The 243,698-nt window shown below is 57.6% G+C and overlaps 6 protein-coding genes across 25 annotated transcripts; 4 read left to right on the top strand and 2 right to left on the bottom strand.

Annotated features, from left to right (window-relative positions):
• The first annotated feature begins 15,063 nt into the window (after positions 1-15,063).
• Positions 15,064-29,602, top strand: CLPTM1L (CLPTM1 like). 8 transcript variants are annotated; one of them, XM_057496751.1, is made up of 18 exons: positions 15,069-15,413; positions 15,936-16,036; positions 16,934-17,123; positions 18,411-18,556; positions 19,690-19,768; positions 20,017-20,112; positions 21,575-21,692; positions 21,966-22,060; positions 22,818-22,902; positions 23,848-23,951; positions 24,796-24,861; positions 25,832-25,881; positions 26,630-26,716; positions 27,199-27,233; positions 27,606-27,661; positions 27,743-27,787; positions 28,438-28,553; positions 29,003-29,602. In XM_057496751.1, exons 1-18 carry the CDS (start codon positions 15,252-15,254, stop codon positions 29,085-29,087), a joined length of 1,716 nt encoding a protein of 571 aa, XP_057352734.1. In that variant the 5' UTR covers positions 15,069-15,251; the 3' UTR covers positions 29,088-29,602. The 8 variants fall into 8 exon arrangements, with proteins under 8 accessions (XP_057352731.1, XP_057352727.1, XP_036775902.2 ...); XM_036920049.2 differs by having other exon boundaries at positions 15,071-15,413; positions 25,832-25,882; positions 26,634-26,716; XM_057496748.1 differs by having other exon boundaries at positions 15,064-15,413; positions 18,414-18,556; positions 27,606-27,787.
• Positions 29,603-51,181: 21,579 nt separating this feature from the next.
• On the top strand, positions 51,182-82,229 carry TERT (telomerase reverse transcriptase). 3 transcript variants are annotated; one of them, XM_036920081.2, is made up of 16 exons: positions 51,182-51,475; positions 51,598-52,915; positions 64,780-64,975; positions 66,247-66,427; positions 67,267-67,446; positions 68,093-68,251; positions 70,964-71,059; positions 71,717-71,802; positions 72,519-72,632; positions 72,992-73,063; positions 74,534-74,722; positions 77,311-77,437; positions 78,043-78,104; positions 80,132-80,256; positions 80,873-81,010; positions 81,355-82,229. In XM_036920081.2, the coding sequence occupies exons 1-16, from the start codon at positions 51,257-51,259 to the stop codon at positions 81,456-81,458; spliced, it is 3,366 nt and encodes a 1,121-aa protein (XP_036775976.2). In that variant the 5' UTR covers positions 51,182-51,256; the 3' UTR covers positions 81,459-82,229. The 3 variants fall into 3 exon arrangements, 2 of the variants coding, with proteins under 2 accessions (XP_036775976.2, XP_036775985.2); XR_005031716.2 differs by lacking the exon at positions 80,132-80,256 and having other exon boundaries at positions 81,355-81,492; XM_036920090.2 differs by lacking the exon at positions 72,519-72,632.
• Positions 82,230-84,370: 2,141 nt separating this feature from the next.
• On the bottom strand, positions 84,371-100,909 carry SLC6A18 (solute carrier family 6 member 18). Of its 3 annotated transcripts, XM_057496795.1 has the most exons (13): positions 100,667-100,909; positions 95,867-96,007; positions 95,043-95,180; positions 94,298-94,479; positions 92,816-92,926; positions 92,277-92,389; positions 91,357-91,485; positions 89,964-90,120; positions 89,261-89,465; positions 88,757-88,916; positions 87,271-87,433; positions 87,008-87,160; positions 86,226-86,331 (listed from the first exon to the last, which is right to left on the bottom strand). In XM_057496795.1, the coding sequence occupies exons 1-12, from the start codon at positions 100,851-100,853 to the stop codon at positions 87,032-87,034; spliced, it is 1,815 nt and encodes a 604-aa protein (XP_057352778.1). In that variant the 5' UTR covers positions 100,854-100,909; the 3' UTR covers positions 86,226-86,331; positions 87,008-87,031. The 3 variants fall into 3 exon arrangements, with proteins under 3 accessions (XP_036776001.2, XP_057352779.1, XP_057352778.1); XM_036920106.2 differs by lacking the exon at positions 87,008-87,160 and having other exon boundaries at positions 84,371-86,331; positions 100,667-100,908; XM_057496796.1 differs by lacking the exons at positions 87,008-87,160; positions 87,271-87,433 and having other exon boundaries at positions 84,371-86,331.
• A 2,286-nt stretch (positions 100,910-103,195) lies between these two features.
• SLC6A19 (solute carrier family 6 member 19) lies at positions 103,196-117,779 on the bottom strand. Its single transcript, XM_036920117.2, has 12 exons — positions 117,438-117,779; positions 111,921-112,061; positions 111,379-111,516; positions 109,922-110,103; positions 109,439-109,549; positions 109,084-109,196; positions 107,735-107,863; positions 107,501-107,657; positions 106,624-106,828; positions 106,379-106,538; positions 104,499-104,661; positions 103,196-104,313 (listed from the first exon to the last, which is right to left on the bottom strand). Exons 1-12 carry the CDS (start codon positions 117,637-117,639, stop codon positions 104,110-104,112), a joined length of 1,905 nt encoding a protein of 634 aa, XP_036776012.1. The 5' UTR covers positions 117,640-117,779; the 3' UTR covers positions 103,196-104,109.
• A 14,907-nt stretch (positions 117,780-132,686) lies between these two features.
• LOC130682714 (uncharacterized) lies at positions 132,687-137,779 on the top strand. Of its 2 annotated transcripts, XM_057497563.1 has the most exons (4): positions 132,687-132,823; positions 133,367-133,529; positions 133,627-133,756; positions 137,436-137,779. In XM_057497563.1, the coding sequence occupies exons 1-4, from the start codon at positions 132,758-132,760 to the stop codon at positions 137,728-137,730; spliced, it is 654 nt and encodes a 217-aa protein (XP_057353546.1). In that variant the 5' UTR covers positions 132,687-132,757; the 3' UTR covers positions 137,731-137,779. The 2 variants fall into 2 exon arrangements, 1 of the variants encoding a protein (XP_057353546.1); XR_008996006.1 differs by lacking the exon at positions 133,367-133,529 and having other exon boundaries at positions 133,589-133,756.
• Positions 137,780-147,393: 9,614 nt separating this feature from the next.
• Positions 147,394-223,257, top strand: SLC12A7 (solute carrier family 12 member 7). Of its 8 annotated transcripts, none has more exons than XM_057496813.1 (25): positions 147,394-147,630; positions 196,431-196,525; positions 196,904-197,026; positions 199,403-199,549; positions 200,671-200,725; positions 202,479-202,609; positions 203,762-204,003; positions 204,806-205,017; positions 205,811-205,978; positions 206,651-206,749; positions 207,284-207,341; positions 207,890-208,064; positions 209,021-209,139; positions 209,352-209,450; positions 210,001-210,120; positions 210,801-210,905; positions 211,288-211,456; positions 213,671-213,866; positions 214,148-214,317; positions 214,431-214,544; positions 216,282-216,389; positions 217,157-217,335; positions 217,852-217,866; positions 220,369-220,502; positions 221,608-223,257. In XM_057496813.1, the coding sequence occupies exons 1-25, from the start codon at positions 147,441-147,443 to the stop codon at positions 221,697-221,699; spliced, it is 3,315 nt and encodes a 1,104-aa protein (XP_057352796.1). In that variant the 5' UTR covers positions 147,394-147,440; the 3' UTR covers positions 221,700-223,257. The 8 variants fall into 8 exon arrangements, with proteins under 8 accessions (XP_057352796.1, XP_057352786.1, XP_057352791.1 ...); XM_057496803.1 differs by having other exon boundaries at positions 147,396-147,630; positions 214,431-214,562; XM_057496826.1 differs by lacking the exon at positions 147,394-147,630 and adding an exon at positions 176,305-176,560 and having other exon boundaries at positions 214,431-214,562.
• Positions 223,258-243,698: the final 20,441 nt, after the last annotated feature.

Below are 243,698 nucleotides of genomic sequence, written 5' to 3' on the forward strand. Positions count from 1 at the left end.
GGAGGTGACAAAGGGCTTATACCCTGGTTATATAAGGAACTCATACAAATCAATGGGAAAAAAAGAGGGACACTGTGATTCTGAATCCATATCTGGTGGGCGTTTTTCCTACACCACCTTGGCCCCCAGCATGGTGTCCCACAGTTCAGCTGAGTTCTGACACCATCTACCTGGCATCGGCATCAGACCCCACAAGCTAAGGGCTCAGTCCCACAGACCGTGCCCCACACTCCCGATGCCAGTCACGAGTCCAGGTTAGCACCCATGCTTCTGACCACAGCCCTGTCCTTGGCTTTAATCTCTAAGCAGCTCACAGGACTCAGGACCCTGCTTACTCACTAGATCACTGTTTGTCATGAAGGATGTTAAGGGTACAAATCAACAGCCAGGTGAGGAGATCCAGATGAGGTCCCTCAAAGGGGTTCCCGACCCCATGGAGTTTGGGACCCAACACCGGGGCAGGCTGGAGGATTGTGGCTCCCCAGCCTGGAAGCCCCACAGACCTCTCTCAAGCCCTTCAGGTTCTCATGGAGGTCTCACTACTGGGCACGGCCGATTAAATCACTGGCCCCTCTTCTCTCCCTGGAAATCGGAGTGGGACTGAGAGCCCTAATCCTCTATTCACAACCAGTTCCCCGGACCACCAGCCCCATCCTCAGGTCACCTCCTGGGCACAGACCCAGTGGCAGTGGCAAGGGGCCTGTTACGAATACTGAGACACCTTTTCACCTTCACGGCTCTGAAGCGATTTCAGGAACTGAAGACAAGCAACCAAATATTATAACAAAAAATGCTTCTATGGCTCTCGTTGCTCAGGAAATCCCCAGGGTCTGGGGCACTGTGGACAGAGCCAGCTGCGTATGTGTTATGAATCATAGAATCACAACAAGCCGGTAGGAAATGCGCAGGTGCGTAGCATCTGGAGCAGGTGCATAGCAACAGCGGGTGGTGGACGGTCCTGCATTACATCCAGAAGTGCATCCTCTAATCCAGGGTGAGCAACACGGGTGGTGCTTGTTCTCCCAGGGAGGTTGGGCCCTAAGACAAGTGAACATGTCCATTTCATCAAAGCACATCTGAAGCATTTTCTTCTTTCTGGTGCGGAGGCCAAGGTCTGAGGGGGCAGCGGCCGCCGGCGCTCCTGCTCTGTGGAAGGGGGCTCCGTCCCCACCCGCACTGCACTTTACCTTGGGATTTGTGCTCCTCACCGACCGACCTTTAGACACGACGTCTGAGTGTGCAGCCGGGAAAAGCCGTGAGCGTTTTCCTCTGAGGGAAGCATTTTAATAAAGGCTCGGCTGCAGAGAAGTAGATGATGGAAAGGGTACGTGGACTCTCCGTGTTTGACTTGTTTTCACTCCACAAGCCCCTTTAATCTCTGGCTGCATCTGATCAGCCAGAGTTCACGGCCTTCACCCGCCTCCTGGTCACTGACTGCAGGAGACCCTCGCCTTCCCTGAGACATAGGCAGCAATCCTGTGTCTCCTTGTCCCCAGGAAGGCACCTCAAGGCATGATTGCCATCCTAGGACCCCGGCACAGCCGCTGTAGGTCCTGGGGCCCCTGACACCCAGCTGGGCTCAGCCCAGAGCTCGAGTGCCACCCGCTCCTGGGGCGCGGGGTGGGAAGTGCCGGACGCCTGCTTGGTGAGTCGGCATCAGCTTTCTTCTAACAAAGTAGAAAGTATCAGCACACCTAAGAAGAGCAGGCTCCACTCTGTGAAACAGGGGCTGCAGGTGTGCGTGAGGGCAGGGCACAGGAGGCAGAGAGGGAGGGATGAAGGGAGGTGGGATGGAGCGGGGTAGAAAAAGAGCTTGGAGGAGAGAGGCCTTTGCAGGCTGGGCTCAGCTTTGGGGCCCTGCCCTAGAAAGGCCCTTGCCGGGTCACCCCAGGCAGCAGTCCCCTAGGGAGGAGGAGGGAGGCCCAGGGCAGGTAAGTCTGAGGAGGGGCCATGGGGGACGTCCTGAGGGGGAAGCTGGCCGATAGGGAGCAGGCTGCTCTGTCCTGTGCACACAGCAGAAGGTGGCAGCACACACATGTGCCCAGGTAGCCCCACTTCCCCAGGCAGGTTGCCTCCCAGCCTTTTGGATGCTGAGAGCTCGCTGTCTGCAGTGCGAAGGCGAGGCCCTGCAGTGCCCAGGTTGCAGCTCACAGACAGGAGTGCAGAGCAGCCAGGGGTGGGCAGGTGAGAGGTGCCCGTGTGGAGTGGCCAGGGGTGGACAGAGCAGACAGGGGTGGGCAGGTGAGAGGCGCCAGCGCAGAGTGCAGCATGTGTGCTGATTTTAGAGAACGTAAATCACATGGAAACACCAGCCCAGCCGGGGCAGTGCATCTGATTGCAGGCAGGCCAAGGTTACACTTTTATCTAAGTACAAGCTGCTGTCCATCAGGCTTCTTGGTGGTGACAGCAGTCACCTCTCCCCTGGCCAAGAAGACACAGGGTTGATCATGAAGGCCCCAGGAATGGCTGGGAGGCTGTGCAGGGTCTTCGGGGTGCCAGCCTGGGAGCTCTGTGAGTCGCTGTCCCCTGTGCTGACCACAGCAGGAGAGCGGCTGTGTCCCCTGCTGGCACCCACCCCGCACCCCCCATGTCGTCCCCAAGCCCACCTGTGGATGGGCCCCAGCTGCAGGGGAGGCTGGCCCACGATGGTGCCATGCCCAGGCCACCCCATGTCAAGCCTGCAGGGGCAGGATGCCCCACCACAACCCACCCACAGCGTGGCAGCCCCAGAGCATGGCGGCCCGCACAGGCCCCACAGGTGGGCTCCCTGTCCCTGCAGGGTCTGCTGCAGGGTCCCGCGGGAGGGAGGGCCCGGCCCATCCTGCTGCCCCTGGCAGGGATGGCCTGGAAACACCAGCAGTTTGTTACAGGGATCTGAGTCTGAAATCCCTAGCAATGGGAAACTGGGTCAGAAACGTGACATGGTCCCGGCTCTCCAGCCCTGCCCAGGCCACAAACACCCACTGTCTGGCTGCTGCAGGGCCTCCTCTTCGCGCGGCCTGGCCTCCCTGTCCTGTCTCGGGGCTGAGATGAGCAGGGACGCAGTCCCCCCCAAGCAGCAGGCTTCTCCCCTGATCGGGGTGGCGTTCTCTGGGGAAGCTGCCCCTCTGAGGACCCTGGCCTTGGGGGTCCTCCAGGCATATGGGATGAAGAGATGCCATGGAAGAAAATACCACAGGTGCTATTTGCTTGGAAAACTTGTTCTCCCAGATTAAATGCAAAAGCTTCCAATTATGTAACTGAACTTTAAAAATCAAGTCAGTATTTACTCTTGCTCTGAACATATTTATTGAAAATGTAAATAATTTCACTTGTTCCGCTTTCCTTGAAGTTAGTTATATAGATGAGCGGTTCCAGCCATCGAGCATTTTAGGGATTAATCCTGCATGGTGCACATGGCCCCCGGGGTCCCCTTTCAAACTGTGCTCAGCCTCAGCCGCCCTCCCGCCGGGTCCTCATGGGAAGCTCATTCCCCGTCTGGATCAAAGGTTAATGTTTGCCTGGCTCTTCAATAAACTCAACCAAAGGTGGTATCGGGACCCCTTGGCTATTAAACGTTCTGATATCCTTTAAGCCTTTTTTACACAGAGAAATGAAATCTAAAGTTCTACAAAGTTCTGTTGCACCACAAAAATGAACATTTTAGAAGCTTGGAAGGAAAAGTGGCCTGGAGATCCATTCCCCAGGGCAGCAAAGAACCTGCTGGTGCCTCAGACACATTCCTGTGTCTCCGGAGCTCCGGGCTCAGCCGCACGTGGCGATGCTGGGAGCCCAGCCGCCCTTTCCTGTCCCTGAGGAGACATGGCTGTTGGGGGAGGAAGTGGGAGGCAGCAGAGGCCCGAGGCTGGCACTGCCCCTTCCCTGGGTGCCTCCTGGCCGCCTGGGTGCCATTTGCTCCTCTGTGCATGGGGTGCTCCGGTCATCCAGGTGGGAAGCTCCTGAAAGGGTAGTAGCACATGCACAGGGTAAAGGGACACCTGCATTCAGTGCCCGGGTGAACACCGCTTCCTGACTCTTGACAGCACTTCCAGAAAGAGGTCACATTTCTTTCTGCCACGTCAGGGGTATCGTCCACAGTAGGATGCGAGAGTCTGTAAGCAGCTGCTGTGGGGCTGGCACCTGCACAGGCCATGTTACAGTCCCTTTAGCCCCCCAGTGGGGCTGCTGAGGCCCATCCTGGGAGGGAAGGGGCTTCTCTGCTGTTCAGTGTCAGGCAGCCTGTGTTCTCTGTCCCTGGGCCTCACCTGGCCTCTTAGGAGTGACACTAGCCTCGGCCTGCCATGGTAGGTGGTTAGCTAAAACAGGATGATCAGATGGCCAGCGGCCGACAGAGTACAGTACCCATGGCAGGCCCAGCCATTTGCCCAGGGGCCAGCTCTTCCTGTCCAGCCAGCGCCCCATGAGGCCAGCACCCATCTCCCTGGCACCTGGGCTCCCAACCCCCAGCCCAAGACTGTCCCTGCCTTAACTGGACACCATGTTGGGCTGGCTGACCATCCAGTGGCCAGAGGGTATGTCACCCGGCCCACATGAGCTGGGGGGATGCCCGATCCCAGCCCAGCCCGGGCCTTCAGAAAGACAGTGTTTTGACTGTAAGACAAACAGAGCTGTAGACAGACACTGTGCCCTAGTTAGAAAATTTGTTTTGCTCAGAAATTCGAGTTAGCAATCCTGAAATTACTCTGTGTGCATTCTAGAATTGAGCGAGCAGGCGCACATGTTGTGCATAATCAGAACCAGCTGCATAATTTTCGGGCCTAGCACAAAATGAGAGCATGGGGCCCTTGTTTGAAACTCATTAGGAATTTCAGGATGGTGACAGCAGAGCGCCGAACCAAGGCTCTCTGCGTGTGAGGCCCTGTGCACAACTGGAGTCTCGCCACTGGAGGAAGGAGGGCGTTGGGCACAGAGGAGGCAGGGTGCATGGCCGCGCAGGACCGCGTGGGGGGGCAGTGGACACGTGCATGGCCATGCAGGTAGCTGGGCAGGTGGTGAGGAACCGGACACAGACATGTGTGTGGACAGCAGGTATTCCTAGCTCTGCCCACTGACAGTCTCAGCACGGGTCGTCCAGTGGCACTGAGCCTGCCCAGAGCAGGGGGCTCCTATTATCTTGCTCCAGTGGGTGGAGGCCCAGAACACAACAGGCAAACCTGGAGCAGCTTGTGGGACACACTCCCCAGGGCGGGGTGTGTGCAAGAGACACAGAGGCCAGCCTGACGCACTCTCCGAGGCCAAAGCTGGGGTGTCTGAGCAGGAAAACAATGATGACAGTAAGGACTGTAGCCCACTGGCTTCGCTGAGGCTCCCAACAGCACACCAGGGGTGGCGGCCTGCAGATACAGACCCTCATTCCTCGCAGCTCCGGGGATCAGGGTGCTGGCAGGCAGTTCCTGCTGACCACTCCTTCCAGGCCTTGGGACGGCCGCCTCCCCACCGTGTCCTCTGTGGACAGGCATGCATGCTCTGGTACCACAGTAGTTAGGACACTAATCCCACCCCAGGGGCCACCCTCATGTCCTCCCCTGCACCACATCCCCTCCCAGAGGCCACCTCCAAATGCCCACCCCGGAGTCAGGGCTTCGACACGTGAACTTGGGGGGATGCAGACATTCCATCCATGGCACCCTCATGTAAAACAAATGCTCATGAGCCTGTAACATGTGAGCAGAGTGGAGAAGGCAAAGGCCCATCTTTCAGCAGCTTCTGGGGAATAAATGCAGAACGGCGAAGGAACCGGACACCGTGGCAACCGCCCTTCCCTGCAGGAATCGCTGGGGCATGTTGAGTCATAGGCAAAACACAACTGGAAGTGGGGTTATTGGCCTGGTCTCCCTACAACATAATTAAAAAGAATAGTGACTCGACTGTGGAGAAGGCTGGCAGTGCCCCATCACCCAGCAGGACCCGTGGTGGGCACACTGGCAGAACCCTCCCCTGGCAGGCCCCAGGGAGCCTGCACCAGTCCCCTGGCCTCCTGCTCCAGGGAAGCCCTGACTGTGGCCATGAGGAAACTTCAGAAAAGCCCCAGCAGAGAGGCTGGCGCTCCCACACATGTCAAGAACGAGGGCCTGACCCCTCAGCAGAGGCCCAAAGACTCGGGTGTGTGTGACGTGGGCCCCAACCCAGAAGGGCATGCTAGGTTTGGCTGTGGAGGTGGAGGTGGGGGTTGGCGGTGCAGACTGGCACTCCGGTCCCACCCCGGTCAAGTTAGGTGCTGACGTCTAGGGGCAGCAGGCTGCAGGACACGCTGGGTTCCCTGTACGGTGTTTGTGACTGATTCGGTTGAGTGTGGTGATGGCGTGAGTAGTGCCCCACACTCACTTCCCCTAGAACCTTCACTTTCAGCCTTATTTGGAAACAAGTCTGTTTCCATCCGATGCAACCGTTCAGATGGGGTCACACTGGAACGGGTGGGCCCTAACCTGGGATGGCGCCCTTGAGGGCACACACAGGGGGTCCCCGTGAAGACAGAGGCAGAGTGGAGAGTTGCGGCCACCCGCCGGGGATGTGAGGGTTGGGGGAGCCACCGGAGAGGAGAGAGGCCAGGCTCGCCGGTGCTCTGCAGGGGGACATGCGCCGGGCTTCCCCCGGGGCCCTGCTGCTGGCCAGCGGCCTGGCTCCTCCATCGCCCTCTGCATGACCACTTTTTAGACATACTTCCCCCAGACGGTTTCATTCCCCCATAACTGGACATACAAGGAGGTGCTTTAAGGGCATTTTCTTCTTTCATTTGACACTAGGGACGGGAGACGCCTGTGCGAAGATGACTCTTCTCACAGCCACATCTGTTTGTTCAATGACTCCCGCGCTTGGGTCCTGGGGCTGTTCCTTGGGTCCTGGGGCTGTTCCCAGCCTTTTGCCACTGCGCATCGTGCCACAGCGAATCAACCGACGAGGAGGCCTTGTGTGGTTCTTGGTCTCCAGGATGGACTTGGGCACTGCAGCCGCTAGGCCAGCGCGGACACAGCTCCCGGGTGGCACGTCCAGGGACGGGCCTGTTTCCTCCCCAGATGCCTCCCAGTGGAGTGGCATCACAGCCCTGGGCATCTGCCGCCAGAGAGGCACCCCCTTTATCCACGCAGCAGGGGTCCCTGCACGTGGTGAGAGCCCTCATCCTTCCCTGTCCCGCTAGCTGCCACTACCGGGGTGCAATTTGCCCAGAGAGCGGGGCTGTCGCGCTGTGACTGTCAGGCTCCCACTTGATCCACAGAGCAGCCCTTTTCCCAGCGTGCTGTTTTTCCCGGGTTTTGATCACGGTGCTTTGGTCATACTTCGTGTCTATCTGCTGTGGGCTGTCAGCTGTCTGTGAGGATCCCTTTGACCACCTCAGGCCCAGTGACTCTGGAAGGACTTGGAGCTGGTGAAGCTGGTCTGTTCTCAGTTGACGACTTCTTACGGCCAAAGGGCTCAGAGCGCGATCAGCAGAGGGCAGAGGCCCAGGACGCACCAGGTGTGTGCGTCCAGCTGGACTCCCGGGGACTCAGGGCAACGTGTACTCCTCCCTGCACCTGAAACAGCACGCTTGGGCGATGGCAGGCAGGGAAGCCCACCTGAGCCTTGGTGTCTGGGCCTTTACTGGGGCTCAGTCACTGGGAACGGCTGGCCTTAGTCTCTGGCCTGTCCAGGGTGCAGCTGATTGCACCGGGCAAGGACACTCACAGACTAGACATTCCAGAGCCTTATACCTGGGGGCAAACAAGCAGACTTTTCTTGGGCAAGGTTGCCCTCTGCTGACAGGCCAGCAGGGCTCTGACACCTGGGCCTGCCCCACAGTGACCTCTGGGTCAAGGGGGTTGGCTGATAGCCCCTGGGTCTGCATTATGCTGGTTGTGAGGCCGTGCCCTGTGGCAGCTGTGTTGCACCCCCCGACCTCCATGGAGACGCTGGTGCGGACAGTCCTGGTCTGGCTTCTAATTCAAGTGGGGACCCAGAACCGGCCACTGGTCTCAGATGCCACATCTGGGGGGAGCACTGGGGGGCCTCCCACCAGAGGTGGTTCCAGGGTTCCAGGAATCAGCCCTGCTCACCTGCAACTCCATGGACATGGCTGCCCACAGCTGCCCACAGCTCCATACGCAGGAGGGTCCCTCGGCCCTTTGTGACATGGGTCCACCCAGCTCCCGTGGCTGGCAGGATCTGAGACATGGCCTGTTGGGGCCTCCTGCCTACAGCGACCCTGGACCTGCTGCCCCAGCACCCCCAAACCCTCTCTCTCCTCTGCTACCATGTGCACTTCCACCCCGCAGATGGCTTGGGCTGGACTGAGGCCCCTCCTGGCAGGCCCTGACTCCCAGCGGGTTGGCAGGGTGACCCACCTTCCCAAGGAAGCCGTTCCTGCGTCCTTCCTCACTGAACTCCCTGCCCCACCAGCCAGTGTCATGCACTGGCTGAGGAGCATGACGGTGCTGGGCCACCATGGGCCACGTGAGCATCTGGGGGAGGAGGTGGGAGCTGGACCAGGCGCTTTTGCCTCTGATTTCCCTGCAAATCGCTCCAGTCTGAGGTAGTCTATGGGTACTGACTTGAACTGATACACATCTGGGACTCGGCACAGCGCCTCATCTGGCATTGGGCTCTGGGCTCTCCCTGGTGTTACAGCAGTATCCAAAAGCCCCACTGCCTGTGCGCACCTCAGGGGCATGGCCCACACCTGCAGAGGGGCTTCGGAGCCCAGGGTGCCCTGGCCCACAATGGCGTTCGTCTGCTCCTGGGAGGGGGTCCCCATGAGGCCCAGATTGTCACTATTGCCCTAGGTCAGTGGGGCAGTGATGCAAATCACCAGAGCCCAGGGCTGAACCTCGGGGGGCCTTGCTGCGCGTCAGACATGGCCACCTCGGGCTGCTGTCTTTGCCATGGAAGGAGCCCATTCATCTCCATCAGGTGCTTGGCTTTCCAACGTGGTTGGCTTCCCATGTGTTCCAGAGAACAGCATCTATTATTTGTTCAAAAATAGGTTTCCTGAGGCAACTGTAAACCCCAGTATTGACCCTTAGTCATATCAAAGGCTCTGTGGGAAGGCTAGTGCAGCCTCTTGTAAGACAGTAACAGGGCTGCGTATTCCAAGGCTGAAGCCTGTAATCCCACTGATGTCCCCGCTGGGAGCCTGGTGGGCCATCAGCACTCACTGAGGGCTGGGGGGTCCTAGGCCCCACTCCCCACACCTGGAGAAGCCACACGCCTGCCCTCCTGACACCCCTCCCACCGCCTGCCACCCCCATCCCCTCCCTCTTCCTGATGCCAGCCCCTGGTTCAGACAAGGACTCTGTGTGCCCCCCGACCCCAGTGGGGCCATCCCTGGGGCTAGCATGGAGCCCACTGTTGGAGGTGCCAAGAGGCACAGTCCTCAAGCCAGGGAGCACACCCAGGGAGCACACCCAGTGTGGCGGGCGTCCTCGTCCCTCCCTTCCCACCACCTCGAAAAGCCTCCAAATTGCTGGGACTGTGGAGACACTTTGGGGAAAGTGAGCAAAGGAGTGGGGGGCCTGCTATGGAATAGTTGTTTTCCCCCAAATCCATACATTGAAGTCCTAACCCCAGAATGTGACTGCACACATGGTCTTTGAAGAGGTGGTCGTGCTACATGAGGTCATTTTGGTGGGTGGATCTCATATGAATGGTGTCTTTTGAGGAGGCTACAGAGCTGGTACCCAGGGAGGGGGCGCAGGGCTGGTACCTGGGGAGGGGCGCAGAGCCTGGCCCGCCTGAGCCTGCGGGAACCGAGCATGTCATTCCTCACATGTACTCTAGGTGGCACCTAAACAGCGCCATTCAGCAACCCAAACCCACAGGTTTTCTTCTGGCAAATGACCCCGCGGAGCTCGTCCCCCAGGCCCTGAGCCGAGTGGCGGCGGGGAGCCCCAGCGCGGGAGCCACCCCGCGTGCAGAGTGGCCCACAGGGTGACCACGGCTTCGCTGCAAGGGAGCAGGTCCTTCTCGCGACCAGAGAGACGGAATGATGGCGACTGTGACCAGGACGCCTCGCCTGTCAGGCTTCAGAGCTTCAGGAGTGGGTCGCAGCCCCGCGGGCAAGGCTCCCTGAACGCCGCAAAGGCACTCAGCACCCGAGTGAACAAAGCCGCTGAGAGCCCATGTCGGGGATACAGTCAGAAGCTGAGAAAACAGATGTCCGAGGTCACTCACTGCGACCCAGGTTTCAGTAGCCAAATGGTGCACGTGACCCAAATATCTATCGATATGGAGATGATTGAATAAACTCAAACACCCACGAAATGGAGACACGTGCAGCTGTAGAAAGACATAAGGAATATATTCCACAGTGTTTCCTCCAGGATATAAGGGGAAAAAGAAGAAAAAATTCAATGGAACTTCTATGGATGAAAAATGTAACATCTAGAATGAAAAATTCACAGGATGAGCTTTAACAGTGATTTGAAAACTGGAGAAAATACTTAGTGAACTTGAATACATAGCATGAGAAATGCTTCAACCCTCCGCAAGGGCAGGGAAAGAGAGTTCAAGAACTAAGCAGAGCCTCAGTGACGCTGGAGGTTCAAGCTGCTGACACACACGTGACTGGATGCCCAAAAAGGGGACTCAGATGAGAAATGTTTGGAGAAGTCTTGGCTGCAGCAACTTCTTAACCGCCAAAGTTCAATAAGCCTCAAGCAGGACAAACAAGGGACACCACTACAGCTTATCAACAAAGTGCTGAAAACTAATGACTTCTTTAAAAAATTCTAAAAGCGGCCAGAGGAAATAGAGGCGTGACACCCAGAGAAACAGAGCCAGGAGTGACTTCCAGCTCCCATCAGAAGTGATGTGAGATGGGAGACGAGGAAACACTATGTCTCGACACGCTGGAGGAAAAATGCCCGTCAACCCAGAATAGTGAAACAGATATAACTAGTGGAAATATCTTCTTAAAAACATGGAGGCAAATCACAAACATTTTCGTGCCGGCCATGGTTGATGGAGCCCACCTCCTGCCAATCTCATACGAAGAACTAAAGGGGGTCACTGAGTCTGAAGGAACAAGAACCAGCCAGGAGTCAGGATGCACACAGAGGGGCCAGAGGGCAGGTCAATGTAACAACAAGAATAAAATATTTAGATCTACATATTTATAAATTACACATTTGCTTATTTTTAATTTACTTAAAAGATAATTGTTTAAAGCAAAAACAAGAATGGAGTTGATACTCAGAAGTGGAAAGTGTGACAGTAACGGAAGAGGGGAGCAGAAAGAGAACTTAATGTGACACTGTCACCACCCCATGAAGAGATGTAACAGGACTTGAAGAAAGACTGACGGTCTGCATATTGACAACGGTAGGAAACCACCAAACAAAACAAAAAAGGCCCACCTGAGGGGCCAGTAAAGAAGACAATTTAAATCCCTAAAAATACAAAAATAATACTAACAAAAAGAGGGCAGAAAAAATAGGAAAAAGAGGAGAGAAAAGATGGGACAAAGAGAAAGCCAGGCTGATAGTCACCATAGCTGTAAATGTGCAGCACCTGCACCAAACAGCAGAGGCGGCCCCCAGAATAACAGGAAGAAGTGATTCCAAACTGACTACAAGGAGCACATCTTAGGCAGAGAGACACAGAGCAGTTACAAGGAAAAGAACAGAAAAGGATTTGCCAGGGAAACACTGTGAAAAGCTGGAGTAGTTACATTCCTAGGGGGCACAGTAGACTTCACAACAAAGATGACCACCAAGGATAAAGGACAGCTCCTAAGCACCAAGGGACAACTCAGCAAGAGGACCTGATAGTCCTGAGTGGGTGCAGACCTGATCATGGACCTGAAGGGAAGAATACAAAAAGCACTCATCATAACAAGGTGATCAGATTGGATATCATGATTTCACATTTTTGCTCTTTGAAAGCATCATTAAGATGTGAAAAGACAGCAATACATTGGGAGAAACAGTCACAACACACGCATATAACAAAGTATTCGTAACTAGAATACACAGTGGACTCTTTGAACCTAATGAGAGTGTGCAACCCAGTTTTTAAAATGGGCAAAAGACTTGAGAGAAACTTCATGAGAGATTTGTGAATGACTAAAAAGCACATGGAAATGCTCATAATCTTCAGGAATCAGAAAAATGCAAATTGAAATTCAGTGGGTCATCGCAATATACCTGCTTCAAGGAGAACATTTTAAAAGACAGAAAGTACCAAGTGTTGATTTAAAGCCACTGGAACTGGTAAAAGTTGCTAGCAGCAATGTAAAGTGATACAACCACATTGGAGAATTGTTTGGCAGTTTCTTAAGATGTAAACACATACTGACTGTATGACCCAGATATTTCACCACTAGGTATTTAGGCAAGAGAAATAAAAAGACATGCCCACAAAGACCTGTAATCCAGTGCCCATAGTGGACTTTTCATAGTACCAGAAGTGGAAACATGCTCAGGGTCCAACAGTGGAGTGGTTAACCAAACTGTGGCACCTCCATACCATGGAATTCTACTCAGCCACAAAAAGGGACTCGTGTGTTGTGTGCAGCAGCTGAGGTGCATCCCGCAAACACCATGCTGAGTGAGAGTGCCAGACACAAAAGACCGAATGACCCCATTTGTGTAAAATTCTGGTGCAGCCTCAGCTAATCCACAGGGACAGAAAATAGGCCAGTGTCACCTGGGGCTGAGCAGGGGTGGGCATGAACTGCACAGGGCAGGAAGGAGTTTTTGAGGTTGTCACAGATTGAAGACAAATGTCAAACTCACAGACATGCACACTTAGAGGGGGGCTTTATGTGAATTACGCTCTGCATCTGTAGACTTCATTTAAAGGGAAAAGGCCCCAGGCTGAGAGCCAGGAGGTCCTTCTAGGAAGAATACAAAATGATAACAGGAGGGTCATCGTTCCCCTCATCCTCTGCAAGCATCACATTCAGGGAGAACCGGGGCTCCTTCCTTCCCTGATGGCAGCCCCTGCTCCTGGGAGCCCAGACCCACACATGCGTCCAGAGCCACCAGTGGTCATTCATCCTCACAGCTGGTGGTGTGTAGTTCTTGGAGTCAAAAAATAAGATAAAAACCTTGGAATCACCCTGAGAGTGCCTTGGGCTTGGTACCCCACATGAAGTAAGGGAAAGGCCTTGGGGAGAGGGCGAGTGGGGTGGGCCACATGAGGGTACGCAGGCTCCCTGCGGACCTGGATGGTGGCAGCCCCCTCCTTCTCTAGGTCCCTGGCCCCACTAGGGACCGGTGCTGAATGCTGGGCAGTGACAGTCTGTGTCCTGGGTGCATGCACATGTGAGTTCTGATGGCACCCAGCACCAAGGAACTATACTGCAGCCCCCCCCTGGAAGACAATGGTTAGCATTCAGGGCACCTTCACAGATGCCCACATTCAATATAGTAAGCTCTCCGAACAGCACCTCACAAACCAGGACATGAGGCAGCTCATAAATATGAGCTATGAGTAACTTTCCAACTGTGGAAAAATTTTCTTGGGTGGGAAAGAAAATCCTGTGGGAACCACGTCCTCACAAGGAAGGCCAAGCATTGGATGAGTCCAGCAGTCAGACACTTAGCTGTGACCTGGAGTCTAGAAGCTGGGTTGGACCCAAGTTTTTGCCTGTCATGGGGTTTTGTATTTGACCCTCTAGCAAACCCGGCAAGATTAGTTTCTAGGTCCATAAATAGCAGGACACCCACTTTGTGTGACAGCTCTTGTCCCTGGTTGCCAATAAATATCTGCACCTGGGACAGAATTCAAACTACATCAACACTCAGTCTGAGAGGAGAGGGGTGTGAAGCCATACCCGAGTTCCTGGGGCTTTGCAACCCCTTCCTGAGGTCTCTGGATGCCATGAGACCCCCACCCAGGGTCCTGCCAAGCCACTCTCATGCTTATGCAGCTGGAGTTGGTCTCTGGTGACTAAGGCCTACAGCCTTCCTTCCTTGGTGGCAGAGTGGAGCAGCAGGGCATGGAGGAGCCGGGCCCACAGGGCCTCCAAGTGGGGAAAGAGTGCAGGGCATGGTGGCTCCCAGGCAAAAGATCGCCCTGGAACATAAACAGGCCCACGGAGGGCTGGTGTACCTGCCGAGTAGTGTGGATTTTCAGTTAGGTAACAGTCAGCAAAGGGTTTCCAACAGGAGGAAGGGATGCTAAGCGGTGGGGACAGCCTGGAGGGGCAGGGTCGAGATAGAGGACACACCATTCCATCAGGGCCACGAGGAGACAGCTTCTGACCCAGATCCCACGGATGGGTGCCTTGCTCCTGGGAGGCCCCATCCCTCCCTGGTCTCTGCAGCCACAATGGCCCCCCATGTACCCAACCACAAGATCCTCTGGGAATTCCCCGAGCCCCTGCCCTAAAGCACCTGGCCCTCCCTGCAAACCCCCAACAAGTAGATGGGCTTTTGGCGGCACCCACCACGTCCCTAAATGCCCTGAGGTGGTTTCGTTGTGCGTCGGGGACACGCAGGCTGGGAAGCTGTCGCCGACAAGCGGCTGCAGAGTCGAGGGCCAGCCTGGACGCCCAGGAAGCGGGGCGCACCCACCGGGCGGCCTCCGGGCCCCCGACGCCAGGAGCGGGCAGCAGCGGCCTCCTGGGTCTCCCCCCCGAGAAAAACACCCAGACCACGTGGAATCCGGTTTTTACTTTCTGTGACTCTGCCGTGTCTTCTCTCCCTAACCTTTTATTGAGACACAACTTCACACCGAGAAAGGGCTTCAAGAACAGTCGGCACTGGGGGCGCCTCCAACGCTGCTCCTCGAAGGTCACCGCCCCGTTCGCCGATCCGGCCGGGGCTGGGGGGCTGCGCTCCCGGTGCCGAGGGCCGTGGCGGCTGAAGGCGTCTCCCGGGGTCCCAGCGGCGGCCAGGGGACGCCCCCAGCTCCCGCGACCCCAGCCTAGAGCCTCTGCCAGACCCACAACCACGTCGCCCAAACCCTGCGGGACGGGTCGGGAGGACGGCGCGGGAAGATGACGTAACCGACGCGCCCCTGACAGGGACTTAAGCCTTGGCTGCGCGGAAAACTACGCTTCCCAGGGGGCCGCGCGGCGCGCCCACTTCCGGCGAGCGCCGCAGGACCCGGAAGCGGCCCTGGGCGGCGAATCCTGCGGCGACAGGTCGAGGGCGGCGGGAGCATGGGGGGCGGCCGGCTGCCCGTGGCGCGCAGCGCGTTTGCTACCCCGCGGCCGTGGCGGCGGGGCGGGGCGGCCCTCGCGTGAGCGGCTGCGGCCGGAGCGGCGGGCAGGGCGCCGGGCAGACGGCGGGGCCTCCGGCTGCGAGGCGGGCCACGACGGGGCGGGCGCCATGTGGAACGGCCGCAGTTCCTTCACCAGCCTGGTGGTCGGCGTGTTCGTCGTGTACGTGGTGCACACCTGCTGGGTGATGTACGGCATCGTCTACACCCGCCCGTGCGCCGGCGACGGCAACTGCATCCAGCCCTACCTGGCGCGGAGGCCCAAGCTGCAGGTGAGCGCCGGGGGCCTCCGTGACCCCGAGGGAGGCCGGGGCGTGGCGTGGCCGGTAGCCCTTCTCACCGGCGCCGGGGGTGGGGGCTGGTCTCACTTGAGCGAGGGCCGGGCTTGAGATGGGCTGGGCCGCGGGGGACTCTAACCACCTCGGACGGGGATGGGGCCTTCTTACCTGAGAGGACGCCCAGGGCTGGGCTGTTGGCTCTCCTCCCCACCCCGCTATCCTAGAAACCATACCTGCATCGTGACCCCAGGCAGGCTCCAGGTGCTGTCCCCGTGCCCCAGAGTCGCTGTGCCTTTGCACTGTTGAACCAGTCAGCTCTACACTTGAGCAAATTGCCCTTTGTAGCAGACACATCTGACAACGCCATAATATCTCAAGCCAGCGCTCTGCTGTTGTGGATTTAAAATGAAGTGTTTCGCCATTCGGTAGCTGTCAGATTGCCCCTGTCCATGCCACTGTCGGCCGTTTGTGTTCTCTGCCAGGGCCTCGCCCAGCTCACTTCTTGTTGCTTTGCAGCTCAGTGTGTACACGACCACACGGTCCAATCTTGGTGCTGAAAACAACGTGGATCTGGTCTTGAATGTGGAAGACTTTGATGTGGAGTCCAAATTTGAAAGGTATGGTTGTGGCGCATTGCAGTGGTAAATGTTATTAACATTTGGATGTTTAAGAGTTGGCGTTGTGTGTATAATACAGTTGCCTGCCGTTTTGTGAATGGTAGAATGCTTGAACTGCGTCTGTGTGTTACTTATAACAAACTGGTTTCCCCTGGTGAGGAGTTCTTCCTTAGTAAGTAGCTCACACCACGATCTGATGGCCACAGGGTTGCGGCTCTGGGGTGGCATGGAGGACAGAGAAGCTTATGCAGTTTCTGTTAGCAGCAAACACCTTGTCTTCCCAGCAGAAGTAGCTCAGCCAGGTCCCGCATAGGGGAAGGAGTGGGGATGGAGGAAAGAACATTGCAAAAAAATAATGAAGCGAAATGTGTCATTAGAATAGACCAAATGATGTGAATATTCACGTATGTATGGTGATTTTTTATTAAGTTTAGCATGGTCTAGTTTTTAAGATCTCAGTAAGTATAATTTAAGGAAGGATTTGCTTGTCAAGAATCTACCTTTTTTTACTTCGTTATCTTGGGGTTCTGTGATGAGAGTGACTGCTCTAGGCAGCCCACCCACTGGAGGGCTTTGGGGGCAGTGCGTGGGGCCTGAGCTTGGCCGCTGTCTGCCTGGCCTCTGGCCTGTGACCTCAGGGAGCTGCTGCTCTCAGAGCACTTAGAAATGGGGGCAGGAAATGCAGGTGCTTTCGGGCCCATGCTTTTTGAAGATGTTCTGTAAATAGCTGCATTTAGGATTTTAGTGAAGTCTGGGCAGGTGGGTTTCGTTTTTAGTACTTCTGAGCTAAAATTAGTGGTTTGAAAGAGTAATTTGTAAAGTTATTTTGAGTAGCCTCCCATGCACATGTATACATAGAACATGACATGTACATGGAAGTCATTGTCTGCGTTTTAGGACAGTTAATGTTTCTGTACCAAAGAAAACCAGAAATAATGGGACGCTGTATGCCTACATCTTCCTCCATCACGCTGGTGTCCTGCCATGGCATGATGGGAAGCAGGTGCACCTGGTGAGCCCTCTCACCACCTACATGGTCCCCAAACCAGAAGAGGTCAATCTGCTCACTGGGGAATCTGCTACACAGGTAAGCTTCTCTGTCAGGTCACAGCCAAATGAAGCCTGCACTGCTCCCTTGGAATCACACGCACATGTCTCTGTGCACCTTATGTCTGGGACAGAATGGCTGTTGAAAAGGAAAGCAACTTACTATCATTGGGTATATATCTTGTTTGTCAACCAAATACCTCCCAATGGGTGTTCAGGTGAATTCTTTGTCAAATTAGTGATGTGCGATTTAATCCAGCGACATTCTTTACCCAGATTCCTTCTCAGGCCACGGGCATGTTCCACCCCCAGAGAGTGTGTATGCATCCCGGGAGTCGGGGCCGGCCCCTTCTGCAGAGCTCGGCGCAGTCGCTACTTAGCACTGTGCAGGGCGGACAGCTCCTGCATGTTTATTCTAAGCATAGCATTCACAGTTACGAGGAAAGTATGTGTACAAATTAAATTTTGTACATATGCAGAAAACTACAGAAAAACACTAGAAATCACATAGTGGTCATTCATGAAGCCACATATAAGGCAAAGGAATTCTGGTATTTGAGTCTGTCGGGTAGAAGTTGAGACCCTTGACAAACCAGAGAGACAGCAACTCCCTGGGATGCGTCTGTGAGGCTGCTGGGGGCTGCATGTCCTCGGGCAGAGCCCTCAGTTCCCTTCCCCTCCGGCAGGGTGGGCCCGCCTCTCAGGCCTTCCTGGGGAGTCCACCAGGCAGTGGGCAGGAGGCGTGGGTACCTCGTCGATGTTAGCTGTTAGTATTTCTTTGCAAAACCGTGTAATTATCTTAACTAAAGTATATCTCTAGGTAGGAAATGAATGACGCTTTTCATAAAGTTTATCAATTAGATATGAAATCAGGATTTTCCTGCCAATCAGAGTTTCTTTTCTGAACATAGGCATGTCTGGGGTTGACACACAGTCATTGACAGTCTCTCTCCCAACAACTTGATGTCCCTGGCAGGCTACAGGGCTCTCAGCTCAGACTGCCTGCACTTCCTGCGCGTGCCCCAGGAACTCACCCATCTCAGGATCCCTGAGAAGTGGGCCTGCAGAGGCTGAGGACCCAAATCAGGAGTCAGTGAGATGCAGGATCCATATTGCAGAGCAGCATCCCTTTGGCTTAAGAGGGGAGTTTGAGGGGAAGAGTCTGGGGGCCTGGCAGCCATGTGTCCCCCAAGCTTTGTTGGGCTCCGTCTCCTGAATGTACTGCTCTTGGGTACAGGTGCCAGCTGCCCTGCGGCCTCGGGCCATCCCAGGCACGGTGTTCCCCCTGATATCAGGCTTTTCCTGCAAAGTCTTTCCTTTCATTTAGCAGCAGATCGAAGCAGAGAAGCCCACAAGTGCCCTGGATGAGCCCATTTCTCACTGGAGACCAAGACTGACACTGAACGTGATGGTGGACGACTTTGTGTTCGATGGGTCCTCCCTGCCCGCCGATGTGCATCGGTACATGAAGATGTAAGTGCTGCTGGCTGGACCAGGGAGCTGCGGACCAGCACAGCGGGGGCGACTCTTTGTTCCCATCGCCCATTCGCTTCTTGAGCTGACGACAAAGGGGGTGACCCAGTGCTGGGGGTGGAGGAAGCCCACTGGGATCGTGGCTCTCCAAGATCCCAAGGCAGACTGGCACACCTGCATCCCTGTGACAAGTGGCCCAGAGGGCCCAAGGGCTGCGGGCAGCACCCCAGGTCTGCCCTTCCTCTCGGAGGTCTTGCTGGTCTGTCTAGACGGCCCCCAGTGCTCGGGTGGGGAAGGGAGACGTGGACGAGGCCTGCTGAGGCTCCCACTGGGTAGAAAGTGGGCAGTGCTGATGAGGTGGGTCACCTGCCCCCTTGCGATCTAGTCCTGTCTGCGCACGGCTCCCTCTACCACCCTTGTCATGTCGGGATTGGACTCACATCCACGTAGGAATCGTTTGGTTACTGTCACTTGCCATCATTAGCTGAGCTTAACTACCAGCACCGTGTGGCCAGCTGAGGTCGCCCTGCACACAGTGCTTTGGGGGCCTACTGTGACTCTGGATGCGCTGCAGGCCATCACGCATCCCCCGGAAGGGCCTCGCCTGGGCTGCTCTCCTCCTTCGCTCTCCAGGGCTTCCTTCAGGAGGGTTCTGAGGGTTTGTGCTTTCTAAAGTTTAGGTCTTGTGTTTGACTATGTAGTAAGTTCACATAGTTCAAGAGGAAAATGCAATAGAAGAGGACACTGGTGAGAGCTGGCCCGTTCTGCCCCACCCCCCAGGTGTGAAAGGGATGGGCTTTTATTTCCATTACCCCTCCACCACCAGCCCACCGTGTGTCAGTGCACAGGTGGGCCGCCCGCTCGTCTCCACTGGCTGGGTGGGGTTCCCCTGTGTGGCCCTGTCCCATTTACCCACCTACTCCCTGTGCCCACAGAGGGGTTCCCACCCAGGGCTACAGCTGTCCAGGAAGAGTGTAGCCTGTTAGACCCTCTGCTTCCGTTGGAAGGGGTGTCCTGGGTCTCCTGGGTCCAGAAGCAGCGGAAGCTGTGGGGTGGGGTCACCGGCCTCTCAGGGCTGCCTCAGCTCCTCTGAAGGCCAGATTCCCATGATGTTGACATGTTCTGACCCCCAGGATCCAGCTGGGGAAGACTGTGCACTACCTCCCCATCCTGTTCATTGACCAGCTCAGCAATCGGGTGAAGGACCTCATGGTAAGGGCACTTCCTCTGGGCGCCCATGGCCTTCACTCTGCCTGGGTAGCCCGTCTGGGGGGTGCTGGTTCACGGGCCTGCTCTGGGTTTGCAGCTGGCGGCAGCAGGGTCCTGATGAGCTACTCCCTCTCCTAGCCCCACGCCTTCCCTGGCTCTAGAAAGTCCCTTCATTGAGTGCATGGTGGACTCCCAGAGCTTGTAGCAAGGTCTCTTGTCATCCCAAACTGCTCCTGTCTACTGTTCCATAGAAGCCTGCTTTTCTGATGCAAAGGCATAGACTGAATCAGTGTGCCCGGAGCCTGTGGCTTCCCTGGGCTGCCGAGTGGAAAACGGCTCTGACGCCTGTGAGTCCCCGGGCAGCAAGCTCACCTGCTGTCCTGGTGGCAGGGAGGGCAGATGACACGTGCCAACCTCCGCCCACAATGATAGCAATGGTTAGCACCTAGCACCACTGACAGTATGCAGGGTCCTAGTCCCAGTCCTGTGGGGCCTGTCGTCACTGCCCATGTTCCACAGGGGCTTGCTTAGGCTCGGGGTGCCCTCTGCAGTGGCGCGTGCTGCCACTCCTGGGAGCCATCAAGGTCACCTGAGTGTTGCCAGGAGGCAGGCAGCCTTCTCACCTCCGTGATCACCAGCTCCAACGTGGACACTCCCTTGTCTGACAAGAAGACGAAACCGTAGTGGGGGGCTTGCGGAGTGCTCAGTGAACCAGGTGCCTGATCCGGCCTGCCTCTGGGGCTGCTGTCCCCACCTTGCTACCTACTGCTGGCTGAGGCACTCAGAAATGACCATCCTCCCACTCCTGCACTTACTCGGGTCCCATAGGGTCCATAACGCACAGGGGCACTTCCCTGGGTAGCCTATAGGCCAGGCTGGGGGGTAGCCACAGGGCCAGCAGTTCCTTGGTGTTCTCTGGTGTGCAAACCTCAGGCTGCTCTCGGGTCTGGGGTCTGGTTGCCAGACCCGTGGCAGCAGCAGTGTGCCCTGAGAAGGGTCACAGTGGGTTAGGGCCTGTGGAGCAGACGGGGGGCCCCCACACGCTGTAGTGGAATGTGGCACTCGTGTACACTTCCGGGACCCTCGGGGAATGAGGGGTCTCTGCCCCATGTGCTGGGGGGTGCCTCACCCACGGTGTCCTGGGACCTAGCTGCTCCGGGTGCCCCAGGCCAATGTGCTGGCAGAGCTTGGGACTGCATTTCCACTCCCGAGGCAGTTCCCAGTCCCACACTCCCCACCCTGCACGTCCTCGTAGGCCGAGCCCGGGTGCTCCGTCTCCTGAAGCTTTCCGCTGTCCCAAAACAAGGGCCTGCCCTGCCCTGAGCTCCTGCCTCAGCCTCTGGGGCTTTTGGCCCACGTGCACAGTGGGGACCAGGCATGTCTCCCCCAGGAATCCAGGCCTTAGAGGACAGGTCCTGAGGCCCCCTCAGGCCTGTGCTGAGGGTACCACCGGCTCTCGCACTGAGCAGGCGGGAATGCCAGCCTCGGGTGCAGGGCTGGGGCACAGGAGGCCTAGGGCTCATCCCGGCAAAGACTGAGCACTCTGTGAGGAGCACCTGCTTCCGGGATGGCCTGGAGGCTGCCGGAGCCCCAAGAGGAGGGAGGGAAGTGGGAGGTGATGGTCCTGGCCTGGGATGCAGGTAGAATGCACCTGGAATAGACTGGCCGCATGCGGCCTTGTCTAGAGCCTCCGCCTCCACTGCACACGGACTGTGGAAAGAGGTGCACTGTCCACAACCTGTGGCGTGAGCAGGGTTGGGTACCACACGGGCCAGGAGGAACAGCTGCTCACTGCTGGCCCCCTGCCAGGTCATAAACCGCTCCAGCACCGAGCTGCCCCTCACCGTGTCCTACGACAGGATCTCACTGGGCAGGCTGCGCTTCTGGATCCACATGCAGGATGCTGTGTACTCCCTGCAGCAGTTTGGTGAGGCCCTGCGTGCCCAGTCCAGGAAGCCCGATGCGGGGGGTGGGCTCCCAGGGCCCTGGCGCCTCCTGCCAGGTCTGCGTAATTCCAACCAGGATACCAGTATCTGGTTTCCAGTGTCTATCGAAAGGGCCTTGTTGTTCACTTGCTCACTTCAGAACAAAACGGCAATGCCAGTTTTAGGCAGATGCCCCCTTCTGCGCAGAGTGAAGTCCCGCCCTCAGGACCATCTCTGATTGGGGAGGTCGGCGCTTACGGTTTCTCTCTCCTCAGGATTCTCAGAGAGGGATGCCGATGAGGTGAAGGGCATTTTTGTTGACACCAACCTCTACTTCTTAGCATTGACCTTCTTTGTTGCCGCGTTTCATGTGAGTGGCTCACTGAGCCTTGGCCACTGGTGGTGATGGCGTGGGGGCCCCATGGCATCAGTGGTCCTCAGCTGGGGGGATGTGTGGGACTCTGGCCTCGGGCCTGAGACTTTGTGGGCCATGATCCCTGGGCCTTTCCCCCAGCTCAGGGGAGGGTGTGTGACCTCGGGGCACTGGCCAAAGTGGGGACCTGGGGCTTTGTCTGCTGGCATTGGAGGCTATTTTGAAAAGGAATAAAAAATGAGATTAATGAATGAATTTGCGAAGTAAGCATTTCATTGTTTAAGTGCTAGCCTGGCAGCTGTACTGTTAAGAGGCTAGTCCTATGTGTAGGATCCCTTTTGGAAGGTGGAGTCTTAAGGCTGGAGGAGGAAAGTTCTCACCCCCCAACGTGTGGTGGCTGTGCTAGATTTGAGCTCAGGTGAGGAGGGCCCTGTGGCACCGAGCGGGGAGCTGCTGAGCTTGCTCCGAGGGCCGGGGAGCTGGCCGCCAGCCAGGCTCGCCCTCCCCAACGCTGTTAGGAAGGTCGGTGCCAGAAACTGCCCCCTGTGCGCCCAAAGAGAAGGAAGCCTCTGCCACTGTGGAGTCGGGCTGGCTCAGATGGGCCCCTATGAATCCCGTGGTGCTGGCCTGGCAGCTGGGGCCCGTGGCCCTGGGGTCCATCTGGATGTGTCCTTGCCCACCTGCAGCCCCGCCTGGTGGATACAGGTGACAGGAACAGCTTGAGATGCCAATTGCTGTCCTCTCTTCTTTGCAGCTTCTGTTTGATTTCCTAGCATTTAAAAACGACATCAGTTTCTGGAAGAAGAAAAAGAGCATGACTGGAATGTCCGCCAAAGCAGGTAGGCGCTCAAAATCTCTGACCTGCTCCCAAAGCATGTTGCGCCATTGGCAGACAGGCTTCCGTTCACGTGAGACTTGAGGTCGGGTCGTCTGACAAACGGGCCAGGCCCCCATCCTGCTCTTGCCCAGGAGAGGCTTTGTCATGCCTCCCAGCACCCGAGGAGGGCTGTCTGTGGGTCGTGATGAGTGTTCCGCACGTCTGGGGCCGCGAGGCCGGGCTGGCCTTGGCAGTGCCATGGGTGCCAGTCTCACTGCCCATTGGCGTCACTTAGGGCTAGTGTTTGCTGCCAGACTATCTCAAACAGAAGGTGGTGCTTTCTCTGCCGTGGAACCTGGGCTGCACGGGCTGCTCATGCCCCAGTGTCCTCTGTGTCCCAGATGCTCCTCTCTGTCCTCCCTGTTTCCTCGGAAAGGATGAAGCCACCGCTGAGACCCCACGTTGCTCGGGGAATGCGGGAAGGCCACAGATGGCCGTGGCCATGGCCAGTGTGTGTGGGGCCAAGGCTGTCCCCGTGGAGGCAGCCACATGTCCCCGCCCAGCAAGGAGAGGAGTGAAAGGAAGGCATGCGCTCAGCCAGAGCCAGGGTCTCCCAGAGCGCGGCTGTTGGGAGGTGGACGCTCTGTCGTGGAGCCAGTATAAACGCAGGAGAGTGATGTGAGGCTGTGGGAAAGGCAGTCGTGGTCCCAGTTAAGAATCTGCCTTCCCAGTGTTTTTCAGTGCATTTTTGCATTTGCAGATACAATAATTGTTTACATAAGGCGACCTATTCGCTTCTGTGACCCTTCTTAGTCACTTAGAGATGTTTTTTGTAGCCATATAGGGCCCACTGTTCTTTTTTATTGGATGAAGTGGGAGGAGTCCCTTGAAGCCGCGTGGGGCCCGGGGGATGTGCTCGGGTAGGGCTGTGCATGATGCGGCCCCCTCAGCACGGTGCCCTCCCCAGTGCTCTGGCGCTGCTTCAGCACGGTGGTCATCTTCCTGTTCCTGCTGGACGAGCAGACGAGCCTGCTGGTGCTGGTCCCGGCGGGCGTCGGAGCTGCTATCGAGGTGAGCTGGGGCTGGGCCGTCTGCCTTTGGCCTGAGCACGAGGCCCCATCAAAACTGCTCTGTCCAGAGAGTGATGTGAGGCCACCTGGCGGGGTGGCAGGGGGCGTGGCAGGTGCTGTGGGCTCTGGAACAAGGCGTGGGCCGGCTGGCTGCTGACGCGTGGGCACAGTTCCCAGAGCACACTGCCTTGTGCTGGGCTGGATGCCAGGGAGCTCGGGGCCCTGGGACACACCTGGTCGTCTGGGGCTCAGGAACAGGAGTTCTGCGCAGTGGCTTGGGGCAGCCTTGAGGACACAGTTGCGGAGGGGTGGCAGGCTGGAGCTCCCCACTCTGCGAGTCCCACGCCTCAGCCGGGACCACGTTCCCGCATGCCCACCTGTGGCACCAGTGCGTGGCTGTCAGGCCAGACTGCACATGGTCTGCTGTTGAGGACATGCTGGCACGGGCTGTCCCATAGCCACAGGTCCCAGTGGGAAGCAATCTCAGAGGCAGTTGGGCTAGTCCCTCCATGGGGCGGCAAGCGGGCATGGGTCCCAGAGAAGCCAGAATGGCTGGACTTGGGGTGAGTTGAGAGGTGGGTGGGGTGATTTGAGAGGCGCACAGGGGGAGCTGGGAAGCGGCCGGCCAGGCCGGGCGCCAGTCACCCTGTGCCAGGAGGAGGCTGTGTGCTCACACAGGCAGACACATGTGATGGATGTGGCCCAGTGCAGCCCAGGTGGTCCAACTGGGGCTGGGCAGACAGGCCTTGGACTGGCAAGCACCATGTCCATTACCTCCCGGTAGCAAGTTCCGGCATCTCCTTGTCCCTGTGGCCTTAAACACCACATTTCTTGTTGCCCCTCAGCTGTGGAAGGTGAAAAAGGCACTGAAGATGACCATCGTGTGGGGAGGCCTGAGGCCCCAGATCCAGGTACGGGCCTGCCCGCCGCCCTGTGTGCAGGCCACCCTGCCTCCCAGCAAGCCCACCCACACTTGTCTGGTGCGTGATGGCACCCTGCACCCCGGCTGCCCTGTGGTCGCTGACAGGTGCATGACGGCCCCAAGGTGTCTCGGCGGGCAGGGCTGGTGGCGACCAAGGCAGGCCTGCAGTTGCCCTGGCCACAGCCAGTTTGCTCACGTGGGGACCCCCGTCGCAGATGAGCACTGACAGCACAGTGTGCCCGCCCACCACGGGTTGGCGCAGTCCCAGGGCTTGGGGTCACGTCCTGCCTCCGCGTTCTCCATCCCCAAGGCAGTGGCATGATGTTGAGGGTGAGGCTTAAGCCAGATACCGAGTAGGAGCCACCCCTGGGGGTGGCAGTCGTCCCCCGTTTGCAGATGGGCTGTTCCCTGTGCAGGGAGCTGGAGTCTGGGCTTTACTGTCATGCGCGTCCCTCATAGTGGGCCAGATCCGGGGGCACCTCGGGATTCACGATGCTCCAGCCCTAGGTGGGCAAAAAGTCAGCAGGGAACCCGGCAGACATACGGTCTGCAGCTTCCTGGATCAGCCCAGAAGCCCCCTCCACTGAACTAAGAGCAGGGCCAGAGGTGTGTCTGTGCCCAGGGGGCGTCCTCCCTGAGACCCAGCAGGACCAGACTCAGAAGCAGCCCCACTGAGTGAAACATGCTGACAGGGATGGGCCTCTCCTACACATGGCACACCAGGTGGCTCCTGGGGCCCAGACCGCAGTAGAGGCAGAGCCACTGCCGGTTGGACCCCACGGACTAAGCCCCACCGGGGCCCTGATGGGGGTGAGCGAGCCACTGTGTCGGCCACGGGCTTTGCTGGTGGGGTCTGGAGGGGCAGCCCCACCCCAGAGTGCCCTTCAGCTGTAGGGTGGTCAGGCTCAGGTGCCTGCCTTGAGTCAGTTCGTTAACACAACTGTTCTGGATTTTATCAGTTTGGCACATACAGTGACTCTGAGAGGAGAACAGAGGAGTACGATGCTCAGGTGAGCCGCAGGGGCAGGCTGGAATGTGCTGGTCCCGTGCGAGAGCTTGGGGCCCTGCCGTGACAGTCCACCTGGAGAACACGGGCAGCAAGGCCTGCAGCCAAGGCTCTGGGGGCACATGGCCTTGGGTTTCCGCTCAGGAGAGGTGGGCTGGGAGGGCTCCTGGGTCTGGTCCTCTCCAGTGTCCCGTGCCCACACCGCCCCTGACGGCTGGGAGACGTCTTCCGTTTTCATAGCGAGGCTCATTCCCCCGTGGTTCACCCGGGGTGCTGCAAGCGAGCTCCTCCAAGACCGTGGGGCCTGTGGGAGGGGCAGCGGCTTTCCCCACCCATGGGCAGCTGCAGGCTTCAGTTGAGTTTAGTGCTGTGTCTCCCATACAGGGTGATTTTATTTCTTGGTTTGATGGACATCATTTTGCATTCTGTTTTGTGGGGTAGCAATAAAGTTTAAATCAGGGTAAACACGGCGACCAGACAGCCTTAGACTAAGACAGGCTTCTCCTGGTGCCAGGAGTTCATTCACATATCCCTCCCTGGTGCTTATTCATTGGCCGTTTCTCATGAGCTGGTGTCTTGCCTCAGGGTTCAGGGCTGGGATTAATGTTTAGAGTTGGGGTTGGGGTTGCAGCTAGGGTAGGACTGAGAGTTCATGCCCACTAAGGGGCGTGTGCCGGAATGGCTGTGGCTCTTTGCCCTTTGGTCACACTTGGGGTGTGATGCTGGGCCCTCACTGTAATCACTGTGCTCGGCAGGCCATGAAGTATCTGTCCTACCTCCTCTACCCGCTGTGCGTCGGGGGCGCCATGTACTCACTGCTCAACATCAAGTACAAGAGGTAGGGTGCCGTCCTAGCCTCCTACTGCCCGCTTTCCCCTGGGGTGGCCCTTGGTTGCTCCTGGGCCTGCCCAGCTCCGTGGGAACATAGGGCAGGGCTGTGGGGCCTCACCTGGTCCTTCTGTGCTGTGGGTGCTGGTGGGAGCCGACCTCCGAATTGTAGATAGGCTGGGCTGGGCTGACGGTTTCCTGTGCCACCTTCTGGAGGCAACACCCACGGCCCCAGGTGGGTCCAGGGAATACCTGGCCAGGCAGCGTGGCTGCTACAGTCCGGGTGCAGGGGTCCAGATGGGGATGTGGTTCTGAGCACTGGGCTCAGGCAAAAAAACATGTCAGCACAGAGCCTGCACCCAGCCCCGTGGAAGCAGCCTCCATGAGGGCAGGCTCCCACGACGCCGGGGCTTCCTGCACAGTCACATGGCCCAGTGCACAGCACTCATGGTTGGGAGCGTGCCTCCCACAGGTCACACTCTTCCCTTTCAGCTGGTATTCCTGGCTGATCAACAGTCTTGTCAACGGTGAGTGTGTCTCTCTGTTTCCTCCATGGCACTTAGGTCTGTGCCTTTCATCACTCCTGCAAGTAGCCTAATTGGTGTGCAGTGACCCGCCGGGACTGTCACCTTGCCCTGAGCTCCGCTCGCAGGGTCCAGAGGGCCTGGTTTTCCTGGCAGAGGCCCACGCAGGCTGCTGCTACCTGGAGCCACAAGCAGTGAACCTCAGGGCCTCCGTATGATGCAGTTCCTTAGGTCAGACCAAAGCCCTGACCCCCAGTGCCCTGCACACGGCCCACCAGCCCCTGGGTGGTCTGGGTGGCGCCTCGCCCTGCCCAAGGTACGCAGGTCAGAAAGGGCATGTGCAGTGGCTGCATGCCAGGCGTCTGTCTCCCCCAGGAGTGTACGCCTTCGGCTTCCTCTTTATGCTGCCCCAGCTCTTCGTCAACTACAAGGTATGGTGCTGCCCTGTCCGGGTGGTCTGGGGTCTTCTGGGCTGCCTGGCCTACCAGCAGCATGTCTGTGCTTGTCCCCAGATGAAGTCCGTAGCACACCTGCCCTGGAAGGCCTTCACCTACAAGGTCAGTGCTTCGCGGCGGGGCCCCAGGTGGGCTCATCCCCAGGACTGCAGAGCGGGGGCCCTGTCTCTAGCGCAGAGTAGCCCTGGCGCCGGCGTCAAGATGCCGCGGCCCTGCAGCTGTAGCCACGGGCGGCTCCTTGGGTTAAAGGCTGAGTTACTTCTCGGCCGTCCCCCTGGACATGGTGCCCTGAGGGTCAGCTTGGCATGTCGGGCCAGCCCCACCCGCAGAGGCTGGGACGGCGTGGCTTGCCGGTCGGGTTCCCTCGGCCCAGCTGAGTAAGTGCTGCGCAGTGTGCAGGGGAGAAACCGAGTTACAGTGTCTCCGTTTTCTGAAGTTAAATGACCAGTTCTGGGGAGGAACCCCCAGTTTCCCAGGCAGGTTTTCAGGGCAGGTCTTGGGAGTGGAGGGGGGTGCAGTGCCCTGCTGTGGGTCCATGCAAGGGTCAGAGCTGGCCTGCTTCCTCAGCCACAGTCCCCAGGCTTTGGGGATCTCTTGCTCATTTTCTGCCCTTTTGTCCCTGTGGGAGCCACTGTTAGAAGTGCTCGTCTGCTGGGTGGGCAGTTGCTCCCCGGCCCAGGAAGGGGGCAGTTCTGGTGGCCCAGATGGGCCCCAGGACCGTTTTCTCCCTCCCGCCCCATACCGCGAGGCAGGCCTTCAACACCTTCATCGATGACGTCTTCGCCTTCATCATCACCATGCCCACCTCGCACCGGCTGGCGTGCTTCAGGGACGACGTGGTGTTCCTCGTGTACCTTTACCAGCGCTGGTGAGTCCCAGGTGGTCCTCGGGGGAGTCGATTGGCAGGTGGCGGTTGCGGGTTTCCTAAACCAGGGCTCCAGCTGCCAGAGACAGTTTGGAAGGAACTGTTCTGTTTGTCCCCTTGTGTAGAAGTGTGCATTTCTGTCTGAGGGGTTTAATTAGCCACTGCATGCACACATCTCTCCTTCAAGTCTGTGAGCACCCTTCGTGGTTGCTGTCTGGCAGGGAGGTGGTCCCCGGCCCCACCTCTGCCTGGTGCAGGTGTCCCCATCCTTGGCCTGGGTGCAGAGCTCTGGTCTAACCGTTGAAAAGCACATCCGCAGGAGGGCACGGGCATCCCAGAAGCCCAACCCCCACCTGCAGTGAATGATGTCCGGTTCCTGGCAGCTGAGAACCAAAGACAGGCTTCCTCCCTCCCAAGCACAGAGCCCCAGGAGCTGCACGGTGTCATTTCAGGCTGTATCCTGTGGACAGGAGCAGAGTGAATGAGTTTGGGGAGGCTTATGAGGAGCAGTCCCAGCGGAAGCCCCATGCAGACTGAGCCGTGGCCCGCGTGTGCCAGCCACTGCCTGGTAGCTTGGGTCATCAGCCAAGTGTTTCTGGACACTTCTGGGGGGATGTCCTGGACGTCGCATCTTCTGCATTGCCAAACTCTCAATGTTCTCGTCCGTCCCTGGGGGCCCTTCTGTCGCATCTGCAAGGAGCTGGCCGCACTTCCGACGTCCCCTGCTCCCGTGCAGACATCCGCCTGGGCTGCTGAGCTGTGGGCGCCCAAGCTCGCCCTCGGCACTGCCAGCTGTAGGTGCAGGAGTCCCGGTGGGTGGGGGCCACTCGGCTCTGGGGTATCTCCCACCCGGCCAGTGCCAGAGGCAGGGAGGCGTGGATTCCTACCTCCCTTGTCTGCAAGTGCCCCTTATGGAATCTCAGATGCCTCTTCCCACCCATTCCATGTAGACTCTGGGATTGAATTGCTTTCTCCTTATGGTTTAAAATTTGACTGTTTTAAAATTTAATGTATGTACATTTCTATTTTAAAATAAATTTCTCTGGCTGTGACATTTTGGCCTGGCATGATATGGAGACGTTTGAGGCACTTCAGCTTTACCCAGCTCCAGAACTGAGCACAGTGTGGGTGTGTGTCTGTTAGGAGCCCCAAGACCTTCAGATTGTGAAGACTGAATTATCCCACGGTTGTGCCCAGCCGGACTCACAGTGTTCTTGTTAGCGAGATGCCCAGGTTAACACAGACGTGGACAGAAGGGCAGAGATGGCAAGACCTGGTGTGTGGCAAGGTTTAGTCACGTGTTCAGGGAGACCACTCCCAAGGGTCTGCTTCCCAGATGCACGTGCTGGCTATGTGTGCGTGGGGCCTGGCTCTGAACCCCATCTTCTCTCCATGGATGTCGTGTCTGGGCGCTTTGCCCACAAGTGTGTCTGTAGGAGGCCTGCACCCGGGCATGTGTCCTTCCAGCTTGCCCCCTGCATGTGCGCAGGTGCAGGGTGCCAGCTCCAATGAGACCAGCCCTGGGTGCTTGTCTGGAATTGGCAGCTTTCAGGTGTGACCTCACCTGGAAAGAAAAGCACTTGGGTTGCAAGGTACCCCGTGCCACATTTACCAGTCAGAGGGCTCACACAGACTCTCCACTACGCAGTTGGCTCCTGATGGGCATCGCATGCGTGCCAGGGCCTGGCTGGGCGGCATGAAACATGCCTTAGAAAGGTCAGATTCCCCACTGGCCTCACCCTCTAGGTGCCCACTGGTGTGGATAATTCATCTTGGGGTGAGCAGAGGCTGGCTTGATGAAATGTGCACCTGCTTCTGTGTAGGAACTCACCCAGCAAGTGCAGATGACACACCAAAGACCAGTGGGCAGGGGACCTATGAGGCAACCCCAGCTGTGCTGGAGGGCTTGTGGACCTGACAGCTACCCCCATGGTTTTATGCTCTGTGTCCATCTCCTGCAACCCCCAGGCCCCTGCGCCTGCAGCCCTGCTCCCATAACAGTGATGTCACATGGAACTTGATTTGCATTCCACGCCTAAAAACTGGCACTTAGAAAATGCAGATGTACGGTGGTTTTCCAGGCTCAGTCTGTGCGACTACAGCCCAGGTGTGTGGGCCGTGGGGTCTTACTGAGGCCTCGACCTGCATCTCCCTGGTGACCCATGTGCTGAACACCTCGTGTGGTCACTCACTGCATATCCCCATTTTGGTGAAGTGCCTGCTTTCTTCCATTTTCTGTTTTCCCCCATAGTCCCTCCCTAATACTGGTCTGGTTGGCCTTCTTAATCAAGCTGCCTTGCTGTGTAAAGTGAGTCGGAGAGCATGTCCTCTCTTTCAGCCATTGGAACTTACTGCCTACGTAATCTGTGATGCAGCTGGTGAAGTTCTGGGCCTGAGGTTCTCCTGTGGGCTTTCACTACTGACAGCTCTGTGATTGTTACAGCCATCATGCCATGCAAGTACTCTATTTTCTCTTCAAGTTTTATTGTGCTTAAGGAATTTGTCCAGTTGATCTAAATTTTCGCGTTTATCAGCGTGCAGTTTTCAGGGGTCCTCTTGTCTTTCTGTAGCAGTGTCTGCTGTCTGGCTGCAGCATTTCTGTGGTCACCGTAACAGGTGACAGATGTGCGGCCCAGAGTCGACTGATCAAACAGTGGTGCCAGGTAGAGGTGAGGGCAACATACAGGTGGGACTGATTTCATGGATGGAAGTGCAAATAGTAGGGATCCTAGAAAACTGTTAGCACAAACAAGACGTTCCGCTCTGGAGGCTGGGTTGGGGGAGGACATGTCCCAGCTTCCTCCGCGGCGTGAGGTGGCTGTCCTCATCGTCACCTTGTGTCCTGTCCACACATCCATCTCCAGGTTCCCCATGCTTAGGGACATAGTCATGGTGCATCGGGCCCACCTTAATGCCTGTCTGAATGTGGTATTTGCAAAGATCGTATTTCCAAATGGTCAGCCCCACAGCTCCCAGCTTGGTTCTTTGGATCCCTTTTGTTTTGTGGTTGACCTGATCTGCCGATTTTATATTACGGAATCTTTCCCAAAGGGGTAGATTGAGTTTGCCGGTTATTCATACTTTTTCTCTTGCATTAACTTCTCAGAGCTTTATTACTTATTTCTGTTCACATGGATGATTTTCATGCCATCCTTCCTGTTTTTGGAGATGGTTCATTACCTCATTACTTTTCAGCCTTCACTTTTTTCCAAGAAGGCTTTACAGTTCTGTTTTAGGACAAAGAGAAACAGCAGGAGCTGGGCTTACCCTCCTGTCTGAATGAAGAGTCCCAGACCCTGGACAGCAGGCAGGGACGGCTGTGATCTCCAAGGGGCCGGGCAGGGAGACATGTCCACACCACCTGCCTGGAGAGACCACCCAGGCTCCAGCGTGTGTCCTCCTGGGCCAAGGAGATGATGCTGGGAGTCAGGGAGGCCAGGGTGGTAGCGTTCCCGGGTCCAGCCTGTGAGAGGACACAGCTGTACCAGGAGCAGTTTGGAGGCCACCAGAGGGTCCCCCATCGGTGTGTGTATGTCAGGAAACTAGTCCATGGAGGAACCAGCCAGGCGGACCTGACAGAAAGGCCCATGGGGCCCACATTCAAACAGCAGTGGTGCCTGTGCTGTTGGCCAGGGTGGAAGCCTTGTAATTCAAGAGACACTGACTGCAGGATACAGGACTTGGGAGAAAAAACTTGATCACACACTCACCAGTGCTCCAGTCCCACAAAGCAAGCTTAGACACCAGATCCCAAAGGGTCAAGCTGTGCCCAGGGACGTGTGTTTCCCTAAAAAATTATAGGAATAGAGTAACACCTTTCACCCAACAACCCAAAATTCACAATGTCTGAGTCCAAATTACCAGATATGTGAAGAAGCAAGAAAATATCTCCCATGATGAGAAAAATCAGTCAACTGGGACTGAACCAGAAATACGATGGAACTAGTAGGGGAGGCTCCTAGAGGAAAGATTGAAGGTGTTAAGTGGAAACGTGGAAGATACAGAAATCCACATGAAACTCCTACAGATGAAACTATAATGTCTGAAATGAGAAACCAATGGAAGATGAGGCATCACACAAGGAAAGATGAACATTTTATGTGTGGCAAGAGCAACTGTGTGAACTGAAACAGACTGACAAATGCCAAAGGGCAGCACCAGTGAGTGGCGGGGAGTGTGGTGGCCTGATGTGGAAGTGGGTCCCCAACAGAGAGCTGGCAGGGGAAATCTTGGAAGAAATGTCTCACAATTGATCAAATTTGATCAAATATAAAACCACAGATTCAAGAAGTTTACGAAAAACCAAGCATAAGAAGCAGAAAGAAAGCCAAAAGGTACAATAATCAAACTGCTGAACATCAGGAACAAAGAGAAAATCTCTGAAGCAGCCAGAGAAAATGCACACATGGCACATGAGGGACAAAGGGTCAGGAGTGCAGGAGACAATGCAGCTTAGAAGATGTTTTTAAAATACTGAAAGGAGACAGGGAGATTCAGGATGGCGGCATGAGAGGTGAGACAGAGAACTCCTCCCAAAACCACAAATAGTACAAAAATATAGTCAGTACAACTAACCCTAAAACAGCAACAGGAAAGAAGGCTGCACCAGACTGCACAGAGACCTCACGAACAGAGCAGACCACACAAACAGGGTAACGTAGGAAAGCCTTGATCCAGCAGGACCCAAGCCCTTCCCCCACCCCAGCTCACCGGCGGGAGGAAGAGAAATGGAGCAGGGAGGGGGTGGAAGCCTGAGACTGCTGAACACCCAGCCCTGGAGGTCTGCTTTGCGAGGAGAAACCTACATTGTGTGGTGCTCTGGAGGTTGCCGGGGTTGGGGAGCTGGGACAGGCAGGGTGCTTGAGAGACTGAGATTCCGGCCATTTGTGGAGAACAGGGATCCACATCCGGCTGCTCTGGGACAAGGGAAAGGCAGTGGGTCAGAGAGGCTTCCTAGCAGCAAGAGAGCTGCTGAAGGGGCGGGGTTTGCACGGAGCTCGTTGTGCGGGGGAGGGGAGAGCTGGACAAGGTTGTCTGGGCACGCTCTGCCCAGCAGGTTGGGAACTTTGAGGAGCTTCAGGCGCCCCATCCCCCTGGCTGCCTACTCAGCCCCGAGGTCCCCCACTGTGACATGCAGCATGCCAAGCCTTCCTCCTGGCCTGCTGGCACCAGCTTGCACATCGGCAGTCACTGCACTGGTGTCAGGCCAGCCAGAGGGAGGCCCCGCCTACAACAGCTAGAGACGCACAACACAGATGCTTACACCTGTGTGCTCGGCCCACTGGCTCTGATACAGAGACAGGCACCATAGATGGGAGTCAGGAAATAGCTCTTTCCTCCCCCCAGGCACCAGCTCCACTCCCCTGTGACCCCCAGCCTCACTCTAGGGACTGAGCAGCTCCAGAGACTGGAGCTTCTGGGCACTAGTGGGCACCTCACATAAATATGACATGTCAAAAGAACATGGTTCAGACCAAAATCTCACAAACCCCAGAAAAAGGGCCAAATGAAACTGAACTCACCAATCTTCCTGAAAGAGAGTTCAAAATAAAAATCATAAAGATGCTTATGGAGGTACAGAAAAATTCAAGAACTCAGGAACGAATTTAAGACAAGAGATTCAATCATTAAGACATTCCATATCTAAAATGAAACATACAATGGAGAGATTTAAAAGCAGATTAGATGTAGTAGAAGAGACAGTAAATGGAATAGAAATTAGAGAAGAGGAATACAAAGAAGCTGAGGCACAGAGGGAAAAAATAATCTCTAAGAATGAAAGAATATTGAGAGAATAGTGTGACCAATGCAAATGGAACAATATTTGCATTATAGGGGTACCAGAAGAAGAGAGAGAAAAAGGGATAGAAATTGTTATTGAGGATGTAATTGCTGAAAACTTCCCCAATCTGGGGAAGGAGATGGTCTCTCAAGCCATGGAGTTGCACAGATCTCCCAACACAAGGGACCCAAGGAAGATAACATCAAGACATATAATAACTAAAATGGCAAAGATCAAGGATAAAGAGACTTTTAAAAGCAACAAGAGAGAGAAAAAAGATCACATATAAAGGAAAACCCATCAGGCTATCATCAGACTTCTCAACAGAAACCTTACAGGCCAGAAGGGAGTGGCATGATATATTTAATGCAATGAAACAGAAGGGCCCTGAACCAAAAATACTATACCTGGCAAGGTTATCATTTAAATGTGAAGGAGGGATTAAACAATTTTCAGATAAGCAAAAGCTGAGAGAATTTACCTCCCACAAACCACCTCTACAGTGCATTTTGTAGGGACTCCTATAGATGGAAGTATTCCTAAGGCTAAATAGATGTCACCCAAGGGATAGACAAAGAGCACAATATGATTCATAACATATAAAGAATGAACGAGGAAGAAAAAGGAGAAAAAAAAAGAATCTTTAGGTTGTGTTTGTAATAGCACATGAAGTGAGTTAAATTAGACTGTTAGGCAGTAAGGGAATTACCCTTGAACCTTTGGTAACCACGAATCTAAAGCCTGCAATGGTGATAAGTACATACCTATCGATAATCACCCTAAGTGTAAATGTACTGAATGCACCAATCAAAAGACATAGAGTCACTGAATGGATAAAAAAATAAGACCCGTCTATATGCTGCCTACAAGAGACTCACTTTAAACCCAAAGACATACACAGACTAAAAGTGAAGGGATGGAAAAAGATATTTCATGCAAGTAATAGGGAGAAAAAAGCAGGAGTTGCAGTACTTGTATCAGACAAAATAGACTTCAAAACAAAGAAAGTAACAAGAGACAAAAAAGGACATTACATAATGATAAACGGGTCTAACCAACAAGAGGATATAACTATTATAAATACCTATGCACCCAACACAGGATCACCTACATATGTGAAACAAATACTAACAGAATTAAAGGGGGAAATAAAATGCAATGAATTCATTTTGGGAGACATCAGCACACCACTCACTCCAAAAGACAGATCAACCAGACAGAAAATAAGTAAGGACACAAAAGCACTGAACAACACACTTGAACATATGGACCTAACAGACATCTACAGAACTCTACACCCAAAAGCAGCAGGATACACGTTCTTTTCAACTGCACATGAAACATTTTCAAGAAAAGATCATACACTAGGCCATAAAAAGAACCTCAGTAAATTTTAAAAGACTGAAATTTTACCAAGCAGGTTCTCAGATCACAAAGGTATGAAATTAGAAATAAATTGCACAAAGAAAATGAAAAAGCCCACAAACACATGGAGGCTTAATAACATGCTCCTAAATAATCAATGGACCAATGACCAAATAAACACAGATCAAGCAATATATGGAGACAAATGACAACAATAATTCAACACCGCAAAATCTGTGGGATGTAGTGAAGACCATGCTAAGAGGGAAATATATCGCAATAAAGGTCTACCTCAGGAAAGAAGAACAATCCGAAATGAACAGTCTAAACTCACAATTAATGAAAATAGAAAAAGAAGAACAAATGAGGCCCAAAGTCAGTAGAAGGAGGGACATAATAAAGATTGAAGCAGAAATAAATAAAATTGAAAAGAATGAAACAATAGAAAGAATCAATGAAAGCAGGAGCTGGTTCTTCGAGAAAATAAACAAAATAGATGAACCCCTAGCCAGATTTATCAAGAGAAAAAGAGAGTCTACACACATAAACAGAATCAGAAATGAGAAAGGAAAAATCACTATGGACACCACAGAAATACAAAGAATTATGAGAGAATACTATGAAAAATTATGTGCCAACAAGCTGGATAACCTAGAAGAAATGGACAACTTTCTAGAAAAATACAACCTTCCAAGGCTGACCCAGGAAGAAACAGAAAATCTGAATAGACCAATTACCAGCAAAGAAATTGCATTGCTAATCAAAAAACTACCTAAAAACAAAACACCTGGACCAGATGGTTTCACTGCTGAATTTTATGAAACATTTAGTGAAAACCTAATACCCATCTTCCTTAAAGTTTCCAAAAAGTAGAAAAGGAGGGAATATTCCCAAACTCAGTCAACGAGGCCAACATCACTCTAATACCAAAACCAGGTAAAGACACCACAAAAAGAGGAAATTACAGACCAATATCCCTTATGAACATAGATGCAAAAATACTCAACAAAATATTAGCAAACTGAATTCAAAAATACATCAAAAAGATCATCCATCATGATCAAGTGGGATTCATCCTGGGTATGCAAGGATGGTACAACATTCTAAAATCCATCAACATCATCCACTACATCAACAAAAAGAAGGATAAAAATCACACTTTCATCTCCATAGATGCTGAAAAAGCATTCAACAAAATTCAACATCCATTCATGATAAAAACTCTCAACAAAATGGGTATAGAGGGCAAGTACCTCAACGTAATTAAGGCCATATCTGACAAACCCACAGCCAACATTATACTTAACAGAGAGAAGCTGAAAGCTTTTCCTTTCAGATCGGGAACAAGACAAGGTTGCCCACTCTCCCCACTTTTATTCAACATAGCACTGGAGGTCCTAGCCACGGCAATCAGACAACACAAAGAAATAAAAGGCATCCAGATTGGCAAGGAAGAAATCAAACTGTCCCTATTTGCAAATGACATGATATTGTACATAAAAAACCCTAAAGAATCCACTTCAAAACTACTAGATCTAATATCTGAATTCAGCTAAGTTGCGAGATACAAAATTAATACACAGATCTGTTGCATTTCTATATACTAATGATGAACTAGCAGAAAGAGAAATCAGGAAAACAATTACATTCACAATTGCATCAAAAAGAATAAAATACCTAGTAACCAACCCAACCAAGGAAGTGAAAGACCTATACTCTGAAAACTATAAGACACTCATGAGAGAAACTAAAGAAGATCCCACTAAATGGAAACACATCCTGTGCTCATGGATACAAAGAATTAATATTGTCAAAATGGCCATCCTGCCTAAAGCAATCTACAGATTCAATGCAATCCCTACCAAAATACCAACAGCACTCTTCAATGAACTAGAGCAAATAGTTCTAAAATTCATATGGAACCACAAAAGACGCCGAATAGCCAAAGCAATCCTGAGAAAGAAGAATACAGTAGGGAGAATTACACTCCCTGACTTCAAGCTCTACTACAAAGCCACAGTAATCAAAACAATTTGGTACTGACACAAGAACAGAACCATAGAGCAGTAGAACAGAGAGCCCAGGTATAAACCCAAGCACATATGGTCAATTAATATACTATAAAGGAGCCATGGACATACAATGGGAAAATGACAGCCTCTTCAACAGTTGGTGTTGGCAAAACTGGACAGCTACATGCAAGAGAATGAAACTGGATCACTGTCTAACCCTATACACAAAAGTAAATTTGAAATGGATCAAAGACCTGAATGTAAGTCAGGAAACCATAAAATTCTTAGAAAAAAACATAGGCAAAAATCTCTTGGACATAAACATGAGCGAGTTCTTCATGAACACATCTCCCCGGGCAATGGAAACAAAAGCAAAAATGAACAAGTGGGACTATATCAAGCTGAAAAGCTTCTGTACAGCAAAGGACACCATCAATAGAACAAAAAGGTACCCTACAGTATGGGAGAATATATTCATAAATGACAGATCCGATAAAGGGTTGACATCCAAAATATATAAAGAGCTCATGCACCTCAACAAGCAAAAAGCAAATAAGCCAATTAAAAAATGGGCAGAGGCGCTGAACAGACACTTCTCCAGAGAAATTCAGATGGCCAACAGTCACATGAAAAGATGATCCACATTGCTAATCATCAGAGAAATGCAAATTAAAACCACAATGAGATATAACCTCACACCAGTTAGGATGGCCAACATCCAGAAGACAAACAACAACAAATGTTGACAAGGATGTGGAGAAAGGGGAACCCTCCTATACTGCTGGAGGGAATGTAAATTAGTTTGACCATTGTGGAAAGCAGTATGAAGGTTCCTCAAAAAACTAAAAATAGAAATACTATTTGACCCAGGAATTCCACTCCTAGGAATTTAAGAATGTAGCAGCCCTGTTTGAAAAAGACAGATGCACCCCTATGTTTATCATAGCACTATATACAATAACCAAGAAATGGAAGCAACCTAAGTGTCCATCAGGAGATGAATGGATAAAGAAGATGTGGTACATATACACAATGGAATATTATTCAGCCATAAGAAGAAAACAAATCCTACCATTTGCAACAACATGAATGGAGCTAGAGGGTATTATTCTCAGTGAAATAAGCCAGGCAGAGAAAGACATGTACCAAATGATTTCACTCATATGTGGAGTATAAAAACAAAGGAAAACTGAAGGAACAAAACAGCAGCAGAATCACAGAACCCAAGAATGGACTAACAGTTACCAAAGGGAAAGGGACTGGGGAGGATGGGTGGGAAGGGAGGGAGAAGGGGGTAAAGGGGCTTTATGATTAGCACACATAATGTAGCGGGTGGGGGGGGATGAGGGAAAGGCAGTACAACACAGAGAAGACAAGTAATGATTCTATAGCATCTTAGTACACTGATGGACAGTGACTGTAATGGAGTATGTGGTGGGGATTTGATAATAGGGAGAGTCTAGTAACCATAATGTTCAAGTAATTGTACATTAATGATATGAAAATAAAATTAATTAATTAATTAATTAAGAAAAAATACTGAAAGGAAAAAATCCTGACTTAGAATTCTTTACCTAGTGAAAATTATTTTAAAATACATTTTGAAAGTAAGTGTGTTACAGACGTACAGAAGCTGGAAGAACTCATTGCCCACATCCACTCTACCAGAAATGATAAAGGAGCCTCCAGCAGCAGGGGACAGGGCCAGGTAGGATTCTGATCTACACGAAGGGATGCAGACACCAGAAACAGCAACTGTGGGGAAATAGGGACACTTGTTTTCTCAGTACTAAAATTACTTTAAAAGATAATGGGAGGGAGGAGTCAAGATGGCGGCATGAGTAGGGCAGCGGAAATCTCCTCCCAAAACCATATATACTTTTGAAAATACAATACAACTATTCCGAAAAGAGAGACCAGAAGATCCAGTACAACAGCCAGGCTACATCTACACCTGCAAGAACCCAGCACCTCATGAAGGGGGTAAGATACAAGCCACAGCCCGGCGGGACCTGAGCGTGTCCCCCACCCTAGCTCCCTGGTGGGAGGAGAGGAGTCGGAGTGGGGAGGGAGAGGGAGCCCAGGACTGCTAATACTCAGCCCTAGCCATCCGCACCAGAGCGCAGACACACAGTGCGTGGGGTGCTGGATACTAGGGAAATGGGACAGTAAAACCTGCGAGTGGGTACCCGCAGCCAGCACCCCGGGGACAAAGAAAAGCAAGTGCTTTTTGAAAGCTTTAAAGGGACAGGGACCCTACAGCTGGACAGAAGCATCCCGGGACACTTAACCCAGCAGCCGGGAATCCCGGGGAACTCTGGGCACTCTAACTCCCTGGGCAGCAGGACAGCTTGGAGGCCCCTCATGGCGATAAACAGCCTCCCGTCCATTCCCCCTCCGGCACAGCCCCACCATAGCAGGGGAGCAGCCTAAGAACAGCCACGCCCACAGCAACTGCCCAGGGCCTCCTCCACAGCCACCCGGGCCAGACTCAGAGGCCCTGTTGGCACGCAGCTGCCCAGCACAAGCCGCTAGGGGTTGCCATTCTCCCAGGAGAGGAAGGTGACCAGCAAGCAGGAAGGGACTTTGTTCTCCCAGCTGACACACACGCCAACTGCCCACGACTACCTCTATCACCATGAAAAGGCAGAAGAATTTGATCCAGACCAGAATCACACAGACAACCCCCGAGAAGGAGCCTGGGGAGATAAATTTAACCAATATTCCTGAAGAAGAATTCAAAATAAAGGTCATAACCATGCTGACGGAGCTGCACAGAAAAATGCAAGAGCTAACGGATAAGGTTGGGAGGGAGAATACAGAAATAAAACAATCTCTGGAAGGACTTAAGAGCAGAATGGACAAGATGCAAGAGGCCATTAATGGAATACAAACCAGAGAAAAGGAACGCAGAGAAGTTGATGCAGAGAGAGATGAAAGGATCTCCAGGAATGAAAGTATATTAAGAGAACAGTGTGACCAATCCAAATGGAACAATATCCACATTATAGGGGTACCAGAAGAAGAAGAGAGAGAAAAAGGGATAGAAAGTGTATTTGAAGAAATAATTGCTGAAAACTTCCCCAAACTGGGGAGGAAATAGTCTCTCAGACCACGGAAGCCCACAGAACTCCCAACACAAGAGATCCAAGGAGGACAATACCAAGACACATAATAATTAAAATGGCAAAGATCAAGGACAAGGACAGAGTATTAAAGGCAGCCAGAGAGAGAAAAAAGGTCACCTACAAAGGAAAACCCATCAGGCTATCATCAGACTTCTCAACAGAAACCTTACAGGCCAGAAGAGAATGGCATGATATATTCAATGCAATGAAACAGAAGGGCCTTGAGCCAAGAATACTGTATCCAGCACAATTATCATTTAAATATGAAGGAGGGATTAAACAATTCCTAGACAAGCAAAAGTTGAGGGAATTTGCCTCCCACAAACCACCTCTACAGGGTATTTTAGAGGGACTGCTCTAGATGGGAACACTCCTAGGCTAAAAGATGTCACCAGAGAAAATAAAATCACAGCAAAGAAAGCAGAACAACCAAATACTAACTAAAGGCAAAAAATAAAATCAACTACTCACAAAAGCAGTCAAGGGAAACACAAAAAAGCACAGAATAAAACACCTAACATATAAAGAATGGAGGAGGAGGAATAAGAAGGGAGAGAAATAAAATCATCAGACGGTGTTTATAATAGCTCAATAAGCAAGTTAAGTTAGACAGATAGTAAAGAAGCTAACCTTGAACCTTTGGTAACCACGAATCTAAAGCCTGCAATGGCAATAAGTACATATCTTTCAATAATCACCCTAAATGTAATGGACTGAATGCACCAATCAAAAGATACAGAGTAACAGAATGGATAAAAAAGCAAGACCCATCTGTATGCTGCTTACAAGAGACTCACCTCAAACCCAAAGACATGCACAGACTAAAAGTCAAGGGATGGAAAAAGATATTTCATGCAAACAACAGGGAGAAAAAAGCAGGTGTGGCAATACTAGTATCAGACAAAATAGACTTCAGAACAAAGAAAGTAACAAGAGATAATGAAGGACATTACATAATGATAAAGGGCTCAATCCAACAAGAGGATATAACCATTATAAATGTATATGCACCCAATACAGGAGCACCAACATATGTGAAACAAATACTAACAGAGTCAAAGAAGGAAATAGAACGCAATGCATTCATTTTAGGAGACTTCAACACACCACTCACCCCAAAGGACAGATCCACCAGACAGAAAATAAGTAAGGACACAGAGGCACTGAACAACACACTAGAACAGATGGACCTAATAGACATCTACAGAACTCTACATCCAAAAGCAAAAGGATACACATTCTTCTCAAGTGCACATGGAACATTTTCCAGAATAGACCACATACTAGGCCACAAAAAGAGCCTCAGTAAATTAAAAAAGATTGAAATTCTACCAACAAACTTCTCAGACCACAAAAGGATAAAACTACAAATAAATTGTACAAAGAAAGCAAAAAGACTCACAAACACATGGAGGCTTAACAACATGCTCCTAAATAATCAATGCATCAATGACCAAATTAAAATAGAGATCAAGCAATATATGGCGACAAATGACAGCAACAACACAAAGCCCCAACTTCTGTGGGACACAGGAAAAGCAGTTCTAAGAGGGAAGTATATAGCAATCCAGGCATATTTAAAGAAGGAAGAACAATCCCAAATGAATAGTCTAAAGTCACAATTATTGAAATTGGCAAAAGAAGAACAAATGAGGCCTAAAATCATCAGAAGAAGGGACATATTAAAGATCAGAAAAGAAATAAATAAAATTGAGAAGAATTAAACAATAGAAAAAATCAATGAAACCAAGAGCTGGTTCTTTGAGAAAACAAACAAAATAGATAAGCCTCTAGCCAGACTTATTAAGAGAAAAAGAGAATCAACACACATCAACAGAATCAGAAATGAGAAAGGAAAAATCACTACAGACACCACAGAAATACAAAGAATTATTAGAGAATACTATGAAAACCTATATCCTAACAAGCTGGAAAACCTAGCAGAAATGGACAACTTTGTAGAAAAATACAACCTTCCAAGACTGACCAAGGAAGAAACAGAAAATCTAAACAAACCAATTACCAGCAACGAAATTGAAGCGGTAATCAAAAAACTACCCAAGAGCAAAACCCCTGGACCAGATGGATTTACCGTGGAATTTTATCAGACACACAGAGAAGACATAATACCCATTCTCCTTAAAGTTTTCTGAAAAATAGAAGAGGAGGTAATACTCCCAAACTCATTCTATGAAGCCAGCATCACCCTAATACCAAAACCAGGCAAAGACCCTACCAAAAAAGAAAATTACAGACCAATATCCCTGATGAACATAGTTGCAAAAATACTCAATAAAATATTAGCAAACCGAATTCAAAAATACATCAAGAGGATCATACACCATGACCAAGTGGGATTCATCCCAGGGATGCAAGGATGGTACAACATTCGAAAGTCCATCAACATCATCCACCACATCAACAAAAAGAAAGACAAAACCCACATGATCATCTCCATAGATGCTGAAAAAGCATTCGACAAAATTCAACATCCATTCATGATAAAAACTCTTAGCAAAATGGGTATACAGGGCAAGTATCTCAACATAATGAAGGCCATATATGACAAACCCACAGCCAACATCATACTTAACAGTGAGAATCTGAAAGCTTTTCCTCTAAGATCAGGAACTAGACAGGGATGCCCACTCTCCCCACTGTTATTCAGCATAGTACTGGAGGTCCTAGTCACGGCAATTAGACAAAACAAATAAATACAAGGCATCCAGATTGGTAAAGAAGAAGTCAAATTGTCACTATTTGAAGATGACATGATGTTGTACATAAAAAAAACCCTAAAGATTCCACTCCAAAACTACTAGAACTAATTTCGGAATTCAGCAAAGTTGCAGAATACAAAATTAATACACAGAAATCTGTGGCTTTCCTATACACTAACAATGAACTAACAGAAAGATAAATCAGGAAAACTGTGAATTCCATTCACAACTGCATCAAAAAGAATAAAATAGCTAGGAATAAACCTAACCAAGAAAGTGAAAGACCTATACCCTGAAAACTATAAGACACTCTTAAGAGAAATTAAAGAGGTCACTAACAAATGGAAACTCATCCCATGCTCCTGGCTAGGTAGAATTACTATCATCAAAATGGCCATCCTGCCCAAAGCAATATACAGATTTGATGCAATCCCTATCAAATTACCAACAGCATTCTTCAACGAACTGGAACAAATAGCTCAAAAATTCATATGGAACCACCAAAGACCCCGAATAGCCAAAGCAATCCTGAGAAGGAGAATAAAGTGGGGGAGATCTTGCTCCCCAACTTCAAGCTCTACTACAAAGCCACAGTAATCAAGACAATTTGGTACTGGCACAAGAACAGAGCCACAGACCAGTGGAACAGAATAGAGACTCCAGACATTAACCCAAACATATATGGTCAACTAATATATGATAAAGGAGCCATGGACATACAATGGGGAAATGACAGTCTCTTCAACAGTTGGTGTTGGCAAAACTGGACAGCTACATGTAAGAGAATGAAACTGGATTATTGTCTAAACCCATACATAAAAGTAAATTCGAAATGGATCAAAGACCTGAATGTAAGTCATGAAACCATAAAACTCTTAGAAAAAAACATAGGCAAAAATCTCTTGGACATAAACATGAGTGACCTCTTCATGAATATATCTCCCCGGGCAAGGAAAACAAAAGCAAAAATGAACAAGTGGCACTATATCAAGCTGAAAAGCTTCTGTACAGCAAAGGACACCATCAATAGAACAAAAAGGTACCCTACAGTATGGGAGAATATTTTTGTAAATAACAGATCCGATAAAGGCTTGACATCCAAAATATATAAAGAGCTCATGCACCTCAACAAACAAAAAGCAAATAATCCAATTAAAAAATGGGCAGAGCAGCTGAACAGACAGTTCTCCAAAGAAGAAATTCAGATGACCAACAAACACATGAAAAGATGCTCCACATCGCTAGTTATCAGAGAAATGCAGATTAAAACCACAATGAGATATCACCTCACACCAGTAAGGATGGCTACCATCCAAAAGACAAACAACAACAAATGTTGGTGAGGTTGTGGAGAAAGGGGAACCCTCCTACACTGCTGGTGAGAATGTAAATTAGTTCAACCATTGTGGAAAACAGTATGGAGATTCCTCAAAATGCTCAAAATAGACTTACCATTTGACCCAGGAATTCCACTTCTAGGAATTTACCCTAAGGATGCAGCACTCCAGTTTGAAAAAGACAGATGCACCCCTATGTTTATTGCAGCACTATTTACAATAGCCAAGAAATGGAAGCAACCTAAGTGTCCGTCAGTAGATGGACAAAAAAGATGTGGTACATATACACAATGGAATATCATTCAGGCATAAGAAAACAAATCCTACCATTTGCAACAACATGGATAGAGCTAGAGGGTGTTATGCTCAGTGAAATAAGCCAGGCAGAGAAAGACAAGTACCAAATGATTTCACTCATACGTGGAGTAGAAGAACAAAGAAAAAACTGAAGGAACAAAACAGCAGCAGATTCTCAGAACCCAAGAATGGACTAACAGTTACCAAAGGGAAAGGGACTGGGAAGGATGGGTGGGAAGGGAAGGATAAGGGGCTGGGGGCAAGTAAGGAACCATTACGATTAGCATATATAAAGTGTGGGGTGGAGGGCATGGGGAGGGCTGTGCAACACAGGGAAGACAAGTAGTAATTCTACAGCATCTTACTAAACTGATGGACAGTGACTGTAATGGGGTTTGTGGGGGTGACTTGGTGAAGGGGGGAGTCTAGTAAACATAATGTTCTTCAAAAAAAAAAAGATAATGGACTGCATAAAGCTAAAATAACAGCAGTGTTTATGTGCAGAATAAAAATGTGTGACACCAGCACCTGTGCAGGGGGAGGCACGTGGAGGTGCCCTGGGCAAGGCTCCCACCAGATGCGAGCTTGGGCTCTATTCAGAGGGAATCTGAGATTAAAGGCACAGACCATAAGCCTGACAGCAGCCTCTACAATACAACTGTGATGCCAATAAAGGAGATAAAATAGAATCGTACAAAATCCTAAATGAAAGAGAAGGCAGAAAAATGTGAGATGAGGAATGGAGAATAGATGAGGCGAAGAGCCAATAGCAATACAGCACATTCGAACCCAGCCATGCCAGTAATTACACTAAAAAATGTAAGCGGCTAAACAGTCCATTAGAAGGCAGAGATGGCCAGACTTCATCAAAAAAGAAGATCCAATCATATGCCACCTATAAGAAGCCCACCTGAAATACAAGGACACAAACAGGTTAAAAATAAAACATGGAGAGACAATTCACCATGTTCACATTCTTAAAAGGGAAGCTGGACTGACTTATATCAGGAAAAGTTGATTTTAGAGAATATTACCAGGAAATAGTCTTTTCATTAAACCAAATCTTTCAGTTCATCAACAGGACACAATCCTAAATGTTTATGTACCCTATAAGAGAGCTTCAAATCACATTAAGCAGAAGTTGTTAGAAATGCAAGGAGAAATCGTGGGATCCACAGTTATAGGAGATTTCAACATCTCTCTCAATAACTAGTAGAACAAGGAGACAGAAAACCCATGAGAATGTGGAAGAGGGGGGTCACTGTCAGCCTATAGCTGTGTTCCAGATGGCCCCCCCAACCCCAGAGGGACACGTGGTTTTCAAGAGCTCATAGGATGTCCACCAAGAAAGACAATATTCTGGGCTGTAAAACAACCATACACTTAAAAGTATTCAGATCCTACACATTGTATAAAAGCCTCAAATTAGCAAGCAGTTAACAGATCCCTGGGAAAATCTCCAAACATTTGGGAATTAAATATCACACTTTGAAAGAACCCATGGATCAAACAAGAAATCAAAAGGGAAATCAAAGTATTTTGAACTGAATGAAAATGAAAACAAAATTCCCCAACTCTGTGGTATCCTGGTCACTGAAAACTGGAGGGCAGGTAGAGGGGGACCCATCCTGCTGGAACCTGCAGTGCAGACAAGGGTTCCGAGGTCCTTGGCTTCCACCTGAGGAGACCCAGACAGACTGAACCCGGGGTAAGAACAAGGGTGTAGTATCCGAGCAAAAGTCAGCGTCATACAAGTCATAAGCTCAGAAGCAGGTCCCATGGGGGGTGCCCTTGCTGATGGGAGCAGAGCAGCCGGGTGTGGGCCCAGCCCCGAGCGCCTGGGACTCTGGGGGCCCCCCTGGCTTGCTCTCTAGGGAGCCGGGATGCTCCTGGGCAGGAACCTGGCCATCGCCAATGCAGCGAGCAGGACTTAATTCTGTGAATAAGTTCCACCTCTTGGGCTTCATGTGGATAATTCTGTCTTGCCGCTTTTCTTAAATTTCATCAAACAACCTTCAGGAGCGCAGCAGCCAAAGGTGTGCAGGGGGCCGAGCTGCGTTTGCCGAGGGCCAGGGCTGAGTCCCTGCAGCCTGCGGGGTTTCTGCACTGAGCACTTATTACTGGTGTTCATCAGGCGGCTTGGGGTGCAAGAGAAAGTGCACAGGGACAGAGGGGGCCAGAATGGACTGACGGGGCGCACCAGAGCGCGGGGAGGGTAGGGGCCGTGCACTGAGCGGGCCGCGGGGATTGTTTTCCCGGGGGCTGCCAGAGCAGCTTTCGTCTCCCCAGCCGGCCTTGCCCCCCCTCCGCGGGCTCCTTGAGAGATCCAGCCACTCTGGCCTCTGCTTCTCCAGAAAACCCTCCCTAAACCCCAGGCCCCTCAGCTCGTCCTGCTCTGGGCACTCTGCACCGTGGGGGGACGATGGTGCTGCCTGTGGTGTTGGCCTGCGTCCGCCTTCCCTGAGCCTGAACCTGCTGCGACCCACATGCAGGCCCTGGTGTCCCGGCCGCGGCTCTGGGCCCAGCCAGCTCCCCGAGCCGCCCGCGGGTGTCGAGGCCTCTTGGGACATGGTGAGAGTCCCTGTCCCGTCCATGCCCGACCAGAGTGGCTACGGCAGAGAGCCTGCAGCCAGAGGCTGCGGGGCCGTGGAGACAGGTGGCAGCTGGGGACGCAGGACGCCTCGGCCCCTCTGGGACAGGGTCTAAAGCTGAGCACCCACAGTGCGACTGGCAATCACATCCTGCAGTGCTTACAATGCCGACAAAACCCTGTCCACACACGCTCAAAGCGACCCCAGCTGTGACGGCTCCGGCGCAGGAAAGCCCACACCCTCCAGCAGGTGTGCGGGTAGATGAGCTGCACATCCACACCACCGCACGCCCGCTGCTCCGAGAGGAGGCGGACTGTGACACAGACATGCACAAGAGCTATGTGGGTGTGAGGGCCAGAGTCAAGGGGCCGCACGTGGTGACTCCCTGCGCCACTCCTCAGGCCACACGGCTTGGCCACGGCGAGTGCGAGGCCATCCTGCAGGTGGTGGGACAGTTCCCTGCCTTGAGGGCAGCGCTGGCCACACAAGCCCATGCAGGTGGCAAGTGACAGCGACAGCACACTTGCATGGAGGCAGTGTGCAGCCTCGGCCTGGGGTCGGCCGCGGTGCACAAAGTGCAGGGCCCTTCCGCTTAGCTGTGTTCCGCCTCACTGTGCCAGTAGAATAATGCCCCAGACATGCCCGTCCCAATCCTAGAACTGGGAGTGCGACCTCACCAGACCCCAGGTCTTAGCAGATGGGGCTCTGTGAAGGACTCTGTCGGGGGAGACGTCCAGGAGTATCTGGCCAGCAGAGGGTCCCCCTCAGAGGGCCCTGGAGGGTGAGTGGGGGAGTCATGGCCTCGGCGCGTGGGGGCACTGTGCTGGGGGGAGCGTGGGGCAGGACCAAGCACTGCCACCCTCCCAGCGCTGTCCCCCAGCATCGGCTCACGGACGTCAGGCACCGCTGTCAGCAGAGGCGCTGGCCACCAAGGCTCTTCCTGCTGCCTTTGTGGCCGCATCACAGACATCCGCGCCCTGTGTGCGGCGCTGCCTTCGCGCTGGCGGCCGACTGAGCAGCTGACCTGTGTGGGTCCCGGTTCTGGGGACGCCCTCGCTCCCTCTGGCCGCCTGTCTGAGGTGTGAGCCGTATGTTCTTCCAGGACGCCAGCAGTGGGGTGTGCTGTCCAGTGGGCGTGGGCAACGCCAGGGCACTTCCCACGCCTGTCCCACTCGTGGGCCCCCCCAACACTATCCCCAGAGCTGTTCCGGCAGGAGGGCAGCCTGCCACTCCAGCCCTACCCCGTGACAGTGGACACAGGAAGCCACCCATGCCTGCCAAGCCCGGGGTCCTGCTCGGGAACCAGCCATGCAGTTGTTTGTTCATAATCTCCCCGGGGCTCAAGTCACTGAGATGTGCAGTTTGTGGGGTGCTCTGTTGCCTCGGATCCACCCACGAGGGGGGACCGGCAGTCGAGCCGTCTCTGCGGTTCTGTGGCAGCGCGGGTGGGGGGCCAGAGCTGCACAGGCCTCCAGATTGGGTCACCGCACAGACTGCGGGCCACCCTGCTGGGCAGAGCGCTCACACCGTGGGGCTCGTTCTTCCAGAACCAGTGACCCCAGTGTTTGTCGTTTGGCTCCTGGTGCAGAAACCACTCAGTCTAGAAACCGGGTGGAGGAGAGAAGCCCTGCCATTGCCTTCTGACAGTCCTGGAAGGGAATCCTGTTTTATTTTATCCTAAGTCAAAAATGTAATTTTTGCTCTTGGAACATTTCTCATGTTTCATCATACAGCGATTTAAGCCTATCACTGGCTTCTTGGAGATGAGCCACGAGTGAATGCGGGGAGGCATCCTGCGTGCACTCTAGGGGAGCTTCCTCACCATCCCTGCGGCAGTACGCACCCTAGTGCAGCCTTCTGCCTCGGTTTCTCCTGCTCTTTCTTTTCTTTAACATTCTCCGTGCTATTTTTTTTCTGAGTGAATGAGAGTAACTTTGCTGTTGGACAAAAAGAAATTTCCGGAGGCAGTCCCAGGCCCTCCGGTGGCAGAAACAAGCGTCTCAGCGAAAGACTTCACGGTCTCCACTCAGGGCGACTGTGCGGCAGCATAACGCTGAGTCTCTGCGGGCGGGGCAGTGCCCTGAGCAAGCTGGCACACGTGAGACACCGTCAGTGGATGGGGGAGAGGGAGGCCTGTTTAATGTGCAGCAATAAATAAAGCAATTTCCTGACAGTCTCATAGGTGTGTAAGGCTAGCATTTGCTCAGACATCCAGTGTGCGCCAGACACAGGAACGTCATGCCCCTGAGCCTCCCTGGACCCAGAGGCCCCCATTCCTCGGTGATCCAAACGAGAGCACCCTGCAGCACCTGGGACTGGGGCGGATCTCACTAGGGCGACTCCTCTGGACTGTGCTGGTCATGGGACAGCACTGTCACACACTCTGTCCCCCTCGGGCTGAGTGTTGTGGAAGGTCTCTGCCCTGGGCTGGGAGGGGGGCTCCTCCTCGCTCTTCCAGGGCACTCTGACGCTTTGGCAGGTGCCTTGACTCGCCCGGCCTCCACCTTCCCTCCACAGCTGGGCGCCTGTGGCCTGGCAGCTCTGGGTATTCAGGGAGCCACAGAAGGTGTGAGGAGCCTGCAGATGGTGCCACACAAGGAGCTTGTGGCTCCATTTCCTCCACCATTCCTTTCCTGGTGGCTAATGAACAGGGAGTTGGTTTGGTGTCTTTTTTTATGTTCTAAACAAAAAAACCACCAAAAGCACAGCTAGCTGCTGCTGACCACAGCCTGCTGACCCCCGACCTCTCACCTTACCCACTGCTGCTGAATGACCACCGACCTCTCACCCTACCCACTGCTAGCTGGCCACTGCCTGCTGACCCCCGACCTCTCACCTTACCCGCTGCTGCTGAATGACCACTGACCCCCGACCTCTCACCCTACCCACTGCTGCTGACCCCCGTCCCCACCGGGCACCCAGGGAAGAGCTCCGGGAGCAACCACGTGCCCCCGGCGATGTGCCTGCGCCCTCGGTTTCCCGCAGGCCTGCCGGGCCAGAGCCTCAGCACATCTCTTTGCACATCCTTAAGCATTTTCTCCGCCCTGCCCTGCTGGACCCCAGAGCAGCCTCAGGCCTGCGTCACGGCCCACGTGAGAAGGTGACCAACCAGAAGGATCCACTCCCGGGGACACAGAGCGCACCGCGTCCCTCAGGAGCCTCCCTCGGTACTACAAGGGCCCAGGCTGACCACCGCCCTCCGCAGGGACCCTCGCTGCGACCCCCACACATCACGCCGCCGGATGTGCCCTGATTTACGCAGTCGGGGCACGCCGGGTCCTCACCGACCCCGCGCGGGGACGACGGGGCGGTGCACCTGCACCTGCGCCGGGGCGCGGCCCGCCCCTTCCTCCCTCCCGCCGCGCCCGGCCCGCCCCTTCCTCCGCGCCGACCCCGCCCCCCGCCCGGACCCTTCCTCCGCGGCGCCAGCGCAGGCGCGTCCCCGCAAGCGGAGCCCCAGGCCGGCGCTCGGGGATGGCGCGCGCACCCCGGTGCCGTGCGGTGCGCGCCCTGCTGCGGAGCCGGTACCGTGAGGTGCTGCCCTTGGCCACCTTCTCTCGGCACCTGGGGCCCGAGGGCCGGCGGCTCGTGCGAGGCGGGGACCCGGCGGCCTTCCGCGCGCTCGTGGCGCAGTGCCTGGTGTGCGTGCCCTGGGACGCGCCGCCACACCCTGTCGCCTCGTGCTTCCGCCAGGTGGGCCGCCCGGGACCCCTGTCGGGCCTGTTGGGTTGGGAAAGGGAGGGCCGCGGGGCACGAAGCCGGATGCGGGCTCCCGGGCGCCCCTGATCGCAGCAACTCTGGACCCTTCCCCGCAGGTGTCCTGCCTGAAGGAACTGGTGGCCAGGGTGGTGCAGAGGCTCTGCGAGCGCGGCGCCAGGAACGTGCTGGCCTTCGGCTTCGCCCTGCTGGATGGGCCTCGCGGCGGGCCGCCACTGGCCTTCACAACCAACGTGCGCAGCTACCTGCCCAACACGGTGACCGAGACGTTGCGCGGTAGCAGCGCGTGGGGGCTGCTGCTGCGCCGCCTCGGCGACGACGTGCTCACCCACCTGCTGGCGCGCTGTGCGCTCTACCTGCTGGTGGCCCCCAGCTGCGCCTACCAAGTGTGCGGGGCGCCGCTCTACGACCTCTGCGCCCCCGCGGCGGTTCGGCCCACCCGACATGAGGACAGGATCTTGGCGGGCCTCGGACCCACGCGCCAGGCCAGGGGCGGCGGCGACGCAGAGGCTGGGAGACCCCCAAGCCTGCCAGTCCGGGGCGCGTGGCAGCGTCGGGGCCGCGCTAGGGCAACTCCGCCGCCAGCCAAGAAGCCCAGGCGCGGCCTGGCTCCGGAGCCTGAGCAGGCGCTGAGCCACAGCGACCCTCGAGCGGTGACACCTGCCGGCGCCACCGCGGAGGCCGCGTCTTTGGGGCGCGGGCCCCCCAGGACCCGCCGGTCCTTCCAGTTATTGGGCTGCGGGCGCCAAGCTGGCTACCCACCCACCCAGCGGCCCCAGGGCACGCCCGGGCCCCGAACATATGCGGAGACCAAGCGCTTCCTCTACAGCTCAGGGTGCAAAGAGAGGCTGCGCCCCTCCTTCCTGCTCAGCGCCCTGCAGCCCAGCCTGACTGGAGCCCGGACCCTCGTGGAGACCATCTTTCTGGGCCCGCACCCCCAGCGGCCAGGAGCTCCCCGCAGGATGCGCCGCCTGCCTGCTCGCTACTGGCGGATGCGGCCGCTGTTCAGGGAGCTGCTCGGCAACCATGCGAAGTGCCGCTATGGCGCGCTCCTCAGGGCACACTGCCCGCTTCGGGCCACCAACACCCTGGCGGGTGCCAATGTCCAAGAGCGCAGTGGAGTGGGCGTGTGTGCCGCGGAGGGGCGGATGGCGGCGTCCACGGAGGGTGCGGGCCCACGGCGCCTGGTGCAGCTGCTCCGCCAGCACAACAGCCCCTGGCAGGTGTACGCACTCCTGCGAGCCTGCCTCCGCCGGCTGGTGCCTGCTGGCCTCTGGGGCTCCAGGCACAATGAGCGACGCTTCTTGCGGAACGTAAAGAAGTTCATATCTCTGGGAAAGCATGCCAGACTCTCGCTGCAGGAGCTGACCTGGAAGATGAAGGTGCAAGACTGCACCTGGCTACGCCGGAGCCCAGGTGAGCAGCCCAGGTGAGGGGGAGCCTGGCGCCCCTGCAGACCACACCCCACAGCCCTGGTGGCAGTTGGGCCAGCCTGACCCAGAACTCCTTCCTCGCTCTGGGGTAGGCGGCTCCATCGGATTTCTCTGCCTCTGATCTGCTCTCACACGTAGTTCACATGAACCTGCAAGATTTTCCTGGATTCAGGCAGATTCTGGGCACTGGGCAGTTGGACACAGGACAGTAGGACGTCTTCAGAAACTCCCCTGAGTGTACCTACAGGTTATTCAGAATCCCTTGTCGGACTTAATGGTTTATCACCTTGAACTGGTGCCCCACTGATAGAAATGGGGGCCGGGATGAGAACCCGCTTTTCTGGGGGTGGACTTCCCAGAGGCATCCGGTGAGCCAATATTTAAGATGTGATCATGCATCTGCTCCGGAGGGGGCTGAGCAGAGTGGATGGGCGAGTACAAGACTGGGTCCTTGGGCAGGGACCCCAGCCCATCAGGATAGAAGGGCCACCAGGGGGCAGGCAGGCAGCTGGCAGGATGCCCTCATCCATCTCTGGACATGGACATGGGGTCATTCTGACTTTTCTGGAAAGCTGGGCCTGGGGTGTGTCTTTGCTTGGCTTTGGGGTTCAGTTCCCCCTTGGCCAGAACCCTCCTCAGCAGCACCCCAGAAGGGACCAGCCACCCTCCCTATTCTTCCTGATGGGAGACTGGCAGCAAGAGCTCTCCCTGGGATTTTGCCATTTGACCTCCAAACTCCCAAGACATTTAAAAGTTCTAGAAGAAAGATGGTTGCAGAGGCCCCCTTTACAGCCATATTTGCCGTCCAGGATGCACATTACAATCTCCTGGGGTGGGGACTTTAAAAATACCTGTCCCTGTCCCCAGAGATCTCCATTGCAATGGCCTCCAGTGGGAGGTATGTTTTCCAGCTTCCCAAGAGCAGCAGGGAGGTGGTGTGGATAGCCAAGGTAACCTTCCAGAGACTTCTTTAAAGGTTTTTATAAATTGTGACAAAAAAACACATAACACCAAATCTACCCTCAGAACAAAGGACTGAGTGTACAGGACAGTATTGCTAAGCATAAACATAATGTTGGACAGATTTCTAGAACTTTCTTTTCTGGCATTACTTATGTGCCCATTGGCCAGCTATGCCCTGCTGCAAGCAACAAGGTGGGTAAGCCTCAAAGATGGTGGCTGTCATGTGACTCACTTTGCTCTTGGGGTCCCAGCTCACTTTATGAAGGGAGACTGAGCTCTGTGACTCCGCCCAGATGATAGACAGGGTTCCGCTGTATCCCCATGTCCCACAGGTAGGGGTGGTGGCGGGGCCCAGACCCTGGGTCCCCCTGGTGTCCTTGCTTGCTTGAGCTGTGCCCCTGGCCACTTAATCCTTTCTGTGGCCGTGGCTACACTGCTTGCCCACTGGCTGAATGAATGGTGTGGGGGCAGTCTTGGCCTCTGAGCCACCTTTTCTGATCATAGCTCTAGGTGATCACCTCTCCCACCCCTCCTGCTGAAACATCCCTGCCTCTGTTCAGGCCATCTGCCCTACCAGGTGCTGTGTCCACAGCACCAGGGCCCCTGTGCCTCTGTCAAGCCAGCCTTGACCACTGACCTGCTCTCCAGCCTCCCCACTGAGTCCCGGTGGCTCCCAGGTCTCCAGCCAGAAGCCAGCCTGCCAGGCTGCCCACTTATGCTGCCAAGTTTGCAAAAAGGATTCCTGATGGAGACCTGGGAGGTGCCTCATCCCCTTACTCACTGTCTTCCCCCACCAGGGCCACCTTGGGCTGGTGGCAATCCTTGTTCCCTTAAGCTGAGCACACATTGCTTCTCACTGAGGCTGAACTCTGCAGCAAGACACCTATGCCATTGACTTATGTCTGACCATATGATTGCGTTTCCTGAACTGCAGTTGGGGTGCAGTCCCTTCTGCCAAGTCCCCATTTACTTTCAGAGTCAAGGGGCCTGGCTAACCTCGATGGGTTCTTTGTTTTGGATTTCATTAGTTCCTCTCTGGTAGAAATCCCTGCTTCCATATTCTCCAGATTCTGTCGTCTTCTTACCTCAGTCTATTTGGCTACGTGTTTTCCTCTTAGTGCTGCTTTGGCTTCACCCCATGCTTGATGTGTTACTGCATGTTTTGATATCAAGCACCTGCAAGTATTTACTAGTTTCTTATATGATTTCTTCTCTCATCAGTACATTACTTAGATGTACGTTTTTTATTTTCCAAATACATGGATATTTTAAGGTACCTTTCTGTTACTAATATCTCATTCAGCTGTGTAGTGAGCTGTTTCCATAAGTGTTCCTTGTGTATCTGAAAGCCTGTGGCTAGTTGCTGTGTTTACATCAGGCTATTTATGGTGCCACGTGGAACTTGCATATCCTTCTGGATGCCCAAATGCTGAGGGTGCATGGTCTCACAGTCTTGTCAGTTTTTTCTTGTTCTTGCAGTGTTTACATTGGGTTTTATTAGGTACATGCACATTTTAGAATTTTTATCTTCCTGATGAATGTCTAGTGACTCTCTTTACTGTAAGTCTCTCATAATGGCTCATAGATCTGCCACCGTGGCTTTCTCTGGGTCGTATTTACCTCTATATCATCTTCCCCCTTTAATTTTTATCTTCAACATTCTCATATCCTTGTTCAGGTGTGTCTTTTTAACAGCCTGCAGCTGATACTTTAGATTTATTTTCAGTCCAGTCTGACATGTTTGTCAGTCACCCAGAGAATCTATTCTTCCTCCTGTGATGATAGGTGCACCTGGATGCATGTCTTTTATCTTTTTTTTTTTTTTTAGATAATTATATTTTATTGAAGGGTAGTTGACGCACAGTATTACATTACATTAGTTTCAAGTGTACAACACAGTGATAAAACATTTATATAAAACATTTATATACATAATTCTAGGTTCCAGCTATCACCCTACCAAGCTGTTACAATATCTTGACTATATTCCTTATGCTATACATTACATCCCGGTTACTTATTTATTTTACCATTGGAAGTCTGTCCTTTTTTTTTTTTTTGTGAGGGCATCTCTCATATTTATTGATCAAATGGTTGTTAATGACAATAAAATTCTGTATAGGGGAGTCAATGCTCAATGCACAATCATTAATCCACCCCAAGCCTAATTTTCATCAGTCTCCAATCTTCTGAGGCGTAACAAACAAGTTCTTACATGGAGAACAAATTCTTACATAATGAATAAGTTACATAGTGAACAGTACAAGGGCAGTCATCACAGAAACTTTTGGTTTTGCTCATGCATTATGAACTATAAACAGTCAGTTCCAATATGAATACTCATTTGGTTTTTATACTTGATTTATATGTGGATACCACATTTCTCTCTTTATTATTATGATTTTTAATAAAATGCTGAAGTGGTAGGTAGATACAAGATAAAGGTAGAAAACATAGTTTAGTGTTGTAAGAGAGCAAATGTAGATGATCAGGTGTGTGCCTGTAGACTATGTGTTAATCCAAGCTAGACAAGGGCAATAAAACATCCATGTATGCAGAAGATTTCTCTCAGAACATGGGGGGTGAGGTTCTAAGCCTCACCTCTGTTGATCCCCAATTTCTCACCTGATGACCCCCCTGCGACTGTGCCTGTCTTAGGTTGTTCCTCCCATGAGGAATCTTACCCATCTCTGGCTAACCAGTCATCTTCCGGGGCCATACAGGGAAATGTAAAGTTGGTAAGTGAGAGAGAAGCCTTATTGTTTGAAATAGTTAGCTTTTTATTTCTTTGCATATTTATGCCCTGTAGCTTCTATGCCCAGCATTTGTCTTGAGGTATCTTTACCACTTGAAAGAATTATGATACTCGGTAAATTTGATATGAGGCACGAATTCTATTTAAGGGTTGTAATTAGGAAGGAAGAAGAAAAGCTATAGAAGTAGCAGGCGGAAGAAAACATGGGAAGATTGATTATTTCTTTGACATATCTTCTTGTAGAGTAACTTCAGCATGTATAGGTTTTAAGCTACTACTTAAATTGCGCACACACATTAACATAATAGGAGTATAGTTACATAACCAAAGCATATCTGTAATTACCAGCCATCTCCAGTGAAACCAAGAAAACCAGTTAGGCACCTTAGGCATTTGTGAAAACTTATCTATGATATGGTGGATATTGTCCAACTGAACTTGAACAGTCTGAGAGAAATCAGACAAATTAAAACAACCCATTCCTGGGGAATGTTCACATTCCTTATGTTATTTTAACAGTAAATAGTCTGTAGTTGTAAGATTTTGGAGCGCTACAATTTGCACTTCTCCTAATTCTTGGTTGAGTTCCAACAGTATAGATCCAGTCAAATTTGTTGTTTTACTGTATGCACAGGCCAGCTTAGATATCTCCTTCCTCATTCCCAAGGCAAGTCCAGGAACTGGTGGGATGAGTGCATCTACAGCTGTAGCAGTGCGTGGATCTTTGTTGGGGTTTTTTGATGATCATCTTCTGGCATGAGTCTTCCAGAGAGTGCTGATGTTGGAAGTTCTCTTTCATATCGTATCTTAGTTCATTTTCGGGGTAGCCCAATTAGGCTTTGATCTTCTGTATAAACGCAAACAGACCCTTTGCCTACACTTTTATATGCCCTTTATACCCTTGTGTAGAACTCATTGGAGGTTACCACACAGGCACAGCCCTTTTTTTTTGTTTTGTTTTGTTTTGTTTTGTTTTTGGTATCACTAATCTACACTTACATGACAAATATTATGTTTACTAGGCTCTCCCCTATACCAGGTCTCCCCCATAAACCCCTTTACAGTCACTGTCCATCAGCATAGCAAAATGTTGTAGAATCACTACTTGCCTTCTCTGTGTTGTACAGCCCTCCCTTTTCTCCTACCCCCCCATGCATGTTAATCTTAATACCCCCCTACTTCTCCCCCCCCCCCTTATCCCTCCCCACCCACCCATCCTCCCCAGTCCCTTTCCCTTTGGTACCTGTTAGTCCATTCTTGAGATCTGTGATTCTGCTGCTGTTTTGTTCCTTCAGTTTTTCCTTTGTTCTTATACTCCACAGATAAGTGAAATCATATGGTATTTCTCTTTCTCCGCTTGGCTTGTTTCACTGAGCATAATACCCTCCAGCTCCATCCATGTTGCTGCAAATGATTGGATTTGCCCTTTTCTTATGGCTGAATAGTATTCCATTGTGTATATGTACCACATCTTCTTTATCCATTCATCTATCGATGGACATTTAGGTTGCTTCCAATTCTTGGCTGTTGTAAATAGTGCTGCGATAAAGATAGGGGTGCACTGATCTTTCTCATACTTGATTGCTGCATTCTTAGGGTAAATTCCTAGGAGTGCAATTCCTGGGTCAAATGGTAGGTCTATTTTGAGCATTTTGATGTACCTCCATACTGCTTTCCACAATGGTTGAACTAACTTACATTCCCACCAGCAGTGTAGGAGGGTTCCCCTTTCTCCACAGCCTCGCCAACATTTGTTGTTGTTTGTCTTTTGGATGGCAGCCATCCTTACTGGTGTGAGGTGATACCTCATTGTAGTTTTAATTTGCATTTCTCTGATAATTAGCGATGTGGAGCATCTTTTCATGTGTCTGTTGGCCATCTGTATTTCTTTTTTGGAGAACTGTCTGTTCAGTTCCTCTGCCCATTTTTTAATTGGGTTATTTGTTTTTTGTTTGTTGAGGTGTGTGAGCTCTTTATATATTCTGGACATCAAGCCTTTATTGGATGTGTCATTTTCAAATATATTCTCCCATACTGTAGGGTTCCTTTTTGTTCTATTGATGGTGTCTTTTGCTGTACAGAAGCTTTTCAGCTTAATATAGTCCCACTTACTCATTTTTGCTGTTGTTTTCCTTGCCCGGGGAGATATGTTCAAGAAGAGGTCACTCATGTTTATGTCTAAGAGGTTTTTGCCTATGTTTTCTTCCAAGAGTTTAATGGTTTCATGACTTACATTCAGGTCTTTGATCCATTTTGAGTTGACTTTTGTATATGGGGTTAGACAATGGTCCAGTTGCATTCTCCTACATGTAGCCAGTTTTGCCAGCACCACCTGCTGAAGAGACTGTCATTTCGCCATTGTATGTCCATGGCTCCTTTATCAAATATTATTTGACCATATATGTCTGGGTTAATGTCTGGATTCTCTAGTCTGTTCCATTGGTCTGTGGCTCTGCTCTTGTGCCAGTACCAAATTGTCTTGATTACTATGGCTTTATAGTAGAGCTTGAAGTTGGGGAGTGAGATCCCCCCTACTTTATTCTTCTTTCTCAGGATTGCTTTGGCTATTCGGGGTCTTTGGTGGTTCCATATGAATTTTTCAATTATTTGTTCCAGTTCATTGAAGAATGTTGCTGGTAGTTTCATAGGGATTGCATCAAATCTGTATATTGCTTTGGGCAGGATGGCCATTTTGACGATATTAATTCTTCCTAGCCATGAGCATGGGATGAGTTTCCATCTGTTAGTGTCCCCTTTAATTTCTCTTAAGAGTGACTTGTAGTTTTCAGAGTATAAGTCTTTCACTTCTTTGGTTAGGTTTATACCTAGCTATTTTTTTTTTTTTGATGCAATTGTGAATGGAGTTGTTTTCCTGATTTCTCTTTCTGTTGGTTCATTGTTAGTATATAGGAAAGCCACAGATTTCTGTGTGTTGATTTTGTATCCTGCAACTTTGCTGTATTCCGATATCAGTTCTAGTAGTTTTGGGGTGGAGTCTTTAGGGTTTTTTATGTACAGTATCATGTCATCTGCAAATAGTGACAGTTTAACTTCTTCTTTACCAATCTGGATTCCTTGTATTTCTTTGTTTTGTCTGATTGCCGTGGCTAGGACCTCCAGTACTATGTTAAATAACAGTGGAGAGAGTGGGCATCCCTGTCTAGTTCCCGATCTCAGAGGAAATGCTTTCAGCTTCTCGCTGTTCAATATAATGTTGGCTGTGGGTTTATCATAGATGGCCTTTATTATGTTGAGGTACTTGCCCTCTATTCCCATTTTGCTGAGAGTTTTTATCATGAATGGATGTTGAACTTTGTCAAATGCTTTTTCAGCATCTATGGAGATGATCATGTGGTTTTTGTCTTTCTTTTTGTTGATGTGGTGGATGATGTTGATGGACTTTCGAATGTTGTACCATCCTTGCATCCCTGGGATGAATCCCACTTGGTCATGGTGTATGATCCTTTTGATGTATTTTTGAATTCAGTTTGCTAATATTTTGTTGAGTATTTTTGCATCTACGTTCATCAGGGATATTGGTCTGTAGTTTTCTTTTTTGGTGGGGTCTTTGCCTGGTTTTGGTATTAGGGTGATGTTAGCTTCATAGAATGAGTTTGGGAGTATCCCCTCCTCCTCTATTTTTTGGAAAACTTTAAGGAGAATGGGTATTATGTCTTCCCTGTATGTCTGATAGAATTCCAAAGTAAATCCATCTGGCCCGGGGGTTTTGTTCTTTGGTAGTTTTTTGATTACCGCTTCAATGTCGGTGCTGGTAATTGGTCTGTTTAGATTTTCTGTTTCTTTCTGGGTCAATCTTGGAAGGTTGTATTTTTCTAGGAAGTTGTCCGTTTCTCCTAGGTTTCCCAGCTTGTTAGCATATAGGTTTTCATAGTATTCTCTAATAATTCTTTGTATTTCTGTGGGGTCCGTCGTGATTTTTCCTTTCTCGTTTCTGATACTGTTGATGTATGTTGACTCTCTTTTCTTCTTAATAAGTCTGGCTAGAGGTTTATCTATTTTGTTTATTTTCTCGAAGAACCAGCTCTTGGTTTCTTTGATTTTTGCTATTGTTTTATTCTTCTCAATTTTATTTATTTCTTCTCTGATCTTTATTATGTCCCTCCTGCTGACCTTAGGCCTCATCTGTTCTTCTTTTTCCAACTTTGATAATTGTGACATTAGACCATTCATTTGGGATTGCTCTTCCTTTTTTAAATATGCTTGGATTGCTATATACTTTCCTCTTAAGACTGTTTTTGCTGTGTCCCACAGAAGTTGGGGCTTAGTGTTGTTGTTGTCATTTGTTTCATATATTGCTGGATCTCCATTTTGATTTGGTCATTGATCCATTGATTATTTAGGAGCGTGTTGTTAAGCCTCCATGTGTTTGTGAGCCTCTTTGCTTTCTTTGTACAGTTTATTTCTAGTTTTATGCCTTTCTGATCTGAAAAGTTGGTTGGTAGGATTTCAATCTTTTGGAATTTTCTGAGGCTCATTTTGTGGCCTAGTATGTGGTCTATTCTGGAGAATGTTCCATGTGCACTTGAGAAGAATGTATATCCTGTTGCTTTTGGATGTAGAGTTCTATGGATGTCTATTAGGTCCATCTGCTCTACTGTGTTGTTCAGTGCTTCCGTGTCCTTACTTATTTTCTGCCCAGTGGATCTATCCTTTGGGGTGAGTGGTGTGTTGAAGTCTCCTAGAATGAATGCATTGCAGTCTATATCCCCCTTTAGTTCTGTTAGTATTTGTTTCACATATGCTGGTGCTCCTGTGTTGGGTGCATATATATTTAGAATGGTTATATCCTCTTGTTTGACTGAGCCCTTTATCATTATGTAGTGTCCTTCTTTATCTCTTGTTACTTTCTTTGTTTTGAAGTCTATTTTGTCTGATATTAGTACTGCAACCCCTGCTTTCTTCTCACTGTTGTTTGCTTGAAATATGTTTTTCCATCCCTTGACTTTTAGTCTGTACATGTCTTTGGGTTTGAGGTGAGTTTCTTGTAAGCAGCATATGGATGGGTGTTGCTTTTTTATCCATTCTGTTACTCTGTGTCTTTTGATTGGTGCATTCAACCCATTAACATTTAGGGTGACTATTGAAAGATATGTACTTATTGCCATTGCAGGCTTTAAATTCGTGGTTACCAAAGGTTCAAGGTTAGCCTCTTTAGTATCTTACTGCCTAACTTAGCTCACTTATTGAGCTGTTATATACACTGTCTGGATATTCTTTTCTTCTCTCCCTTCTTGTTCCTCCTCCTCGATTCTTCATACGTTGGGTGTTTTGTGCTGTGCTCTTTCTAGGAGTGCTCCCATCTAGAGCAGTCCCTGTAAGATGTTCTGTAGAGGTGGTTTGTGGAAAGCAAATTCCCTCAGCTTTTGTTTGTCTGGGAATTGTTTAATCCCACCATCATATTTGAATGATAGTCGTGCTGGATACAGTATCCTTGGTTCAAGGCCCTTCTGTTTCATTGTATTAAATATATCATGCCATTCTCTTCTGGCCTGTAGGGTTTCTGTTGAGAAATCTGATGTTAGCCTGATGGATTTCTCTTTATAGGTGACCTTTTTCTCTCTAGCTGCCTTTAACACTCTTTCCTTGTCCTTGATCTTTGCCATTTTAATTATTATGTGTCTTGGTGTTGTCCTTCTTGGATCCTTTCTGTTGGGGGTTCTGTGTATTTCCGTGGTCTGTTCGATTATTTCCTCCCCCAGTTTGGGGAAGTTTTCAGCAATTATTTCTTCTAAGATACTTTCCATCTGTTTTCCTCTCTCTTCTTCTTCTGGGACCCCTATAATACGGATATTGTTCCTTTTGGATTGGTCACACAGTTCTCTTAATATTGTTTCATTCCTGGAGATCCTTTTGTCTCTCTCTATGTCAGCTTCTATGCGTTCCTGTTCTCTGATTTCAATTCCATCAATGGCCTCTTGCATTCTATCCATTCTGCTTATAAACCCTGCCAGAGTTTGTTTCATTTCTGCGATCTCCTTTCTGGCATCTGTGATCTCCCTCCGGACTTCATCCCATTTCTCTTGCGTATTTCTCTGCATCTCTGTCAGCATGTTTATGATTCTTATTTTGAATTGTTTTTCAGGAAGACTGGTTAGGTCTGTCTCCTTCTCTGGTGTTGTCTCTGTGATCTTTGTCTGCCTGTAGCTTTGCCTTTTCATGGTGATAGGAATAGTTTGCAGAGCTGGGACGAGTGACGGCTGGAAGAACTTCCCTTCTTGTTGGTTTGTGGCCCTCCTCTCCTGGGAGAACAGCGGCCTCTAGTGGCTTGTGCTGGGCAGCTGCGCGCAGGCAGCGTTTCTGCTTCCTGCCCGGCTGCTATGGAGTTAATCTCCGCTGTTGCTGTGGGCGTGGCCTGGCTCGGGCAGCTACTCCAAAGTGGTGGAGTCGTGTTGGAGCAGGAGCTGCTGGGAGGCTATTTATCTCCGTAAGGGGCCTCCCTGCTCCCTGCAGCCCAGGGGTTAGGGTGCCCAGAGATCCCCGGTCCCTATCCCTTTAAGACTACCAAAAAGCGCTTGCCAAAAAAAAAAAAAAATGGGCGCTCGCTTTTCTGGTGTCCTCCTGCGCCAGGCCACCGGTGCCCGCTCACTGTTCTTGCTGCCCTGTTTCCCTAGTATTGGGGTCCCTATCCCTTTAAGACTTCCAAAAAGCGCTCGCCAAAACAAAACAGCAAAAAAGCAAAAAAAAATGGTCGCGCGCTTTTCTTATGCCCTCTGTGGCCCAGCCTCCAGTGCCTGCTCACTGTTCTTGCTGCCCTGTTTTCCTAGTATCGAGCGCCCTGCACTCTGGCCCGGATGGCTGGGGCTGGGTGTTCGGCAGTCCTGGGCTCCGTCTCCCTCCCGCTCTGCCTATTGTTCTCCCGCCGGGAGCTGGGGGGAGGGGCGCTCGGGTCCCGCAGGGCCGGGGCTTGTATCTTACCCCCTTCGCGAGGCGCTGGGTTCTCTCAGGTGCGGATGTGGTCTGGATATTGTCCTGTGTCCTCTGGTCTTTATTCTAGGAAGGGTTGTCTTTGTTATATTTTCATAGATATATGTTGTTTTGGGAGGAGATTTCTGCTGCTCTACTCACGCCGCCATCTTCCGCCCCTCCTCTGCATGTCTTTTATCTTTTGGCCCGATTTCCTGCCTTTTCCATGTCCCTATTTCTCACTGATTGCACATATTCTTGCTGGGTTCTTATGCTCATACTGCCTCCTGGAGATTAAATTACACTCTTCCTCTCTTGTTCTGAACAACAGAAGGGCCTCGGCACATATTAACCTGCCAATTTATGCTGGTTCCCCAACTAAGTTATGTCCCAGTGGGTGTCATTGCTGTTTTCTCTGGTCAGTGTTTACATAGCCCTTCTCCACCATTTTCTCTTTCTGTTTGCCATTCCGACTTCTGTCCCAGGCCTTCCTCGCAATCACATTTTTTTCGTGTCAGTTATTGATGGTAAAGCCCCCTGGGACTCTCTGTGCCATGGCTGCTGATGACCCCTGTGGACCTCTTCTTGTGCTGTTCGCAAGTGCATGGAATAAAATGCTGAGCGCCACAAAGCCGCTGTGACCCGTGGTGCCTGTCTGGGGCCCCAGGGTGTCTGGCATCCCTTAGTTGGCACGCACCCTGCTCTCCCTGTGTTCGGCCTGGGAATCCCCAGGCATTTCTGAGTCTTGCTGCTCAGTGGCAACCCCTGATGTTACACAAACCAGCAATGGACTGTGGGTCCCCAAGTGGAGGCTGTGTCCCCGCTTTCTCCATCCTGCTGTAAACCAGGACAAGATGGATCTCCTGGTCATCTCTATCCACTAAAAATATAACGTGAGCTATGCATATAATTAAAATGTTTTTTGGTAGCCACGTTTAAAAAGCAAAGAAAGGTGAAACAGTTACATATTTTATTAAAACCTAATATAGCCAAGGTATTATTGCTTTGACCTGATCAGTGGAAGCACTATTAACAAGCTACTGTACATCCCTCCTGTTCCCGGAGTCTTTCAGACCCAGCCATGGGTTACGCATCCCGCACACCTTGGTCCAGGCCTGCCCGCAGCTGCCGTGGCAGATGGGCTGAGTCGGGGAGTTCGAGGGGCTCAGGGCTGAGGCGCGGGTTCCAGGTCTGTCTTGTTTCAGGGGCTCGCTCTGTCCCGGCTGCTGAGCACCGTCTGCGAGAGGCGGTCCTGGCCAAGTTCCTGTGCTGGCTGATGAACACATATGTGGTTGAGCTGCTCAGATCTTTTTTTTATGTCACGGAGACCACGTTTCAGAAGAACCGGCTCTTCTTCTACCGGAAGAGTGTCTGGAGCCAGTTGCAGAGCATTGGAATCAAGTATGTGGTCGGAGAGCCACTCGGTCGTCTCTTCCTCTGCCCATGCGAGCCTGGCGTCCAGCCTCCAGCCCGCTCCAGCGACCGTGTGGCACTCGAGGCCAGGAGCCAAGGGCCCTGACCTGGCCTACTCACTGTCCCATGCTAGGTGCTGACCTGAAGCCCCCCTTTCCTTTACTGTAATGTTAGGAGTTAGGGCTCAGTGACCTCTACGGTCTTGACAGCAGAAGTTTACATGGAACGGAAACAATGGGGTGGGCAGACTGGCCACTTATCCCTGCCATACAGCTGGACCCTATTTTAACTCACACAGAATAGGTAAGATTGTGTCATGAGACCATAAAGCCCCATCTGTTTGGTTTACTGCTGGACGTGTGTGGGGAAGAGGTGTTTGCTCTGAAGCAGAAATTTCCCAAAGGCTGAACTGCCTCTGAGTGACCAGAGATTCATCTCAGCTGCTCAGCAGCTGTTTTATGTCCTTTCTGAAGGACTGTGGTAGAACACTGATAAGCCCTGATTCTCTATGGCCAGTCCTGGCCAATGCCATGTCCACGAGGGCTCAGCAAGGACCCGGGGGTGGGGAGACCAGGGCCCCCAGGCGCATTTGGGTCACATTCATGCCCTGATCAGGACATCTGCAGAGGGAGCAGGGCTGGAGCACCCTGAGCCATGGGGTGCTGGGGCCCCCGTCCTACATCTATGGGAGGGTCTAGAGGCCTCTCGTGGTTTGGAGTTGATACCCGTGGCACCCTACTTAATAATTTTTAAGTGTCATGGCAGTTGCTCTGAAGTGGCCATTTATCCTCCTTGGGGGGACCGTGGACACCGTGCCCTAACAGATGGGTGTTCGAGTCCCATCTGGGCTGGGCTTGGGTACTGCCCTTCGCTCCTGGGGCCACCAGCCCAGGGGGCATCCTCAGCTCCAGGCTCCCTGTGGGTGGTTTCTGGGGACAGCAAAGGCCACAGGTGACAGGGAGCTGATAGGTCTGAGGGGAAATGGTTCTATTCCTTGGTGGGGGCTGCACTGAGCAGCCCCACCCCCGGCTCGTTCCATGGGGAGGCATACAGGGCTTTGTGCCCCAGGGTCCCACCTGGGCCCAGCCTGCACTCCCCAGGGTGTCCTGGGCACCTGCTGTCCAGTGGGCATCTGGCCAGAGCTGTGGCATCCTTGGCACTGTGCCCGAGGCCTGCCGACATCGCAGGCATTGGTGACTGCCAGCCCTACCCACCTGGCATGGCTGCCGAGCCGGGTTCCCTGAGGTTCTCTGTTTCAGACAGCACTTCGATAGCGTGCAGCTTCGGGAACTGTCGGAAGAGGAGATGAGGCAGCGTCAGGAAGCCAGGCCCGCCCTGCTGATGTCCAAGCTCCGCTTTCTCCCCAAGCCCAGTGGACTGCGGCCAATCGTGAACATGGACTATGTCGTGGGCGCCAGGACATTCCACAGGGACAAGAAGGTCATCTCTTTTGTCTCATTTTTAAGAAATGCTTTTAGACCCCAGCCTTGGTGTTATGGACAAGAGGCTGGGAGGGGGCCTGTGGAGCCCCATGCACAGGGCTCTGCTCCCAGTCCAGAGAAGCTTGTGGGGAGGCCGGTCCTCGTGGAGGCTGGGCGGCCCCGAGAACCCACAGGGCCCCTGGCACGGGGGTCCCCCTCTTTGCCCCGGCTCCTGGGATCCTGCTGCCGTGGGGGCACTGTGAGCCAGGGACAGACAGAACCAGGCTGCTCACTTTCTGAGGACCCACGTAGGACCTTGTCCTGCAGGGTCTCACCCTGTGGGACCTCGCCCCATGGTTGGTCCCCAGGGCTTGCCCTCCCTGCTCTGGGTAGCCCCCTGTGGTTTGGCCCCACCGTGGGTAACCAGCCCTCTGTGGGTAGCCCCTCCTTGGTCAGATCCCCCCGTGTTTGGCATCCCCAGGGCAGCCCCCATGCCCCTGACGGCATCTCTGCCAGCAGGTCTGGTCTCTTCCAAGCACCCCCAGCAGTGCTAAGGTGACTGATTTAGGGGGCCTCCAAATGAGGAAGCGAGGCCGTTGCTATTGGAGCCCCTGGTTTGGTCTGAGTGAAGGTGAACTTGCCTGTGGCGGGAGTAGGAGGTCGCCCCAGAGGCAGCATCCCTCCTCGTCTGTTGCGGGGTAGAGTCGTGTGTGTAGCTCCCTGCATTTTGCATACACAGTCTCCAGGGACCCGTCACCTGGGGGGAAGGGTGGGGAGCTGCCTGGGCCCCACAGGTGGCAGTGGGTGGGCTGGCCTGGGGCGTCCTCTGACGCTGTCCGCTCTGAGCTGGCCCTGCAGGTCCAGCATCTCACCTCCCAAGCCAAGACACTGTTCGGTGTGCTGAACTACGAGCGGGCACAGCGCCCAGGCCTCCTAGGGGCCTCTGTGCTGGGCATGGACGACATCTACAGGGCCTGGCGCTCCTTCGCGCTCCGCATGCGGGCCAGGGACCCGGCATCCCAGCTGTACTTCGTCAAGGTGGGCTCCAGCCCCAGTCCCTGCCCCCCTCCCAAATGAACCAGTGGGTACGTCGGGCCATGGGAGTAGCCCCACCAGTGACCCCACATCTTGGGCCCTGGCTGGGGTGTGGGGAGTGCCAGCCTTCAGGCCCCTGTGTTCACCCAAATGAAGCGCCCCTTTGTGGAACCACATCCATGTGCCACAGATTCTCCTGGGAGCAGGGAGGGCAGGGGACCTCATCTCCTTTTGCAGGTGCTTGGCTCCCGGGGACAGAATCTGTGCCACCTCTGCTGGCGTGGGCTCCATGAGTCTGCACCCTGACTCCATAAGGTCTCCTCTTGGGCCCTTCAGAGGGAGAAATGCACCTGGCTCTTCCAGTGCCCAGGGCCCTAGTACCCAGGGCAGCCTCCAGGGCCTGGTCGACAGCCTGCAGCTCATGGAGAGGACGCAAGTCCCCGGGGGTGCTCGGGGTCTGGAAGACACAGATGTTTTGGCAAGAGCCCCGTGGTGGGTTTTTTTGATCTCCCCAATCCTCCCGTGTCCAATTCTCCCAAGTTTACCAACTGTGAATCAGGGCCCAGCAGCTCGCAGCAGTGGGACTCGGGAACTCGGTGGCCACAGGTGCGTGTGAGCAGCCTGGAAACAGGCATCTATCCCCGTGTAGGTGGACGTGATGGGCGCGTATGACGCCCTCCCCCAGGACAGGCTGGTGGAGGTGATCGCCAGCGTGATCAGGCCCCAGGAGAACACGTACTGTGTGCGCCAGTATGCTGTGGTCCGGAGGACTGCCCGTGGACATGTCCACAAAGCCTTCAAAAGACACGTAAGACCCACAAAGATGTGTGTGCCGTGAGAAGGAGTGGCATGTCCGTGGAGTGGGCGCCTCTGCCCTGGGCCCCCTCCTCCTTCAGGCGTGCTGAGGGTGCTTCCACTGACCCTGCTGCCAGGGCACCTCACAAGTGCTTGTTCATGTTACCTCAGGCCTCTCCACCTGAGTTCCTATTTCCTGCTATCCCTACTCAGTACCTACGCACTGAGTTTGTGCAGATGGGATGCCGGCAGGCATGGAGCTGTGCATGGCTTTCATTGTACCCTTAGTCCTCTAGAGCCCATGGCTGGCCACGTCATGCCAAAGAGCCATGTGTGCTCCATGGGCTGGTGCTGTGCCAGCTCTGTGGGTGAGGAGGGGGGCCGGTGGGCTCCTCACCCAGGACACCTGAGCCTTGCTTGCTGTCTCTGCCCACCTGCAGTGCTGAGGGCACCCCTCCCAGTAGCGCTGAGATCTCGGGCCTCAGCAGACTGGGGAAAGGACAAATGGGGTCCAGCTGTGCCTGAGGTCTGGTCAGCAAACAGGGTTCCTACTGGTCCCCATTGGCACGTTGGAGTGTGCCAGGGCATGGGGAGGCAGAAGGGTGTAGAGGGGATGGGGTTCCCCAGAAATTCAGGAAAGGCACATGTGGGAAACCCTGTGTAGGGCTCAGGTGAGTATGGTTTGCAAGTCCTGAGTGTGAAGCGAATACGAGCTTTTGCTTCTGTGGACACAGATGATGGCCCCTGCTGCATTGAGGTCAGGAAGTGTCCAGGGCCCTCAACTCCCTCCCTCGGGCTCCCACGTCCGACCTCTGATGTGCGGACTCGCTTACCTGCCCTGGATCCCATGAACGTGAGCTCAGGCGGGACACCCCTGTCCCGTGTCTCCTCCGCTGCCCAGTGAGCCTGGGACCTGTGGGTACCCAGAGGGGCAGCTCTGTGTGCCGCTCACCAAGGATGGGGTTCCGCGTTGCAGACGCAGTGGCGCAGTGCACTCTGCTGGCCGGCGTTCGGTTCCGGGGCTGGACAGACTGCACAGTGCTGCCACAGGCATTCCCAGGACGTCCCACTTCATGGACAGAGGCTCTCATTTCTGTTGGGTGGATCTTCTGGGTCTCAGGCAGCTTTTAGCTTTAGGAGATGTTGTTGAAGCGCTGGCCCGAGTGGCCGTGCCAGATTGCACTGCCGCGAGCTGCGGGAGATGCTCTGCATTCGAGGCGCACGTCCTGAGGGGCATGGGGCTCCGTCTTGCACAAATGTGATCTGCTTTTTTCTGGGGATCGGAGGTGCTGAGTGCCCTTCCTGCGCTGACCAATGGAGCGTCTCTTGGGGAACACCTGTCACGCCGTCTCCCCCACATGTTGATTTGCTGGGAATTCACGCGTGTTGCGGGCGCAAGGCCTTTCCCAAGCACACGGGCCTCAAACATCATCTCCCGTCTGCCTTCTCAGTTTCAGGCAGAGTGCTGGTGAGCAGAGGCTTCCCGTTCTGACAGATCTGCCCGCCGTCGGTGGCTGAGCCTGTGCCCACTTGCACAGTGGGCCTGCTCCCAGTCACTTCTTGCACATCTTTTCTTAGCAGTTCGCTTCTGGCTTTCACAGTCAGGTCTAGGACCCGTTTGGGACTGGTTTTTGTGTGTGGTAATTTTAACCTGTTCCTCTGCTTAAATCTGGACATTTTCTACAGGTGTGTCTTCCAGTTCATAAACATCTTTTCTCTGTCTCTAATCATGTTAGCCCCTTTTTGAAATTTTAAGTTCAGCTATCCTGTTTTTCAGTTCTGGAAACTGAAATCCCACTTACAGATTTCAGGTCTCTGGTCAAATTCTCCACTTTCCTTTTTCTTAATAAATTAAACTACCTTTTCTTAATTGATTTCTAAGTCCCAGTCACACGGTAACTGCCTGGCTATGGGTGGGTGTCTGCTGCGTCCCTGCTGTTTGACTTGTGGCTGGTCACGCATCTGTTCTTTCACGCACCTCGTGGTTGGTTTTCTGAGATGCCAGGCTTTTAAACAGAACTTCCCGAAGTGTAGGCTCTGCATGGTACTGTTTCCCTCCAGATGCCCCGCTTGACAGCTGGAGTGGTGGACCTCTGTGTGAGGTCAGCCAAGGCTGTGTGGGGCTGCCTCCTCCACCTCGCCCTTCCTCTGTGGCTCTGTGGCTCTGCCCTCCCCATGGGACTGCCCCCCCAGGAGGCTGCATTGACCGCACTCAGCCCAGCTCCAGCCTTGCTCTGCCTGGGACCCCAGCAGTGTCCCTGAGCACCTTACATGGAGGGTCAGCAGACTAGGGGACTGCATACCACTGTGCCTCACTTCTCAGCAGCCCCCCTCCTGGGACCTGCCCCTCAATCCTAGCTGCTTGGGTGACCCTGACCTCGCAGCCCCCACCCACCATGGGGAATGGACAGGCGCAGGGGGAAGTCCAGAAACAGGTGGGACCCCAAGGTTGTGGACCCCAGGTGGCTTCATCTGCATTTCATTGAGGGTCACTGGGGGCACACTATCCCTGGGGAGGTGGCCAGTGGGCCCCAGTGGTTTCACTGCCCTTCCCTGCTCCTGGGCACCACCTTCCTCCTTTCCCAAGCAAGCTGCCCAGCAGGCCTCCCCAGGGCTTGTTCCCGATCCTGACTTGGCATCCATGCTGTGACCTCTGCTCCGGTGCCAGGTCAGGGGTGGGGCAGGGAGGCACCCACCTCCTCAGCCCTGTCTTCTTCGCCAGCAGGTGTCCACCTTCATGGACCTGCAGCCCTACATGAGACAGTTTGTGGAGCATCTGCAGCAGACAAGCTCTCTGAGGGATGCCGTGGTCATCGAGCAGGTGGGTGGGCTCGGCTTGTGGCTCAGCTGGAGGGAGGGGTGTGGGTGTGCTGAGGCCGCCCTGCTGGGCTGGCAGGGTCCCCGTGCGCCCCTTTCCCCTCCCACACAACTAGTGCCTTGCTGCAGCCTTTGGCCACACCTTCCCTTTTACTTCCTGGCCGAGTTCTGTGGCTGTCCAGCTGTTTTATCAGTTTGCTAGAAGTGTCTTCTTCCTCAGGTTTGATCTGAGGCCTGAAGAACAGGCGCCCCCTTCCTACACAAGGGCAGGCTGGCCTTGACTTGTTGCCTCCTCGAGGGGCCCGCTGAGTGGGAACCTGCTTTTCCTGCTGGGGATTGGGGCCTGTCCCCCTGGGCCTGGGGTCGTCAGTGGAGGCTCGGCCACACAGCTCTGCACATTTTGCAAAACCAGTTTTAGGGACAAGCCAGTCTACCAAGTGAGACCAAGACCTCTGGCACCTTTCCTTTGCGGGCCGGGTTCCCCACCCATGCGCTGGGGTGGTCCTGAAGGCACATGTCATCTGGGCCAGGGGCTGTGGGTCTGAGCCCAGCCGGAGCTCCAGGCGACTGAGGGGCAGCAGGCAGCACTGGCACAGGCCCATGTGTGCTGGCACCCTCGCTGCCCCTGCTCACACATGGTGCCTCCCACTCACTTCTCCAGAGTTCCTCCCTGAACGAGGCCGGCCACAGCCTTTTTGATTTCTTCCTGCGGCTGGTGCACCACCACGTCATCAGGATCGGGGGCAAGTGAGTCAGGGCCCTCACCCCCGCCCATTTGACCTCGAGACCATCTGTGTCGGGCAGCAGCGCCCTCCAGACAGGCGCTGCTGCCACATGGCTCACGCAGAGAGGCAAGGCCCCCGGCTGCAAGAAGTCCTTTTCCGTTCGCTTGCTGGCAGATGATTATTTTAAATTGTGCGAGCAGAGGTGACTGTCCTGGGCAGCCGCCTGCACCAGGAGCCCAGCGTGCGTCTGGTGGGAGTGGTGGTCCTGGGGGAGACTCGGGTCCTCATGAAGGTCATTAGAGGTCAGCATGCAGTGTGGGAGGTTTCTCTCTAGGATCTTTGTGCGCTAGTGTAAGGACATTATTGTCACACCATAAATAATTATGGTACTTATTAAAATACAATTTCATTAGAAATAGGAGCTAACATCTCCATCCTGGGAAAGCACACATCACAGATGAACAGAAGGGTGAATTTGGACAAAAAGAACACACCCGCACGTGTGTGGAAAGGGCACCTGAGAGGCCCACCCACTTTACTGCTGTGACCTGTGGAAAAGGGGTGTGCCACGTGTGCATCACGTGGCAGGAGGGGAGTGTGCAGTGTGACACATGATTCTCATTCCCCTGGTGTGTGCGGTCCTTATATGTGTCCCTAAGTGTAAGTGTGTGTCAATGACAGGAACAGGAGGCCTGCCGTGGCTGCCCACCTGCTGTCCTAATGGCATCTCGCCCCCAGGTGCTACGTCCAGTGTCAGGGGGTCCCCCAGGGCTCCATCCTGTCCACTCTGCTCTGCAGCCTGTGCTATGGGGACATGGAGAACAAGCTGTTTTCTGACGTTCAGCAGGACGGGTAGGGGCCTTTCTATTCTTTGCACGTATGGATTCGCTTTCGACTGGTTGAGCCCCTGGCCCCCAGAGTGGGCAGGGCGGTGCATTTCTTCATGTAGAGGCCACGGAGATGGTGTGCAGGCTGTGAATGTAGGTCAGTGGCTTCTCATGTAGCCAGGACATGGGGGCATCCTTGACTCAGGGTCCCTGCTCGTGTGCCCCCAGCCAGGGTCAAACCCCACCAGAAATTTAAGTCTTCCACTGGGTTTTTTGGAGGCCACTTGATTCTTGTCCATATGAACTCAAGATACTTTAATCTTTCTGATGTTCACTCTACTGAAGGACCTTGTGTTGAAAGCTTATGCAAGACCTTCTCGTTAGGCTGCTCCTGCGTTTGGTGGATGACTTCCTGCTGGTCACACCTCACCTGACACAAGCAGAAGCCTTTCTCAGGTGAGGGTCTCCCCTACATGTCCTCCTCTGGCCAGTGTACACCTGACACTACATGTGTGACAGCAGGTGCTTCTTGAGGCTGCCGGCCTCCTGGTGAATGGCACGTGGTCCTGCCATTCTGAAAACTGGGTGTGTGGCCGCCTCCTTGCGTGGCAGCGGGGCTGCGTCAGTGGGATCAGGAGGGGGCACAGGGCGGGCAGACCTTGGATAGCAGCTGCAGCCTGGATGGGGTCGCTTTTCTCTGTGGAAGAGGATGGGGAATTGAGACCACCAAGTGCTGGTGTCACAAGGCAGGGGGATCATGTGGCAGAGCTGGTCTCTAAGTTCGTTTTGCTCAAATTCAGTCAGGCATATGAAGCCTTAGAGCAGCTGTCCTCTGCCTGTCCCTCTCGGGGAGACCCCAGGAATCAGGGGGCTTGTTTTGAAATCAAGGGAGGAAGAAGTTATAAAACCAAAACCTCACAAAGGGTTGCCACCAAGGGGCAATTTGCTTGGGTCACCAGGTTGTCTTTGGGGAACCCATCCCTATAGCCAGGTCGGCCCATGGGGGTCCCCAGGGCTCAGAGGGTGTGAGGGTCCCACTGGGAAGCTCTGGTGCTCACATCACGTGCCACAGACATTGTGCAGATGCCGTGCAAATGCAGACTCACCAAAGTTAAATCAAGTGACAGTCCACAGGGCCCTGGCTGTATTCAAAGAGCTCAGTAGCCACACATGGCCAGTGGCTGCCAGAGGGCATCACAGAGAACTCACCTCTGCTGGGTAAAGTTCTGGGGGATGGCACTGATCTGAGGGCACTGGGCAGGGAGGGGTTCGGAGCCTTTGTCAGGGGTCCACCTGGGAGGTGGCTCAACGGGGATAGACACACGCATATCTGAGAGATTACTGCCAGGAATTGCCCGCACTATAGCTGTGGGGCAGGTGCTGGGCTGCAGCCTATGGAAAGACTTCTCTGCTTGGGACACCCCCTTTCTCCCGGGGCCCTTGTACTGGTAGGTGAGCGAGCCCACCCCACTGTGGAGTCACCTGCACTAAAGCCAGGTGACCTCAGACTTGGGTTTGCACACTGGGACCGTAGCCTTGCTGAGCGGACCTGCAGACAGGCCGCCACACCGAGGGCTTCATTGCTCGGCTCTGCCTGCCTCTGAGCCCCGCCTCTCCCTGTTCTCTGCTGGGCTCCTGAGCTCGCTGCTCACCTGTCTTACCTGCGAATAGTCGCTGGCATCCTTCAGGATTCAGCTTCAGGCCTGGGGGTCTCTGTGCCCCTCCCTGTTGCCCACGACTGCCCTTCCCCGGCCCGGCCACACAAGTGTCTCGTCATTGGCACCTGGTCACCCAGAGCCTTTGGGGACAGCTGGCGGCAGAGCGGGGCTCTCTGGCCCCCCACTGCGGCTGCGCCCCAGGCCGAAGGGCTGCCCCGGGGCCTCTGGGCAGAATCCTCCTGTGGCTGACATGGCCCCTCTGCCCCAGGACTCTGGTCCGAGGCGTCCCCGAGTACGGCTGTGTGGCCAACTTGGGAAAGACGGTGGTGAACTTCCCCGTGGAGGTCAGCACCCTGGGCGGCACGGCACCCCTCCAGCTGCCAGCCCGCTGCCTGTTTCCCTGGTGTGGCTTGTTGCTGGACACCCAGACGCTGGAAGTGCTCTGTGACTACTCCAGGTAAGCGCCCACTGGGCGGGCACGGGGCAGAGCAGGCCCCTCCTGCTTCCAGGCACAGCAGTGGCCACAAAACCGAAGAGCCAGAGGCTGGGGCTGTGCGTCCTCTCCAGAGGTGGGCAGACACGCATCCTTCTGTGGACCTACCGGGTGAGTGGTTTCCTGGGCTTTTTGGTAAAAGGAAGTTGTGGGCAGACCCAGGGGCGCATTCTGCATGGAAGCCATGTACACTGAGCCCAGAGGTCCCAGGACCTGCCCAGCACCAGTCTCCTCAGGGCAAGGGACATGCTGTAACCCTGTGTGTTACCTCACTGGACACTCACGGTCACTGTGATCCTTCAAAGGCACGGCTGTGGCACATGGGGCCTGCGCTGTACACATAGGGTCCTTGTCCTTATTGGCTTGGTTGCTGTGAAAGCCACAGGCAGGCGGCTTAGGCAGCAGACATTCACATCCTTCCGTCCTGGACGCCAAGGTCAGGGGCCGGGGTGGTCCCCAGGCTGGTTTTGCCAGGGCCTCCCTCTTGGTGTACGGGCGCCACCTTCTCTCGTGTCCTCCCAAGGCCACACCCCACCTGTTCGTGCATCCCTGGTACCTCATTCTCAGAGGACACGGTGTCCAAGCAGGCCCCCCTTATGACCTCAAGGCGGCCTTGATTGCTGTCTTAAGGTTCTTGGCTTCCACAGTTGCATGGGGCTTCGCCGGGTGCATCTGGGGACATAGCTCAGCCCCTAACAGCGTTTCCACCGGGCCTGAGGGACCCCCAGCCCAACCCCAGTCTTGGCACAGGTGCCCGCGGATGTGAGATGGATGCAGATGCAGCCATCTCTGCAATCCATGGGTACGAGGCCACTCGGGGCACGGCTGGAGCGAGCTTTGCTTGCCCTCTGCCGCAGCTGCAGCTCCCGCACACCAGGGGCCCTGGGCATCCGCCTGCCTGCCAGCCTGCTCTGCTGCTCCCGCCTCCTGGAGATGAAGCCCAGGTGCCCTCGCTGCCATGGCACCTGCACCGGCACCTGACGGAGTTCCCCGCCTTGGGACTCAGCCCAGACCCCCGAGGCCTCCGGCCCTCCTTCGCCATCCTGGCCCATCCCGTTGCCCCCTGCAGGCCATGCATGGCAACCACACCCATCGGGGCTGAACCGCCCTCCACTTGCTTTGCTGTCCACGAAGCTGCCTTTGTTTTTTCTGAGAAAACTAGAAACACAGATAAATTACATCTTTATCCTACAGCAAATACAGGAACGAATTCTAGGTGGAGAAGGAATTAAATGCAGGGAAACAAAAACCAACAACAGAAATAGAACACAAGAGGCCCAGAGACAATAGAGGCGAATGAGGAATGAGCAAGAACATGGGGGCGGCCGAGCTGGGGGCCCCCCCCGCGCCTGTGCAATAAGGGCCTTTGGAGCCCTCGCCCCACTGGCTTGAGCCAGGCCACTGAGCACTGCACGCACACATCTCACCTGATCTCAGAAAATGCCCGCGGGGAAACCAGGGCTCCAAGGGCTGAGCGGTTTGCTGTGCGGGGGCCGCATGATTCAGGCCCGGGCGCGACCCCAGAGCCCACACCCCTGTGCAGGAACCCCACTCTGCAGACAGGCGCTCAGAGGGCAGCATCCACTGTGTCAGAGAAGTTTGTGCAGCCGGCTCCAAGGTCCCTTTGCTCATGCCGGCGCCAAGTGTTATGCATTTCCGAGGAGGCCAAGCTGGGCTGACTTTTCTGGAAGCAGCAAATTTGTGCGAAGTCCATCAGGTGGTCATGTTTCCCTGGTTATCCCACTTCTAGTCGTTTACCCTGAAGGAAAGAGATTTCACTGGACCGTTTCCAAATGCTCAGGGTCACATGGCTGATCCCAGCAAATAATGAAGTGACCTCAGTCAGTGGCTGGGCAGACTGCACGTTGCTAAGAAGATACACTCTGCCATTAAGATTGTTTCCAAGAACAGGCTGGAAAATTTATTCCACCGTAAAAGCATTTAAAGCTGATACTACAGAAAGTGTCCCAGGATACAGAGTGTATCTCATATGTTCACCTGAAGTACGTGCAGAGGACACGCGGGCATCTGCCCAGGGGCACATTCCTCATGCTTTCCATGTGTCACTCCCACTGTGAGAGCAGCAGCCATCTGGGGCACCCTGTAAGGCTGGCAGTGGGCTTTTCCCTCCTGGTACAGCCCCCAGGTGGAAAGGTGCCTGGCGGGGGCTCCCAACACCTCGCTGGGCCACAGTGGTGACCCCGTGGTCTGCCCAGATGGTATCCCAGGAAGGCATGGGTCAGGCGCGTGTCACTGCAGATTTTATTGGTGTGCTCAGTTGCCCGTCACTAAAGAACAAACACATAAAACCAAGGTTCATCCAGGTCATCCAGGGGTTCAGGGCATGTCATGGGCCAGGCCACAGGCTGTGGAGTGCCCACCCCTGCTTTTTTGGCCAGGATCTGGGAGGCAGGGGGCGGGAGGTGGCCTGGAGCCCAGTTTCCCACAAGGACGGGGGTGCTTGAGTGGGACATGCGTGCCAGGTGTGATCAGAGCATGCACTTGACCCCATGGGGTGGATATGTGTTTACAAGACTCACCTTGTGTTGCAGTTACGCCCAGACCTCAATCAAAGCAAGTCTCACCTTTAACCAGGGCTTCAAGCCCGGTAGGAACATGCGTCGCAAGCTCTTCGCGGTCCTACGACTGAAGTGTCACGGTCTGTTTATGGACCTGCAGGTGAGCACACTCAGTGGGCGCCTGGCTGACTTCCAAGCTCAGCCCACTGGCTCATGGTCTGTGTGAGGTTTGCATGGTTATGGATCTTGTTAGTGTGTGCTTCGTGTGTATGTGGATGGGTGTGCATGAGTGTGGAAGCATGTATGTGTGCGTGGATGCACGAGCAGTGCGTACCAGTGCATTCTAAGTGTGCTGAACCTTGCACATACGTGTGTGTGCACAAGCAGTGTGTGTGTCAAGTGTGTTTTCCTGTGTGAGTGTGTGTGTGTGGGCATGCACATGTGAGTGTGTGTGCATATGCTGAGGGCCTGTTGCCCTCACCCCTCCACTGCCCCGTCTTCTTTGGCACTGGGTCCCCTCCCAGCTGGGTTGGGTGCCGCCTCCCCACCCCTTCCTGCCCAACCTCCCATCAGGTGGCCCAGCACAGTCCTGATGAGCGCAGCAGGGAGAGGTCGCCCTTGAGGCCCCGGCAGCACTGCACCAGAGAGACTGATAGTTTCTTACCGAACAGCCCCCTTTCCTACCCCATGTGACCAGGGGGTAAAGCAAGGTAGGAACTGAAATTGCAGGCGCATCTCAGCACCTCTTTTCCTTTGCGGCTCCAGGTGAACAGTCTCCAGACGGTTTGCACAAACATGTACAAGATATTCCTGCTTCAGGCCTATAGGTGGGTTCATCAGGCCCCACGCCTCGGTGCTGCCTCCGCCCCGGCTCCCACACAGCCTGGAGAGCCCCCCGCTAGCCGGGCCCCAGGTCTCCTCTGTGGAATGTCAGTCGATGAGGAAGTGGCACTTGCATGTTTTCAGCGATGGATGCTGCCTCTTCATCCATGTCCACTTTGCTTTGTTAGGGTCACCAGGCAGTGGCGGGAGGCCAGCATGGCCAGTGCATCCCCGTGTCCCTACACAGAACTATGCAGGGGCTGTTCTGCAGTGAGAGGGGGCTCATAGGAGAAGGGCTGTGGGGAGGAGACAGGCAGCCCCCACATGAAGTGGGAGGCAGACATCCTGGGGGTTGGATCCTGAGAGCACAGAGGGTCCTGGCAGGGACAGGTTGGGGTCCACATCCCCAAGTCCCCAGACAGGCAGTGGGACGTGGCTCCCAAACAGCTGAGCCACCACTCCCACCCCACTAACCAGCCCATCTGTGGCCCAGCTTCTGGAACAAACCATGTCCCTGTGGCTGCATGGCCACCCTGCTGAGGGCTGGGCATGGGTGCTAGTTGTGTGGCTCATTTAGTGGTTGTGCTTGTCTGCGTCTTTAGTGGGGAAAGGTTTGCACTTTCAGGCTGTGCTGTTCCCTCAAGAAGACAGACGCCCCTCTGTGCCCCTTGTGGCCTCAGGGACGCAAAGCCGCAGGGACCTGCCCCAGGGAGCTCAGAAAGGCAGCTCAGCTCTGAAGACTTTACTGCAGGGAAAGCACAGCCTGAGTCGGCAGGTGGTGCGCGGGCAGACAGCACAGTGGCTGTCTCCTGGGTAGCGGAGCCAAGCATCCATCTGGAGGCACTGAGAGTTGTTGCACGGGGTGTGTGTGTGTGCAGCAAGGCTGTGTCTCATGGGCACTGGTGGTCCTCACAGAGGAAATTCCTATGGAAAAGTCCAGCCAGGAGAAAACTTCCAGCCCCAGAGCCTGTGGCCTGTGTCTGGGCCGCGGGCGGGGCAGGCGCCTCATCCCCTCTGTGTCCGGGAGGCGTAGAGCTCATGTGCTCAGCCCGCTGTCCTCTTTGTGGCTCTAATCCTCCTCCATCCACCTCTTCCTAACCACACACCTGCCCCTCACTGGAAAGCTGCCCTGGCGCCTCTGGAAGTGTGCTTAGGGCGTGCGTGTGAACGGGCCCCTGCGCCATGCACAGTGGGGCCTGCAGGTGGCCAGGGCTGGTCAGGGCAAGAGGAGCAGTCAGGCAGCCTGGTCCCTGCTGGCAGGCTCACCTGCACCCTGGTGCAGCCAGCCCGGCCTCACCCTGTGTCCCCCACCAGGGAGCCCCCTGCTGGGGTGCCTGGCCCTGGACACCTGCCCCCAGGACTGTTGTGGAGACCTGGGTTCAGGGAGGCGCCCTCTGGCAGGGCCATGCTCTTCAGGGTGCAGTGGGCCACTGGCTTCCCTGCCCACGGGCACAAAGATCAGCTGCTTCTGAATTTGAAGTGTAGGCGCTTGTGAGGCTCCAAGAATGGGACGGGGTGGGGGGGAAGTGTTGCTGAACCGGGATGGTCACAGGTAAGGCCGGTGTGCCCCTGTGGCACATGGAGCAGGGCCCAGCCCCTTTCATGGCAGAGTGCGGGCTTTGGGCTGGTGTCGGGGACCTCATGTCCACCAGCGGAGGCCTCTCCCCACTCTGCACTGAGCCCTGTCCCTCACTTGGTAGAGAGTCCCCACCCACAGAGCATGATCCCTTCCCCGGCCTGCGGGGTGGCCCTGACCCTGGGACCTGGGCATGTTATCACGTTACCACCCCGTGAGTGGGGAAGGTCCTTCCCACCTGGACGGGATCGTGTGTGTGAAGTCAGTTGCCAGCCAGACCAGTACACAAGCATGCTCTGGGTTGGTCACGGCAGTCAGTGAGACCAGTGAGGGGCTTACCACATGTGCACACGTGTGGATACAAATTAAATGCATGCTTGCAGTTGCAGACGCATACACGCCTGCGCACACATGTGGGCACATCCCAAGGCCCCTCTCGGCCTGCCGCTCCCTCAGGTTCCACGCGTGTGTGCTCCAGCTTCCGTTCGGCCAGCACGTTAGGAAGAGCCCCTCGTTTTTCCTCCGGGTCATCTCTGACACTGCGTCACGCTGCTACGCCCTTCTGAAAGCCAAGAACCCAGGTGTGTGCAGCTGCAGGGCATGCCTGGTGGGGGTCGGGGTCACCTGGGTGATTCATGCCCTCAGCGGGAGCAGTGCCCACCCTGGAGGCAGGGGCAGGGCAGGGAGTTGACTTGCCACGCCATGTCGTCCACCTTGCTGGCTCCCTGCTGGCCTCTTGCCACCCTCTGCTGTGCGGGCCAGCAGCCTGCGTGGCAGGAACATGGCCGGATGTTTGATCCCCACTTGCTCTGCCCTCCTGGGTGGGCGCTCTCGTTGGTGCTCCGGAAGTGCACAAGCCTGGGCCTGTGGTCAGGAGGAGGCTGTGGCCGCTCCTGTCTGCCTCTGGCCTGTCCTCCCGTTGCCCCACATCCTAGAACAGCCTTTGGAGCCACATCTCAGCTCCCCTGGGCCTCCCTGCAGACATTTCTGAGCAGTCAGAAGTTCAGGCCACACTGTGTCTCCGTGGTCCTGAGTTTGACAGACTTTGTTTTGTGGACGTTTCTTTGGACGAGTTCAAGAGCGGGTTTCAGCTGAAGGAGTTCCATGGTGGTTGTGTGGGCGGGGCCAGAAATGAGACCCCCGTGGTTCCCCCCGCTGCCCCACCCCTGGCAGCAGCCTACCCGCATGTCCCCCCAGGGATGTCGCTGGGCGCCAGGGGCGCCTCCGGCCCTTTTCCTTCTGAAGCCGCGCAGTGGCTCTGTCTCCACGCCTTCCTGCTCAAGCTGGCACGCCACAGCGTCACCTACAGGTGTCTTCTGGGGGCGCTCCGGGCAGGTAAGTGCGCTGAGTCAGCTCTGGCCCCAAAGGCCTCTGACCAGGCACAGGCCCCGTCCTTGTGTGCACCTGCCCCCACAGAACCGCGACCTCCAGCCCTCCGGCCTGCACGACTTTCCGCGCATCCCACTGCCCCCGTGCCTCTGCCTGGCTGCCCACTGCCCCGACAGTGGCTCTGGGGTCCCTGTCCGTGCCCAGCGTGGTGGGCTGAGGTTCCGCCACCAGGAGCCTGGCCTGCACACTGGGCGCTCAGCACACACACGTGTCTGCCCGGCCTCAGCAGAGTCCTGGGTGGGGTGGGGTTGCTGTTTCTGGGAGGAGGTTTGACTTCATTCTCCTTATAGCCAAGGCCCGGCTGAGCCAGCAGCTCCCCAAGGTGACCCTGGCTGTTCTGGAGGCAGTGGCTGACCCGGCCCTGACCACAGATTTCAAGACCATCTTGGACTGACCGCCAGCCCTTCCCACATCCCGCGTTGGGCTGCAGCCTGGCACACTGTGGGAGGGGCCGCTGCTCCCTGAGCCTGGTCCTCTCCCCGAGCCCCAGGAATGGGGGCTGCCAGCCAGGCTGCTCCAGGGAAGGGGCTGGCCCGCATGTCTTCAGGGAAGCGGGGCCTGCCCACTGCCACCTTCTGGGGACCCGGGTGCCAACCTTTAGCTGCTGGCCACCAGGAGAAGGCAGGTGGGAGAACTGGGTGGACACAGGGAATGTCGGGGACCTTTGTCGCCCTCTTCACTGCGGGGCTGTCCCAGGCAGGAGCTATGGCACGCGTGTCCCCAAGGGCACAGGGAGGTATGTGGACGCCGCCTCATGTCCTGCACGTCCTGCACAGCCCTGCCCTGCCTTCCCGACCGCCCCACCCGCCTTCCCTGGAGACGCATCCAAAGTTCCAGCCTCAGGCTTCCGGAAAGCAAAAGGCCCAGTCAGCTGTTTGTGGCCCGGCCGACCCCGCCCAGCCGTGCCCCCAGCCTCATCCTGTTTCTCATGCCCACACTGGCACCTGGACCACCGGTGTCCAGATGCGTCCCTGCACACGGCCCAGGCCATACTGACCGCCCTCCATGCGGCCTCCACAGCCCCCCGCCACCCCCCCACCGCCTCTACCTCCACCCGCCACCCCGGGGGCAGGGGGGCAGGGCAAGGAAAGAAAATATTGTGCCTTTGTTTATTTTCCATAGTTTTAAGTTTTTCTTACATATTAAAACGTGCACTGCACAGGTACCATAGCCTGTAATTTTAGAAACTCAAGCATTGTAGGTTGTGTGATGTGCAAGGATCCTTGGCCTGGCAGGGGGCAGAGGGGTTTCTGGGGCAGGAGGTGAGGGAGGGAAGGGGAGGCGGTGGTGGGGAGAGCACCCCTGTGGGGCAGGTGCAGAGGGCAGTAGGGGGAAGGGGTGTGTGGGTGGCAAGCCCGGCATGCTGAGCCCAGCCCCTTCCCTCTCTCTGCTGCTGCCCACCCTCTGGCCCTGCATCGTGTAGCCAGTCCCTTCCCATCTGACCCCCATCAGTCCCCTCTGTCCCCCAAGCCCCTGGGGTGACCCTGCTCCGCCCACTCCTGCCTCCTGACCACCGCGGGCCTCCTTTGTCCAAGTGCCATCATGCCCGTTTAGTGGCCTCAGAGCCCAGGAGGAGCACACAGGGCAGATGCCCCGGCCACCTGGCACCTGGGAGAGGGACGGGGTTCTGTTGAAGTGGGGAGCTGTGCAGAGGGAGAGCCAGATGGGCCTCCGAGGAGTCCTGCTCACATGGGGTGGGCCCTGCGCTGCAGAGGCTTCCCATGCTGCAGGCAGCAGGGCAACCTGGGGAAGAGGGGTCCTGAAAGGCCGGGCTGGGGTGCGTGCCTGCTCAGGGCCGTGGCCGAGGCTCTGGAGGGGGCTGGGCTTAGGGACCCCAAGACACAGACAGAGGTGGGCAGCCGCTGACCAGGCAGAGGCCAGGTGCCCAGAGAGGGCTGGGGAGGTGGAGGGGAGCTGGGAGGTGCTCCCCATCCCCGAGTTCCTGGTTCAGCAAGACTTGGGGGGGGGTGCCTGGAGTTCACATTTTTCTCCAGGTCCAGAGATACTGGTGCTGCAGGCAGGGGCCCACACCAAGCCCCCTGCTCGGGGTGGGGGAAGCTTGGAGGCTCCTGGGGCATCCTCTGCAGTGGCCCTGGGTGCTGCAGCCAGCTGCTGGCTTATCCATGCCAGGGTCAAGAGTTTGGAGGTGGGGGGGGCAAGATTTGGGGGCGGAGCAGAGGCCACAGTGGGGGAGGTGGCTGGAGACTGTGGAGGGGCTCTTGCGGAAGTGAGGAGCCTGGGGCCTTGGTGATGGCGAGGAGGGGCTGCCCTCTTCACTGTAGCTGAGCCAGAACCCCCAGCGTCGTGATTGGACCCCCTTCCAGGTCTGCCCCAGCCTTAGCAGCTGTGGGGGTCCCTGTGGAAGTGTTCCCCTGGAAGGGTGCTTGTCCACAGAGCCGCCGGTCCTGCCAGGACACTGAGCAGGATTTTGCCATCTTCCTCTGTTGAAGATGAGGCCCCAAGCAGGAGACAGCAGTGTGTCCTCCCAGACCAGCACATGGGGCCATCCTGCGTGCAGGTGCTGGACAAACGTCCTTGAACCCAGAACAGCACAAAGAGTAGGAAGGGAGCAGCTCAAATGGGCACCTGTGAAGGAGGGTGCCCAGGGGCACTGGCTCTGCCCAGCCCAGAGGCAGCACCAGGCCAGTGAGTGCCATATTGATACTAGTGAGCAATTCCCAAGGCTTCCTTCCGGCATGTCCCTGATGGGCCTCTCTCCTGGCTGGGCGCTGTCCAGTGTACCTTGGCCAGGGTTGGTGCTGACTACCACGGCCCAGATTGCCAGAGCGTGAGTGGATGTCGCATGTCAGCGTTTATGGTGATTACCTGGTTTACTGTTGCTGGGGACTGTGACCAAGGGACTGAGCTGATGCATTTATGGCAGACCCAAGTCCACGTGCAGTGCCGGCCCAGTGGTGCCCTCGCAGTTGTAAAGAGAGAAGGACTGACGCACCACCCAGGGCAGGTCACAGACCCAATGGGGACATAACGGGGACACTGCAGGTACCTGAGCTGACCTGCCACCGGCCACACCGGGCTCATGGCACACTGAGCCTGTGTCTGGCATTTCTGCATGGAACCAGACCCACAGGGTCAGTCGTACAGTCACCCATCTCCCACAGGCCCTGAAAAATGTACTTTGCTGTGACTTCACTTGGGAGTGCTTTTATGTTGATGGAAGTGGCCCACCCTTGAAAAAGGCATGTGCTTTGGTCAGGCTTTTAAAACCACTACATAAATTGTCAGATCTCGGCAAAATGTGAAAATAGTAAACGTTTAAAAGCAAAAAAACAGATCTAGTTTTGACCCTCCCTAGATCTACCATGCGTGTCAGGCAGCTGATCTGCTCAGACACCCCACAGACACTGGTAGGCAAGTGACAATGCCCTGAGACCCCAGAGTGCTGAGTGGTCACCCCAGCCCTGCGACCCTGGTGTGTGCTGCATGCCCGGCCGTGTGGGGTCCCACCTGTGAAGGACACCGTGGAGCCAAGGGCTTTCCAAACCTGGGCAGGCTTGGGCAGAATAATGATCCCCAAAAATGTCCATGCCCGTGTCCAACCTGTGAGGGAGTTACCTGGCACAGCAAAGGAGGTTACGGGCGCAGGTGGCATTAGGTGACCAATCAGCTGACCTTGAGCTGAAGGGAGCCTCCTGAACTTCCAGGTGGACCTCATATGATCTGTCCCTCACTATGGAAGGAGCTGAAGAGACGCGTGTCAGAGGAATGGCTGTGAGAAAGGCTCACTGGCCGTCGCTGCTGCTTGGTGGAGGAGGGGGCCGCCAGCCAAGGACCGCAGGGGAGGGCAATGTGTGGGGCTCGCCCTACCTGGGGTCATAGGACACACTTTCGGGGGCACTTTTGCATTCAGCCCACTTTAGTGGCTGTGCCTGCACCTTTGTTCATGCGGGTCTGGGCTGACAGGGCAAGGCCAGCCCCTGTTTGGCTGGCACAGGCTGCCTGTAACCTGCCTACTTTGTGTGGGGGTTTCAGCCCCGGACAGTGCCTGCCCCACCTGGGACTCCTGACAAGGCTTAGAAAGGGGTGTCGAGGTCTTCACTGGGCTGCTCCCAGCAGGGGGAAGCCAAGGATGCACGTGGTCCCTGTGGCAAGTGAGAAGCAAGCTTGTGTGTCCAGGGCCCTGCGCCTTAGAACGGGGCTGGGGCTGGGGTGCTGTGGGGTGAGGGGGAAGAGAGAGAAGAGGGATGGGGGTTGCCTAGCAGGGGAGTGGGCTGAGTGATGGGGAGGCGGGGGAGTCTGGGAACCCTGGAGGACTCAGAGATGGGCACCAGGGGCTGCTCAGAGGGCATGACGCGGGCAGGGGTGGGCAGTGGAGGGGCGGCCAGGAGTGAGTGGGCGAGGTTCCTCAGCCTCTTTGTTTCTGGGGACACAGGTGACCCTGAGGCTGCTGCAGGAGGGGGGCTTGCAGCAGTGGCCCTGCAGATCCCCAGCCCCTGGCAGCTCCTACTCATGGGCTCACGGGAGGAGGGCCTGCCCTGGGCAAGGGTGGGCAGCTGGGGGGTTCTCTGTGATTGCTGCACCTCTGCTGCCTGGCCGCACCCCAGAGGTCCCTCCACTTGGAACATGGTCACAGCAGACCATGCCCATGACCCCAGTCCTCTAAGTGAATAAACGGCCTTCCTCTGAGTTCACCGTGGGGGCATCAACTTTTTGGAGGTCAGCCACGCAGATCCTCCCAGCTCGAGTGGCCTGAGGCCCCCAGCTGCCCCCAGCTGCAGAGGATGTGGCCATGGGCCTTCTCAGAGGCTCCTCTGCCAGCCTGCTTGGTAGTTGGGACCCCCGCCCACACACGCCATGGTGTTTACACATTTGCAGGCACAGCATATGACCACCCAGATGGCACCTGCAGGACCCCAGATGGCAAGGCCCTGGCAGCCAGACTAGGCCGCCTCCAGTTTGTCAAACAGCATGGACAATGTTGAGCTGGGGTGTGCCATGAGCTGGGTCTGGAGGGCATGGGGACATCAGGTGACAACTACCACGGGTCTCAGGGTCAGAGCAAGTGTGTAATACGGTTGGGTGCTCTGCTAGCAAGCAGCACAGGGGCCCAGCCCTCCCCACGCCCGTCCCTGGCCCTCAGCAGCTTCACCACGGTCCTGCCCAGCGTCCTGCCTCCGTCTGCACCTGAAGAGCAGCTGGGCCAGCGCGACAGCGGGGACCCACAGGGAGGGTACAAAGGACAGGAGCACACAGGTGGCCCGTACCCAGCCCGGGTAGGACTTCTCCTGCCTCCAGGGGAACTGCGCCTGTGGGCACACACGGCCTCGGGTGGGCATCGACGAGGGGAGGGCACCGCCCTACTGGCCCACCACGGACGGATGGGGACTGACCTCCAGCCACAGTGGCAAAGAGAGTGGGGCAGCTTCACCCGCCACCCCCAGGTGGGTGGGAGGGAGAGGCCCAGGCCCAGGCCAGCGGGGATGCGGGAGCCGAGGTTCCAGGGGGTGGGCCGAGCCTCTTGGGGGCCTGGGCTCCGCATTCTGGGGAGAGCTGCCTGCCCGCCCAAGGGGCACCGTGGTTTGGGGGACCGCCCAGGAGGGCCGCTGGGCACCCTGGGAGCTGTGAGGTGGGGACACTGCCCACCTGACCTCAGGCCCCTTTCCTGAGTCTCAGTGAGGCACTGGGGTGCCAATCTAGGCGGACGGTATTCACGAAGGCTCTGAGGCTAGAGGGCCCTTCCCCTGGGTGCACTGGACAATCTGGGGAGCTGCCCCTCTGAGGAAACTGGAGCAATTCCTTCCAGCTCCCGAGAAGGGGTGGCACAGAGGTCCTGAGTTCACCTGGGCCCCGTGGCTCTGAGCAGGGCAATGGCCGGTGCCAGATGCAACCGCACACCTCTCCCTCTGACCTCCCCTACCACCAGTTCAGTGACAAGTGTGCAAGCCTGTATCTGGTCTCAGAACAGGTGGGTGTTTAGGGTACCTGTCCACACACAGGATGTGTGGCTCAGGCACGACCCCATGGGAGGAACTGTGGGGACCTGGGAGCCGCTCCCGGCCCACTGGCCCAGGTTGCCAGGGCTGTGGGAGTCGGCTCTGGTGCCCCCACAGGTGCTAGGGGTCTGTCCCGGGTCTCCTGGCAAATGCAGCCCACATGGTTGCTTAGGGACCAGTGTCCACCGAGAGGTTCTCTGGGCCCTGGAGGGCAGCAGGGAAGGTATCCCAGCACCCCACCAAGGGACCTACATATTGGGGGTCCCAGGCCTTGTAGCTCAGCGGCGTCCAGGCCAGGAGGACAGCATAGGCCGCAAGGATGGTCAGCAGCAGCAGGGGGCTGACAGCCTTCCAGGTCACCTGCCAGTAAAGGCCAGGCCGCCTCCCTGTCATCCACGCTATGTCATCACAGAACCTGGCACAGAGACGCCAGGCTTAGGCCGTTCCACCCTGTGCCTGCAATCCTACCCTCTCAGCCGGCAGCCTCCGTCCAGGGGCACCGAGATGCAGCCTGCGGGTGCTGTCCTGAGAGTCACTGTGGCCTTTGCCCCTGTGCTTCCCAAGTGCCCCTCCTGGGTCCCGAGGAGCACCCCACCCAGGAGGGACATGCATGCTGACCAGCCCCTCCTGGCCCAGCCCTACCCGTGCTGCTGTGCCTCTGAGGGAAGGAACTGTCCCCTTGATGACCTGCAGCCGACAGGCAACCGAGGGCCCACCCCAGCCCACTGCCCTGGCCCCCGGGTGTCAACTGACCTTGTGAGCGGCTGCTCAGCTCTGCCATAGCCCCACTCTGCGACCCGTGTCCTGGCCCCCAACCCTGGGTCAATACGCAGGCAAGGGCAGATGAGCAGGCCTGTCTGGCTGGGCAGACGGTGCTCCTGGGTGCTCCTGGCCTCTGACCACTCCAGGGAGGAGGCCAGCCCGCCCCTGGGAGTTGCCCCAGGCAGGACTGGGGGTTTGTCCTCCAGGGGAGGGACGGAGGTGACCTGGGCCACATGTCAGCTACACCCAGGAGGACAGCACCTTTTTCACCGCCCTGCCTGCCTGCTCCCCACCTTCAGCTGCCCTCCTGAGCCTCCTTTTGAGACCCCACGACCAGTCACGTCCAGGGGCTCACCATTCCCCATGTCACCTGCCAGCCCTCCAGATAGCTGCCCCTCTCCAGCTGGGCAGAGTCCCAGCTTGGGACAAGCCTTCTGGGTCCTGTGCCTACAGAGCTACAGTGAAGGCCCTGGTGTTCAGGAACTCCCAGGACCCTTGGAATACAAGGACAGAGGTCACAACGTCTAGGGCCCTCTGGGCGGGCGGGAGTGCTGGTGTGGGGCAGGTGAGTCCAGGTGTGCTGTGGGCCGAGCCAGGCAGGGATGGGCAGGACTGGGGCCAGGCTTCTTGGTGGCCTCCAAAATGGGGTCTGGTGTCCTCTGACTTTGGAGCCCGCCCTGCATGGCTGGAGACTGGCGTTGTGTCGTTTGCCTCCCCACAGGCTGGAGGCCTGTGCAGCCAGGCGGGTGGGCAGGGATGCCCAGGGGCTTCTCTGGCCCCGAGGAGCCCCTGCTCTGACCCCTGATTCGTTCTGGGAGGACCTCTGATGGTCCCATCTGGTCCTGGAGCTGCCTTGATGCCTGTACAGTGTATACGGGCTTGGGAAGCACAGGGCCGTTCCCCCGAGTGCCCGTGGCGATCTGGGGCAGTTCCTAACCCGGCCCTCAGGTGGACCCTGAGGGGAGGTGGGACTCACCGCTCCATCCCGTAAACATAAGCAACGCCCACCACCTCAAAGAAGGCAAAGACCAGCAGGTTCATGGAAGCGGTGAAATTGTCAAAAATCTCCAGCCAGTAGTTTCCAGACTGCAGCGTGAAGCAGATCGCCACGAGGAAGCAGACCAGGCAGGTCACCCCTGAGGGGACAGGGACCCTGCTTCTCTGGCGCCCAAGGGACAGTGACCCGCCTGTCAGCGCCTCCCAGCCCCCTGCACCTCAATCCCTGCCTGCTTCCAGCGCCGTGCTGGAGGGTAGAGGGGTCAGCGCAGGCTTGGGGCAGAGCTGCTCCCCGCCCCACCCAGCTGGGCTCTCCCGTGATGGGCCCTCAGGGAACATCATGTCAGAGCAGGGCTGTGGGGACCAGCCCCAAGAGGTGGCAAGACCAGCCCCAAGAGGTGGCAAGACCAGCCCCAGCCTTCCGGACAGAACACCAGGAGCAGCAGGACAGGGCAGCCCTCCCAGACGCCAGGTTCCCGCTCACCAGTCAGGACCTCCTTGGAGACCGATCTGGGCATGAGCCCCATGTCCAGGAGCGGTGTGATGATGCCCTCCATGTTCCCGAACATGGACGACAGGCCCAAGGCAAACAGCATCCCAAAGAAGAGCACAGCCCAGCTGGGGGCACCGGGCATGTGGAGGACGGCCTCCGTGAAGACGATGAAGGCCAGGCCCGTGCCGGAGGCACTCTGCAGCACATGTGCAGGGCGCCGTGCTGGGACATGCATGCTGACCGGCCCCTCTGGGCCCAGCCCTACCCGTGCTGCTGTGCCTCTGAGGGAAGGAACTGTCCCCTTGATGACCTGCAGCCAACAGGCGACCAAGGGCCCACCCCAGCCCACTGCCCTGGCCCCCGGGTGTCAGCTGACCTTGTGAGTGGCTGCCCAGCTCTGCCATAGCCCCACTCTGTGACCCGTGTCCTGGCCCCCAACCCTGGGCCTGGCACCATCAGCGCCTGCTCTCAGGGTCAGCCTGGACCCTGGCCTGCTGGGCAGGGCCGTCAGACATGCTACACTGGAGGCCACAGCGTCTTCTGGAAGCTTGGTGAAGCGGAGGCAAGGGTCAGCCCGGAGGCCTTTGCTCATGACCCAGGCTGGCCTGGGACCAGTCTATGGAGAAAGCTGGCAGCCATCTGCCACCAGGCCCCACCCCTGGTCCCCTGGTGCCCTGGGGCCAGGCCGCAGTACCTTATCCAGGAAGTCTTCCAGGCGGCAGGACTCCAGGTGGAGCTGGGCGACCTGCTTGGGCTGGGAGGCATTCAGATGCCCCAGAGCTGCAGGGTAGGCTTCCCTGGAGATCCCCTGGTCCGGGAGGTCGAATGCATTGATCAGGCGGAGAATATTTCTGCAGGGACAGAGGCCAGGTGAGCTAAGCAGGCGCCTACTCGCTCAAGTTTATTTGTAACCTCGAAATCAGTACTCGTGGCACTGCCAGGGGCTGTGGCCTTGTCCAGAGCGACAACACTATGAGTCACCCAGGCCCATTCCTGGAGGGTCGGTGGGCCTCACCCAGCCTTCTAGCTGCAGCTCACACTGCACAGGAGTGTCCCCGCAGTCCACCAGGGCCACGGCCGCCGCATCTTTGTGCGTTTGTGGTGGGTGGTCTGCTCTTCAGATTCCTGCACGGTGCCACAGTGCTGTGTACTGCCCCAAATGCATAGACCTGAGCTGCCTATAGGCCCAGGTGACCGCATGGCTGCCAGCGTGCAGTTAAGGGCCTTGCCACAGTGGAATCTGCCCTGCTGCTCTCTGGCCGAGTTCCCGCTGTTCACCAGGGCACGGGCACCACAACCTCTCCGGAACCTTCCACCAGGGGCTCACACCCCGCAGCTCCCACATTGCCAGGACTCAGGCTGCACAGTGCAGCTCCTCCTCCTCCCTTGCGAAGGCTGTGGTCCTTGGTGTGGCCTGCATGGTTAGGGCAGGGGCCTCTCCAAGTTGTGTCGACACGGACCAGGTCACTCTGGGGCATCCTGAGCGCTATGGACAGCGAGTAGCATCACAGACGGGCTTGGCGCCTCTGGGGTCTAAGTCGTAAGCCACGTCTGGAGCAGGAATCCATAGCCCTAAGTCCACGCAGCAGCCCCCTACTGTGCCAGTGTCCTGGGGCTGCTGGCACAGAGACCGCAGACCGGGAGACCTGCGGCAGCCAGCACCCCCCTCACCATCCTGGGGCTAGAGGCTGACATCAGGGCAGGTGGGCCCACGTTCCCGCTGAGGCTCCAAGTGGAGTCCTCCTGCCCCTTACAGCCGCTGGTGCCCCTGGCATCCCTGGGCTGGTGGCCACGTTCCTCCAGCCTTTGTCCCTGTCATCACTTGGCCTCTCCTGGTGTCCTTGTGCCCCTTTCTGTCTCTGATAAGTCCTTGGATTTGGGGCCCACCCTCTCTAGCACCAGTAATGCCCATGCACACACCCCTCCACCAGCTCACCTAGGCTCTGGGCATGAACTTTTGGGGGCAGTCACCCCATCCCCTAAGGAAGTAAGGGTGGTTGTGTGGGGCTCCCAGTGTGGCAGGTGCTGGCTGGTGGCCATTGCTCCATGGACACCTGGCCCCAGAGAGCTGAGGCCGCCATGCTCACCTGTCCAGGCAGCGCCCATGGTCATTGGCTGCCTTGAACCCCAAGACTGAGAAGACAGCAATGGATGCATAGAGAGAGGTCATGCTGTTGACCAGGGCAATGGCCACTGCATCCTTCTGACAGTCGTTCCTGGGCAAAAACATATGCATCATGGGCTCTGTGGTTAGAGCGCCTCAGGGGGCTTGCAGCCTCAACACCCCATCCGGGTGCCCCCACTCTGCGCATGGGCTATGCATGTGCCACCTGGAAATGCTGGGGCTTGTCCTGGTGGTCTCAGGCCCCCTCCCTGTCACCCACTCCCTGCCCACCCTGGCCAAGGCAGAGGGCTCTGTGGGGCTGGCTCAGACTTTGCAGGCCAGCATCATGGAGGGGCCCGGGCAGGAGCGGGTCAGATGCAATCCCTGCGGCCCAGGTGCTCCTGCCAGGACCTGGCCCTCTGCCACTGAGGGGGCCACCCTGACAACCACACGGAGTGAGTCTGCTTGACTGTGTCACGGAGCCCTGGGCTGTGCGGCTTATGAGGCCCTGGATCTTGCTTTAGTGCCATGGCCTGTTGGCCCCATAAAGTGGGGTGTGGTTCCTGGCCCCGAGGTGGCAGCCCTGTGCCGGAGGTGACGTGCACACTCCTGCTGCTTCTGAGACCTGGTGCATCACAGGTGGTGCGTGGGGGTCAGTGTCAGCTCCAGTTAAGCCTTGTTCCTGGGTTTGATTATCTGGCTTAGGAACATGCTGGAGGCTGCCAGAGAAGGCCCTGACCTGTGGGCCCTCTGGGGATGACACAGTGATTGCCAGCATCCTGTGAGCCTGCTCCTGTCAGCTCACACTGGGCAAACTCCACCCAGGCTGGATGGTCTATACAGAGCTTTGGGATGCTGCCTGGTGCCCCAGTGAATGGAGTCCACCTCCAGCCTGGCCCCTACCTGGGTGGGTTGTAACTCGCAAAAGCGATGTGTCCTCCAAAGGCCAGAGACAGAGAGAAAAATATCTGGGTGGCTGCATCCAGCCACACCCGGGGGTCCAGGAGAATCTGCATCTGGAATGGGGGGGTGCGGGGTGGGCTTGAAGCTCAGCACTCAGGCCACCCGGTCCCAGCACCCGCTTCCCCTTCCTCCGGGACAGCTCTCTTGAGCTGGCACAGGCTGCCCAGGCCCCAAGAACAGATCAGGGCCACTCATGAGGGACCATACTCAGCGATGGTAGCTGACATGGTGAGGGGGCCAGGGTAGGAGGGGTGGACACAGCACTCCCAGAGGCCTCTCCCCTGAACCCGGCCCCCAACGTCCAGCAGGCACAAGGTCCCCATGTCCCAGACCGAGTCATCCTCCTGCCCTCCTGCCTACCTACCGCACTGCCCTCACCCTCACCCACACACAGCCCTGGGTGGCCTCGCCTCCGGCTCATGGCTGTGCCCACTGCCAGGGGTGGGATGAGCCTGGATGTGAACTCAAGACCCACTTACATTGGGAGTGAACAGGTGGACCAGCCCAGCAGTCGCCCCAGGCAGCGTGAGCCCTCTGATCAGGAAGATGGTCAGGACCAGGTAGGGGAATGAGGCCGTGAAGTAAATTGCCTTAAAGAGAGACCCCCCCCTTCAGGCTCACCAGGCATCTGGACCATGTTGCTCATCTGCAGTACCCACGGGGCTGGGCAGAGGGTGCCCTGGAGCCAGCAGGACTCCCTTTACCCATTGCATCTGGCTCTCTCTGCCCTTCCTGTCCTCTTGCTTCCCTTCTGAGGCCCCCACTGGCTGCCCCACAGGGACCTTGGGCTAGCACCCCCATCTGCACCCCTCCCCTCTGAGGGAGACATCCCCTGTCTCAGGCAGGTCTGGACAGGGGTCAGCACACATGGTGTCTGCACACAATACATGCAGATGGTGTCCTTCCCTCACTGACTCCCAGGACCCCAAAGACTGGCTTTGGGGAATTCCCTGATGTATCTCTGGGGACCTTCATAATGGATTATTTGGAACTGCTGTCTGGCATTCTGGGCCTAAAAGTTGCTTTGGTCTAATTCAGTAAATCTTCCCCAGTGTGAGGAGCCTCACCTGAGCATAACTGTAACTCTCACATGCCAACTGAGAAAACCCATGGGCCCATGTGCACACTCAGAGCTTCCCAACAGCTCCTCCACCCTGGATGGCGAGCCAGGGTCTGGGAGGTGCAGAAGCATGTCACAGTCGTTTCCCAGGACAGACACTTAACAGTGGCCTCCTCCATGCCCAGAGAGAAGACAGGGTGGGGGTCCCCCATGCCAGGGCACGTGTGTGAGATGGAGCTCAGGCTTCCTTGATCCTCTGTTTATGGAAACCCGATGAGTAACTATCAATATCTTTGTCTCATTACTTAAGTCTCTGAAAGATAATCAACTGTTTAAAGCAAAAATGTTACCAGTGTGTTCGCTGCCTGTGATCCATTACAAGTCAAACATGTGACACCAGAGCTGCAGGAGGGGGTACAAGTGAGCAGAGGACATAGAGTGGGATCATCAAAAATATTCAGAGAAACAGAGAGAGGAAAGAGCAAATGGAACAAGTGGAAAACAACACAAGCTGACAGACTTAAACAGATGAACATCACATTAAATGTAAATGGTCTAAATACCCAAACAAAAGGCAGGGATGGTTAATGGATAAAAAAGCAAGACCTTATGCTATGCCATCTAACAGAAACATACTTTAAACACAGAGACCCAAATACATTAAGTGGAAAAGATCTACAATGTTTGTTTAACACAGTCAAAGAAGGCCGGAAAGGTGGTTTTACTTCGGTCATAGTAGAATATCACCAGGATAATGGTCATTCGTGATTTTAGGAGACTCACCCAACCTCATCTTTATGCTCCCCCAGCAGAACCTCTGACCAAGACTAACACTGATGATGGGGAGGGGTCCCCCAGAGCTGGTGGGAGCTGGGGAGCGGGCATGCCTGCAGGCTCTCACCTTCCCAGTGGACTCGATGCCTCTGATGACACACAGATACACGATCGCCCAGCAGGCAGCCAAGCAGCCCAGCAGCCGCCACTGGATAGAGCCACTGTCACTGATGTCGGCCGTGATATTCAGCGTCTGCCGGTACCAGAAGTAGCTCACGGTACTGCTGCCCTGGCACTCCTCCACGAGCCCTGGGACCAGGAGGGGCCTGTCAGGGGCTGGCTATGCCACTCATGCTGGGATTGAGGCCCCGCAAACCTCCAGATGGAAGTGCAGGCTGCAGATAACCTGCCTTGGGGCTGCTACTGGAGCACTGGGCACACCTGGGGGTCCAGTACCCCTGCTGCCCAGGGTGTCCAGCCATGGTCCATGGGGCCTCACTATCCAAGCACCCAGGGCTTCCTCGTTCAGAAAGTGCCAACACGAGCTTGGACCAGCCCAAGGCAGGAGGAAAACTTGGCTGACACCGCTTCACCAGCCAACTGCTGAACTGATGACTCCTCCACATCACAAAGATGTCCCCAGATCAAGCCCTTGGCTGGGGTCTGGGCCCAAAGACCCGGTGCAGTGAGGTGCCAATCCCATCTGCTCCCCTCATGGGGTAAGGGCCCAGGTGCTGTGCTGTGAGCAGTGGGGTCCCTGTGGGCCCCTAGTCCAGCAGTGGGCAGACACCCGGGGTATAGACTGGGTTTCAGGTGTGCTCTTTGGGGAGCCCTTGGGGGCTCTGGTGAGGCAGGCGATGCCCTCATCTTACCTGTGCGGTTGAGGTCCAGTGGGCAGGAGCTCCAGGGCAGCGGGTGCTGGAAGGAGTTGAGGAAGTACCACAGCACCCAGCTCAGGACGGTGTTGTAGTACAGGCTGATCAGGAAGGACATGGTGAAGCAGCCCAGCCCTGCAGCACAGCCACAGCTCCTGCTCAGCACCTGCCCACCTGCAGGCCGTCCCATGCACATGGGACAGCTCCTGCTCCCCAGGGCACCCCGGGGGCTCCCACCGCACACCCCTCTGGCCTGCATCCCCCGGGCTCTTCCTGGCTGGGCACAGCCCTTCCCACCCCTAGACTTCCAGGTTGTTTCAGGTAGGGCTTTTGGACCACAGTGGAGCCGCCTGGAGGAGGCATCATGTCACAGGACCAGTGGTGGCACACAGACCCCTGTACTTCAGCCCCTGCCTCAAGGGCACGGGGGGCAGTGGGGCGGCTCTGCTCTCATCCAGGCCTCCCCCAGTGCCCCACATGTGCACAGGCCCAGGGCAGTTTGGGACATCTGGCTGCTCTGTTGGGCTGGGCCCCTTGCCACCCCTCCTATGCCAAGTGTACCCCACACAGTACCCTGCTCCCATGTCCTTGCCCTCCTGGGAGAGGCCACCTCAGAGTGTGGCCAGGTCAGCTCCCACTGGGATGCTTCTGTGTGGGTCTCCCTGCACATCTGCGTCAGGCACCCCCTATGTCTACAGGCTCAAAACTGCCAAATGTGTGTTGGCGGGACAAGCAGGCAGACACCACCTCCGAGCCCACAACCCCAGCAACTCCCCGCCAGGCCTGAGCAGCTGCGCACAGGGCTCCAGGGAACTGCATACCGACTCCACCCAGGTAGGGTGAGATGGCTGTCCACACCCCGACGCTGCCCTTCCGCAGGCGCTGGCCAATGGCAAGCTCAATGTGGAAGAGGGGAATCCCCTCGAGGGCCAAGGCAACAAGATAGGGGACGAGGAAGGCTCCTGCAATGACACAGAGGCCAGGCATGGGCCCTGGAGAGGGGGACAGGTGGTGTCGGGGTATCTCATCTGCCACTGTAGGGTCACTTGGCTGTGTCCCAGCTCATGGTTCCATGCACCATCCCTTTGAGCCCCATGGGCCCATGAGCCTGCAGGGCAGGGGGCTGATCTTCGCTCAGAGTGGAATGTTGGGGTCGCTGAGCCTGGCTGGGACCTTCCCTTCCATACCTCCTGCATCCTGTGTGGGTGTGGGGGGCCAACACCCACGGCACCTGAGGGACCAGGTCTCCCCATCCCCCAGGGGGAGCCGCTCTGATAGGCTCCATGGAGCGGATGGTAGAGCAGGTGAGGTCAGTGGGGAAGGTCCCCACCCAGCAAGCTGGGGGGCATAAGAAGCCCAAGAGAATGCTGGGACCCCGGGGGCCACAGGGTGAGTGGGTACCAGGCTATCTGAGCCCACAGGCCCGCAGGCCCAGTGTGATGGGACCACAGCCTCTCAGCCAGGCCTGCAGGAAGAAGCCATTGTCTGCACCCTGTGGGGCCCACATGCCATCTCCTGCTGCCACAAGAACTGAGCCCCTGGCAGCCAGGGGCCGCGTCCCCTGGGCCGCACCCCAACCAGAGCTGCTTGCCTTCCCTCCGGTTTCTGCCTCCACAAACTCCAGGCACCTGCGTGTTGGCACCTGGACACTCCAGGGCTGGTGGCTGCCCTTCCCCACCTGCACACCCAGTCTGGGACAACACCAGGGTGTGGTCCCCTGAGCTACCATGCTGCCGTCAGTGCCAAGCCGCCCTTCCCAGCTCCTGGCTGAGATGGCATGGGGCCGGCCAGGCTTTCCTACCAGCCACAGGTGCCCAGAACTGTTTGCCAGCCTCTCTCTGTTTTTTCATGTCACCATCAGATGTCTTGACACTGAGCTGGGACCCTGGAGAAGGCAGGTGGCCACCTAGCCCTTGGCCCACTTTGACTTGTGCAGGAGACTCCAGGCCAGCATTTGGGTCAAAACTGTGCCTATTGGTCATTTCTCTATCAGCCAAAGGCCAGGGGTCATTAAAGGGTAAGGTCACATTCTGGGAGCCTCTTCCCCGGAGGTGTGGGAGCCCTAAGGACGGCCAGGGCACCTGTGGGCTGGGGCTTGGAGCTGGGGGCGTGAATAAAGCCCAGGTCACTCCAGAGAACTCTTGGTAGGGAGGAGCCATCCCCAAGGCTAGGCGCCTGGACCCAGAAGGAAGCACCCTCCCTCCGCCTTCCCCACCACCACTGTGGGGTCTCACGGAGGTGTGTGGACCTCCAGCCAACTTGGGCTTTGGGCACATGCCTGCCGTGTGGTGAGGGCAGTCACAGGGGACTGCACAGGCCTTGGAAATGGGCACCCAGCCATCGGGCAGGGATTTGGGTCCCAGCTGTTTGATCCACTGTCTAGAATGGACTGTGAGCTCCAGGCCGGCTAGGCCCCTTGGCCCCACAGACCCCATGTTCGGTGGGGAGGGCAGGCCTGGAACCCATGGGTCAGGGACTCCCCAAAGGGAAAGGTCCAAGAGAAGGGAGTCTGCCTCTGTAGCTGAACCTGCCGTGTTTGGGGGAGAAGAGAACGAAGCATTTCTGTGACCCCAAGATTAAAGCCACAAGGTCGGGCGCCTCAGTCTGCATGTCAGGCACACGCCTTACCCAATGCTGTGTGCACAGCAACACCACAGACCAAACGGGTTGTGGGCTGGCACCAGAGGAGCAGCCATGTGCTAATTAGAGGTTGGAACTTTCTCCCCAGGAGGGGACAGGGTCTGAATCTGAGCTAATCACCAATGGCCAGGACTTAACCCATTGTGCCTGCAGGATGGAACTTCCATAAAAACCCTCAACTCAGAGGCCTGGGAGCTGCGGGGCAGTCGGCGCATGGAGGTTCCTGGAGGGTGGTGCTGGAGAGGGCACAGGAAACCCCGCCCCTGACCACACACTGCCCACCTCATTCATCCGGCTGCTTCTGGGTCGCATCCTCTCTGAAACCCGGTGATCGTAACTGAAGAGCCTTCCTGAGTCTGCAAGCCATTCTAGCAAATGATTGAACCAGGAGTGGGGATCACAGGACCCCAAGTTTGCAGACAAGTTGGGCAGTTGTAGGTGACCTGGGAACCCAGGAGCTGAAACTGCATGTCAGGGGCAGTGGTGTGGGGCTATGCCCTTCATCTTTTCACTGAGTTCATGTAGACAGCGCCAGAACCTGGTTGGACCATAGGACGTGCCCTTTGCGCCCTGAGATCAGGAGGCTGGGTGGGTGCGCCAACCACCTCCTTTGTTTGGTGTCAGAGCCCCGAGGGCTGGTCCTTCCTTTAACACCATGCAGGTGTGACCAAATCTGCCTGTTTTGCATGTAGCTTGTCAACTGGAGACTGACAGGTCACTGGCACTGTTCACAGTTGCCGCTAGGTGGGTTCCAGTGACCCCTGCCCGTCACCAGCACGTTGGGTGCTAAGTACAGTGCGCATCAAGGTCTGCCCAGGATAGAGCCTGGGGCTGCTCAGGGTAAGCAGAGTAAATACACTGAGATCTCATGGAAGGCATCCACAGAGGGCAGCAGTGAACACCCGGGCAGGAGAGCCGGACGTGCTCCCCGAGGACTGGGCAGCTCAGTGTCCTCAAGGCGGAACTCCTTCCCAAATCGGCCTAGAAACCCAAGGCCCTCCCAGTGAGACCCTTGGGGTCTTTTGTGGGAATTAACAACCTGGCTCTGGTGGACATATGGAAGTGTAACTGCCAATAACAAGAGGAGCTAAAGGACCGGCTGGGCACCAAGGTTTACCCTAAAGCTACAGGAATTAATACCATTCAGCCTTCAGAGCAAGAATCCATAGATCCCCACCGATGCAAGGTGGGATGGAGCTGGTGGGCCACGTACTGAGTGACCCCTGCATTGCCATGGCCCCGGGGCGAGTGCTTCCTGGGCTGAACCACAGCCAGTGTTTGAAGATCCTCCCACCTCCTGCTTGTGGGCTTTGCATCCCTTTGACTCAAAGTCACTAAATGCATCACAAACAGCTCCCAGGGAAGTGGCATTTATGTGACAGAAGCTAAATTCTGTTATAACGTTGCCCTCAAAGTCTTTATTTAGAGAGAAAATGTACAAAGCTGATAATCACAAATGGGAGATAAGATAATATTGAAAATGTGATGTTATCTCCTTGGCACTTACATCTTATTTTCAGATTAATCAGTGAGGGTCAAAGTAAAACAAAAAAGTGAGCTCTCACCCATGGGTTTTTTTTTTAGGGAAAAATTTAAATCAAAGATACTTAAATATTTCAAAGCATTTGACAGAGTGTCTTCACACCTGCAAATAGGGCCCAAAGAAACTTTTCAGAAGCAGGGACCCCCCCACAGCCCATGGGTGGGGGTGGCACACAGCCTCCACAAGGGCCCTGGGAAGATGGCTGCAGCAGGGACCTGCCTGGGCCTCCTGGCACATGGCGCACTGACCCACAGGTAAGGGTGAGTGGGCCTTTACGGGTACACAGCGACCACGCGGGCAACGGCCGCTCCAGGCTGCTCCCCGGCACGTGCCCTGCTCTAGAGGGGTTTGTGCCCCCTGAGGGGCCTTCAGGGAGACTTCTGTTATCAGAGGCCTGAGGCCCAAGGTGCCCAGCACCCCAAGCCCCTGGAGAGGCCCACGAGGCAGCAGTACAGGCGAGCCTCCCCTGCCCTTGTCTGCATTTTCACATCTCTAATGCTGTGCATTTCCTGACAATCAGAAGGAAGCAAATGCTGAAGAAGCCGCATGCCTGTAACCAGGGAAGGTGGACGCCAAGGCTCTCGCCCAGGCTGCTGCACATTGGCTGGGCCTCACCGACCCCACAGACTGCACACACCCTGACGCCGACCACTGCCAGATCACTGACAGGGTGGCCCTCTGTGAGCGGGAGGGCGAGCCCCCAACCAGAAAACGCGACTAAGAATCTGCGCACTTGCAGGCCTTCTGCCCGGCCCACGCCCTGTGCTGGGGGAGGAGCCACAGCACTCCACCCAAAGGAGGCACCCCCCTCCTGCCCCTGTTTCCCACCAGACACCTGATGGAGCTGGGAAGTCACTCTGTGGGGTCTCACGGAGCCCTCCCTCCTCAGGACTGGATGGAGCCTTGAAGGCAAACTGACCAGCACCAAGACCGGCCCCAAGAGGTTGGACCCAGGAAAGGGCAAGCCTGCCTGGGACATCCTGGGCCCATCGCATCAGGGGACAAAATCAGGTGGCTTTCATGTCATCTCATGGGGGCAGCTGTCTGGCCTGTCTGTGCTCTGGGTCCCCACACTGAGCCAAGCAGGATGGCCACCCGCTGGCCACTGCAAGAGGAGAGACAAGCACTTTAACTAATGGCTTTCATGGCAGGGAGCCTGGCGGTCAGTGCAGTGCCTCTAACAGGCTGGCCATGCCGACAGCGCCTGTAGACTCCTGTGCAGAACCACCGCCACGGGGGTGTGGGTCTCTGTGAAGGCACAGGGAGACCTGGAGAGAGGGTGGCTGGCCGGGGCAGGCTGAGGACAGGTGTGTGGGAGGCTCCCGAGCCCCGGAGGCTGGGCTGCGGTGGGACCAGACCTCCTGGGGCCGTGGCGAGCCATCCCCGGGTGGAGCAGCACCGCCGAGGACCGCGGCGCAGGCAGGGTGGCCCAGCTCACCTCCACCATGGCTCTGGCACAGGTACGGGAACCTCCAGATGTTGCCCAGGCCCACAGCAAAGCCCACGCAGCTCAGCAGATACTGGAGCTTGTTGTCCCACCGGGGCCTCGCATCCCCGCCGCCGTCCCCAGGTGCATCTGGCCCTGGGGGGTGTGCCATGCCACGGCTCAGCCCTGCCACCTGCATCCGGAGCCCCGGGCCTCAGCCAGGGTCTGGGAGCCACCCACACTCAGCCCCGGGAGGACTTTTGCGTTAGTTAAAGGAAACCCAGTGGAGCCAGTTAATCGGTGACCTGGCCAGGCTGGGCTCTGACCTGGGCAGGCCCTCCCCAGCCCCACACCCTCCGACCCTGCACCTCACTCCCTGCCCTGGGCAGACAGCCGGCAGGGCAGGTACCACCCTTGCTGGAGAACCGTTTCCAGCTGAGACTTCCCAGCTCCTGTAGGAGACACCCCAGCAGTCCTGAGAGTGGGCACATCTGGTTGTTTTCATAAAAGTCACTGACTGAGTAACCTTTGACTCTGGGATAATCATAGACCCACAGCTGGTGCTCAGTTTCCCCTGACGCGAACACAGAGACCTTCCAGCATCTCAGCTGGGATGTGACGTCCATACGTCAGGACGGCCTCAGGGGTCCCTCCTGCCCTTCCGCTCCCATCTGTCTCACTGTCCCCACACCATGGTTCCCTCCCCGCCAGAATGTGGAATCAGGGTGGGACCCCGGGCCTGCTCACTTCCTCAGCCGTTTGTCTAGGGACCTGCTGGGTGTGGCGGGAACAGCAGTCCCACTTGTTCCTCCAAGAGGGGCTCCCACACAGGGTGCCCACTGCTCACCGGGCAGCTCCAGAGTCGAGTCCTGTGGGGCTGTGAAGTGACGCGGTGAACCTCCGTGCTCTGGCCTCCATGTGGACATGGTGCAGGTGCTGGTGGGACTGCAGGTGACTTGTGTGTTTATTTTTAAGGCACATTCATTCCTCAAAGAGATTTCCAAGTTTGAATGTGAACTGGTCCCAAATGACCGTCCTCTGAGGGTGAGCAGGTGAGCTCCTGGGGGCCCAGACCTCTCTCTGGGTCTGTCCAGCACCACCACAGAGGCTGCCCCTAGCCAGGCCCCACCGCAGCGCCTGGTGCCCACCTTAGCCCTGGGTGGGCGCTGGAGGGAGTGAGGGGCTGCGTCTCAGAGGGCCGCCCAGGTGGTGGCGGGAGCAGGGGTCAATGGCTGCAGTGGGAGGGGCTTCATCCTCTTGACCTGGGCAGCTCTCTGGGGGTGGGTCTTCCCTTGCCCCAGCACCCACTGCCACCCTCGGCAGCAAGGCAGGACAGTGTGGCACCGTGGCACCTGGGGGCGTGGACCCCCCTGCATGTGTGGAGCCCCCACAGGTGCTTCCACAAGGCCAGGCCAGGGCTCTGTGTCCATGAATTTTCACCTGGACCCCATGGCTCCCAACCATGTGGCCACAAGTCCACATACATGGTTCTGGGAAGTGTGAGCCCTGGTGGACACAAGATTCCTTCTTGGGTGAGAAAGAGAGAAATCAAAGAAAAAAAGGAGGGAGTAAGGGAAGGCGTGGGCCCGAGTCCCCTGCAAGGAGCTCCTTGCAAGGCCTCTCTGGCCCCACAGACACCCTGGGCGGTGGGTGGGCTGCCTGCCTCGCCCTGGGCTCCGTGGGCACAGTTCCCAGCCTCTGAGAAAATATCCCGAAGCTAGAGCACCGTTCCAGGCGACCCTTTGCGAAGGGCCCTGTGGTTTGTCTGTCCTCTGCTTTTAGACAAAAATTAATCAAAGAATACAAAATCAAGTGATATCGAATGACAGGTCAGTCCCCGGGGCATGACCCCATCTCCTCTGGGCACCAATGAGCGTCTCCCCACCGAGGGTCTGAAAGCTTTGGGAAGAGGAGCAGGTGAGGTCTGCTGCAGCCGTCAGCCCCTGGAGGGTGGAGGCAGGGGCGTGGGAGCCCACGGGCTTCCTGGGTGTGTACACGCCATGGCAGCCAGGCTGGAGGGCTGGGCCAGCTGCCCATGGGGCCTCCAGAACTTCCTGAAGATCATGACACCCAGGTGGCCAGCAGTGTAAGAGGCCTCTGGACACACCAAGTATCTGGAGGTTCTGATGGGGCTGCGGGGCTGGGCTCCGTGGGAAGGGCAGCGGCGCTCGGGCCAGGACAAACTCAGTGTGGAAGGACTGCGGCTCTGTGACCCACCCTCCGCCCGAGGCCCCCGTCCCCGCCAGGAGGATCTCAGAAGGCCTAGTTTAACTTCAGCTTCCAGGTTCTCCATGGGGCGCAGAGGTGAGCAGTTTGTTGGAATGAACACCACAAATGCCAAGTAACTTTGGCCAGGATGGGTGCCTCAGAAAGCAGCCCCTGGGGAGGTGGGAGAGGAGCCAGCACCTTCCCTGAGAGGCTCCAGGACTGTCCTCACCACAGTGCCGAGGCTGAGTTACCCTATAACCCGTCTTTTCCAACTTCTGGCTAAAGATTCACGCAGTTAGTGTCATCTCAGGAAAACGCACAGGAGCCTCTGCCTTATATTAGGCCAGGTTGAGTTTTATTTAACTGATCATCTATTTGTGGCAGCTGCAGCAGTGCTTACACGGGCTAGCATTCATTAAGCCTGATATTGCCAAGACTCGGGAACTCCCGGCAGGTGTGCGACAGGCAGAGCCGGGCAGGAACGAAGGTTCTTCAAACTCACAGGCTCAGGGGCCTGAGGCCTCATCCAGACGGGGCACGAAAAGGGTGCTCCTCATCATGGGGTAGAAGTGCCCAGGCAGGAGACTGTGGGAGCTCCTAGCCCAAGGGCTCAGCAGCGAGGGGAAGGGGGGAAACCGTGCCGGCTGCCTAGGAGTCACGAGAGTGGTGTCTCCCGTCCCCAGGTGAGCGTGGCGGAGGGGCCGCCCCACGCGGCAGCTCTGGCCCTCCTGCGGAGTGTGTGCCAGCATGGCAGGCATGTGTGCAGCGGGGCAGCAGGCATGTACACATGCATACACAGCTGCACATGCACATACACATGTGTACACAAACACATGTACACAGCATGCATAGTTATACACACACATGCATACAGCTCACATACACACACTCACACATGTTCTTGTATAAATACCAATACCCCCACATGTATACACATATACATGTACAAACAGCCTCAAACACCCACACACATATATATACGCTCATGTGCATATACACTCACATGTGCGCACACATAAAAACACACACTCGTGTGTACATACACACATGCAAACACATGCACACATAGGCACACAGCCACAAATATAACATACATGTGGGCTCACACATGTGCAGTATATGTGTGTGTACACCCACACTGTATATACACATGCATGTGCACACATGTTCATACTCACATGGATACACATGAGTGCAGCCCTGCCCCTCCCTCAACACCCGCTGCCACGTGCCACGGGCTGGGCCACTCAGTACTTCAGGTCCCCATTGACGGAGGCTGTGGACAGAGAGCTGACCAGCCCCTGGCGGCCCCCTGGCTTCTGGCAGCAGCTCCTGATGAGCTTGTAGATGGCGAAGCCAGGGATGACGAGGCAGGGCACCCCAGCCACGATGACCACCACTCCATACACCCAGCCTGGGTATGGGACCTTCTGGGATTTGGGAAATTCCTCCTGGGGAGAGAACGAGTGTGGTGAGCAGGCATGTCAGCAGGCAGTGGGGTCTCCTTCGGGGCAAAATGTCCCTGGGCCCATGATTCCCACCCCTGGCCCTCATGGTGGGGAGGGAGGGAGACCCCCACGGCTCTTCCCGGGGACATGGCCCTGGCCGCCCCCATCAGCAGGCCCAGGGTGCTCACGTAGGTGGGGTCCCAGACGCTGTATATCAGCTCCTCATTGACCTTGATCACGAAGAAGAACAAGAAGATGACCAGCATGAGCAGGGGGCTCACCACCCTCCAGGTCACCTGCCAGAAGATGTTGGGCTTGTGGCCGATCATAAACTCGATGTCCCTGTTGAACCTGGGAGTGGAGGCCAGAGGGGGTGGTCACCCGGCGGCCAAGCTGTCCACGCCATCCTGCAGTGCTACATCCAGCCTTCCTCTCAGCACGACTGCCATCCTCCAGCCGAAGGCTCACCTCCCGGAGGAAGAAGCCCCATTGGCACAGCACAGGCTGTCACTGCACCTCTGGGACTGGCCCCTGCCCTGTGGTGCCACCAGTCCTAGCAGGACTCGCTCTAAGCCTGCCCTGGGAAGGCCCTTATGCAAAGCAGGGGTCTTCTGGGGTGTGATCCACATTTCAGGGGGGTCAGCACATTTGAGGGTCAGTATTTATCCGTGAGGGGATGGAAGCCCTCTGAGTGCCCCCCGTCACCGCCTCCTTTGTAGGCAGTGGCCATGAGCTCAGACAGCCCCACCATCTCTGGCCCTGCCCAGGCTGGACTCTTCTGTGCAAATACGTGTTTAGAATCAGAAGGGAGCTTGCAAAATGTCACATGGGCTCTGCAGGACCACCAGTGAACCCAGGGGACCCTGGAGAAGGGCTAATGCCTAGGCCTCATCCACAGGTGGCCCCAGCAGAGCTAAGAGCCCCTTAACTCCTGGGGGCAGCACCCCACGGCACCCCAGGAAGCGAGCGCCACACTGTCCTTGTTGTTCAGACAGATGTATGCCCGTGAGGATGATGACACATCTGCTTCCGACCAGCTGTGTGATGGGCACCAGCACCACACATCTCCATCTCACACTCTTCCCGTATCTGTTGGGTGATGACATGGGGAGTCTGCCCGTGTGCTCCACGGTGTCCCCATGGCAGCTGCCCATGCGTCATGTTGCCCAAATAAGCGTCCAGCACGTGTGTCCTTGGAGCACAGACTGGCATGCTGCTGAATGTTAGTGGCGCTGGCAGATCACTTCTCATGCAGCCTGTCCTGCGCCGACCAAGACCATGTTTGTGGTCCCTTGGGCCCCACACTCTGTGACACTGGGGTGATGCCCTGAACGTTTGGCCAGGGGTGAGCTGAAAGGTCATGTTTGCCCACCTTTCTTTGCCTGAGGCTGTCTGGTTACTGAGTCCTCTCTCCCCAGGCCCCCAGAGGACCCACCACAGATGCCAGCCTGACCACGAACCCCCAAGTTTGGATAAAACACCCAGCTCTCTGCCCTTGGGCACAGTGAGGTCCCATGGGAAGACAGGTCCATTACACATGCCTGGCTTCTGCCTGCAGCCCAGCCCCCAGGGGCTGCTTTGGGAACCCTGACAGAGACCCCCTGGAGCTCCTGTGCTGCCTGGCCTCCCTCCGCTGAGGAGGGCTTCTTGGGGTACATGGCACAGCAGGGCTTCACCCCCCTGTGGTGCAGTGCCTCTAGCCTATCACATGTCCCTGGGCCTTGGTTACAACTCTTCCGAGCACACGCTCAGGAGGGAGGCGTCTGCTGCTCTGCACCCTGTCCTTCCTCCAGCCCGCGTCCCCTGACTCTGCTGCCAGGGCTTGGGCTGTGCACTAGGTCTGGAAGCATCTGGAAGCCAGAGGGCTGCGGCTTGGATTGCTCTGGATGGTACCCACCCAGGGTCCCTCTCTTCTCCACCTCACTTGCCCCGGCGCCAGGGGGACAGAGGGAAGAGCACAGCGGGGCGGCCCTGCGGCACCAGCCTCCCGCCTGCCCCAAGCAAAGCCCTGCTTCCCCCACAGTGGGGATTCTGACCCCACGGCCATCGCCTCCTCCTTCCCTCCTACCTGTCCATGCCATACACGTAGACCACAGCGAACATCTCGCAGAAGGCGATGATGAGGAGGGGGATGGAGCCGGCATAGCTGTCTAGCAGGGACAGCCAGTACTGGCCAGAGTTCAGCGTGAAGATGAAGGCGATGAGGTACATCCCCAGGCAGATGAGGCCTGCGGGGTGGAGGGCAGGGCTGCTGCCACAGAACCCCCATGCCTGCCCCGTGCCGGCTGCACCGCAGGAGGCCCAGGCCCCTACCTGTGAGCAGCTCCTTCGGCCACTTTGCAGGCATGAGCTTGAGGTCCTGCAGGGGCACGACCACACCCTCCATGTTCCCGAACATGGACGACAGGCCCAGGCAGAAGAGCATGATGAAGAAGAGCACGGACCACAGCGGGGACACTGGCATCTTGGTAATGGCCTCCGTGAACACGATGAAGGCCAGCCCTGTGCCCTCCACGCCCTGCGGGGGGGAGGATGCATCACCCAGGGCACCTGCGCCCCGAGGCCCCCCACCACCCACCTGGCCCAGGGGCTGAGAGCCCTCGGGTGGCTTCTGCTCTGCCACGGGGCCCCCTGCATGCATGCCTCGCTCCCATGTGGTCAGTCACCACCGGCCCTGAAGAAGCCGCACCAGGCCAAGAACAGTCAGCCAGCCCCCAGGTATCGGGGTGGCTCCAAGTAAGAAAACTACGAGACTAAAATCAGTGAAAGTTAGTCTAGAAAGCACCACGGTATGTAAACATCACTAATCGCTGGACTTGGTGCTTGGAGCAGCTGCTGGAGGCGATCCTAGGTTACCCACAGCAGCCGAGAAACACCCTTCAGTCCAATAACAGGTGCTATGGCTGCCAAGGGATGTCAAGAGCGCAGTGACAGTGACTGACATCTGTATATGTGTTAGATTAAAAACAGACCATTGACAAGAGGCACTGGAGGAGGCCAAGCCCGTGGCAGCCCCCGGGCCCCTGCCTCAGCACCACAGGGCCACAGACACGGGGTCGTGGGGCCCATCAGATGCTGGTGGCCCAGACAAGTCCCAGGGCCCATGCTGGGCCCTGGGGGAAGCCCAGCGTCTGCCCCGGAGGTGTCCTTGGCTCCCTGCCCCGAGGTGGGTGCCACCCCAGGGACGCACCTCAGACAGGAAGGAGTTCATGTCACAGGTCTGGAACCTCAGCTTTGCGTAGGCCACGGGGTCCGTGGTGTTGCACCACTGCTGCATTTCTGCAAAGTTGTCCTGCGTCACGTTGCCTTCGGGAAGGTCAAACCCGTTGATGAGCGTCAGGATGTTCCTGGAAAGAGAGCAGGGCTGACGGCCCGGGCAGCCACCTGCCTGACAGGCTCCTCGGAGGCCAGGCACGGCACTTACGTGCTGAAGCAGCTGTCATAGCGCTCAGTGGCACGGAAGCCGATGATAGAGTAGACCACGGTGGCCGCGTACACAGACGTGAAGCCGTTGATGATGGACACGATGACCGAGTCCATCTCACAGTTGTTGCTGTGGGTGACAGCAGCCTCTGGTCACGCAGGCCCTGTGCACTCAGTGGGGAGGAGGGCGCAGCGGCTGGACGTCTGCCAGCACCAGCATGTGTCCCCAAGCCCCGGCTACGGCGCCCTGCCATTCATCCCGTTCGCAGCGTCACCTGCCCACAGCCCTGCAAGCCCTGGAGGTCCTCCTTGGGCATCTTCGGCCCCCAAAGCCAGGGCTGGGGCCCCGCGTCCAGAGCCTGCCCGGCTTGCTCCCCAGGCCTTGCACCACCAGCCTGTACCCGCCTCCGCCTCCCGGGGCCCACCCCAGGGGGCCCATCTCCTCCTGGCTGAGAGTCCACATCACCGCCTGCATGCCAAAGCCTTCCACAGCTCCACAGGTCCAGAACACAGCCCCTGGCCTCCTGAGCCCCCCCCACCGCGCCCCTCCCGCCTGCTGATGCTATAACACCACCCTGATGGCCACCTCCGTCAGAAGCCTCGTCCGCGGTCCTTAGAAATGCGGAACAACCTGCAGCAGATGTATGGTGGACACACGCCGCACCCACCAGAGTGGCCAGAGTCTATTGCAGATGGTAACAGGCGTTAGTGCAGGTGTGGGGAAGTCAGGGCCCGAGAGGCGGGGCAGCCGAAGTCCGCCTGATGTGGGCGAGCATATGGTGGCCAGGCCGCCACCACACTCACCCTTGGCTCCTCCCGTCCAGCTCCTGGGCTGCAGCCCCCCGTGGGCGGCCAGTCACCACTGCTCCTGTGGGCCCCAGGCCCCTCACCCTACCCTGAGCATCTGCTGCCCCATCTCCAGTGTCTGTACCCCACATGTGTTTGAGCCACCTGGCGGGGCACACAGCAGGTGCTCCACTGATGCCTGTGGAGGTGACCTGTGCTCTGGGGGTCTGGGCCTTGAGGGAGGGCCCTCTCCCTGTGGGTGTTGGTGTGGGGTGGACTGCAGGGGCCTGTGCATCTGGGGACCTGGATGCCAAGGGGAGACAGGCCAGTGGACGTAGGGAGAGTGCCAGGGTCGCTGCGGCCACATTGAGGCAGCAAGTAGGGGCTGACCCGCAGATGGGCCTCGCTCCTGAATCGCAGCCTGTGCCCATGGTGAGGGCACCCCATCCAGGGAACGTCCCCACATCTTTCCCTGCTTTTCATCCCTGCAGCAGAATCCCACCAGGGAACGTCTGGGGGGCCAGCGGCTGGCCCGGCCCATGGCCCTCCCACCTCCACACTTACTGCACAGAGTTGTAGCTGGAGAAGGAAATGAGGCCCCCGAAGGCCAGCGAGAACGAGTAGAAGACCTGGGCGCCCGCGTCCAGCCAGGTTACCGGGTTGGCCAGCTCTGTGACCTGTGGCCAGACAGAGGCCCTCAGCCTGGCAGGGCACTGGGGGCTGGCAGGTGACACAGTGCCATGGCCACCTGTCCACATGGAGCCATAGCGAGCCTCAGGCAGCCACCCTCAAAGGCCCAGCACTACGCATGCGACTGGGGCCAAGGACCGGCTGAGGGCAGCCTGGGGCCCAGGGAGCGTCTGGCCCAGCGAGGCCTCTCCCCACAGGTGTGGGCCCCAGACTGACAGTCGAGACTCACGTTGGGCGTGAAGAGGAAGACGATGCCATTGGTGGCACCCTTCAGCGTCAGGCCACGGATGAGGAAGATGGTCAGGACGACGTAGGGCAGCGTGGAGGTGATGTACACAGCCTGGGGGAGGGGCAGGTGTGGGAAGGGGCGGGGGCAGGGAGCCAGGCCAGAGAGGGAAGGGCTGCTTGCCACACTCCTGGCCCCTCCTCCCACAGGAAGCTGGGGCCTCCCTCCTGGGCTCCCACCACTCTGTCTGCAATTGTGATTACAGTTTAGCCCCTCCAGTTGTATAGATATTGTGGGCGACTTACTATCATCACCAGCACTGCTTTTTAGCAAGCGTGTTTGAGAGCCACCAGGCCAGCCCGAGCCCCCAGGCAATCAGCAAAGCCTGGGGCAGCAGAGGACCCCTGAGCAGAGGGCATGCAGGGCCGTGCCCCTCAGAGCTGAGTGAAGTGCGGCAGCTCAGGCGAGCACCCACAAGCCACGCACCTTCCCGGTGGTCTCGATGCCGCGTATGGTACACACGTAGAGCACGCTCCAGGCGCAGGTCAGGCTGAGCAGGACCCACCACTGCACGGAGCCTGAGTCGCTGATGGACGTGGAGATGTTGAGGGTCTCCCGGTACCAGAAGTAGTCCACGGAGGAGCTGAGGGCACACTCTTCCACATAGCCTGGGGAGGGCGCACGCACACAGTGTGGCCACAGTGCGAGCTGAGGCCCGGAGGTAGGGGAAACCCAGGGCCCACGCTGCAGGTACCACCGCAGGGACACGTGCACACTCACACACCTGTGTGCACATGTGCACAACAGGCACACAGACACATGCGCATGCAGTGTACCTTGCGTGCCTACATGCATTGCACGTAGATACATGTGTGTCCACACAGAGGCGCACGAGCACACTGGTGTGCAGACACGTGCATACATGTGTGCACACTTGCATGTAGGTCCATGTACACGCAGGTGCATGCACATATGCATACATTCGAGCATACACATGCACATATGTGGTGTGCCCCAGGCCTGGACTGCCTGCCTTCTCCCTCTTGCCCCCATGCTAGGCTTAGCCGGGAGTCAGCGCCCTGGGCTAGACACTCAGCCATGCAGGTGGCCAGTTTCTGGGGCTCCCCAGCTGCAGACTGTGCCAGCCACTCTGACCTCACATGCTGTCCCCGCCCCACCAGGGTCCTCGTTGCCCCTCAGGCTCATGGAACCACAGTGAGCTTGCTAAGGGGGAAGCAGTCCAATCCTGGAAGACCTTCACCCCATCCCCTGAATAGGTCCAAAGGGAGGCCATGGGGTAGGCCTGTCCTCTGACCTGAGGGGCACCTTGCAGGCCCCCACAGGCATCTGGAGAGATCTGTGCCCTAAGCCTCACTGGCCACTGCCTGCCTTGCGGACCCTCTGCTGGCAAAACACACAGGTCTTGCCTGGGCTCAGGTGTGCACACAGCTGCAGGGCTGAGCGCGACCCCAGCCCCCACAGGCAGGCGGTCTGTACTTCTTGCTCTCCCCCCTTTGGGGGTCCCTGAAGGACCACGTGGGGAGGGCTGGGGACCCTGCCAACCAGGGGACTCTGGAGAAGAAGGGGGAAAGGTGTGGAGCACCAGGACACCACCTGTGAGCAGCCTTCTCCGGAAAGTGCCGCACACTCCTGGCTGGTGGCCAGGACCCCACACGGGATTCCTCACCACAAGGCTGGAGACTGGGTCTCTGGGCTGGGCAGGGCGCTGTGCGGGAGGGCCCCTGCCCCTGCCCCTCTCCTCCCTAAGGGCCTGCCTGGGGCTCTTAGAGCTCTTCCACACCGTGATTTTCTAAAGGCCGTTTCCTCAAACTGGCTCTGGGATTGGCCAGACCTCAGCTGCAGCCCTCCGGATTTTTAGGAAATATGGGGTGATTGTTCGGGGACCATCAATCTGCATGTGCAGAGGCGCGCCGTGGGCTCACCTGTCCGGTTGGCATTGAGCGGGCAGTCGCTCCAGGGCAGCGGGTCCTGGAAGGAGTTGAAGAAGTACCACATAACCCAGGCGATGATGGTGTTGTAGTAGAGGCCCACCATGAAGGACACAAACATGGACGCGATGCCTGGGGGACAGGGCTGTCACCGTGGGGGCCAGCGCTGTGGGGGCTCAGTGCCCGGGGAGGTCAGCGCTGGGGGTCAGTCACTCTGCGGGGGCCTTCTCACAGATTCTGAGTGGACAAAGGAATCCCAAAGAGCAGGCAGGCAGCACTGGGCGGGGCGTGGGGGTTGGTGGGCTGCCCCATGTCCATGCCCCATTCCCGAGGCACCCTGGGACTCCGGTGGGTGTCAGGGGTGGCCAGCAGTGGTCCTGACCTGGACTCTGCAGCCTTCCTGCCTGTGAGATTCTAAGGAAGGGTTTGCAAAGGCCTCGGGGGTTGAATCCTGGGACTTGCCTTTACCCAGAAGCAGCTGGTGACAAGAGAGTGGGGAGGCCCCAGAAGGACTCCCAGGCCAGGCAGACACGCACCTACGCCCTTCAGGGCAGGGTGGATGGCGCTCCAGACGCCCACGCTGCCCTTGCGCAGCCTCTGCCCAATTGCAAACTCCAGGTACAGCAGCGGGATGCCCTCCAGCACCAGCAGGATGAGGAACGGGATCATGAAGGCCCCTGGTGGGGAGGGGGCGGTGACGCAGCCATCTCCTGACCAAGGGCGGCATCACAGAGACAAGCAGGTGCTGTTCCGGGCAGCACCACTGCCCTGTGGCACAGTGCTGGGCAGGGACACCTCCTGCACCCCCGCCATGTGGGGGTCAGCCATGCACCTGCTGCATCTGGGGCTGCCTCGCCCTGAGCTCGCACGGACCTGCACCCAGCAATGCCCGTGTGCACCCCCACCGCCTTGCCGCCCCGGCTGAACCAGCACCCTCCCTATCCTCTGCCTTTGCCCGACACTCCTGTTGGTTCCCCTGCCACTGCTCACTCCTGCCTCACCTCACCCAGTGCCTCCCCAGACTGGTCTTCTGGTCAGGGCAGGTGTCAGACCCTGAGCCAGAGTCCTCGGTGGGGTGGCAGTGTGTGTACAGGCATGTCCGTGTATGCAAGTGCATGGGTGTGCATGTGCACATATGGATGCGTTGGAATGTGTGTGCATGTGAGTGTGACAGACAGAGACCTGGGGCCGCAGGGCAGAGCCAGTAGGGGTCAGGTACACAGCCCCTCTGGGCTGGCCAATTCCACCAGCCCCTGTCCCCTCCGCTCCTGGGCTGACTCCTAGGCCTTCTCTCTCTGTCCTCCGCCTTGTCCTGCTGGGTGGACAGGCTCCTGGGGCCCAGCAGTGCCTCCTGCCACCCATGGACTGTCCTCAGTCCCCCCACTGGGACGACCCCCATGCAGGCCTCCCTCCCAACCTGGGGCGCCAGGACCCACTCAGCCTGAAGGTGAGGAATTCTCAGAAAGCAGGGACTGTGGACCACACCTGGGGGACATTAACAGTAAGGGACCAGGAGGACAAAGCAGAGAGTAGTGACCCAATGCCAGCAGAGGAAACCCTGGGGGGCCCTGGGGGGGGAGTAGGAGCTGCCTGGGCCCCAGGCTCATGGTCAGGAAGCGCGGCGGCCCAGGGGCACCTGCTCATGGGGTGGGCATCAGAGAGGGTGAAGCTGTGGTAGGGACAGAGTGGCCTCTTCCATGTGGGACAGAGGCATATGGGTCCCCCGGCACCAGGCTCAGCTACCAGCAGGCACAGTCAGTGAACCGGGAGAAGGGTAGGCAGGCCGGCACACACCCATCCCACCCCCAAAGGCAGGCCTGGGCCAGCCCCAGGCCTACGGGGAGGCAGGGAGCCCCCCACGTCCTCATGTTGGGGGGTGGGGTGGGACCTGTCTCCTGGCACCCACAGGCCAGGCGGCATCCGGCGTGGAGCAGGCACTCAGCCCCGCTCCTTCCAGGGAACGGCATGTTCTGAGCTCTCTCAAGGGAGTCAAGCAATGCTCTTTCCAAGGGGAACCAGACAGCCGCTGCTCCTTCCTCCTGAAGGGGGAGGCAAGGAGGAGGGGGGCAGGTCCCTGGAAGGAAGGAGAGCACCTAATTGCCAGGCAGGCGCCCGCATGGTTCCAAAGGTCCTCAGAGACGGCCTCCCTGGGCTGCCTGGGAGCCACGAGCACGCGCCCTTCCCTCCCCTGACGCACAGAGGCAGAGGGGGCGGGCGGAGCGAGGGGAGCACCCATCCGCAGAAGCACGGGTGCCCTTGTTTCAGGAATTCACCTGCTTCCCCCCAGGGGCCAGGAGAGGAGGCTCGAGGGAGCGGCAGGTCTCCTGCCAGGTCAGGGCCTCAAGAGCGGCGCTCCGGGTAGGCTCCGGGCAGAGGCCGTGGAAACGACGCCCAGCAGCCCCCATGGGTGTGTGCCACCGATGCGCACGGACCAGCAAACCGGGTGTCTCTGTGGGCGCGAGGGGCCGAGGGCCTCCCCCAGGCGCCCACGCAGGGGCTGGGGTCCCCGCCTCCCAGTCCCCTTCTGTCCCCTGTGGCCAGAGGAGCATCTCTGCTCTCCCCTTGCCCAGGGCCTCCCCTGCCGGCTCTGCTGGCCTCCAGTCCAGATGTACCACCCAAAGCAGATCTGTCATGCGACACACTCCCTTGGGCAGCACTGGGCTGCTGCAGAGCCGCCTCTTGAGGGGACGGGGCAGTGCTGGGAGCAGCTGCCCTCCCTGGGTCTGGCCTGCCGGCCACCCAGGTTCAGTGCTGTCAGCCCTGTTGTCCAGTCTGGGGGATCCCAGTCAGCACACAACAGGAAAGGCACCTGGTCTACCCACTCCAGGGACAGGAAAGCACACAGCCTCTGGCAGAGGAGGCCTGGGGCAGGAGGCAGCTCGCCAGGGTCCAGGTGGGGACCCCAGAAATAGGACCAGCCTGGGCCCCATGCCAGGGGCCCTGCTCTGCCCTCCTGGCCTAGGACTGCCCCCTGGGGCCATCCCCAGGCCCTGAACGGTCCCCCCAAATAGGCTGAACCCTCATTGTGGCTGCACTCTGGGGTGGGTGTGCACAGAGGCTGGGTAAGGAGGTGGGGTCCCCACATGTGGGGCACCTCCCTGGAGATGTGGGTGAGCTGGGAGGGCAGGATGGGCAGGGCCCAAGATCTAAATGCAAGCACCCCTCTCGGCCTGGGGAGGACAGAGTGCGCTCGTGGCCCCATCCGTGGGCCGGCTGGTTGGCCTGATTAATACTGTGATGAGCAGGCTGGTGGGGGGCAGTGTGTGAGGGGCTTACCAGCCTGGTGGGGCTCCCAGAAGTAACCCCTGGTGGCCAGATCTGTGTCACCGCTGCCGAGGGATGGCTGAGGAGCCCCAGATTGGAGCCCACCCTAGACGTGGGTAGGGTGAGGGCAGCCTGCAAGCCCAGGGAGCTGGTCACGGGGCTGTGACGGGGTAGCGGGAGGGAAGGCAGAGGGAGAGCCCAGCCCCCGCCCTGCCCACCAGGCTGCCTCCTCCCAGCGCAGCCTGCCCCGGGCCTCCCCTGCCCCTAGACAGCCAAGGCGTTCTGCTCACATGGGGCTGGGGAAATCCCGAGGCACTGCCCATTCCAGGCCATCCCCACCCCACCCCGTTTTCTCCTACCCCATGCCCAGTGCTGCTACTGCTGTGTGGCCGAGAGGCCCCTTGGGGCCAGGGCGCTGGGTGATTTGTGCCCACCCCACGGGTTGTGCAGTGTGAGCACATCTGCCCCCTGGGGCTCGGACCTCCTTGTTAGACTGCAGGTAAGCACAGACCCCAACGCCAGCATGGCTGCCATGGGAGAGGCCCAGGGACACAGCAGATGGCAAAGCCCGCCTGGGAAGTGCTTGCTCCTGGACACCAGGATGCCCAGGGACCAACCAGGGTGACCCAGGATGCGGGACCCCTGGCATGGTCAGTCAAAGCCGCATGGCAGACATGGCCTCTGGGTGTGCGTGCACACTGCACCCCTCCCCACCGCGGACAGGACAGCAAGGTGGTGCTGATGGCTGAATCTACGGCGCCTGCATAAGTCTTCAGTTTCCTCTGCTTTTCTGTATTTAATCTTTTTCCATGATAGAAAGTTAAACATAAAGTGAACGATCATTTGTTTTACTTTCCAATTTATCCAAAACTCCTAGAAATAATTGGAAGCAAATTCCATTTTCACCAAACCACAACTGATTGTCAGCTTGAAAGGCCGCGAGGACCCTCAAATCTGTCACTTTCCTTCAAGGCACAGAACTGTGCCCCTCCCCCTGAGCTGCGGCTGTGGGTGGGACACGTCACCGTGAGGGCTCACCAGCCAGCCGCAGGCCGCCATGTCAGCATCCTCAGTGACGGTCTCTGGGGCTCTGAGGGTGAGGGCAGTGGAAGCCCTCTGGGGGGAGCACAGCCAAGAGAGGGGGCACACAGAGGGTACCCCAATGCTAGTGGGGCCCTGCAGAGGAGACTGGGGGGCCCAGAGTGGACAAAGATGGGGGCAGCAGCCTCACCCAGGATGGGAGGGCCAGCCACCCGCTGGCCTGCAGCAGAGGGAACAGGGACCCTGAGCTCTGCGGACAGGGCGGGGCAGCCACACGGCACCCCCGGGGTCTAGGCCTCTGTGGGGAGAGTCCTGCCTGTGGTGTCTGGAGGTGGTGCTCCCAGGTGGCCCCCTCAGGCCCACAGTGAGAGCGCCCAGGCATTCCTCTGGGGCTCTGCGGACAAGCCTCTGGCCCCACCCATACAGTGGATCCATCCCGAGGGGCCCCAGACCCCACGCCCTCCCAGAGCCCCAGCCAGGGGATGTGGTCGTTCCTCCCCGGCTGTTGGGAGGAAGCCTTCCTGTGTGCTGGGCGCCCACGGGAACTAAGCAGGTGCCCCAGGTGTAGGGCATGGCTGGGACCCTCCCCGAGGGTGGCCCTGGAGGGACACCACCAGGAAGTGTCAGAGGGAAGGGGCCACCCAGCCTGGCTGGGGGCAGCTGGCAAGTGGGACCTGGGGACTGTTGGCTGTTGGCGACTGTGCTGCTGGGGACCCTCCACCTCACAGGGGGCTCCTGGGGTCCCGTCCTGCTCCCCACACGATCCAGAGCTCAGGCAGGGCTGAAGCGTGTAAGACACACCCTCCCAGACCTTCTGCAGTGCAGGTCCAGGGCAATGCGGGGTTGCTGAGACTGACTCAGGAGCCCCACTTTGCTTTCCCCAAGGACACCAGGTGACAGTCTGCAGGTACTTCAGTTAGAAAGGAAAGAACCCCACCAGCTCATGTCACCAGAACATCATCTTTAAGGAGACACCCCGAGCCTGGAGCGTCCCAGAGCATCCTGTCTGTTCAGGAGCCCTCCACCTGCCCACACCTCCTCCTGCGCTAAATGCAGCCCCCTACTCAGGGTTGGGGGCTCCTGGAGACAGTGGCCTGGACGCGTGGGGGTGAGGGGGACCTGGAGTGTGACCTCCACCCATGCAGCCTGTGCATGCCGGGAAGGTGTGTGGAGGACGGGGCCACGGGGACTCAGAGCCGGCACCCCAGTGCTCTGCAGCTGCGGAGCAGCAGCCCGGTCCAGGGAGGAGACCCCTGGGCATGGCAAGACCCTCGGAGGCCTCAGGGGTGGAAGGGGGGTCCCAGCAGGAGTGCCCTGCTCATGGGTCAAGACCCTGCCTGAGTGCCCCCCGTGGGTCACCTGCTGCTATCCGAGCCCCTCCTCTGTCCATCAGGGGACCACTGCCTGCCTGTGGAGTCAGGACCACGTGAGTGCCCACAGGCCAGATGCACCGCAGGCCCGCTTACTGCCCCTCATACCAGAACCTTCCACACTCCGGAGGGGCTCCCCCAGAGGTCCCCCACGCCCAGGTCACAGCTGTTCTCTGGAAGCTCCCCAAAACATGGGTGTACACTCACCAGCCTCTTGGGGCACAAGCTGCGACATGTGGGTGCCTGAGCTGCCCTCCAGCCCAGCTGGCCCTGCCCTCTGCCCCTGGCCTCGGGCACTGCCCGCCCCTGGGGCTGGGCTGCTGCGGACGCCCGCCGGCCTCGCCCGGCCCACACAGCCCCCATGGCCACCCAGCTCACCTCCGCCATGGCTCTGGCACAGGTAGGGGAAGCGCCACACGTTGCCCAGGCCCACACAGAAGCCCACACAGGTGAGCATGTACTGAGCCTTGTTGTCCCACTTGGGCCGCGAGCTGGCCTCCTCCTTCTCGATGCCCCCCAGCTGGTCCAGAGACGGGATCCGGTCCTCCAGGCCCGGGTTGGGCAGCGTGAGCCTTGGCATGGTGGTCGCTGGGCGGGGCCCCGTGTGGCTGGTGGTGAGTCCCGGAGGGCAAGTGGCCACAGCAGGAGCCCTAGCACTTTATAGGGAACCTTTGGCACCTCACCCCAAGGGCCTGGCCGAAAGGAAGTGTCAGCAGATCCGGAGGGCGAGCCCGAGACTGTTAATGCCTTATCTGCAGAGGCACCCGCCGACCCTCCAGGCCGTGGCAGGGACGGCCCGCCCCTCCCTGCGCAGACGCCCGCTGCACAGGTGAGCTGCCCCCGCCCCCTCGCAGCACTGCTGGCAGATCCCGCGCAGGGGCCCAGAGGATGTAGCGAGCGCTGCCTGGCTGTGCTGGACACTGGCTCCCCGAGACAACCCACAGCCACACCTGCACATGCAGGAGGGGCGGGCAGCAGCCCTCCCCCCAGCTCTCTGCCAACACACTGGGTGTTGGGGCATCCCCCCAACTGGGTGCAGAGACAGGGCTGGAGCCTGGCCCCAGGGGCAGCCACTGCCCAGCTTACACTGAGCTGGGAGCTGCCCAGACCCCTCCTGCTGAGCTCTGGGTTCTAAATCTGTCCTCAGGAAGCCTGGATCCTACCTGCATCAGGGTACTCAGGGCCACGTTGGATGTGGGGGGCCTCTGGGCTGGGCCCATAGGCCCTCCCTGCCTGCCTCCCAGCCTCCCTGGGGGCTCCAGGATTCTGTACTCCACTGAGCACCACGTATGGTGCAGCCCCGAGCAGGGCACCTGGACAGGGTTGGGACGCATGTCCCAACCTCAGAGCAGAGAGGTCAGGCACAGGACACAGGGAAACCAGCCACACATCCAGAGAGCGATGTGACCTCCACCTGGTGACCTCAGGATGGAGGAGCGCCAGAGGCACAGCACTGAGGCTGGGGGGGCAGGCAGGACCTGCTCAGGGTCTGAGCTGAGACCAAAGTGGAGCGGGGCTCCTGAGTTCGCTGAGTGGACGGGATCCCCTCCCTGCTTTGGCCGTGCGCCTGGTCGTGGCCCCACCCACGATCCTGAGCTCAGCCACCCTGCCTGCCTTCTGGTCACCTTCTCAGGTTAGTGACCGGCCACACCCATCCCTCAGCAGGGCCTCTCCCTGGAACGCCCTTCCTGCAGCCTCTGTCCAGCTTCAGGGTTAGCAGCCTGCAGAGCCTCCCTGATGGCTGGGGCTCCCCAACCTGGTGCACCGGCCTTCCCAGGAGGATGCCAGTCACCCCACCTCTGCTTGCACATCTTGTCAGTGGTCTGGGCTGCTGGATGGCTGTGCCCCAGCCTCCACGACCACCCTGCACAGCTCGTCCACACTGACATTCAAGGACAATCCAGTGAAGGTGGGTGAGGGTCACAGGGAGGGGAGGGTGTGTTTAGGAACCCAACCTTTGCCCTCAGGACGGGGGAAACTGCAGACGGGTGGGGGCTGGAAGCAAAGGGTCAGTTTAGCATTTAGGGACATCTGCTTCCTGAGACAGGCAGGTAGCCTGGGTGGAGGCCACTGCACAGAGACAGAGAGACAGTGACAGAGAGACGGAGAGACACGGAGACGAGAGACACAGATGGAGAGACAGAGACAGAGATGGCGAGAGACAGAGGGAAAGAGATAGAGATAGACAGAGATAGAAGGACAGAGACAGAGACAGAAAGAGAGAGACAGAGAGCTGCAGGCAGGGCAGGAGGGAGGTTGCCACAGCATCCTGACCACGGTTGAGCTCCCAGCCCTCCCACTCAGACCCCACCATCGCCTCCTGTATCCCTAAGGGCAAAGGCCTTGGTGGCCTGGCCTGGCTGACCTCTGTGACCTCTAACCTGTTCCCCCAACTCCTGCCTGCGGCCCTCAGGGGTGGTCCTGCCCCCCAGGCCTCTGCCTCCCACCCACAGGCAGGTGCTCCCCCACTTCTCACCGTGGCCTGGACACATGCAGGCCACCCCCATGCCTCACACGCTGCTCCCCAGTCCCAGGGCCGTCGTCTCCCCATCGGCTGCCCTCTTCCTTCTAATGTACCTCGAGGCTTACTTAGCCCCTTGGCTAACCCGTATGTTCTGGCCCCACTGGAATGTGAGGCCCACAGCAGGGGCTGTGTCCTGGTCACCGCCGAGGCCCGAGGCCTGTGGAGGGCACTTGCCACTCACATGCTCTCCATGTGAGGGTGCCGGTGCCGGCGTCCCAGGGAACAGGGAGCCCAGAGTGGCGCTCCGTGGCCTTCGTGACAAGGGTCAGTTCCTGTCCAGAACTGTGGGGTAGCACAGGGGGCTAGACGATCTGAGTCTACGAACCTTTTGCTTTCCCTGAAACCATATTTGAAGACAACCAGAAGGACTGCAGCCAATAAAGCCACAGACAAAGCCCCTAGCCCCCCACCCCACCCCAGAGTCTAGGGAACTCACTCAGCTGCTCAGGCACCTCCACGCCTCCCTCAGAGCCAGGCACCACGAGAAGCTACCCTTGTCCACCTTGGGGATGCTAAGCGGGGCTAGCGGTGAGGTCTTCTCAGGACCGGTCTCCGTCCTGCCAGCCTCTGGGCCCCCCAGCAGGTGCGGCCTCTCCCTCAGCCTGCGCCTCACCACGGTGCTGTGACAACTGTTATTACAGAAGAAACACATGCTCAGGAAACACATGAGAGTCAGCTACAGCTGGGGACAAGCACACAGATTTCTCCATGTTCCCCACACACCCAGCTAGCAAAGAGGCCACCACCCGGCTTGCAAGAGGGGCCCAGCCAGTCCCCTGGCCATCCCAGGGGCGCCCCCATCCCACCTTGGCACCTCTGTCTTTCGGAGTTACGGCCACTGAAGTCCCACTGTGGCTTTCATTTGCTTTTCCTTGGTGGCCATCCTGTGCATTCACTGGCTGTCGGCTCTCTACCATGAACCCCATCTAAGTGTCCTTTCCTATTGGGATGCCAGCTCCTTCCTGTTCATCCTCAGGATGCCTTACTATGTTCTGGGGTGCAGCACCCTTCCCACTCACTGGGGTCCTGGGTGAAAGGACCTTGTCATCCAAGCACCTGCTTCCAGCCTCTCTTTGCTGCTTGAGGTCATGAAGGCATCTCTTGCGCTGTGTTCTGGAAGCTGCTGTGCTTCACCCTGAACATGAAGGTGACCTTCCTCTTCGCATTGTGCACTGGGAGGTGGCAGTCGGGACCCTTTCCTGTTTGGGTACCGAATGACCAGGCACCACTTCCTCAAAATGCACACACCCACCCTTTCTGCAGACCTGCTCACCGGAAACCCTGGGTTCATGCCTGCTGCTCTGTCTCCTCGCTTTCCATGTGGGCAAGCGGCCTTTTTGTGAAGGCATGTGGCTATAATCCCCGTGGCTTTATAATGGTTTTGTATCAGACGTTATCACTTAATTTAGGCCTTCTTTCTCTCAGTGTTTTATGGGTTTTTGTGAGGAGGACTTGAAGAGCTTTCATTAGATTTATTCTTGGGAATATGATTGTTTTTGACACTTGTGAATGGTGCTTTCAAAAAAAAAGTTTATCTTCCTATTGTATATTACTGATATACATGGCGATACAATTGCTTTTTGTATATTGACCTTATATCGACATCTTTTCCTAATACTTTTAACCATTGATTTTTAAAGATACTTTCAACACAAAATTATGCCAACTGAAAAATGACAGTTTTATCTAATCCTTTCCCGCCCTTTCATCTTTTATTCTCTTGTTTCTCTTGCCTCCTTACACGTGTCCAGCACAAACCTGGTAACAGGGCCTCCCTTCCCTCATTTCTTGTCTTGCCAGAGAAGCCATCAGTATTTCACTGGTGGGGCCGGTGGGTATGGAGGCTTTTGTGCTAACTCTTGTCAGATTAAGGGACCCCCTTCTCTTCTACTAAGAGGCTTTCTTACTTTTGTGTAGCAGTTTTATTGAGATACGAGTACCACAATTTACAATTCAATTGTACAGTTCACTGTTGAGTAAATTCACGGTGTTGTGCAATCATCACCTTGGCCAGTTTTAGGACATTTCATTCCCCCCGAGGGAACCCCTGCCCTTCAGCCGTGGCCCACCTCTGAGGCCCTGCCTCATTGCGAGTGGTGAGCTTTATGAAACGCGTTTCTATGCTTCTGAGATGGTTATGGACTTGTTCCCCTTTATTCTCTCAATGTGATCATTACAGTTTCATTTTTAGATTGGACCCACCGGACAGTCCTCAGGTAATCCCACAGATTAATGTAGAGCTTTTACATCCGTGTTCCCTGATCATATGAGTCAATCCGTGATGTGGATTATTTATGTGGGTGGATTGCTGGGAGGGCATCGCGGGGCCACAGGCTGCCCCTGTGTCTGGGTACGGATAGCAAAGTGCCCCCTAGGAAAGCTGAGTCACACCCCACCAATAAGACATAGAATAGTCCACGTGCCACAGGGCACTAAGAGCAGCTGTTATTAATATTATTGTTCAATAATCTTTGCTGATTTCATACAATTTTTAAAATATAGTTGAAATGGACCAGATAGCTTATTGGAGCCTTTAATTAAGGTTTGGTGGACCCAAACCTTAATCAATTTTATGTCTCTATCAGATTGTAACACAATAGGGCCCGTGCTCTGCTTCAAACATTTACACATTAGCAGTAAAAGAGGGCACCCGGCTTTCAGGTCAGTGGGAAGGTCGAAGCCAAGTTGTGACCTCTTCCTGTGCTGGGCAGACAGCCAAGGCGTGAGGGCCTTGCTCCTGGGACGTCCATAAACACAGAGGAGCAGGACGGCGCCCCGAAGCCCCAGGACAGCAGGCACGAGGGGCATGAGTTGATCATTAGCGACTCTGTCAGCCGGCCACACGCACCGCCCAGGAAGACAGAGCTCCCCACGGGTGAGGGCGGCTGGGACGGTCTCGTGATCCCCAGGCATTAACCTTTGTCTTGAGGCTGGTCGTTTGTTTTCATGCAGGAGCCGTGTTTATAAGGCTTGAGTTACTGAGTAGTCAGAAGTCAGGGCGTTTGTGCTTCCTGCCCCCACCAAGCCTGGATGCGTTGACTTCGGGCCGGAGTTAAGTCTGCGGGATTAGCTTCGACCCCATCAAGCCCACCCTGACTTTCATCTTTATCCCTTCTGCCTTTGTCCTCCCTCAGGGACAAGAGAGTGGGCAGGATGCCAGATGATAGGGGCTCATCTGGGGGAGGTGGGGGAGACAGGCAGAGAGGGGCAGGGGTGGGGAGGGGGAGAGCAGCAGAGCCTCGAGCTGGTGCCCAGCTGTCCTGCCCCTGGGCACCTGTGGCACCAGGCTGCCGGGTGACAGCACTGCTCTCCCGGAAGGCCCTGCGCCCGTGGCCACGCTCCCCAGGGCAGCCCGGGGCACCTGCCCAGGACACGAGCTATACTCTCACTGCCCTGGCCTTAGTCGCCTGGGGCCCTCCCTGGCCGCCTGTTTACTGCTGGGTTATCAGGAGAGCTGGTGGTTACCAATCTGGGTGTTTGAGGAAATAACCAGAGATAAGCTGGTGCGGGATATTGATCCTGCCTTTGTTCTGGTACCAGAGGCCCTGGGAGCCCGATGGGGTGGGCTGAGCACAGGAGGCAGAGTGCGGCCCCTGTGCTACCCGGGCCCTCCCCTCACCCTGTGCAGCCGGAAGCAGACAAGGGTGAGGCGGTTTTGTAGGGCAAACGTAATGTGTGCACATTTGTATTTTGATAACTTTTGTGACTATAAAAGTAACACCTTTGTATAACATAGCTGGGAAGTGCAGGACAAATACAAGAGATGAGTGAAAAGCATGATTCCACCACCTGTAGGTGGGTATAAACCATTAATCTGGCATTTTCTTCTGATGTGTGTCTGAATATATATGCATGAGTATGTGTTACACATATATTCTGAAGTATATATCCATAACTGCTATCATTTTGCATTTTTCATGGAATGTATAGTGTTTCCCATGCCATAAAAATCACAGCACACCAGCCCTCATTAAGGGGCATATTACATTTGTCACCCATTTTTCTATTGGAGTGTCACGTTGTTCCAGTTTTTAGTTCCTGTAAATGCTGCTGCAACAGACATCCTTGTTCAGAAAGCTTTTTCCCTATCTTTGAACTCTTGGGGCAGATTTTTCTAGAAGTGGCTTATTAGGCTGAACAATATGAAAATTGCTTTCCAGAAACACCTCAAGTGGATTTCACGGGCCCTTTGGGAGTACTGGCTATCATTTTAATCTTTCCCAATTTAATAGCAATTGGTACCTACAGTACTAGTTTCTGGGTCTGATACCTGGCTGAATTACGGTTTTTCATCTGTCTCTTAGCTCTGCAGACCTTCATTGTAAATCGCTATGCCCCCTTCTCAAGGGAGTAGGAGCACCTGGGTGGTTTACTGGCCCTCATGCGTCTGGCAGTCGCTTCTAGGCTGAAAGTGGAGGAGGCACCGCACCCCCGCATCTCACCTTCCTGCTGCTGCACAGGGCCCCTCTGACTGCTCCCCACCTGGGCCAGGACTCCCACTGGCCTCTGCTAAGGGCCTCACCGTTTCCACCTGGGGGCTCCAGGGCTGGAGAAGGAGGGGGCTGTTTGGATGGCAGAACAGGAGCTGCAGGTCCTCCCCTCGGCAGCCCAGAGAAAGGTTAGTGACAGTGAGCACAGGGGTCCCAGGGCCCCAATGTATGTGGGGGTCGGGGTCCTGGCCACCGTGCACCTGACCCCAGAACCCCTGCCCCCTCACTCCCCCTCTCCCACAGCCTGCCCACTATCACTAGCTCCTCCCCTCTCACGGGATTCCCAGAAATGGGTCCAATTGTTTTCAAGCCTGCACACTCAATTAACCATCAACCCCAGGAAATGACTTCTCAGCGGCCTCACCAGGGTACTTTTCCAAGAGGCCCTGCATGGACCGACACCCAGTATCCCTAGGGAGAATCCCATGTCGGGGCGGAGCAGGAGTCCGGGTGGGCCGCGGGATCTGGGGATCCTGCCTTTGCACCTACAGCCTCTTCAGGGGTCCCCACATGGCACCTCCGCTCCTCCCAGCCCAGGCCACTTCTCCCCAAACCCCCTGCCCCTTCTCTAGGCTCACTCCAGACCTGCCTCAGCACCTTCACACCCCTGTGTCTTCTGGCCCCCAAAAGTCAGCCCCTTCCCTCATTGCTCCTCCTCCATGATGCTCAAAATCCTTGCCCAGGCCTCGTATAAGTTCAGTGGAACTGGGCTGCCCTCCCCCACTCTCCCCTCTCCTGGGGTCCCGGGCCCCCACGGTGAGGGTGGATGGGCCTCCCCACCCAACAATCATGTGGGTTGGGCTTCCGAGGAGTCTTGGGTGCACACAGTTACCTGGAGCAGGTCCTGACATCTGCCCGAGGGTGGGGTGCTGAGGCCTGGGAGCCCAAGTGTGTTCTAGAGCCGAGTGGCTGTGCATGAGTAGGCACTGCCGTCCGAGGGACTCGGGGCCTGAGGCTCAGTGCTGACCTTTGGCGGCCATCGTGCAGCTGAGCTTTAAGACTGGTGCCTCAAGGAGTGGTGTGGGAGCAGCATTTCTATCACAAGAAAAACAAGCAGTTCACCCCTAACAATTGTTTGGGAAGCACTTTCTGGCCCCACGGGCTCCTGCGGCGTGCCAGGGGCCAGGATGAGGCTAGCACCCCCAGCTGGTTGTGGGCACAGCAGCTGCTCACGCACCTATCCCAGCACGGCCTCGGTGCCTGCCGGCCCGCTGGGCTCCCGGGCAAACTTCCCTCTGCCTGTCCTCGGTTCTTGACTCGCCACAACAGAGAACTGAAGGGCAGAGACACAGTGGTGAAGCAGAGTAAAAGTTTTATTTAAAGTTATTTAAAAGAGAGAAAAAGTGCAGCAGGTAACCTCAGGCGGAAAGGCGCCTTGAATGGTTCAAGTTTTATTGAAAGAGAGAAAGTCTGTGCACTTAGAAAGTGCAGTGACCTCAGAGAGGGGAGCGCCCTGAAGGGTTGAAAAGAGAAAGTTTAAAGTTAAAAGGTTACACGTTTAGAAAGTGTGGGTGACCTCAGGAGTGCCCTGAAAGGTTGGGGGTTCCCCCTTTTAAGGACTTTTCAGGAATGTGACCATGGGCTGGGGTTGCAGACTTGTTAAGTGGTCCCTGAATATTTAAAATTAATTTAACACAAGGAATTTACTGCTCTGATTTCTCCCTGAGATACAGGGGGTTTTGGCCTGGGGGCAGATCAAACAAGACTGGTAGGCTGAGTCATTGTCTGTTTGCTAAAGAGTAAGTTAAGAATCTTACTTCTTAACTTCCTGGGTTTTAAAATGCAATCTTATTTTTAAGATGGAATCCTTCCTGCCTTTTACTATGTGGTTTATGGCTGGGCCTGCTTGCTAAATTAGTTGCCCAGGTTGCAAATTACTTGATTAAGGCCAGAGGAGAAAAAAAAAAACACATATAGGTAAAGTTAAAAAATAAGCCGGGCCTGCATGATTAACACAATAAAGACTTGGGGTATGCTGATATACCCTCCCTTATCTGGGGAATATTTGAACATTCCAGGCCAAATTACTCCTGGCTTTTTGAGGTTTAACTGATTAACTCATTACCTCTGGGTCCTTTTTAGTGGGCTTTCCCAGCCTTATTCAGTTTCCATGCCACTCATATCCATTTTCCTGCCTAACATCCTCAGTAAGCAGGCAGAGGGCACATAGGCCTGTGCCTGCTGGGCACACTGGTGGCCTGGTCTCACCACCCTGACAGAGCAGCCACCATGGCCCCCAACACCTCACCAGGTGCTGGCCCAGCACTTCCTGAGCACAGGCCTTTCCATTCCTGCCCACAAGGGACAAACATGACTGGAGATCCTGCCAGAGCCTGGGGGTCAGGAGCAGAGAGGGGCCGGGTGGGGAGCCACAGCGCGTTCCCAGAGGCCAAGGGAGTCGGCAGAATGGCCTGCTGGGCTGCAGAGGCAGGTAGGGCCCAGGGTGTTAGCTCCCAGAGGGTGGGGGCTGCAAAAGGAGACTGGGCAGGAATGGAGAGGGCAGGGCGCCCAGCCAAGGAGGGCGCCAGGAGGTGGGCGCACACAGGACCTGACACAGAAGCCATGAAGGACAAAGGAGAGTGGCTACCAGGAGCCCCCGCCCCTGCACCCGTGGTGGGAGGTGGAGGTGGCCCCCAGCTGCCGGAGGACACAGAGCTGGAGGCGCCTGGCCATCAGGAGCAGAGGGCCTCACAGAGCCGTGAACTGCGGACGGGGTGGGGAGGGGTCAGAGCAGAGCACGGTTTCCACCCACTGAACTGCATCTCCCCAAGAACTCACGCAAACGATGGCAATTCCTTTAGAAGAAAGGCCTGGAGCTGTAAGGAGCCAGAACACAGGGGTCGGGGGTCAGGTCAGCCCTTCCCAGACCAGTCTGCTGAGGACAGGGTGGGGGGAGGGGGAGGGGATGGGGGTACCACGGAGGGTAGGGGGTCTCGTGGAGGGGAGGGATGGGAGAGTGTGTGGAGGGAGGGGAGGGGCCCCGAGGGCAGTGGGAGGGGAGGCAGGGGAAGGGCGCACAGCCAGTGGGCTTGTGGATCTGGAGCGCCCCCCACCCCCAGGCTGGTTGAGGGTGTGGCCTCCACTGACCAAGGATGTGGCCCAGGCAGAGCCCCAGACTCCTGGGGTCCCTGGTGAAGGGCAGAGGGGCAGGAGCTCCCTCGGGGAAACACAGCCGTGCAGTGGCCCTGGGAGACTTGGAGGAAGGGGACATGAGGAGCCCTGCCCTGCGCACTGGGTCCGGGGTGGTGTGTGGTGGGGGTCCTGGGGCATGAGGACCGGTGGGGCTCCTGGGCGGGCCAGTCAGGGATTTTCAGGGAAGCTGACCTGCACCTGGCGTCCGGCCAGGCTCAGGCTGGGGTGAAGGCCTGGGGCACAGGGACACGGATGCAGCTGGGGGCTCCAGGCTGGACCCAGGGCTGCGGTCAGACGGACACCAGGCGTGAAGGGTGGGCTTGGGGTGGGACCAGCCAGGGTGTGGTCTTGAATGGCAGCCCAGGTTCAGAGGACAAGGTCACCCGGGGATGGGGCAGCTGCACTGAGTCAGCTCTGCAGGGTAAGGGCCTGGTACCATCCTGTAGGGTGCAGATCCTGACCTCAGACTTCAGAGCAGGGACCTGAGGTTGGAGGTCAGAAGTCAGAGGAAATAGATAGTCTGGGAAAGGCAGTGTCAGTGACAGCTGGGGAGCAGCGCAGACAGTCCACCCTAAAGCCCATGGGGCTGGGAGGGAAATAGCGTGGGGCGCAGCCCGGCCTGGGTCCAGAGCCCCTTCCCCCGGATGGGAATGAGACTCCTTGCGGGCCCTTCCAGGGCCCCTCCCCTCTCACCCTGGCCCAGGATGAGGCCTGACCCGACCGTGGACCACAGCTCAGTGCCCGAGTGCCCGGCTCAGGAGGATGGTGCACCTGGGCAAGGCCACCTGCTCCGGGGAAGGCACGTGGGAGGCCGGCACTGGTGTGTGACACTGAGAGCCTGCAGGCGCGACCTGCACACGCTGACCACATGGGCCCCACGGGCAGCAGGTGCTCCTCGGCACCCAGGCTCCCACTCTGCTAAGAACCCGGGTCATTTTGATTACAGGCATGGTTTCAATGCACCCACCAAAGGAAGTCACAGTCCAGGGTCATGACTGACAGACGCCCGCTGGGTGGGTGGGTAGAGGGGCCACAGGTAGGCAGGGCAGTCTCCGAAAACAGCCGCACAGGACAGAGCAGGGCAGCAAGCACCCCGTGCTCACAAGGGGGTCGGCCTGCGGTCCTCACTTCCAAGGGCTCCATGCTGAGGGTCCCTTTACAAGGCGCCCTGAGAAGAGCAGAGAGGTACTTGGGATGGGTGCCCAGGCTGGGCTGATGTACAGGCCCGACTCCTGCAAGCTTGGCTCACATACAGAGCACCTAGGCAGCTGCTCAGAAACACTGACATTGTTTTTCTCACCACAGAGGGGTCTTTCAGGGCCACCTGCCCCTCCTGCCCACATGGCCAGCCTGACCTGGGGTAACAGGGGGAGTGAGCAGGGTTGAGGGCCCAGGACACCTGGGCTTGTTTCAGCAGAGGGACCAGCTAGGGCCCAGGGTGAGGCATGGGACCCCCGCCCACGAAGAAGGGCTCTCCAGGGAGTAGGCTCCGAGCCATGCACGTGCCCAGGAGTCTGCAGGGAGGCTGGCTGTCCTGCTGGAGGCCTGGCATCCCCCATGCGGGGGTGTGCTCAGCTGAGGCCCCCTGCGCTCCCAGGGCTGCCCCTTTCTCAATCTCCCTCCCACCCCCCACACTCAGGGTGCTGCATGGGGATCGCCTCTGTTGAACTGCAGGACAGGATGCCCTTTGGGGAGCCCCGCCTCTCCCTAGCCCCTCCTCACAGGACAGGAGGTCATGGGAGGGTCCAGCTCAGTGGGGTCCCCGCTGACCACCCAGCTGTGCCCCCGCCCTGTGCCTTTGGGTCACTGTGTCCCTTTCTCGCCATCCCCATGATGACAAGGCCTGGGGTGGGGTGTTCCCGCAAGGCGTGGGCTTCAAGAGCGAGGCCCTGACCTCCCTCGGTAGGGGTGGACCTGCCTTTTGGAGGCCTCTGGGTGAGGTGGCCCCATGAGGCTGGGCAGGACCGAGCCTGGTGAGTTGCTGGATCTCCTTCGATTCGCTGAAGGATCCCCAGGACCATCCCCACTTCAGGGCTCCCCCCAGGTGCCCAGGCCCCCCGGGTCCTCCATTCCCTCAGGGGTGCAGGTCCAGGCACCCTCCTCCCATCCTTCTCTTCCAGGGCCCATCTCTGCTCTGCTCAGGGGCCCAGCAGATGGCCCGGCTTCCCAGCTTGGCCAGCATTCTTCAGGACTGAGGAGGCTGTGCAGCAGGAGGGGTGAGTATGTGGTGGGGACCTTGCTGCCAGGGGGCCACCAGGGGGCCCCTGAGCACCCTCCCGGGGCAACCAGGATGCACTGGTAGCAAACCCCAGGCTGGCCTTTGGCCTCATGAGCAGGGCAAGGTGCAATAAAACCCCAGAAAAAATAAGGCCAATGTGGGGAGGGAGAGGCCACCACCCACTCCCCGAACCTCTGCTTGTCTGGAGCCCCGCTTGCTTACTGGAACCCTTGGTGGTCCCCAAAGAGAGTCAGGGAAGGCTTGTTTAGTACATGCTGCACCCTGTGGGGAAGGGGGCACAAGCCCAGGCCACCCCCAGGGTCTGTGCCCTGGGGCCCCGTGTGGCTCCGTGGTCCAGAGCCGTGTCTGCAGAAGGATCTCCAGGGCCCTGGTGGGGCCCCCCTGCCTGATGCCCAGAGGCCTCCGTGTCCCTTCCTGGTGTCCTCCTCTGATTCCAGGATTCCCAGGGACAGCAATGAGGAGGAGGGGCCGGTGAGGAGGGAGAAGGGGTCCCGTAGAGGAATGCGGTGGCAGGCACGTGCGAGGCCTCCTTGGGCCTTCCATCCCACCCAGGGGATGACCCACAGGGCCACAGGAAGCAGACCCGCCTTCTGGGGTCTGCCTGGACTCCTGACCAGACCACCAGCGCAGGAGAGTGACACTCACTGCTGTTCCGACTCTGGGCTTTGGGTGGTTATGAGAAGAAGGGATGGAAGGAGCTCGATGGCAATGAAACACTTGGTGGAGCCGGTGGGTGGTGGCCTCTGCCCCCAGGACCTCCCGGCTCAGGTCAGCCCAGAACCCACAGTCTGTGGGTGCAGGGCCAAAACACGCAGAGTAGACCCAGGCCCTGACCCCAAGTTTCCACCCAAGACTGGCGCCAACCTCCATCCGAGCTGATGTTGCTGGCTTTCCAAGTCTGAAGCCATCAGAGCTTTGGGTGGGAAAGGGGACCTTCTGGGCAGAAAACTGTCCCTGCAGAGGCTTGTCCCAGACCCAGGGTGACAAGGTCACCCAACGTGCCCACCCCGTGGGGGGCCTCCTTGGTGGGGGGACCTCCGGCCTTCACCTGCCGCGGTGGTCCTGAGGGAGGAGCTGATTCTCCGGAGCCAAGCCCAGGGCCCTGGGGTGAGGAGGCAGGCCTCCGCGTGGCTTCCCTCACACCTCTGACTGGCGGGAAGTGGGGTCCTTGCCTGGGAGACCAGTCCGCACCCTGGACACAGCAGGCACCACCTCCCAGTGCGGGGTCTACCCACCTCCTGAGGTGGCCGGCATGGCGGCCCACCCAGCGGGGTGATGGGGCTGGGCCAGAAGGGAATGCCTGCAGGAGGCAGGATCTCAGCCTCGTGCCATCACCCATGCTGGCCACTCAGCTCCCAGGTGGCCAGCGGTCCAGCTGGTCATCGACCACTTGGGAGGAGCTGGGAGTCGGCGGGGGAGCGGCCTGAGGGCATCCTCCGAGTGCCATGGATGAAAGGATATCTGCACCCACCCACATGGACTCCCCGGAGGCAGTCACAGTGGTGGGGACAGAGAGGGGATGCCACCGCCAGGCACAGGTCCCCAGAGGACAGGGTGGGAGGAGATGACACAGAAGACCCTTCCTGGGGGGGCGAAACCTCCCCCATAGCCCAGCCAGCCCAGAACAGGGAGCTGTGGCCAGACCTCAGAATGACAGGTCCTTGGCAGGTGGAAGTCCCATGAGAGATGGGGAGGTGCCAGCTGCCGCCTGTGCTGAGCCACTGGCCCAGTCCCCTGTCAGTCACCCGAGCCCAGAGGAAGGGCAAAAAGAACATGGGTGGCCAGAGGGGAGGCCCCCGGAGGAGGGGATGTTCTCAGAGTCGCAAGCCACCATCACCAGGTGGTGAAGCCCCCGCTGTGCTGAAGGCACTGGGCAGTGTTTGCTTTCCAGCCTCCTCACTGCCATCGTCGGCAGATCCTGAGGCAGACAAGCTGCCTCTCTGCCGCAGCTGTGAGGCTGACAGCCTCCGCACACTGAAGGCCGGGGGTCTATGGGTCCTGCTAACCTGAGCACTCCTGACATCTCGCTGTATGCACGACGGCCCACGTCCTCACTGCACCCACCGTCCTCCAGCCCCGCGGCCGCCTGCAAGGATGGGGCTGCAGGGCGGAGGCTCCAGCCCAGGCCAGGGCACCTCCCACCTCCCTGCGTGATGGCGGGTTTGAGTGAGGCCCTCCCTCCATGCCCACCTCCTTCCTCTGGTCTTTCTGAAAGTGACCATTAAAAACCACTGTTTTCTGGAAAGCACCTTCTAAGCTATTGTCTATAGGTTTATTTACCACGACACTTAAGCAATAAAAGCCAACATGTCTAAGAGATGATGGCTGGGGCACCGCCTGATGGCTCAGAAACTCACCCACACACACCTAAGGGAGTCGGAATGCAGCCAGCCTGGTGCAGCTGAGTGGGGAGCCCAGTGCCAGCCTCCCAGACCTGAACGTGGGGTCGAATGAGAGGGCAGCCGGGGGCAGAGCATCAGCCAGAAGCCAGACCCCTCCCACTTCCCCCCTTCCAGCCTCCCATCCCATTCCCCCCATCCCAGCCTCCCCAGCCCAGCCTCCCCCAGCCCTGCAGCCCCCCTCCCTGGGGAGGCCGGTCTGCCCTCTGCACCCCCTGCTGCCAAGCTGCTTAGCTCAGGTTCTCATAGACTCAGCGCTCGGCTCCTCCCTGGTGCTCCCGCTCTGCTCTGTGCACTGTACCCACACTGATGGCGCCTGAGCTAGGAACTGCCAGGGACCTATTTGCAAATGAAGACACGGAGGCACGGGGGTTCATGGTCTTGTCCCTTCACAGGGCTCATCTTCCACCCGCCGTCCTGCAGCCTCCCGGGGGGTGGGAACCATCCTGTTCCCACCTACGTTCCTGGCGATGACTGAGCAGAGTCAGGAATGCCTGAGTCAGCCGCTGGGAACAAGAGAGCCACAGGGCCTGGTGGGTGGCTTGGGTCACAGTAACCTGGCACTGCTGCAGGTAAACACCAGGAGTCCCACAGAGGGGCTACAGGACAGACTGGGGGTGCCATCTCAAGCCCTGCCCCAAGATGGGGCTGCAGGGTGGGGTGTGGACTCCTCCACCTCCCATCCCAGTCTCCTCCTGCACATGGGGACACAGTTCCAGAAGCACAGTATCCCTCTGAGCAGAACCTCACATCCTGAAACAAGAACTGATTTCCCAGCTTCCCTGGGGTTTAGGTGGAGCCACAAAAAGGAGAGTAAGCAAAGCGGATGTGCAACCTCCCGGGAGCATGCTTAGAGGGAGGGGAGGCCCTTCTAGTCTCCTAACCTCCTTCCTGCCAGCTGGAAAGCACATGCAATGGCTGGACCCTCGGCAGACATTTTGAGCCATAAGGACAAAGCCCCTGCTGCTGACAATGGAGCAGTGAGTCAGGGAGACACAAGGAGCCTGCATTCTCGACACTGGGAATCCCTGCGCCAGCCCCGGACCGCTCCTGCAGGCTTGTCTGATGTGATAAAATGGGCTCTGGGCTAATTTAAGGCACTGGGCGGGGGCGGGGGCGGGGGTAAGGGGGATTGCATGTACTGTCACTCCCGGTGAAACTGGATCTCAGGGAATAGGGTCACTTCCATTTAGGAAGCTTTGCTGATGGCAGTGCCTGGATAAACCAGTAGAGGGCACAAACACTCAAAACAAGATTATCACGCTGCACACAAGCAGATGTACGCGAACATGCATGCACGCATATCAGGGCCCCAGGGCTCCCCAGAGTAAAGTTTGCACACCAGCCTATGAAGGTCATGCAGACCCACCACCTCTGAGCGGTCAAGGCATTATTAGCGCAGGGAGTCAATCTGAGGACCCAGGCCTCAGCGGGGCCCGTGGGGGGACAGGCAGAGCACCATCTGGGAGTGTGGCGGAAATAAAACTGGTTCTGCATTTATACATCTGCCTTGAACTCCACAGCTCAAGGGCGAGCCCTGTCGTGGGAGGCGAGCAGCTCTTGAGGGCCGCTCTGTTGTGCATGCAGCCTGTGCCCTGGTAGGCCCCACCTACAGGCAGGACGTGCCAGCCTGGCCGCGTTCCGTCGGACACTCTCAGCGCTGTTTCCACCATGGAAAGATGAAAGGTTTGGACAAAAGAAGCCCCCAAGTCTCATTCAAGTTTTAAATTTGTTCATTTTTTTAGCAACCAGTAGACTTAGTTCTTTTCCTGTATCACTGAAGACCATTTTGAAATGACATGCATCCACACGCAGCCTGTGTCCCCGGGAAGGCACAGTGGCCAGGCAGAAGGAAGGCTCAGCGGCGGGCCTGTGGCTGTCACAGCTCCAAGGCTGGCACACCGTGAGTACAGGTGAGCTGGAGCAGCTGCTGTGGGGACAGCGGGCAGGCTGCACGAGGTGGGGTGGCCCCCCTGGACGGCGCCCACCACCCCCACCTGTTGCCCAGCCCTGCCCCCATCCGGGCTGGGAGCGGGGACCACACCCTGCACCCACCACCGCTGGGCCCAGGCCTGAGCGGGGAATGGACTCTGTGCTCTTGGATGAATGCAGAGCCATGTGGATGGCTGGCTGGGTATGCGCATCCGAGACTGGACATGCACCCAGACCTCAGGGACCACCTGTGATGGCAGAGCGCCAACACCCACTGCAGGACGCCCGTCCGCAGGGCAGCCTGCTGCCCATAGCCCCTGGGAATGCTGGAATGCCAGCACACAGCCCAGACTTGAACAACTGCCGGGGGCATCCCTAGGGTTTTTCCTTTTCCAACTCAGGACCAGCCACAGAAAGCCAGCTGCTCCCTCAACGAGCCACAGGGTCCACTTCGAGGTCCAAGGCCCAAGGCCCCCTCAGGGCGCCTGCACCCCCTCTCCCACTCCTCTGCTAAGAGCTGCGACGGAGTCCAGCTCCTTGCACAGCAGTTCCACTTTGTTCATGTCCATGGCCGGCCTTGTGCCACTTGCTGGAAGGGGCCGTGGCTCACACAGGACTTCAGGGTCCCATGAAGGTCTGGTTCGCTCTGTGCCAGGGACACAGATCCCCAGGAAAGGCTAAGCACCAGGAAGCAAAGGAGGAGGGGGTTCCAGGGACTCTGCCCTCTGTGGACACAGTCCTGCCAGGGGGAAGCTGAGCCGGAGGGGCCCCACTGCTGCCCCAGCCTCCCTCCAGCCCCCGCAGGACCGTCTGCACACCACCACCCTCACACTGACGCTACTGCTGTGGGAAGGCACGTTCAGGGTCAGGCTGATGGGGGGCCAGGAGGAAGACATCAAGGGGATGGTCGGAACTCATTGTACTGGGCTGATCCGGGCCCAGAAAGCTTTACCCAGGGCTGCCTGCTCTTGAGCAGGGCTGGTAGGTCCCACCAAGGGACAGAAACCCTCTCAGGCCCTGGTGGCACAGGGCCCTGGAGGGGCAGAGAGCCCAAGGGCAGCATGGAGGGGTGGTGGAGGGGTGCACAGGGGCCCCCCTGGAATGCACATCCTCCCAGATCCTGGGCGAGCTTGTGGGGTGGGGGGTCCTGTGCAGGTCTTACCAGCTCAGATGAGGTCCTGCTGGAGAGGGCGGGTCCCAAGGAGAGGCCATAGCGCCGACCGTGGGGGTGGAGGCTGGAAGGACACAGCCACAAGCCCAGGGCCGCCTGGGGCACCAGCAGCTGGCAGAGGCAAGCAGGACCCTCCCCAGAGCCTCTGATGCCAGATTCTGGCCCCACACAGAGAAAGAGTAAGTGTCCGTGTTACACCCCCAGCATGGCCCTTTGTGAGGGGCCCAGGGCTGACGCAGAGGCAGGAGGTGGCAGGGTGTCCATCTCAGGCTAGAGGGAGTCTGGCAGGGCAGTGAGGGCCGCTGCGGGACCAGGCCCTTTGAGCTCCAGGAGCAGAGCTGCTGGCCACTGGGGGGACCCTGGGGGCAGAGCTGGGCGTGCAGCCAGCAGGGGTGAGACTGCAGGGGTCCCTCCTGCTCCCTGCCTGCACTCGGCTTGGTGAAGCTGGGCAGCCAGGTCCCAGCAGGGTGACAGGAATGGACTTGGGGCCAGTTATGCCCCCACCCCATCCCTTCCTGCTCCAAACACCCGACAGCACCTGCTGGGGCTGAAGCATGGCAGCAGCTGGATGCCCCCCTTGGTCAGGCACCAGGTCACACTGACACTCTGGCCTTCCAAGTCTGCCCCTACTCCTGTGCCCCTCGGCTTGATTGTGGGACCAGCCAAGCTCTCTGAGCATCCCTTGGGGTTGGAGGACAAGGGGCCACCCTGGCCTCCCCAGACCCCCAGTTCCTGGGACCTGATGCAGTGTCCACAGCCTGTCCTGCACAAAGGAGCTGACCTTCTTGTGCATTTCAGACCCCAACTCTCCCTTCCAGTTGTCACGGCCCACATTCCAGAATGTTCTACCTTAAGGAATGTGCCCCATCTCCCAAGAGCATCTCAGGCCTCCCTTGATGTCTGGGAGCTCTCCTGGCATTGAAGGGTGCCAGTGCCTGCAGGATGGTGAAGCTGGGCAGCCAGGGAGGACGCTGGCAAGCTCGTGGATGGGGGCCTGGTGGTCAGGAGCACACAGAGACAGTATGGCCAGAAGCAGGGCCCAGCTGACCCACAGGGCTGCCAGGGGGATGCTAGGGCCAGCTGGTACCCCCAGCCTGGGAGCCAGGGGGCCAGGGCTGAGGCCTGGGAGGGGAACACTGGGCAAAGCCTGGAGGAAGGCGGATGGGAGCGGGCAAAGGGCTGGTGTGAGTAAGGAGGGGGCTCAAGGAGGGCAAGGAGCCCAGGAGTGGGGTGCTCTGAGTGCAGAGCATGGGTGCCCAGCACAAGCACCCAGTGGGCAGCCCTGCAGACTGGACTGGGGTCAGGAGCATGGGGGCCCCAGCAATGAGGACTCCCCGAAGCCCCCAGGGGGCAGGGACCCCTCCAGGGCAAGGACTCTGGGAGGGCCCCAGCGGCAGGCAACCGGGTGCCTGACACCCACCACCTCGGGAATCAGACCCCCTGGCCACGCAGAGCAGCTGGGGCCCAGCGGGTGCCTGCCTTCACACTGCCACCCCCAACCCAGCGACTTCTCTGCCTGCCGCAGCCTTGTCGCCCCTTCAGTATGGGAGGAGGCCCCCAAAGAGCTCATTTTGCCCCAGCCCCACCTCCAAGCAGTCCTGTTCTGAGGTTCTGGGGGTGAGGATGTCGGCACGCAGACTAGAGAGCACAACCTGCCTATAACAACACCTCCAGGTGACTGGCAGCTCGATGACGCCCTTCACAGACCTGTACACCCACTGCGGGGGCGCCCAGCTGGTGGCGCCCACCACTCCTGCCTGTCCCCCAGCCTTGCCCCCACCCCTGGGCTGGGAGCAGCGACCACACCCTACACCCTTGACCCCTGGGCCCAGCCCTGAGCAGGGACAGACACTGCCCCAGGGCCCGCTTGCGTTCAGGAGGACGCAAACATCAGGATGTGGAGTCCCTATCCTGCCTGTTCCTGCCATGCGTGGGGACCCGGCAGAGCCCTGCACACGGCCGTTCCCGCAGCTCCAGGCAGGCCTGGCTGCCGTGCAGGCCGCAAGAGCGCGGTGCTTGGTGACCTCGGGCTGGGGTGCAGCTCCGGGTCCTGGATGCCCTCAGAGGGCTGGGGGGTAGGCCCAGCATGCTTCAGGGCTGCTCTCAGGAGCAGCAAGGAGCCTCCCAGCCGCACCCTGCCCTGTCCTGGGATGGTGGCCCCAGTCCCACCTATGGAGCCGAGGAAACGCACAGGTTGCCGGGAGTGTGTGCCGCTGGCTGGCCAGGACCCAGCCGGTCTACAGCACTGGGTCCTGCCTTCTGGGTCCCTGTCTGCTCTGCCGGCTGGTGAAGCCCCTGCTGAGGCTGGTGGGGGTCCTCAGCACCCCACAGCCTGGCAGGCTGCCGCCCTGCCCTGGGGGTCCTGGACAGAGAACCCCTGTCACATAATGAACAGCTCAGCTCACATTCAATCCCCATCCGCACGGTATAAAATCGTGTAAAGCTTGTAAAGCTCCCTGCTGCCGGTTCCTCTCTCTCTCACTATCCAGAACCTGCTCACATCTAAGCAAGCACCTGCTTGCCAAGCTCCCAGGGCCGTCAGGACCCCACACCGCTCAGCCAAGATTTCCAAGAACACCTGCTCAAGAGGCTTCCAGAGTTACCCGCCTGCTGCCTCCCCACGCTCATGGAAGTGCACAGATGGCCGGGCAGGGTCTCTGCCCAGGGCCCTGTCTGAGCTCCCGCCTGCTGCCACACCACATCCCCCAGGCAGCAGGGGCTACTGGGGCATGTGGAAGTTATGGTTTTTATATCCCTCTCTGTTCCCAAATGCATTGGGGGTGACAGATACACATGAGATAACAGTTTAAAACTTAGGGGTAGACCATGAGATAAAAACAACTATTCTAGGCACAAGTATAGTCTTGTTTCTATATTTCCATTTCAAAATGTGAGCTGGTTCCTTTAAGTTTAAAATATTGGTGAAAATAGTCATATGAGGGGAAGTATCATTTATCTACATCCACCCCTAGTAAAGACAGAAGTGGCCTGCCCCGCAGTGTCATCTGCCAAGATGCCTCGCCCATCTCTGCCCCTCTAGCCACCCTGCATGGCCCAGGCCCTGGAAGGCCTCTGGGGTTCCGGGGTGCGTGGTGCTCTCAGAGCTGGGGCTTCCCAGGGATCACATGCCACCCCATGCGGCATGTCCACGGAAGTTAGAGGTCCAGCTGGCCCAAACTCAGGCTGTGTGTTCTCATCCCCTTGGTGCCCTTCCGCCCCCAGCTCTGGCCTGACTCGGGTCACAAAGCCCAGGGTCCTGAGATTGGCAGCCCTTCAAAGAACAACGAGCTTTGTAGCATTTGCCAGTTTCCGGGGTGTAAATATAACCACCATGGCTGAAGCCAAGCTTCTGGTGTTTATCCGCCAGCTCACAAATCCCTAAATATTTACCAATTGCTTTTGTAAGTCGGGACACAGATGGCAGCACCCCTGAATGTCCCAAGGCCACATGCTGATGCTCTCTGGGGGTGACACAGGAAACCACAGCTCTGCAAGGAAGCACGGGGGGCAACTCCGAGGCACCACCTCCCCAGAGGGGGCAGGGACCCTCCCTCCAGGCTGGGAGCACTGATATTTGTGAGACGCCTTGCACTTCCAGGCTGGATGCCAGCCCCTGGCCCCGGTGGAGGCCAAAGCTGCCCCTGGTCCTTTGTGGGCGCCGCAGGCCAGGGGGCTCCTGCCGGTCAGGGCAGCCCAAGGGGCTCTGGGGTCTTGGCTGGGTACGGTGGACATGGGCTTGTGGGCCAGCTGAGGTCAGGTGGGGGGTCCCGCGGCCGGTCTGTGGGGGAGGGTGTGAGGTGGTCTTGGGAGGATTTCTGGGGCTAGGGCCAGTTGGGTGGGGGAACACACCCAGGGTCTGCCCTTGTGCCCGGCCGGGGTTGGGACTGACTGAATGAGGCGGGGGAGGCTCTGTGGGTTTGGGGCTGCCCACCTCTCCCTGAAGGCCTAGGAGCTCTCCAGGTGTGTGGAGCCCTGGGCAGACCTGCAGCGCCTCCCAGCCCGGCAGGCAGGGCCTGGGCACGGCAGACCCCATTCTGTTTCCAGTCGGCCCTGATGGGCATGGCTCAAGGGGTCACCGCCCTTACTGCCAAGGCTCCGGCGTGCCCACAGCCCACGACTCAGCTCATGCACTCAGGGCTGCTGTGAGCCCCGCCTGGAGCAGGCTAAGGGGCCCCACCTGGAAATCTGAATCCCCCGGGGGAGCGAGGGCCCGAGCAGCCTCAGGTCTCTGTGCTGAGCCAGGCAGCGGGTCAGGTGGCCCAGGTTTCCGTTCTTACACATCCAAAGTGGAGCAGGTTCCACCACAGGGAGGCCACGGCTGAGAGCGACATGGCCTGGGCTGGGGCTGGGCGTCCAGGCGGGGGGACATCTGATCCGGGATCCCCCAAGAGCAACTTCAGAGCCGGCACAGGTCCACCTGAGGGGGACCAGCCCCCAGCCCCAGGGCCCCTCCCCCACTGAGTGACCCAGACTAGGACTGCCCCCCGCCCCCCCACCAAGCTGGCCGCAGGGTACAAGTCGAATGAACACCATACCAGGCACAGGGCCCCACGCCCCTGCCAGTAGCCCCAGGAGGAGACTGCCACTCCAACAGGACCCCCACCAGCCCGGGTAGAGTCATTCACAGAAACACCCCTTTCCCCCACCCGCTGCCCGACTCACTGGCCAGGCCCACCTGCTCACACCCAGACCCAGCAAAAGCAGGGGGCCGGGATAGAGCTGGGCACCTGCTGAGGTCCTTCCAGAGAGGTGGGCACCTGGACAAACCTGGCTTCCCCAGGAGGACAGAACAACAGGAGCAGATGGCCAAGGGGATGGGGGCAGTGAGGCCACGGCCTCACCACAATCTGTCCCTCCTGTGCAGTGTCCCCCCAGCCCCATCCCTCCCCACTGAGTGATATTCCAGCCAGCGTCCAGCCGGCCCACCACTCCGAGGCCAGTCCCAGCATCTCCCCCAAGCGCCCCTCACCCCTCCCTCTATGTGTCTACCCACTTCCTTCCTTTCTCTCCCTCTCCTCATCTGCACTAAACTTCCTGAGGGTTGTTACACCAGGCTATCTAGCACACAGCTCAGGGCTGAGGTGCAGACACGCAGGACTTAAGACAATCAGGCATGAGGGCCCAGGATGATCAACAGCTCTTCTGATACTTCCCAGAAGAATAGAAGAAAGATAATTAACATTTACTGAGCACTAATTACACATAAAGAGAGTTCCAGCCACAAATCCGCCCATCTGCCATCCATCCACCATCCACCATCCATCCATCCATCCACCCATCCATCCACCCACCATCCATCATCCACCATCCATCCACCCACCACCCATCCACCATCCTTCCACCATCCACCATCCATCCATCCATCCACCCATCCATCCATCCACCATCCACCACCCATCCACCCACCACCCATCCACTCACCACCCATCCATCCACCATCCACCACCCATCCATCCACCATCCACCACCCATCCATCCACCATCCATCCACCCACCACCCATCCACCCACCACCCATCCACCACCCATCCACCATCCACCATCCATCATCCACCATCCATCCATCCACCATCCATCACCCACCACCCATCTATCCACAATCCACCATCCACCATCCACCATCCACCATTCATCATCCATCCATCCACCCATCCTCCCATCCATCCATCTATCCACCCATCCATCCACCATCCACCATCCATCCATCCACAATCCACCATCCATCCGTCCCTCCCTCCCTCCATCCATCCATCCATCCACCCATCCATCCACCATCCATCATCCACCATCCATCCACCATCCACCATCCATCATCCACCATCCATCCACCATTCACCAGCCAGCCAGCCAGCCAGCCAGCCATCCATACATACATACATACACCATCCATCCACCATCCATCCATCATTCCACACTGATTTCTGAATGTCAAAGGCACTGCCACTGTCCTGGGTGCTGGAGCAGCCCAGGTAATAATACTGAAGTGTCCCCTGAAGAACAAGGGCCAGGGGCAGCTACCTCTGTCCAAGAGAGCTGTGGAGGCCTGGTGGTCACCAGCCAGCAGGCACACAGGGATCCCTTAGTGGACACTGGTCCAGAGCTGAAGAAGGACATTCTAAAAGCCAGGGAGTGGCACCAAAAGCAACCTACATGCCCTGGGTGGTCCTGCAGACCCCAAGAGTCACCTGATGGGGCCCTGCAGGTATAGGGCGCAGCTCTGCTCCTGCAGAAAAGCTGCAGTAAGGACCCTCCAGTGTGAATCACTTCCTGGCCGATATCCAGTAGCCCAGCACTTACCCAGCACCTCCCATCATACCCCAAGGCCCCAGCCTTGCCCCAGCCCCTCTCACTGCATCCCTCCCTGGGCTCCTGATGGCCAGAAACAGAGGGCCTGGCTAACCAGCTTAGCCAGAAAGTGACCCCTGTGCCCCAGGGCCCAGGAAGCATACAGAACTCCCGAGCTGGGTGGCCACTGCGGGTCTGTTGTCTGTGCCCATCCCAGGACAGGCGAGGGATGCTGAGGCCGGAGTGGACCCCAAATGCCCCTGCCCTGGGGGTTTGTGTAAAGCAAATGCCTCCTGCACTGCAGGGAGTAACCCAGGTGCACCTGCCATGGGAGGCTGGTCCACTGCATAGGCAGCTGGCCTTTCTCACCGCAGCATGCACATGCGGGCATGGGCTCTGAAACTTCAACCTGAGCCTGGGCACCACACCGCACTCCACAGAGTGGGGATGCACCAGTGGCCGACTTGGCATCTGGCTTGTAAAGGTGGTGACAAAAGCAGCATTCGCTGGCGTCATGCAGTCCCCACACTGGCCCCCCAGGCCAGGAACCACCGAATTCCCATGCAGCACAGAGGCCACAGGCTTTCAGAGGATCTGCTCAGCACAGAATGAGTGTGTCACTTGGCTGTCACTACAGTAAAGCCACCTAGCAATCACCCCAAGCAGTAAAGGTCCCCCTGGCTCAAGCACTGTGCAGTCCCTGGGGTCAGTGGGGCAGGCTTGACTCAACTGGCCTTGGCCCCGGGCTGCGGTGGGGATGGACGCTCTCCGGCTCTCCCTCTGAGAGGGGAGGGCCAGCGGGCAGCAGGCACAGATCCTGCTACTGAAAAGCCACTCACACTCCATTGGCCAAAGCCTGCCTGGCCTGCCCACCACCGTCAGGCCAAGAAGTGCCTGGGAGCAAAAGGGGGGCAAATATTTCCCGCACGATTGTCCAGACGCTCTTAGGGAGTCGTGACGGAAACCAGGGAGGGACAGGGCAGTGCCAGTCTGAGACGGCCCCAACAGCCAGCTGCAGATGTGCCTCGGCACCCTCAGGGCCCTTGGCACGCAGGCCCCCACATCCCGGGAGAAGCCTGAGCCCAGAGTCCTGCCTGGAGCTGAGGGGGGTCCCGCCTCCTGAGGGGGGGGCGCCGGGACGCGCAGCAGGAGCCTTGCTGTGGGGCTGTGTCTTTACCGGCCTCAGGCCGGGCCCCCTGCCAGCCCATGAGGGCCACACCCTCCCAGCAGGCCCCACAGGGTGAGAGCCTGGAGGCAGAGGCCCCTCCTACAGGGTCATGGGATCTGGTGCACACCTGCCTGCCCACCCATGTGTGGTCTCCAGGGATGGGCTGGCACAGGCCTCGACTGTTGGCGAGGAGACCCTCCCTCTGGCCAGCCGAGGGCCTGGCAGCCAAGAACGTCACAGCCTGCTCCCTGGTCTCCCCGTAGTGTCACTGCCTCCCCCCAATGTATCAATGGGTCACATGTTTGCTGTGGAACTCAAGAATAGGACTGAGAAAATATAATCTTCCAGGACGTCATAACCCAGCTGGCTCAGTTCAGCATCTTACTGAATATATGGTTTTCTGTTCATTTGACTTTTTAAACCTTATAGACTGTATTCTTTAGAGCAGCTTTAGAATGACAGAAAATTTAGTGTGAAGTACAGACAGTCCCCATGTTCCCCTGTCCTGAGTATGGTCCTGGGAGAGGCTGTCATCACAAGGTGTCTGCGCTGTGGCTCAAGCTAGCCATCTGGTGCCAGGCCCTCCTTGGGCCTGAGCTGGTGGGAGAGGCGGTGGCTGTGGCTGCAGGGCGGAGGTGCAGCCCTGGGGAGAGAGAGGGAAGGGTGTTGCCTCCACCCCCACCAGGATCGCACTCAGCACCCCCAGTGAGCCCCACCTGAGTGCACATGGCACCCAGCGTAGCAGTTCATTGCCTGGCGGGCCTGCCCACTCACACAGGAGGATGCTGCATTTTGCACAGAGGTGACACATGGCTTTGGGAGCCTGAGACCCAAGGCTCAGGGATCCGGTTGCTGCCCTGGGAAGGGAAGGTTGACCTCCAGTGGGGTGTTTGAGGGCAGCCGGGAGTGCTGTTCACGGGGAAGGTCGGGACTGGATCCAGAAATGAAAGATAATCTGAATAGGTACAGGTGAAACCATCTGATGGCTAGAGTTTGGTTCAAAATAATACTGGCAGGTGGGGGGCCATGGAGAGGAGTGCTGGCTCAGGACTGAGCCATGGGGGGAAGGGCAACGTAGCAGGCAACAGACACCTTCAGTAAAGATGCAAAAGAAGCCTGTAGTGGCTCTGGGCTCTCTGCAGGGGTGCCGACCATGGGGTCCATGGAGCAGACCCCAGCCACGTGGGCCCCCCTGCTGCCCCCACTAATGGACCTCAGGCCCGTGGCATGTGACCAGAGCTCAGCCCACTCAGGGAACACAGCCACAGGGCCTGGGCCCTGTCAGCCTCTGTGGCTCAGCCCCTGGACCACATGGGTGACTCAGTCTGTCCTCATGGCTGACCGTGGCCCTGTCTGTCCCCATGGCTGACCATGGCCCCATCTGTCCCCATGGCTGACCATGGCCCCGTCAGTCCCCGTGGCTGGCTGTGCCCACCTTTTTCCCCTGTGGCTGAGTGTGGCCCCATCTGTCCCTGTGGCTCATCGTGGGCAGGGCTCAGGTTCGGGGAACCAGCAGGCAAGGCTTCACAGCGCCCCAGATGTGCACTGCCAGGAGCAGCTCAGGGGCTCCTGGGGGCCGTGGAGCAGGGGGCTGCTCCTCCTCTTACCTCAGGTTGCTCTGCATCCGCAGGACTTTACCTGCAGAGGGGCCAGCGGATGAGGACTCCCCCGTGGAGTTCAGCAGACATAGTCAGCATGCCTGGTGCAGGAGGAGAGAAAATCCTAGCATGAGAGGCAGCTTGAAGGCATGTGGAGAGGGCCAGTGGGGCTGCCTGCTCCCTGTGTGTCCGTCTGTCTCTGTCTCTCCCACCTGTCTCTGTCTCCCTCTCCCCATCTCTCTCTGTCTCTGTCTCCCCTCCCTGTCTCTCTGTATGTCTCTGTCTCCATCCCTTCCTTGCTACCCACACCCTTCACTCACTCCCAGAGACTCCCTGGGCACCCACTCCAGGCAGGAGGGGTACATCCCTGGAGACACCCCCTTCCCGAGCCCCTTTACAGAGGCTGCTGGAAGGGGAGGCCCCAGGTCCTGATGAGCCCATGAAGGTCTCCCAGGGCACAACTGGCTGAGTGATTAGGGCTGAGCCCCGGGGATGGATCAAGACGGAAGGAAGGAGAGGAAAAGAAGAAAAGGTAACGAGACAGCCTCCAGTGCCTTTGGGCATGAGGCCCCTGGCCCGCCTGGTGTGACTGCCCCACTGTGTGCTTCCAGGCACCCTCCGCCCCACCGCCGGGGTCATCCGCATGCATGGCTCTCCACCCCTACCCCCAGCTCCTTCATCCTTCACTGGGCTTAGCAAACTGGAGCATTTTAAAGACCTAACTAGATACTTTGCATCTCTTCTTTCTGCAGGTAACGGCGTATCAGGAGCCACTTGGCTTCTCAACGCACAGTCCCTCCACCCCCATCTGGACACTCAGGGGGTTCTGAGGTACCAAGAGGCATTCACCAAAGACCTCCCAGGTTCAGGGATGTGACCACTGCCCACGTGGGCCAAGCAGGCTGGCGGGTGCAGCGGGCCCATGCACCCAGGCTGAGGTTGACCCTTGCTTTCTGCACAGCTCCAGAGTCTTCCAGATTTCTAGGACAGCCATGTGCCGAGGGGCTGGGGGAGCAGAGGGCCAGCCTGCTCCTTGGAGGTGTGCTGGACAGGGCAGATGGGGGCATTTGAAGGAAAAGCTCCAGACGCAGGGTGTCCTGGGGCAGAGGTGGGGCTCTCACCTGATAGGCTCTGCACAGAGGGAGGAGCTTCCAGAGGGAGAGAGCCGAGGGGTGGAGCCACCCTCCCAGCTTCCTCTGGGACCTCCACAGTCAACAGAGGGCTCTGGGTCCAAGGGTGGCATGCGGGGACAGGGCCAAGCTGGGTGGTCCTCCATCAGGTCTGCAAACTCAGGGGGCTCCTCGATGATGAGGACCACCAGGCTGTCTGGTTCCAGGCCTGCCCTAGTGGAGCAGAGGGAACCCCACCCCAAGTGCCTGGCCAGGACAGTTCCAGCTCAGACAAGGAGTGCTAGCAATCGTGACATTTCATATTGCCCTGGAATTTGTAGAAAATTCCAAAGCGAGAACAAAAGCAAACAGAAGAGGTAAAAACAACAAAGACGTAGCTATCATTATCTAGAGATTAAAAGTTCCCTTTCAACACTTACGAGGTTGCATTGGATTATTGCAATTGAATAATAGAATTTAGAATTCTGCGAGGTGGCACGTTACAAAAGAAATACGTAAACGCTAACAGTGCTTAGCTTTGCTTTTGTTTTTGCTCATCAGCAAAGGTCTGTTACAGTAGGAACTCCAAGTGTGCATACATCTGCATAAACACTAGAAAAAAGACATGCAGGACCTGGATGGGAAGATCCTACACCACAGAGAGGTCAGTTCTCAGCAAACTTACCTATGGATCCAATGCCTTTGCAACCAAAGTATAAATGCACTAGGGGGAAAGTCACCAAAATTATTCAAACATCCATCTTGGGCGACAATGAGTGAGAATGGCCTAGAAAATATTGAAGAAGAGGGGGCAGGGGGCAGTCCCTGTATCCCATGAGGACTGGGAGTCTGTGGAGAGCCCTCCTGCCAGGAGGGCCTCCTGAGCACCTTTGAGAGCCCCAGAAGGCTGTGCAGGAATGAGGTCAGTGTGGCCAGGTGTGCCTGCAGGGGTAATAACCTAGGTGCTGGCTGTCTGCTCTCCAGCCACAGGGATGGAGATGGGGAAATGTAAGTGAGGGCGGGCGCCGAAGGAGTCCTCCTTATCCCAAATGCAGGCTCTTTCCCCCCGTGTCTGTGGTGCCTCTACTACCTAGCCTCTTGTTCTCCTCATTAACAGGGCTCCCAACCATTAGTAGGCACATTTCCCAGCCTTCCTCACAGGCAGCTGTAGTCATACGGCTGAGTTCAGGCTAAAGGGTCAGAATGTAAGGCGCCGTGTGCCACTTCTGGGTCGAGCTCTTGGGAGGGGGCTGATTGTCCTGCTTTGCTTCCTAGTCCACTGCTGGAATAGAAATGATGGCTGGGCCAGAGCCGACATCGTGGACCATGTGGTGAGTGAATGGCAACACGCACCGCTGACCGCTGACCACCTTTAAGCCATGGCTCAGATGTCCTCTTGTCTTGGGCTGTTCCCAACACCCCATTTACAGTCTCATCCTCCCAGACCCCCTCTTTGTTTGCTTCTCCATCAGAGCTCCTACCTCTGCCTCCCCTCTAGAATGTACAGTTCTGCCCCTACGCCATCTGCAGGGCCGGGCACAGCTGGCACCGTAAAGTGCCGAATGAACAGCCGTGTCAAACACACTTGGTATTGTGAGGTGCAGCATAAACAAACGTAAAGTGGGAGCCATGTGAACAGCTATTAGCCCGTGGCCGGTGCTGCGTTGAGGGAGCCTGCGGGAGAGTGGGCAGCTCCCACCTGGGCCTCCGCCTGCCTCACCTCCCCCTTCCCACCCTCTGCGCTCCCAGGCCCCGTGAAGTCAGCTTGACCTCCTCTCCCGAAGGGCTGGAAGCCCTGGTGGATCAGAGGCCGGAGCTGGGGGACAGGCGCATGCCCGGCCAGGGCACCCCATCACCGCGGTCCCCAGGCTGGCCACCGACCAGAGAGGGACCTCCAGCCTCCCACTGCCTGTGCCTCCCCTGCCAGGCCCTGGCGGCTGACCCACGCCCCTGGGGGTCTCCAAGCTCTTTCAGGGAGGCCCCCAAGGCTGTGCTGCTCTGAAGGGGCAGAACTAGTTTCAAGATCAAGGCGTCTGTGTCCCAGGGTAGGCAGGGGACTCCAATGAAAGCTAGCCTCGAGCTCCGGCCCGGTGTCCAAAGGCCTTTCCAGACGCCTGCCCGCCCCGCCTCGCTGCGGGCCGCCCCCGGGGCCCCTCCCCGGCCCCCGCTCCCGTCTCGGATCCCGAGCGCGCCAGGTCCGGGCGCCTGGCCCCTCCCCTGCGCCGGCCCCTCGCCCCGCCCCCCCGGCGGCCCCGGGGCCCCGCCCTGCAACCCCTCGAGACCTGCGGCTTCGCGGCGCCCGGGACCCTGGGACGGCGTCGGCGCCCGGGCCACCATGTCCCGGCGCTTCGTGGTGACCCCCGCGGCGGGCGGGGCGGGGGACGCGGGGCTCGGGCCCGAGGGCGGCGGCGGCCAACGCCCCAGCCCCGGCCGGGTCCCGGACCCAGACCCCGCGGCCGCCCCGGAGCCGCCGCGGGCAGACGCGCTGCCCATCCTGCGCTACTGCCGGGAGCCGAGCCGCTACGGTAGGTGCCGCGGGTCCCGGTCCGCTCAGGGCGGGCGTCGCGTCTGTGCGCCCTGGGGACGGCCGCGCGTGGCCGCGGGGTCAGCCTGGGATGGAGCTGGCGGCGCCTGCACGGCGCACCCCTGGGGGACCCTGGCTGCCGCCCCGTCGTGGGCCCTGGAGGCGCTGCAGGCCGCTGGTCCGCTGTCTGCGGGGTTGGCCGGTACCCGCCGGAGGCCCTGTGACCCCGCTGCTCCTTGAGCCAGAGCGTCCAGGCCAAGGCGCGCTCCGGGGGTGTGGGAGTGGGAGGAGGCTCGGAGACCCCCAGGCAGTTCGCCCGGATTCCGACGGGAGCTGGGGCCGTGTCCGCTGCCCAGCCTCTGCCTGTCCGCTGGGTGTTCCCCAGCCTCGGACCCTAAGCCTGGCCAGCCTGCCTTGTCCAGGGCCTCGGCCTGACCCCCAGCCGCTCGTGGGCACAGAGCCCTTGGGCACCGCTCGCCTGCCGGCCGCAGCCTCCCGGACAGCCCACAGCCCTTTCTGTGCCCCCACCCGGGAGGGTTGGCGCTCCCGCATGAGGGATGGCTCCTTTCCACCTTGGCCTTTTGTTGATTCGCTGGGAAAGTTCTTTAAGACGATGATGAAGTGGAGCCCGGCCTCCAGGGTGAGCAACAGGCTTGCGTGGTGTGGGGGCCGTGCCCACGTGTGCGCGTGTGTGCAGATGCCCTCTCTAGGACTGTGCCTCTCTCCGTCCGATTCTGCTGTGAGCTCCAGCTCAGGTGTGGGAGGGCCACTTGTTACTCTGGGTGGGGCAGAGCTCAGCTCCTGCTTCCTCCCCGTCGCCCCTTAGCCCTGGGAGCCATTTCTGGGGCTCCAGAACCTGAGTTTGGACCTGTGGTCTCACCTCCAGGCCGGAGGTCCACTGCACCCCGCAGCCACTATTTCCGGGCTGAGGGGCACTCTCCAGACAGCTGAGACGTCAGCTTCTGCCGACCCAGGAACACACTCCTCTTGTTGTCTGCAAGCTGGTGAATCGGCAAGTCACAGATTTGTTAGGAATCAGAGCAACTAATTATTTCTCAGCAGTTGTGCCAGGCTTCCTGTCTGTTCTGAGGGAAATGCTTGACAAAGGGAGTCAGCGGAGACTTCAGAGAGAGGGCGCAGGTGGGCAGGCTTCCTGAGGTGTGTGGGCAGCAGCGGGTGATGGAACTGGGGATGCCAGCCTGGGCTTGCTGGTCCCCATGGGGCCTGGGGCCTCAGGGGCCTCTTGCCTGGCAGATGGACTCCCCAGGGGCACTCTCCTGGCACGCAGTCTGGCCCCAGCACCCCACAGGCATATGGCTGGGTCAGGCTGGCCCTCCAGGGCCCCCTTGGACCCCATTCCCCTCTCTGGGCCTCTCTGCCTCGCCCCTCTCGTAGCCCAGCTTGACAGCCTGTGCCCTGGGGGCGGGTCTGCTGCCAGGAGACATGCTCAGGTCTCCACGTGTCTTTATGTTTCTGTTCTCCTTGGGCTGCGATGTCTCCATCCTCAGGCTGACATGGGAGGAGGGCACTGCCCCGGAGTCCTCCATGTGGCAAGTGGGAGACGGGCTGATGGGGCCAGGGCATCCTGTCGACCGGGCAACTCTCCTGTGTGTGGTTGTCCAGGGGCCAGACCTCCGTCCCCATCCCCCCAGGGCTGGGGATCCAGGTCACCATCCATGCCCCACTCCAGCCCTCAAGCGTGTAAAGTGCTGAGCCCAAGGCCTCGGCTGTGCCCACACACAGGGCTGACCGTGTTTGCATTTTACTGTAGACAACTGACCTCCAGGGTGTGGAGCAGTTCCAATTGATCAAATGATTTTGTGTCGTGCCCACTACTGGTGAACAGAAGACCTATGTTTGACATTTGATGCTGCCTCTATGACAATGTAACTAAGTGTAAAAAAGTAAGGTTTCATTGCAGCAGAGAGGCGCCCCGCCGATGAGTCTGTGCAGAACATGCCCTTGTGCTGAGATCTCCCTCCTCTCTGCTGAGGGACAGGACATAGAAGATGTCCTTGTGTCCGCATCCCTGTCCCTGGTTGCAGCTAAGTGGGCAGCACCTGCGAGGAGAGGGCGGCGAAGTCTGTACGGGAACAGGGCAGCCTGCTGCTTGGTCCCCATGCTCGCCCTCTCCTCCCAGAAAGGGAGCTCCTGGGGTGGCTGCAAAGGGGTGCCAGGGCCAGAAGTAAGGCGTGAGGAGGGCATGCCCCTCCTGACCCACCTAGAGGGGCGGAGAAAAGGGGAGAGACTGCCAGGGGCTGCCCTGAGGACAGTGAGGTTCAGGGAGGGCCCCCACCAGCCGCAGTCCGCCTGCCCCCCACCTGCGAACCCCCGCCTATGGGCCACACTGCTCGGTCTCCATGCCCTGGTGTGGGCTGTGCCTGAAGCAGACTGAGTGGGAGATTCTGAAAGCCTGTGGGTCAGGGCCCGTGGACAGCAGCCTGACACCTCCATGGGGCTGCCTGGGAAGGGGGCAACCTCCTGGGTGAGGGGGCTGACAGAACCAGCCAGAGGATGGGTGCATCTGCCAAGGGAACACAAGGGCCCAGCAACCTGTGCATCTGGACAGCAGGGTCTGAGGACCCCGGTCTAGTCGGGCACTGCCCTGGCCAGGGGAAGGTGGGTGGCTTGACCATCAGTCCCACAGCTGCCCAGGTGGGAAGGAGGGGGTGGAGCAGATGCACGGGTGGCAGGACGGGCCGTGCAGTCCCTCTGCCATGCTCTCAGCTGCGCGGGGGCACCAGCCTGAGCAGCACCGGCCTGGCTCTGTCCCTAAAGTCTCAACCCAGATGGCAGCCCAGGCAGGTCTGCTGTGGGAGTGGGGCGGCCACAGGGCCTGACGCCGAGGGACCCTGGGGAGACCCGCCTGCCACACATCTGCCTCTATTGCCTAGGCTCCTGGGGAGGCCGGCAGGCAGTGAGGGCTTCCCTGGGTCAGGCCGACCCTTACCTCAGCCCCTGCCTGTGTGTGCTCACGGCCACGCCCTGCCCTGGGACAGAGGCCAGGCCCTGATCAGAGGGCCGGCACTTGCTTTCCTCTGAATCTGGTGTTACGGCTGGGGGGCTGGGGAAGTCCCACAGCCCCTCGTAGTTAGGCCTTGAGGGCCAGTATTGCAGGCCTGTTGCTCAGAACACTCGAGGGAGTGTTTTATACATGTGTCGTGTGTGTGTGTGTGTGTGTGTGTCTGTATGTCCATGTGTGTTGTATGTATCTGTCTGTGTGTCTATGTCCGTGTGCCTATGTCCATGTGTGTCTGTGTGTCTGTATGTCCTGTCCGTGTGTCCATGCATTTGGTTTTTCATTGCTCAGGGAGGAGGTGGAGGCTGACCACCCAGCTGTGACACTGCTGTAGTTTGAAGGCTCAGGCTCAGGGGCGCAGAGTGGCAGGGACAAAGGGGACGTGGTGATGCCGACGGGATGAGCCCCAGCCATCCTCAGGCACTGCCTGCTAGCCCGACTGTGCCAGGCTCCAGAGTGAAGCCCTGGCCTCCAGCGCCTCTGTGCTCTGGGAAGCCAGCCTGCTCTCAGCAAGGTGCCCTCCGCCGGTCCAAGGACCCTAGAGAGCCTGCCTCCCCGCCCAGGCAGGGTGTCTGTGCTTCACACGATGTCATTCGTGGGCCTGGCCTTCACACAGGGAGTCTGGCCATAGGTTTCTCCTTGGGAGTGTCTCAGGCAGAAGCCATCTTTCCCTAGCCAAGTTTGGTCTCCCGTTGGAGTGCAGGTCCACAGCCTGCCACCTGTCCCCCTCATTGCTGAGGTGAGGCCAGCCAGCTCTGGTGTCAGAGAGCCCGCCACCCCACTGGGCAGGCTGTTTCCCTTTGGCTTAAATATTTTATGGCAGGGCCCACGAGTTGATCTGACCTCCTCACAGAGCCGCACCACCCAGGCACTCACAGCTTTGTCACTCTGCCCCGGCAGAGTTCTCACCAAATGTGGCTTAACACCCTGATTTCTCTGATGCTTTCTGCTCAGTTGGGCCTCTTTTCCATGGGGGGGTGTCACGGGTTTTGAGGTACCAACTCCCTTTTACATAAAAATTACATGAGAGCCTGGGTGTTCAGGCAGCCACACCAAAGTCCTTAGCCCACTGGGAGGCCATGGGGGCAGGCGCAGGACCTCAGACAGGCTGCCCTTCTGCCCAGCACTGCCCTCCTGCTGCCCTGGGGGTGACCTCCACTGGGGTGCCAGCTGCCCATCCCTCGCATCTCCCACCCAGGCCTCTGTCCCCAGGAGCGAGGCTGGGGATTTCAGTGTGCATCCACAGATGCTGGCTACCTACAAACATGTTGGGGGCAGTTAAAATGTGACTGCAGACACAGGGCTAAAAATGCAAGCGTGCCTCAGAGGACGCTAAGAGGACAGTCTGCCACCGGAGACCATGTCTACAGATCTGCTCAGGTTCACTGTCCAGAACATGTGAAGAGCTCCCACAACTCAACAACAAAGAATCAAGCCAGTTAAATTGGGCAAAGGACTGGAGTAGACTTTTCTCCAGAGGAGACTTACAGGTGCCCAGGAAGCCATGGAAAGACTCAGGGAATGCAGACCAACCCCCAAGGAGACCCCACCTCACACCCATGAGGGCAGCTCCTATGGAACGCAGAAAATTACAAGTGTTGGTGAGGATGTGGAGCAATCAGAACCCTCAGGCGTGGCTGGTGAGAGTATAACATGGTGCAGCCACTGCGGAACACAGCCTGGCAGGTCCTCGCAAAGGTGAACGTGGACTCGCCGTGTGGCTCGGCACTTGCACTCTGACACATGATGCAAAGGGACTGAAAGGCACTTGGGCGTAGATCTGCACACGGGTGTGTGCAGCAGCCAGAGGGTGTGAGCAGCCCAAGTGCCCATGGACAGCAAATGGGTAAAGGAGGTGTGGAATCGCCATACAGTGGAATATCAGCCTTAAAGAGGAGGAAGTCCCGGCCCCGCCACGGCACACTGGACCCCGAGGACACTGTGCCTGTGGACCAGCCAGTCACAAAAGACAAATCCTGGGTCCCTCATCCGAGGTCCCTGGAGGAGGCAGATCCACAGAGACAGAAAGTGGATGGTGGAGCTGGGAGGGGAGGGGAAGGAGGGGATGAGTGTTCACTGGAGACAGAGCTTCAGTTTGGGGAGATGGAAAGTCCTGTGGTGGGGGGGACACTGCACAGCATGTGAAGGTGCTTGAATTGAACTGTGGCTGGAAATATTAAGTTTTATGTTATATATACTTGAATACAATAAGAAAAATACCAGGAAAAAAAAATCAAGAAGGAAAGAAGGTCCATAAGGAAACTAAATCCCTCCCCCTCCCTGCCCCTCCCAGGGCCTGAGGGTCTCCTGTTTCTGGGAGGAGGGCAGTTTGATTGAGTCAGTCCCCACTCCCTGCAGTCTCCCCAAGGGGTGGGCCCCTCCTAATCTGAATCTCCCTCTGCAAGGTGTGAGTTCAGATTCTGGACAGAGATATTTTCCCCAGGGATCTCCCTGTTTTAAATAACACCCTGTATGACCCTTCCAGGATGGTCCTAAAGGGGAAAAATGGCAGCTGGCTGGCGCCTGCCTTCAGATTCCAGAAGGGGGCTGCCGCCTGGGATGGCTCCTCCTCATGCCGAGCCCAACCTGCTCTCCAGCCCGAGCCCTCAGAGGGGCCTGTGCACCTCGACTGAGGCAAGATCAGCCACTGAGAGACAGGTGGGACAGGGAGTGTGCATGTGTGTGCATGCATGTGTGAGTATGTGCTCGAGTGAGGTTTCTGCCGCCCTAGGAGGGCTGCCATCACACCAGCGTCCTCGCATCAGACAGTTTGAAAGCAATACCATGCATCACCTTCTTGCTCCTGCACCCACCCAGGGAGTGAGGGGACAAGGCATGCTCCACATTGTCATCAGGGGCCAGGGAGACACACTTCCCCAACCCCACCCACCCTCACTGGGTGTGGGGGACCCAAACCCCTTCCTTCTGCAGCAGTCCAGTCTGAACGCCACCCCCACTGGGGCTGACTGGGCCCCTGTGGGCACTCAGTGCCCTGGGAAGTTCCCCAAAAGCCTTGCTGGGCATTGGCGCCAACTGGTGGCACCGAGAGAATGTGGAAGTGCCTCCTTGGTGCCCAGAGAGCAGAACCAAGAGGGTGTGTGCAGGGAGACAGACTTTAGGGACCTGGCTCATGCGGTTGTGGCTTGGTGAGCCCAAGGCTGCAGGGGGCGGGCAGGCCACAGGCCCAGGGACGCACCTCACTGAAGCCCACAGGCCGTCTGCTGGCAGGACCCCTACCTGCTCGGGGAGGTTAGCCTCTGTTCCATTCGGGCCTCTGACCAACTGACATGGCCCTGGTTCGGGAGGGTGACCTGCCTGGCTCCGCCCACCACCTTGAACGTTGGTCTCATGTGAGCATGTTCCCAGGAGCTTCCGGAGCAACGTCTGACCCGCCCTCCAGGACCACAGCCCACAAAGCCTGCACATCAGACCTACCATCGCAACAGTGAGAGGAGGTGCCCAGGAGTGGCTGCTGTGTGTGCTCAGGGACACGCATCGTGCACACACCTGTTGCCATGGTGTGCATGATGTTTCACACCTTCATCTCAGCATATTGCACATACTTTTCTAAAGAGAAATGCCTTTATCTTTTTTATTCTTAGACTCTAATTTCTTTACAGCTGTGTTATAAAACCAATAGACGGCTTAGCTTCTGGCGATGGGACTCCCAGCTGTCAGTGAGCGCATTTCTGACCATTGTTCTTCATGCCCACGGCAGGCCTGGGTATCTGTTCACCAGCCCTTCAAGGTGTTTTGCATTTTCTCTGTAACTTGCAGTCAGCTGCTGCATTTTGGTGGTGTTTCTGTGGAGAGATGTGGTCAGGTTTCACCAGCACCACGACTGAGCATGCTCCTCTGCCATGGGGCCAGGAGTCCCTGACCTGCTGTGCTCACTGCCACTGTGGGCATCGTGAAGTCAATTTTAAGTGGCTGAACACGTGGTTTACTTTACAAATAATCTTGAGCTGCAGAAATGCCGTTATGATTCCAAGATGAGACACAGCCAGCTTTGTGTCATCATAATGTTGCTAAAAATGGAGAAAGACAGTGGATGGGATACGTGGGGTTAGGGTCTTCTCCCGACTTACTCAGGCAGGCAGGCCCTGTGCATCGTCCTCTGCAGCCCATCTTTAATTTTGGCACCCCACCCCCACCTCAGCCTGGTGACCTGTGAACCTGCCAGCAAATGCCAACTGTGGCTGATAAGTATGCACACAGACAGGATGATAAAGGGTGCATGTGCCATCAGTCATCATCCCCGTGGTGGGGGAGGAAGGCCCCTCTTGCCCTGGTTAAATTTATGCCTCCAGACTGTAAGGACGATGCTCAGGCCAAGGACTGGCCCCCTGCACACCCAGGAGAGCGCCTGGGGAGGGGCCAGCCCTGGGATGCCTAGATCTGGGCCTCCAGCTTTGGGGACAGGAGACCTGAGTGTGTGCCGGCTGAGCTGCCTGCTACCTGTGGGGCCTGTTTCACCTGAGTGGAGGTGAATGTCACCAGCCGGACTGCCTGTCTCAGCCAGGCCTCCTCAGGGACCATGCTACCCCTATCCCTGCTCTTCCCTGATCCCCCAGGGGGCTCCCCCTGAACTGCCTCCTGCCATGGTCCCCCGAGGTCACTCTGAGCCCCTTTTGGGCAGCACAGGGCTCTGCCCTCCCAGCCAGGTGCTCCCTCCCCTGCCCCACCTCCACCGGCTCCAGTGGCCACCTGAGCCCTCCCCTGGGGCTAGGCCTCCCGTTGCCTGGAGACCCATGCGCTCTGGTCCCCCTGGACCAGCTGAGAAGAGCTGGCTGCACCAGGATCCTGGCCACAGGGAGGCCCAGCCATGCTGCTCCCCATCCGTTTAGGAGCAGGGAGCTGGAGTTTAGCTGGAGGAGTGGGGAGCGCAGCCCTGGGACCCCTGGACCCCAGGCTTAGGCTCTCCCGGAGGGAGCTTGTGTTGCGTGTGCTCGGCACCAGCCTGTGCACCTGCTGCCAGCAGGGGCGGGTGGGCCTGCCTGAGCACTGTGTCCGGAGCACCAAAGCCCCTTCCAGTGCAGGCTCCACATGGCTCCCTGGGGTTCCCCCTACTGAGCCAGTGCTGGGGGCCTCACTGCTCCTCCTGCGCCCCCAAGATGTGCCACAGAGCACAGGCCACCCAGAGTCCCCGCCACCCAGAGAAGCTGAATGAGCTTGTAAATCAGTGGCTGCCTTTACAAAAGCAGATGGTCCCCTGGAATTGAGAGGGAGGCACCCTACCCTGTCCCTGGGCCGCCCTGTGCACTTTATCTCCACCAGGCATTTGAACTTTGCTCACATCTGGTCACACGCCTTCCTTGGGAGCCCAGCATGGTGCATGTCTCCCGCCCATGGATGGGTGGTAGCTTCAGAAGCAGCTGGGAGGATCCTGACTGGTGTCAGGGGCACAGAGCCCATGCATGTCAAGGGACATGGAAGGCCGGGAGGCACACCATGCCGGCCACACCGCTCCAGCCCAGCTCCTCTCATCTTAATGCACTGAGCCACTCTAGCCAGCAAGCGCCATGTGCAAATTTTACTGGGCAGACAGGTGGAGGGCTTTGCTCTCTTGAAATCCCACAAGATGGCACCAGATCACCGCGAGTTTGGGTTGATGGTGCTCATCTCCACCACTATGTTGGTGCATTTGTGGGCTCAGTCTCCCCTCTTTTTGGGCTGGCAGGGCTGGACAAACCCCTCAGACCAAGACCACCCCACAAAGGTGTGTGCTTGCCTGGTCATCCCCAGGAGGGGCCCCCATCTTCCGGACAAAGCTGAGTTGACCCTGTGGGACCAGCTCAACTTGACAGGCCAACAAGGCCAGGAAGTGTGGATCCCCTACCGAGTGCCAGGCCCTGAACCGGGTGCTGGTGGGATGGCTCGGTGCTCTGCAAGGAGCTGGCTCCAGGGTGGCCCTGCCTCCCGGTCAGATCTGGGCTCCTACTCGTGCTGAGTGAGCAAGAAGGGCCTTGACTGCCTGGTGTCCAGCCCAGGGGCAGTAGCACAGGCCCTGGGGCAGGGCCTGCCCCAGGACAGGCTGGGGACCCAGCAGTGGTTCTGTGTCTCATCCGGGAGCTGAGGGGCCCAGGAATCGGGCTCGGGGCCGTGGGCCGAGCCACCTGCTGTCACTGCTCTTCACTCGTGAACACGCTCATGTGAGTTCACGGAGCTGTAAACTGACCTCTCACTTGGCTGCACATCTGAAGAGGGAGGAAGCAGGGGCCAGGCTGTGCCTCCTACACCCCCAGGGCCCGCCCCGGGCACTGGCTTGGGGCCCTCCAAACCAGCCAGCCATGGGCAGTGCCCATCAGTAAAGCTGGGGCGCACCGGCAAGGCCACCCACGGCTCCCCGTGTGCTCGGGGCGGAGAGTGTGGGAAGTCAGGACTGAGGGGGCAGGTTTGGCACAGTGCACAGAGCCGGATCTGGGTGTGCAAGGTCCTTCCATTTCTTTAAACGGGAGGACGTGATGTGCCCGAGTCCGGAGTGGCAGTCCCATGCCGAGGGCATCTGTGCGAAGGCTTCGGAACACCCTGCTGCCTTACTGCTGGTCCCTGGACGCCCTTCATTTCCTCCTGCCTCAGAGGCACGTCTTCAGTTTTCTTGTTACGAAGGTTCAGGCCTGGAGCAACCCCCCTCAGTGCCGGTGTCTCTCCCTCATCCCCGTCCCCTCCCAGAGCTGGGGAGGCTGGGGGAGGTCCGTGCTGCCCCAGGCCCCGCTAGGAATGACTGGACTCTGGTGGAGCCGAGCAGAGGAGGGCGCCAGCCTCGTGCTGTGGGCACCTACCTGCCCACCGTGTACAGATGGAAGGTCACACCTTGGGGGTGCAGAGGGGACCCCAAAGGAGGAGGGTCCTTCCTTCCACTCCTTGTGCATGTTCATGTTCCTGTTTCCAAGGCTGCCCGGCTGCTTAGACTCTGATCCCGGGTGAAATGAGAGGCCTGCGGGATCCACACCCCAGGTGACCGGGGCCACCATCTGACCCCAGGTGCTGGACAGCAGTGTCACTCGGGGGTGAGGCCAGGCCTCCTCGTGTATCTTAGCCACCCCACCAGCCTTGGGCCTGCTCTTGCCCCTGTGATCCTGTGGCTGCTGCTTATCCCTGAGGCCGGAGGGCTGTTATGACCTGCCCAGCAGGGACTGCGGTTTGAGCTCGTGTGCTGCTGGTAAAGCACCACCCAGCATGGTGTGCACGCCGGCAAGGGCTCTGGCAGCACTGTCATCAAGCGCACCCCACTCCCCTGCGGACCTCCCACCATACCCTGCTGTGCCTAGAAGCTCTGAGCTTTATTGTGGTGAGAGACCCGTAACAAGATTTACCATCTTAACCATGTCAAGTGTGCGGCTTAGGGCGTGAAGCACATTCACATGTCATGCAGCATCCCCACCACCATGGGACTTTCCATCTCCCCAAACTGAAGCTCTGCCCACCACACTCACCCTCTCCCCTCCCCGGCCCCACCGTCCACTTTCTGTCTCTGTGGATCTGCCTCCTCCAAGGGCCTCGGATGAGGGACCCAGGGTTTGTCTTGTGACTGGCTGGTCCTCGGGGTCTAGCGTGCCGTGGTGGGGCCCGGACACCCTCTGCAGGCTGAGCAATGCTCCACTGTGTGGATGGACCAAGCTGTGCTCCCCATTCATCCATCGATGGGCACTTGTGTTGCTTCCATGCTGCATCTGTTGTAAATCGTGCCACGTGAACACAGTGTGTGAGAATCCCGGGCCTGTTTTCAGCTCTTCCAGGACAGACCCAGAGGTAGGATTTCCGGGCTCTGTGCTATTTCTACCTGCAGCATTTTGCAGACCCCGCAAACTGCCTTCCACTGTGGCTGCACTTCCCTCCCTGCAGGCCTTACGGGAGGGTTCTGGTTGCTCCCTGTCCCTGGCAGCACTGTCATCATCTGTTTCCTCGATGATGGACATCTAGGGGTTCAGGCCTTTGGCCCGGAAACATGCAGCTGCTCCAGGATCACAGAACTAGAGCTGGAGGGGATCCAGAGGAGCAGCAGCATGAGCTTCCAGGAATTTCTAGATGCTTCTGGGCACGTGTTAGATTCTGACTCCCGGGGGGTCTGGCAGTCTGACCTGAGAAGAAGCTGTACGGCTGAGTGTGGAGCAGGTTGAGGGCCCCCCTAAGCCTCTCTCCCTGCTGCACAGGGGGGCACAGTGGCCAGCACGAGAGCCCACCACCACCTGCAGCTGGGGCCTCCAGCCAGCCTGTCCAGGCTGTGGCCTCGGTTGGTAGGGGCCTGACTCAGCTGCCAGGGGAGTACTTGGAAAGCTGACTGACAGTGACCACGGGCGTGGTCTGCAAGCTGCCAGGCTGCCTGGGCTGGCCCCAGCCTCTGATTTCCTTGAGGGTCCACAGCAGAGGGAATCTCGAAACATGAGGGTGGAGCAGAAGGAGCCTCGCCAGGGCACCTCGGGCCCCACCTCCATCACACCCCAAGGTGGCACTGTGCCACCTGCTGTGCGGACCCTGGTCAGTGGTGACCCAGCTGCAGCCAGGGGCTCCTGCACCCTCCCTGCCGTCCCCTGCCCCTGTGCCGTGCGTCCTTGCCCTTCTTGCTCGAGGTCCTGTTGGTGATAAAAACCGATGAAACATGCGCCCAACTGCTCAGCCAAGCACCCGGCCCTCACCTGATTGTCTCCCTAGGCGCTGGGGGGCGAGGTCCCCGGGAACCTGAAGGCTGGCCTTGGAAAATCTTTCCCTCCGTTGGAGAGGTGGCGGGTGGGACGCAGCGCTTAGGAGGTGCTGTGGGCTGTGTCCACCTACACCCTCCCGGCTGCCTGGTGCAGGGCGCCAGACCCAGCAGACAGCAACACAGGAGGCCCCCTGAAGTCTGGCTGCAGACACTGGTATAAGCAATGTGCAGGAATTCATACCAAAACAAAAGCCAGTATTTGCCTGAAATTTGAATTCAACAAGCACCCTGTTTGCCTGGCAACCCCATCAGGTGCCCTGTGGCCACACATGCCGAGGAGAACTGGTTTTAGGACGCAGTGATGCTCCCTGGGTCCCAGGGGGAGAGACCCGAAAAGCTGAGATGTGTGGGGGCTTTGAGACAACATGGGGGTGCTCCAGAGAATGGGTGAGGCCCTCACTCCCTGGGTTTTCGGAGAGGGGAAGAAAGAGGCAGAAAGCAGAACAGGACGGGGTGGGGCATCTGCACAAATGGCCCTGCCCAGCTGGTGGGGGGCCCTGAGTCTCAGATGTCCTGGGGGTCACACAGCCCACCTCCCCAGGAGGCTGCCAGTGGTTCCCACATGGGTTTCCTCTGCATCCTGGCAAACTCCACCCTCAGTGCTGGCCAGGGTCTCCCAGACTGCAGGGTGGGGCCCAGGGCCCCTGGCCTCCAGGCAACCATTTGGGCAAGTAAGAGGACGGCCAGCAGGGGGTGGGGGTGGGCCCTGGAGCTGTTGGGAGGGGACCTAGAGCCTGGGGTCCCGAGTCACCTGCCCTGGAGCCCAAGCTCTGCCTCTGGCCTGGGTCCCTGGGGGCCACCGTGTCCCTGACTCAACTCCGAGGCCCGTTCACCATGCCAGACCCTTGTCATCGCCCCTCCTCCCCACCCTGCCAGGAGCTGCGGGGTCAAGGGGGGAATTCCGGGAAGTTCAGTCCAACCTCAGCCACACTCCAGTACCCTCCCCCATCCTGCCACAGGTGCACCCCCAGGTGGGGGTGGCCCCCAGGTGTGGCAGGCCCCCAAGTAGGCTCAAGGGTGTCTCTCCTCCGGGCCCCACCAGCTCCCTGGGCCTGACATAGCCCCAGACCACCTGCCAGGGCTCCCTGCCACCCCCAGGCCCCTGAGCTGCCCCCTCCCTGAGGCAGAGGCTGGTCTCTCCTGCCCTGCTCATGCCCAAGGCTGCACATCCAAGCAAGATGGAGCTTCTCTCCTTCCTCCCCTGACAGCTAAGGGGCCACAAGGGCAGGTCTGGGGCAGGTTTGGGAGGCCCTGCGTGCAGCTGGGGGCTTCAGAGCCTTCGGTCTGTGAGCCCTCTCCCCACACTTCAAGACCCTGGGGGGGGCCTTACCCCTATATGCAGAGGGCCCCTCCCAGGCACTGGGGCACAGAGCCCCATGATGCTGCCCCTAATGCCCCACAGGCCCCTCAGTGCCAGCCTCACCTGGAGGCCCACCACACCTGGGGGACACCCTCACCTGGGGGCCTGCCTCACCTGGGGGACACCCTCACCTGGGGGCACCCTCAACCCTCACCTGGGGCCCATGACACCTGGGGGACACCCTCACCTGGGGACCTGCCTCACCTGGGGGACACCCTCACCTGGGGGATACCCTCAACCCTCACCTGGGGCCCACGACACCTGGGGGACACCCTCACCTGGGGGCCTGCCTCACCTGGGGGACACCCTCACCTGGGGGATACCCTCAACCCTCACCTGGGGCCCACGACACCTGGGGGACACCCTCACCTGGGGGCCTGCCTCACCTGGGGGACACCCTCACCTGGGGGCCCACTACACCTGAGGCCCACCACACCTGGGAGGCCACCTCACCTGGGGGACCTGCCCATCATCACCTAGCCAAAGTGAGTGCTGTGACCTCTGGAAGATTCCAGAGGATCTGGGCTGCCGACTCAGATCCCTTGATGGAGGAAGTGAAGAGTCTCCACTGCAGCTAAGGCTCACACACCGAGCGTGGGCAGTTTTAGGTGATTCTCAGGATATTTTATCTAGATCCAGAAATAAAATTGTGGAGGACATCAAAGTCTTCTTGGTGTTTTTAACTTCCGTTTTTTGGGAGAAATGGAGAAGCACCCAGTGGCCTGAGCCCAGGCCTGTAGGCTCACCTGCCCAGGAATCAGGTGACAGTGACGGCCGATGTCCAGCTTCCAACGACAGTGGCTGCTGCTCCTCCTGAATCACTGGGTCTCTGGCGGAGGAGCAGAGCAGTGCCCTGGGATTGGGGCCGGTGGCGACCGTGGGTGTCATCCCAGCCAGAGCCCTTAACTTTCCTGCTGCTCCTGCCAATCGTATGACCCAGAATCTGCACTGTGACTGTCCCCAAGGGGCACCCGTGTATTTGTGTGGTGGCTTTGACCCAGCCCCTGACTCAGGCCCATGGCATTCAGGGTGGAGGCAGCCTGTGCAGGCCAGGCACCTGGAGCCACGCCCCTGCACTGGGGTCTCTGGGACACTGGTTTCTCGGGCCGCACACCACAGGGAAGACACAGGGCGAGAGGAGGGAAGCCTGGCTCTGCACCTCATCCTGGGGAAGCCGGGTGTCCTGGGCCTTGGGTCTCTGGCGGGCCCCACACAGTCCCCTGGTGACTTTCCTGGTGATGCCTGAGGTGGGTGCTGAGGCTCCCTGAGACCCTACATCTAGGGGTCACAGGTGGGGGTCACTGGCACATCTGGGGCCCCCTCTGGCTTCACAGTGAGGGAACGAGGGTCAGGGAGGACACCACAGCCCCCTCCACCCTCAGACTTTCTTAGTTGAAACTGCACAGGTTTTTAAAATTTATTTCCTAATTGTGGCAAAATATACAAAATAAACAAATTGCCACCTTAACCTCCTCTAGGTGTGCAGTTCGGGTCATTAAGCACAGCCCCATGCCGTGCAGCTGTCCCCACAGCCACCCCAGAACGCCCTGCTTTCTCCATGAACTCTCCCCATGACACACCGACCTCTGATCAGTCCACCCTGATCAGGCCTTGGGGCGTTGGGAGCCCCAGGTGCTCACCAACAGGTTTTTCTGGAGCCAGAGTCCTCGTGGGCCATCTCCACCCCCAGGCAGACCTTCTGCGGCCCCATTCCACCCCTCCCTGCCCGCACCCTTGCCTTCTGGAAACATCCCTAACACTGCAGCCACGGCGCTGCCCACCCACAGCACCCACATCTCCATGATCCCCTTCACACCTCACACACCATCCTTCCCAAGAGGCGGGGGCCCAGCTTCCCTGTCCTGGCGGAAGCCCGGGCCCCAGACCTCCCACCCTTTCAGCGAGTGTGACGCTCGGCCACAGAGCCCTGCTGTGGCTGTATTTGCCCAGACGGGGTGCTGACTGTCCAGCATTGCTGGACCTAGTGCTGCCTGGGAGCATCCATGCGGGGCATCCAGCGGAGGTGAGAGGCATGGCTTTCCCTGAGGCAGGGTGGGACTCTAGTCAGCACAACCCGTGCTCCAAGCCCCAGGAATGGACTGGGGACCAATGGACGGGTCACGGCTGTGAGAGGACTCTTGAGAGATGCCCTTGTGTCCAGGACACACGGCTGTGCCCCAGGAAAAGCGGGGTCCTGGGTGGACACACGCTCGTGCTCACCCACTCCACTGTGGCCCGGTGGGGACTGACGGGGACCAGGCCTCCGAGGTGGCTGCCTCCGGCCTCCTGCCCACGGCAGGGCCAGTCCTCACAGACCAGTGTCACTTAGCAGATTTTACTGGGGGCGAGCGGGCACTGTGCTGAACACCAGACGGGAGTGGGGGGCAAGACACATTTCCTCATCTGAGCAGGCTAATTCTAGAACCTTCTTTCAAGGAGATGAAGGGGAAGGAACCTGTTTGTAGTGTCAGTGCTGAGCTATCCCAGGGTCTCAGGAGACTTGGCAGGCTGGGGTCATCTGAGAGGGCAGGCCTCCTCCGCGGGCCCACTGGTCAACCTCATACCTGTTCGCGTCTTTATTTTTGAGAAGCGAGGATGTCTGGTCTGCACCATGCCTCCCGGACCATGTTCTACATAACAGCCCCTTGCTCAGATTCTGTAATTCATGCTTCAGGACAAAGACTTTATCTAGGCAACCCAGGCAAGTGACCTTGGTTTCCCTGGATTCTGGGCTGGCCCTGACCCCTGTCCAGCTGAGACTCATTGGTGTGGGGCAGACTGCCAACCACGTTCAGTTCTCTTGAAGCCAGGAGCTGAGGCTGCTGCCCCCTCCCACTGCCCACTTCCTGACGGACACACAATTTTTAAGTAAGCATGCACCGACACATACCGTGGTCCCCACAACTGCTCAGTCCTATTTTATCTCTTCTAGAACAACCAGAAGGTGAATATGTACATGTAACCACCTCCAGGTGAGAAGCACAGCATGACCCCCCAATTCAGAGCATTGTGGGTGTTTTCATAGGGTGCAGCCTTATCTTTAGATCTTTGATGACAGATGTAATTTGATAAAATGAGTTAGTTAGGCAATATTCCTTATTTTATAAAAACTATCTGAAAAAGTTAAATATAATCGGTGCTATTTCTTCCTTAAGTATTTGGAAAAATTTCCCAGCCCCCAGCCAGCTGGGCCTCTGTGTGTGTGAAGGTTTTAAATTACAGATTTCATTTCTGTATGAGACGTAGTACTATTCAGAGCTTCTATTTATTCTTTTCTAAATTTCCGTAGGCTGTGTTTCCCAAACAACTTGTCTATTTCATGCACAATTACAAAATTATTATCCTCAAATTATTCATATCTTCTTACTATCTGTATCAATTTCTTGGGGCTGCTGTAACAGATTATCACAGACTGGTAGCTTAGAACACTGGAATGTATCTGCTCAGTCTGGAGGTCACAGTCCTGGATCAAGATGGGTTCTCCCTCCAGACACCCTGCAGGGGCCTCTCCTCTGCCTTCCGACGGCTGGGGCTCCAGGTGTCCCTGCGCTGGTGGCTCTGCCCTCTACCATCTGCCTGCATGACCACACAACCCTCCCCTTGCCTCCTGGGGCCTTCAGAGCATCTGTCCGATGAAGGCCACAGTCACGCTGGGTCAGGGCCCCTGTGTTTTCTTCACACACAACCGCTTTGGGTTCCCAGACCCAGTTCCAATGCCTCTGTGTGTGTGTGTGTGTGTGTGTGTGTACATGCACGTGTGCACAGGTCTTCTCGTGCACAACACCAGGAGATTCTCCAGCACCACCAGCAGAGTGTCCAAGGACTCAACTCATTTGTGACACTATCTGCCCAGAGACAGCACCAGATTCCCAGGTTAAGGGCTCCATCCTATAAGACTGCCCTCACCCCGCACTTCAGAAGCCAGTCACAAGCCCACGCAGTTCCCTGTGCTTCTGACCTACCAGCTACAGATCGGAGGTTCCCACGACCTCCCCCTTAGGTTCCGTTAATTTGCTAGAGCAGCTCACAGAACTCAGGAAATCAGGTTTACCAGTTTAATAAAGGTTACCGTAAAGGATACGAGGTAACAGCGAGATGAAGAGACACAGGGTGAGGTCCCGAATAAAGGGAGTCGTCTGGTCCCCCCAGCACGGAAGCACCGATGGAGAAGCAGGACCTGAGAGAGTGGGATGCTCTGAGTTTTGTGGGGGCCTCACTGCGTGGTCATGATTGACTAAATCTTTGGCCATTGGCTGATTCAGACTCACCCCCCCCCACCCGTGGGTGGGGTCCAAAAGTCTCTTCTTAACATAACAAGACCCCCATTTCACCTATAAGACTGCAGTGTTTTCAGGAACTATGGGCAAAGATCAAATATACCTGGGAACAATGTATTTCTTATAATTTATTGGATGGCAGCCACCCTACCCCAGGACGGTCTCACCTTAACCTTGATCATATCTGCAAAGCCCCTATTTCTAAATAAGGCTGCACCCACAGCTGCTGGGGTCAGGACTTCCACATACCTTCTAGGGGGACACAGTCTGACCCTCCACACTGTCTTGGTGATCTTCACAGCATCTGCTCTGGTGACAGTTTCATAGCATATGGTGTTAGCTGCGTCTCACAGGTTTGAAAAGTTGTAATTTCATTATCACTCGGTTCAAAATACTGTTTCAGTGGTGGTTTCTTCTTCAGCTCATCTCTTGAAACACGCTGCTTGACTTCCAAGTGCCCAGGGTATTTTCAGGCAATCTCTCTCCCTCTGACCTCCCGCTTCACCTCTCTGTGATCCCACTATGTCCCTCCCTTCTTGGAAATGGGCAGAGATCTGTGTTATGGTCAAGAATTTGGTCCATGTGGACAGATGTCTGTGAGCACTGGGGAGAATATATGTGTGCAGTTCCTGGGTGCATGCTCTAGTGCTGATCAGGTCGATCTTGTTGCACATGTGTTTCAAGCTTTCTTTATCTCTACTGATTGTTTTTCTTTTTTTTTTGTCCACCCATTCTCTCTGTTACTGAGAGAGGCGTCTTAAAAATCTCCAGCTAAATCATGCGACTGTAGACTATCTACTGTTAAAAGAACATATGGGATGTGAACAGTTCCCAGGAATGTGTGGTTTTAATTTGTCTGATTGTTCTCAAACTATTCAAATTCAGTTAGACAATATCCATCATATTATTGATAAGTTTTCACAAATGCCTACGGTACCTAACTGGTTTTCTTGGTTTCACTGGATACGGCTGGTAATTGTAGGTCTGCTTTTGTTATGTGTCTGTATTCCTATTCTGTTAATGTGTGTATGCAATTTAATTAGTAGTTTGTTAAAACCTATACATGCTTATGTTACTCTACAAGAAGTTATGTCAAAGAAATAATCAATCTTCCCATGTTTTCTTCCGTCTGCTACTTCTATAGCTTTTCTTCTTCCTTCCTAATTACAACCCTTTAGTAGAATTCGTGCCTCATATTGAAAATTACCGAGTATCATAATTCTTCCAAGTGGTAAAGATACCTCAAGATAAATGCTGGGCATAGAAGCCACAGAGCATAAATCTGCAAAGAAGTAAAAAGCTAACCTTTTTAAAGAATATTGCTTCTCTCTCACCTACCAACTTTACATTCCCTGTATGGCCCCGGAAGATGACTGGTTAGCCAGAGACGGGTAAGATTCCTCAAGGGAGGAACAACCTAAGACAGGCACAGTCGCAGGGGGGCCATCAGGTGAGAAATTGGGGATCAACAGAGGTGAGGCTTAGAACCTCACCCCCCCGTTCTGAGAGAAATCTTCGGCATCTGTGGATGTTTTGTTGCCCTTGTCTAGCTTGGATTAACACATAGTCTACAGGCACACACCTGATCATCTACATTTGCTCTCTTACAGCACTAAATTATGTTTTCTACCTTTATCTTGCATCTACCTACCACTTCAGCATTTTATTAAAAAATAATAATAATAAGGGAGAAATGTGGGATTCACATATAAATCAAGTATAAAAATCAAATGAATAATCATATCTGACTTGATTGTTTATAGTTCATGATGCATGATCAAAACCGAAAGTTTTTGTGATATGACTGCCCTTGCACTGTTCACCATGTAAGAACTTATTCACTATGTAAGAACTTGTTCCTTATGCTTCAGAAGATTGGAGACTGTTGAGAGTTAGGCTTGGGGTTGATTAATGATTGTGCATTGAGTCCCCTATACAGAATTTTATTGTTGTTACCAAAAAAAAAGGCAGCATTCGCTAATAAAAAAAAATCTCCAGCTGTTAGCACCAAGTGCCTATGTCTTTAGTTAGTTCTGCTGTTTTCGCTGTTTGTGACCGTGTCATCAGAGTGCATGTTGATGGAGGCGCTAATCAGCCACGGTGTTGATCCGGTTGGAGTTGGCTTGGGGCCTCCCTTTCCTGCCTTCTTTGCTGTTTAATATGCATTTTTACTAGTCCAGTTTCTCCCTCCGTGGCATGTTAGTTACACGCTCCTGTTCTCGGCGACCCTGCCCTCGGCTGCTTCTGTCTGGATGAAGCACTACCTCCCAGCCCGCAGCCAGGACCCTGTGCCTCACCCACTCCTGGTTCACTGTTGTTTTGCAGTTCAAGTCTACACACGTGTTAATGTCTCCCACACTCAAACTGCACCCCGCACCGCGGTTGCTCTCTTACTCGCCTGTGTCCCAACTGGCCGCCTCCTCAGCCTCTGCTGTATCTCTGAGCCTCCATCAGGAGCCATTTGCCTGCAGCCTGGGGAGACTTCTCCCGGGTTTTGTCTGTCTGGAAATGTCTATTTTGCCCTCATTTCTGAAGGCCGTTCTTGTGGGCATGCAGTCCTTCCCTTGAGCAGTGTGGATACCCTGGTGGCCTCTGGCCTCTGGCTTCCTGTGGCTGCCTCATCTGCCACTCGGCCACCCCAGGCGGCTGCAAATCTGCCGTGGCTTTGCCTGGTCAGCGTGCCTTTCTCCTAAGGAGCAGGTGGGCAAAGGGCAGTCCTGGGCAGCCCAGCTTTCCACTGTTACTTCCCATCCACATCCACACCATCACCTGTGCATTGCCTGCTTTGACCTGTGAGGTCGGCCCCTGGAGGACCTGGTTCTTTGCTGGGAGCCGGTTGTGGATTCGGCCTGTGAGGCCCCTGTTACCTTGGTGTGCTTCAGTGGCAATCAGCTTATTTTGAAAGTGTATTTTTAACTCATTGCCCCAAGAATATAGAAATGAGTAGCCTGTGGTATTTACACAGAACGTGGTCCTCTACAGAGAGCCATGCGCTGTGTACCAGGTTCCTGTCTATTGTCCAGTGATTCAGGCCAAACGTTTAAGGTCTGAATGAAGTAATCAAGCCAAGAGATAGTTATAAACTCAGAAACGATTGATCAAACGTGTTTCCCTTTCTCTCTCCTCTTGATGGAATAGAAGAAAGTCAAGAAAAAGAAGTTTCTTTTTGCGATTCTGGTTGCGTTTGCCAAGGAGATATCTGAGGTCTAAAACAAGGCGGTGCTTCAGCCAGCTGGGAGACAGTGGGCAGAGCCAACCGTAACTGAGTGTGTGCGTGCCCTCAGCCCCCGGGCTCTACCGGGTGGGCCAACACACACACGCGCATGTCCCCCAGAGCCGTGCACGGAGAGCCCCGGAGAGCCCAGCCCAGAGCCGCACGTGGTCCCAAACCCACTGTGGGCATGCTGCCCCCTGGACCTCGGTTGTCAGCCTCGAACCCTGGCTGAGCAGCTGCCCCTCTGCAGGGGAAGGAGGGGTGGCTGGGAGGCTTTATTCATTTATCTGCTGACATCCCCTGATGTCAGCTTCTCTGTGCTTCTGGGGGCAAGGTGGCTGGTGTCATTAGCTGGCAGGACCCCCGAGGTATAGGACCCAGTGGGCATTGGTCTCCCCTCCTCTGGGCTGGGAGTCTGAGGTGGCCCTGGATCCCTTCTCCATGGAGAATCTGAAACCCTGGAGCGGTCCCCACCTCATGGGACCATGGGTGTGTCTTTGAGAACAGGCTATGGGTCACCTTATCTGCGCTGTGGGTAATAATAGGGTAGAAATCACCGCCCTAGGCACAGAGTATGACCTGCTTATCTCTGGACAGCAGCAGCTGTTTAATGTAAATGATTGTAAAGTATTTTTGTCTTGGCAATGCTGGCACACACTCTGAAGTGTGGACAGCATGGGGCAGCATTCGGCGCAAGCCGTTCCCCTCCACCCGCTGAGCTGCTCCGCCTCCTCCCAGAGAGGCTGTGCGCAGGTTGTGTGATTCTTACCAAAAGGATGACGTACTTTAAATGCTTTTACTTTGTACTTAGGTAAAAATGCTAGAAAATCTTCCGTATCACTCTACACGGGGGAAATCAGCTAGTAAAACAAAATGATTCACAGCAGCCAAAAGACAGAAACAACCCAGGTGTCCTCTGATGGATGGGCAAACAGTGGCCCAGCCACACAGTGGAGTGCTCCTCAGCCTTCAGAAGGAAGGAAATCCTGGCACAGGTCACAGCATGGACCCCTGGGTCCACAGAGACAGAAAGTAGATGGCAGGGCTGGGGAGGGGAGGGAGTGTTTAACGGAGACAGAACCTCGGGTTGGGAAGTTAGAGAAGTCCTGGAAAGGGTGGGGGTGGGGGGTGCCAAGGTAAACTGACGCACCCTGAGGTTCTGAGACTCTCTGAGCAAACCTTGATTCCAACAGGCAGAAGCGGTTAGGAGTGCTCCCCGGCAGGATGGAGGGAAGGGTCCACAGAGGAGGCGGGAAGCCCAGCGGGAGGCTGTGCGGCTGGCCCTGGGGTGGGTGCTCCCAGACCCACTCTCCCCGGTTCCAGGACTTGGCTCCCAGAGCCACACAGTCTGGCAACCTCCTTGCTTGACGGTCACCACACAGGGGACTCAGTTCCGCCGAACCACACCCTCCACATGGTTAGAATTACATTCTGGATATTTTATCACAGTTAAATTAAATTTTTTTTTAAAGGCAAGAAAAGTCAAAATGATTAAAAGTGCTGGAGGTTGGTGTGACCAGTCCCCTGGGGGTGGCGGTGCTGTGGCTTTGGGGCCATACTCAGCAGCCCCAGCTGTGGGTCGAGCACACAGACCCCTGAGCCACCGGCAGAGACACCCTGACAGCCCCAGGCCCCCGAGGAAGGCAGATGTCCCCCTGTGCCTGGCACCTCTGCCCTCTCTTGTCCATTCCTACCACACCCAGAAGCCTCCCATCCGGCTCCTCGTGCCGCAGGCCCCTTGCCTGTTCCCCAAGCTGACTCCCCTGCAGGGCCTCCCCTCCCTTCACTGTCCTCTTGACCTGCTTACCAGCCAGGGCCTCCTGTTCCTGGGAACCTGCCCCTTCAAGCACTATGCATGCCCCCCTCTGTCCGCAAGGCTTGGTGACCTCACCTCCCAGACCAGATGGAGCCTGGGACCTGGGGATCCGCCGTCCCTGCTCTGTGTGTCCAGCCATGGCCACGGTCCATGACATGGAGCATGGAGCAGATGAAGGGCCCTGCATTGAAGGGCCCACCCTCCCCGCGAGAGTGGCCCCTGCCCTTGCTCGGCCCTGCGAGGGACACCACCACCCTCAGGCCACAGGATGACAGGACCGGCATGCCTACCAGGCTGGGTGTGCCCACAGCTCCACTTCCCTGGGAGAGCCCTGCCAGCTCCTGTCAATGGCCACGGACGTGGCCTGGGATCCACCCTTGGGCCCGCAAGGCCTGGGTCTGCAGTTGCTCACATCCCAGGAAGGTGCAGCCCCGTCTGGCCCCACTCGCTGGCTCCGTGACACCTAGCAAGTCACTAGGCTCTCTGGGCCCCACACAATGGCAGCTCCGCACGGTCGTCTCTCTGTGCTCACAGGCTCAGAGCGGTACCTGGCCATGGGGACGGTGCCTGCCGGGAGGGCCTGGGGACCGGGATGGGGATGTCAGCTTGGGAGCATGGCCGAGGCAGGACCAGATGGGGGCTCCAGCTCTCTAGCCTGGGCACAGCCCCCAGCAGGGCCAAAGCCTGCCGGGTTGAACAGACCATTGTCGGGGTCCGGCCGCTGGAAATGCCACTTGCAAACCTCAGGCCTCGCACCGAGGGCCTTTGTTCAGCACTGCGTCCGCCAGACACAGCCCTTTCATGCCTAGCCGGCTTTGTGATCTAACAAGTGTTTTCTAGCCTGCCCTCCTCTTGTTGACAGGATGTGACAGAAATGGCACAGGTCTCCTGCTGCCAGGGAAATGAGGGATTCGGGCTGGGGAAGGTGATTCAGGGGCAGGCTGGCTGCTTCCCTCTCATGGCCCCGTAGGCCACCTGAGGCCGCCTTTCTTTCCCCTGTGAGGGCTGGCCTCCTCTGGCAAGGTGCCCAGGTCAGTCTACTCCCACTGAGCTCTCCACAGCCCCTCCAGGCCAAAGCAGGGCCCACCCACACCCCAGACGCCCCTCCATCCCCAGGGAGCTGCAGCCCTGCCATCTGTGGACTTGCAAGCTCAGGTGGACAGGGCCACGTGACATCCTGCCTGCCCACATTGTTGCACACAGACCCATGGAGCCAGCAGACAGCCACCGCCCTGGGCTGGCATGTGGGTCGCTCTGAGGCTGGCATGATGTGCCATGGTGAAGGCCTCTGGCTGCTGGCTGCTTCCCAAAGTGGCTGCCCCTTCCGTGTGATGGGGGCAGATTCTGGGCTCCCACCCCAGCCCACAATCAGTCAGCCCTGTTTGCAATTGCTGGGGGTCCATGCCCCTGGAATGTGGCTGCTGGCACCCACCCTGTCCGTGTCTCCACCCTTCTTCTCAGGTTTTGCCTTTTCCTGGTTGGTCGTAGACTGTCTCTGTAGGGTCCGCAGGCAGGCCTAGTGGGCTGTGTGGGTGCTATGCTGGTGCCATAGGGCCCCATCTCCACTTTCTCAGGAACAGAAGTATCTGGTGTTAATGACAACCACTTGGTGAGCTTCACTTCCTTGCAATGTGTGGTGTGAGGCCACAGAGGAACCTACAGCCACTGGTGTGAACCTGGGTCCTGCAGCCCCTGACTGCAGGCCTGCTCTGCTGAGCTTGGACCTCACATCCAGCTCAGGCCCCAGCTCAGGGGAGCTCCATGGGGTGTTCACAGCACTCTGAGGGGTGCCAGCCCCAACAGCAGAAAGGTCCTGAGCCAACACCAGGAGTGTGTCCTGGAACCTGTGTCCCACCAGCAGCCCTTAGGGGTTGATGTGCCTGGGAATGGCCTGCATGTGGGTCCTGGAGAGACGCGGGGGTGTCAGGCTTGAGGAGGGCCCACGGGGGCCAGAGCCCACAGCTGGACATTCCTGTCCCCACCGTGCCCAGCTCCCCACCAGGCCAGGGCTGCCCATCTCACCCATTCCCTGGAACTGCCTGGGGGAATTCCAGAGGGAAGTTTGTTCCTGGCCTGCACCCTGAAATACAGCCTTGGAGAGAAGGGTGGGGCCGGCCCAGGCAGAGAGCCATCTTAGGTCTGGGCTGGGGGTACGTGTGCGGCAGCCCAGGGAGGGGGCTGGTGCAAAGATAGCAGAGGGATGCAGGGTGGCGAGGTCTGCGGCACAGGGCCCCATTGCCCTGACAGTCACGGCTGCACTTTGCCACCTGCCCCAGGCCCGTGTGCAGCCAGGAGGGGCTGAGGCCAGCAGTGTGGCCACCGTACACAGACAGGAGTGGGTGGGGGGCTGTACTATGGCCACGCAGTTCCTGACATTTCCAGCACGGCTTTGCAACACCTGCATCACCAAGCAGACAGGTGTGCTCCCAGGCCTGGCTGGGGAGCACTGGGGGGGGTATGGGGATGCAGCAGGGCCCCCACCTGGCCAGTGCTGATGGAAGGGTGAGCCCCACCTGGCCGTGTCTCCCAGGAGGGGAGTTGAGAGGACGTCTCTATTTGCTTCTCTCACTTCCACCAAGATTTATTTGAGGAGTCACCGCAGGACTTGACCGAGAGCTGGAGGCCAAGCTGGGGCTTCAGTGGCTCAGCTTGAAGGGAGGGGGACACTGTGGTGTGTCATGGGCTTTCCCAGAGCCCAGTGGTGAGCTCTGAATGCGGGATGGGATTTCCATGTGAACAACAGCTGGAGAGTTGGTGTGCCACCCCCAAGAAGATGCCAGGAGATGAGGAATAGAGACCCCACAGCCAGCACGGGGGCTCCCAGAGGGGCGTGCACCAGCGTGAATCTCTACCCTTCCAGCAGGTCCTATGCTCTGAGACTTCTGAGCTCTTACAACATTACTTCTCCCAATTACGAGAGAAAGTCCAGCGAGGCCTCTGTGGAGCTCTGTGGGGGTCCACCTTGGGCAGTACCCCATCCCATGCAGGGGTCTGCTCCCGCTCACATGCTGCTGACCCTGAGGTGGCGGGGCAGGGGGCAGGCAGGGCTGGTGCGAGGCTCCCCGCATGGAGGGAGCAGCCCACAGGTGGCCGCCCACCCACCGGGCACATGGGCATCCTGAGCTGGGGACAGGCCAGCAGGGCCTGCTGGCAGTGGGATGTCAGAACGATGCCAGGGGGCACTGAAGCTCACGGAGACTATTGTGTCTTCAAGATACGGTCACTTGTTGCTTTGAAACAAGGAGCTTTACCTGGAAATGTAAAATTATCTTATTTTGGAAAATGTCAAAGCTACAGAGAAATGCAGGACGGAGGGAGGGCCCTGCCAGAGGCCCGGTGTCCTCACAGCAGCCGTTCTGCCCGCCCCTCTTCAGGCCGTTCATCTGCTGAGCAGGCGTTTGTTTGTGAGGTCTCAGGTGGCAGTGAAGGTGCTTGAGGAGCCAGGCCATTGTTCCACAGAACTCCAGAGCCTTTTAGGTACTGGGCAGTCAGCCTGCCTGTCCCTCCTGGGAGGGAGATGTGTCCCCAGGACAGATGGCAGGGATGCTGGGGGGGCCTGAGCAGAGGCCATGGTCACAGCAGAGCACCTGGAAGCACTGCCACGCCCCCTTTCTGAGCCTGTGCAGGGGGTAGGGAGGGCAGACTGGGGGCTTCAGAGCAGGCCCACCTGCTCTGGGTTGGCCTCTCTGGAAATTGCCCTGCCCAGCCGGCCAGGGGAGGCCAGTCCCCCAGGCAGCTGGCCAGAGCTCCCAGAGTCCCCTCCCCTCCCCTCTGGCTCTGGCTGAGCCCACACACCGCCCAGCCTGAAGCGCTGGCACACTTTCTGTTCTAAAAAACAACTGCAGCTTTAGGCACCAGGCCCATGTCCCCTCCCGCTCAGCTTCGCCCCACCCCCAGCCCCTGGGCCCTGGGGGTCACTGCAGCAGGCTCAGGCATTCAGCCCCCTCTGCGGGGAATCTGTGGGGTTGCCAGGATGGACTTTGGACAGGCAGGAGCGGGCTCCTGGGCGGGTGCCCAGCCCTTCCCACCGACCTCCGTGAAAGCAGTCTTGCGCCTCCCGGAGCTGACCTCTTCCCCACGCCCTGGGCCCCCGTGAGGCCAGCCATGCATCCTCCTTGGAGAGGCCCACAGTGTGTTCCCAGCCCGGATGGGTGAGGCCTCAGCTGAGTCTTTGGCCAATAGACTTGGAAGACCAGCCACGGCCTTTGAAAAGGAAGGGAGACACCCCCAGCCCCCCAACCCCAGCAAATGACCCTTAACCTCTGGACCTCAGTTTTCTCATCTGTAAAATGCAAGAGTTGGACCTGCTGATGAGCCCTGGTACCCACCAACCCAGCTGGACAAAGACGAGCCCTGGCCCTGACCACAGCCCCCTGCCCTGCGAGTCTGCTCAATGAGGTCCCCCCATCCCCGTGGGCGGCAGCAACTTTGGGTGGCAGTCCAGGCAGAGTCTGCAGAAGCTTCTGTGGGGCCCCATGGGGCAAAGGTGCCTCTGCTCCCATGCCCTCGCCCCTGGACACCACACCCCATTTGGCAGAGCGGTGTCTAGGTCTTTAAGAGAGCCAGCCCTCCTGGGAAGGACACCAGAAACCGGTCTACTTTGGGGGGTGGCCTTTTCCTGTTCCATGCTGCTGCCACAGGGAGCTGCCTGCAGCCCTGACCTCTGCCATCTGACTCTCCTGCCCCTTCCTTGGGACTCCAGGCCCCCTCTGTGCAGTGTAGACAAGGTTCAGTCCCAGGCTCCTGGTGGCCAGGCCCATGCACCCTCACCCCCACCGTCCGGTGCTGCGGGCAGGGCCTCAGGACATTTTGGGAGGGGCCCAAGCCTCCAGCTGCTGCCGGGAGCCTGAGGGATGGTGGGAACCCGGCCCACCCCACCTGCTTCTCTCTTTTGTCTTTCACTGGAAATACTTTCTCTGGGTTTGAGTGCCTGTTGTGTGACTGTTAAAATGAGAACAAAGCTGAGGAAATGCCGGGTTCTGTGATCCCACAGCCCAGAATGCAGGGCCTCCAGCGGCCTCGGGACCTGTAGGGACTCACACACACTTGACTCTCTCGCCATGTCATGGCCATCTTTGCCTCTTCCATCTTCGCGTCGTAAAAGCGTTCTAGGGTAGTGCACTGGTCCAGGTGTTGTCTGGCAGCTGCGTCCGGGGAGGGCTCTCCCTGCACAGCAGGTGAGACCTCAGTCTGGATGGGGGAGACTTCTTGCCTCTGGAAGAGAAAGAATTCTCACGCAGGTCACAGGTCGTAAAAGGGCAGGGAGGAAGGAATTCATCAGAGGGAGGGCAGCAGGGATGAAGGAGGGCAGAGAGTGAAGACTCAGTGCTCAAGTCTAGAAAACAATGAAATAACGAAGAAACGAAGACGCTTACCACTGGATGGGCATAGAGAGCCAAGCACAGTGAGTTGAGCAGCAAGAAGGCTTTATTTTCAAAGTACACACTCAAAGAAAGGGGAGTGCAGGCAGCCTCAGAGAGGAGGAGCACTTAAGGGCTTAGGGTTCTGTCTTTGAAGGCTCTCAGGAACGGGGCACAGGGTGGGGTGGCTGGGGGTTGTTGGGCATGGGCTTGACTTGTGGTCTCATGATGCCTTTCTGGTGAGGGACACTATGTCACCATCCACAGTCAGTCCTCTAGATAATTCTGTAGGATAAACTTAACACAAGAATTTATTGATCCAGTTCCTCTCTAAGATAGTGGTTTCCCTCAAGCACTGGGGACATATCCAGACTGCTTGTCCTGCCTTAAGATGGGGTGGGTTCTTGTCTGATTACCAAATAATATGTTAGGAACCCAACTTCTCAACTCTGCTTTTAAAATGGAATCTTAGCCTTAAGATAAGTTCCTCCTGTTCTTACTATGCTATTCATATCTCGGCATTTTTAGGACAATTAATCATGATGCTTGTCCATGTTTCTGCCCTATCTCACCTGCATTAGATGAAGCAAGTCTCAAGGTCAAGGTTCACGTGGAATGAACTCACACTGCAAAGGGCATTAACTCTGAGTCCTCTCTGGCTCTCTGGCTTTATCTGATTAACTCCCTGAGTTCCTGGTGGGTCACACCCTCTTTTCATCCCATTCATATCTGCCTTTCTGCCTATCAGAGATGCCTAACTTTTTGGACTAATTTCCCTTCAATGGACAGTTGGTTTGACAAATCAGAAACTCTAGACACAGAGAGCTCTGACATAGGCGGGATCTGAGCCCTTACACATGTGACCAAAATAAGGTCTGAGTCCTGGGACGGAAGCCTCTGCCCCACCGTAAGCAGGACCAGTTGACAGAAACAACTTGCCTGCCAGACTCAAGAAACGGCACATTTATGAGGGCCTCAAGGAGAGGGAGTTCTTTAAATTCACATTGGCTACAGAGAAGGAAGGGGGACTAACTAGAAGTGGGGTGAGGCTCGGAACAGGCCGTCCACAGAGAAGGTGGGTGGAGGGCTGCTGACGGTCAGGCACTGGTCATGCGCACCGGGGATGCAGTGTCCTGGGCCTTCTGGATGCTTCCAAGAAGGTGGAGTCTCTAGTCAGCTAGGCCGTGAGTATGACTGATGACCTTTCCTGTCTCTCCCTTATTCTTCGCCCTTATGTGACTTAATTGAGGACATTTTAGACCTTGTCCTTAGCAGGTTGTTCCCTGGCTGTCCTATGAAGTGCTGGAGGACTGCGGCCGGGAATCCAAGGATGTGCCTGGCGGGGCTCTGGAGACCCCTCCCGCCCCACTTTCTCTGCAAGCTTCCTAGACCAGGACTGGGGCGTGGGGGCCAGGGAGGGCTCACCAGAGGCAGCAGGGAAGGCGGGGAGGAGGGGTCAGGGGACCCGCCCAGGGCCTGGTGACTTGCTTCCTGGTTGTGCCCCTTGTGGACTGCGGACTGCACCCCCCAGGGTAGACCCCGCTCCGCGAAACATGATCGCCTTCTGCTGGAACCCCCTCTTGGCGCGCTGGGTGAGCCCCAACCAGGCAGAATAAGGGGGAGCACGCCAGACTGCGGGGGCCTGCGGGGTGGGGGAGTCAGCGCGGGGAGGACCCTGTGGGAGGGGGGGTGGCGCGACAGTAGCTGAGCGGAGAGCCACCGCTGGGGGGCGGGCGACACCGGAGAGCGGGGGCCACGGGCTGGGGGAGGAGGCCTCCGCGCCAGGGCCCGGCCCCGCCCGCCGGGCCGCGCGCAAACTTTTCCGGGGGCCGCGGGCGCAGCAGGTGAGATCACGTGGGCAGGCCGGGGGCGGGTCGCACGGACCCCGCCTAGCGCCCAAGTTCCGTGGCGTGTCGGCGGGAGCGGCCGGGACGGCTGGGCTGCGCGCCATGCCCACCAGCTTCACCGTGGTGCCCGTGGGGGCGCGGGCGGACGGCGGCCAGGACGAGGCGGCGGAGCTGAACGAGGCGGCGGGACCCACCGAGGGCGGCGAGCCCGACAGCCCCCGCCCGGGTGAGCGCGGCCGCACCTGACGCGGGACAAAGCGGAGCCGGCTACGCGGGGCGGGGCGGGGCTGGCCCGGGAGGAAAGGGCGGCCCGGGGTGGGGGCGGCCGCCTCCCGAGCGTAGGCTGCAGCCGCTTTCCTCGGGGCTCCCGCCGCGGGTACCTCTCACTCCACGCTGGTTTCACCCGTCCGCCCCCTGCCACTGTCCCGCCTGCACTCCTCCAGCCCACAGAGCCCCCTCCCCAAGCTCAGCCCTGGGGCGCAGAGCCCCTGCGTGGGCAGACACCGCCCAGGGGGCTGAGGCTCCCCTCTGCTCCCCCGCCCCGGGTCCCAAGCCCAGGAGGGACTGGACGCACCCAGCGCTGTGGTGGGACGGTGAGGCCAGGTGAGACGCCCTGGGGTAGCCAAGGAAACGGGGAGGGCCTCTTCCTCTCGAGAACCTCCGAGGCCCGAGAGCCTTCCTGTTTCCTTCGCGCCGCCTTTGCTCCGCTCCTGCGGGAGGGGCGGAGGTCCCGGCTGGGCTCCTCTGTGCGCAGCCTGACCGCGGTCAGGCCTAGCCTGCGGGGTCATTGGCAGGAAGGACAGCAGGCCCCTGACGGGGCTGGGGGCCACCATCGCACCCCGTGGAGCCGTGCTGAGGGTCCCTGCCCACTTTGCTTCTGGAATCAGGTGGTGTCTGGGGCTTTCACTTTCCATTGGGGGGGGACCCCACCATCTATGTCCTGGCTCCAGACCCCACACCCCTGCAGCTGGTGGACGCTCACCCTAGCTTGTCAGTGGCCTCAGCGCCCCTCAGGGACTGTAGGACCGCACAGACAAAGCCTCACTCTGCGTTGCCAGGCTGCTCAGGAGCGAGAGCCCTGGCCATACAGGGACCAAACTGTGGCCAGGCCTCAGACTCTCCAGAGCCCACTGCCTGGCAGGTAAGGCCCGGCCCCCCTGGGGGCACCCTGGGAGGAGCCCCTGTGAAGGCTCTGTCCTGGTGGGGGGGGCCGTCTCGCCCGCCCAGTGAGTTCCTCTCACTAGGACTTGGCATTGGTCATGGCTGCTGCTGCTGCGGGCCTGAAACCAGGTGAAGGTGAAGGCAGTGTGTGGCTCAGGCGCTCACCGCTGCCCGTGTTCCGGGCGGCACGGGTGGACACGCTCCGTGTGGTCTCTCTGGTCACTCTGATGGCCCCCAGGAGCACCACATCCCTGTGGGTGTTGCAGTCTCCCTGCCTGCTGGCCCCTTCGGAGCGGCCACCACCCCTCTCCCTCCAGACCTTGACTGAGGCTTGTTTGAAGCCAGGAATAATTTCCTTCCTGCTCATTTTTTTTGCTGCTGCTTAGGAGCTCTTGAGCCATGGCAGTCTGGTCCTGGGCCTGTGAGCTCAGAGCTGGCACTGCAGCTGCCAGGAGGGCCGTGCATCCCACCCAGCTAGGCAGGTGCAGCCCAGGTCTGGAGCCCCCAGCCCACCCTCATGGAGGGCTTTCGCCGCGTCCTCAGCCGAATCCCCCTTCGGTTCCTGCTACAGCGGTCAGGAACCTCACCTACCTGTGTGGTCCCAGGTGTGGCAGCATGCAACGCATGCGGGTCTGGGCCTGCTCTCTAACGAACCCTTCAGGGTCTGAATTGAACTTGGGCGCTTGGCTGAGCTGGCACACCTAGCCCGGACCTTGATGTCCCGTGTTCTGCAGAAGGAGGTCTTGCTGTGGGATCATAGGGCTTAGTGCTGTTGTCTCTGCTGGGCTGGGCTCTGATGTTTAATGTCAGATCACAGTCAGTGCCCAGAGGAGCTGTGTGACCCGCACCATGTCTCCAGCACGCCCGGGGGTGCCCCTGGGGAAGCAGCCGCATGCTCTGCTTGGTGGGGAAAGGCCCACAGGAGCTGCGGAAAACAGGCTGCCTCCCTGCCAAAGGCCCACAGTGTGGGGCACGCACCCCATGACCTAGCCTGCCCGATCACAGGATGTCTGGCAGGAGTTCCTGCCTGACTGGCCAGCCCTCAACCCCCTGGGAGGCACCTGCCTTCCCAGGTGGGCCTCCTGGTGGGCAGGCCTTCTGAAGTGCTCCTGGAAGCCTTTTGGCTATTGGGGCAAGCCTATGGCTGGGGCCTCACAGCTGGGCAGATTGTGGCCCTTCACCCAGGTGGAGCCTTATGGAGGCCTAGGTCCCCTTGGAGTTGGGCAGAAGGAGTGACAGACCCATTCAGAGGCCCTTCACCCCATCACCAAGTGGGGCTGTGTTCTGCATTCAGTCTGTTCTGGGAATGTCTGGGGTTCATCATTCCTGGGAGCCAGTCCTCTCCCTGAGGATGGGCTCCATGCCCCCAGTGACAGCACATTTATTCTGCTTTTTACTGGGAGGGGATGTTGGTCTGGAAGTGGACGATGATCTCTGGGGTCCGTGGGCTGCGTGGCACTTGTTTCTCAATGGAAATACCTCACTGAGGGTAGGTGGCCAGGACGGTGCAGGGAGTGGAGATCTTCCCTGACTTCCCAGTATGGTGGGCTTCACACGGCTTTGGAGAGCCCACCCTGACTCACTCTGGGGCTGGGGGCTGCTTGATTCCCCGTCCCCAGGCTTTGTGAGCCAGCCCTGCAGGCCTCGGGCAGCCTGGGGCGGACGGGCGGACAGGCCCCAGGAGGGGATCAGTGAGGCTGGCCCTCCGGGGCTTCCCTGGGCCTGCAGCCCCAGTTCCCCCAGCTGAGACCCTTGTTGCTCACAGGGAGCTCCCCGCAGCTCCAGCTCCCTCTTTCTGGGGTCCTTTCTATGAGTGACGTCATGCTCTGTGGCTCAGCCCACTGCCTCCTCTCCTGCCTCCATCAAGGGGACCTGTGTGCCCCCAGAGCAGTCCTGGGGAGTGTCACTTTGTCCTGCCGGGGTGCATGGCAGGCTGGCCGTCAGGTGGTGGCGAGGGCATCAGCTGGCCTGGCTCAGAGGTCCCGGGGGCACCTGAGCAAGTGTGGCCACTGCCCTCAAGGGGCTGGTGTGCCGGCTGGCTGAGCTGATCGGGAGCTGGGGCATGGGGCTTGGGGAGCAGTGTGGCTCGGGGGTGACAGAGACAGAGCTGCCAGGTTTTTCTCCTACCAGGGAGGGACCCGGAGCAGCAGCTCAGTGGCCGGGTGTCAAGGAGGAAGGAATGTGTCACACTGACTTGGCGGGGTGGGGGGACCAGGCCCACCCTGCTGTCCTGTCCTGACCCGGTGCCCGAGTCAGGGGCTGACACTGTCTCCTTGGGAATCACTGCAGGCCCCTGTGATGTGGTTCAGGGCGACTTGATACCAGATTGGGGGCTTGGCAAACATGCCTCTTGTGCCAGATCTCATCTCTAAAGGCAGAGGAACCGAGAGTAGTTGGATGTATTCCCCTTGCAGTGTGGCTGCCCTGTGTGGGAGTGCAGTGGTCACTTCTCCTCCATGGCCTCACACACCTGGCCTGTCTGCAGAGTCAGGTCCTGTTCTCAGAAATCAAGTGGGGAAGTGGTTTAAGTCCTGCTGAGCCTGTGTATGTGTGTGTGGGGAGCTCATGTCCATGTTGTTGTATGTGTACACATGTGGGAACATGTGTGCATGCTTGCATGCATGTGGGCACGTGTGGGGGGAGCTCATGGGCGTGTTTGTGCATGTATAAGGGCCTGCATGTGTGTGCCTGTGGGCCTGCATTCATGTTTGTGCAGGCCTGTGTGTGTGTGCATGCCTCCGTGTGTTCCAGTGTGTACCCATGCCTGGGTTCCTCTCTGTGTGTACCTGTGCGTGCGTCCCTCCATGTGTACCTATGTGTGCGTTCCTCCGTGTGTATCTGTGTGCCTGTGTGTGCATGTGTGCCTTTGTGTGTGTACCTGTGTGTGTGTGTGCCTCCATGTGCGCCAGTGTGTGTGCACCTGTGCATGTGTGCATGCCTCTGTGTGCGCCGGCATATGTGCATGCATACATGCAGCGGCAAGCAGAGAGGGCTGCAGCGGTCACTGGCATCGGGTCATGCCTTCAGGTGGTGTTGGGCCTCAGTTCTTTCCCTCTCAGCCCCAAGGGACTCCATCCATTCGAGTGGCTGGGGACACAACCTCCGTCTGGGAGACATCTTTGTGTCTGATCTGAAGTCTGTCCCAGCTCAGGTTTCTGTGCTGGGTATGAAGGGCCTGTAGCCTCGTGGCTCCAGCTCTGTGGTCTCTTGTTCTGAAAAGTTCCCAGACCTCCCGGTCCTGATGCTGGTCTGGGGCAGTGTCTGAGCTGGACACCAGCAGGGACTGGTGCTGCTCGGTTCAGGGGGCAGCCACCATGAGTTTGGGTGGGAGGGATGCCTCCAAGGGCCTGGCTCTGAGGGCAGCCCCGGGGGTTCCCTGGGCACTGGTTACTGTAAGCTGCCGTTTGTTCCATGATGGCTGATGAACACCGCCCCCTCCTGCCCCCAGGGCTGGTCCACCACGGTCCTGGGTGCGTAGTGAGCAGCGGTCCCTGCCTCCTTGCTGGGGCTGGGGACTGCAGACAGCACAGTGACAGGCTGCCGTCAGGGTGGCTTCGGAAGGGGATGCTTGTGGATACTGGTGCCGGCAGGGACAGTGGTGAGGAGCTGGGGTGGGCCTTCAGATGTGACCCTGGGCCCTGCCACATGGAGAGCAGGGGCTTCCAGGCCATCCTGGTTGTGACACCCCAGGCTGTGTGACCTCCAGACCACCAGCTTCTCTGGACCGCAGTGTCCCTGCATGGACAGCTAGAACTGCTGTCAGGTCAGCCCACTGCCCACCTGGCACTGTTGTAGGGTGGGCCATGGCCATGAGCGGGCAGCAAGGGACCCCAGAGACAGTCGCCCTGCTCATACAGCCCTGCCCACAGGCAGTTGGGTCCGGGCTGTCCACGTATGTGCCGGGCCTGTCAGTAAGTGTGTCACTGTCACCAACCCCTGTCAGGGATGGGTGAGCAGCCTGCCCCAGGAGTGGAGCCCCTGCGTTGAGAGTGAAACACATGGCCTGTGGGGTGAGCTGGCCCCAGGCAAGGCCGTCACCAGGCAGTGAGTCAGGGTCTGAAGCCACAGGGCACTGAGCTGTGTCAGGGAAGTTCCATACCAGCACCAAGGGGGCCTGCGGGAGTGGGGATGGCCGGGAGCACCTGTGTGTGGGTCCGGGCCATGTGCTGGCTGGGCGCCCACTGCTAGCAGGGAGGGATGGCCCGGATGCTGGTGGGGCATGGACATGCATGGTCCACTGTGCTGTGTCCTAGGCCATGCTAATTCACCCCTCTCTGCCAGCAGCTCTGTGGGGCTGGGTGGGGCCATGGGATTCCCTGCTCACCCTTGACCTGGGACCTGGGAACGGACTGGAGCCACATGGCTCCTCGCTGTCCCTCGGTAGTGGCTCAGCTGAATTTCTGGGTGTTTGCTTCAAGTAAATGACCCCAAATGTCCTCTACTCAGAGGTGTGTGGCAGGCTTACTCTGTGCCTAAGTGGGGTGTGGACAGAGTTCCTGGGGGGCCGGTGGCAGGGGACTGCTGAAAGGGTGATAAGCCTTGTGGCCTAGAGCCAGTTGGGGCTGAGGCCATGTGAGAGCTCGGTGGTGGCTGGCTCTGGGCGTCTCCATTTGCTACAGCTCATAGTGTCACTGACATAGTGTCACTGACCTTGCCACGGGGTGGCTGGAGTACGCCAGAGGCATCTGCCCGGTCAGACCCGCAGGTGAGTGGAGGGCTGTCCTGGCCTCCTGCCCACTGGGGGACCACGCTGTGGAGGGCAGCCTCTGCCTAAGGACTGGGGGGACTGGGGGACTGGGTTGACTTGGGCGCCTGCACCAGGGCCAGGGACCCTGGGCCAGGGCCACGCTCCTGGCTGCTGGGGAAGGCTGCCCCTCACTGCCTGTGCAGGGTGCAGGGCGGGGGCTGTGCTCAGGCCCAAGGCAAATGGGGAGCACTCCAGGGGTCGTGTCCCTGCAGCCAGCGGCCGCCAGGGTCTCCTGTTGCTCCCATATTGAGATGTGAACTTGATGAGGTCCCTGGGCACTGATGTGGGTCTGGAGGGCAAAGTCTGACAGCCACGTTAAGCATTAACTCTGCCTGCATGTCAGGGGCCTGCATTCTGGCGGCATCTGCTGCACGGTCTGGGCGGATGGGATCAGCTGGTGCCCACTGCCACACAGGCGGCAGGGTCTGCAGGCAGCTCTGGGAGCGTGATGCTGGTGGGGCCTCCGAGAGAAGCCCCAGTGGGACCGGGGAATGGACGGCCCTCGGGAATAGGCCAGCCGATCTCCCAGGCAGGGGTTCTGGGCCTGGGGCTGTCCAGGCCGTGGCAGGCAGCTGGCTGTGGGCACGTGCAGGGCCAGGGCTCCCTCGGGAGGATGCTGGGCAGTGATTCTGGGTAGAGACAGTGGAGCACAAAGGGTTAACATCTTTCCTCTATGAAAAAGAGGGGGGGCCTCCCTCAGCCAGATCTGGTCTGTGCAGATAAGCTTGCATCGTTGTTGTCAGCAGGGCTAGCCCAAGAATGAGGTACCCAACACCCATGTGCATGGCTGCTGCCGCCATGTGGGTCCTTGAACCTCCTGCTGGAAGCCCTGGTAAGCAGCCCCTGCCAGGCGGCCCTGTGGCAGGGGTCAGGGTGTCTGGAGGTCCATGACCCTGTCTGGAAGGGTGTAAACTGTGAGCACTGGGTCCTGCCCTGAGTCTTGCCTGGGGCCTGGGGTACCATAGAGCTGGCCGTCCATCTGGCCATCCATGGTGACCTGGCAAGCTGAGTCCAGCTCCCCCTGGGGTTCGTTTCCTCTTTCTGCCTCGGGCGGTGTCTTTTTGAGAAAACAGCTGGGAGGCGGCTGCAGTCTCTGAGTTTCCTGGGGGCAGGGATGGGCTGGGGTGGAGGCGGGGCCGTCATGGTGCAAGCCTTTCCTTCCTGGTCCAGTGTCCCAGGCCTGTCCCGTGCAGGCCTGGCCCTGCTGGGAGGGGGGCAGGGAGCCCAGACCCAAGTCCATTGCTGAGCCGGAGGTGCCGTGGCACCGCCGTTGGGAGCCGCTCTGAGCCGCCCGTGCTGTGTCCCAAGAGAGCCGGTTCAGGCGTGCGCACCACTCACTTGATGGCACAGTGGCCGTGCCCTGACACCATCTGCTGGGAGGGTACCCATATGTGATGAGGGGGAACTCTGTGTGGGACCCAGAGGCCTGACTCCCGCATACACACCTGCCTCTCTTGGCATGTTCCCCCAGGGCAGCCCGAGCGCTCTCATGCCTCGGTCTCTCTTTCCAGCAGCCAGCTTGCCCCAGATGTCTCCTCTGGGCCCATGCATGTGGTTGTGGCGCCTGTGGGTCGGGCTGGTTCCCGGGAGGCAGGAGATAGCCAGTGGGGAGGGGTCCAGTTGGACTGCAATCAGAGGCAGCAAATGCCAGGTTGTTCTTGGGTTTCCTCTTCATCTGAATGGCCACAGCCAGACAGGAGCCTGTGCTGTAAGGAGAGCTGTGTCCCTCACCCACCCACGCTTGCCCACGCTTGCCTGCAGCATGGCTGGCCGGCCCCTCCTCCAGGGCTCGATGGCAGACTGCAGGGCCCTGAGGCAGGAGAGGTCGGGCCAAGAGGACCAGGGCCAGGACCAGAGTCAGGCCCGAGATCAGGGCCGGGCCAGGCCAGGAGCAGGACCTGGACAAGCATCCCCATACCCAGAATATGGGGAGTCCACCAAGGCCACTTCCCACAGCGGCCATCTCACGTGGGGGCATCTTATGAAGCTCTCAAAGCTGTGGTCCCCAGGGATGCCCCATGTGCATGTGTTCATGCATATGTGTGCATGCTTATAAATGCACATGCATGTGTGTCTGCACAAGCGTGTCTGTGTGTGCATGTTTGTACATATGCATGTGTTCTGCCTGCAGGTTTGTGTATACACGTGTATGTGTGTGTTCATGTCTGTGCACATGGGTGTCTTACTCTGCTGCCAGGGCTTCTGGCCACTCCTTGTTGGCACCTCTGGTGGTGCCTGTATGGCTGAGCGCGCTAGTGTGAGCCCTCTGCTGTGAGCACACTGGTGCTCTCCGTCAGCCCCTGGGAGGGCCAGTAAACGGGAGCATGCAGTGTCTTTGCCCGACCTGGGGACTGAGGGCCCCTCCAGCAGGGTAACGTGAGCCTGGTGGAGAGGGAAGCCTCGTCCTGCCTGACGGGTGGCTGAGTTCCTCCCACCAGCGTCCGAGCCTTCCTGACCTTCCTCTGAGTTGCCCACATCCCCGAGGAACCGAGGGCAGGGAGGAGAGGGCTGTGGGGAGCCAGAGGATGTCTGCCCTAGGCCGCACCGTCTCCCAGCGCCAACTGGTCAGCTCACCTGGCGTCACAACGGTGCTGAGGCCATGGAGCTTTAGGTGCTTCCAGAAGCACGGTGTCCCCGTGGGGCAGACTTGAGGAGGGGGTGTACGCGGCCCACCTGCCCCTCCAAGCAGGACTTCCCCCATCCCCGGCCCCCAGCGCTTGGCTCCACAAGGCCAGCCAGATGCTGATGCATCTGGATGTCTCACTGTTTTGGGGGTAATCCTGGTGTTAGGACAGCCGTGCTCCAGCTTGCAGAGAACCCCACACAGGGCGACCTTGGCCTTAAGGGCTTTGTTCTCAGTGGAGGCGCCTGGGTCAGGAGGGCAAGATGGAGTGTGCTCACTGGGGAGACCAGGCGGGGTGGTCATGTGGGAGGGACCAGCCGGCCCTGGAGCTTTAGGTACTTCCGGCCTGCAGGCACCCCACCTGCCTGCAGGCTCCCCCTGCCTCTGGGGGGCAGGGTTTCCTGGGACCCCCATAAGGATCGGTCCTCCCGGAGAACCCACAGGATACAGGTGGCCTGCAGGGCTGCGGGTGTCCCTGCCCACAGGGTTGTGGGTGGTTCTTGCCCCTGAATATCTCCTCCGTTTTCGAAGCAGAATGCATTTCTCTTTTAGCCAGAAACGTGCTGCTGGGAATATGGGTGCTCAGCGTCAAGCCGTTCAGTTCCTCAGCAGAGCTTTCTTCTAAGGCAGGGCCCCCAAGGTCCTCACCGGCCAAGACTGCCTGGCTGCGGGATCTCAGATTCCCTGCTGATCCTGGATGTAAAGCATGGAGGGCACAGGTCAAGGCCCAGGGGTCATTAGTGAACCATTAGCGTTGTGGAACCTAGAAGCGCTTTCCAGCACTTAACCACTTCAAAGAGAACCCGGCCAGTGGGGGGTGGCCGATGGCAGTGCTCTGGGTCCAGCTGGATGGACACACCATGCGGTCCCCAGAGGGACTGCTCGGCTGAAGGGGCCCTGCAGCCCTGGGGGAACAGTGTGCTTCCTCCACTCCTAGATCTCTGGGAAGCGCCTGTGTGACCCACGTCTGGCATCCAATCTGCAGTGGGCAGAGGCCCTCACCTGGTGGCAGGAAGGGGTAAGGGCTGCTGACCTGGCCACCCAGCCAACCATCAGGAAGGTGTCTGGCTCTGAGACCTAGAGCCCGCTCTCTGCCCTCCCTGAAGAACCACGCTGGGAGAGCCGGTGGTGAAATCCCACATGGGATCCCAGAGGAAGAAGGAGTGGGGAGGAATGTCCGGCATGCTTAGAAGGAGGCGATCGTCCTGGAGATAGTGCAGCAAAGGGGGCTGGAACCGGACGAGGACTGAGTACCCTTAGGTCGGAGATGCAGTGCTCTGCATGGGCATGGCGTTCACCCAGTATCTGCAGCCCACTACCAGGGGTGGGCACCAGGCCTTGGCAGGACAGTGTCTGCTGGCCTCAGCTCTGACCCCATGCGCAAGGCCGAGCCCCACTGCCCTGCCCACCCCACAGGGCACTACTGTGCCTGCCCACTGCCAGGCCCCGGGTCCTCCAGGGCTGGAGCCAAGGAGCCCTGTGCCCTGTGCCTGACTGGCCCCCTCCCTGAACATGCTGGTCACTGTAATGCTCACAGACCTCGGAGCTAAGTTCACATTTCATGGGGCCAGAAACGCTGGCATCTCCGGACAGGGTGAGAGGAGCCGGGTTGCCTGCAGGCCCGGGGAGTGTTCGGGTGGGGGGCTCTGGGTCTCCAAGGGGTCAGTTTCGCAGGGTGCTGGTGCTCTCAGACGTCAGGTGGGCAGGGTGGGCAGCCTGTGCAGTGGGGTGCGCGGGCCTGGCGAATGTCTGGATTGGCCGAGTTCAAGCGTTTTGCAATGAGATGACGCGTGGCTTTGGCTAGGCCCGCCCTGTGAGGTCTCCACGCCCCTTCCCGCTGATGATGTTCACCGGAGCCTGGGGTCTCTACCAGCAGAGGGGGCTGCAGCTGCAGCTCTGGTCCCTGGCCTGGTCATCCTGGGCGCACCCTGTCCAGAGCCACACCTCTGGGGTGGGTGGGCTCTGTGTGCATTGTTTCAGAGGTGTTCAGGGTGCTAGTGTGTTACCAGAACTTTCTTCAGACCCCAGAGGGAGACCGTGGGTGTGCAGTCGCTGAGGCTTGGCTGAGCAGCAAAGAGGCCTGATCCATGGAGCCCGGTTCTTGCAGGCGGCTTGGGGCCTCCGGACAATGGGGCCTCTTCAGGGAGGGGGCTTCAGCGGGCGGTTCCTGCCCGCTGTGTGGCGAGGCGGGGCCGAGACGGCCCCCCCAGCTGGGAAGGTGCTGGGTGGGCTGGAGGAAGAGCCAGCACTTCCCCCTTGGCGGTGCTGGGCCTGGGGAGAATCATGTGCGGCCGTGCTTTGGGGAGCCCAGCCTCTGGGCTGCCCGTGGCCTGAGGTGGCTGCCTGCCGTCAGTAGTTTTATTAGGACGCAGCTCTGCTGCTTGTTCACACAGGGCCTGGCGGCTCAGTGTTATGGCAGGACAGCCTCCCTTTGCAGAGAAGACTTGCTAGACCCGAGCACTAGAACATTCCCCCCTTGCTGTCTTCACCTGGACTGCGTGAAGGACCCGCTGGATGTCTTGTTGAAGGCCATGGAATTCACGTGCCTGGCTGTGGAGTTGATGTCTGACCTCTGCTGAGCCTGGACGGCTCCAGTGCCGGACGCCTCCTCCCCTTTGTAATGAATCGGGCGCACCTGCTGCCTCCGTGCACCTGTGGTTTCAAATTCTTGCCCAATCCCTTGGTTATGGTGGGAGCTTCTAACGTGCGCGCAGAGGTCACGCGCTGCCCTGGCCGCCGAGTGCGTTTTCTTGGCCTTGATTCTTACAGATTCTCTTCGTGGTCCCACCAAGGCACAAACCGCCTCTCGTGTGTTCGGAGGGCTTGCGGGTGCTGGGGAGGAGGCGCCACGGTGCGGACGCTGCGAGGGCGGGAGGGCTGCTCAGCCCAGCCCTGCCCAAGCCCTGGAACCCCCTACGCCCTGCCCCTCCCCGCCCGGGCCCCGCCCCTCCTAGGGCCCCGCCCTGGGCCCGCCACGCCCCTTCCATGGCTCCTCCCTTCTCCGGGTCCTGCCCCACGCGCCTCCCCGGGCCCCGCCCCCTCTAGATCCCCGTCACCCCCTCGGCTGCTCTGGCCAGGACTCCCGCACCCGCCCCTGCCCACAGCTTCGGAGACCTTCCCGGCTTTTGATGACGAGGACCGTCGGGAGGAGGGCAGGTGGTGGACTTGTCTGTTTGCTCTACCGGCCTGGGCAGTGGGCTTGGGCGGGGGCTGGACATTCTCCTTCCGGTCTCGCGAGGGACCCTGCTGTGCCCCACTCCCCTGTAAGGTCGCCTCCTCTTCCCACACTGTAGAAGTTGGAGCTTTAAGTTCAGCCTCCCGTGGCACTTTAATTTCTTTTAAATAGTTTTGTGGATTCTCTTAAGCATGGTGACCAATTCACCACTTGCAGTTTGGGGCTCAATAGACTGCACGTTTTGGGGCCCGTCGCGTCGCGCGGGGTGAGTGTCTGAATGTCGAGTGTCCTGGCTTTTGAATGGAGTGGTGGTGCTGTGCTGGGGGCCCGGGGCCCTGAGTGCTGCCCCGGCCCGGGGCCTTGGGGTCATGGGGAGCTCGCCCCGGCTCCCTGCCTACTGCAGGACGCTTTAACATGCATCTCGCAGGCTAGAGAAAAATTGCTGGTGCGACGCCACAGAGCAGCTCACCAGTGTGAGAGCGCATGGAGAGGCCCAGCGGCCTCACGTGGGGCTAATGGCTCCTGCCAGGCATGCCCGGCCTCCCGTGGCCCACACCCCATGCATGAGCTGCCTGGGGCCGCCTGGGGCACACGCACTGACCTCCCAAAGCCTTCCCAGTTGGGGCCAGTGTCCCGGCACATGTGTTTCCACTGTGTGGTTCCCTGGGTGAGGTCTCCCCACTCGGTCCCGGTCGGGAAGCCTCCCATCCTCCCAGGACCACAGGGCCTTAGGTTCTTTCTCTCCCGTGGGATGTCCCCGCAACGCAGCTGTGCCCGCCCCATGCCACCTCCAGCGGGTCTGTGGGGACTCCCTGGCCAGGCCCTTTGTTCCACCACAGATGTCACAGGCTGCAGGGTCCCCGTTTTAAAGCCCGAGGAGGCCGTTTGCTCAGTGCTGGGGGAACCAGCACCAGTGGCCCCAGGGAGCCAGGTGTCCCGGCTCCATCTCTGCACCCCACGTGTCTGGAGGTGCTGTCGCCGTCGCTCCACCATGAGCACCATTGCATGGCTGTGAGAGCGCTCAGCTTGTGCGTGCGGCTTCTGTGACCAGTGGCCTTCGCCCTTTCTGGGCTGTGGCTGCACAAAGGCAGCTGCCTCCATGGTGTGCGGGGAATGCGTTTACAATCTCCTCTGTGAGCCTGAGGCGTGGTGTGGAGGCAGGTCCCAGACAGGTCTACCTTTGGGCAGGGAGAGGGAGAGGAGTGGGCTGGGGACCGCTCGGGGCTAACCTGTGACAGCGCCCTACCCCCAGCACCGACTGAACATCTGCCAGCCTGAGAGCAGCGACGACTGGGTGTGCCTTCCTGCTGCTAGGCTGCAACACCTAATCGGCATGGGGCTGCCCCCCATCACGCAGCCCGGAGAGGCAGCTGGCACAGTGCAGGCACCCCGCATAGTAGGATGCTCGGGCCCAGGAGGCCGCTGCCCCCCAGCACCTGTGCCCCCAGCCTTCCTCTGTCCAGGCTTGTCCTCGACCTCTGCCATCATGAACAGGCACAGATGAAGCAGGTGTGAGTCAGGGTGAGTGGCCTCCCTCAGATGGTGGGTGCCAGCCAGAGAAGCGCCCCTGCCCCCAGAGCTCTGTGGGCCTGGCAGGGTTGTGCCTGGTGTCGTCAGTCCCTGCCTGGAGGAGGTGGCTCTGCCTTCAGGCTGCGTGAGGACCTGCAGGCTATGGGGTCAAGGCTTCCTTCCTTCAAACTTCGATTGTGACCTGTTCTAAGGACACATAAAGAGACATAAACCAGAGTTGGCGTGTATTCAGAGAGCCGCTGGGGCCCCAACAGGCCCCGGCATTATCACCAGTGTCCTCCTTCATGGACGCACAGTGAGGCTGCAGGGAGAAGCATTTGTGTTTTCGAGTGTCTTGACTCCCGCAGCATCAAGGGAGGTGTGCTGTCCCCGAGGCCGACCTGGCCAGGGAGCAGAGTGGGGGTGCCAGCCAGGCCTCCTTCCACCTTCGTGCCCCCACATCTGTGCCTCCCAATGGGTGTTTCTGCCGGCCCAGGAGTGCTTTGGAAAATGTGCCCGATGGACTAAATGACACTCTCAGAAAACGAAGCGGGAGGCACTCTCCTTAAGGGACGGATGGTTGAGATCAGGGTTCACAGCTCTTGGGTAACAGGAGACCATGGGCACGGTTGCTGATGAACTCCGGGAGGTGGGCGCTGTCCTCAAATGGGAAGGAGGTGTGCCCCGCTGTCTGCATTTGTGTGTGCCCATCCCATGCCGTGCGTGCACCGTGAGCTGCTGTGGGAAGCAGTGATGCGTGACTGAAGGCACAGAGGTCCTGACCAGGCTGGTCCTGGCCTTGCTGGCACAGTGTTCACTGGGTTCCCCACGTGCCCCATCCATTCCTGGGGCAGAGCGAGTCCCTGAGTGGCAGCTGACCTGACTGTTTTCTCCTAGCCCCACAGGAGCACATGCTCGGATGAGAAGGTGGGGCAGCTTTAGCCCCCATTTGATGGCACCAGAGCTGCTGGGTGCCCCGGGAGGGACGTGCGTGTCCTTAGGTTATGGACACCCAGTGCTGGTGCATGGCTGTCCCTGCGGCTGGCAGAAGTCTCAGACCTGCAGACAAGTCTCCGTGCCGCCCGCTGTGGGAGCCCGCGGCACCCAGACTGTGCTTTCCAAGCTGAGCTGGGCTCTGTGGCCTGGGTGCACCTCTGGGGACAGGAAGCTGGTGAGGCCAGAGCTGAGCAGCACAGCGGCTGCTTCTCCCCGGGACAGGGAACATGAGGCCCAGTAGCTATGACTTTGCCCAAGGTCACGTGCACAGGGCTGGAACCTGAAACCTGGCCAGGTCCCCTCCCTCCCTCCCTGCCGGACCTGCGTGTACTCTGGCCTGGCCTGGAGAGCTGCCGCCCTTCCTCCGTGAGCACAGTTGGGAGCCTCTGGTGTGGGTCAGCATGGAGCCTTCCTTCCAGAGAAAGGACTCTGAGCAGGAATCCCCTCAAAATGCAAGGACCCCATGTTTAAGCAGAGGGTTTCAGAAATTCCTTTTTTTTTGGAGTGTATTTATTTTTAGACTTAATTTTGACACAGCTTTAGACTTTGGAAAAGTTGTGGTGGGCCCAAAGAATAAAGGATTCCTGTGTTCTCACGCTGCATAAATGACATTTGCCATGTATTTGTCTCCCTCCGCCTCTGTCTGTCAGGTTCTCCTGAACTTTTGAGGGTGGTTGTGTATTTCTTACAAGCATTTTCCTGTGGTGGACCCCAAACCAGGGATCATCACTGACCCGAGGTCCAGCCCAGCAGGTCCTTTGCAGACACTGGGTGGCCCCCGCCCTCCATGGTCCCTTCCCCCTGGAGCAGCCTGCGGCCTGTCCGCCGTGGCCCCACCATCATACGCAGCTGCCTTGCGGGGGCCTCAGGAGCCCACCTTCAGGGTTTCTCAGCCCAGATGTCAACCTTGACCCTTGCTCCATGTCCTTGCCTGCTCTGGGCTGAGTGCCCCAGGGTGCTGTGCGTGGCTGGGTCCACCCCCGTCCTCCACTTGCTAGTCCACATGCTGGCCCTCGGGGTGAGCTGGCGCTCTGGGGGAAGCAGCCTGCTGCCTGTCCTGTGGTCACACGTGTGAGCTGGGTCTTCACTGTGACCGTTGACTGTGATGCTCAGACCGTCTCCAGGCGGCTGTGGAGTCCTGTGCATTGGCCGCTCTGTCCTGGGTGCGTCCCCTGCCCCAGCCTGGAATCGCCACTGCTCCGTGGAGCCCAGAGTCTTAGGGTGGTGTCTGCTGACCCACGTGTTTCTGCTGCTGCCGGACAACCTCAGCAGAGAGCAGGGAAATGTGTGTGTGTGATCCCAGCTCCTGCCCACACGTGCATGTGGATAGAGAGCTCCACCCATGGCAGCCTTCCCCATATCAGTCCCAGCCCCCGCTTGGCTCCTCTAGTTGGGTTTGCACCGTGTGTCCTCAAAAGCACCCACAAAGGAAGCCGCGAGCTGTGTCCCCACACATGGCCACCAGGACGGCGCTAGCTTATGGCGGGCCATCCGCTCGGGCGGTCTGTGCATCCACCCTCCTAAGTTGAGCTTAGCATCACTTGAGAGGTTTTGTCCCGGCATTTGCCGTCTGATACTGTCTTTGCGGTCACTTGACTTACCCCTGAGACACCCAAGTTGTTTCTGTTCCACCCCTTCAGCCTTGTTCTGCTTTTCCTCTGCTAAGTGTGTGAAACATGGGGTCTCAAAGGCTACACAGCAAGGCGTGCCCCACAAGTTGAGTTGAATGCAGGAGAAGACGGGTGCTGCTGGGCTGCCAGGGGCTGGGAGGAGTCAGGGAGGCCTGAGCTGGTGGGTGTGGGGCTGGGCAGGGCCCAGTCGACTGAGTCAGGGTGAGAGGAGCCGGGTTGTGGTAGTCCTGGGTGCCTGGCCAGCTCCCTATTTCTCTCCTTAGTCAGGGGACAGGGCCACATCCTCAAGGTACCATGGGGGCAGATTGGTGGACACCCCTGCCTGAACACCAGGGGCTGGTGACCCTTCCATCTTTTGGGGGTTCTGTTGGTCCAACAGTGACGGGGTCACCGCCAGGACCTGCCTTGAGCAGGTGACCCTGCTGTGTCACACTCACCAGGGGTCCTGGGGCACCCTGGTGGCCTGAGAAAAGCCACTTTTGGGGAGCCTCTTCCTCGTATTCTCACTTGAGATCCCTCTGGCGTGGGGTCAGGTTGGTACACAGAGCCCAGCAGTGCGGCAGGAGGTGGCTGGCCTGCGTGGGGCTGGGAGGTCCAGGGCAGGCTGGGTGGACGGGGCGGAGGTCTGCTGGGCGTCTCCCTCATGCCCCTGCTCTGGTGGCCTTTGACTGAACGTCATGGCAGTGTGATACCTGGCGGAGGCCCAGTGGTGGGCCTCCTAGGTAGGTGAGGTGGTAGGGACACAGGGGTGCAGGCAGAGTGGTGGGCCCCATTCCCGGGCCCCTGTGCTCCTGCTGGTGGCTTTGGGGACGGCATTGCCACCCCCGACCAGATGGGACAGGGCAGGGCTCCGAATCACCAAGGGGTTGCTGACCTGGGCGATGTCATTACGAGTTTTCCATCCGTTTTGAATTTAGGGTGGCAGATCAGGCCCTTCATTTCGGGACCCGTCTGTGAGCTCGCCAGCTGAATCCGGGCCTGTGCGCTGTGCTCCTCCGTGACCCGGTCACCCTGAGGGCTGGTTTGCCCAAGTCTGTGACCGGGGGCCTGACAGGTCCGAAAGGGCCCCAAGGGCAGTGCTCACATTGGGCCCCAGGTTGCACCTCACGGGGCTGTGCTCCAGGCTGATGGGGTTACTGGTCAGACGCCTGTGGTCCTGCAGGTTCTGGGCCCCGGAACTCCGCTGCTGTCCAGGCAAAGCCAGCAGATGGCATTGTGAGGGCCTGGCCCTGGGGGCCCCTCCAGGTCCTGGTGGTTCCGGGCTGTCGGCTGGCACAGTGCAGGCCCTCTGAGACATCGCCCTTGGCTCCGAAGGACCTGCTGGGCCTCACAGGTGCCGCACTGGGCTTCTCCTACCTGACCCTGTAGGTAGCTGGCCTTGCCAGGCCCCAGCACCGCTCTGCTCTGGGGGACCCCAGTGGCTGCGACCCTGCCGCACGGGACGTGCCACCTGCTGTTCTAGCACACCGTGGACGTCACTTCCTGTCGGCTGTAGCCCTGTATTTTTAAATAGGATCACAGACTTGCTGTGAACTGAACCATAATTTGAGGCCCAATTCCTGCCTATGGACGGCTTGGCCGTTTCATTTAACCCTATAAAGTGCTGTACGATGTGTCTGAAAGCATCTGGTTAAAGGTCAGGACTTGGCAGGCATGGCCGTGCCAGCTAAAACCCTGTGCCTACACCAGAGCCCCTGCCCCACTGGGCCCCCAGACTGACTCTGCCCTGCTGGCCCCCGTTCCCTTGCCCAAGGGGTGAGGCGGGAGTGGCATTGTTTTGCTCTGGACACATGGCGTGAGGCTGGTAGTCTGTGTGTGCTGGGCACTTTCATTCTTACAGCACCTGCTGTATGCTTAGGGAAGTAGGTGAGGGGTGGCCACCCCTTCTTCGCTGGCCAGGGGCCAGGGTGTGACCCCTGCCCTCACTGAGGCCACCTTTGTGCCTCATTCCCAGTGCTGCTGGCGGGAGAGGGTGGCGAGCCCCACCACGTCCATGCCCTTGTGGGGTGGGGTGCAGGGTCCCGTGCGCTGCAGCTCTTGCAGCCCTGGCTGTACATGGGGTTTTCTGCATCCTGTGTTCTTCCAAAGCAGCCAGTTGTGTATCTTACTGCTGACTTGGCCTTTGGTTTAGGACAGGAGGCCCCTGGCCCCAGGCCATGCTGAGTGGTGGGGAAGGAAGCACCCCGTGTTGATGCTTCTTGGCACCTACTCCATCTGCAACCTCTTGGGGTGTACTTGCACCAGGACACCCTCCCTCTGGCCCCTGGTGCCCAGGCTGCTGACCACCCCCGGCCCTCTCGGCAAACAGGAGTCAAGGTGTCGGTTCCAGTGCCTGGGGCCTTGTGCAGGGTGATGTGGCCACGAGGCGTGGTCCCCACAAGGCATGGGCCTCCCTGTGGTCAGGCCGTGGTCCAGGGGATGGGTGAGCTGTCCTGTGGACGGTCCTGCATGTTGCAAGGAGTCCCCGAGGCCTCCCGCCTGGGTCTCACCGCCAGGGGCAGTGCTCACCTTGGTGCTGGGCATGCACAGCTGGTGGGTCCTGCCTGCGGGGGCCCCGGGATGACCCAGGCCTGAGGGGAGACGCGGGGTCTTGCCGGCACTGCCCTTCCCCGCCTGGGTCCTCACCCTCCTGCATGTTTGCCGAGGCCACGCTGCGTGGGCTCGGCTCGCACTGCATGCCTGCCTCTCGCCCCTCTGAGTGGCGGCCCCTGACCCCCACCTGTTGCTCCAGGATGGTGTGGCCCCCAAGTACCTGCCCCCTGTGCCCCCGTGTTCCCACGGCACCCTTAAGGTGGTCGTACTGAGTCCTGTCCTAGGATGCAGGGAAACTGAGGCAGGGAGGACCAGGCTGTGAACCCAGCAGCAGCTCTTGACCCCGGAGTCACTCACCTGGATGGCCTTGGGGTGGCTTGGGCAGCTGGTGGGGTGGATGGGGTGAGCGACCCTGCCTTGGAGTCCAGGCCGAGTATGGCAGCCCGGTGGCCAGTGGCAGCAGCTGATGGTCCCCAGGAGTGGGCAGCGTCTCCGTCCCATGATGCGGGCGTGTCTCGTGCTCACGTGGCCGCCATGTGGGGTTCGTGCCGGGGCCAGGGGGGTGTCCCACTTCTGACCCCAGTGTCTAGGGCTGGGCACCAGGACCCTGGTGGGCTTCGCTGGCTCGGGGTCCGGGCACAGTGACGTCCATGGGCGGCGTGCGTGTCTGTGGTCTGAGGACTGTGGCCGTGTGGCCTCTGCGCTGCCCTATGTGGCGTGGCCATGGGGCCCGTGTTCCACCGGGAGGCCTTTCTTGGGGACGGCAGATGCCCCGTGGCTCTGACTCCCTGGTGTCCGCTCCCCTGGGAACTGACCAGGCCGTCTCCCCACAGGCGATGGGGTTCCTCGGGAGAGCAGCCCCTTCATGCACAGCGTGGACGAGGACTCGGAGAGCGGCTTTGAAGGGAGAAACATGGCGCTCTTTGAGGTGAGTGGTGCCTTCTGCAGACAGCAGGACGAGGTTAGAGGCCGTGGCCACAGAACCCCTAGTCCCGGAGGAAGCACAGAGTCCGGGCAGGGCTGCCCGCCTGACTGGACAGCATCTGGGAGGAGGCCCCATGGCCAGAACCTTCCTGTGAGGGCCTGGGGGCCCCTCAGAGGGGCTGGGTCCAGAGGCATCTGGGAACCCGCCCCCTGGCTGGGTGTGTGGCCTGGGGCCCCTGATCCCCAACTTCGGCCCCCAGTCACCACATCCCCTCTGAGGGCTTCAGGCTGAGGCAGAGCCCGGAAGTAGGCCGACTGGACCATTCACCTGGGGTGTCTTGGGGGGACTGGGTCACTAATTCCACGTCTCGGTCCCAAACAGGAGGAGATGGACAGCAACCCCATGGTCTCCTCCCTGCTCAACAAGCTGGCCAACTACACCAACCTGAGCCAGGGCGTGGTGGAGCATGAGGAAGCCGAGGAGAGCCGGCGGCGCGAGGCCAAGGTGTGCAGCGGCCCTGCCCCTGCCCGTGCCCCCCACCACCCGCCACGCCTGGGCTGGGCTGTGGCTCCAGGAGCGAGCACCCCGCGTGTGCGTGGACACGTCCTCTCTGTTTGCAGCCTTTGGGTGATTCTCGTTTCCTCTCACTTCCTCCGTTTTGTATGTTTTCTTCCATCTGTCTGTCTTTAAGATCTAAGATACAACAAAAATTTTGAAAATCACCCTCTAAGTGCAGGCCTGACCTCTGAAATCTGGGGCCACCCTTCTCTCTCTTCCGTCCCCCCAACCTCGGCAGCAGCGCCGCCCTTCTGAGTCTCAGCTCCTCCCCGTGTGGCGAGTGCAGATGGCTCAGGTGGCGGGCAGGGCCGCTTTGCTGACCTGAAGGGTGGTCCTCACTCGGGGCTCAGGAAACACTCCTGGGAGGAGGGTGAGCGGGCCAGGCCCACAGGGCAGAGAGGATGGTGGTGTGGGGCCAGAGCTCCTGCCCTAGGCACGCAGGGCCAGGCCTTGTCTGTGGGGTTCCCGCCAGCTGGACGTGACAGCTGAGCGCCCCCTGCAGCATGTGGGCAGTGGCAGAGCGGGTGTCCCGATGACCGCATCCCTGCACTCTCCCTTCCCCCCCCTGTCCGCCCTGCCGCCACAGTGCAGAGTCCCGCGTCCATATGGCGTGTCTTGCTCCCAAGCACCCGTGTCCAGTCTGGCCCCTTGGGCCCCAGCCAGGGCCTTTTCTGTGTCCTTCCTCTCATGGAGGACTCGGGACCAGTGCCCACCTCCGGGACACTGAGGACCTGGCTCTGTGTTTGAGAGGATGTCCTTGTTCAGGATTGAACTGGATGGGGGATGTGGGGACCTGGGGTGTGAGGCCATGGCCTCTTTGGGACGGCCTGGTGAGGACCCCCTCTAGTCCCATGGAGTCCCAGGTGGCACTGGTGGGGGTCACAGCTGTAGGACACTGTCCGAGTCCTGGCTCTGGATGAGTCACTCTCAGGCTCATTATTGGGGTTTCTCACGTGACGCGGGCATGGCCTGTGGGTTCCTGGGCTCTGCTCTGGCTCCAGGCTGCAGGGGGCCCACAGGCCTTCTTTGTGCAGAAGGCAGTTGTCTGCTGGGAACTGTCCTGGGGAGTCATCAGCCTGTTCCAGGGAAAGGACACTTTCCCATGGAGGCTCAGGTCCCAGTGCTTCCTGGCACCTGCCCTGGGCCTCAGCTGGAAGCCCCACAGACCCCACTCACCACCCTAGCCCGCCAGGCCGCCTACCTGGCAGCAGACAGAAGCGCAGCCCAGACCCCCCTTGCTGTTGAGATGCAACCCGAGCGCCCACCTGGTCAGTCTGCACTGTGGGGATCCACTGCCAGGTCTGGACCTGGGCCTCTGTCCCCTAGGGACACGGGAGCAGGTGGGTGTCAGTCATGGGGGGACCAGCTGTCCTGTGATCCTGGGCATAACTGCTGTGAGCAGATAGGCAGGTTTTGGCTGAGCTGAATCGGCGCCCCACTTAGGACTGAGTATGGGTCCCCTGCCCTTGTTGGCCCCTCCACAGACCGGGCACAGGAGCTCGTCCCAGAGATGGGGCCTGGTTTTATGGTGGGGCACTGTCTGCAGTGCCTGGCACCTCCAGCTGCCTGGGCCACATCCGGTTGGGCTTACCTTCAAAGTTGCCTTTTGAGAGAACTGAGGCCCCGTGTGCCCTTCCAGGTGGCGTGGGCACCTTAGCCACTGGGTGGGGAGCTGGCTTCAGACTCACTGGATCAGGCGAGACTGGGCAGGCATTGTCCACATGGGCCTATATTCCTGGCTGCAGCTGGGGAAGTGGCTTCAGGGCACTGCCAGTGACCCCACGTAACTGAACCCAACGGACAGAAGCTGGCACTGACCTGGCCCTGCTCCCCACACGTTTGCATTCTCGTCTGCGTTTGAGACGTCCCAGATGTGATGTGGGCACTGTGTGCAGGATCCACAGCCACCTCGGTTATTTACACACACATGGGTGTTGGGATGGCCTGGCGTGGGGGTGGGGCGCTGGCCCTTGGTGTCCAGGCCTGGCATTAAAAGCAGGTTGCCCGGGGTTGTTTCAACTCAGGAGCTTAGTCTGTCTCAGGCTTGGAGATCCTGGCTCCCCGCTTGCCAGGTGGAGCCTGAGAACTCCAGGGGCTCTGCAGCCCTGCTCTGTCCCGGCACTCATCCCTGGGCATCCGTTTCTGCCCTGAAAGTTCCTTGTGTCCTATGGGGCCACCTGTTCTCCTGTGGGGTCTGCCTGCACCAGCCCTTCTCCAGGTCCTGCATCCCTTGCCGGCTCCCCCTTGCCCTGCCCCCGGCCCCGTGCTGTCCCTGGGCTGGGCGTGTGGCTGGCCTCCCGGATGCACCGTGCTGTCTTGCAGAGCCCGCGCATGGGCACCTTCATCGGCGTCTACCTGCCCTGCCTGCAGAACATCCTGGGCGTGATCCTCTTCCTGCGCCTGACGTGGGTTGTGGGGGCAGCCGGCGTCCTCGAGTCCCTCCTCATCGTGTTTATGTGCTGCACCTGTGTGAGTGACCATAGCGCCCTCCCCTCCAGGCGGCAGCTGGGCGTGGGCCTGCCTTGTGGACAGCTGGGATCCTGGGACGTGCTGTGCTGAGGCCCCAGGCTGCCCGGCACCCGTCCCAGGCGGTATTCTCGGGGGGGCCACACAGGTGGTGGAATGTGGGCACCGTCACCACCTGAGAGGGGCCTGTCTTAGGACCAGGGGTCCATGTGGAAGCGTCTAGCTGCTCTCAGGGTCCATCACACCGTGGCCCCCTGGCCCAGCCCCCACATCCCTGTCCCAGCCTCATGGCATTGCCCTCTCTCGTGCCAGCTTGTGTCTGGCTCAGCTCCTTGGCACCCTTCTCCTGCCTCCCTCTGTTCCCAGTACGAGAGGGTGGCCCGGCTGCCCTGGGCCCGGGAGTCACCTGGAGACGTTCTCTGAAGGAGCTCAGGGCCGGGAGTGAGAGACCCCTGGTGCCTTCGGCTCCCTTTAGCCCCCGTTGGCCCCCTGAGCACCCCTTGGTCCTCCTGACTCCCCTCACCCCCTGGTCTGCTCTGGGTGACACCCCCACCCGTGGCCCTCAAGGCCCTGGCGTGGCCACCTGAGCAGCTCCACATGCTGTCCCTGCTCTGCCTGATGCACCTGGAAGTCCCTCACGAGAAGCAGACCTGCCCAAGGGCAGAGGGGTCGTCCTTACAGAGGCCCTGGGGGCCAGGGCCCTCAGAGGGACCTCAGGTCATAAACTGACTGCTCCCCAGCCGCACTGTGGCCCCTTCCGAGCAGGTGGTGACCAGAGGCAGCTGCCTTAGAACCCCCCACCCCAGAGAGGGCACCTGGGCGGGCCCCCCTGCACCCTGTGGGGCTGGATGGGCACCTGGATGGGCACCAGGCATAAGCTGGCCCTTCAGTGTGCCTGGGGCATTGATTGAGTGTTTTCTGGGTGACCTGCAGGTACTCGGTGGGGGGAGAAAGTGGGAGTGAAGGGCCGGCTGCTGTCCTGCCATAGGGCTCCCACGCCCAGGAGCACAGCCCCCGGGTCAGGAGCTGGGGTGTGGGCGGTCAGCCTGTGGGTGGGCACCCTGTCTGTCATCATGTGGCCCTTGGGGGCATCCTCCTTCTGAAGGGGTCGCGTGTCTTTGTAGACGATGCTGACCACCATCTCCATGAGCGCCATTGCAACCAACGGCGTGGTCCCAGGTAAGGGGTGCCGCTCAGGGCTGGACATGGGCGCTTCCCCCAGGGCGGGCTGAGCCGGTTCTCTGTGGACCGGAGCTCGTGTCACTTTGTGCTGATGATGGCCGTGGCATTAGCCTTCACCCAGGGTGGCCTCAGGTGAGGCAGAAAGTGGGGCCCTGTCCCAAAGGCCCCGAGCAGGTGCACCTTTTCCCACCTGGGGGCCGGCCTGAAGGGGGCCTCCCATCATTGTTCCTGCGGATGGAGACCTCCTGGGGGTGGGTGGGAGAGGGTCCCCAAGGCGGCTAGGCCCTTCCCACAGCCCCATCAGTGGAGACCCCGCCTCTGGCTGTGATGTTCACATGGCCCCCAGCTCTCAGCCTGCACACAGATGCCTGAGAGCCCGTCACCCTCCCCCAAGGCCCCCCAAGGACACAGTGAGCTTTTGCAAAACCAGGCTGGGGGCTGCCGTGCACTCGTTCCCCAGCCTCTGCCTGGGCGCTCAGGCCACTGAGGAACACGTCCTCTGCGTGGGAACGTACCGTAAACGCCTCTGAGACGGGCTCCTGCCGAGCTCACGAGGCTGCCCTCAGGGTGGGGGACTGGTGCTCTGAGCTGTTGCTTCCCCTTGGCTCTGAAGTTTAGGTCCCCACAGACCGGCATTCTCTCTTCAGACGGAGTCATTTCTGACACTAGAGTGAAGCACACAGTGGGGACATGTGTCTGCCTCGGGACTCCAGGAGGACCTTCTGGGCCATTCCCAGTGGGGTTCGCTTTGGCCTTGAGCCCCCAGATCATGGCTTGTTTCTCCCCCCTTGTGTGGCAGGCTGACCGGCTCCTCTGCCTGGGGGGCTGCGCACATGGGTGGGTAGGGAAGGTGGGTACACGGTTTGCACCTCAGGCTGTGTTCTTTATCTCTCATGAGAAAAGATGCAGGCCAGGGGCCTCTGTTTTATTTGCGGCCTGGATTCAGGAGTGGAGAGACACCATCCTGGCCCCAACACGTGCGCAGCTGCATGTGCATGAGGAGGCCCCGCCGGCCTTGGCCTCTAGGTCCTTGAGAAGCTGGCGGCCCCTGAGCAGGGCACCACATGCTCCCTGGTGGTGGAGGTGTAGACGGGAGGGCCGTCCCTCTGCCCAAGGAGAGCGTGAGGGGCCTCCGTGTGGGGACTGTCCACCCAGATGGGGTTGAGTCCTGCTCTGCTGTGCTGTATCCTGGGGAACTCCTTCCCAACTCATGGCCAGCTGGGAGGCGGCCCCCAAACTTTTTGGTTCCCTCGGGAAGACAATTCCAGAGGCAGATTGGTGCTAAGTTTCCTTTTCAGAAGAGGGGCTGTGCCCAGAGAGTTCTCCAGATGGCCCAGGGTCATGCCATCATCTCAGCTGGCAGCCAGGCTGGTGACTGCCCTTGGATCTGTGGACCTCACCCACACTGGGGTGTGATGCACCCTGAGGTTTCTTAGGCTTTGGGGAGCAGAACTTTAAAGAACCTCAATGTTGGGTCCAGTGTACGGAGGAGGAGACCCTAGGGGAGCAGCTCCAGGCCTCCGTCAGGACAGTTCTTCACGATCTCGCTGGGTTGCAGCTTCCAAACCCGCTGCATGTTCACAGTGAAGGGCCCACGTGGGGCAGGGCGCCCCTGGGGAAGGGCCCGCGTGATGCAGGTTGCCAGCGGTGAAGGGCCCACACAGTGCAGGGTGCTCACAGTGCGGGGCCTGTTGTACATCACGCACAGTGCAGGGCATGTCTAACTGCTGCTTCATGTGCGTCTCTGCAGCCGGTGGCTCGTACTACATGATATCAAGATCTCTGGGGCCTGAGTTCGGAGGGGCCGTGGGCCTCTGCTTCTACCTGGGCACGACGTTCGCAGGGGCCATGTATATTTTGGGGACCATTGAGATCTTTTTGGTAAGTGTTTGTTTTAGAGCTGGTTTCCCATACCCAGGCCCTCAGCCCAGGGTCAGCTTGTTCTGGCACCAAAAGGCGCCCGTCTGTCCCAGACCCTGTGGGATCCCCTCCCAGGGGCTTGCCCAGCACCCAGGCACCTGCCTCCTGGAGTTCATGTGGGCCGCATTCACCTCCTCAGCGCTGGGCTGTGATTGCTGCTGGACAGTGTCCTCTCAGCATGACCAGGTGTCCCGCTCGCTGCCTTTTGGGTTGACCCCCAGGTGTTTGTGTGTGACAGGCCACAGGTGTGAGCCCACGATTGTCCGTGTGGCCCTGGCCTTCCTGGACTGGCTGGGAGGGAGCCCCCCAGCGGAGACTCTGGCCCTCCTGTTGTTTCTTGCTTTACCTACTCACATGTCAGTCAGCCACAGCTGCCCAGCATGTGACCTCGCAGCTTTCCAGATCAGCAGGCCCATCCTGCATGGGGCACACACACATGGTTTCCTGGAGAATGGGGCATGGCCCAGAGGGCCCGCTGACCTCCAAGCAGCCTCTCCTCGACTGTTCCCTGTCGGCTGGTACCCGTGCCAGGTCCCTCCACACAAGGTTTTCCCCAAATGCACAAGGTTTGCCCTGAAACATGAAGTATTTGCTCAATCTTTTATATGTGTTAAGAAGTGCTCTCCCGGTTTGCCCAGGCCTCTCAGAGGTCAGGCTGTCTCAGGGAGCCTGCTGGTACCTCACCTTCCATCATGTTCACCTGCTTTGGTGCCATGGGTGTGGCTGCTGGAAATGCCCAATGGTGGGCAGGCTGACATCCCTGCTTCTCAGGGCCCACACCCGGTCCCACTGTGTCTCAGGCAGTGAAGGCCCTGGCCACGGGTCCCCCAAGCCTGAGCAGGAGGCATGAGTCCCCACTGAGTGTGGCTGGACTGGGCGCCAGCTCCCCACAGCTCTTGGGGGATGGCTCGGGCTGGCTGAGCTGGAATCACATCCCTGTTATCAGAAGCCCCGCTCTTCCCATCGATTCTCCAAACCGGCTCATCCTGCGTGCTGACACTGCTTCCCTGTGGGGGTTCGAGGTTCTTCTCGAGAGAGTTGCTGTCCCTCTGCACTGTGGGTCCTCTTCCAGGCAGGGCGGGCGGCCCTGTTGACCCTGTTCCACCCCCGCAGACCTACATCTCCCCCGGCGCAGCTGTCGTCCAGGCTGAGATGGCCGGCAGCGAGGACGCGGCCGTGCTGCACAACATGCGCGTGTACGGGACATGCGCACTGGCCCTAATGGCCGTGGTGGTCTTCGTGGGTGTCAAGTATGTCAACAAGCTGGCCCTGGTGTTCCTGGCCTGTGTGGTGCTGTCCATCCTCGCCATCTACGCTGGTGTCATCAAGACTGCCTTTGGCCCTCCGGACATCCCGTGAGTCCTGGGTCCCACCCCGGGGCATCCTTGGTCCTCTGCCCAGTGCCAGGCCAGCAGAGATGCAGCACTTCCTCCCAGAGCCTGGCCCACATCTGACCACACTGGTCAGGCCTAGTGTGGCAGCCTGTGCCCTGCAGCCTTCCCATCTCTCGCTGGGCTCCAGACTGAGCAGGTCAGGATGCTTCTATAGCTGTGCCCTCTGTAAGCATAGAGGGTTTAGTGAAGGCCCAGGAACACAGGGGGTAGCCCGTGGCCTGGAGGACAGTCAGGCAGACAGGCTCCCGAGTGCAGCCCAGCCTTAGCAGCTCCTGTGTCCCAGCTCCCTGGAGTGCACGGACCCCGTGTCCCGGCTCCCCAGAGTGCATGGAAGCCCCTGTGCAGGTTTGTCCCTGGGCCTCAGTGAGGATGCTGAGACAGGAGGGGGCGGCCCAGGGTCACAGGACGTGTGAGCAGAGGTGCAGCCGGCTGCTGGGTGGGCAGCTGGTGCCGAGCTCCCCAGAATCCTGTGCATTGTCTCCATATGGAGCAAGCTGCCCCCAGGGGGACAGCCCTGCTTCCTGTGTCAGACCCTGGGACGGCATCCCTCAGCGCCAGCCGTCTAAGAGCCTGGGATTAGGGAGCATGGTGTTGGGCCAGGTCTTATGGGGACACTGAGCCCTAGCAGCTCATGCCAACGTCCCGTCACTGAAGGGAGCATTAGCAGCTGCAGGGACCCTGGAAACCTCCCTCCGGCTGTGCGAGAAAAGCAGAGTCATTTCAGGCAGGGTGGGCATGACATCTCACCCTCTGCCTTCCCCAGGGTCTGCCTGCTGGGGAATCGCACACTGTCAAGACGCAGCTTCGATGTCTGTGCCAAAGTCCACAATGCCAGCAATGGCACGGTGACCACCATGCTCTGGGGCCTCTTCTGCAACAGCTCCTTGCCTGGCGCCACCTGCGACGAGTACTTTGCTCAGAACAACGTCACAGAGATCCAGGGCATTCCTGGTGTGGCCAGTGGTGTCCTGCTGGGTGAGTGCCCTGCTGTTCTTGGCCGGCAGGCTCATCCCAGAGTCCCTGCTGCTGCCCTGCTGGGGCCCCTGGCCAATCCCAGCCGAGTGGTTTGCTGCGGGCCCTTGGTGGAGGCCAGTGGGTCCAGGCTCAGGCCACCACAGGAGCCAGCACGGGGATGTAACCTGTTACCAGGGAGTGGTCTCGCCTTCCTCTGTGATGAGGAATTGGGCCGGCTCCCCCCACCCCCGGCCCAGGAGAGGCCTGAGCTCTCGGTGGAGGGGAGCCGTGCCCCTGAGCATGAAGCTGAGTCCCAGTGCCTGCCCGTGGTGGGTTGTTACCACGCTGAGGTGGGGTGGGTGGTCAGCAAGGCACTGACCACCTTCAGCTGAGAGCCGGAGTGAGGTGTGGCTGCAGCACAAGGCGCCCTGTCCTGAGGGGCATGGGTGGGTCCTGGGTGTGGGGGTGTGGGTCTGGGTCGGGGTCCAGGCAGGGAGGGCCTGCAGGCGGCAGGGGGAGGCCCAGGCTGGGATCCGCCCTGGGCGTGTTGTGCAGTGGGGTGGGGACCCTCGCTGCCCCGGAGGGTCCTCTGTGTTGGGCCTCATGTGTACTGGTGGCCACGGCTTCCCGATGGCTCAGGTTCCCTCGGGCCAGTTCCTCTGAGCAAGTCGCCCCTGTCTTCAGCTGAGGCTGCAGCCACGGGGGCACACGAGCCACATGAACTATTCGTCACCCACCACATCTGCTGGGCCACCCCAATGGCAGGGCCCTGGCAGCAGGTTTCAGAGTCCCGTCACGTGGCCTGTCCCCACAGATAACCTGTGGAGTGCCTATGCGGACAAGGGGGCATTTGTGGAGAAGGGGGGCGTGCCCTCAGTGCCCGTGCCGGGTGACAGCAGAGCCAGCGGGCTGCCCTATGTGCTCACTGACATCATGACCTACTTCACCATGCTGGTCGGCATCTACTTCCCCTCTGTGACCGGTGAGGCTGCGTTCCCGGTGGGGCTGCCTGCACCACCCCTGACCCCGGGCCCCCTTTCCCTTCCCACTTGGCTTGAGAACCCGTCTTATGGGTCTCTGCCCCCATCTCCTGCGTGTGGGGCCTGGGAAGTCATGGACTGTGAGGGAGCTCTGCAGCCATGGCGGTCCGGAGTGGGGACAGGGCCTGTCCTTACAGGGAGTCAGCCAACCTTCTGGGACTGCCCACGGGGCACGCCAGCACCCCATGCCTGTGTGCACACCAGTGCCCCCTGCCCCGCATGTGCACACATGCCCGCACTTCAGCTTGTCTGGCACACCTGAGCCCCAGCCCCCACCTGGCTGTGCTGGCTGACCCCATGGCCTGTGGCTGCTAGCGTGTCGGTCCCTTGGTCCTTGCCAGGTCAGCTCCTGGTCCCCACTTGGAGCCTGCACGTGCCCAGAAGGCCAGCCCGCGAGGGGCTGCTCACTGTCTCTCCATGCTGTACCTTAGCTCTGCCTGGGGCCCCGGCGTCAGAGCAGGCAGGCATTGGCTAGCACTTCTCATCACACCTTTCCGGCATGGCTGGGTGTGGTCCAGGCCAGCGGGCGCTGTGTGCGGATGCCACCTCAGATGGGCCTTGGCCAGCAGCTGCGGTGTTTCCAGGTTTGCACGTTAACACGTCTGCCTCCGTAGGTATCATGGCCGGCTCAAACCGGTCTGGGGACCTCAAGGATGCCCAGAAATCAATCCCCACAGGGACCATCATGGCCATCGTGACCACATCTTTTATTTGTATCCTTGGGGCAGAGGCGTCGGGTGGCAAGGGCACTGGGGAAGGGCCAGGCCCTCCCCACCCTTCTCAGCTCGCACCCGACGGAGGTGAACTCTGGCCACAGCGCACGCCCCTCCAAGAGAGCTGGGCTGGTGATGGTCTCGTGAAAGATAACAAGAGGCGAGGACACAACTCCCACCTTCGAGGTCAGTCACGGAGCACGGCACTGCGTGTAAAGCATGTGCAGCAGTTATCTACACACACGTAGCGTGACCATGCACCCATGGCTGGTCATGGTCATTGCTGAGCCACTGGTTTAGGAGGGGTGGCCAAGGCTTCTGTTGCTGAAGTTCATCCCCATGGTGGTTGCTCTGCAGGCCCTGTGCATCCTGACTGCCCGAGGCTGTTCTCTGGAGCTAGGATGGGGCAGTGAGGGAGGTGCCCCAGGGGTCACGGGACATGGCTGTGCACACAGGGCAGGTGGGCGGAGGACATGGTGTCTGGCCCCCATTACCCCCACATCGCGCCTACCACTTCCTTGACATGAGCCGCAGATCTCTCCTGCATTGTGCTGTTTGGGGCCTGCATTGAAGGCGTGGTCTTGCGAGATAAGTATGTTGGTTTTCCTTTGCACCTTCTAGAAACTTCTGGGGTCAGCGTCGGTTTTCTTGAAGACTTTAGCTTTGAAGTTGAGGTCACCCCAGGCCTTCACACTTTGCGCAGCAGGAAGCCCATGGCCCCTTTGGGACCCCATTTGGTCCCAGTGTGTCCCCAGTTCTGCTCCAGAGTGGAGCTGGGGACCCAGAGGAACCTCAGACCCTGATGAGCTGGAGGTGCAGGCTCCTGGGAGACCCCGCCACCCCATTGCCACCACTGTCCTCTCTGTGGGTGCGCGTTCAGCAGCCCTTGGGCACAGGGGTCCCCCTTGGTCCCTGACGGAGAGGCCGTGACTGAGCCGTTGTTGCTGGCAACCCTGCTTTGGCAGGAGGGGCAGTAGCTGTGTGGACCCTGGGCCGGGCCGTGCCCCCTGCTCCTGAGGACGGGCCCTTAGGAGGCAGAACTCGTTTGCTCACTGCTGTGGGGCCAGTTACTTTCTCAAAACGTGGGAAGGTTTTACATCTCGGGCTCATGCTCTGAAAGCCACCCCATGCCTGCCCCAGGTTCGGGGAGGCCCTGCAGGGGAAGCTCGTCATCGGTATGCTGGCCTGGCCATCCCCCTGGGTCATCGTCATCGGCTCCTTCTTCTCAACCTGCGGCGCCGGCCTACAGAGCCTCACGGGGGCTCCACGCCTGCTGCAGGCCATTGCCAGAGATGGCATCGTCCCCTTTCTGCAGGTAAGTGCAGTGGCTGCCCGTCGGCCCCCCAAGAGCAGGGTGCCCTCTGGGAGGATCCCCAAGGGTCTGCCCCCACAACGTGCTCCTTACCATTAGAGATTCCCACCTTCAGCCTGGCAGCCCTGCCCTGAGGTGGTCATGGGGCTGAGGGTGCAGGGTGTGGGTACAGGCAGTCCCTCGCTGGCCTGGGCTCTGCAAAATGTTTGGGAGGACCAGGGGTGTCTACCTGTGGGGTCAGTATCTGTCTGCCAGGATGTGATGTCCCAGGGCCCCTTCTTCCTCAAGTGTGGGTGAGGCTTTTTGGGGTGAGGCCATTGATGCATTAGTGTCCTGGGGCCACTGTAGCACAAGCCACAGAGGGTTGCTCAGAAAACATAACCTGACTGCCTCCCAACCTGGGGGTGCGGGTCTGGAGTCCAGGTGCCAGCAGGGCAGGTCCTCCTGCACCTCTCTCCTGGGCGTGTGGACATCCACCTTCTCCCGTGTCCTCACGTGGTCATCCCTCTGTACCACTGGGCAGCAGGCAGCATGGTGTCCCTAGAGGCTGGGCGCAGCCTTCCGGGAGGTTCTGCCACATTGTGTGGCTGCAGGTTTAGGGCCCAGGCCTTACTGTGGGGTCCACCCAGGAATGTCCCCACAGGTGTGAGAAGGGACCCTGCGCCTCCGTCTTGGGGATGGCCTCAGGATGCCAGGAGACCCCCAGCCAGTGATCCCCGGCCAGTGCTCTGTGCGGGGACCCGGGGTCTAATGGTACCTAAGCCTTCATCTATCCCCACGAGTTCTGGGTGTCCCGGGCATGGTGAGGCAATCCTGACATGTGAGGCTACCCAGTTCTGCTGGTGCCACGTCTCTGAGATGCTCCCGGGTCGGCCTGCCCAATGGGCTCCTCCCCTGAATACAGGGTGCTCCTGAGGCCCCTGCGCTGTGGCCACCAGCTCCCTGCCCTTCTTCTGCAGGTGTTTGGCCACGGAAAGGCCAATGGGGAGCCCACGTGGGCCCTCCTGCTCACAGTCCTCATCTGCGAGGCCGGCATCCTCATCGCCTCCCTGGACAGCGTGGCCCCCATCCTCTCCATGTGAGTGGCCACGGGTGCGGCAGGAGATGGGGCATGAGGCACCTGCTCTCTGGGTTGGCCTGCCAGGGGACACAGGGATGGACACGGAACACGGTCACCCGTGGGATGGTGACGTGGCCAAGAGGGAGGGTGCTTCCTGAGAGGTGGAGGGCAGGGGACCCGGCATACTGGGGCCTGGGGTCTGCCCCCGATGCTGTGCCTGATGCCCTCAGGTTTTTCCTCATGTGCTACATGTTTGTGAACCTGGCCTGCGCGGTGCAGACCCTGCTGCGCGCACCCAACTGGCGGCCACGCTTTAAGTACTACCACTGGTAAGCACATGGGGTCGCCCAGGGGTCCCTGCTTGTTCTCTGGGGCATGAACTCCAGCCAAGTCACTGGTCATCTCCTGGGATGTTCAGGCGTCTGAGTCGTGCAGCCTTGGGCTGCTGGGCCCCTGCCTCAGCATGTCAGCCGTCCGGGAAGACACAGGGAACCACTGTGTTTGGTGCACAGGGGTGCTGAGCACACTGGGGGAGGAGGGGGTGGCTGCGGACCCGGGGCCCTGTCAGAGCCCACGTGGCCGAACAGTGCCCCAGAATGGTTTGCTGGCGGAGGGCCCACCCACCAAGTGCCCTGTTACATAGTTGTGACCAGGTTTTCACTGAGGGTCAAGTGATGTGTTTGAGGCGGCTGCTCAGATGCTACTTTGGGGGCCCTGTGTGGGTGAGGCCTGCGATTGGTGGGCGGGGTTGCAGGTGGGCGGGGCGGCCTGCTATTGGTGGGCGAGGCTGCAGGTGGGAGGGGCAGGGCAAGGTCTGCGGGTTGGAGAGGGTGGGGGCGGGGCGGGCGAGGCAAAGTGCTGTGAGGCCTGTGTCCCCAGGGCGCTGTCCTTCCTGGGCATGAGCCTGTGCCTGGCCCTGATGTTCATCTGCTCCTGGTACTACGCGCTCTTTGCCATGCTCATAGCGGGTTGCATCTACAAGTACATTGAGTACCGCGGGTGAGTGCTGCAGCCACACCGCGCACAGGCGCGCTCATAAGGGGGGCTGCCTCCCTGGGGTCCACATAGGCCAGCATGTTGGGGTTCCACCCCCGGCGCAGGGGCCTGAGGATCCGCGGCAGCCAAGCTGCCCGGGCGCACATGATGCACAGCAGGTAGTGTCATGCTCGCCGTGGTGCCGTGAGGCCTGCCTGCCTGTAAGAGCCGCTCCTCCGTGTGCCTTTGGAGCGGACACGGTCTGGTGATGGCATCGGTGTGATGACCAGCTTCCAATGGCGCCTGTGGAACGCCAAATGGTGGCAGCAACGGTAGTGGGCGAACTGCATCTCTGGGCCCCAGCGGCCCTGGCCCCTGCAGGGGGAGGAAGGCGGGGTAACCCCCCCATCCAGCTCCAGGGTGGGTCTGGGGGTTGATGAGGACAGTTCTGCTGGGTCTCTGCCTGCCCACCAAGTCCCTGCCCCGACTCAGGTCCCACCCGGGTGTGCCAGTGCCCCTGCACCGCCCTCTCCTCCCAGGCTGCCCCTCCCTGTGCTCTGCCCTCCTACACCCCACTGGTAGGCCTGGGAAGCCCCCCAACCCAGAGGTGCTGCAGAGACCCCAGGATCCTCGCTAGGAGGCTGCCCCATGGGTGCCTTCCTGTTGGTGCCGTGGGTGGGCTTACTGCCGCCCCGTCCCCACAGGGCCGAGAAGGAGTGGGGAGATGGCATCAGGGGGCTGTCGTTGAATGCCGCCCGCTACGCCCTGCTGCACGTGGAGCATGGACCCCCCCACACCAAGAACTGGAGGTGAGCACCCCCAGCCCACCCTGCCTCAGGCCCTTTGTACCCACAAGTGCCTGTCCCTAAAATCGGGCTTCAGGGACAGTCCATGGTTCTCTCGAGGAAGTGATTGTCTCAGGAGCTCCTAGCTCCTTCCCACAGAGCCAGGCATGGTGGCGAGGGGCATGGGACTCTCAGTGGGCAGAGACGGCGTGGCGCGCGGTGTCAGGGAGCTGGCTGGTGTCGGGCTCTGCTGTGGACCGCCGTGCGCCTCCCGCCCGCTGGAGGGAAGGGAGTTCTGCCCCCCAGAGCCGGGTGCCTTGGGTGCCTGGGCAGCAGCTGCTCACTGCGGCCCTGGCCGCCTGGCAGTGCTGTAGTGAGTTGCCATGGTAACCGTGGTCCCCCGCAGGCCGCAGGTGCTGGTGATGCTGAGCCTGGACGAGGAGCAGGGCGTGAAGCACCCGCGCCTGCTGTCCTTCACCACGCAGCTCAAGGCCGGCAAGGGCCTGACCATTGTGGGCTCCGTGCTGGAGGGCACCTTCCTGGACAAGCACGCGGAGGCCCAGCGGGCCGAGGAGGTAGGCGGGTGGGTGGGCGGGCGGGCAGAGCCGGGGCCACTCCACCCGGGCTGCACGCGGAGGCAGCCCAGCCCGTCGTAGTCTGAGGCCCTGAAGCGCTTCTGCTGCTGTGTCGTGCTGTGTCAGAGGAGACGGTGGTTTCTGAGTTTGGAGTGTGCAGGGCTGGAAACCCCAGTAGGTGTGACACCCAGGAAAGCTAGGGCCTACTGCCGAGGACCTGGTGCCACGGGCCAACCAGCATGAACCTCGGGAAGGCCCTGGACAGGGTGCCTGCAAGGCCCTTGACCACTCAGCTTCATACCATGTCCTCCCACGTTTGAGGTCTGCACGTGTGTGAGGCCTGTGTACCACCACTGCGTTTGCCATCAGAGGCTCTGGACTGGCAGGGATGAGGGCCAAGGGCAGGCCAGGCCCCCTCTCCCTGACTCAGATGCTGATGCTGCACCACGTCTGACCTGCTGCCCTCGGCTCCTCAGCACCCGGTCCTGAGCCCGGGCTCTTCATGTCACTCCCTGCCCTTCAGGCACCTTCTTACAGGAAATCCAAATGTGAACAGAAATGGCAAATGGAGTATCAGGCCCTGTGCGGCCAACCCCCAGCCTGCGACCCTGCCTCCCTGCCCTCGGCCTGGTTATTCCGAGCCCAGTCTGCCCCCTCCCCTCTGTCATCTGCTCTGCATTTGCTCTGAGAGGGCTGGCCTTTCCCACAGCCACCCTGCAACGTCCAGGGCGCCCCAGCAGCCGCTCGCCTCCTAGCTGCTCAGATCTCCTCTTCCCTCTGTGCCAGTAAGGATTGTTCCCACCAGGCCGGTGGCGTGTCTGCCTCTCTTGCTTCTTGGGTGGCCCCTGTCCCTGTCAGGAGGGTCCCCATACCTGGTGCTCTGGAACACACCCCTGCCATGTTCACATGCCTGCGAATCAGGGCAGCACTGCTGGGCTCACCCAGATCCAGGCAGTTAATTCTGGGGCAGGCGAGAGAGCTCAGAATGGGTTTACAGGCAGCGTCGCCCGCCAGCGGTTACAGATGGCATGCCTGACCCTGCCCTCGCTCGGCCACCCGGGTGGCCAGTGCCTGTGGAGACACTTGCCCTGGCCTTCAGCGGCTTGCAAGTTCAGCTCATTGGAGGTCAGGTGACACGCTTGCTCCATTCCTTTCTCTCCAAAGGCACCAGTGTGACTTAGGCCCTGGGTCTAACTGGGCAGTCGTGGGCCATAGACCCGGGCTTAAGCATGCCCTTCATTGACTGTGGATCCTGGGTTTAAGCATCATAGTCAGGGACACACTCTGGATCCAAGCGTGGCTGTTGTTGGCCGTAGACCCTGGTTTCGGTGTGACGGTTGTGGACCGTGGACCCTGGCCTCCGCGTGGTGGTTTCTGACTGTAGACGGGCTTAGGTGCTGTGCAGGTGACCTTGGGATGTCCATCAGCCTGTTCTCGGCTGGGCCGGGGCAGCCCCTTCACCTTGGTGCCTTTGCTGTTTTGGCCCAGCCTGGGGGTCCTGTCTGCTTCCTGTGTTTGGTGTGACAAGCTCCAGGCCTGCCTGGGGCATTTTCTGCCAGACCTTCTTCTGTGGGCAGGAATGCCCGGGTTTTTATTTCTGACATTGCTAAGAGCCGTGTGACTATGGCCACAGCTTGTGGTACGAGTGCTCGGCAGCTCCTCTGCCCTCAACTAGGAGATGGCGCTGGCTGCCGTGCCAGTAGGCGGTGTGCTGCTCCGAGGGTTGAGCCAGGGTGGCCCGCCCGCAGCCTTCTGAGAAGCAGCCTGGGAGAAGTGCCCTGAGCTTGCTCTGGTGGCTTCAAAGTCGTTCTCGTGACCAGTGTGCAGGACAAGCAGCCCCTGACTTGTTCCTTAAATCCAGTTTCTGTGCAGATCATTTTAATCTTTGAAAGCTTCACTTGAGAAGCACTTGGAGGTGTCTGAGCCATGAGCGTGCTGACTAGGATGGAAAGCTGGCATCTGCTGGTGACCTTGGCCTTAACCGTCTGGGCTAATTAGGGGGTAGAGGTGGCAGGGAACCAGGGGCCTCACTGGTGTGTGCCGATGACCATGCATGCGTGAGCTCATCCACCCACACAGCTGTTCCCTCGCACGCATGCAGGTGGCCCTCCAGCACCCGGCCGGGGTCCCGGGTCCCAGGGGTGGAGGTGGTGCCTGCCAGCCCTGGCCCTGCCTTGGGGCCTGCTGGGTGCCTGACCCCACCTGTCTCCTCAGAACATTCGGTCTTTGATGAGCATGGAGAAGATGAAGGGCTTCTGCCAGCTGGTGGTGTCCTGCACCCGGCGGGACGGCATGTCCCACCTGATCCAGTCGGCCGGCCTGGGGGGCATGAGGCACAACACGGTGCTCATGGCCTGGCCACAGTCCTGGAAGCAGGAGGACAACCCTTTCTCCTGGAAGAACTTCGTGGGTGCGTCCTGCCCTGGGGCCTGTGCAGGCTTCCACGTGCTCCTCTGGGTCTGGCGATCACTCTCTCTGGAGGCCTTCAATTAAAAACCACCCAGTCTCCCAACCCTGCTCCCAGTTGGGTGACTCCTGGGTGACCTGTGCAGATGGGGCAGGGTCACCCTGGGCAGGGGCTTTGCAGGACCCTGTGGCCTAGACTGCAGCCGCCCCTCAGGCTGGCTGGGGACAGTGAGGCCATGGGGCCATGCGGTTCTGCCCCATCTAAGCCACCCGCTGCCTCTCCAGACACTGTGCGTGACACCACTGCGGCGCAGCAGGCCCTGCTAGTGGCCAAAAACGTGGACCTGTTTCCACAAAACCAGGAGCGCCTCGGCGAGGGGAACATCGACGTATGGTGGGTCGTGCACGACGGAGGCCTCCTCATGCTGCTGCCCTTCCTGCTGCGACAGCATAAGGTGGGCACGGGGCGTGGAGACGGTGACGGGTCGTGGAGACGGGCACAGGGCCGCGGGCTGCACAGGGGGTGCCGGGGCAGCACCGGCCAGCCCTCACCCCACCCCGCGCCCAGGTGTGGAGGAAATGCCGCATGCGCATCTTCACGGTGGCCCAGGAGGATGACAACAGCATCCAGATGAAGAAGGACCTGCAGATGTTCCTGTACCACCTCCGCATCAGCGCCGAGGTGGAGGTGGTGGAGATGGTGAGAGTCCTGCGGGACGGCCAGCGTGGGGAGGGCGGGGCCTGTGGAGCCCCGCCCCCGCGCTAACCCCCTTTGCCCCGCCCTCTGGCGCCTTTTGCCGCCTTTTGCTGCCTTGGTCGCCATCCTCCTGTAACTGTGCTTTGGCCTTTCCTGTCCCTGTTTGGGGACCTGCTGCAGTTTTAAGTCATCTGAAGCTACGGGGAATTAGGATGGCAGGCGATCTGGCCTCCATCTGAGGGGCTGCAGGGCTGAGGAACACATTCCGGAGCTTGGAGTCAGCATCAAAATTCCCACCGACTAGTCATGGTGTTTCAGAGGCTCTCAGGCCCTTCCAAGGAGGTAGTTGGTGTGACTGTTTAATAGAAATGTCAAAACCCATAACCCAGCTTGATTCCAGCCTTAATTGCAAGTAAGGCTTAATTACAAACATCTGTGGCATTGGGGACACTGTGAAATGGTGACAGGGCCACCAGGGACACCCCACCTGGATTTGCGGTGGGGGGAGCCGGTCCCACTCTCCTGTGGAGCTCCGGGCACCGCTGGGCTGGACCTGGCTCTGTCCTCCTGCCAGGAAGTGGCAGGGTCCCCAATCCTCTCCGCTGCGTCTGGGGAGTTTGCCGGGCAACCTCCCCTGCAGGGCCCACCTAGACGGGGAGCCCTCCTGAGCATGGGGCCCGAGGGTGCCGGCCACCAGAGGCAGGGCGCCCACAGGGGAGGCCAGTGGCCAGCGGCCAAAGTTTAACAGTAAGGAATCAGGGTCACTAATACTGAGGGAGTTGGTCCCAGCCAGCAAGGCTTAGGAAAACCAGTCAGGAGCGTAAACCGTGAATAGTCTGCACAAAGGGGTTTGGGGTGAGACTCCTCTTTAAAATGAGTTAAGTTTTATAAGGAGTATTAAGGAAGTAAGGATAAGTGGATATTCGGTGGGGCCAGAACCAGCCCAGTGAGTGCTGTGGGAGTCGGGGTCAGCACCCCTGTGGTGTCAGCCGCTGGCAGGCCATGCACAATCACCCTGCTTGCTGGAAAGCTGATGCTGGAGCTGTAAGGGTCAGAAATAGGGGTACTGCAGACAAGACAACTAAGCATCTGGAACCCAAGAAAACACACTTCCTGTTTAGTGAGGATTTAGTAAACAGACCCGCGCAGACATACCACATGAACATTGGTTTCCCTACGTGACTCATTAGGAAACTTAAGGGCATTTAACACAATACATAAGTTCAGGGGAACAGCGAACAGGCCCTCTGGCCCTGCCAGATGGAGCTCAGCTTCAGGGAGGGTCACACAGGCCCTGAGAGGAATCACCCCTTGGCAGGCAAGAAGGCCAGGGTCACCGAGGAGATCCCAGCTCGGTGGTCAGTGGGGAGTTGCAGGTACACTGTGCAGGTGATTGGCTCTGCTCTGGGCCCTTGTGAGTGTGTCCTGGCACTTGGTCTGCTGCTGGCAGCCACAGCCAGACAGGCCCACGTCCAGAGCCCCCAACAGCGTGCCCTTGGTTGGCTGTGGCGTCCTCCTCGCAGGCAGGTATCTTGGGTGTCAGTGTGCAGCACATGGCCCCAGGGCCAGGGTGTGTTCGAATGGGGTGTTCTTGGCACTCCCACCCTGGCCCTGCACCTCACCCCGGCCCTGGCTCTGGCTCTCAGCCGAGCTTAGTAGGTGGCATCTATGGGTGGCTTGCTTTCTGTGCATGTCGTTCAGCTCTTGGTTGGGATGTTCCAGGTGGAAAACGACATCTCAGCATTCACATACGAGAAGACGCTGGTGATGGAGCAGAGGTCCCAGATGCTGAAGCAGATGCAGCTGTCCAGGACTGAGCGGGAGAGAGAGGTGCGGGCGTGCCCCTCTGCTGCGGGCCGGCAGTCACGGGGTGGGAGGCAGCCCCCTGAGGCACTGCGTGCCCTCCAGCAGCCCCACAGCTACGAGCCAGCCTTCCCCCACCCAGAGTTTCATGAAGGGCGGGTGGTGGATGGGCGCCTGCCTCCACCTCCCTCCACAGGCCCCTGTGGGCCACGCTCAGGTGGGGCTGGGCTGGGTGGCCCCCTGCCTAACACACACAGCGCCCTCAAAGCCAGCCTCTGCTGCTGTTCCAGCCAGGCACAGCCCCTGTGTCACCCCCTCCCAGGCCCCCGGCCTCCTCCCCCATCACCTCCGTCCTCAGGCAGGCAGGCAGTGAGTCATTCCCCAGGCTCCGTCCCTGACCTCTAGGGGCTGCACTCTGACCCCTGGGCCTCCCCCATGCCCTCCGGCCATCAGGTGGTGCCTCTTCCGACACAGCCTTCCTGGGGTGGCCTGGACTGGCAGCTCCCTCCCGAAGGACATGGTCCCTCTGCTGTTGGCGAGAGGGGATGGGGCTGTGAGGGGGAGGGGAGCAGGTCAGGGCAGAATGTGCATGTCAGCTGGACCTTGTCAGCTTCAGAGCTGGGACAGGTGGAATCCATGAGTCTGCTCAGGAGGAGGGGGCCTGGCCAGAGTGGACAGCATCGGGGCCCTGGTGTGGGGCCTGTCTGGGGCTCCCCGGGGCCAGCCTGCCCTGTTTCCCTGGGGGACTCTGGGCCTGCTGATCGCAGAGAGCCTGTTGTTGCCCTGCCCACCAGGCTCAGCTAATCCACGACCGGAACACCGCATCCCATTCTGCGGTGGCTGCCAGGACCCAGGCCCCATCCTCGCCAGACAAGGTGCAGATGACCTGGACCAAGGAAAAGCTCGCCGCTGAGAAGCACAAGAGCAGAGACCCTGGCATGCCCGGGTTCAAAGGCCTCTTCAGCCTGAAGCCGTGAGTGTCGGTCCGTGCAGGCTGGCAGCTCCCTTCTGTGGCCTGCTGGAGGGCCCCAGGCACACCCCCACGGGCCTCGGGGATGTATGTGGCCAGGAGCCGGTCTGCCTCTGGGGGTCAGATGGGACGTGGGCAGTGAGCTCACCTGAAGCAGTGCCCCTGCCCCCTGCTGGGTCTTGCAATGGCAATGTCAGGGCTTCTGGGTGGGCTTGGAACTCCCAGCCCCGACCCCGCCAGTGGTGCCCACTGAACCTTGGGGCTGGGCCTTCCCCTGCCATGGCTCCTGCCTGTGGCATCGAGAGCCCCCAGGGCTCTTTGGCAGTGGAACTAAATCTTAAATTCCTGGGTTGCTGGGAGGGGTCAGGGGGCTTTCTGGGGTCCATGGGGTCAGACCTCCTGGTGGAGAAGCCTATGTAAACTGAAAAAAGGGCAGCTTGGGATGTGCCCAGGAACTGTTTGAAAGTTCATCCTGTTCTCTCCCAGAGTAACGTGTTCTTTGTTTTCCCTTCCGCATAGAGAATGGGGAAGCCTGTAAGTTGCCACTGTGTGGATACTCCTTAGATTTAGGGCCTTGCATGCCAGCTTGCACAGCCCCCTGTGAACCACATGTGCACGGCTGTGTGTGTGCATGTGTCCCTGTGTGTGCACGTGTGTCTGTGTGCAGGCAGAGTGTGCCCGCCACTGTTTCGCTTTCAGTAGCTGCTGTTTAATTCGCTTCCCTCTGCCCAGAGCAGCTCCTGGCTTGTGCCTGAGATTCAGTCTCAGTAACACCTGGGAATTGGAGGGGGGCAGGCTGGCCTCGGCAGCTCTGGCGCAGAGGACATGTGCGTGTCGGCAGCTCTTAGCTCACACAATATCCACAGGCATGTGGTTCCCCAAGGACAGCCTTACTCCCTACCCCGTGGCATTTGTGCCTTCTGTGTTCATGTGACGGGAATGCGGGTGAACCTCCGTGTGATCAGGCCTCAGGAGCCAGGGGGCAGGGCGCCCCATGGTTACTGTCATCTGCTGTTCGTCCCTCCCCACCCAGCACCTCTCTGGGCTGGGCATCTATGGCGGCGGCCACTCCATCTCTAGCCCCTCAACCTGAGTTAGTCACGTACTCAGGGAGACGTGTAGATGTCTCAGGAAACCGCAGGGGGGTCCACCAGACCGATTTATCATAAGCTAAAAAGCGTCCCCCCAAGTCAGCTCTGTTTATTAAAAAACCAAAATGAACACGTTGGCATAGGAGTAGTGCTTCTCCCCTAAAACCCCATCGCCCCCGGGCCAGCTGAGACCCTGTCCCCACGTGGGCTGCCACCCTTCCAGGGGTCGGGTTCGGGCAGCAGGCCCACCGAGTCAACAGCATAAGTGGGAGAAAGGGCGTCCCAGGCGTGGAAGAAGCGTGTGGGTTGACATTCCACAGGGAGCTGTGTGCTGGGGACAAGACTTCCTCCTGTATGGCTCCTTCGTGTGGGTTGGGCTGGGAGAAGCTTCTGGAAGGTGCTGAGGCCAGCCCATAGGTGACACGTGTGACCTGCCATGGCATCCCGGGTGTGTGTGGCCCCATGAGGAGCTGCAGGACGGGATTCCTGCTTTGTGCCGCCCACCCTTCCCCTACCTTGGGCAGCCCACCACCCCGGACGCTGACTCCCGCCAAATGCAGCGTATTTATGACATGTATCCTCATGGGTTCTTGGTGGGTGGGAACCTGTGCAGGTTCCTGTTTGCTCCCTGGGACATGAGGGCCCCCTGCCTGCCCGTGCCTGACGTGCATGGAGCACCTCACGCTGGAGCTGCGGGCCCTTCCAGGCCCAGGCCTGCTCCTGACATTACCCATGTTGTCAGATCCTAACCGTGAGTGGGGCCTTGACATCACACACTTCTGGGACTGCTGTCGGCCCCAGGCACCAGAACTGTGGTCTGTCCAGGCAGCTAACTCGTGGCTGTTGTGACGAAGGACCCCCGGTTGTGCTGTGGGCAGATGCCCGATCTGTAGTTCTGTCAGGGAGAGAAAATAAAGGGTTTATCTCCCTCTTTCCTCCTGGTAACGGGTGGCTCTCATCGGGCTCACTGGCCTCAAGACAGAGCCGACCGAGGCATCTGCCAGCCTCTCCCCGGCCTTGTGTCCAGGGCCCTAGTCCTGCCCTCAGAGGGCTGCAGCCGCCATGCAGGTGTCCGAGGCCTGGAGGCCATGCCAGCTTTCTGATGGGGCAGGTGGCTCTCCCAGGCCTGCATCCAGTGTGCTTCCTGGGGCCCAGTCCACCCAGTGAATGAGCACAGACCCATGGGTGCTCGGCGCCCAGGCATGCTGGTGGGCCTGGGTCTACAGAGGCTAGGAACCCTCCCTCCCGCTGCTGGGCCTGGGCACCTGGAGAAGCATCAGTGCCCACGAGCCACTGCACACACTTGTGGGCAGTCAGTGAGGATGCGGGACACAGGCCGGGTGGCAAATGTCAGGAGCTCCTGGCCATCTGCTGCCGTCGGGCTCCAGGGTGCGGGAGGCTGAGAGCCGGGGTGGAGCCTCCCTGGGGCCGGTTCTTGGCAAGGATCCAGGGTGTGATGCTCGGCCTTGGGTCATAGGGCCCATGTAGCCTCAGGGGGTTGGGGGAAAGGTCCTTCCTTTCCGTTTCTGAGGCCCCTTTGGCCCCCAGCCGGTGCAAAGATGAATGAGAGGCTGCCACGTGCACCCCACCCAGGCACGTGGCGAGGCAGCGGCTAAAGCAGGGATCTCAGTGGGAAACGTTCTGGAGCCGGCAGGTGGCTGACTGCGAGCTGCGCCCCGGGGGCATCTGTCTCCCCTGGTGAGGGTGGCCGCTCATACACACAGGGTCATGGCAGCTTTAGGGACACGCAGAAGGCCTGCTCCTGGCCAGATAGATCGCCCAGCCTGCCACACTGTCGGGTGGATAACCCGGGGTGGGGAAGCCGTCTGAACCTGGTTTGTTTCTGCTGGGTCTGTGTCTGCAGTGAGTGGTGCAGGCAGATCGGCGCTCTGGTGGCCTGTGTGTGGAACCGCGGGCGGGAGGCTGAGTGTGCATCTCCCCACAGGGACCAGGCCAACGTCCGGAGGATGCACACGGCCGTAAAGCTCAATGGGGTCGTCCTCAGCAAGTCCCAGGAAGCCCAGCTGGTCTTGCTGAACATGCCAGGGCCCCCCAGAAACCGGCAGGGGGATGAGAACTGTATCCTTCCTGGGTTACATTACCTGCAGGTTTCCCTGGAGTAGCTGGGGGTGGCTTTCTGCTTGTTCAGAAGGGAATCCTGGAGCTGGGGTTGGCCACAGGGGCCCAAGGCTGACGGACCACAGCCCCCCTCCCCTGGGCTGCACATGGGGGCCACGAGCAGGTGGGTACCGAGGAGGGGTGGGCCCCACTTGGCTGGTTGCAGTGGACCCGGGAGTGGGTGGAGGCATCAAGGAAAGGACACTTCATAGCCCAGGGGTCCCAACGCATGGCCCTGGCGGGGCCTCAGGTGTCAGCACTGGGCTGCAGGAGGCGGCGTGACGACCATAAGGAATAGCGACTATGTGTTCTGTGTTCAGCAGTGGAGGCCTCATGGAGGCCCAGGACACCCAGGATTTAGGGTGATGAGTGGGGTGGACATGAGCACAGACCAAACCACCAGGTGTCTGGGAGGGGCTGGAGCCCACCAGGAGCCCTGCCCTGACATCCGTTGCATGGCGCAGGACGGCACAGCACGGTGAGGCCTGTGGGCATTGGCTCCCGCCTGGGGCTCTGGTCCTGGGTGCTTCTTGTGGCTGCACACCACCTCCAGTCGGGGCAGAGCCTGGAGCACGGGTGGGTGGTTCTGCCCTAGCCTTGTGTGTGGCCTTACTGTCTTACATGCTTTGGCACGCACCCAGCCCCCTTCCCCATGGTGCCCAGCCCTCCTGGTCAGTGGGGTATGTCTGCTGCCTGGTGGGTGTGCCTGCCCCCCGCCCCCAGGCATCTCCTCCACTCGGGGCACAGGGTGCCAGGAGCCAGGAGGGCGGAGCCCTGGTTCTCGGGTCTAAAGCTTTAGGAGTCATGTTTTGTTGGTGACCAGGACTCCCTGGCCTGTGGTGTCTTGGTGGACGCGTGCGCCTTGCACACCATCCTGATGGTGTGTACCCCAGCAGGCACCCACCCATGTGGGATCACATGGCTCTGTCAGGAGGGCCTGTCGTCCCGATGCACCTTGGTCCTGTCTCATGCTGAGTCCTGACGACACGGGACACGGGCAGTGAGGTCTTCCTTTGCGCTTCCAGCTCCATGCAGGCATCATCGTGTCCTTAACGAGCTCGCCCAGACATGGAGTTCCTCGAGGTCCTGACTGAGGGGCTGAACAGGGTCCTTCTGGTCAGAGGCAGTGGCCGGGAGGTGATCACCATCTACTCCTAGTGTTCAGCCACACGGGGAGGGAGGCCTGGGGGCTGCGCCATGGCAAACGCTGCCCAGTGGTCTCACCTGATGGGGTGGCTTCCCACAAGTTTTTGGAATGCTGTGGGGTCTCCTGTCCAGGCCAAGGGCCACACATGAAAAGTTTTGTTGTGTCCATGGGGAGATGCAGAGGCCTTAGTGCCCATGTGTTCCTGGGAGAGGTCGGGGTACCGGGCACATTGTGCAGCCACGGCAGCAGAGGGAGGCAGGGAGGTAGGCCACGCGTCCACCTTTGCATCCAGAGTCGCCTTTCCTTGGCGGCGCCCACCTGGCTTCCTCAGTGACAGTCCACCAACGCCCCCTCTGGGCCGCTTGCGGGAAGCCGCTCCCACTGGCGCTGTCCGCTGGGCTGCTGGGCCCATTGAGGGAGGTAAGACAGCCTGTGGCTGGGGGCCCAGCAGTGCTTCCCTGCTGCTTTGTGACCTGCCTGCTGGAGTGTCTGTAAGTTAAGGCAGAGAAGAGCCATCCACGCCTGTGCCCCCGGCCCCGCTGGGTTCCAGTCTGGTTCGTGCCCCAGGAAGCTGCCTGAGTGACGTGCCCCCAGAGAGGGCCCTGCCCAGCCTGGGCTGTCTGCAGCTGGGATGCCAGCCCCATCCCTTCATGGGTACTGCGCTCCCAGCCACGGGCACAAGGTTGTTTCTGAGACGCAGAAACAGTAAATGCCAAGAATTCTCCGCACCTGCAGCACCGTGACCAGACTGTGTGGCTTGGGGTCTGAGGCACAGCGGCTCATGAGGCCACGTCCTCGCCCACGCCCCTGGAGAGAGGGTGGGGCTCGGCACGGGAGGCACGGGTGCCAGCTCCAGGCCCTGGTTGTCCTGCTGAAGCCTGCATGCCGCCTCCTGGTGGCCACAGGCGAGATGCCCGTCCACCTTCACAGGCCTGCCCTTCGCCTCTCCTGGGTTTGATTGTGCCTGTTGTTTGTCACGGTGATTTTTCTGCCTCATTTCCTGCATGGCTTATTTATTTATAACTCCCAGGGTTTCCGTGACAGTGATGTTGCCCTGAGGGGCCCAGACACCAGGCCCCTTTCTTTCTCTGGCTTCATGGACTCACTAGGGAATCACCTGGTCCACGGATTTCAAGTCAGGGCAAAGCTAAATGTGAGCTTTGGATGTTTCTGGAGTGCTGCCGGGCTGACCACCGGCCACGGTGTGTGCCAGGCAGCCAGGCTGGGGCCCTGGGGCCCTGCCCGTGTGGGTTCCACACGGAGTTAGGCAGTGACGTCCACCCACCTTGCACTGGGGCCTCTCCTGGTCCAGGGTCCCTGTACTGAGACTGGAGGGTAAGGTATGGAAAACCACCCCTGTGCTGCGACTGACGCCTGGCCTGTGGCCTCAGCATTCTGGAGTTGGGTGTGTGCCCTGTGGCACGGTCTGCGTGGACCCGATGCGTCCTTCCCACACGACTCCATGTAAATACCACTGCAGCTGCTGCTTTTAGGATTTAGTTCATGTCCTCTCTAGGTTCCTATCTTTGATTTTATCAGTAGAAGAATAAAATTCTGTGAAATCAAGAATATTTAAGAATCTGCGTCTCATTCAGCGTGAAAACTGGACAGTTGGGGAAAATGCCCCACCCTCCCTGGAGGAGTTTGTTCTGGGTCTGAATTGGCCCCAAGAACTTAGCAAAACCACAGAGCCCATGGGGAGCAGCCCTGCCCAGTGCCAAGCGGGAGGGACCCGCCCAGGAAGCCCCACCAGAGGTCCTCATGCTCTGCCGCCAGAGCGCTCCCCCAGCAGGGTGCAGTGCCCACAGGTGGGGGTGGTGCGGCGAGGCTGTGAGGTCACATCCCTCCACTGCTGGCAGGAAAGGCCGTGGCGACAGTGGTGTGGCCCCCCGAGACTGCCGATGACCTCCTGACCCAGCAGTCCCACTCCTGGGCATCTGGCCAAGAGAAGTGCACACACCCGCAGAACCCTTCATGTGGTGTGTTGTGCACAGGCAGCCCAGGTGCCCGCCAGCAATGGGTTAGTGTGGGGTGTGTGCCCTGTGGGGCAGAGCTCCGTCCTTGAAAGGAACGAAGGGCTGACGCCAAGACGCAGCCGAGCCTCAGGGACACTGCTGCACCACCCAAGGTCACACGTGCTTCCACCTGTGTCGATGCCCAGAACAGGCAGATCTGTGGCAGGCAGGCTGATGGCAGTCACTAGGAGCGGGGAGGGCAGACAAGGGCTTATCGGTGGCCCCCAAGGTCACCGGATCCAGGCCCTCCCCTGTGGTGGTGAGCGGCAAACATCCATGCTTGTCTCAGATGTGCCAACCAGGAGTGCAGGTGGGCCGCCCTGAGACAGAGCGAGGGTCACCTGAGTGCAGGGCCCTTCAGGACCAGGCAACAGCAGGTGCAAAGGCCTGAGGCAGGGGCGGCCTCGGTGGGGGCTTATAAGGGGACCTGGAACTTGTATCTGGTTTTGGAGGAGCAGGAAGCCCTGCATGCAGCCGGGACCAGACCGAGGAGACCGACTATGGGTGGTGGGGGTGAGGCCATAGGGCAGGGTGGAGGGGCAGGGCAGGGGGTGTGTGGCCCCTGCTTAGGTGCTTTCCAGGTCTGCTTCCCCTTATTAGTTTTTCCATTCATTTATTGTGATAAATACACATAAAATTCACCATCTTATTCATGACAAGTGTGCAGCTCAGGGTGTGAAGCACGTTCAAATGTGCAGCATCCCCACCACCATCTCGAACTTTCCATCTCCCCAAACTGAAGCTCTGTCCCCACTGAACACTCACCTCCTCCCCTCCCCGGCCCCACCATCCACTTTCTCTCTCTGTGGATCTGCCTTTGGTGAGCATGCTGTTTCTGATCGTTTAGGGCCTCTGATTTCTCTCAGTAAAGCTCTGTAGCTTTCTCTGTACAGGTCTGTACATTTTCAAGAAGTTGCATTGTAAGGTGTTGTGTTTTTCTCTGCTGCTGCAAGACGTGGCTATAAGGAATGTCGCTGCTAATTAGTTGCTACAAACGTATGGAATAACAATCAATTTTGTAGGTTGGCCTGGGCGTTCAGTGGTCTTGCTGAAATCGTATCAATTAAGAGGTTTTTTTAAACAGATTCCTTTATGTTTTCTATGTATTATCCACAAATTAAGATAGTTTTATGTCCTCCTTTCTTTTCCTTTCTGTCTCTTCCATGTGGTTTGTTGCCCTGGGAATAGCCTCTAGTGAAATGCGTAGTTAAACTGGAAAAGATTGGTGTCCGTGGCACGGTCCTACTCACAGTGCTGGTGCTCTCAGCAGCTCAGCATTCTGGGTGATGCTTGTGCATACCTGTTTGTGTCCATTCATGTCGCATTGATGCTGTAATGCTCCTTTTGAGACAGGGACCGTGGATGTAGTCAGAGTAGGGTGAGAGCCTCCAGAGCGGGCAGGGTGGGATATTTGCAGTCAGAGCAATGTAACTACATGCAAGGAAACCCCCCTACTAAAACTCTATGTTAAACATTGAGCTCTAGAATCATTCTTCAGTGAGATCAGTTAATGTTCCCCAGATAAAGAAGACTAGCACATGTTTTATTATGCTAATCATTTGTAACCAATTTTTACAAGTGCTTGTCTTTAAATCAATTTTATTAGTACCATCCGGAGGTAGAAAAATGTTTTTCATTCACACGCTTAGACACACAAACATATAGACTGAGACATAATGACTACAGTTAGCAACACTTTTCAAAAAAGAACATATACAGACAGATAAACTGATACAAAGATTTGAGTTACTGATAACCAATTGCCTTCTTTCCTTTTAGCATATTTGACTAAAAGTATCTCAGTTTTCAAGAACATACTCTAAGGGCGAGCAGTTTACATAAATGGGTTAAGGTTTAGATGGCCCCAGACGAACAGGGCTGATGAAGGCTCTGAACTGATAGGGACTGTGTGTGTCTAGGGGGCTGGAGATAAAATGCAAGTACAATTCTAGCACCAGTCACTTAAAGCCAGGCTGTATTGTAAAAGGTATATTTCTTCTGTTTCAGGGAGTTTAGTTTAAAAACTTCGCAATTTTTGGAGATAATGAACCCAGTAAGTAGAATAGATTTTCACCAAAAAAATTTAGAAAACTAGTTCCATATTGTAGTAGTCCACAGGACTTTGGACTATTTCCCTTCCTTGCATTAAAATTAATTTAGCTGCATAACCTTATTATATTGTATACTTCTCTCAGGGACCAAGCTTCTCCATTAGAGAGTTTATATTGAGGCCAGGCAGAAGATAAGACACTTCTTTTTCAGAGTCTGGGGATCAAAATTGCTCCCAGTTCTTTAGAATGCAAGCCAGAGGCGTGTCTGGCTTTAAACTTGAAGAGGAAGCTCCTGTCTGGAATAGAAGACAGGTGTGTGATACCTGGTCGGCCTTTCCTCTGTGAGGGTGTCCCCTCGCCTTGGAGCCTGGGTGACAGCGGTCAGTCACCTCCTCTTACAGGCCTACTGGAATTAACCACTCCTTACCAGCATGGCCTGTATCTTGCCTTGATTCCCCTCTTGCCTTCCCACTGAGCAAGAGTTGCTTCAGAGCCCCGGATCTAGTGGGGACCTCACCAGCGGGCTCTTACTTTATGCCTTCTGGGAGTCCTGATCCAGACCCTAGTTTCTCTGCATGGGCTTTAGCATAGTACCCTCGGGATCATTCCTTGAGAGCTCCTGCCTGTCCGGTAAGTGCAAGGACTGTGTGACCTCTGGCTGCCAGAGCCTTGGTCCGAGCCACGGGCCTGTTTTGCTTCCCTGGGGCTGCAGGTAGAAATGCCATAGCCCCAGGATGGCTGCCTCTAAGGAAGGGAGGTCAATAGAATAGAGCCATTTACATGCTGGGCTCAGGGTTCAGCTTGATTACTTCACAGACTTCATTTACATTACGCAAGAGAAAGTGGCGCAGGCCTAGGAGGAGGGCTTTGAATGAGGAGCAGGGGAACTTTTTCCAAGGCCAGAGATAGAATTCAGGCAGACGCTGCCATGGATAGTTATGGAGGGAGAGGATGTCTATACTCTTAAACACCAGTTTCTGCCACTGCCTGGGACTTATTTAGCCAGTCACCCACTGTAGCAAATCTGACCTGTGAGACAAGAGGTCAGGGGTCATCTGCAACTCTCGCAGAGGCAGCAGCCAAGCAGGAGGTTCACTCAGCGCCATGGGGTCAATCGGCTGGAGCCGAGATCCAGGACCACTGTCTACTAGTCCGGTCTGCCCTCGGAGTCCGCAGATTAGGATAGGAAAGTAGGAAATCAGCTCAGCCACTCCCTGACATTCCTATCCATCCGGAGGCGGGGGATCAAGGAGCGGCAGACACCAGGAGACCTTTCACCCGAGACTTAAGACTGGTAGCCGACACTAATGTCTTTTAAGTGGCTAACAGGTGTCCAGACACATTTTTATGAGATAAAAAGTACAGCATTTAGTCAGGAATAAGAGCAAAGCGTAGATCTACCTTGCGGTGGTGAGCATCGGGTTCCGTGAGATTGATGGAGTTGGAGGCACACAGAGAGCGTGTAAAGGAAGTAAGGAGCAGCCTTGCCTCACCCAGAGGCCAGGGCGGCCCGAGAAGCAGGCTGGGAGTCAGAGACAGAAAGAGAGACACTCCTCACGGACACCCAGGCGGGCTGTCGGGGTCTGATTCCAGACACATGGACCTTTGAGGAGACGCTGAAGTGTAGCCTCAGCCTAGACTCTCGCAGTTGCCCATGGCCTTCCTCAGTCCCTGGCATCCAAGGCGATGCCTCTGAAAGGGAATCCTGGCCTCCTCTCAGGTGACTTTCCTGGCTCCCAAGGGAGATGGGGGAATCCCCTGAGGGAGACGCAGGGGAACCTGTCACTCAAGACACTGAGATTGGCAGCCCGGCTGGTCCCATGTAAGTGGCTGATGAGCGCCTGACGCTGTGTGCCACAGACGGCTTCCTTCTGTAAGGACAGCGAGAGAAAAGGCAGGCTTGGATGCCGATACTCACCTCCCAAGTTATCCCAGACAAGCCCCCAAAGATGATGCCGGGCTTCTTGTTTGCGGAGCCGAAGAATGAACTTAGCAAATAGTCAAGGTAGGAGAGCCAGGGAGAGGCTTTTATTGAGAGATACAGAGAGAGGACAGAGCTCCTGGCTCACGCCAGGAGGGGACAAGAGAGCCCCAGAATTACCTTTTACTATTTAATATCTATGGGGTCTTTAATGATGTCCCCTTTCTCATCTTTGATATGGTTAACCTGTGCCTGTTTATTTTCCCCTTGATATAACTTTTAGGGGTTTAAGATTTTGTTTTTATTTTTCTATTGCAAGCAAATGATTTCTGGATGGTGAGTTTTTCTTGTGCATTTTCTGCTTCATTAATCACCAGTGTTGTCATCGTTGTCTTTCTTCTGATCTATTGAGGGTAATAGTTTGATTTTCTGTTATTTTTCCAAATTCTTGAGAAAAATACTTAGTTCTTTGATTTTCACACTTTTCCTAATTTATGCCTTGACTAATTGATGTGTTTTCTTCTAGTACAGCCTTAACTGTGTCACACAAGTTTTCACACTTCATGTTTTTATCATCATCATCCAATTCAAAATATTTCCTAATTTCTATTGGGACCTCTTGATTAATGGATCATTTAAAAGTTTGTCACTTTATTTTCAAACGTTTGGAATTCTCTCCCATGTATCTTATTTTGATTTCCAAATTACCTCAGCGTGTCACAGGCTATTCTCTGTATGTTCCCAACACTTGAAAATGTGTGGTTCTTTCAGACCTAGCATATCAGCAGCCTTGGTGAATGTTCCTCATGCACCTGAAGGCTGGGTGCTCCGGGGCATCTACCAGATGCAGGGTTCCGGACATGCCGACCGGGTCAAACTCGCTTACTGTGTTTGTCAAATCGCCAATATTTCTACTGATTTCTGTCTACTTCCATGGTATGACTTTCCCCACCTTTTCAGGTTTACATACTTACATTTATGCGTGTAGTCGGAGGGAACATACAGTGTGCTTTGTTTTACTTTTACAATCCAGTCTGACAATCTTTGTCTTTAATTAGACTACTCATGCAATTTAATAGTTTAATGAAATAGCAGTTACCTTATTTTGTGTTTAAATAAGCTGCGTTTGTGTTAGAATTTACCATGTAGTGGCTTCCTCTGCCCCTTTTCTATCCTTCTCTGCGAGTTTTTGACTAATCAGATATTTATTTCGCCCATTATTAGATCTCTGTTATTCTTTTCATGATCTCATAACCGCATCCTTGATGTACTGTAGTGAGAACGGTGGCCTTTCTGGACAGTGAGACTCATTATGACTCGAACCCCTTACCTGTGCTGGCTTTCGGGCTATTGTTCTGCACCCTAATTTTATGTGTACTTAAATTCTACAAAGTGTTACTGCCATCGTTGTGTTCCATCAGCAGTCATCCAGATTTACCCATGCAGTTACCCTGTCTGTAGTTTCTCACAATTTCCTCTATTTTCTTGCTAAAGAAGAATAAAAATTGGGGGGAATAATTTCACTTCTGAAAAAGTTCCTTATCATTTATTTTAGTGAAGATCACCAATGGAAAATTCTCTCAATTTTTGTTCATTTGAATACATCTTAACATCATGTTTATTTTCAGAAATATTTTAACTGGGCATTGAATTCTAGGTGACTTATCTTTTCCCAGGATTTTAAACATATCATCAATTGTCCTCTAGTTTCCCTCATTTTGGCTGAGAAGTCAGCTGTCTGTCCATCTGTGTATGATTTTTCTCTTTATTTTTATTTTTGACAGTTTGACTAGGATGTGCCTGGCTGTGCTTTTCTTTGTATTCATTGTGCTCCATGTTTATAGAGCTTCATAAACATGCAGCTTGATGTCATTCATTGGTCTGGAGATTCCATGGCCCGTGTTCATTTGTTCCCCTCGTTCCCTCTCCTCTCCTTCTGGGACTACAATCCATGCAAGTCATTCACTACATCTCACTTTTTTTTTCCTCTTTTTCTTATTTTTCCCCTTCAGATTTCATTGCATTATTCTACTGACCCATCTTCCGGCTCCCTGACCTTTATTCTGCTGTATAACCCATTGCTGAGTCCATCTTTGAGAACTTAATTTCAGTTAAGTAGCTTTTCTAGCATCTCTATTTGATTAAAAAGTGATTTAAGCTTTTCTGTGAAATTGTCCATGTTATATGTCTGTGTTATTAACAACAGTTAGTTTAAAATTCATATCTGCTAAGTCCAGTATCTGTTCACATTTGATTCCATTCGTCTTTTGTCTCTTGGTGTTTGGCCATTTGGTCATAGGAAATTCTGAGTAATCTTGGATGTTACTCATGAAAATATAGGTTCTGGATGATGTATTTTCCTCCAGAGATTATTTAACTCACTTCTATGGGAAGATAAGCTCTAAGTCAAGGACACTAAACATCCAAGAAGCTTAAAAATCACAAAAGAAAAAGCCACACCCTGGAAAGCTTATAATGTCTCAGCAGAAGTGTTCAAATCATTTCAAAGAGGTGTGACAAGTACCTTGAAAAGATAAGGGAAGAAATTAGCAATGTGGAAAAGAAAAAAATACCCCGAAAAAGGAGCAAAGTAGAAATAGTAAGTATAAAATACAGTAGTTGGAAGAACTATTTTGAGGGCATAGTCAAAATATTTTCATAAGGTTTCAAAAGATTTGCCAACAAAACCCACAATGAAAACATTTTTGGAGGAAACCTCAAAGCAAAAAGGGAAACACGTCCAGGAAAAGATGCAAGAGACACGAGGATAAAGGAAAAGGTGAAAACTATGCCTTTATAATGTTTGTTCTCTTAAAGAACTAAGACAAAGAGATGAAGCACACACACTGACCTGGAACTGGGACTTTAAATATTGACTCAGCGCAGGAAGTATGTGGAGGCCCAGGGGTATGAGAGACCACCGAAGTCATTATCTGGTTGGGTGAACACTTTGTTATCAGTTTAAATAAAGGCAGAAAGTGAGAAAAATTAAACAGAAAAGGCAGAGCAAGGTAAAGTTTAAGAAATGATAGAAAAAGTCCAGATGCATCAATAGTCACCAGAAATCTAAATGGGCTGAGGTGGCCATTATGCATCCCAAGGGGTCCCGTGGGGGCCCTAGCTGGGCCTCACAGGTTTGCCAGGCACCACTCCCCCTCGCCCTGGCCTCATGTCCAAGCCCGGTTTTGGGGCTTGTGTGGCCTGGGTTGGGGAGAGGTACCCGCTCCCCCTGGTTCCCAGGGCACGTGCCCCCACGCTGACACCCTTGGGCCTCTCCCTGGGCGCCCAGATGTGAGTTTCCAGCCTCCAGTGACATCTGCCCCCAGCACACCCACCACACACGTGCCCTTGCAGGAACCAGCTGCAGCCTCCTCGAGGCCTCCAGACGGCATCCCAGGACAACTGTCCCCTCCACGCCCCGTCAGAGGTGTTGTCGGCTCTGCCTCCAAACCCGCACAGAGCTGGCCACTCTCCCCACCCCACCCAGGCCCACAGTGGCCCCGGGGCTGGGTCTTACTCTGTGCTCCCACACAATGTACCCTCCACAGGGAGCCAAAGCACCCCTGAAATGGAGAGTCAGGCCCAGCCACCCCCCAACCAAACCCTGGGATTCCTTCTTCCTCCTCCCACAGCCCATGCCGTCACCTACCCACCCATCTTTCTGTAGCCACTGGACTCAGACTCAGCAGCAGGTCCTGCCTCCAGGGACAGGGAGCTCCCTACCAAGATGTCCTCAGCCAGTCCTCGGTTCCTCCAGGTCTATGCTTGGAGGCCACATGGGGGTCCCTGCTTTCATCAACCGCTGTGTGGACGCCAGACACTTGCCACACACACATCCACAGCATGTATGACAGCTCCTCTCAGGGGCAGGGCCCCCCTCACTGCTGGGCCCCCAGAGCCTGGAGGAACCCTCCCATGGCAGGTGCTCTGGGGATTATTTAGGAAGGAACCAAGAAATAAAGAACCATGAGTGCTGAGTGGGCCCTGGTGGTCTGCGCAGGTGCCAAAGGGAAAAACGACCACGGAAGGTCCTGACAACCCAGGCCTGTAAGTTTCGCAGGCTGGCTTCCCCAGGCGGAATTGCCTTCTCTGCTGCAATCCCCCACGGGGACCCCTGAAGCCCAGGGTGGAGGTGTGCCTCATGGCACCCCTGCAGGATCTCAGTTGAAGGGGACACATGACCATGAGGAGTTGTCCCTGGACCCCGAACATCAGAGCCCCAAAGACCCAAGCCCCAGGCTGGGAGGGGTGCTTGTCGGGAGTCAAGGCCTCTGCCAGCGGCTTCTGTCCAGTTTGCTTCTTCATATGGAAACAATGTCAGGCCATAAAGATCCACGCTCTGGATCTTTAAGGTTTCAAGTTAGGAAGTAAACATTCTCCAAGAATACCACGTCAAGTCATGATGAAGTTTTGAATTCCAGCCTCAAGGGGGAGTTAAATCAGTCCTAAACCATAGCATGAAAGCTTGTAATAAATCGGATGCCATGTTCTGCCTCCAAGTGAAAGTTGGACCCATTTCCCTGAGTTATTTGAATCAGCACATGATGCCCTTCACAAAACCTCAAAGTCAGGAACAAAAGTATAAACTTCAAAAGTCATTAATGTGATTTAATGATAAATAAACTTCAAAGCCCCGAAGAACAGCAGAACTTCATCAAAGCAGAAAAAACAAGTACGTTTCCAGCTCAGACTTGAAACCCTACCAGTAGCCCAGCCCCAAGCGCTGAGCGGAAGGACTGCAGAACTCGCCAGAACGAGGGTGTGGCCTGCACCCCCTGCCCTGCAACCTGTGCCCCCTGCCCAGAGGCCTTTGTTCCCTGCTCTGCAGCCTGGGCCTCTGCCCTGCGGCCTGTGACCCCGCCCTTTGCTCCCCATCCTCCATCCACAAGAATGAAGCCCCGCCATGCACACAGCTTTGCTTTGCAGCCCTGAGGAGCACAAACTGCTTTTAATGTTTAAGAACAAAATTAAACAGTAATTTAGGAGCCTAGAGTGAGACTTTCCGAAATTTAGCAAGATGGCATTTGAATGTTTGCTTTAACGGAATGTTACCAGCTTCTCCACTTTGGGCGTTTTTCAGTAAACTTCAGCTCAGGGCCTTGCTGCGGACAGACGTGTCTCTCTTGTGGCTTTGGAAACGGAAAACAAAGTTAGTGTCAACAGAAGTTAGCACGTTGAAAGATGGTGCTCGTTCCTGAACTACGTGTTGAAGTGCATCAAGGTTCCGTTTAGGACCTAAGGGCTCCCTCGTGAGACTGTGCCCCTGCAGCCTGCCGTCACCCCGAAGGCAGGCACGTCACTCAGAATGCAAGCAGGGTCGACCCAAACGCGGGCAGCCACCGGCATGGCGGCTGTCATCTGGTCACAGTGGAAAGTGGAAGAGTTGAGCTCTTCTGCCCTGTCTCCACCGCAGGAGGGGCTGCTCTGGAGCCCTGCCGGGACCTGCCTCCCCCAGAGCCCCTGTCCTTCCCACTGAGTTGGGCCTCAGCTGGGCTCCTGCCGGCAGCTGAGCCATCGTCAGCACCGACACACGGAGCGCAGCCCAGTGCACAGTGAGCTGCCATAGCACCTGCCGGGGCACTTGGCCTCACCTGTGTCCCTCTCCAGGTCCCTCTCCCCTCCAAGGCCTCCTGCTGGGAAGTCTCCGGCCCATCAGAGCGTGTCAGGCGTGTGTGTTGGGTGCCTGTATTTTGTTAGACCATCAAGGTCCAGCACGTGGTTTGGTGAGATATGACCCTGTGCCTAGGCATCTGGAACACAGCTACTGTTTCCCGCCAGGTCACAGGCATGCAGCTCCCATGGGGCCCCACGAGCAGCCTCCTGTGCAGGGCTGGTTCTAACGGCGATCTGGTCCCAGTTCTCACAGTGCAGCAGTGCCTTCATGAGTGGCAGTTTTACTGTATTTTGCCTCTTTTTCTTCCCATGCACGCCTGGCTGGGCATCCGGCACCCCACGGGCAGGAATTGCACGCACTGACCGGGTCCCCACTGCAGGGGGGGGAGCTCCAGGGCCCAGGATGCGGGAGAGCCTGCTCCTCCCGGGCTTGACCATGAGCGGCTGTTCTAAACACAACAGTTGGAACGATTATATGTTTTCCTCCTCTATTCTGTTAACACATTGAATCACTAACCTTGAATTTCTGGACAAATACAATTTGGTTATGACACATTATTCTTTTTATGTAAAAAAAAAGATACACTCTATGAAGCTGTTTTGTTAACATTTTGTTTAGGTTTTTGCATTCATGGTCACAAGACTGATCTGTAGCTTTTTTCCTGTAATTTCCTGTTGTTGGGGGTGAAGGTTTGCCGTCCTCCTGGGACTATTTGGGGAACATTTCCTCTATATTTTATATGGAGTTATTTATGCAAGCTTGCTCTTAAATTAACTCTTCCCTAAATGTTTGGAAGAATTCAGAGTTTTCTTTGTGGGAAGATTTAATGTCAGACTCCATTTCTTCTTTTTCTTCATTTTCTATTAAGGTATCATTGATACACAATCTTCTCTCAGGTATCACAGGAGCAACATTGTGGTTACTGCATCCCCCCCGTTATCCAGTCCCCCCCACACCCCATCGCAGGCACTGCCCATCAGCACAGTGAGATGCCAGAGTCACTACTGGATTCAGACTCCATTTCTTTAATGGATTCAGATTTATCCATTTTCTCTGGTGTCAGTTTTGAAAAATTGTATTTGCAGAGGAAGTTGTCCCTTTCTTCTATATTGTCAAGTGGCACAAAGTGTCTCCAAACAATCCCGCTGTCGCTGAGCATCCACAGGCTGTCCGGGGGCGGCTCTTCCTCTTGGAGGCCAGTGACTGGTGCCTCTTCTGCTCTCCTTCGCCTTCAGGAGGGTGAAGCATGCTTGGTCTTTTCGAAGATTCATCTTTTTAAAAACAATCTTTATTGTGTGGTTTTTATTTCATTAGCTTCTGTCTTATCTTTGATATTTCCTTCCCACTACTTTCCTTGTCTTTAATTTGCTTTTCTTTAATTTCTTAAGATGGATAATTAGGTCATTACTTTTAAATTCTCTTTTTCTTAAATATTCATTAAAGATGATAAAATCACTTCATCCCACAAGTGTTGTCATATTTTTATCATTCAGTTCAAATAGATTCCAATTTCCACTGACTTATTTTTCTGACCTGTGAATCACCTAAAAGGTGATTGCTTAATTTCCAAACAGTTGAGGATTCTTAAGTCACATTTTTATTACTACAGGTGGTCAGAGAAAAACCTGTTCACAATTTCCATCTTTTACATTTTGTGGAGTCTTGCCTTATGCCCATGTATTCTCAGTCTGGTTAAACGCTGGGTCTGCACTTGGAAAGTCTGTGCTTATGCACTGATGCAGTGTCTGTATTTGTCAGTCACACAAATTTGTTTTACACATCTGTATCTTTCAGCAGAGTATCACCAGCTTTAAGAGTTACTGAGATCTGTGAGTTAAAACCTCCCACAGTGATTGTGGATTTGTGTTTCAACCTTTGGCTCTGCTTTTACATCATATAGCCAGTCTGTCAGCAGGTGCACACAGACTTAGGATGCTGAACCTCCTGGCACACTGATCCTTTATCACTGTGGAAGCTTCTCACTGTCACCACGAGTGGCAATGTCTATCTCTGATTTTGAATCTGAGCATCTGTTTCACCTACAAAAGCTGTCTGTGCTGGGAATGGAGTCTGGATTGGCAGTCATTTTCTTTAAGCACCATAAGAGGCAGGTATGTTCTTCTCTGGATTCCATCATTTTGTTACTACTGGAAAAGTGACTTTTGTTTTTCCTGTGGCTGCTGTTAAAATATGTCCCCTTGTCCTTCGTTTTCAGCAGCTTGCTGGGGTTTATCTTTGCATAGCCCAGCTTTCAGTGGTCACGCTTCCTGACTCTCTCTAGGATTCCAAATACATACATGGTGTCAGATTTTCATCATGTCTTCACCTTTTAAGCTGTTTTTATTTTACTCTGTGTTTGAATGCATTTTCCCTCTGCCTCACCATCCACTTTTCACCTCCTATCTAATCTGCTCTCTAACCTGACTGCAAAGGTTTGTCTTTCTGTAAAAAATTCTTACATCTTTTTAGAGGAATGATTGACATACAAAAATACAGAAGATGATTACACTTAAAGTGTGCAATTTGCTAAGTTTTGGCAGAGAGACAGATGCCCGTGAAGCCATCACCACCATTGGCTGCACGCAGACCCTGTACCACAGTCCTTCCTCCTGGCTGCATGCGCCCCCGCCCTGTTTCTGGCAAGTGCAGTCGACCTTGAGAAGCCACCGCCCTCTCAGTGTCAATTGGCCTCTTCTCAAATGTTTCAAGCGTCTTCATCATCCACATTCCCAGGGCCCCGCGGTGGAGGGGGGAGCAGTCATTCCAGCTTTGCTTTTCTACTCCTCCCTGACACCCTCGAAGGCCAGCAGGACCTCCGCCTCTCCCTGTGTCTGAACCTCTTCCACCATCCAACTTTTTTCTCTTGGAATGAACATTGTGGCTTATTTTTTCAAAACATGACATCCATTTTTCTCTAACTTGTCATTTATCCCATTCTGTGTGTTTTTAATTTCAATGATGATATACTTCATTCTTTACGGACTGAATGTGTCCCCCAAATTCGTATGATGAAATCCTACCCCCAAAGTGATGGTGTCAGAACTGGGGGGCTCCTGGGAGGTGAGGAGGTCACAAGAGTAGAGCCCCCACGAGGGACTGGTGCCCTGAAGAGGCCCCCAGAGCCCCCCTGGCCCTCCCACCACAGGAGGACACGGAGGGCGCCACCAGTGAGCCAGGAAGAGGCCTCCTCAGGGCCTGACCACGCTGGCACCCGATCTGACTTCCAGCCTCAAAACCGTGGGAAACCAGGGATGTTTAAGCCGCCTCATCAGCAGTGTTTTTGTTATAGCAGCTGAACTGATAAGACAAAGTTTTATTTGTTCTTTTAAAATATCTTCCTGCTAATTTTTCATTTCTTGCTTAGTTTTCATTTTTTGTTTTTTCTTTTGTCCTTGATTCCTTCTTTTTTAATTAACCATTTTAAACACAGTCATGAGGCGATCACAGGGGGGGCCCACCGGCCATCCCTGCCGGCCTCTCTGGCTGCCCGTTTCCCTGGGCGCTGCCAGCAGGGCTGCCAGCTCGCTTCAGCGGGATTCCGTCTGAGCCCCACTTGGGGCGTAACAGCACTGCTGCTGGCAGGGAGTCCCAGCCCAGGACCTTCTTGTCATTTTATCTTGGTAGTTCCTGGGTCACAGAAGTGTTAAGTCAAACACAAACGGAGAACAGCCTTGAAAATCCCCTGAGCAGACAGAACCAGTTAGTCATACGTGCAAAGCTTACATTAGCTTGTTTTGCAACACAAGCCGGGATAACTCAACATGGGTCACTTCTTGCTTGTGCCTCTGAAAATCATAAGCAAAACTTGAATAGTTCCCCCAAATTGGTGCAAGGTCACCACTGACCAACTCCCTTCCATTTAAGAAGATTCTGACATTGCCCCTGATGGCTTTGCAGAACGCCCACTGCCTGCTCACCAGGCGAGCTGCTCTGGAACAGTGCACCCCAGCCTCAGCCCATGTTTCGGTTTGCGTGCTCCCAGCTCACAAACGGTCCTCCCAGCTCACAAATGGTCCTGGTGTGTGCATGGTAAACTTTTACGAAGCCCCACTTCAGTGATTCATGGGTTTTACTTCCGTTTTTTTCTGATCTTTTGACAAAGTTACTGTAGAGAAGGATGGAAACAGGAAAACTAATATGATATTTTGAGTTCAATTCTTAGAGAAATTGCAGGCCAGGAGAGAAGCTGGGAAGCGTCCTGCCCAGACCCTGAGAACATCCCTGGGGCTCCAGTCCCATCCACCAAGAGATGGAAATTCCTGCACCTGTGTCCTGCCCAGGCTGTTGGGAACATCCCCTCGGCTGGAGACTGGTTGCTGTAAAACCCCAAGGCTTTTCCCTTTGCGGGCTGTGGTCTCCCACACTCCCCACAGCGCCTCTGCAGAGAAGCCTCCTGTTGTATCTCCGCCATCGCCAATCGCGGCTCCTGCATTTCCCTGGCTTCTCGACTTAACAGAGATGGACACGGCTCCCAAACTGCTGGCAGGCTCATGATGTGAATTCATGCCATTTTATTGGGAAGCAGTTTTCCAAGTCCATCGTTTCTCAGTGTAGCATCACTGAAGCTTTCTCCTGGGTCTGCTTTGTTTCTCCAGCATTCCCACCAGTGTGTACCTGGTGCCCTTTACCTTTCAGTGTCACAGCTTCTTGCCGTGGAGCACACCCAGGCCCTTTGTAGGCCTCTCACATTTGGGCTCTGCCCTCCCAGACCTCACAGTCCGATGGAAGAGGAAGACGCAAAATCTCAAAACCAGGCGGAGGTGTGACGAGTGACCCTGCAGTGAGGGGCTGGGAGGGATGCCCGCCACACACGGCCTGTGTCCTCACAGGAAGAGAAGCTTCTACTAAAACAGTCTGTGTAAATTGCTATTAATGCAGTTAAAATGTCACTAAAGGAATTTAATTATCAGAGAGAAGAAAAACCAGTAGAAAAGTCCCCGTCAAATGGCAGGAGAGGGCATTGGGGCTGAGAAGCCGGGTGGTGAGCACACTCTCAGGAGTTCACACCCAGAGGGCCCTCGGCCACCTGCTGTCGGGAGGCATGTGTCTGTCCTGCTTTATTTGGTAAGGACTGATGGACTGTGCAAGCATGTAGTTTTATGGTCACTGGGCGTGCAGTCTGGTCACTGGGCTTCAGCTGAGGTGCTGTGTCAGGACTGGTCGGGGCTGAGAAGGGGCTGCAGAACTATCTAGACCTATCAGTCAGGTATTTGCATTAACTCTCTCCAAATACAGGGAGGAGAAATGATAAGGGAAGATAATGTGAGCAAATGTATTTTTATTTGCATTTAAATCATTTCTTAGGAAGAGGAATAAGCCTTTTGCTCAAAATCCACCTTGGGACTATTTTGAAGTGTCAATTCCTTTATTCACTCAGTGAACATTAATTTAGTACTAACTACAGGCTGATTTGCTATTTATATTTCTTTGTGCTCAATGACACCCCAGTAGCATCAAGCATACCCCGTGCCCAGAGGGTGAGAGGGCAAGATATCAGAGTGGTTGGGGGATCAGGGGGCCCAGGGCTCAGGGGGTCTGGGACTGGGGCAAGGGAGAGGCTGCTGCTGGAAGGATCCTGCGTGGGGCACGGGATGGGTGGGGCCAGGTCTGAGAAGTGCAGCAACCAGGCAGGCTGCCCCCTGGCTCCCATCCACCTAGACCCCCAGCTGTTCCGAATGCTTCCCAGGCCCCAGGAGGGTATGATGCAGACCGTGCACTGAGCTCCACTTCCTGCTGGTCCAGCCTGCCCCGGGCTCCTGGGGCCCTCATGGTGTCCCGTCCCTCCCTCCTGCCCTCAACCTCCTGGGGGCTCACAGGGCAGCTTTGGTCCGGACGCACCTGGTCTGGCCAGCGATGGGTGAGGGTGGGAGCCCAAGTGCCCTCAGTGACGACACCTAGTTGAGACTTGGACTGAGCGTTCCCAGTTCCCCAAGGTCAGAGGCTGAGGGGAGCCACCGAGTCCCAGCCTGGGGGCCTTGTGCTCACTTGGTGGCACAGGCTCTGCTTTGCGCCCACACGCGAGGCCCAGTGGAACCCTTACCTCTGGTTGCGCGGAACATTTCAAGACAAGAAAGGGCAATTTCTGAAGTGGTGACCGCCATCACAGCAGAAATGTGGCCAGCCTGGCCGTCATCAGACAAAGGAGACAGACCACCTGCTGGTCGCACTTGGGTCCAGACAGAGAGGTCTCTGTGGCACCCTCTGAAGTCCCCCGAGAGGCCCCAGGACCCTGCAAGAATCTTCTCCACTTTGCCTCACCTGTGGCCCTGGGTGTGAAGCGGCGTAACACCCATGGGGTGCTTCCCTATCCTGGCTGTGTTTAAAATGCAACGACATGCAAAGTGTCAGCGTGTGTTGCTGTGTGCCTGTGTGTCTGAAGTGTCTGAGTGGGCCTGCAGGTGTGTGTATGTATGTCTCTCCCTATGTGTCTGCATGTTTGTGTGTCTCTGCGTGCGTCTGCTCGCTGGCATGTCTGCACTCCGTGTGTATCTGCATGTGAGCTCAGTGCAGCAGCTGGCCCAGTCAGGGTTCAAGAAATGGTCTAAAACTCTAGGAGTTGAACACTCTGACTTCACCAAGAGGCGGCTGGGCCCAGGGCGTGGCAAGAGTTACCAGAGCTCACAGAGCTGGTCGGCCGTTCTGGCCCTGGGTCCCCGTCCCCACCCACTTCACCGCACCTCTCTGGCTCCCCTGCTGGTCTCCAGGCTGCCAACCCAAGCTGGCTATTATTGACACCCATTTTGCCTGGCTGTGCCCCACTGCCTGCACGGGGTCACCCAAGAAACAAGATCATTAGGTTTTTGAATCCAAGTGAGCTGGCCGCCTGCCCTCGGTGGTCTGAAAGGCAGAGAGCTGGGTGAAAGGCAGCTTCAGGGGTGCCAGCAAACCCAACACTGACGTACAGGTGGGCTCCACCGAGTGCGCCCTGCCCCTCGACGTGACCCCTTCACTCTGAGGCCCTCCCGCGGCTGTTCAGAGAATTGGAGGCAGGAGCCTGTTTTCACGAGAACAGTTTCCCTGATGCAGCGAACTGGTGCAGCTCTTGATGAGGCTGCACAGGAACGGAGGGTCCTCTCAGAAGCAGGAGGCGGCAGGTGCAGCCTACTTGCCTGCATTTGCCTTCTCCAAAACTGCGTCCCTCTAGTGAGTGGGCGCTCGCCCGGCGCGGAGGCTCCTGCCTGTGGGGCTGCCAGCACGCAGCCCCTCCCCTGTGGGGGGATGAGTGGGGTGTGGCCAAGGGGGGGGTCAGTGCCCCGTGTTCGGGGCAGGGGGCGTGTCTGGGTGCCCCTCGGCATCATGATGGCCTGTCTGGCGCGGCCCTGATAGCCCCAGCAGGCTGCAAAACTCTTGCGTGGAAGCCCGGTTGGGGCTACATTGCTCGGGAGCAATTTGTACTCGCTGCCCTCATGGGGGTGACATTTCTGCAGATGGTGGGGGGCAGACAGGAGAGGCTGGGGCATCTGCAGCAGGGCCCATGCTTCCTGGCAGCTCTATGTCTGTGTGGTCCGTGGGGACAGAGGAAATGTGCAGCCCACAGGAGGGCTGGTGCCATGGGGCACCTGCGGCCACTTTCTATCTTCCGACCTCTGGGGAACGTCAGAGCCCGCTGCCAACGCCTCAGTGTGTGTGGAGCTGGGGCAGGTGATGTCCCCACTTTGGGAGGCCGAGGGGCCAGTCAGCCCCCTTTGTGGTTGATGCCCTGTGACCTGCAAGATACATGCCACTGGGTCTGGATAGAGCCTGTGGGTCCCCCCAGCAGAGCCAGAGAGCCTGTTGGCCCCAACATTCTGACCCAAGAGCTCTCACCACAGTCCATGCTGACTGGACATAGTCTGTTCATGAGGCCAGGCTTTGCGTCAAATCACAAAACAGGTCTAGGAGGGTCCTGTTCTTAGTAAAACTGCAAAGGAAATGAGCTGATTGCAATGCTCCCTTCCATCATGTCACTGCCCTCAGAGCCAGAGGGAGCTGGGGACATGGTACACAGGGGACATGGAGGGCACAGAGCATGGAAGACAGGCCACAGGGGACATGGGGGGCACAGGGAACACAGAGGGCATGGCGAACATGGGGGGTGGGCAGCAGATGGAGGCGATATGATAAAAAGTGAGGTCAGGGGCAGCGCAGGGAGTCAAAAGTCTTCAAGAAGGCATCAGCAACCAGGAAGCGTGCTAGAAGGATGTCATATGTGTGGTGCCCAGCAGTAAACTAGAAACATTTGGACCACAGCAAAAGAACATGGGGCTCAGGGTATGAAACGTGGGCCGTCTAAATGTGTAGGCGTCTCTAGAGGGGCTGGGGGAAGAGGAGAGTGAACAGAAAAAGCCATGGCTGAAATCCGCTTTGGAATCGCCAATGTGCCTCTACAACTAGGGAATCAAAGCAGCGGGCATGTTTTGCAGCTGAAAGTGGGAGTGGGGCAGTAGCGGGAAGGAGGCGGCTTAAGCTCGGGCTGGCGTGGGGCGCGGTGCACAGGAGCACTCCCCTCCCCACCCCGGGACTCCCGCCCTCCCCCCTCCCCTGCTGTGTCCCCCCAGCTGCACCGTCGCTGCCGGGGTGGGAGGGATCTGGGAGGGGCTGCCTGTTCCTGTGGCCTGAGCTGGGGTCGCTGGGTGGGGTCTGGAAAGGCGGAAGGGTGAGAGCACAGCCAGCCCAGAAGGTGGGCCCAGCACAGGCTGCTTGTGGAGTCCCCACTGGGCATCTTCCCTGGGGCACTGGGCTCTGCAGCAGGCCAAGCTGCTGGGAGCAGGAAGCCCGTGCCCTGCGTGGTTCATGTTGAAAACCACGGACGTCCCGCCTGCTCCCGCTGGAGGCCACAGCGCAAGCACCTTTGCACCCACCCAGAAGCCTTACAGGCCCGTGCTGGCTGGGCTGTTCCTAACCCGCATTTCAGCTCGCGCCTCTGCCTGCAGCCCAGGTGGAGAGGACCCCAGCCTGGCTGAGCCTATGAAGCTCATGGCGGTTTTCCATAGCAATGCTGTTTGGGAGAGTGGCAGCCCCTCTGTGCGCCCGTCGTTCACTCAGTGTTACAGGGCGTGGGGCCTCGGGCTGTAGAAGCTCTGGCCTGCGGGCCTGACCCGGCACAGGACCTCCAGCTGCCGGTGTTCTCCTCCAATACGACGAAAGAGACAGCTGGCCCCCAGGGCTCCCATGCTGGCCCTGGAGGCAGGTGCTCAGTGCTTCCCTGGAGTCCTTGCCTGGCGCTCAGACGGTCCTGCTGCTGCCCCTGCGCACCCCCACTGCCTCCCGCTCCTCCACACCACAGCGCACTGCCACCTCATCTGCAGCTGGGGAGGGCAGCATGCCTCCCAGAGACCCGGGCCAGCTGGGCCTCTCCATGTGTATCCATCACAACCTCTGTGATGCACTAAGTCCCCATCAGGCTGTCCCTGGGGTGGGAATGTCCCTTTCCCCCAATGACAGGCCCTACTGTGCATCCCACCTGCTGCTTACACCACTGTGCCTCCCCAGAGCGTGGTTGCCACCACGGCCCCAGCCACACTCGAGTAGTTTTCTCGGGTAGTCATTTGTCTTTCCCCGCCTTCCCTCAGAAGCACACCGCATGCCAGCTCTCCGCAACAAAGCCCACTTTGCTCAGCCTGGGCACCTGGCCCTGGTGGTTGGCTGGATGGCAGGTCTGGACCCCCTCAAGAGGACCCCTGGCCTGGATGCGAGGAGGGTGGGCAAGGCCTCCAGCCACCAGCAGTTAGCTCGTTGGGCCCACCTCGGTCAGCAGGGCCCTGCTCTGGGGGCCCAGCGGGGTGGTGGAGCTGGGGAGTGCACATCGTGGGTTGAGGCCTGGCTGCCTCTCTGCCACGGGTCCTGCCAGGCACATCCACACAGCCAGCAGCCGTGGGACCAAGGACCCTACCTGCAGAGCGGAAGGGAGGCAGGACTGAGAACGTGACCTGCCGGCTGGGGGCCAGGTGCGTGCAGCATCCTGAGCAGTGACAGATCATAGGACAGGGGACCTGGCAGGACACGGTACCTGGGGGTCATACTCTGTGCAGTGGGAAAGCCTGTGCAGAGGGAAGAGCTGACAGCAATCAGCAATTGCTCACAAAGGAGGGAGCGCCAGAGTCTCTGTACACGTGGGAGCATGTCTCACAGGGCAGAAGAGCAGAAGATGCAGCAGAGAATCCCGTCGCCCACCGGCTGAACTCTGGATGAGGGAGCACCCCTGCAAGATGTTCGGCAGCTCTCTGGGTGTCCTGAACGGTGACTCAGGACCAGAACTCCCATGTGCGCGGGCCCCAGAGTGTGACTCCCCAGACTGTCTGAGCCTGCAATGTGCCCCCACAATGGGGTTAACAGCACACCCAGCAGGGACCTGCTGGGCCCCCCAGAAGGGGCCACCCCAGGCCAGACTCAGGGGCGCTGTCAAGTGGGCTAGGAGATGGGCACACGTT

This window comes from Manis pentadactyla, chromosome 2, assembly GCF_030020395.1.
Source record: "Manis pentadactyla isolate mManPen7 chromosome 2, mManPen7.hap1, whole genome shotgun sequence".
NCBI lineage: Eukaryota > Metazoa > Chordata > Mammalia > Pholidota > Manidae > Manis > Manis pentadactyla.

Coding starts and splice junctions, on each gene's coding strand:
- CLPTM1L (XM_057496744.1), top strand. CDS start 15,252: ATGTGGAACGGCCGCAGTTCCTTCACCAGCCTGGTGGTCGGCGTGTTC. Junction 22,061..22,817: donor TCTTTGTTGCCGCGTTTCAT/GTGAGTGGCTCA, acceptor TCTTCTTTGCAG/CTTCTGTTTGATTTCCTAGC. Junction 23,952..24,795: donor GCGTCGGAGCTGCTATCGAG/GTGAGCTGGGGC, acceptor GTTGCCCCTCAG/CTGTGGAAGGTGAAAAAGGC.
- TERT (XM_036920081.2), top strand. CDS start 51,257: ATGGCGCGCGCACCCCGGTGCCGTGCGGTGCGCGCCCTGCTGCGGAGC. Junction 74,723..77,310: donor GTGCTCTGTGACTACTCCAG/GTAAGCGCCCAC, acceptor CTTGTGTTGCAG/TTACGCCCAGACCTCAATCA. Junction 81,011..81,354: donor TCTGGGGGCGCTCCGGGCAG/GTAAGTGCGCTG, acceptor TTCTCCTTATAG/CCAAGGCCCGGCTGAGCCAG.
- SLC6A18 (XM_036920106.2), bottom strand. CDS start 100,853: ATGCAGGTGGCAGGGCTGAGCCGTGGCATGGCACACCCCCCAGGGCCA. Junction 96,008..100,666: donor GTGCCAGAGCCATGGTGGAG/GTGAGCTGGGCC, acceptor GTGTCATTGCAG/GAGCCTTCCTCGTCCCCTAT. Junction 91,486..92,276: donor GCGAGTTACAACCCACCCAG/GTAGGGGCCAGG, acceptor GTTTTTGCCCAG/GAACGACTGTCAGAAGGATG.
- SLC6A19 (XM_036920117.2), bottom strand. CDS start 117,639: ATGCCAAGGCTCACGCTGCCCAACCCGGGCCTGGAGGACCGGATCCCG. Junction 106,539..106,623: donor GCCGAAGGAGCTGCTCACAG/GTAGGGGCCTGG, acceptor TCCACCCCGCAG/GCCTCATCTGCCTGGGGATG. Junction 104,662..106,378: donor TACGTGTATGGCATGGACAG/GTAGGAGGGAAG, acceptor CTCCACTCCCAG/GTTCAACAGGGACATCGAGT.
- LOC130682714 (XM_057497563.1), top strand. CDS start 132,758: ATGGCTGGACCCTCGGCAGACATTTTGAGCCATAAGGACAAAGCCCCT. Junction 133,530..133,626: donor CCACCATGGAAAGATGAAAG/GTTTGGACAAAA, acceptor GTATCACTGAAG/ACCATTTTGAAATGACATGC. Junction 133,757..137,435: donor CTGGCACACCGTGAGTACAG/GTGAGCTGGAGC, acceptor CTCACTATCCAG/AACCTGCTCACATCTAAGCA.
- SLC12A7 (XM_057496803.1), top strand. CDS start 147,441: ATGTCCCGGCGCTTCGTGGTGACCCCCGCGGCGGGCGGGGCGGGGGAC. Junction 205,979..206,650: donor CTACTTCCCCTCTGTGACCG/GTGAGGCTGCGT, acceptor CTGCCTCCGTAG/GTATCATGGCCGGCTCAAAC. Junction 211,457..213,670: donor AGGCCCAGCGGGCCGAGGAG/GTAGGCGGGTGG, acceptor CTGTCTCCTCAG/AACATTCGGTCTTTGATGAG.